Here is a 288,358-nt window from a genome sequence, read left to right on the forward strand (position 1 = left end):
ACCTTGGTCATAGCTGAGTAATTTTTGTCAGTTGTGCAACATTCTTTTTTCCAAATTTGAAATTGGTTGCATTTGCAATAGTAACAGGGCCAAAAGCTTGCCATTCTCTTAACTCATCATCAGGAAATCTATTATTCAAGTGATTCAACACACTTTGAATGAATTGAATAACAGGTGCTGTATCGATGTCAGAACTTGTACAGTATATGCAACTAGATCTTTCACTTTTTTAACTCCAATAAATGTTATCACCAAAATACTGTGATTGTAATTTGTTAATTTTTGCTTTTGAAATTATATTAATATATAAAAGAAAATTCCCAAAGGCTATATGTGGGAGCATTTCACTTATTGCGCAGCCATGCACCAGTACAGCTTAGAGGGAACAGTGGTTAGTAACTTTAAATTCCTTGGCTTGGTAATATCAGAGGATATTACCTGGGATCAGCATATAAATACCATCACAAAAAAGGCACAACAGTGCCTTTACTTTTTTTTAGAAGTTTGGATGGATACAGCATGTCATCTAAAACTTTGACAAACTTCTGTAGATGCGCAATGGAGAGTATCTTGCCTGATTGCTTTGTGGCCAGTTATGGAAACAGCAATGCCTAGGAATGAAAAAGTCTACAAGAAGTGGTGGATACAGCCCAGTCCATCAGACAGAACCCTTTCATCAGCATGAGAAGCGCTGCCACAAGAAAACAGCAGCCATTATCAAGGACACCATCATCCGGGCCATGCTCTCTTGTTACCATCAGCAGGAGGTACAGAAGCCTTAGGTTCCCCACAACCACATTAAAGAACAGTTGTTAACCCTCAGCCAACAGGCTCCTGAACCAGTGTGGATAACTCCTCTCACCACCTCAATGCTGAACTGACTCCACAAGCCATAGATGAACTTTCAAGGACTCTACAACTTATTTTCTCAATATTTACTTTATTATTTGCATGATTTGTCATATTTTGCACAGTAATTGCTCATCTTTGTTATTTATAGTCTTTCATAAATTTGATTATATTTCTTCTCCTTGAATGTCTGCAAGAACATGAATCAGAATCAGGTTTATTATCGCCAGCATATGTCATGAAATTTGTTAACTTTGCTGCAGCAGGGCAATGCAATATATGATAATATAGAAAGAAAATAAGTAAATCAATTATAGTAAGTACATATGTGTCTGTTGAAAAGATTTAAAATAGTGCAAAAACTGAAATTATATATATATATAAAAAGTGAGCTAGCAATGTCCATTTACGAATCATATGACAGAGGAAGAAGCTGTTCCTGAATTGTTGAAGCCCTTCAGGCTTCTGTACCTCCTTCCTGACAGTAACAATGATAAGAGGGCATGCCCTGAATAATGTTGGTCTTTAGTAATGGATGTCGCCTTTCTGAGGCACTGCTCCTTGAAGATGTCTTGGATACTATAGAGGCTAGTACCCAAGATGGATTAATTTTACAACTTTCTGTAGCCTCTTTTGGTTCTGTGCAGTTATCTTCCCCCCCCCCCCCCCCCCGTACCAGACAGTGATGCAGACTGTTAGAATGCTCTCCATAGTACATCTATAGAAATTTTCGAATGTTTTAGTTGACAAGCTACATCTCTTCAAACTCCTAATGAAATATAGCTATTGTCTTGCCTTCTTTACAGATGCATCAATATATCTTGACACCTAGGAATCTGAAATTGCTCACTCTCTCCACTTCTGATCCCTCTCTGAGGATTGGTTCCTGTTCCCTCATCTTACCCTTTCTGAAGTCCACAATGTTCTTTCGTCTTGCTGACATTGACTGCAAGGTTATTGGCGCAACACCACTCTTCTAGCTGGTATATCGCTCCTGTGCCCCTTCATCTGAGATTTTATCAACAAATTGTTGCATCATCAGCAAACTTATAGATGGTATTTGAACTATACCTAGCCATACAATCATGGGTATAGTGAGGGTAGAGCAGTGGGCTAAGCACACACCTCTGAGATTTGCCAGTGTTGATTGTCAGTGAGAAGATATTATCACAATCAAGGTAATATATGGTGACAGATATGTACTTTGACAATAATACATTTACTTTGAACCTTGAAGTTACTTTAACATCAATCTTAATGTTGGAGTACTTTAAAATGTTATGATAGGACATCTAGAAAACAAAATCAGGCATGGTTTTTTGAAATGGAAATCATGGTAATCAAAATTTATTGGCATTTTTAGGAGAAGCAACATGTACTGTGGATACCAGGGCACCAGCTGAAGCCTTTTTCATAGATTTCCAATAAGGCATTAGGAAGGGTTTTGCTTGAAAGATTGAGGAAGATGAAAGTTGATGGTGTACAAGGTATTGCATTATTGTAGACATGAGATTGTCTGACAGAAAACAGGGAGTAGGCCTAAATGGAGCTTTTTTCCTCCCCCATTTGGAAAGTTGTAATGAATGTTATGTCACAGGTATGAATGCTAGGGGCCTCAACATTGTAACTTGCTGATTCCTTTCTGCCAAAATAGATAGGAAAGTACATTGTGAAAAATGACATCAGGTGGCATATAGGAGATATACAGTAAATAGGCTAAGGCAAAGATTTGGCAAGTGGACTGGGAAAATGTAAAATTGTTCTTTTTGATATTTAAAATGCATATTATCTAAAAATGGCAAAGTTGAGATGCAGAGTGATCTGGGTATCAATGCATGGTTCTCTAAAGGCTTATTTGCAGGGATGTAAGTAATTAGGATGATTACATTTTAATACTGAAGGCATTAGGGAGTAAGATTGCTGGAATCATATCTGGAATACTTTTTATGGTATTGCTCTCCATACTTAAGGGTGGTAGAGCTTTGGGGTCACCTCGGACAAAAAGAGTTGTGAAGTAAGGTTGGTGGGCTAGGCTTGTATTGTTTGAGTTTAGAGGGGTGAAAGAGGTCTTAATTGAAATACTTAAGATCCTTATAGGATGTGACAGATGGATGTGGAAAGATTGTTCCATTTTGTGAGAGAATCTAGAACATGGGATCACTGTTTTAAAAATAAAGGATTATCCATTAAAGTAATCCATATAGTAAGTTTCAATTTATCAGTGTAAGTCTTTGTACTTCCTGAAAGGACAGTGGAAACCAAAAAGTTTGAATATTTTAAGTCAGAGGGAAAGGGAAGTGAAAGTTATTGCAGATAGATGGAAATAAGGGGTTGAGGCTGTCAGATAAGCCATGATCGAATTAAAGTGGAAGCAGGTTGAGTTGTATAATCCTGCTTCTAATTCATATATTAGATGACAGGATCTGATATTCAAATATTTGTAAATATTGTGTTCAGTTTTTATTTTAGTTCAAAAAGGAACATAAGCATTTTGAGAGGATCCAAAAGAAATTCACAAGATATACTACAAAAAAGGCACTCTTCTGTGGAGAAAAGTAAAGCTTGCAGAATGACTTGTTAGAGGTCTTAAGAATGCAGAAGAGTTGATAATGTTTGGTATGATGTCATCTCAGCTTGTGGGAGAGTGAAGAAGTAGAAGCTATATTTGCAAGATACCTATGAATAGATCAGGACAAAGGTCTTTACCTGAAAGGTGATTAGAATTGAAAGTATGAATTTAAAGGGAAATTAAATAACCTATAATTGAGAATTCAGAATCACTGAAAGGTTCAAGGAAGCGTGGAGACCATTTAGCCAGAATAATCTAGCCACTCCTGTCTTTTCCATATAGACCTGCAAATCTTCTGTCATCTACTTTTCTAGTACCCTTTAGCATGCCACATCTGAATCTGACCCCACTAACAACTTATGCAGAGAGGATTGGCTTAAAGAAGGTCCCTTGATTTCTCTTTCCACAGAAGCTGCTTGACTGTACAGTGTGTGTAGAAGTAAGAAACTGCAAGTGTAAAAGGACTCTGATGGGAGTTATCTATAGACTTCTGAACAGTAGCCAGGATGTGGGCTACAGATTACAATGGGTGTGGAAAAGGCTTGTCAGAAGGGCAAGATAGTCATGGGGGATTTCAATGTGCAGGTAAATCAGGTTGGTGCTGGATTCCAAGAGAGATTTTGTAGAATGTCTATAAGATGGATTTTTAGAGCAGCTTGTGTTTGAGTCCACCAGGGGATTAGCTAATCTGGATTGGGTGTTGTGTAATGAATCAGATTTGATTAGGGAGCTAAAGGCAAAGGAACCTTTAGGAGGCAGTGATTTCCTTTAGGAGGAGATAGGATAGAACTCATCCTGCAGTCTGAGAGGGAGAAGCTAAAGTCAGCATTACAGTGGACCAAAGGGAATTACAAAGGCATGAGAGAGGAGCTGCTAAAGTTGATTGGAAGGGGACACTAGCAGTTGAGTAGCAATGACTGGAGTTTCTGGGAGCAATTTGGAAGGTGCAGGATAGATACATCCCAAAGAAGTAGTCAAGATGATACAACTGTGGCTGACAGGTCAAGGTCAACATGAAAGCAAGAGAGGGTATATAATAGAGCAAAGATTAGTAGGAAGTTAGATGATTAGGAAACTTAAAAAAAAAACATAAGGCAACTAAAAATCATGGGTGGGGGCAGGGAAGATGTAATATGAAGTTAAGCTAGCCAACATTATCAAACAGGATACCAAAACTTTTTTTCCAGATATGTAAAGAATAAAAGAGAAATGAGAGTAGATATTAGACTGCTGGAAGATGATGCTGGAGAGGTAGTAATGGGGAACAAGTAAATGGTGAATGAACGGAATAAATATTTGCGAGAGTCTTTACTGTGGAAAACACCAACAATATGGTGGAAATTCAGAGTTAGAGAGCAGAAGTGAATGCAGTTGTGATTATTAGGGAGAAGGTGCTTGGGAAACTGAAAGGTCTGGTGGTAGATAAGTCACCTGGACCAGATCTATGCACAAGGGTTCTGAAAGAGGTGCCTGAAAAGATTGCAGAGGTATTAGCAACGATGTTTAAAGAATCATTAGATGCTGGAATATTGGAAAATTGCAAATGTCAGTCCACTCTTCAAGAAGGAGGAAAAGAAATTACAGATCAGTTAGTCTGACCTCAGTGACTGGGAAGACGTTGGAGTCAATTGTTAAGGGTGTGGTTTTAGGGTACTTGTAGGCAAATGATAAAATGGGCCAAAGTCACCATGATTTCAAGGGAAAATCTTACCTGACAAATCTGTTGGAATTCTTTGAGGAAATAGCAAGCAGAATAATCAAATAAGCATTGGTGGGTGTTGTGTGCTTGGATTTTCAGAAGGCCTTTGAAAAGGTGCCACACATGAGGCTGCTTAACAAGAGCCCATGGCATTACAGGAAAAATACTAGCATGGAGAGAGCATTGGTTGATTGGCAGGAGGCAAAGAGTGTGAATAAAGGGAGCCTTGTCTGTTTGGCTAATGGTGATAGTGCTGTTCTGCAGGGGTTGGTGTTGAGACTGCTCCTTTTTGCATTGTATATCAATGATTTGAATGATGGAATAGATAGCTTTGTGGCAAGGTTTGTGGACAATACGATGATAGGTAGAGGGAGAGGTAGTGATGAGGAAGCAGGGAAGCTGCCAGAAAGATTTGGACAGATTAGGAGAATGGGCAAATAAGTGGCAGATGGAATAGAGTGTAGTGAAGAGTATAGTCATGCAATTCTGTAGAAAGAATAAAAGCATAGACTATTTTCTAATTGGGGAGAAAATTAAAAAATGAGGCGTAAAGGAACTTGGGCATCTTTGTGCAGGATTCACTAAAGGTTAATTTGCAGGTTGAGTTAGTGCTGAGGAAGGTGATGCAATGTTCGCATTCATTTCAAGAGGACTAGAATGTAAAAGCAACGATGTAATGCTGATGCTTTATAAGGCACTGGTGAAGCCTCACTTGGGAATATTGTGAGCAGTTTTGGGCACCTTACTTAAGAATGTGCTGACATTGGAGCGAGTTCAGAGGATGTTCATGAGAATGATGGCTCTGGGCTTTTAATTGCTGGAATTTAGAAGAATGAGGGGGATCTCATTGAAAGACCTAGACAGAGTGGATTGCAGAGGATGTTTCCTATGGTGGGTGAGTGTAGGACAGAGGGCACAGCCTCAGAATAGAGGATCATCCATTCAGAACAGAGATGAGGAGGAATTTCTTTAGCCAGAGGATGGTGAATCTGTGGAATTCATTGCCACAGGTGGCTGTGGAGGCCAGGTCATTAGGTGTATTTAAGATGGATTGATAGGTTCTTGATTAGTCAGGCTGTGAAAGGTTATGGGGAGAAGGCAGAAGAATGGGATTGTTAGGGAAATGGATCAGCCATGATGAAATGGCAGAGCAGACTGGATGGCCCGAATAACCTAATTCTGCTCCCATATCTTATGGGCTGGATAAGTTCTTCCAACATTTGTTTTTCCTCCAGGTTCCAGCATCTCAGCTTTTCTTTCAGCCCCCCTTCCTCCCACCTGGGCAATACATTCTCAATTCTAACCAGTTACTGAATAAAACAAGATTTTATTCACTATTTCTTTTATTTAATTCTTCCAATCAACTTCCTTCCATGGCTTCTACCATCTCGACCTTTCATTGCTTTTTATATAGATTTTCCCTAAAAATCCCCATTTGAAAAATAAAACGGCTTCACAGTCTTCACATAAGGTTAAGCACATGCATACAATTAAAGCCTTTCACTAATAAGTCATACTGACATCTGTGCTGCAGTCTTCCCTAAAGTTCTGTCTCCTGGAATAGGGGGAGATGTCCATAGTTTGAGGGTGGGGAAGGGGCTACTGAGCGTCAAACCTGCAAATAGACTAGTGGACCAAATATCCTGTTGTAATGGATTATCCATGTCAATAATTTATTTTCAAAATAATGTAAGAGTAATTTTCTTGAGCAGTAAGGCAGGATTTGGGATGTATGTGTCTCAACTTAGAGTTGAGATTGGTCACTGGGTTTCAGATGACGTTTCTGTCTTTGCAACAGAATTATTAGCAATCCTCTGGGCCTTATGGTGGATAGAAGACTCTCGACCATGCTGGGTTATCATCTGTTCGGATTCTGCGGCTGCCTTGGAGGTTATAAAAGGGAATAAATCAAAAGCTCATCCTGACATAGTTATTGAGATTTTCTTAGTTTTGTTTAGAGAAGATGGGTTGTGAAGTCAGATTTACATGGATACCTGGGCATGCTGGGGTGGGGTGCAGGGAAATGAAATTGTGGATGGCATTGCAATGTCTTCCTTACAGAGTGGGCAAGTAGGAATTAGAGTACCCCTAGGCAGAGCAGAATTGAGAAGTAGGATAAAAAAGGGATAGAGAAGAAGTGGCAGGAGGATTGGGAAAATGAATTAAAGGGAAAGCATTTCTTTTTTAGTCACCCACTAGTTAAAAAGGTCTCAGACTGTTACTCTTTAAATTATACAGATATGGTGGAATTAACAAGACTTAGGTTGGGGCATTGTGGGCTAAACTATTAAAGATAATAGGAAAACGTCCTACTGGGTTATGTGACTGATAGTTCGGAGACAGTTCATCATGTTTTGATGAGTTATAATCGATGTCAAATTTAAAGAAGAATATTGTTCAAGAGGCTGTCTTAAATGCATTGTTTTTCTATTAAATCTTTGTTTGGCCACCAAGAGAACCACCATCTGATTGAAGCGTTTATTATTCGGTTCCTTGTTTTACGGCGGTTGACATCCAGCCGGTCCGATGGTAGTGGGTTATTGTTGATAGTTGCTTATTATTCGGTTTCTACGTGCGACTAGTTGTATTCGAGAATTTGAGTTTCTTGGAATTCTATAAGTAACTACAGTTCCTGCGGAGGACGGTAATACGCCTAGAAACGTCTAAACTGCCGGAAACCGAAGAATAAGACGAAATAATTTTCTCGGGGCCGTGCGGCCTGGTTTCTTCATCGGACCTCCCCTTCCGGTGCGACGACGCAGCCTTCCTCCGCAGCTTTGCGAGCGAGAGGCCGAGGTGCGACGGTGCTCCGTTGGGTTTTCTGCGTTCGGGGAGTGGGGGCGGTTCACGGGCCGGGAGGGCTTGGGTTAGGTCCGAGGACAGCGGGGCTTCAGGCCGGGGTTAGTGTCAGATGCGTGGGCCAGGTAGTCGAGTGCGGCCTTTGCCCATCGGCAGTTGAACGGTGAGAGGCCGATATCGGTGAGTGTAGCCGCGCCGCAGCGTCCGCCCAACTTGCCCAAATCCCCCGGACTGCACACTCCCTCCCGGCGCCAAGCGTCTGCGTGACCATCGCCGGTTTGGGGATGTTGCAGTCCCGCGATGTGACTGGACAACGAGGTGTTGTTTTGCTTGCTTTGGAGGCAGATATTTTGTTTGCCGTTCGAGATCCCACTGTGTGAAGGCGAGCGTTTCACGCCGCTGCTTTATGTTTTCAGCAGCAACCTAAACATCTACTCAGTCAGGGGAAAAACAAACTTGATTTGTAGTGGCATTCCCTTGGAAATACGGAGACTGCTGTTGACTTCATGATAAACGGTGAGTTTCATCGAGGGGGGCAGGGAATGCATAATAATTACCGTGACGTTCAGTTCTGCAGCATAAAAACTTCCTGGAAGTGCTGTACATGTACGTCGATACTTTTATTTCTAAATTTTAGATATACCACGAATGAAAATGACTGGTGCCTAGGACCACTGAACTGAAAATTCACTTGCTGCAACACCGGGTTACAAATCTCCTGTGGACCTGTTTACGGTGAGTCAGAGGATATTGTTGATACCTACCTCTCCCTTGGACAGGGTAGCATGCGTGAGACGCTACAGGAATGTGAGCGACTGAAGGTACATGGAATAAATTGCTATATGTTATTGATTGAGATGAACTGGCATTCCTTTAAAGCAAGTTTAAACGAAGGGCCATTGCTTGTAGATTTATTGTCGTGCATTTTTGCCATTGCAACTGTTGATATTAACTACCAGGACGTGCAAGCTCATTCATATTGCTGGGTTGGGATATAAGAGTGAAATCGGTGAGATGCTTGTGGATGCTTCCTTGAGAATAGACCATGCAATAATGTACTCAGCGATCATGGTTGGGGAGAGTGTGTGGATTTGGCATACCTTACCCTTTCTACAATTAGTTTAATATGGTCAAATACACGTCTCTTTTAACACGGTTGATTCTTGAGCTTCAGTACAGTAAAATAACACTGCTCAGATATTTGAGGTCAGAGTTGTGGTGCTTCTGAAATAGATGTTCCAAACAGTCAGTATGTCATGAGTCAAGTGCGCAGAAAAGGCCAACACACATGATGGGCTGCACTGGTTGACAGTCAGAAGGATGGGCAAAAGTGCACAGCATTCTTTTTTGTGGAAGAAGGTGACAAAATTATAGTAACAATCAAAGGCTTGCTTTAGAGGCATTTGGAATCTATGTGGCTAAAGGATACTGAATAACTTACCAAATAACTGAAAGATATTTTTTACATTTGCCCACAGATGTCAGCAATAGAAAACAATCTTGTTGAAATAAATTGGATTGGAGGTGCTCTGCGTTCTTTCTTTAAAATCTAATTTGCTTCTTCGCGATGCCCCTATGGCTTATAGGTAGTGTAGTGCTTGGCACAATGCTTCATAATACCAGTGACCTGGGTTTATTTCCCACCACTGCCTGGAAGAAGTTTGTATGTTCTCCTCATGACTGTGTGGGTTTCCTCTGGGTGCTCTGGTTCCCCCCCCCCCCGAACTGTCCAAAGACCTACTGATTGTTAGCTTAATTGATTATTGTAAATTGTCCTCTACTTAGTCTAGGATTAATTCGTGCGATTGCCAGCAGTGTCTCAAAGAGCGGGAAGGGCCTATACATGCTGCGTCACAATAAATTATTAAAAAGTGTTTACAACCGCCCTGAACACCATGGTTTTAAGTGGTTACAAATTTAGAACCTACAAGACCAGTGAACAGTGACCTATATCGATCAACTGTTGGGTTGTGCATGTCTTTCAAAGTTGTTTACTGCATTCCATGGAGGTACCAGGGGACTTGTTGTAGTGGAGCACCTCATCACAGTGTTTGTTTCTTCCAGAAGTCCAGTACTATATGTCTGAAAATAGTGTAAATGCAGTCCAGGTGATAAAAAACCAACTTCCAGTATAAAGATCTCACTAGTAATTACAGTCAGAAGATAGTTACCGTGGAGAATCCAAGAAAAGGAGAGGCTATATCAGTGTGGGTTTGAGATAAAGGTTAACGTTGGTAGAAAGCTCTGAATATCCAGTCTGCTGCAGCATTCATTTGGAAGGAATTTTAAGATATATTTCAGGCACACTCTTATGCAGAACATAGCACAGAAGCAGGCCCTTTGGCCCACAATATTGTGCTGTTAATTAAATTAGTAATCAGATGTTCACTAAACTAATCCCTTCTGCCTACTTAATACGAAAATCCTTCCATTTAATTCATGTTCATGTGTCTTTTTAAGAGCTTGAATGCTCCTATCATGTGTGCCTTCAGCATCTCCCCGTATTTCAGGCATCTAGCACACTACAGAAAAAAGTAACTTGTCCCATACATCTCCTTTGATCTTGCCCCCCTCACCTTAAGTACATACCCTCTGGTATTAGACATTTCAACCCCAGGAAAAAGATACTTGCTGTCCATCTATGTGTCTCGTACTCTTTTAAACCTCTATCAGATCTCCCTTCAGCCTCTGCCATTCCGGAGAAAACAACTTAAGTTTGTCCAACCTCTCCTGTCCTCTAATCCAGGCAGCATTTTGCTAAACCTCATCTGCACCCTCCCCAAAGTCTCGACATCGTTCCTGTAATGGGGGACAAGAACTGAATGCATTGGCGCCTAACTGAGCTTTCATAAAGCTATAACTTCCCATCTCTTGAACTGAGTTCTCTAATTAATAAAGGCAAGCATGCTATATGCCTCCCTTTATCACTCAATCTACCTTTTATAGCCACTTTCAGGGAGCTATGAAGTTGCCATTAATGGTGTACTCTTTTTACATTTGATCTCCAAAAGTGTAGCACATTTGGTCGGGGTACTTGCCATCTGTCATTTCTCTGCCTGTATCTGGAGCTTATTTGTGTCCTACTGTATCCCATACTAGTCTTTTATGCTATCCAGAACACCACCGATCTTTGTATCATCTAAAAACTTACTAACCACCAGCTATCTATGTTTTCATCCAGGTCATTTATATGTATCACAAATAGCAAAGGTCCCAGTACAGATGCTGTGGAAAGCCATGAGTCATGGGCCTTCAGCCAGACTCGGTCCCATCGTTCACTAGTCCCTGCTTTTTACGGGCAAGCTAACTTTGAATCTAATCAGCCAATTCACTGCTGATCCCATGCACTTTTTTGGATAAACCTACTCAAATATCTTACTAAAATCCATGTAGACAACAGCCAGAGCTCAACATTCATCAATGACCTTTGTCACCTCCTTGGAAAATTGAAATCAAGTAACTAAGACTTGCCCTGCACAAAGCCATGCTGACTGTTTCTGATTAGGCCATGATTTTCCAATTACTCAAATCCTATCCCTATGAATCCTCTAGTAACTTGGCAATGATTGACATGAGACTTGCTGGTCTATAGTTTCAAGGATTATCCCTGTTTCCATTCTTAAATAATGGAGTAACATTAGCCGCTTGCTAATCCTCCAGGATCTCTCCTGTGGCTAGAGAAGACGCAAAGATATTGGTCAAGGAGGCAGCAATCTCATCTCTTCCCTATATAAATAACCAGGGGAATTATCCACCTTTTTTAAAAAAAAAGAGATAAGCCATGATTGAATGGCGGAGCAGACTTGATGGGCCAGATGGCCTAATTCTGCTGCTATGTCTTATGGTCTTATGATCTTAATGTTCTTCAGGAGACCCAATGTTACTACTTCCTTCATTTCAAAGTGCCCTAGCAAATTAGCATGCTCCATACTGATCTCTCTGTCCTCTATCTGTTTAGTAAATTATAGTGCACAGTACTCATTGAGGACCTCACCTACATCCACCACCTCCAAACACGTTCCTTCCATTATCCTTGAGTAGTCCTAACTGCTCCATAGTATTCTGCAGGAGGCACAGTGCAAAGCTGGAAATGCACTCTGAGGAGCAAACACGAGGAAATCTGCAGATGCTGGAAATTCAAACAACACACACAAAATGCTGGTGGAACACAGCAGGCCAGGTAGCCCGAAACGTTGACAGTGCTTCTCCTTATAGATGCTGCCTAGCCTGCTGTGTTCCACCAGCATTTTGAATGCACTCTGAGGCACTGTTCTCTTAAATAAAATCTAATGTATCAAAGAATATTGGGTGCAATAACTATTAGTTATTGTGAACTGTAATTTAGTTTGTTGTCAAGGTCCTGAAGTTTATTTCTTTCCTTGCAAAGACTGCAGCCCAGAACCAGAGGGGCTAATTGTCAAAAGCTCTGGAAAACTAAAGCCACAAGAAAATGAAGTGATGCTTCAAAAGGCACAAGGCACTTTAATATTTGTGGGAAATCTAAATGCAGGGAAGAGATTCACAGAACTTAGATACATTCAAAAAATGTGCTCAATTTATTCGTTATGACCATCAAATTAGTCATCACTCATGTATTTTCATGCTGAATTAAGAGCAACTAAAAAGACCAAAATATAGTGGAGATGAGGCCTGTCTGTGTGCGTGTGTGAGGGGGTGGGAAGAGGGCCCTTGTGGTGTTCATCATGGGCATTTTATATCAGTGTGGTGACATTTGTGGGCTGCCCCCAGACATCCTTGGGTATGTTGGTTGTTGACTTCAATATGTTTTGATGGACCTGTGATTAAATCTGAATTTGCTGGAATGTATAATCCAAAGCAATTCATTTTTCTAAAGAAAGTTAGATTGCTGCTGGTTCTGCTGGTTATTTTCAAAACTTTGTTTTTACCTAATGATTCCCATCTTGCCACACCACTCTGGAATGGAAGACTTAGCTGTTATGTACTAGTAAACATGAAGTATCAGCACAACACCAAAAGTGCAGAAAGGTGAGAAGCTTTGTGCAGGCTGAGGTTACAGTGGTTTTCAGACCATTAAAGAAAGCATCTAACTAGCATCATGAATTTTGGAGACTTGTTAAGACCAGTGGGATATAAAGCTACATTGTCTGCTTCCAGGATGGATAGTGAAATGTACATAGGCACCAGATAATCTGGAAGTGGTGGTGTAATTCATGAGTTGCATTATACTAGATCCTGAAGTAGCCCTAGAAGCTGACGTAAGGTGAAGTGAAACTAAAGTAGTCAAGGTGACTTTCTTGAATCTGAGCTAAAGGAGATTCTTGAAGTTCCTTCAATGCAAGTCCTACTAAGATATCTGAAAATCTTTTAGAGTGGACTTCTAAGAGCAAAGATATTGAGGTTCAAAAACGCGCTTTGTTTTTATACTTTAAGCACTTTGTATGTGTATCTAGCTTGGAGTATTATTTTGGAAGAGTATTGTATATGCAGTCATACTCTCACATGTACTGATAGTGTGGTCATGTATATATAACTTCGATATTTAAGCAGATGCTGTGTAGTGATATGAACAAATGGAGTTACAACAAGTAGTTACTATCTAATTTTAACAAGTCATTGTGATTTGTGGTATGGTTTGTCAAAATCTTGAGTTTGATTCCAATTTGTGAAGGTTATAGAAAATTTTCATTAATCCAGCATGTTCAGGAGTTTAGTTCTGGACTAGATGTTCCAGACTATTATACTGATAGAGCAATATATTTTAATTCACCTTTTTATCGTAATAAATTTTTGAGTAAACCAGGTGAGCAGTGAGTGCAGGACATGGCGCCTGGTAAGAAGGGAGGGAGTACAGCAAAGATCATCTGGTGGACCAGATGCTCACTCATTAGAATTTCTATAAGGTCTGCACATCAGCTGAGTTGTACTGTTTTGCAAACTATCTCTGCAAACTTTTTTTTGAATGTTAGGAGTATTATTAAAATACTTGAAGAATTATTTGTAAATTTTGTGGAACCAATTGTATGTAAAATTTGATATTTACATCAATATTTGTTTATGCTAAATTTTGTTTTGAAATGAGGATAGGTGGGAATAAAGACATTTTTTGACACTTTGGTGCTCTTTATTGCATCTCATGTTGCATGATTTGCATTATGATTTGAATATGAAATCTCCCATTCATGGCTTATACATTGCTGAATTGAGCACAATGTTGCTTTTGGAAATTGCCCGATGTGTTTTATAGCATAATGCAATTGTGAACAGTTGTTGAAAAATGCATAACATCTTAGTTTACCATTCATGCTAAGGAGAGAAGCCAATTCTTGCAGAAGAAATATTGGCATTCTCTGTTGTATTACCTGTTACGAATGTGCCACAACTCTGAGGGGCCGAAGGGTACAAAGTAGCCCCCTCCTTTGTGAGAATCGCACGATCGCTATTAATTTGGGTCTGGGACCCAGGAAATGAGAGAGAGACACGCAGGATCCACAAGGGTTTGGAATGTGGGTCCTGGCCTCAGCGATACAAAGCCACGGATAACGGCTGTTGTCTCTTGGAGACGGTATTGTGGATTGAGTACTGTACTATTCATTGAAGCCCTCAGGGAACGACCAGAGTGGGCTGGTTGAGGGATTGCATCATCCCAACCTGATTGACATCTGAGACCCCGTGAGTAAGGATAAAAGAGGGTCTGGGGAACAATCCCTTCAGACGCAGCAGGAGAAAACGTATGAGACCGGTGGGGACTTGTGTGTGTCCATCCTTGCCCGGATGACAAGTCTTCCACGGAATGGCCTCACTAAAGGAGGGATACGGATCAAGATCGGATGAAAGGAAAAGCCGGCAAGTTTCAAAAATCTGTCTCTCTGTCCAACCAAAAAGCTGCAGTCTGAATGAACTGAGTGACTTTTATATTTCCATCGGACAATACGTTATCCCCTAGACAATGATAGAGCTTATTTCTTAGTGATTATTATTATACCAGCACTTTTAGATTTAGTATTGATGATGTATATTACCTGTATGTTTGCATTGATACTATTTTTGTGTATTTTTACAAATAAATACTGTTAAAAATAGTACCATCAGACTTCAACGGACCTCTCTATCTTTGCTGGTAAGTGACCCAGTTACGGGGTTCGTAACATACCACAGTACTGTACATATTATGACATTAAAAAATGTCGCTTTGGAATATACAGTTTAAATTTTCATATTTGACTTGGTTTCCAGGATAAAACATTTTCATAATGGCTCATTCTAGCTTGGGAAGAGTTAGAGATTTAAGGAATGTATTGGCTCACTTCTTTAAATTCAGAATTTTAAAACTGCTAAAGAAAGTGACTTTAATTTTCTTCCTCCCCGCTCCCTTCAGGTTGAGTCCCTTTAACACTGCATGTGGGGAGGATCTCGCAGGTAGCTTATACCCAAAGTAATCTCACATCGAAATAATAGTGATTGCAGAAGCGATCAGAGGATGACCTTTTCAGTTTTCCTGTTCCCTTTGCTTTACGTTGAGGAATGCTAGCATGGTAACTTGCCTCTGGAGGGATTTGAAGTATCTATGGGAATCATGTACTGTATATGAAATAGCTTTCCTTTCCTGTTGAATTGTATCAACCATGAAAGTATGGTTTACCTAGGTTTATGTCAAAACATGTTTCTTGCATTGAAACATGTTTTTCCCATGCCTACACACCAGTCATGGCCCAGTATCTTTCGTCAGTGTGTATGCCCCTACCTTGAACTCCACCTCTGAGGCACAATACATGTTCTATGACAAATTAGAAGCTGTTGTCAGGAATATTCCGAGTGATGAGAACCACGTTCTCCTTGGTGAGTTCAATGCCAGAGTAGGAACCGATAACGATTCCAAGCCGTCTTGTCTTGGCCACTTTGGAATTGGCAAAATAGATGACAATGGACAACGTCTCCTGGAGTTCTGCGCCTATCACGGCCTGGGTGTAACTAACTCCTACTTTCAGATGAAGTCGCAGTACAAGGTCTCATGGTGACATCCGCGGTCTAAACACTGGCATCAACTGGACATTATCATCACCAGGCACTCTTTCATCAACTCTGTACTAATCACCCGGTCACACCACAGTGCGGACTGCGATACGGATCATGCTTTAGTATGCTGCAAGTTCAAACTACGAAGAAAATCCACACCGCTCCAAACATACTGGAAAACCTCGCATCAACACAACAGAGATGACATAGTCAGAAAAGGTTGACCAGTTTGCCAAGTCAGTACAGGGTGCTATGACTACCTCCTCACAAGGAGATACTGCAGCAGAACAATGGTCATACCTTCACGACACCATCCACGAATCAGCATTCTCTATCTTTGGAAGAAAGACCACAAAGAGCAATGACTGCTTTGAGGCAAAGTCCAACATCATGACTCCCGTCATCGAAGCCAAGCCTGCAGCTCTCAGAGTACAAGCACTCACCATCTGACCAAACACTCCAGGCACTTCGAGCTGCTAGAAGCAAAGTGCAACAGACTGCAAGGCAGAGTACTGGCTCCAGCTCAGTGAGGGCAATCAGACAGTAGCTCTGACCGGCAACATCAGAACGATGTATGATGGTATCAAGAAGGCCCTTGGCCCATCGCAAAGCAAGACAGCCCCCCTGAAGTCATCCAGTGGTGAAATAATCACCAATAAAAGCAAGCAGATGGAATGCTGGGTAAAACACTACTGTGAGCACTCAAGGGAAAATGTTGTTAGCTCAGCCATTGATGTGATTGATTTTCTACCAATCGTGGATGAACTTGACTCCGAACCAACCATTGAGGACCTCTGCAAGGCAATTGGCAGTCTGGCCCCAGGGAAAGCTCCTGGCAATGATGGAATTCTTCCAGACCTGATCACACACTGCAAGAGCTCACTCCTCCAACCTTTACACGAGGTCCTCATCAGTGCTGGAAGGAAGGATCCGTACCACAGGATACGTGCGACTCCAAAATCGTCACTTTGTACAAGAACAAGGTTGATAGGAGCAACTGCAACAACTACAGGGGTATCTCCCTCTTGAGTCTTTGCTTGTGTAACTCTGGCATGTCTACAAACTGGCAGAATGGATCTACCCTGATTCCCAATGTGGTTTTTGTGCAAGGAGGTCAGCTGTTGACATGATTTTTCTCACTCCGTCAACTCCGGGAGAATTTTAGGGAATAACAGAAACCCCTCTGTTGCTTTCATCAACTTGACCAAGGCTTTTGACTTGTCAGCAGGGATGGGCTCTTTCAGAATTTCCTCAAGATGGACTCTTCCCCTGAAACTCCAAAACTAATTGTGTACAATGCATGCTTTATCAGCACTCTCCTGTATGGTAGCGAGACTTGGACCATCTACTCCAAACAGGAGAGTAAACTCAATAGTTTTCACCTGCGCAGCCTTCGCCGCATCCTTGATGTCACCTGGAGAGACAAAGTCCCAAACTCTGAGGTTCTCCCACACCGGACTTCCCACAATGTTCACACTTTTAAGACAAGGCAGACTGCGCTGGTTGGGCCACGTCCGTCGTATGAAGGATGGTAGTCTGCCAAAGGACATCCTCTATGGAGAACTAGCAACAGGCAAGAGAAATGTTGGTAGACCCCAGCTTCGCTTCAAGGACCTCTGCAAGCGCCACATAAAAGCCTTAAAAATCAACACAGAGTGCTGGGAAGATAAAGCAGATGACCGCAACAAATGGTGAGGTACTCTTCAGCAACACCTAGAGCAAGGCGAAAGAGTGATCTTGAGGTTGAGCAGAAAGTTACACGGAGAGCACAGCGGACAGCAGACAACAATTCCATGACGCCCTGTGGCAGTAACTGTGGCAGAGCCTACTGTTCCAGGATCGGCCTCAATAGCCACAGTCAACGCTGCTTGACAAACCAGTGATTACCAGAGGCGCAGTACTCATGGTCGACTATGTCGGGGGGACACAAACACCCCCCCCCCCCAATTAAATTTCATATTTTTTTCTTGTACTGGAAGACGCTCTGTTGCACATTTCTTTTGGACAATTGTATTAATAGTTCCATGCGATAATCTTGCTTTTCTTCGATGAAATTTTCTTATGGTATCTTCTGAGCTTTAACTCCCTATGGTGTTTTTATTTAGAAAACCTTTTGATTTTTAATCTATATGTTAAATGGGCAATGTTTTTGGAATTTTCAGTTTTGACAGTGACCTTTGTTGTATGGTTAATGGGTTTAGAAGCAAATTTACATGTTTCCTAGATTTCCTGTACATACAAGTTCCCATAATATTATATTACCTATGCATGTTCATTCCTATGAATGGCAGAACTAGTTTCAAGTTTAATTGTCATGAATACCCATGATTACAAGCAAACAAAACAGTGTTACTCTGGGAATAAGGTACAAAACACAGTACAAACAGTCGCACAGTACAAGATACATAGCACATACAAGATATTAGTAAAATACAGTCGCACAAAAACATAGTCCAAGACCCTGAGTCCATGAATGTTACAGCAGTCCACAGTGGACACAACATGGCCTATCCTCTGAGTGAGCAGAGGGCCGCAGCGCGCATGCACGCTCTTCTCTGTCCCTGTTTCTGTCCCTCTTGTGTCATTCATTACAACACTATGGAAGATGCGGTCAACATAAAGAGTTATTAAAAAGATCTTCCACTCAGGGTGTATCTGAAAATGGAACTTGTCTCTTACCTGGGGATGGAATGCAGTTTCATCTTGAGTACTGTTGCATTCAAATTTGTTGTTTAGTACATGGTCGGTGAGTGTTGACTCCATGACAATCGAGAATTATTCATTGAGTTATAGTCATGGAATACTGTGGCACAGAAGCAGGCCCTTGGGCTCAGCCAGTCTTTGCCAAACTGATATTCTGCGTAGTCTCACTGACTTGCACCTGAACCATAGCCCTTCATATCCCTCCCACCCATGTATTTATCCAAACTTCTCTTAAATGTTACGATCAAACCTGCATCCACCACTTCTGCAGGCAGCTCATTACATATTTCCACCCCATCTCTGAGTGAAGAGTTTCCCCTTTTGGGTTTTCTTTAAATATTTAGTTCTGGTCACGTCCAACTTCAGTGGAAAAAGCCTTCTTATACCCCATTATTTTACCAAATTTCCCCTCATTCTCTTGTGTTCCAGGAAATAACTTATTCAACCTTATGAGATGTTCTCAAGTCACGCTGCATCCTTGTAAATTTTCTGTTTTTTCTGTCTTATTTATATTTTTCCTGTAGGTAGGTGACCATAATTGGACACAGTACTCCAAGTTAGACTTCACTAATATCTTGTACAACTTCAATATTCCAACTCCTACACTTAATACTGTTTTATGAAGATCAGTGTGTCAAAAGCTCCCTTTATAACCCTTTCTATCTGTGATGGTACTTTCTAGATGTATAGGTTTGTAATCCCAGAACCGTCTGTTCTACCACACCCCTCAGTGCTCTACCACTTGATGTGCAAGTCTTACCTTGATTAGTTCTCCCAAGTGCAACACTCATACTTGTCTGCATTAAATTCCACTGATCCCCGCAACACAACGGTAGTCACAAGCCCCCAGAGAGGCAACAGTCTACTATAATATCGCTATACCCGTGAAGCTGATTGCTATATAATTGTCTTGAAATAAGTCTCTCCTCCATAATAAACTTGAAACTAATGATGTTGATGGGCAACACACTCAAAATGCTGGAGCATCACAGCCGGCTAGGCAGCATCAATGGAAAAGAGTACAGTTGATGTTTCGGGCTGAAACCCTTCGGTAAGACTGGAGAAAGAGATGAGTAGATTTAAAAGGTGGGGTGAGGGGGAGAGAAATACATGGTGACGGGTGAAACAGGGACGGGAGGGATGAAGTAAAGAGCTGGGCAGTTGATTGGTGAAAGATAAAAGAGATACTTGGCTGGAGAAGGGGGAGTCTGATAGAGGACAGAAGGCCATGGAAGAAAGAAAAGGGGGGTGGAGCACCAGAGGGAGTGAATGGGCAGGCGAGGAGATAGGTGAGAGAGGGAAAAGGGGATGGGGAATGCAGAAGGGGGAGGAGGTGGCTGTAACCAGAAGTTTGAGAAATTGATGTTTATGCCATCAGGTTGGAGACTATTCAGGCAGAATATAAAGTATTGTGAGTGTGCCCTCATTGTGACAGTAGAGGAGGCCATGGATTAAACTATTGGTATAGGAAGTGGAATTAAAATGGGTGGCCAATGGGAGATCCCACTTCTGGTGGGTGGAGCGTAGGCGAAATGGTCTCCCAATCTATGTCCGGTCTCACCGACGTACAGGAGGCCACACTGGGAGCACTGGGCACAGTATATGATCTCAACAGACTCACTGAAATGTCGCCTCACGTGGAAGGACTGTTTGGGACCCTGAATGGTAGTGAAGAGGTGTAGGAGCAGGTGTAGCACTTGTTCCACTTGCAAGGATAAGTGCTAGGGGAGAGAGAGATCAGTGGGGAGGGACAAATGGACAAGGGAATTACGTGGGGAGCAATCCCTGCAGAAAGTCAGGTCATATAAGATGTGCTTGGTGGTGGGATCCTGCTGAAGGTAGTGGAAGTTGCAGAGAATTATGTGCTGAACGCGGAGGCTGTGGTCATAGGTGAAGATGGAAGAGGAACCCTATCCCTGGTAGGATGGCAGGAGGTTGGGGTGAGAGCAGACCCCACCTTTTAAATCTACTTTTTTGTTCTCCAGTCCTGCCAAAGGGTCTCGACTGTACTTTTTTCCATAGATGCTGCCTGGCCTGCTCGATTTCCTCCAGCATTTTGTGTGTGTTGCTTTGATTTGCAGCATCTGCAGATTTCCTCTTGTTCACATTGATGTGCCCTGGATAACACAGATTAAGGAACTCAAGATCGAGTGTCTCCTTTCTCTCTGGTTCATCTAGGATGTTGATTTGTGGAGTATCATACTTCTAGAGATGGGGAGTCGTGAAGTCTCGGGTGGTACTGTACCTATGCTAACTTTTTTTTATCATGTACTTATACCCCCCAGTCTGTTTGTACTGCAATCATTTTGCTCTCTCATTCTTCCTTCCAATGTGGATCACCTCACATTTTCCCACATTATCCTCCATCTAACAACTTTCCACTTCACTTGTCCTGCCTATTATCCCTTTGTAGGCACTTGTGAACCCACAAATCTTTGTATCATTAGCAAATGTGACTCTTTCCATCCAACCAATAATATACAAGACCCAGCAATTATTCCTTTGGCATCATACTTCTTTCTGATTGCCAGTCTAAAAATGACCTATTTATCTCATCTTTATTTTTGTGTTGGTGGGGTAGTTTTTAATAAACAAATGAATAGGTTATTCACATATTTTCTACTTTGGATTCTTTTTAGCAATTCTTAATTAGTTTAAAAAAAATCAAGCTCTTGTAAGACAATTAATTAAGTTTTGAAAAGGCAATTCTCTATTTGCTGCTCTATTCTATTTCTATTTGCTCTATTTTCTCTTTGGAGTTATGAGCCTTAATTGTGTAGCGTGGTTCTCATTGACAGGACCCTTGGTAATGCCTTCAATGAATTTGATTAACCTGATTTGATTAGTTCATTCTTTTTTTAAAATGCTGTTTGATATAGATACAATAATAAATTACTTCTATTAAGCACTATACACTCTTGTTACAGAGGGCATTTTGCACAAAGATTATTTTCAGAGTAGTTGTATTATAAAATTGAAGTTTGAAACTTGCATTTTTATAATAGAATTAAACTGAATGGAAGCAGCATTATTAAATATCCAGCATTAAACAAGAGATTTTTTTTGTCTACAGGTTGATTTTCCACTGGGAGTTTCTTTCATGATGCCTAAGATTTAATTCTAGCAAAATAATTGGGGACTATTTATTCTCATTGTGATGTTTTCATTAACAATTACTGACAGTTTTTTCACTTGCTTTTGTTTAACATTCACACATTTATGAGAATTCTCTTTGTAGCAACAGGGATCCTGCATCTACCGTAATGGATAGGCAGAGGATCTCGACTCAATCCACTGGTCAGGACTGTCCGGGGACATTACAGGTACTCATTACAGCTTTATTTATTATTAGTTCTGTAATTTGGTGTGTTCAGTTATTTATTCTTGTACTGTCTATATTGTATTTGTTGGTGAGGGTCGTAAATGTCATATGTTTGTGATTAACTATAATTCCAGGACATTTGTTACTAACTGGATTCAATTGTTTCCTCAACACTTTTTGTTTTGACAATATCCAATTGGGACAAGTTGGTCTGGAATTTCTGCTAGATTGTACTTGGGTGGTTTTCAATGCAGTTTTTCCAATATCAACCTACCCAAAATATCGATGCAACTAGAGTAAGTTGTAAATCTACCAAATTATACAGCAGTAATTAGCTTCACCCATTGAACAAATTGCCTTTTATGGACTGTTGAAGAGATTGAAAATTAAGCTTACTTTGGGCACAATGACTATGATATCTTAATTTGTCATTGAAATTTACAAAGAAGTCATTTAAGTTGGGTTACTCTTGGTGGGTATGATACAGATTGAATGTGTTCTACTTGTGATAAATGTATTGCCAACTGCCTGATAAAATTGCTTTACTTTTACATGCAATAATTGTAATTCTTTCAAATTAGTGTTGCTAAAAGATCTTGTTTTGAGAATCTTGTTTTGCTTAATGCTTTTTATTGTAAATTAGATTCAAAAACTGCCTTGGCTATCAGCTGTAAAATAGGAATAATATTACTTTCTCCTCAGCTGCGTTCCATAGACAAGTACTGAGTGAGTGCTGACATTTACTGAGAAATAGGAAAAGTTAGTGAGGTACAATGGAAGTCTGAGATCAGGGAATAAAAGACTTCCCAAGAACAGAACAATATCAGTTAAGTGAAGAACAGTAGGGGGGAAGATTCTGATTTCAAACCTCGGCTGCCTTGCAGCCATACCCACTCATGAGAAAGGCTTTGGGAGTAAACCCTGAGGACAGATCTGGAGCTGGAGTCCCTAAGGCAGTCCGATGATGCCTTCAACCTTAATCTGGCAACTCCTGTGTCGACACTGGTGCCAAGCTTCATCTGCCCTTTCCCTTTCCTTGGCCAATATCAGTGGCGTGGAGAGGGGAGACACGCTGCTTGGGTAACTGCCGGTCTTCCATACAATCCTGCCCAGACCTGCACCCTGGAGAGGGAACAGATCCATGGGTTTGCAAGACTAATGGATGCCACACAAGTAGTGGGGGATATCTATGTTTTTTTGAGTTGGATAAGTATTAAGAATGTATGGCATCATGATTATCTCGTGGGTCAGAAGAGTCTTGCGTTAAAAGATGAGATGGATGTAATTTATGCATTGTGTTAATGAGGCAGTGTATGCCGGAGATGCTCTGTAAATGCAATTTTTGCTTACACTTCAGTAAGCTGGTATTTATACAAAAGCAGTGTGTATCTGATCAGTTGATGTTTGAGAAATAAACATCTTGAATTAATGTTACATTTTTTATTAATGTCCAAAGACGTGAATAGAAATAAACCATGTTGTATTAACATAAAGAACACAAGAACTAACAGGAGAAGGTCACCGGCCCTTTGAGTCTGTGCTGGCTGATCTTGCACTTTTGTACAATTTCCCCACCTATTGCCATATCCCTTGCTTTGCTTAATATTGAGAAATCTACCACCATTCTTCTTTGAATGGAATTCATAGCCCTCTAGGTTAGAGAATCCAAAGATCACTATGTTCTCAGGAAAGATTCTCACCTCATTTGTAAAAAGTTTACCATGCACTCTATATGTGATATCTATATTTTTCAGTCAAGGGAAATTTCCTCCCTGCATCCAGCCTGTCAAGACCTGCAAGGATTTTGTAATATTTTAAGGGCATGTACCATTCAAATTATGAATTTGTCCTCGATGGGTTGAATTCTATTTTTATGTATGATAGACTCCAGAGACAATTATTACCTGTGGTGTGTGTCTAAATTGAATCCTTAAGGTACTAATGTCATAATCCTTTTAACAGTGTTCCAATCGGGTGCAAGTAGTTAAAGAAAACTGTAAAAAGTTTCATGGATTTGTCTTCTAAAATATCTTCCAAAGAATCCCAATAAAATATCTTCATATTATTCTATTTTAGTTATGGCACATTATTTTAATGGCAAGAAATGAATAGAATATGTCCAATTCATTTGCAATTGAAATTTAAAATTTTCCAAATATTATTGCTTTATTGAAGTGTAGGCATGATGCTTGCTTGCAAATGATTCAATTAAAGAAATCTTTCTTAGTGAATGCCGCCTTGATTAAGAGGGCAGTATCATAATGTTATGGTACGTGACTAGAGCGTTTAGTAATCTTTTTGAGAAATCTCAGTGACATTTGGGGAACTGTTAATTAAATAATATGCCATTTTAAAAATGTCAAGCACCAGAAATAGTTGAAGTTTCAAAGTTGCTGCAAATCCCATCATGTTCTCTAATAAAGATTTGAGAAAAGCTTTTGCCAATGCCTGATATATAGGATGTGATACCAAACCAAAATCAGTTAATCTTTCTAATTGTCATATCCTTTTATCAAACGATAATATTGAAAAATTAAAGTCAAAAAAGGCTAGCCACCCTTCAGCTGGGACATTGGATTTGGACAGAACAAAGACTCAACTAGTCTACTTCACAAATATGACACCCTGTGAGTTCAGAATTGATTTTGGACCCTATGAAGTCCTGTGCATCAGATCGAGGAGTAAATGATCGTCAGATGATTACTACCAACCATTTACCATAGCCATTTAATAAACTGTGCCATGTTGAACATTACCTGGAAGACCATTCAGCACTATTTGGTATAGTGTGCTCTGGAAGGGGGACCTCAGTAATCAATTGCCAGCTGTAGCTCAATTGGACCATCACCAACTTGATATCCCTTTTTAACAGTATGTGTCAGAAAGGGTTTGTGGAAAATGATGACAACCAACTCACTGTAAACTTTCTTGATCGTTCTGTTATACAGATTCACCTAGTCACCTAATAGAAGTGACACAGCATCTGTTTTGCTTTGTATTGAGAGCATATAAACCTAATTAGAAGTTGATATTGAAACTGCAGATGGTGGAATTTGAAATAAAAGCACAGATGTTCAATAGACATCTATTATAGTGAAATAAATGTGTATGTGTCAGTTAAAAAAAAAAGAAATAAGGCCCACAACTGTGTGAGTATGAAGAATGGCACCAGAGTAAAAATTTAAATGGGAGTAGACCAAAATACAGTATTGTAGATTTAGAATCTGTGCAGTGATTTAAGGTTGGTAAGCTTTAGGTACAAATACTTATAGATGAGTGCAGTGGATGGTAATGATTGAAATTCACCACAAACAGTACAATACCAGGCACATAAAGCGACGTACACAAACTGTTGGAAGAGCTCAGCAGGTTGGGCAGCATCTAGGGAGTGAAATGAGCGGTTGATGTTTGAGACAGATTTTTCATCAGGGCTCTTCGGTTCCTGCAGCATTTTGTGTGTGTTGTTCTAGATTTCCAGCAGATGGTGGTGTTCCCATTTGCTTATGGCCGTTTCTTGGGCAGTGCTATCAGAGTAGCTTAACTGGGTAAATGCAGTGCATTTTCTTGATGGTATATACTGCAGTCACTTGCACCACTGGTCACAGGCTTTTGATCACATAAATGTCATGAATTCTAATATTCTGGACCAGTTTCCCACGTGAGATTTTGTCAGCCACTGCTTTCATCAATGTGTCTTGTTACCTCTGAAAAATTCAATCGTTGGTCAGCGATGATTTCCCAGTCAACAAAGTCATAGCTGAAATGTTGTTGATTAATCTCTGCCTTTCCAAGTAAGAATTAATTTCTATCCTCAATTTTTTTCCCAATGACTTTCATACCTCTGATTTTACACTAAAGATTATTATCTTAAAACTTGTAAAGGTGTGGTACAAAGTGAAAAGAATGGTATAAAAGGACCTAGGCTAGCAGAATGTAAAATTAGTGCTTATCCACTAGGTACTACTTAAATATGATGAAGGTTTCTGCCTTCTGCACTCTTTCGAGTAGAGAAATATCAGACCATCTGTACTCTTGGTTTTTTTCGCTTTAATGTTCTTCTACTACTTCTCCCCATGTTGCGCCGTTGCCAAGTAGTTAAGGCGTTCGTCTAGTTATTCGAAGGCCGCTAGTTCGAGCCTTGGCTGAGGCTGCCTTTCTAACCTTAATTTTTATTTTTCCTTAGTTAGCTTTGAACTTGTCTTTCCACTCCCCAGCTCCAGCAAATTTCTTTTGAAATTTCTCTGCGCACTCTTCATTTCTTCCCTATAGTGCAGTGCCTGGGACTGTGCCTTAACTAGTGTTTTAAACTGTCTAATGTTAACATAAAAATGTCCATTCCGACCATGAGGCCCATCTGAGGTAATCACACTTGCCCACATTAGGCCTATACCCCTCTACTTTCCTATCCCTGTCCAAATGCCCTTTAAACAATGTAATAGTATCTGCCTCCGTTTACTCCTCTGGCAGCTGGTTTTAGATATTCACCACCTTCTGTATGGAAAACCTTGCACCTCAGGTTTCCTTTAAAGTTCTCCCCCCTCACTGTATATCCATGCCCCTCAACTTTCAACTCCCCTGCCCTGGAGAAAAAAAAGATCCTGACAATCTCAAGAATATATCCCCCTCATAGTTTTGTAAACCTCTATAATGTCACCCCTTAGTGTCCTATGTTTCAGTGAGGATAAGCTGAACGCATCCAATATTTCCTTATAATTATAGTCCTCCATTCCAAGCAAAATCCTGGTGAATTTCTTTTGTACTCTGTTGTTGCCTTCCTGTTCTGGAGCAAGCAGAACTTTTATACAATAACAGTCTAACCCAGGGGTCGGCAACGTTTACCACTGAAAGAGCCAATATGGACCCATTTCCCACAGAAAAGAAAACACTGGGAGCCACAAAATGAAATAACACTGCATACAACGGTTTTTTTTTGCCTTTATGCTATGTATAAACAAACTATAATGTGTTGCATTTATGAAATTGATGAACTCCTGCAGAGAAAACGAAATTACATTTCTGCATGCAACAAAAACATTTTGAACTCCGAAAAAAAGACGTTGGGTTGAAGGTAACTCCATAGTTAGCCTACCTTGGATCGAAGAATTAAAAGAATGCGCGCACTGGCGGGTGTCAGGCATTGGCAGTTGTGATGTATATTAATAGCGATAAAAAAAACACGTTGTAGCGGTGTAGCGCTACACGCAGCGCTAAAATAAAGACTGCAGTCAAAGGTAACTTTATTCGAACTAAACAGCCTTGCTTTAAAACCTCCCTCAACCCGTCCCCATGGGCGCGGATGCTCCAAAAGACACGTACTCACAAACCCCCGTAGGCTATCTCCCTTAGCCGGAACGGTGGCTAATTGTGAGCCGGTTCGGATGTGCCAGGAAACGGTGTCTCCACAAAGTTTTCAGATTGTACAAGATCACCATAATCTTCAAATTTCGAATTACATTTCAAAAGCTAACAAACCACGGGGAGCCGCATCAGAGATCAAAGAGCCGCATGTGGCTCCGGAGCCGCAGGTTGCCGACCTCTGGTCTAACCAATTCTTTACAGCATGACATTCTAGCTCTTGCACTCAGTGCTTTGACCAATGAACACAAACATCCTAAATGTTTTTTTTTCCCCCTACTCTATCCACCTATGTCACCACTTTCAGGGAACAATGGACTTGTACCCAAGTCTCTGTCCATTAACACTTCTAAGCACCTCACCATTTACTAAATACAATATGTTCTAACATAATCTGCCCTCAGTGATTTATTTCACACTTGTCTGGATTAAATTTCATTTTCCACAGTTAACTTCCCAGTTCTACATGCAGTGGCCACTTTAAGTACACCTCCATCTTGTTAATACATGCATCTAATCTGCCAATCATATTGTAGTAGCTCAATGCATAAAAGAATGCAGACATAGTCAAGAGATTCATTTGTTGTAGACCAAGCATCAGAACTGGGGTAAAAAAAAAATGATCTAAGTAACTTTGACTGTGGAATGATTGTTGGTGCCAGATGGGGTGGTTTGAGTATCTCAGAAACTGCTGAACTCTTAGGATTTTCATGCACAACCGTCTCTAAGAGTTGGTACAAAGAAACCTCCACTGAGAAGCAGTTCTGTGGGTGAAAATGCCTTATTAATGAGAGAGGTCCGAAGAGAATGGCCAGGCAGGTACAAGCTGACAGGAAAGTGACACGTTACAACAAAGGTGTGCAGAAGAGCATCTCTGAACACAAAACATGTTGAATCTTGAAGTGCAACCTAGGGAACTTTCATCAGAAGGATCTCAGGAATTCATGAATGTGGCATGCCACTATCTTCTCTTGGGCAATAAATGCCAACCTTTCTATTGTGGTACCTATCTCATGAAATGAATACCTGATGTAAATAAGCTATTAAACAAATTAAATAAACGATCATACTTTTTAATTAATTCTCTCTCGCAGCAATGTTATTTTGTTTATTTTGCACACGTAATTTATCTATAATGTAAGTTTGTGTAAACTATGTCCTTTTCATTTAATGTACTGAGCTGCTGCTGCAAAAGACTAATTTTCATTGCATTTATGTCCTGTCTATCCTATGACAACAATAAACAAACTTGATGAACTTGAATTCAGAGAAGAACATCAGCGATATTGGAGTATTGTGACCTTGTGAGATTGAGAATATAAAAGAAATTGGAAAAGTAGTAGCTTTCAAAAGCTGTGGTTGCAAAAATAGTGAATGCAGTTGTATTATTTTCCACAAGTCCGTAAATTTTTGAAAAGCCCCTTGAGAACCTAACAGTGTGAAGAGGGGAAACTTACCACAGATCTCTGATGTCAACAATACTGAAAATGTTGAATCATTTATAATGGTTGTCTCTCGGGATCCGAGGAGGACTACATAGTGCAGGGTGGCAGTGTTTTTTTTACGAGGCTGAGTTGCGAGCTCGACATCAACTTGGCATGGGCGGAGAGCGTGCTCAGGGTTGCACAATGTAACCAGTGCGTGAAAGATATTAAAGTGGAAAAGCCTTGCACAGAGATTATCCCACTCTCTTGGCCTCATAAGTTAGGATCCAGTGGCACGAAGAATCGTTATGTCTGGCAACTTCCTTGGCTGGCCGCGCCTTAAGTGCTCTGCCATGCCCTATGCACTCCACAATGCGCTGCTGCAGCACCTTCTCAGCCGTTGAACCCCCGGGGTTTCCTCCACCTGATCTACCGAAGCAGTCTTTGCATGCTGGGATGAGCAAATACCCATCTCACTGAGGGCTTCAGACCTGTTGGCTACCCTCACCTGCTTTAACCTGCCTGTCAAAGCTGCTGCCCGGGGTATGGCCACTGCCGCATGCAAACAGCTACGAAGAGCCACAGGTGAGAGCTGGGCATTGCTGAGGACTAACAGATGTTAGCCACAAGCCCCCCATCAAGAGGTGCTACCCCTCTCATGCACCCCGTTGAATCATTAAGAATTTGATAAAAGGAGTCTTGAGTCATACGATTGAGTAGAGTCTGCATGGATTTGAGTGAAAAGTTAGTTTTATAACTGAAAACACAGGGTTTTAGCTTGTTACTAACAGGATACATAACACTGAACGGATCAATGTTTATTAACATTTTCAAAAAGTAGTCTATGTTCCATGTGATATTATTACATAAGGTAACCTTAAATAGCTACCAAATAGCAAAAACAGGGATAAAGAGGTGGTTTTCCAAGTATATTTTTTGCTGATAATACAAAACTGAGAAAGTAAGCTAAAAGACAGATACAAAGAGATAGTGACAGATTGTGTGAGTGACCGAAAATGTGACCAATGGAATTTAATGTGGAAGAATGTTAAGTTTTCCACTTGAAGGGGGAGCAAAAAGAAAAGTGGAATATTTTTTAAAATTGAGAATCTAGGAAATGCTGGTATTTAGAAAGACCTGATGGTCTTTGCACATAAACCACAAAATGATAATCTACAGAAATTTTTCCTTAATGACGATTTCCATCTGTCATTCTGGTCTGTTATCTTTCCGGGAGTACAATGAGGAAACCAAATTGTATATTTTTGAAAACTAGGAGGAAACTATACACCTATTTTTGATATTTAATAATGTGCATCATTATATTGTAAGGTATATGATGTCTGATGGCTCTTCAGAGAACCTATTTTTGGGACTGTGTACTTAAAGCTTTGAAGTGTATTTGATGTAAAGTGTATTTTTTGAGGCAGTTGTGGACCTTGCGCACCAGTTTTAAAGTGAGTGGGGCTGGCAGGAATTGTCCGCTGAGCCGGAGTTTGCTTGGGTAAATAGTAACTTAGCAGGGTGAAATAAAAAGGAGTGAGGTTTAAGTGGAGCAGCCATTGTTGGAGTGGTTAAGATTTGACTCAACAGGCATGAGTGAGAGCAGGCACAGGCCAGATCTTAAGTTTGAGAAGTGAGAGGTATAAACAAAGCAGGATGGTAGTTCAAGCATAGAATGATCCTCTTGTGAGATGTGTACCAAACTACATCTGAAGAAAGTGCATCCAACTTAAGCTCCTGACAGACAAAATCAAGAAGCTGGAGCTGGATAAACTCGGGGCCATACAGGAGGCTTCATAGATGAGACTTCTACAGAGGTGGTCATACCCAGAGTGCAGGCTTCAGATTGTAGATGGGGACCACCAAGAGAAGTAAGCAGTCAGTGGCCATTCCGCACAGCAACATGTATACCCCTTTGAATACTGCTGGGGCGTGGGTGGCTTATCAGGGCACAGCAGCAGCAGCCATGCCTGTGGCACTGTGGCCAACTCTGAGGCTCAGCAGGGAAGTGTAAAGTCAGGCAGAGTGATAGTGATAGGAGACTTGATCATCAAGGGGACATGCAGCCGATTCTGTAGCCATGAAAGAAAAGATGGAGTGGTGTGTTGCCTCCCATATGCCAGGGTCCAAAATGTCTCAGTGGTTGCAGAAGATTCTCAAGAAGGAAGGTGAGCAGCCAGAGGTCACGTTGCACACTGGCACCAATGACATGAGTAGAAAGGGGGAAAGAGGTCCTGCGCAATGCATATAGGGCGTTAGGGAAGAGGCTGAGGAGCAGGACCTCCAGGATAGTCATCTCTGGATTGCTCTTAGTGTCATGTGCTATTTGGGGTAGGAATAGGATGATGGACCAGATGCAGGAAAAGGGTTTCAGATTTCTGAATCATTGAGATCTCTTCTCGGGGAGATATGACCTCTACAAAAAATTCAGGTTATACCTGAACCCGAAGGGGATCAATATCCTTGTGGGCAGGTTTGCTAGAACTATTGGGGAGGGTTTAAACTAAATTGGCAGGGGGATGGGAACTGGACTGATAGGTTTGAGGTTAGGGTAGTTGGTATACAAGTATATGCGATGTGTAGTGAGACTGTGAGGAAGGACAGGCAGATGATGGGGCAAATTTGCAGTCAGTGGGATGAGTTGAAGTGTAATGTAGGAGAAATTCAAAGTTGGTGAATACACAACTGAGGGTGATATATCTGAATGCACACAGTATAAATGAATAAGATAGATGCTGTTGTAGTGAAGTAAGAGATTGGCAGTTATGAAGTAGTGGGTATCACTGAGTTGTGGCTAAAAGAATGTTATAATTAGGAACTAAACATCCAAAAATACACCTTGTATCAAAAGGACGTACAGGTAGGCAGAGGGGTTGGGGTGGCTCTCTTGGAAGAAAATGAAAAAATTCAGTATATTTAAAGTGAACGTTGATGGGTTCTTGGTTAGTCAGGACATCAAAGGTTATGGGAAGAAGGCAGGAGAATGGGGTTGAGAGGAATAGTAAATCAACCATGATGGAATGGCAAAGCAAGCTCGATTGGCCGAGTGGCCTAGTTCTGCTCCTATCTGCTATCTATTTTGGATGTAGTAATCTTCATTGTTCTTAAATTTTTAAAAATAAACAATTCATCTATGATTTACCTGGGAAGTTAAGCCAATATCCTCAGAAATTTGTCTTGAGCAATCCTTGTTTTTAGAAAGGTTGTATGTTATTTTGTTGATTCAAGAATGAGAAAGTGCCATGATCTTTTTATTGTGCCTCAAGAGAACCAAGCAATTTGAAGAAGTGAAGGTAAGGGATTATTTGGTACCCTTGGTACTTGTGTGGAATTTGTGCAGTCAGGGAAGGAGTTGGATTCCCTCATGACTGGAGATTGAGTAAGATATTTGTTTCATTATTCGGTATTCTGAAAACACAGTCCGCATCAGTTGCTTACTGTGATATATGTGACATTCTGCTGGTTTTCAACTCCAGATGTAATATAGTTAATGTAGTGAACTCTCTCCATTTGGGAATTTGAGTTTGAATTCCTCCCTTTTTACTCTAAAGAATTGCCTTTGTAGGTGAGCGTCAGCCATCTTGGCTTTTTGGAGAATGCAGGTTACACTTGAGACAGCAAGATATTTAAAAAAAAATCTATCTTTAGTTTTCCAGTAGAACTCATAGTGGGAATTGCTATTTGAATCATTGAGTTATTTCCAGCAATATTCATTTGCTGATTCTTGGGTCTATACACTGGGATGGATCATAATCAATATATTATTGTTTTAGAATTGAATAGGTTTTATTTCCTGAATTTGGTTTCATCTTGTAACTACTTAAACTTCTCTGTGAGATTAGAGGATTCAGTTTGTTCTGCTCCTTTGCCACTTGGCTGTGCTTATTTCAGCTACCCGGATTCTAATGTTTGGTGTCTCTGCCTCTCTACTTCCCTTTTCTAGTTTAAAATGCTATCTATGAATAGGTTTCTCATCTGTGTCAAATTTAAGTTGATAATTCTCTTGTGAGGTTTTCATACATTTAAAGAATTGTGTAAATGCAAGTTGTTTCATTTATTTTTGTTATGGTAGAATGGGATTCAATGTGAAGTCTTCTGACATTCATGACAATAGCTTTATGTTAAAAATAAATAGCATGAGTATTTAAGATGCCTGGCAATTTTCAGTTCTGTGCAATTGTTTTGTAGGCCTTCCCTGCAGATTCTTTTTAAGTACAGTGTGGCAGGGCTAATGTTTCTTTTGATGTTACATTTACTCTACTTTTGTTCATTATTTTTCTTCATTCTTCATGCTTACTATTTAGAGTCATTAAGTAGGACATTTTCCTTATCTAAATATCTGCAGCATTTCTCTTTCATGTTGTTCTTTAAAACCTACCTCTTTGAAATTGGCCATCAAAGTTGAAAGCAGCATTGTATCTGATTGAGTTTATTCCTTCACCAGTTGATCAATCTTCAGCCTTTGAGAGAGTTGACCACTACCTACATTAATGGCTGAGTCTATACTTGACTGAATCAATTTTTCTTTATTTATTGTTGCCAAAAAATCTTGTGCCTTGGGTTCTCTCAGTTTATTTCTGGAATTACCTAAAAGTGGCCCACAGCTGTCTCTTGCCTTTCATCTAAATGCTGCCCCATCATTGTCATCCAAAAATAGTGTTTTTCACAAGTTTGTTCAGATGTTTTCCACTTTAGCATCTCTGTTGACCATTGAGCTGTCTAGATTTTTATACTACAGACAACCTTCACTAATCTGACTACCTGTAATCCAGTTCCTTCGATAATCCGGCACTGATTTAAAATTTTCCGTGCAACAGTAATTTCAAATTTCCTGGGCCACAGTATCAATCTGCTGCGCATTGTTTTGGTTGTGCTAGATCTGTTCACGTGTTGGCGCTCTTGTAAGCACACAGGTGATTCCTGCTTGTTTTCCTGGATTTAGTAATATCATTTGCATAAGGCGTGGCCACCTGGCACCCGCCAGCGGTGGGGGAGCTGGCACACACTGAGTCGGTCCGCCTTCTCACCCATCTGCTGGCAGTCGCACACTGCCCTCCGGCGTCGTCTTGCCAGCGCTCCGTTCTCTTCCGCCTACGACCTCAGATCAGATGTGACGACCTGCTGAATTTAAGCATATTACTAAACTGAGGAAAAGAAACTAACGAGGATTCCCTCAGTAACCACGAGTGAAGAGGGAAGAGCCCAGCGCCAAAGCCCTGGCGTGAAATGTGGCGTATTGAATACATGATATTTTAAGGGTATGATGAGGTGGTTAGCTATTGCTTAATGCGATCCTTCTGTAATTTGGCATTTTCACTAATTCGGCACTCCTCAGTTCCTAATGGTGCCGGATTAGTGAAAGTCAACCTCTACTTGCTGACATCCAGGACTGAATGAGCAAAAATTTGCATCAGCTAATCATTGGATTTAAAAGCTATTGTCTTGCTACAAGTAATCTATATTCCTGAAAACTACTAAGACTATTGCCGTTCTTGTCATTCTTGACCTCGCAATCTGCCTCAACTCAGATGCCAGTGAATCCATTGTCATGAGCCATGAGCCTTTTATTATGTCCAGTATACATTCAGAGAGCTTCTTTGTATAGTGCACATCTTAAAATTGACATCACCCAAGTAGTTGTCTATGACTTAGCATATGCTTCCTGTAGGTATGCAAATCCCTTAAGCACAGGAATGACCTTTCTACATTTTTCTACCACTTTACCCCATAGAAGAAGAATAGCTCTTAACTCGGCAGTGGAGTTATCGGGGCACCGTCATGACGGTGCTTCCATAGCAAACTATTCTTGTTTTTACGAGGCCGAGTTGCTCAACCCGACTTGGATTTGAACTCGGGAACATTCGCTCCAGAGTCCGGCACTGATATTATTGTGCCACCAAGTGGGACTTACCCTATTTAAGGGACTCTAAAACTACTTCAACCAAGCTTTAGGTCATCTGCCCAAATACTATTTGGCTGTGTGCAAATCTTATTTTGAGAGATTTCTATGAAATGCCTTAGGAAGCTTTGCTACATTAGAGGGCAATGTGTTGTAACTTTTTACTAATTTAAAATTTAATATTTCAGGTTTTAAGTGAGGAGGTGTTTTTTCTTCAGTATTGTATTATAATTTTCTTCTTATTTCTAGTCTGGGGCAAAATTTAAAATTCCAAAGAAGAAAAAGATGTCACAGATGGACAATATAGAGACATTTTCTCCTCTATCCAGACTTACTGATTCACGAATTGAAAATTTAAAAGCCTCGAATGTGAGTTGAAGAGAAATCTCATTAGCAGTTAATGTTCTTTGTTTTTCTTCTAACTCTCTCCATGTATCTCCTGAAATGTTTTGGCATTGGTATTAATTGTGTGACCTAATTCTTATCGTTCTTTGTCAGATTCTGGAGGTTGCTGTCAGCATTATAATATCAACATTAATTATCCCTCTTTAATTTGTCTTGGTGATGTAGATAATGTCAGAAAAACATATCTTGAACTTTCAGTAATTGCCCCTCCCCCTTCCCATTGCCAGTTTCCTCCCTCACCTTACCTATTTAGCTGCCCATGACCTCCCTCTGGTGGTCCATCCCCTTTTCTTTCTTCCATGGCCTTCTGTCCTCTCCTATCAGTTTCCCCCTTCTTGGGCACTTTATCTCTTTCACCAATCGATTTCCCAGCTCTTCACCCCTTCCCCCCTCCCTCTGGTTTCACTTATTGCATACTACCTTGTACTACTTCCTCTCCTCCCCTCATCTTTTTTTGACTTCTCGTCTCTTTTTTCCAGTCCTGATGAAGGGTATCAGCCCAAAATATTGACAGTTTACTCTTTTCCATGAATGCTGCCTGCGCTGCCGAGTTCCTCCAGCGTTTTGTGTGTATTACCGAGATTTAGTCATATTGCTTCTGGAATCACTGGTTGTTATGGATCATGGAGTTTTTCTTTAAAGGACGCTAAGAGTAAATTAGGCTTTTGAGTTTTTGGTTAATAAGAACACCAACTTTTAACCACAGGGCCTTAATCTGTTGCTTAATACTCAGGACCTTTCCTGGTCTCAACTTAACTCGGTCTCGTATTTCTCATACTTGGTTAAATTTAAAGATTTCCTGACTTGGTCTTCTTCACTATCAACTTTTCCAGAGCCCCACAGAGCAAAGCAATTTTACACATGGGATAGGCCGAGTTGGGCCAAAAGGCCTGATTCCACGATGTATGACTCCCTGGCATAATTCATCCCTTCCCATTTTAAATGAGGTGTCTACACGTGGATTTTCTGCATTATGCATAGAAGCATAGAACATTACAGCACAGAAACGGGCCTTTTGGCCCTTCTTGGATGTGCCGAACCATTAATCTGCCTAGTCCCACTGACCTGCACCTGGGCCATATCTCTCCAAACCCCTCTCATCCATACATCTGTCCAAGATTTTCTTAAATGTCAAAAGTGAGCCCGCATTCACCACTTCATCTGGTAGCTCATTCCACACTCCCACCATTCTCTGCATGAAGAACCCTCCCCAATGTTCCCTTTAAACATTTCCCACTTCATCCTTAACCCATGACCTGTTTTTTTTTTCTCCCATTCTCAGTGGAAAAAGCCTGCTTGCATTCACTCTATCTATACCCATCATAATCAAATCACCCCTCATTCTTCTACGCTCCAGGGAATAAAGTCCTAACCTATTCAACTTTTCTCTGTAACTCAGTTTCTCAAGTCCTAGTAACATCCTTGTAAACCACCTCTGCACTCTTTCAACCTTATTAATGTCCTTCCTGTAATTAGGTGACCAAAACTGCACACAATACTCCAAATTTGGCCTCACAAATGTCTTATACAACCTCACCATTACATTCCAACTCTTTTACTCAATACTTTGATTTATAAAGGCCAATGTACCAAAAGCTCTCTTTACAACCCTATCCACCTGTGATGCCACTTTTAGGGAATTATGTATCTGTACTCCCAGATCCCTTTGTTCTACTGCACTCCTCAGTGTCCTACCATTTACCTTGTATGTTCTACCTTGGTTTGACCTTCCGGTGCAATTCCTCACACTTGTCTGTATTAAACTCCATCTGCCATTTTACAGCCCATTCCACCAACTGATCCAAATCCCTCTGCAAGCTTTGAAAACCTTCCTCACTGTCCACTACACCTCCAATCTTTGTATCATCAGCAAATTTACTGATCCAATTTGCCACATTATCATCCAGATCTTTGATATAGATAACAAATAACCATGGACCCAGCACTGATCCTTGTGGCACACCACTAGTCACAGGCCTCCACTCAGAGTAGCAATCCTCTACTACCACTCTCTGGCTTCTTCCATTGAGCCAATGTCTAATCCAATTTACTACCTCTCCATGTACACCTAGCGACTGAATCTTCCTAACTAACCTCCCATGTGGGACCTTGTCAAAGGCCTTACTAAAGTCCACGTATACAACATCCACTTTCCTGGTAACTTCCTTGAAAAACTAATAGATTGGTTTAACATGACCTACCACTCACAAAGCCACGCTGACATTTTCTAATAAGTCCCTGTCTATCCAAATACTTGTAGATCCTATCTCTTAGTATTCCTTCCAATAATTTACCTACTACCGATGTCAAACTTACCAGCCTATAATTTCCTGGCTTACTTTTTGAGCCTTTTTAAACAACGGAACTACATGAGCTATCCTCCAGTCCTCTGGCACCTAGGGCCCCTGCAATTTCAACACTAGTCTCCTTCAAGGTCCGAGGGAATACCCTGTCAGGTCCTGGGGATTTATCTACTCTGATTTGCCTCAAGACTGCAAGCACCTCCTCCTCTTTAATCTGTACAAGTTCCATGACCTCCCTACTTGTTTGCCTTGTTTCCATAGACTCCATTCCAGTTTCCTTAGTAAATACAGATGCAAAAAACCCATTTAATATCTCTCCCATTTCTTTAGGTTTCATACATAGCCGACCACTCTGATCTTCAAGAGGACCAATTTTATCCCTTGCTATCCTTTTGCTCTTAACATACCTGTAGAAGCTCTTAGGATTATCCTTCACCCTAACTGCCAAAGCAACCTCATGTTGCTGAATGACCTGACTTATGGAAATCCGGTTTCATGCAAATTCTTCCATATATTTTTAAAGCACCTTTCAAGATAATAATGTTCTGTGATATTCATTAATGACTGGTTACAGTATAGATTTCATTAGTTTATTTGTGGATATTGTTAGGGTGGATATTTGATGAAATGAATTGTAGAAGGCATATGTAGAGCAATAGAATATGGTTAATTATAGAAGCAGATATTTTCATCTAAAGGAAGAATCAATTTATCAACAATTCTCAGTGATTGACTCTCTCATACAAATGCAGAATGCGATTATTCAATCTAAAACCAGTGTAATATACATAAACAATGGAGACCTCAACAGGGTGAGGGAGAAGATGGTAGGTAATTATGAGTCAGTTAGTTTAACATCTGTATTTGGAAAAATGCTTGAAGCTATCATTAAGGAAGAAATAGTGAGACATCTGGACAGAAGTGATTCCATCAGGCAGATGTAGCATGGATTCAGAATGGGCAGGTCCAGTTTGATAAACTGAGGAAATTGCTGGGAACAATTTGATGGAATCTTAATAAAATGTCTAAGGAAACTTTATGGCATGTGAGTGGCTAGAACTTACACAGATACCTTCTACTTGCAGCCAGTTGTTACCAAGGCAACAGCTACTTGGAGAGAATGCCTATTTCACAATCATCGTTCCTATCCTGTCAAAAGGCTTTGACATTGTTGCTTCAATAAGTTGGAAATAGCCTGGTTAATACAACTTTCCTTTTACTGAGAGGGAAATAATCAAAATTGGTGTTCTGTTCCTATGGGTAATCAGTAGTAAAGTTTCAGAAAACAGCGTTGGAAATCTCTAACATCAAATCCTGAAAGTGCTTTGTAGTGATGGCAGTTGGAATTTGATGCAGTGAAGTGTGAGGTGTTGCAATTTTAAGAACAAATCAGAGCAAGAATGTTAGGGTTCTGAAGTATGCTGCAGAACAAAGGGACCTGGGAATACAGATCTGTAATTCCTTTGAAAGTAGCATCACTGGTGGATGGGGTTGTAAAAAGAGCTTCTGGCACATTGTGTTTCATAAATCAGGGCATGAAGTATAGGAGTTTGGTATTCTGTTGAAGTTGTACAAGTCACTGGTGAGGCTGAATTTGGTGTGTTATGTGTAGATCTGATCAACTACTTATAGGGAAGATACCAATAAGCTTGAAAGAATGCAGAGGAAAATTTACAAGAATTTACAAGGATTTGAGAGTCCAAGCTATAGGGAAAGGTATTTAATCCCGATGCAATTTTAAAATCCACATCCCCACCCCTGACTCTGCCACCCCGTGGAGACCTCTTCTGCAAGTAACATTGAAAAGTTTCATCCACAAAAGTTCAACTTTAAATTTGCAATAACATTTTTGAATTATTTCTCATTTTTAGCAGATGTAAAATATTGACATCATTATCTTGTGAAAGGTTTTATTGTAGTGACCCTTGAGTTGGCACCATAGAAAATCCACTTTTATTTCCCTTGATAAACTAGAAATGTACTTCACTAATTTTTTCCATATTTTATTTTGCTATATTTATTTGAAAGTTCAACTCCAGCAAAACACTGACATTCTCTGCTCACTATATTCTGGGCTCATTGGAAGGGAATTCAATGATGATGCAGTATAGAGTCTATATTATATCTTCAGCACTAGTCGCAAAATGTTGCTGGAGCCAGCGGGAAGTCATTAATTCTAGTGTAGATGACTCCAGTAACATTTCAGTTGAATATATTTCCATAGAAAATGTTTTCAAGTCTTAAATTTTGATCTACTTACAGAAAGGTTGGCCATCATCGTATAATACTTTCAATGAAACAAGAAATCATCAGTCGATTACTTATAATCAAAGGAGGAACTACCCATCAAGACAGAACTTTCCTGGCTTTGGACAACTAATGTAAGAGTATCATCAATAGTCGTTACGTAAATCTGTTTTTTTTTGTAGGTGCTTTGTGCAGTTGTTTGTGAAAAGTAGAAATTAAATGAAATTGAAATTCAGTTAATCTGTTTAAGTAACTACAGCCAATAATTTTAATCCAAAGTTGATTGACAGTGTTACTTATTTATCTGGGGAAGCTAATCAATGCCAAATATGTGTTAAATTGCAATGTCTATCGAAATACAAATGAATTTGACTCATGCTTGGACTTGGTGAATGCTGAAGAGCAGAGAATACTACAGCACAGCATAGGCCCTTTGGTCCACGAGGTTGTGCTGACCTTTTAACCTACTTCAAGATAAATCTAACCCTCCCCTCCTACATTGCTCTCCATTTTTCTATTATCCCTGTGTCTATCCAAGAGTTTCTTAAACGCTGCTAAAGTAGGACGGCATGGTCGCTTAGTGATTAGCACAGTTTACACTTTACAGCCAATGTGGGTTCATTTCCCACAGCTGCCTGTAAGTACTTTGTACAATTCCCCGCACCACCCCCCCCCCCCGTGACCGCAAGGGTTTCCTCCCACAATCTAAAGACATGCCGGCTGGTAGGTTAATAGATCATTGTAAATTGTCCTATGAATACACTAGGATTAAATTGGGGGATTGCTGGGCAGCATGACTAGAGGGGCTGAGTCTCAATTAAAAAAAATCTGCCTCTACCAGCATCCCTGGCAGGGTGTTCCAAGCACTCCCCAATCTCTGTTTAAAAAAAAATAATTAACTCTCACACCCCTCTTCCTGTTCCTGTACTTGCTTCTAGTCAACTTAAAATGATGTCTCCTGGTATTAGCCATTTCTGCCCTGTTGAAAATAGTTTGGCTATCCACTCAATCTATGCCTCTTATTATCTGACGTATTATCATGTTACTATTGGCCTTGTTTGTTTGGAAAACAATGACAGTTGACTAGTAAATTTAACTTGGGTTTATAGTGTTAAGATAACCTTGTTTAAATTTACTGTTAAATTTTGTCATTTTGGTTGCTGTAGCCTAATGTCCTTTTAATTCTTCATTTGTTTATGTAAACCTTGCAGTCTTTCCACAGACATTGCAATAGTTGATACTCACCTTGGCTCAGAAATTTTTCTGACAGTAAGCATAGCATCCAAACGAAAAAAAGGTGGCATAATGAGAAAGCACCTGTATTATGTCAAACACAGTAATCCTCATTAAAACATATTATCGCTGGGTTACTATGGTGACATTTATATTACCTTCATCCTTTGGTCTTGGTGATGCTGAATTACCAGCTAACCTATGTAAGCGAGTAAGGCCGATCAGCTATTGCTATCAGTTGTGGTTCTACCTCAATATTGTCAATGTTTTATTTAAGCCACCCTTAGTGTAATGAAAAAATTGACAATGAATATTGTATTTGTAAAAGATTTTTAAAAATGTTTTGGATGATTCTGGCATCAAAAGATGTGAGTAAAGTTGAAGTATTTGGGAGTAGGAGTAGGATGGGGGAGACCATCACCGGCTGGATCAGACTTAAAACATTGGTTCTTGGAGGTCTGTATTCTCAAGTCCAGGGCGTTATAGTTCAGATCTTTAAAAAAAACACTTTGGCTTCAGCTGCTTTATCATTATAACGTTGCATGTGGGGATAACTACACCTATGGGAATGTAATTTCCCACATTTGCTATCTAATTAAGTTATCCTTGCCAGTATACAGAAAAACATGGACAAGATTTAGGCATGGCCTGGATGTGTGTTGAGAGGTATTTATGCCACACAAATGACAGCCAATGGCCATTTCTGCCCAGTACATCTGATCACCTTCCCATGATGTTCAATGCATTACTAACCAAAGTTCGAAATAAATGTATTATCAAAGTACATATATTTACCAAATACAACCAAGATTCATTTTCTTAAGGGCATACTCAAATAAATCTGTAGAATAATAATCATAACAATTAATGAAAGCCCACCCAACTTGGGCATTCAACCAGAGTGCAGAAGATGGCAAACCATGCAAATACAAAAAGATAAATAATAATAAATAAATAAGCAATAAATATTGAGAACATGAGATGAAAAGTCCTTGAAAATGAGTCCATTGATTGTGGTAACATTTCAATGATTGGACAGGTGAAGCTGAGTGAATTTATCTTCATTGGTTCAAGAGCTTGATGGTCGAGGGATAGTAACTGTTCCTGAACCAGGTGGTGTGAATCCTGAGGCTCCTGTACCACCTTCCTGATGTAGCAGCAAGAAGAGAGCATGTCTTGGGCAGTGAAGGTCTCTGATGATGGAGGCTGCTCTCCTACGACAGTGTTTCCTGTAGATGTGCTCAATGATTGGAGGACTTTACCTGTGACAGACTGGCCGTATCGTGTTTCCATACCAGGCTGTGATGCAGCCAGTCCATACCATCTCCACTACACAGCTATAGAAATTCGTCAAAGTTTTAGATGTCATTCTCAATCTCTTCAAATTCCTGAAGAAGTTGAGGTGCTGCTGTGCTTTCTTCATAATTACACTTTTGTGATGGGCAGTTCTCCAAAATAATAACACTGAGGAATTTAAAATTGCTGACCCTCTCCACCTTTGATCCTCTGATGTGAACTGGCTCATGAACCACTGGTTTTCTTCTCCTAATGTCAATAATCAACTCCCTGGTCTTGCTGATATTGAGTAAGAGGTTGTTGTTATCCACTCTTAGCATCTTTGGAGTCGTTGTTAACTGTATATTTAATTTGACCAGCCGCTTCATTAATCTGGCTAAAGGAGCAGATTAGAGAATTGATGCTCTTTGTCATTGGATTCAGCAATGCCTTTCCACCATCTTACAAGGCTGGATCAGTGTGTCAGAAGTGCATTGAAAGTTTTCTCCATGCTTGAATGAATGCAACAGCAGCAACTGTTAAAAAGCTTCACCCATCCAGGACCTACATTTATCTTCCTCCTTCAGTGGCTACTTCATCCAACTCTACAGCTCCAGTAGCAAATCTTCTCCACTCAGTGTTCCATAATACATAGAAAGCATTAAGCATTCCAAAAAACTGACAGAGAATTGAGCTGAACTGTACAGAAACTAGTATTTGCTATATGAAACCTCATTGTTTCATTGTATTCTGCCCTTTAATTTCCCTGTCCAACTTCATTTGACTTTGGCAGTACTTCCATTAGTATATTTTCTAAAATAAAATGTTTGTTGCACTTTGCTTACAACAGGGAACCCAGAGTTGTACTCAGAGATGTGCTGATGACAGATTCAGGAAGAAAACATTTGCTGCACCTACATAAAGGAGACTGCAGCAATGTTGAAAATGCTGATACTTCTCATACAAGGCATCACACATCAGCAACCAGTGAGCTAACAATTAATTGTCAGGAGGAAATCAAAACATCTCGTCCCGATAGTCAGTCCAACATTTTATCCAGCAGGTGGGTTCACGAGCTACGCTTCTAACTGCTGCAGAATGCACAAATGCTATGGAATCAGTTTTTTTTCTTTGTAAAATCTGCAAAGACTTTATTTAGAGATACAGCGTGGAACAGGCCCTTCTGGCCTAACGAGCCACAATGCCCAGCAACTCACCTATTTAACCCAGGCCTAGTCACAGGATAATTTACAATGACCAATTAACCTACTAATCGGTATTTTTTGGAATGTGGAAGGAAACTGGAGCATCGTAGAAAACCCACACCCTCGGAGGGAATGTAGAAACTCCTTACCGATGGCGCTGGAATTGAACTCCGGAACAACCTGAGTTCTGATAGCATTGTATTAACTTCTACATTACCATGGCGCTTGACAGTGCATCATTGTCACCTATTGTTTGCACAACATATAAATTGTATTCCTAACTTTAAATGTGCTGTAGGGTATGTCCATTGATCTAACATTGCACTCAACATTTACACCTTCTGAAGTAATTTTGTTTTTGTCATTATTATACCTACTTGGAATCCATGCTTTTGGTTAGCTTTCCCCTCCCTATTGATCTTCCTGGCCAAAATGGATCTTTTCTACTGTTCTCCAAGATGGAACCATTCTATTGTATTCCCTGTTTTGGAATCTGATTTGCCTTGTCTTAATCTGCTAAGCTTTTGCTAACCAATGCATCCATCTCCGGTTGAAGCCTGATAATTTTAACGTACTTTTTAATATATACTTTTTTATTACAGGTAGCATGTTAGAAATGAACATTTTCTATTCATATTTTTGTTGTTTACAATGTCATCATTTAAACTGGGGGGGTGGTGAAAAAATTATATTTTATACAGCAGATGAACGTTTTGTTGTAGTTGCAGGCCACGACCACTAGATGGCGAGGCTGCACTCTATTTTATCTCCTTCAATACTTCAAAAATTTCTGCTGTTTATACTGGCATTCCAGATGAAAGTAAATCCTCCATCACACAATGATACCTTGGGATTGACGGATTTAAAATGAATTATGTCTGTCATATACTTTTGTCTTGAAATCACAAAGAAAAAGCCTGCCAAGGAAACTTCATAATTTTGGGATATAGTACATCTAATAGAAAATCCTACTGTGCCATGCTTGCCTCACATTGTCTTCCGCTGGCAAAGTTCTCCATGGCTTCTTGGCAAGTTGCCTCCTGACAGATGAACTTGGTGGTTGCTGCCTTGACACTAGTTGATGTTTATTATTACTACAGCTGTGAAACAGTTTTAGAGGTTGCAGTGAGACCTCAAATTGAGAACTTGACCAAAAACATCCATTTTTGATTTTGAGCTTGCTGCTAGTTTGATACTTTTGATTTCAGACAATTATTTCAATAAATCTGCATTGTTTTTTAAAATTGTATTGTGAGCTTTCCTTGTATTTTATGCAAGTCATTTTTTTTTTCATAGATATCTGATTTTTTTCTTTCATTCTACAAACTTTACATAAATTTCCAGTGTGCTTAGCCGCAAACATTTCTGAAACTATATCACATATTAGTCTGGCTGTAAAAGAAATCAGGAAGACTCCTTTAAAAATATACAGAAGTGTGGTATTTGGTAGGAGGTTGGAAGTTGTTATATCCTTGACCTACTTTGTAGCAGCCACATGTAGCATTCACTTTGGAAAAGCATGATTGTCTAGACATTACCAAAGCTATTTTATACTTTACTGGTGCTCTCCTTAAGACATTTATGATTTAAATTTATTTCAGTTTTTGTGACATTCATGCACACTCACTTAATCTTTTATAGAGCACAGGTTATCTTTAATGTAGAATATTTCCACTATATGTGCAATATTTGGACTTGTACATATTTCATCCCTCTAAAAATAATACCTAAGGTTGTCAGAAGTATACAGAAATCAGGGATACGTGATTGCACTTCCTTCCTAAGCACACTTTAACAGTTTCCTTCAACATTTGGTTTGTACATCACATGTGAAGTTTAAAAAGATCAATTGCAGTTTGGTATTGAAACCCCAAAAGTCACTCATTTATTTCATTTAGTCACGGGGATTGTGCACTTTGTTGTAGTCTGCTGCTCTGCCTGTTTCCTTTCTTTCTCCTCCTCTTAACCAAATTTCCTTTTCAAACTACTAGGAAGCAACTTGTTAGCATTCAATAGATTTTAACGCCAATGATATTAGTGGCCCAAAAAGATAGATATTTTTTCTCAGTTAATGTGATATGATACTTAAGTTAACCAAAGCATCATTATTTAATTACCATTGATAGAATTAGCTGGCCGGTAGTGTCGTGGCATCAGCACCGGATTTCAAGGCAAATGTTCCCAGGTTTGAATCTGGTCGGCTCCTTGCACGCTTTCCATCTATGCTGGTTGAGTGTTGAGCTAGCAACGTGGCCTTGTAAAAACCAGATGAATGCTAAGGAAATGGCAGAAACGCTGCCTGATGAGCTGCAAGGCGTGCAAAGGAACAATAACATTGGTAGTATGCTTGTACATACTACTTAACCATCCTTCAGTAAGAATGGCTACAAAATGATATATTTAAGTTGGATTTTCAGGAAATCAACATTGGAATGTGAATATAATCTGAACACTGCTTATATTAAATTTTAATCTTTGGACTATTAATCTTGGAATGCCTCTTGCATAGTTCATCTTCCATTTGCTCCAATTTATATTCAATAAATTCTTCTTGTTTGGACTAAATTGGTTGTGACCTTTACCTTACAACAATTTGTACATCCAGAGAATCTACTATGGAATAATCTGTGGGTAATGCTTGGATTGAATTGAACTTCAGCCAGATACTAACATGTTTTCAAAAATATAATTTACAATACATACAAAATGCTAGGTTGGCTTCCTCCCTTCTATTGTCCACTCTCCTCTCTTATCAGATTCTTTATTTTCCAGCCTTTGATCCTTCTTACCCACTTGGCTTCACCTATCACTTTCCAACCAGCTTCTTTACCTCCCCCCCCCCCCCCCCCACCTTTTAATTCAGACTTCCTCCCTCTTCCTTCCTGAAGAAGTGCCTTGGCCCAAAACATCGGCTGTTTACTCTTTTCCCTAGATGCTGCCAAACTTGCTGAGTTCCTCCAGTATTTGGTGGGTGTTGCTTTGGATTTCCAGCATCTGCAGAATTCCTCATTGTTATAATTTACAATGCAATTTTTCATTGGTGGTCTGGTTTATATTATAAATTCTTCACTGAAGTTGGTGAGTTAGCCTTTGTTAATGGTGTATCTCCTTGGTTCCTAATGCTGTTCAGTCCATGTCTAAGATGATGAGTTTTCTAATTCTGAGAGCAAGTCTTATTAACAAATTTATTTACACAAAAGAAGAAAATTGTTTGTTGCAGTTTTCTTGGATAAAAATGCAGATATTGTAACTGTATTCCTGATCGATGTAAAATTGAGGAATGGGAATTATTTTAACAATCTATCTAAAAATATTCACTAGTGCATTAAGATGCCTGATATACTTGCATGTTTTTACCTGGATCAGATAAAATTTCATTTTTATTTTGTAAATTTTTCCTAAAACGTTTCTGCACTTAACATATTCCATACTGGTTTAATTTGTATGAATATTTGAATTCTACCATTGCTCTACAATTCTCCAAGAACACTGCATTCTCCCAAATTTTGCCACCTACACCATAATATTTCTGGATTCCAGGTTTGTCAACTGTTCCATGTTACGAAGGTGGAAAATGAAAATGAAAAATAGGGTACCCTGTACACCAGATTTTTCTTTATCTTATGTGATTAATCCCATTGAAAGTTTCATATTGGAATGGGACGTGGAATTAAAATGTGTGGCTATTGGGAGATCCTGCTGTCTCTGGCAGACAGAGCGTAGGTGTTCAGCACCTTATATTCAGTCTGGGTAGCTTCCAATCTGATGGCATGAGCATTGATCTCTCTAACGTCTGTTAATGCCCCTCCTCCCCTTCTTACCCCATCCCTTATTATTTTTCTCTGTCGCTCTCTCGCGCTCACTCTCCATCTTCCTCTGGTGCTCCCCTTCCCCTTTTTCTCCCTAGGCCTCCCGTCCCATGATCCTTTCCCTTCTCCAGCTCTGTATCCTTTTCTCCAATCAACTTTCCAGATCTTAGCTTCATCCCTCCCACTCCTGTCTTCTCCTATCATTTCACATTTTCCCCTCCCCCTCCTACTTTCAAATCTCTTACTATCTCTTCTTTCAGTTAGTCCTGACGAAGGTTCTTGGCCTGAAACGTTGACTGTACTTCTTCCTATTAAATCAGTGGATTTAATTTTGCTTTTTTGACAGTGATCAACAGAAAAAGATTTGTCAAAGTAAAACCTGATCTCTTTAGAGTGATCTATATTAGTTACAAATATAAAACGAAGTGTTCACTCCCTTCAAGTCAGTATTTAGCAGATGCACCTTCGGCATCAAATACACCTTGAGTCTGTGTGGATAGGTCTCTATCAGCTTTGCACATCTGGACACAATGGAATTTTCCCCATTTTTCTTTACAGAACTGTTCAAGCTCTGTCAGATTGCATGGGGATTGTGAGTGAACAGCCCTTTTCAAGTCCAGCACAAATTCTTAATTGGATTGAGGTCTGGACTCTGACTTGGCCACTCCAGGGCATTAACTTCGATGTTTTTAAGCCATTCCTGTGTAGCTTTGGCTCTATGCTTGGGGGTCATTGTTTTGATGAAAAACAAATCTCCCAAGACACAGTTCTCTTGCCGACTGCATCAGGTTTTCTTCCAGGAATTCCCTGTATCTCCCTGCATTCATTTTACCCTCTACCTTCCCAAGCCTTCCAGGGTCTGCTGCAGTGGATCATCTCTGCAGTTTGATGTTGCCACCACCATGCTTCAGGGGAGGGATGGTTTGTGCAGTGTTGAGTCTGATGACCAAAAAGCTAAATTATGGTTTCTCCATTCCATAGAACTTCCTTCCAGCTGACTTCAGATTCTCCCACGTATCTTCTGGCAGACTTTAGCTGAGATTTCATGTGAGTTCTTTTAACAGTGGCTTTCTCTTTGCCACTCTCCCATAAAGCTGCGACTTGTGAAGTACCTGGACAACAGTTGTATGCGCAGTCTCTCTCATCTCAGCCACTAAAGTTTGTAACTCCTCCAGAATTTTCATGGGTCTCTTGGTGGCCTCCCTCACTTGTCCCCTCCTTACAGTCACTCAGTTTTTGAGGACTGTCTGCTCTAGGTAGATTTACAGTTTTGCTATATTCTTTCCATTTCTTGATTGTCTTAAATGAACTCTGGCATATTCAGTGACTTGGAAATTTTCTTGTATCCATGTTCCGCCTTGTGCTTTTCAATAACCTTTTTGTGGAGTTGCTTGGAGTGTTCTTTTTCCTCCATGGTGTAGTTTTTGCCAGGATACTGGCTCACCAGCAGTTGGACTTCCAGATATGGATGTATTTTTGAAAAAATCAGTTGCAATATCTTGTCTCCAAAAACAGATCTCCATTTAACTAATTATGACTTCTGAAACCATTTGGCTGCACCAGTGTTGATTTGGAGCGTCAAATTAAAGGGTGGTGGATACTTAAGCAATCAGTTATTTTGGTTTTTTTGAATTTGCAATTAATTTAGATAACTTTGTGGAGATCTGTTTTTACTTTGACACAAAAGTCTTTTTCTGTTGATCAGTGTCAAAAAGCCAAATTAAATCTATTGTGATTCAATGTTGTAACACAATAAAATATGAAAACTTCCAGGGGGGGTGTGAATACCTTTTATAGGCACTGTATATAATTCATACAAAGAGGTAACGCTTTGTATGGTTGGGTTGTGCTGTTCTCTGAACTTGATAATCCAGTGGCAAATGTTTCCTCTCCATATGAGGAGACGTCATCAGTGCGCTGTTCAGTGGTGTCCTCTGTGGTGATTGATAAGTGTCCTTTCAGAGGACACACCACAAATGAACAGTATACATACTGATGATATCTCTTCGTTTAGTGATGAAAAGTTTGAAAATGGATTGCCAAGGTCGGAGAGTAATTCAAACTAAGCTACACATTTCAGAGTTATTTTCAACCCTTTTGTGATTACTTTCATATCTTAGTCATTTCAGTCATGTGTGTGAACACCAAGTATGCCATATTTTTTCACACATTGCATGCAAAGGCAATTAGATGGATATGGAAAGACCTGCTTTGTTTTGATTGCATTGTACACACCTAGCCTTCGATGTTTGGTTGCCAATAATGTTCAGTTAAGCATAGTTTTTGCTTGTAGTCCAACAGACTTTTACAAAAAGTAAAGGGCAACATTCACAGTTGATAGTATTTCAGCAGCAATTGATACCCACCTTAGCATACACTCCACTGAACTACACAGCAGCATAGTTTTGTGTTATTGAGCTGAAGGGGTGAAATAGAGAAAGATACCAGATCATTTGTCCGCACCTTTTCAGCAGTGCATTCCAGCAGTCCTGTTGTGCATTTGTTAATCAGAATGCAATGTCTCAAAAGTATTTTTATGATTTTTAAAATAAAAATCCTTTCCCTTAAGTGAATTGAATATTCCAAGCCCAATTTAGTATTTTTTGCCCCCACTTTCTTGGTGTACCCCAAGAAAAAGTACTCTACTGAATTCAGTCATTGCATATGTAATATATAAATACCTCATACCTGTATAGAATAATTAATACAGTATGAATTGTAACTTGTTAAGTTGTATAGTTTTGATGAGAGTTTTCAAAATAGTTGCAGTTAATACAAAAATGAAGTACTATTGTGATATTTATTTCTGCTTGTTCCTCAGAATAATAGCAAGAAACTAGACTGGAATTGCATTGCTGACTTGACTAACATGCTTTCCTATTTTACATTTTGCAGCCTATGTTGGTAACATGATAAAAGTAGACAGACGAAGCTTTTGCTTTAATGTAAAATACTTCACATTAACTTTAATACTTTACAGACAGTTTTCTGTTATGAAAAAGAAAGTTTGTAACATTAATCCATGGTTGAAAGGCAGTAACGTAGTATTGCGCTCTCAGAATCATAAATGCAATTGAAAAGTAATTGATAGTATAATGAGAAGTTTAGTTTTAAAGCTTGTTATACCATTTTCATGATGTGAATTAGTCATGTCAATAGAGTCAGGATACTTTTCTGCAGGATAGATTAGGGATTTTTATTCCCACATTACACAAGTAAACAGATCCCACTTGTGTGGTTCTCTGCTTGCTTACTGAAAATATTAAGTGAAAATAAATGAAGCTGTATGATACTGTGGATTATCTTATGTGTTTTGATACATTTTAATTAACTTTTAAAAAATTTACCTCAATTTAAAGGTTTTAAAATGTACTGGAACATCAAAGATGTTTACAGATCTTTGAAGCGATGCTGGGATTATCAGCTTTGCCTCTTTTGGGAGTGTGTCTGCACCTTCTAGGGTCAGGCCTACTAAGACCCATCTGGTGCTAAATTCCCTGAATCTTATTACCCTCCTGATTCCCAACTGCAGAAGGTCAGTGGGTTCAGCTGTCCATATCCAAGGCAGGCAAATCCAGACAGAGAGGATCCCAAATGGCAGATCTGATTCAACACAATTTATTAAATATTGAAGGCCTAACTACCTGTTTTCTAAAACAACTATATTCCTTTTACTAAAATCTACTCTTATTTTAAACTTGTGCTCTAATTTTTATTAGTTTTCTTATCTTAGCTGAGGCTAATTTAAAGGTCCCCATCAGTTAATTATTTTTGCTGGTGTATTGCATTAGTTGAATAACACTTCTTATTGCGATCCAGATTTTCCTAAAGGTTTCCTTTTGCATTTTCCTCACAATCTCACGATTATGTTTAGTCTTTTTCACCATTCTGTAACTTTACAAAAGTAAATCTGTCTTGGTGTATATCCTATATTATATATTACTTCTCTTCTCAGGTACCTTGTCTTGCTAAAGTATTATACAGGTGACCCAAACATTAAAGCCATTCCAGTAATGGGAATTTGCCCTTACTGAATTCACAAATCAACACCTAAAACTTTTGAGAAATGGAATAAATTCAATATCATGGAATTTATGTGAAGAAAAAGTAAATGAATAAACACTAAATATGTTTCTTCAGCCAGCATTTCTTGACACACATGCAGATGATGAAACTTTGTGTTACAGAATATCACAATATGATTCATGCATTTCTCCTGTAAAGCAGAAGTTGCCTGTATGGATCTTCTCTGGTTAATAAAGGAGTTAGGTTTGTAAAGAACCATTTATTAAATGAAAATTCATAGGAGTTCCAGATACAGTAAAATCTTAAGTGGTGATCAGAAGAAGCTGATGGGTCTCCTCCTAGTGTGGATGCAGTAAATCAAAAGCAAACCATGCTAGTTATGACAAGCCAAAACATCCAAGTTGAAACTTGCAAGTTCCAAAGTTGCCAAATAGTAAAGGGCAGGTGTTTTGAGTTTTTTTGCCATTTTAAGTAGCATTTTATTTCACAAGCTCTATCCCATTAACCCCATGAAAAGGACTGTGATTGAAAGATCTGTCTCCTATTGTGCTATGATTTGTTTTATTAGGCGAAACTTTCATTAAATGACAAATTCAATAAAATCAAAGAACAGTTAAGTGAATGTTTATGAATCAGGAGAGACCTGTAATGTTATGTGTGTTTAACCAGTCTTTTCTCATTTGTAACCAAGTTTCTGATTATACTATTAAATGTAAATTTTTAAAGCTTTCGTTTTAATTCCCACAGTCTGTATACTAAATGGAGTGTATTCTTCAGCATTGATTTTTTCCTTATAATTAATGCATCTCCTTTTTCTTAATCATTTTATTCCCCGGCCAAGCACTTAGTAATATTTAAGCTGCCTTACATTAACTTTTATGCAAATTTAAGCAATGTTAGAAAAATGTGTGTAGTAAAATGAGAAACCAACTGTATTGTAAACATATTTCAGTCCAGTTAACAACTCACTGTAATTTGCAATTTAATTCTCTAAGCTGCCAGTGAAAATAGTCCCAACAGTACTAGAATCTATTTTCTGCTGTTAGGTGTTTATTGAAACAGTTGTCACTATTGCAGGGTTTCTCTTATGTAACAATGTTGATGTTTTTCCTCAATATTACTGTTGAGTTTGGTCATTTACAGTGAGGTGAAGGCCGAGAGGAAATTGGAATGTCGTAGTTGGAAGCAGAACGAAAATTCAGTCAGACCAAAAGAAGATGTTAATTCACCATTAAGAAACACAGAAAAAGTCAGAGGTGTGTAGAATTCAGTATTGTGTGTGAATGTGCTAATTTCAAAATGTATTTTATATTTGTTAACTATTGTGGAAGTTATGATACAAGTAGCATAAACTACAATTTTGCCCTTAATGCTAAAAATCTGAACATTAACTTAAGATCTGAAATAAAGACAAATCAATGCTTAATCAGTCATTGATCTCATTATATATTCTATAGTTTACTAGTGTCAGTTCATGAGTGATTAGGTCAAAGCTATTGCAAATATAGTTATCAATCTGGATGGAAAAATTTAAATCTTAATTTACAGATTTGCATTCTGTGCCATCTCACTTGTAAATAAATTTTTGCCTATTTGGTTAGAAAAACACGAGATTGAATGACTTGCAAAACATTTTACATTGCTTTTTTCTGTTGTTTGTTTCCATGGATTTCCTTTGTCCTAATCAGTTATTAATCTTGTATGAGTTAGCTCTGATATCTGCAGGCTATTCCATAAAAGTGGACCTGAACCATAGTCCCATCATTGTGTAATTCAGTATTCTGTGTAATCCTATCATTACCCATCTATTTGCTTCTAAGTATTTTGTAGACTGCACTTGTATCCCATAATAGTCACCTTTTTTGCCTCATCTGTCTTGTTGAATTTTGTTTGAATAATCTACTATAAGTTGGAAAGAGTAAATGTTAAAAAGCAGAAACGAAATTTGAATGATTCTTGTTCTTTATGATACGTGCCATAACAGCTCATTGTGGGATACCCTAACTGGAATTATCTTAGAATGTGACACATGTCACTCTCTTCCTTTTTAAAGTTCCAGTTAATTCTGTCATCTGACCCAACACCCTCAATATTTTGCTGCTGCTATTCCCCCAAACCACTGTTCCCATCAGCTGATTAGCCCTTCTTTATTTAGTGTCATTCTTTACCTTCCTTTCTTATCAGACTCCATAATCTGCAGCCCTTTATCGCCACTTGTCACATTTCCACCCTTCCCCTCCTCCCCAACACACTCGATTTGCTAATCAAATCCTCCTCAGCTGGATCCACCACTTGCTCATCACCACCACTACTCCCCATCACCTTTATCTCCACTGTACCCCTTCAGTCCAGATAAAGGATCTCGACCAAAAACGTCATATGTCTATTTATCTCTACAGACGCTAACCCTCATGTTAAATTGCCCCAAGCAACTTGGTTTTTCACTCTGGAATTGTTCATACTCCTGTGTACAAGTTTGGAGAATAGCACATTTAGGCTGTTTTTCTCCGTCTTTGCCCATAATACAAAAAATACTTCCGGCACCAGTAGATTTAGAATTGGGAGTTTGCTTAAATAACTCATTTCTGAATGTAGTACATGTACAAGGCTTGATCAGCAAGTTTGTGAATGACACAAAGGTAGTCAGTGTACTTGATGGTGAAGAAGGATATCGTAGATTATAAAGGAATCTTTTTAAGTTAAGGGACCTGGGCCAAGGAGTCACAAATCGTGTGGATAGTCAGAGATTTTTCCAAGGGCTGAAATGGTTGCCACAAGAGGGCACAGGTTTAAGGTGCCGGGGAGTAGGTACAGAGGAGATGTCGGGGGTAAGTTTTATTGTGCAGAGAGTGCATAGTACATGGAATGGGCTACCAGCAATGGTGGTGGGGGCAGATACGAGAGGGTCTTTTAAGAGACTCTTGAATAGGTACACAGAGCTTAGAAAAATAGAGGGCTATGAGTAACTCTAGGTAATTTCTAAAGTAAGTACATGTTCGGCACAGCATTGTGGGCTAAAAGGCCTATATTGTGCTGTAGATTTTCTACGTTTTCCATGTTTCTAAATAGATTTCATTATAGATAAGTGTGAGGTGATGCAATTTGGAAATTCAAATCAACATAGGACTTGTCCTATGAATGGTAGGACACAAGGAGTTTGGTTGAACACAGGCATTTGCGATTACAAGAGCATTGTTTGTTGAAAGCGATGCTTCACTTGGATAGTGTACTGAAAAGAGCATTTGGAACATTGGCCATCAATAGATAGGATACGAAGTTAGAACCTTGTTGTACAAGTCATTGGTGAGGCTGCATTAGGAGTACTGTAGACAGTTTTGGTCACCAGTAATTTGCAAAACCTTTATGCCATTCAACACTTTGTTTTAAATCTCCACTTACAGTAAGTTGGTTGCTATCAGTGTCAATATGATATGACTTTAAAGTTTATAGTCATTAAATCTTGTAGTCATGATTCCAGTCTGGCTCCAGCTGCAGAATGGAGTGGCACTGTAGCTTCATGGATAGCACAGCACTTCACAGTACCAGCAACCTGGGTTCAATTCCCGTTGCTGCCTGCAAGGAGTTTAAACCTTCTCCCCATGACTGTAAAGGTTTCCTTCAGGTGCCCCGGTTTCCTCCCACATTCCAAAGATGTACTGGTTGGTAGGTTAATTGGTTATTGTAAATTGTCCTGTGATTAAGCTAGGATTAAATTGGGGGACTGCTGTGCAGTGGCTCAAAGGGCAAGGTGGGTGAACTCTACAATGTACATCAATAAATAGTAATAAAAGTAAATAATGATCTGCCACAATAAGGAATGGATACTTTTTTTAAATGTTGCATTTCACAATCTCAGAAATCACATGGCTGGAGGTGTATTTTTGAAATCTGGTGTAGTAAACCTAGCGGCAAATTTGCCACAGGATCCCACAAGCAGTAGTGATGTAATGACCAGAGTATGTACTTTGCTTGCATTTTTAAATCAGATAAAATACATAATGCCAACAGGATTAATGCAGCTCACTTTCTTCAGCATTTGAATTGAGTGACTGAAGTACAGTGAAGTTATAAGTAAACAGCGTCCTAAAGAAATGGTGTCTTTGTTTCTTTGCAGATGTTTGTAAGATAAAACAGACAGAAAAAAGAGACCAACTATGTGAACATATAAAAATAAATGAAGGAAAAATAGGCCTTCATAAAGACACTTTGACAGATTCACCTGTTCCAAGCCCCAAGAAGAAAAGATTGTGTGCTGAAGTGCAGGGTAATCCTATCAGAAGAGATGTTAATAGAGCTTCATATTCACAGGTTGGCCACAAATATTGTTTGCTGTCATTTATGACTATTTTATTTTAAATAACTTGCTCAAGTAACTTGCATAGCAGGTAAGTTGCTTTGTTGTTTTTTGTTCAGAACAGTAACTTGAATGTATATGTCATCTTTAATGAGCAAAGCATCCAAAGCAACATCATATTTGAGAGCCTAAAGGAATTGGGGCAAATAGACAAAGTTATAGTCACTCTGATAGGATGCATTTCGTTTTTACCAGTTTTGACCAGTATAAACTGGTTTTTACCAGTTAAGTTTTAACTGGTTTTTACCAGTATAAACTAGTTTTAACCAGCAGAAGCTGGTTTAAACAGTCTTAAGTTTTAACTGGTTTTTAACCAGTATAAAGAGCAAACATGAGGAAATCTGCAGATGCTGGAAATTCAAGCAACAACACACAAAATGCTGGTAGAACACAGAAGGCTAGGCAACATCTATAGGGAGATGCGCTGTCGACGTTTCGGGCTGAGACCCTTCATCAGGACTCTATACATTAACCAGTATAAAGCGGGTTTAAGCAGTATAAACTAGTTTTAACCAGTTTTGTTTTAACCAGTTTTACCAGTATAAACCGGTTTTAGCCAATTTTTAACAGTATAAGCCAGTTTTTACCAATATAAACCAGTTTTAACTGTTTTTTTACCGGTATAAACTGGTATAAGCCGGTTTTAACCAGTATAAACTGGTTTCAACCGGTATAAAGTAGGTTTAAGCAGTATAAACCAGTTTTAACCTATTTTAAATTTTAACCAGTTTTTACCAGTATAAACCGGTTTTAACCAGTTTTGTTTTTACCAGTATAAACTGGTTTAAAGCAGCTTAAAGCAGTTTTAACTAGTATAAACCGGTTTAAAATGGTTTTTACCAGTATAAACTGGTTTTAACTGGTATAAACAGGTTTTTACCAGTTTTGTTTTTAATAGTATAAACCAGTTTTAACCGGTATAAACTAGTTTATTGATTTATAAATGGATAAATGGTGAAGCTTTATCTAAATTTTAGTATCAAAGTAACTATGTCACTATATACGACCCTGAGATTAATTTTCTCGTGGGCATTCACGCAAAGAAACACAGTAGAATCAATGAAAATCTGCACACAGACGGATAAACTACCAGTGTGATAAAGGCAACATCTTGTGCAAACACAAGGAAAGAGAAACACAAGTTGCAGAGTCCTTGAAAGCGCATCTATAGGCTGTGGAACACTTTAATCTAGCTTGCTAGAGTAGTGGAGCTGAGCTTGGGTTTGTTTTTTGCTCTTGTACCTCAATGCAGTGTCGACCCAAAGCAGTGGCTGCCCTGGCTGTACCTGTATTTTCATGAGTTAAGTTCACCAAATCCTTCAGGAGATCGTGCAGTCGCTGGTCCATTTAGATGGTTTAAAAGAACATTTAATAAAGGAAAATTACAGGCTATGGATTGTAGCTATTATAGCACAGAAGTATATCATGTAGTTTTGTGAGCTGCTGAAAAATCATCACCAGTGATCCCAGGTCTGGGAGTTGTTTGATAAAGTATTCTCATAATTTAATAAATGAATTGAATTAAATATGTAATATATAAAAAATATAATATTTGCTCAAGCAAAAGGTTAATGGATCATTCCAGTTTAAGCTAAAAATATTCTTTTTTTCAGAAAAGTGATGAGGATTTGTTGAAGAAACTGCTCATCTGTCTAACATGCAAAGAGCAGACTGAAAATTGTCAGTGCTTTAATAATAACCCAGAAGGAAAAGATACACTCACAGAGATTACAAAAATGAAATCTGATCTTCAGCAAGAATCATTTTCTCCATTGAATGTAAATCAGCAAAGCTCCAATCACAGAGACCAAGAATCACTTCATAACCATTCAACCCCCGATGCTGATATTAATCGGAGGGAATCCTCATGTGCTCTAGTACCAGATGGACAGAAAACTGAAGCATTGTTTCCACGTTTGTCTACGTTGAGTCCCCAGATTAAGTCATTAAAGCCAGCAGTATTTTCAAATGAACCAAGTGAGTATTATTTTGTGGTAGTTGATGCCTCAAAAGTTTCTTGTAACTAAAATACCTATGATAAATTCTCAGTGAGTTGTTTTAAGTCTGACTATGTTGATAACCAGACTTTAAGGAAAAGTCAAGTCTTCGGTCTATTGAAAGGTTTTTCTAATGCAGCTGCATAAAAATGGACACACAAAATGCTGGTGGAACACAGCAGGCCAGGCAGCATCTATAGGAAGAAATACTGTTGCCGTTTCGGGCCGGGACCCTTTGTCAGGACTAACTGAAAGAAAAAATAGTAAGAGATTTGAAAGTAGGAGGGGGAAATGCTAAATGATAGAAGACAGGATAGGAGAACCCCCTCCTGTCAATGTCAATTACAATGTTGGAAAGTGTACGGTCATGCACTTTGGTAGAAGAAATAAAAGGGCAGACTGTTATTTAAATGGGGAGAGAATGCAAAGTTCTGAGATGCAATGGGACTTGGGAGTCATCGTGCAGGATACCCTTAAGGTTAACTTCCAGGTTGAGTCGGTGGTGAAGAAGGCGAATGTAATGTTGGGATTTGTTTCTAGAAGAATAGAGTATAGGAGCAGGGATGTGATGTGGAGGCTCTATAAGGCACTGCTAAGACCTCACTTGGAATACTGTGTGCAGTTTTGGGCTCCTTATTTAGGAAAGGGTGTGCTGACATTGGAGAGGGTTCAGAGAAGATTCACTAGAATGATTCCGGGAATGAGAGGGTTAACATATGAGGAACGTTTGACTGCTCTTGGACTGTACTCCTTGGAGTTTAGGAGAATGAGGGGGTCCTCATAGAAACATTTTGAATGTTAAGAGGCATGGACAGAGTGGGTGTGGTAAAGTTGTTTTCCATGGTGGGGGAGTCTAGTACGAGAGGACATGACTTGAGGATTGTAGGGTGCCCATTCAGAACAGAGATGCAAAAAAAATTTTTTTAGCCAGAGGGTGGTGAATCTATGGAATTTGTTGCCACGGGTGGCAGTGGAGGCCAAGTCATTGGGTGTATTTAAGGCAGAGATTGATAGGTATCTGAGTAGTCAGGGAATCAAAGGTTATGGTGAGAAGGCGGGGGAATGGGACTAAAGGGGAGATTGGATCAGCTCATGATGAAATGGCGGAGCAGACTCAATGGGCCGAATGGCCGACTTCTGCTCCTTTGTCTTATGGTCTGCCTGGCCTGCTGCGTTCCACCAGCATTTTGTGTGTGTTGCTTGAATTTCCAGCATCTGCAGATTTCCTCGTGTTTGCAAATGGCTGGATTTTGATTTGTAACTGCCTGTGGTTCTGAACAGAGCTGCCACTATTTACGTGTTTAAATCCCTGTAAGTCTTGGCCTTACTATCTGTTGGTAGTGCAGAAGTGGATCTTAAGCTTGTAGAGATTTCCCAAATGGGGAAGCTGAGTTTGGATCCTGTACCAATGAGATCTTGCACAGGATCCACAGCCCTTTTGATTTCAATGGGAACGGTAAGGCTGTAGAAAAGACAGCCAGAAGTCAGGTAAGCTTTTTAAGAATTATAGTTTTGTGTAATGTGTTTAATTTAAAAATCTCTTAAATAGAAGAGTTTAAAACTCTTCTCCATGAGTGAGATGGTTGTACATCAGTAGTCCAGTAGAAGTCTGACCAATATGTCCATCCTCATCCTGTTGCAAATGACCTGTTCCCTTTATTTTCCACTTCACCAATATGTAACAGCCATGTTCTGGTTCTGACCTAATTGGGTACAGAGAAGCACCAGATTGATCGCACAATGGTTTGCAGCTGATAGTTCACACAAGGTCTTCATTCCCTATGTGAGTTTCTTTCTTGACTAGGCCTGTTTAACAGGAGTAAAAAAAAAGTGTATATATGAATATTAAAATTAAACCCAATAGAGAGTAATTGTTATTTGATACTGAAGTATGTTAACATATTTAATTACTGGTAGCTAGTATATAAGAATTAGATTTGTGCTTTGTACAGTATTTTAGGAATTCTACAATAGAGATTTGGGGCCAAATATTGCTTGTGATTACCCCTCAAAAATAAAAGACCAAATGAAGAATTATCAATGCTAGTTAACCTTGTGTGGATTTTAAGTCAGCTTAAATGAAATCTTGTTTTCTCCAACCAACCCTCTCACCCAAGAAATAGGAAACTACCAACAATGAAAGATCTTTGTATTTAATAACTCACTGCCAAGTCACATTGAACTGCAGTTGGAAAAAATGTTAGTCTGCCTCCAAGGTATTAGCTTAAATTAATCTGATTGTTTTCTTCCTCCCCACATTGTATCTCAGTTGTGCTTTCCAGTGATGATGAAGATACAGATAAAGTGCAATCTGGTCTTCGGTTCACCACATTAACTCCGGAGATTAAACGTTTACGGCTGGGAAGTAAGTCTCCGTCAGCTGATAACTGCAAACGAGAAGCTGAGACTCATTCAGAAAAGAGGGAGCCAGAGAGTGTAAAACCAAATATAATGAGACAGGTAACTATTTCAGACTTTGTTCAGAAATCCTTTTGATAACGTTTAAGAGGCATTTTGATTATCAAGTCGTCACCTTTTGTTATTTCGACCATAAACTGCTGGTACAGTACATAGTAAAAACAAAACAATGTTCCTCAGGACCATGGTGCTACATGAAACAACACAAAACTACACTAGACTGTGTGAGACAACTCAAGGCTGCACTAGACTATGTAAAAAAACAACACAAAATGATATTAAGGTAGGTGGTGTTGTGGATAATGAAGTAGGTTTTCAAAGCTTGCAGAGAGATTTAGGCCAGTTAGAAGAGTGGGCTGAACGATGGCAGATGGAGTTTAATGCTGATAAGTGTGAGGTGCTACATTTTGGTAGGAATAATCCAAATAGGACATACATGGTAAATGGTAGGGCATCGAAGAATGCGGTATAACAGAGTGATCTAGGAATAATGGTGCATAGTTCCCTGAAGGTGGAATCTCAGGGTGATGAAGAAAGCTTTTGGTATGCTGGCCTTTTAAAATCAGAGCATTGAGTATAGGAGTTAGGATGTAATGTTAAAATTGTACAAGGCATTGGTAAGGCCAAATTTGGAGTGTTGTGTACAGTTCTGGTCACTGAATTATAGGAAAAATATCAACAAAATAGAGAGAGTCAGAGAAGATTTACTAGAATGCAACCTGGGTTTCAGCACCTAAGTTACAGGGAAAGGTTGAACAAGTTACATCTTTATTCTTTGGAGTGTAGAAGGTTGAGGGGGGACTTGATAGAGGTATTTAAAATAATGAGGGGGATAGATTGAGGTGACATGGATAGATTTTTTCCATTGAGAGTAAGGGGTTTTCAAACAAGAGGACATGATTTGAGAGTTAGGGGGCAAAAGTTTAAGGGTAACACGAGGGGGAATTTCTTTACTCAGAGTGGTAGCTGTGTGGAATGAGCTTCCAGTAGAAGTGGTAGAGGCGGGTTCAGTATTGTCATTTAAAGTAAAATTGGATAGGTATATGGACAGGAAAGGAATGGAGGGTTATGGGCTGAGTGCGGGCCAGTGGGACTTGGCAAGTGTAAGTGTCGTCACAGACTAGAAGTGCAGAGATGGCCAGTTTCCGTGCTGTAATTGTTATATGGTTAAAAACTACACTAGACTACAAACCTACACAGGACTGCATAAAGTGCATGAAACAGTGTACAATAATTAATTAATAAATGAGACAATAGGCAGAGTAGAGGACAAATTTCAGTATAATAATAAATGATGTAGATGTCAGTTTAGACTCTGGGTATTGAGGAGTCGGAATGCTTGGGAAAAGAAACTGTTGCACAGTCTGGTCATGAGAGCCGGAATACCTCGGTATCTTTTGCCAGATGGCAGGAGGGAGAAGAGTTTATACGAGGGGTGCGTGGGGTCCTTCACAATATTGCTGCAAAAAATTCCTTTATTATTAACTTACTATAATTCGCAAACGATCAGGAATAATATATTCACGCTTACACTAGGCATTAATGATTGTGTTCTGTTAAGGATCTTGTTTTGATTTTTATTTAAATGAAAGCTGCAAAATCTGTGAGTTTTGACTGTCATTCACAGTTCATCACTTTTCTGTAATTCATAATTAAAAAACATCAGCCTAAGCAAGTAGATATATCTTTCAAAAGATACTTTCAAAATTGGCATCATTCATCTCTGAGGTCAACACCCCATTTGGAAATTAATACCATTCTGTTAATCCCTGGTAAAGTCAACAAAAATCAACAATCTGAGTAGGGTAAAAAGCAAATGACATTGTTTATTTTCCATAAAAATCAAACTGAAGTACATGTCTTCACTAAAGTTGTTAATTTATGTTCAGGATGCAAGTGAAATGAATGAGCAGAATAAGTTATCTGAGGCAGTACAAAGTATCGATGGTTCTTTGGAAACCAGCACGATGGCAAAACCAACATTGGATCTCACTTTTGCGGCTCTGCACATGGGAGAAATTGAAGGAAATGAACAAGGTTCCATTGTGGTATGAGATTTTATTTAAATGTTTTATTTGTCTTGTATGACATTGGGGAGAGAGAAATATGTTTCTCAAAGGCTTTGCAATTCATTTGGCAATGCATGTGTTGCGGTGCCACTTGAAGGTATTCATGTTGTGCTTTGGATTACCAGTGGAGATCCACAGTGAAAAGACTTCACTGGGTGTGCAGCAGTGATGGCTAGAATTTGGACAGTGCCTACAAAGATTCATGAAACATATGCTGCATTGCATATTGAATTTGTTCCTGCATCCACTGCTTAGAAATTCAGTGAGTGTAGAGTATGCACAGAAAATTAGACTAAACCGAGGTGAGATATTGCAGGGGATAGAAAAGAAGAGCAAAAAGGAGCAGTTTGGAGATTGTCGGATGGCTACTGAGTTTGGAACAGGAGTTACCCGAGAGGTGATGGTGTGTGATCTTTTTGGGAAAGTGGGATCATTAGTTCAAGTTATATATTTGTAGAATGGAGTTTGTTTATTCATTGGTGGTGAGGGAGGATTGTTAATTGGGGTTGTTAGTGCAGGTGTTGGTCTGTGCTTCAAATCATTAGTTATTGGGTATGATCAGGGTATGATGAGGAAGAGTTACAGGACCTGAGTTATGTTTTAGTATGAGAACAGTTTATGGGGGGTACCAACTAAGTTGCTTAGAAGTGGGCTTCAAGAACACAGCTTTTGCATGAGTTATCTGTTGGCCATTTGAGTATAATTAAAGATTGTGGAAATGATATCCAAATCCAAGTTGAAAGTCTTTTGATACTACAGGTCCTTTATAGAAATGTGCCTGTACTGTGACCTTCTGAACTGAACAGTTTGGAAGTTAGAAATGTTGTTGTGACTGGTGATTGCAGGCAGTAGAAAATGCCACAGCCTTTGCGTAGCTGGCCCGTTCATATGTATAGGCTGTACATAAGTCACAGGTTCATAAGTAGGGGAGGAATCTGTATTGTGCACATCTTGGTCTCTCTGTGCATTATTGCATCAAACGTATGGGACCTAGAAGGACAATCACAGAGCTTGCAATCCATCTGTTTAGTCCAATTTTGTTTCCCCTTTGTGTTTTTTAGACGTATTTTTATTTTAAAAATTTGACCATGTTTCACGAATAACTTGATCCCAGCACCATCCAGGTTTTTCAAATACAGTGGATTCCAGTTAATTGGGCCATTGATATATCAAGGCAGCTAAAGAACAAGAACTAGTCAAGAAAATAGCCAGGATTTATTTGGGATGTTATGCTGCTTAATTAGGACAGGAGACTCTTGCCAAACAGTTTCTAACTATTGTCAAACATGTACACTTGTGTGGTCTTGAGAGACAACACCAAGGTTAACATGAGCAGTTTTTAACTAGTTTCAGTTGCATGAGCTTGCCTTCAAAAAGCAGTGAGTTTTGTTACTGTAAGTTGGTGAGAAATAAAGCATTAAGACAATTCAGAACAGTTTTGCTCACTGCAGTTTTAAGCATTCAGCTTGGAGATGCTGGAAGGAGTGAAAATGAAATAATTTCACTACTTCAAGTTAGGAACCACAGAGAATTTGAAGGCATCAACAGTCATCTGAGTGGTACAATGAAAATGATGATTCGAAAGTGCATTCATCGAAAGCATTGTATGAAGGCAGTTCATTATCTACACTGTGTACTGATTTTGTTCATTTACAGCCAATCAAAAGGACACGGTAATGTGCGTTAAATTAGTTCCTCCAATAACTATTGGGTACTAATACAGTTTTATAGTACTGTAGTAGTATTAATAGTGTTTTAATTTCAGTATTTCATTTAAGTGCATAATTTGTTACTCAGTTTAACAGTAAATTGTCTTTTTTAATATATCTTTAACTATTTCCATGAGACTTCAGCTGATTGGAGCAGCTGCTTAATTGGGCCAAAATGTACTGGTCCTGATGTGTCCATATTCACTGGAATCCACTGTATTTACAATATATCTTGTTTTTATAAGACAGGATAAAACAAGTTTTACTGTTGTAATTTACTGATTTTTGAGCCCCTGGATACTATTCAAAATCAATTTATCTTATTGCCAATTATCGCACAAAGTCATAAAGCTCAGAAAAAGACCCTCTGACTAAATAACCCCTACTGATCAAGTTACCTGTCTGAGCTATTCCCATTTGGCCACATCCCTCTGAAGCTTTCCTATCAATATACTTGTCTTATTTCCTTGAATGTTTGCATTTTGTTTTGCATACCCACATGAACATGGACCCAGCACTGATCCTTTCAACACAACATTGTTTGAAGGCCTCCAGTCTAAAGAACAAGCCTTCCACACATAGTACATCATATGTATTGGTGTGGAAAAATATTCTTTAAAATTTTCCCCTCTGACCTCAAATCTATGCAGTCAAGTTCTAGACTATCCTACCTTTGAAAAACAACTGTGGTCATTCACTCTCTGTGTCCCTCACTATTATATATACCTCTTTAAGGTCACACCTTCAGCTTCCTAAGCTTCGGGAGAAAAGACCCAACCTATCAGTCTCTGCTCATAACTCAAGCTGTCCAGTCTTTGTAACATATGTATTTCTTTTCTGCATGCTTTCCAGCATAATGGCATCCTTTGTATAGTTTTGTGTGCCGAACCATGCAAAATACTCTTTAAATATTTTCTCGCTATGTCCTGTACAATTGTAACATGACATCCTTATTCTTGTACTTAGCTCCCTAACCAATAAAGACAAACATGCTAAGCACCTTCAGCACTGTTTACTTCTGTTGCCACTTTCAGATAACTTGCATACCTGTTTCCCTTAGTCTTTCTGTTTAGCAACACTCTCCAGAGTCCTGCCTTTGACTGTGTATGTTTTGCCCCAGTTCAACTTAGTGAGTTAAGTTCTATCTGCCTTGTTGATTGAGGTCCTACTGTAATCATAAATGATCTTCACTGCATTAAACCAGTTGTAGTGTTAACCAGAAACTTAGCAACCATACCAACTGCATTCTCGTCCACATCATTAATGTAGATGATGAGCATCCATGGACCCCACAATGATCCTTTCAGTACAATGTTGTTTGCAGGCTTCCAGTCTGAAGAACAGCCTTCCACACATAGTACACCATATGTATTGGTGTGGAAATCTCAGTACTTGACTTGATGGAGAGATAACCACTAAATAGCAAGCATGGATTGAACTAACACACAAAACTTCCTGGAGTAGGCTTGTCAGTGTTTTTCAAGCTATTCATCAGCTTTAAAATTTTATGGCATATTTGAATATCTGTAGTTCAGTGGATTTACTCCAGGTAAAAGCAATTTATGGCACTTAGGAATCCGTTTCAAATGTAATTTTTTTATATTTTAAGAAATTTTAAAATGTTTTTGTTTTTCCTCTTGCAGTTTGGACCTGACAATATTGCAATAACCTTCACAGGTAAAATGATTTGAATAAAATATGGTTAATATTTTTATTACAAATAAAGTACTCATTGTAATCAGCATAGTGATTTAAAATCCACTGTATAAAATTCACAGTGAAGTTGATACAGTGATATATGTAAAATTTCCATATGACCTACCAGGAGCAAGGAAGTAATACTGGAACTTTATGCAAGTCCAATTAGTCTACATCTATAGTACATTACACAGTTCTAATTATTGTTGTACTTGAAGGATATGACAGATGCAGAGGAAATTTACTCTTTTGTGTGGATCTAGGTGTAAACCAGTTCCTTTAACCAGAGTTTCTGGCAGTAGAATTCATAGAATCCATGGCTCAGGAGGTCATTCACCACATTGTCCATGTTGGCAAAAATCTAATTGGACAACTCCCATTTCTCAGCCCTTGTCCTTGTGGCTTTTAAGTTGTTTCTACAATTGTTCATCACTAAATGTACTGAGATTTTTGGACTGCACTACACCCTCTGTCCTTAATTGTGGAAAGTCAATTTTCCCACTAGTTCAATATTTGGTTAGCAGTTTTTCCAATTGATCCTTCCTTTACACCAATCTACATTTCTGTTAATTTAATATATCTCAAACAAATCTCTTCGTCTTTTTTTTCCTAAAAAAAAAATACCAACTTTATCAGTTTCTCATTTATAATTGTAATTTTCCAACTGCAGCAATTTCCTCTGCAACCTGTCTATTAATATTGCATCCTTCTTGAATTGTGATATCTAGAACTGTACATAGTGCTCTAGCTGTAGTCTTTTTTTAATAAGATTCTAGCCTAACCTCCAAGCTCTAAACCTCAGTGATAAAGTCAGATGTCCTTTTGGCTTCCTTAGCAATGTATGCACTTACGTAGAACTGTAAAACACAGACATTGGACCTTTGGCCACAATGTTCTGCCAACCCAATTAAGCTAATGATGCATAATTACACTAATACCTCTGCCTAAACATTGTTCATATCACTTTATTCTCTTCATTTTCATGTGCCTACCTAAGAGCCTCTTAAATATCTTCAATGCATCTGCCTCCACCTCCATCCTTGGCAGCACATTCCAAGCACCTGCTTTTCTGTGTAATAAAAAACAAAAGACTTGCCGTGCACATCACCTTTGAACTTGCCCCTCTCGCCTTAAATGCATGTTCTCTAGTACAGGCAGTCCCCGAGTTATGAATGTTCAACTTAAAAACAACTTGTACTTACGAACCAAGGAAGGAGAACGCCATCTGCCATTTTAAGTCAGATCACAACGCTGTCCACATTTTAAGTCGTTGCCGTTGGCACTGTTGAGTGTGTAGCTTTGTATTTGGCTTAAATTTTTCTTAGCAAGATTCACCCTGACCACCCCCCCTGCCTTTTCCAGTCAGTACTACCACTCCCACTTGTCCCATTTAACCTGTCTCAGTGTGGTGGACTTTAGGACTCGGTGGTGCTCGGGACCTGCCACCTGCAGGGTTTCTGTTCTGTAGATGGCAAATGATCACGATTGAAAATAAAGTGGAAATAATAAAGTGATCAGAAAGAGGTGAAACACCATAGGTAATTGGAAAAGCGTTAGGCTACAGTCGGTCAACGATTGGAACAGTTTTAAAGGATAAAGTGAGAATAATGGAGCATGTGAAAGGCCTTGCCCTGATGAAAGCTACAATTACTAAGCAACACAGTGGTTTAATTATTGAAATACATATGTTTCTTAAGTGTTTTATATGCATAGAAAGGTAAAATATATACTATATGCTAAGACAAACGTTTGACTAACTGACACTAAATAATACCAGATGTACTTGTGTGCAAATCTGACTTTAAGACGGACTCAGGAATGGAACTCGTTCGTAACCGGGGGACTGACTGTATTAGGCATTTCAACCTCAGGAAAAAGTACTGGCTTTCTTCTCCATCTGTGGTTCTCATTTTATTGTACTAACAGTTGTCCTATTATTTGTCCCTTTATTTTTTTAACAATCTGAGAACTTGCAATCCAAGATCCCTCTTTAGTATTCCTCTAAATACTGTATTTCCTTTCCTTGCCTTGTTTGACTTTCCCATATATGTAATCTCTTACTTCTCTAAATTAAGTCCCATTTGTTGCCACTGTGCTCCCCTCACTAGTCCATTCATGTCTTCCTATGACTTGAAACTTCCTTCCTTATAGTCAGCCACTGCTAATTTTAGCTGTGATCTCCAGACTGAAATTTCAATTCTTTATTGCATAATATATTACAAAATGGGGCCTAGAAATTAACTTTGTTGGAATCTTCTACTTTTCCAATTACCTTTGCCTCCACTGAGCCAGCTTTTAATCCAAATTGCTGCTTTACTTTGGATCCCTTAATTTGACTAAAACTGCACTCTACAAAAATAAAATAATCTGTAGTTTGTCTGATATTTTATTCCCTTAGCAAATCTGTGCTAGTAGTTTTTCATTAACTAGTGCCTCTGTGGGCACTGATTTCCGAAGACGGTAGGAATTCTTCTCCATGATTTCTTCATCACTGATGCTGTACAGATAGGCCTGAGATTATTTGCAGTCTTTCATTTCATCAGCACCACATCTGTTGCCAAGGAGACCAGAAAATGATAGGCAGAACCTGCTCAGTGTCCAGCTTTTTTTTAATAGTTTTGAGAGCTTAGGAACATATTTCATCTGAATCTTAGCTATCTTTGCCTGAATGCTTTGCATTACTCTGGGATTGATTTTTCTCAGTTACTGAACTGTTTCTAGTCCATTCTTGTTAAATTATATCTTGTATCTCAATTGCATATACTTTTCCACTACCACCTTAAATGTATTTGAATAATTCTGCCCTTTGAATATCTTTAACTATTGTCTCTGCTCTGTTTATGGTATAATTGAGTTATTTTTTTTTACTTTCTTGTCACTTTTGCATCTCAGACATTTTTTCCTTCTGTATCTCATCTTGTGTGTGTGTGGGGGGGGGGGGTGGTTTGTGATGGCTGGTCTATTGTGAACCTCCACTGTAAATGCACCTTTATTGTTATTTATCTAAACTGTATATCCTGCCAATTCACTCAGTCACTTCCTTTCCTAAACCTTGTAATTTTTCTAGTACAGCATTCTTGTTGACAGATTTACTTCAGTGATCAATATTGCCCCTACTTTCTATCTTCTCATTTTATTTGAAAGCCCTATATGTTGAGTTAGCATTTCTTTAAGCTATGTCTCAGTGATGGCCTTGGTGCCTTATTTCAATGTGTTTACCTGCTCTCAGTTCAATGCCATTACGCTCCAAACTTTCTTATAAATAGTTACTATCGTCAACTTTAGTTTCCTTTATTTATGCTCACACTTCCTCTTGTTGTTTGTGCATCACATAAACGCGCTTCTGTATTTTGTCTTCCATCTTTGCCCCTTTCTCTTAGGGGTTCTGTAGCGAACTTACTTTTATTTGTTTGTTTATCTCCCTCTCCTCTTTATTTATTTATTTATTCCTTCCCAGAAAGGGTCATAGACCTGAAACCATAAGACACAGGAGCAGAATTAGGCCATTTGGCCCATTGAGACTGCTCCGCCATTCAATCATGCATTAACTCTTTTTCTACTGATGTTTCCTGACCTGCCAGTTTGCAGCATTTTCTGTTTTTCATATCAGGTTTTTGCCATTTACATTGTTATTAAATTTGTATTTCCTTTGCCTCTCAAACTCACTCGTCTGTCTTCCAGATTTGTGTAACAAACTCTTTTGCATCCATTCTTGTCTGTCTCCCTTCTCAACCTGATGTCAAGCTCCAGATTCATACCATGATGGTTTAAACCCAAACCCTGTTGCACCAGCACAATTCATTGCACAGATATTGGTCGTGGCCAGGTTTGAGATGCAACCAATCTGGTTTGTCGCTGAGTGTGCCAGAATCTAAAAATACTCCCTCATATGCCAATTCCTTGGCCATGCATCATTTATACTGTTTTCAGCTACATGTACAACTTACATTTTGCTTATAAACTCTGTATTCAGTCCCTTAAGTATTTTCACTTTGTGTGTTCGTCTATTTTGGACATTGCTGATTACAGAATGAAGCTTAAATTTGATTTGAAATTTACATTGTATTTGATCAATTATTTAAAAAAAGATATCCTTGCTTCTCTTTATCCGAAGCTTTACCACTTTACTCCCATCCTCGTGCCCACTTCAGGTGCATTGCTGAGCCACATAATTCAGGCCATTGCAAGGGTCTTTGAGCCTGAATAAAAGTGCTTATATAAACCTTGCTTTTCCCATTATTGCTCCTGAAGTCAAGTTGATGCATATAATCAAAGGCTGCTTCTCTCAGAATGCTGCCCAACAAGCTGAGTTTGTGGATATTTGAAAACCAGGCTCTGCTGTGGTGGTTTGCATACCAAATTCTGTGACTACTGTGCTTACCAGCTGAATCTTGGCCCTCACTGCACTGCATTCCTAGTTGTCAAAGCTGTTTACATTTTATAACCTATTGACAATGTACAGATGGCGACCAAGCAGCATAGTTCAATCAAGAAGTCAGTTTTGGGAGCATATTAGCAGGTGGCAATTTAAAATTCATTTTCTTTATGTAATAGGATGAAGAAGCCTCTGTTTAGAAAACTCTTTAACTCAGTCTTTTGTCGGTGGAGATGTATTAAATGATGTTTTGTTTTCAAACAGATTGCCATGCATTACTACTGGATACCTCTTGCTTGAAGAAGTACAGTGTGTGGGAGAGATTGTCTGACTCTATCTTTGAGAATCACTCGATTATTTTCCTTTGGTTTGCTGCAGATTATATAGATGAGATCAACAAACAGTTAAAATTCACTTATCTAAACCAGGACTGTAAGTCTATATTTACCATAATTTTGTGTTTTGATTTCTTTGTTCTACTTTAAAGTATTCCTGATTCAAATCAGAGACCATCTAACGTTCAGAAATTATAAAGTCCACTGGTCTCCATTCTGTCACCAAATCAGGTTAGAAGCTTATCCAGCAAGCCGGTATGCTCCAACCTGTTTCCTGAGGCAGTCAGTGTATTTTCAACTTGTTTCGCCACTCATCTGACCAAGCCGATCAGAACTTAATATCAATCCACTACCCCCCAAAGTTTGATGCTGGTAAAACTGAGGAAAAATCTTACTGCTCATTTATTTACACACGTTCTCGTATATCATTTGAAGATGCACCTGATGCTCATTTGGAAGAAGTCAGCTAACAGGGAATGTGATTTTAATGCAGTTTATTTTCTGCACATCACAGCAGTTGTTTTCTTTGCAGATAAATGCAGTGAATATGTCTTCATTCAGCTTTTCAAACCTTTACAAGCAACAGAAACAACAGTGTTGAAGAAAATTATGACTCTTACTGGCACAAGGCATAAAATTGCAGACTTGTGTGAAGTTATGTCATTGGAAGAGACTTACCAGTTACTTGCTAAGCTTGATTCAGAGCAGAGCTCCTTCGTATCGTCCTGCTACAAAAACTTGCAGCATCAAGTGGATAAGGCTGCATTATCACAGGTGACTATGTACAGTGCCTTGAAAAAGTATTCAACCCCACAACTATCTTCACCTTTTATTGACTCATTTTCTAAAATTAAAATTTGAGCTGGTCTACAAAACAGTGCATCATGTCAAATCAAAAGAATAATTTCAAAACCTGTCAATTTACTAAAAATTAAAAACCAAAATTGTGAGGCTGAAAAATATTCATTCCCTTTCTAATTACTACATTAACTTTCCAACTTGCCCAATTTGTTGATATAGAAAACTGGAGGATCACCTGTTTTCAGTGAATTAATAAGAATAAATACCCCCCCTCTCTCTGTAAGGTCCAACAATATGGTAGACTTTCAACCAAAATGAAGACAAAAGAGTACTCAAGACAAGTCAGGGAAATGATAACAGAGAAGCACAAATCCGGGGAAGGGTAGAAGACCACCTCAAAGGCACTGAACATACCTCGTAGCTCAGTGCAGTCCTTTGTGGAAAAACTGAAAAAAAAAAGGAATTTATAGCTGCACTGCATGGATCAGACTGCCCCTGTAAACTTAGTCAACGGAGAAGAATGACACTTGTGAGAGAAGCTACTGTGACGCCAGCAGTCACTCTGAGGGAGCTGCAGAAATCAGTCTGTAACTGGAGATGAAGTTCATGGCTCCATAATCGTTAAGGCCCTGCACAAAAAGGGTATTATGGAAGAGTGGCAAGGAAGAAGCCCTAGATTTTTTTTAAAAAAAGCTTATCTTTCTCTGTAAAGACTTAGCAAAGTGACTCTTAGGAAGAAATAAAGGCGTGGTCGAATGAGGTTAGGTGGAACTTTTCAGCCTCAACACTAAGTGGTATGTTGTGTAATTCTAATACTGCATCAGTACTGATCAAGTCCCTACTGTAAAGTATGGTGGAGGTAGCATCATGCTACAGAGATGCTTTTCAGCAGCAGGGACTGGAAATTTAGTCAGGATTGATGTGAGGATGAATACTGCTAAACACAGAGAGATACTGTTTAAAAACCTACTAGCCTTTGCCAGAAAGTTTAAACTGGTGAGGAAGTTTGTTTTTCAGCAGGACAACGATCCAAAGCACACTGCCAGAGCAATCCCGGAATGGCTTCATCTGAACAAAATTGATGTCCTTGGGTGGCCTATTCAGAATCCCCTGACCTTAACCCAATCAAATGTCTCTGGCAGGACCTTAAGATTGCAGTACGCTGTCATCCCAGCTAACCTGGCACAGCTTAAGCAATTTTGTAAGGAGTAATGGGCAAATCTTGCTCCATCTTGTTGTGCAAAACTAATAGTGTAGAGACTTATTCAAAAAGGTAACTAGCTGTAAAGCTGTGAGAGGTAGTTCAACTAAATATTGAGTAAAGGGGGATGAATACGTTTGAACTACTTGCATTTCAGTTTTTGAAATTTTAGTTTTTCATGCTTTACAGTTTTCCTTGTTTTCTGGGCTACACTATGGGGGGGGGGGAATCATCTGATTCACAAATAAAAAGTCTCAATTAAATTGTCCAAAATCCCTGGTTGTAATACTCATTTATGTAAACAAAGGGTTGGGGGCTGAATACTTTTTCAATACATTGTAGATGAAGGTGCATTCATAGCAAGTATTGCATGTGCATAGAACAAAAAATTCCTCTGAAATCACGGAGGCTTTAAAAGGCCATTATATCCAAATACAATTCCTCATAATTCATTTTGATTTTAATTTAAAGCTTTTAAGATTTTATAACTTGTTTTGAAAATTTATGCAAATTGAAAAACGTGTCTGGTAATGTAACTTTGTTATATATTAGGGAATATTTTTCCACTGAAATAACAAATGTGTTCTAATTGAATCAGGCTGGCAATCTCATTGTTTTCAAAGTTTGTTCTTTTGGCTGTACATTGTGCATCAAAATGCCAACATTGGTTGTGCAGAACTCTGAAATTCATGCACCAACACAAGTTCCAAACCTCTGTTCAACTGATCACTGGTGATTTCCTGATTGTCCTGTGTCATTGGACATCTCATGAAATCTAGCAACGTGATACAAATTTTTTGAGATTCCTTTGCGTTTACTATGGGAACTGTGATCCCACTCATTTTCAAAAGGGAGGAAATGGTGCAAGGGATTTTTGCACAATGGGGAAATGGTTAAGAGCTGCATGCAACATAGGAATGCATTTGAAAGGATACAAAACTGTAAAAGCGTGGGTTTCATTCATCTACAATATCAAAAACTGCACATAAAACAGTTGCTGGTGGAATTAATTAGCAACACTAGAAGGCTAAAAGATAGTTAATTTGGGAAGTGGAATGGTAGCCATGAGACATAGGAGCAGAATTTGGCCATTCAGCTCTTCAAGTCCTCTCCACCATTTCAACCCCATACATCTGCCCTCTTACCATATCTCTTGATCCCCCAACCAATCAGGAATCTTATCAACCTCCATGTTAAATATACCCACAGACTTGGCCTCATCTGGAGTCTGTGGGACAGCATTCTACAGATTCACACTTTTGGGCTAAAAAAAATTCTTCCTTACTATTCTAAAAGGTTGCCCCTCAGTTTTGAGGCTGTGCCATCTAGTTCTGGATACCCCCACTATTGGAAGCATCCTCTCCACATCCACCCTATCTAGTCCTTTGAACATTCGCTAGTTTTCAATGAGATCCCCCCCACATTCTTCTAAATTCCAGTGAGTACAGGCCCAAAGCTGCCAAACACTCCTCATGTGTTACCCACTTTTTTTCTGGAATCATCCTTGTGAATGTCTCTCCAATGACAATACATTCTTTCTGAGATGAGGCGCCCAACACTGTTGACAATACTCCAAGTCTGGCCTGACTAGTGTCTTATAAAGCTTCAGCATTATTGCCTTGTTTTTATATTCTATTCCTCCTGAAATAAATGCTAACATTGCATTTCTCTCCTTTACCACAGACTCAGTCAGCGAATTAACCTTCTGGGAGTCTTGCACGAGGACACTCAAGTCCCTCTGCGCCTCTGATGTTTGAATTTTCTCCCCATTTAGATAATAGTCCTCACTACTGTTCCTTTTACCAAATGTATTATCATACATTTCTCAACACTGTATTCTGTCTGCCACCTTTTTGCCCAGTCTTTCAATTTGTGTAAGTCCTGCTGCAATCGCATTGCTTCCTCAGCGCTACCTACCCCTCCACCTATCTTCATGTCATCCGCAAACTTTGCCACAAAACTATCAATTTCACTATCTAAATCATTGACAAGCAGCAGTCCCAATACCGACCCCTCAGGAACACCAGTAGTCACTGGCAGCCAACCAGAGAAAGCTCCCTTTATTGCCACTCACTGCATCTTGCCTGTCAGCCATACCAGTATTTCCTGAAACACCAGAGGATTTTATCTTGTTGAGCATCTTCATGTGAGGCACCTTATCAAATGCCTTCTGAAAATCCAGGTAAATGATACCCACTGCCTCTCCTTTGTCCACCCTGCTTATTACTTCCTTGAAGAATTCCAACAGATTTGTTAGGCAAGATTTCCCTTTACAGAAACCATGCTGACTTTGATTTATTTTATCATTGGTCTTCAAGTACCCTAAAACCTCGTCCTTAATAATGGACTCCCAACACTGAAATTAGGCTAACAAGCTTATAATTTCCTCTCTTTTGTCTTCCTCCCTTTTTAAAGAGTGGCCCTTGTAAAGTAGAGTCAAATTTATATTTTTCTCATGATCAGTGAGTTGCAGAGATGGAATTTCACTCCACTTTAACTTGCCTTGTACTTGTTATTAACACTGGTGTTGAGTAGTAGCATTATTCCCATGAGGGTTTCAAAAGGTACTGATTATTTATGAATGGGCTTGAAGGTGAACCAGAAATCAACTTATTACTGACTTTAAAAGAAACTAGATCGCACTTTTAAGTATAATCCATGTTTGAAAATATATACTTAGCTCCTGGTGTTGCAATAAAATTGGAATTGTTGCTTCAATTGCACTTTTCTACTCAGCAAAGAAAGTTAAATTCAATCTTGTTAAGGCATCATGATGAATCAGTGGTATCAAAGGTGTATGCAATGCAGAATCAGTCTTGGATATTATAGAGAATTGAGTTGTTTTTCACATTTCCACTTCTGTCTTTACTCTCCATAGGAAGAAAGTGCAAATTCAACAAGGGCAAATAATTACACTTTGTGTCATATACGGAGAAAGGATCATTATGTAGTTTCATTTGCTTCAAAGCAAGAGAAGCAGAGGCATATATTTAGAGGAAACGGACAAGTTCAGAAGTAAGTTTGTATTCTGTCACCATAAACTATACTCAGAGGTTAAGATGGATCATGTGCATGCTTGTGTGTGTGTGTGCATGTGTGTATATGTGTGCACATTCAAGACAGTAAGACTCAAACAATTGTAAGTCTATGGTAATAATATCCTTTTTCAATGATTGTTTGAAACTTGGATTCTCCATGAGATCCATTTGAATCATCAATGGAAATCCTCAAAGAGCACAAGGGCATTAGTAAATCTCTCCACCACAGCCTGTAAGATGTTTGTACATTCTCCCCGTAACTGTATGGGTTCCCTCTGGGTGCTCCAGTCTCCTCCCACAGTCCAAAGACATACCAGTTGGTAGGTGAATTGGTCATTGTAAATTGTCCCATAATTAGGCTAGTGTTAAATGGTGGGATTACTGGGCGACATGGCTGAAAGAGCCAGAAGGGCCTAGTCTGTGCTGTACCTCCTTAAATAAATTTAAGGACACTCTTAAACCAGAGTTTGGCATATATATTAGAAATTGTGGGATATCAGAATTGTGGAATGCTAGAATTGTCGGAGAGAGGGCATGCTGCATTCTGAAGACTACATTTCCAGAAAAGATTAAAAAAAAGATGAGACATGAATCCATTTCCAGAGAAGCTTTAAGAGTCAAGTTTAATATCACGGGCGCATGTTGTGAAATCTGTTGTTTTGCGGCAGCAGTATGTTGCAATACATTATAATAAAAAGCTATAAATTACAGTAGGAAAAATGTATAATTAAATTATGAAATTAGTGTAAAAAGTGATAAAAGTGTTCACGGGTCCATTGCTCATTCATAAATCTTTTGGCGAAGGAGAAGCTGTTCCGGAGACATTGAGTGTGTCTTTAGGCTCCTGTACCTCCTTGAAGGTAGAAATGAGAAGTGGGTATGTCCTGAGTGATAGGGGTCCTTAACAATGGATGTCACTTTCTTGAGGCATCACCTTTTGAAGGTGTACTCAATGCTGGCAGGCTAATGCCCATGATGGAGCTGGCTGACTTTCTACAGCTTTTACCAATCTTGTGCTGAGGCCCCACCATACCAGTCAGTGATGCAACCAGTTAGAATGCTCTCCACAGTACTTCTGTAGCGTCTTTGACATACCAATTCTCCTGAAACTCCTAATGAAATATAGCTGTGCATTGTTTATAATTGCATTGATGTCTTGGACCTAGGATAGATATTTAGAGATGTTGTCGATCCAGGAACTTGAAACTGCTCACCCTTTCAACTGCTGGTCCCTTGATGTGTTGTGTGTTCCCTTGACTTCCCCCTTCCTGAAGTCCATAATCAATTCCTTGTCTTTACTGATGTTAAGTGCAAGGCTGTTGTTGTGACACCACTCAACCAGCCGATCTCCCTCCATCCTATACACCTCATTACAATCTGAAATTCTGCCAGCATAGGCAGATTTATAGATGGCATTTGAGCTGTGCTAGCCATGCGGTTGTGGGTGTAGAAAGAGTAGAGCAATGAGCCATGCACACATTGCTTGAATTTCCAGCATCTGCAGATTTCCTCGTGTTCACACATTCTTGAGGTGCTCCGGTGTTGATCGTAAGTGAGGAGGGAATGTTATTTCTGATCCACACTGACTGGTGTCCTGGAGAGGAAGTCGAGGATCCAGTTGCAGAGGAAGTTCAAAGGCCCAGGTTTTGGAGCTTGTTGATTAGAACTGAGGGTGTGATTGTGTAATCAATAAACAGCAGCCTGATGCAGGTATTTCTATTTTCCAGGTCATCCAAGGCCAAGTGGAGAGCCAGTAAGGTTGTAGTTGCTCTAGACCTATTGTGAGGAGCAAATTGCAGCATAGGCAAGAATTGATTCTGGCCACGGTCAACTTTTCAAAGGTCTTATGTCAAGTATTAGACTTCAATTGGCTAGACATTCCACTTGATAATGATAGGTCACTGGTGATCACGTTATGCAAAGCTGACTTTGAAATGCCAGGAGTTATAAATGTGGATGCTTTACACTGTAATTTTTAAACTCTGCTCCAGTGTTGTTCTCCAGCTTTGGAAACCTCAAGGAGTTCAGCAGTGAAATGTGAACTTGTGTGGTTCTCCAGCTCAGGTTCTAGTAGTTCTGCTAATTGACCCAGTGTCAAGGTAGCCCTACCAGGGGAGCAGTGAATTCCATTCACTTAAACAGAGGAACATGGTGAAGATTCGATGGGCTGAATGGCCTCATTATGCTCCTATATCTTATGATCTTATGGTTTAACAGTGACAGCATAAATATTAGATGATTTATGTTTTAAATTATTTGAACTGGTTAAATATTTTAAGATGCTTAAGCATGTTCTTCTAATTTGATTTTAAAAGAAACCAGTGTTTTAAATGTATATTTTAAGACTTTATTTGGAAGTCTTTGTTTCCAAATGTTTGAGACGTACAAGATTTCTGTTGGGTTTGATAGCCAGCTAAACCACGAGCTCCGGTTTGGCCAATATCATTGTTTACAGATGCTTTGTGGTGGGGTTCATTCACTCCTCCCACCATCACTCGCATCCCACCATATGGTGACGCAACACTATTAATGGTTGGCTTGGCTTGAGAGCATGAACTGTTCAGGAGAGATCAGCAAAAGGAAAGTTTAGGTCAATATCAAGTGCAAAATGTGTGTGTGCTGATTTTAAAGGAGCTAATTCTAAATGTTAGGTTCATTATGATGTACTTCTCGTTGCCATTGTCACAGATTAAATTAATTTTTTCTTGCAGCAGCTTTCCAAATTAAGTGGTGACTTCATGTTTTTAGTTTCCCCTTCACCTGTCGAAGGGAATCTGATGGCCGTCATTTGTACAGGGAGATATCTGGAGTCGTGTGGATTAGAAATGTCTATTTGTGAAGTACATTGTTGCATTTAATTTACAAGTTTCCAGTACTTAGTAAATGAATTAATTAACCCTGCTACTTAACATTTCTAACAGTACAGAGGCTCCTTAAGTTGCAAACAACCTGACATGGAAATCTGGCTTTATGTAAAATCTCTCATATTTTCAAAGTATTTTTCAAGCTAATAATACATTTCATGGGTAATCATTAATAACTGGATACAAGTATAATATATTCCACTAGTTTAACTCTGGGTGGTGTTTGGGTGATCATTTAGTGAAATGAAAGAATTATGCCATGTATGCAGAGTGATATAGTATGGATTATGTTAGAAAATAGACATCTCTAACAGAGAAGCCAGCTTCTTAGGAACCGAACCCTTAAGTAATCCAAGGACTACCAGTATATCACAAGTGTTGGTTTGTGTTGCAGAGGTGAAAATTATTTTATTCAGATAATTGAATTGAATGTCAAAGAAAGAATTTTAAAACATGTTCTTTGTTTTCTCTAGAATAATAGTCTACCCTCCTCCACCAACTAAAGGAGGACTTGCAGTTACAACTGAAGATCTTGAATGTTTGGAAGAGGGAGAGTTTCTCAATGATGTCATCATTGACTTCTATTTAAAGTAAGCCTTGTCTGTATATTTTACACTTTATATTGATTTGTAAGAGCACTTGCTCTTTTAAAGGTAAAAGAACTGGTGGTAAATCATAATTATTCTTGGTTAATGTTCTTAAACAGGATTAATGTTGTTATCAGAATTTGCAGGGACCATATGTTTTCTTTCTTCTACTCAAGGATTCTTTTTGTCTTATTTGGGAAGATATTTAGGTACTTAAGACAGATTTCAGCCCTGCCAAATCTTAAAGCAGGTCATTTGTAAGTCATCGAAGTTAGTCTGATTTGATTACATTAATCTCTTGGGATCAACTTAGAGGTAAGAAGCAAATTACTGGTTACTAGAAAGAAAATGCTGGCAGTAGTCAATTGAGTAGATGTATATCAGACCACCCTCTTCTCAGGTATGTTTTTTTTTGTTAAGGGCTACCCTGCCCAGTAGTTGGAGCACTGCATATTGTAGAAGTCGGTCATGTTTCGCAGCCCACAGCAATCATTTGAAACTTTATTCACTGAATTATTTGAGCCTAGTGTAGGAATTATACTAAGAAAGTAGGACACTAAATGTAATTGAACCTAGGGGTACCATGCCTAGTTTGTTGAAAGCAGTTTCATAGATAGGGTGGTGAATAGAGCATTTAGCCTGCTTGCCTTCATCAGTCAATGCTTTGAGTATTGGAGTTGGTTCATTATATTACAGTTGGTGAGGCTGCACCCTGTATCATGTGCAGCTTTGGTCACCCCATACAGGGGAAACTTGGTGAAAATTGAAAGAGTGCAGAGAAAACTTCCGAGGATGCTGCCTGGATGTAGAGGGCCAGAGTTATAGAAAGAGTTGGTTGGCTCGGTTTTTATTACTTGGTCTAGGAGAATGAAGGGTTACATATGACAGTATTTAAAGTTATGAGAGGCATAGATAAGGTAGATGTTAACAGTCTTCCCAGGAGTTGGGAATCCGAACTAGGGATGTGAGTTTAGGGTGAGAGTGAAAAGATTTAAAATGGACTTGGGGCAACTTTTTCATGTAGAAGCTGGTGTCAGAGGAAGTGGTTGAGGCAGGCGCAATAGTATAATTTAAGAAGCTCTTGGCTAGGTACATGGGGACATGGGGCAAAAGCAGGAAATTGGGACCAGATGGTCATCATGGTCTGATTGGACCAAAGGGCCTAGATCAGTGCTGCATTGTTCTATGCACTATTCATAGAAGCCTCTTGATTAGTTCCAGGATGACTTAAAAATCACAATTCATTCAGTGATTATTATACCCTTAATATAATATGCGACATGTGCCATTCATTTCTAAGGTTCACATCTTAGATGAGCATTTTCTTGTCGGTCCTCAAATACTTTGAGCACATAAGAGACCACACCTCCTAATCAGCATGCAATTATAATAAATCCCTTTGATCCAGCCAACAAAGGTGACATACTGTAAAAGATCTCTTGTACTCAATAGACTTCTTATTAATAGCCGCATTTCTTCTTGTGACCAGAGCTGTTTCTGAAGTTGTCATGTCTCCCTGCATTTCTTTATATGTTAACTGCTTTGGGAATCGGCCTGAGCTACCTTTGCCTGGGAAAACAGCCCACTTGCACCTAGCTGTGTCAACGTCCCAGGTTCCCAAATACCTCTGTACTGAGTTGAAATATAGCCATTTAGGAAAGATTTGTCAAGGGGCACAATGTCACTGTCTGCAAGCCAGACAAACAAAAAACTAAAGCTCTAGAAGCTCTAGAACAACCAGAATATCAATGATAGGGTGACTGACAGCAGGTACTTCTCTACCGGTATGGTTACTACCAGCTGAACTAGATTAGTCACTGCATTTTTTAACACAGAAATTGAAGCACATCAAGATAACAATGTTAGAAACCTTGTATGCAGATTACTCATTGTTGTGAAATGTGCTGCATTACCAGGATATGGTTGCCTGTAAACTCTGTTCTTGAATTCATTCAGTGTACACTGGCGTGTTCTTTTGATTGACGGTAAATGAAAAAATCTGCACAGATGCCTAATGCAGATAGTGGAGTGCTTTTAAAACAATGCTATTTACAATTGCATCCTCAAAATCTTCGTTGTAACATTCAAGATGATTATCGATATCTTCAAATTCTTTCTAGTTCCTAACTTGTTGAAGTAGTGAAATGCTTGCATTTTCACTCCTGGTCATTTCTAGCATCTCCAAGCCTGGATGCTTGAAACCTCAGTGAGCAAAGCAGTTCTGAATTTTTTTTCACTGCTGGTTTCTCGGCAACTATCAGTGACAAAAATCACTGCCTTTTGAACATAAGTGCGTGCAACTGATGCTATTTAAAAACTGTTTCTCTCAGTATGGTGTAGTGTCTGATGGCCACATGGTGTGCACATGACTGATACTGGTTAGAAAATGTTCAGTATCAGTCTCCTTCCCCAGTTAAGTCTCAAGTAAACAAAGGGAATCCTGCTGGTTTTCTTGATCTGTTTTTGTTCTTTAAGAGTTGTCCCTAATAAGTGGCTGCCCCAATTAACCAGAGGCTCAGTTTATCAAAATCTACTTTCCATTTAAAACTGAGTTAATCAGATAAGTAGATCTATGTACAGTAATAAAATCAGAATCAGGCTTAATATTACTGGCATATGTTGTGTAATTTGTAACTTCGCAGCTGCAGTACATGGTAATAAAGCTATGAATTAGAACAAGAAGTGTATATAAAAATAAATAAGTAGTTGCAAAAGGAGAGAGTAACAATTACTGAGGTAGTGTTCATGGGTCTATTGTCCATTCAGAAATCTGATGGCAGAGGGAGAAAAACTGTTCCTGAAACACTGAGTGTCTCTTCAGGCTCCTGTACCATCTCTTTGATAGTTGCAATGAGAGGTGAGCATGTCCTGGATGATAGGGGTCCTTAATGGAGGATGCCACCTTTTTGAAGTATGGCCTTTTGAAGGTGTCCTGGATGCTGGGAAGGCAAATGCTGGCTGAATTTACAGCTTTCTCCAACTTTTTCCAATCCTGTGCAGTGGCCTCTACATACCAAACGGTGATGTAACTAGTTAGAGTGGTGCACCTGTAGAAATTTTCCAGTGTCTTTGGTGACATACCTATTTTCCTCAAACTGCAAAGGAAATACAGTTGCTTCTTTTGTAATTGCATCAACGTATTGGGCCCAGGATAGATCCTCAGAGATTTTGACACCCAGGAACTTGAACTTGCTGACTCTTTCCACTTCTGATCCCTTGATGAAGACTGGTGTGTGTTCCCTCAACTCGACTTTCCCTTCCTGAAGTCCACATTCAATTCCTTGGTCTCACTGAAGTTGTTGCTGTGACATCACTCAACCAGCTGATCTGTCTTGCTCCCGTAGGCCTCCTTGTCACCATCCAATTGTCCATCACATCCCATTGTTTTCATTGAGAGCACTGCATGTGCATTAGATTAAATCTGCTTAGAATATCCTGACTGAGAGCTAGAAAATGTGCTAGCTTGTTAGGCTCCATGAGGAATCTGTTGATACTGTACAGGAGCTGTGGGTAGCACCGTGGGAAGATTAAACCAACATTGAAATTTGGGTCTTGCGTGGGGAAAAAAAATGATTAACTCCAACTAAAGTATTGGCATGGGCTGAAAAATTTGTCCCTCTTCTGCATGCTTGTAAAGGATTCTTCATACATCAAATTTGATCAATGAATTAATTTTTCAAGAACTGCAAATAATGTGGACCATAAGTAGGCACTGCAGTAATAGAGTGCCCTTTTCTCTTATGTAATATGGTCATGAATTAGAGATTGCAAGTTAACTGTTCATTCTATCAAAGCTTGTTGCATTAAATTTTCATTGTAAAAAGCTTTATGAAAGATGTAACCACATTTTCATAAATCATTTCAATATTCTATAAGGTACCTGTTGCTTGAGAAAGCACCTAAAGAACTTGCTGAGCGTACTCACATTTTTAGTAGCTTTTTCTATCGACGTCTGACCCGAAAGGATAATGCTGAATCAGAGGAGGTGAATAATCTCTCGTAAGTAAATTTTCCACCGTTCACATACTCAATTTTGTGGTGTTCATTTGTAGTTTTTTTTTTGGAGATATAAGCATCATCTGTAAGGGCCAGCTTTCATTGCAGTTGGGAAGGTGATGGTGTGATGCCATCCTGAACCACAGCAGGCACTCCGATAAAGGTACTCGCAAAGTGCTTTTGAGCTATTTCAGGATTTAGACCTCATTATCAATATCTTTCCAAATCAGGATGATATATGACATAGAAGGAAGGGATCCTGCACGTGGTGTTCCCAGGTGTCTACTGCCCTTTTCTTGGGTGGTAGATGTCATAGGTTTGGGAGGTGCTGCTGGAGTAGTCAATGTGACATTTTGTGCATGGTATTCACCGCTGCCACTATACCCTGGATGCACAGGGAGTGAATGTTCTGGCTTTGGTTGGGATACCAGTCAAGTGAATTGCTTTGACCAGGATGATGTCAAGATTTTGACTTCTGTTGAAGCTGCACTCCAAAAATCCAGAAAGTTAAAATAAAATATTCAGCCATGGTCTTAACTTGCATCTTGTAGATAATGACAATTTTTTTGGGTTATCAGGAGGTGAGTCATATATTGCAGAGCTCCTAGCCTCTGACCAGCTCTTGCAGCCATGGTATTTACATGGCTGGTCGATTTGATTTTATGATCAAAGTGATTCCAAGAATTATTATCAAACCATTTGCACTTTTACAGCTTTTTTTTCCCCTCTGTGTATTGTCAGCTGTAGGTGTAGGTTAAGTTGAGTTGCTAGATTTAGATACTGGAAAACTACTTTTTTGACTCTGCTTTCACTAACTTTGTTTTTCTAAAAACAAAAAAGATGTTGAATCATTTTGGATTCATTCAAGTTAAAGAAAAACTGAAGATTTGACTTGGTCTTAGTGAATATTGTTTAAAATTTAGCTTGAACATTTCTGATATTGTTTGGAAGTTCATGCAGATCTTTCCATTTTGTCATCAATTTAATATGTAAGGTTGCCTCTCCTCTTAATTGGAAGACCAAAGGGCAAAATAATACCTTGGACCAAATGGTATCTGGTATTGTCAACTGAACACTTGCAATTTAAAAGGACTGTTGAAATGAACTATTAATGTATGTAAATGTTCTTTCTCATTATTTGGCAGTTCTGACTCTAAACGTTATATTTGGTCACATGCACAGTTTGAAGTGCATCTTTTTTCCTTCTCGATATTTGTGCTGGACCTGACAGTCATTTTGAAATGCAGATTTAGACTTCTTCAGATCTTTAGTGTCTCTGGTGCTGTTTGCTGAGAATGAGGCTGCTAAAGCAAAAACCTGAAACTATTCAACAAACTAATCTATCTGTAATTTCTGTAATCTGTAACTATCTGTAATTTACTATCTGGGAATATTGTACTGACTTTCTAGAATACAACAGAAGAGGCATCAACGTGTGAAAACGTGGACTCGTCATGTGGATATTTTTACGAAGGATTTCATATTTGTGCCGGTCAATGAAGAGTGAGTACACTTTATTCAGGTGTTTCGAAAGTAAAGACACTGAGCTATTTTTGTCAGAACGCTGAACCTGGCTAATGTGCTGTGACTGAACTACAGTATTATTGTTAACTGACAGAATCTGCTAATATTTTAAATTTCTTGCAAGAGCTATCTAATAGTAAAAGATCAATACTAGAAACAGTTAAGATAAGCCACATTTTGAGTTATCTGTTTGTATGGTTTGCACATGGATGATCTGGTATTGAGAAGAAATGCTGAATATTTGCAGCGCTTTAGTTTTACTAGTGACTGATTTATCCATTTGAACAAATATCAGACTGAAGAGATGTGAAATATTATTAGTAACTGAACTAGGGACAAATTAATAAAATGCAAACTTGTTAGTTTATTGCTGTCATGTTTTCTTCCAGGTCTCATTGGTACCTTGCTGTGATTTGTTTTCCTGGGTTAGATAAAATAGTTTATGAATCTGATTTGACCAATGAACCAAAGGCAAGCAGATTACTTTCAAACCCATCTTCTATACACTCTAATAGTGAAATCATAAATAGGGATCATATGTCATCACTAGATGACCTGGAGGGTAATACCTCTCTGAGTGTGCCATCAGAGGATTCAGAAGGTAAGAAACTCAAGCCTCTTGGATGTTTATTGTTTCATTTATTTATTGATATCTCTTCAGTGATGGTTAGTATCAATTTTTTGTGAGACAACTGTAGTTTTTAATAGATCCCTCAGAATTAAATATATCAGTGGTCTTAATGGATTAGAAGAAGCAAGGAAAAAAAATCTATTTGCTGAAACAAAAAAAGAAAGTGAACATTTTTTCTCAAGCCACAGGATTAATCACTTTATTGGAGAACTCAAACTTGAAAAATTATTCAAATAAAATGTTACAAAAGTTGATCCTGCTAATATTTGCTTAAGCATTTAAAATGTTAAAATTCATAGTTATGTACGAACTTTTTATACTTGTTTCTTAAACAAGAAACCCTATTCAGGGGCAACTGCATAGGCAATAAATGTCAGCTTTCTCAGTGTTGCTGTTGCCCAAAGAATGACCTTTTAAGAAAATGTGCATTTCTTTTGAGCCTTCCATTTGTTGGCATTTAATTCAGTGTCGTCACTATCGTCATCATTATGTGCCGTGTCACACAATGTGGGCAATCATTGTCTTTTGATCTTGGAAAATGTTTCTACAGAAGTGGTTTGCCATTGCCTTCTGGGCAGTGTCTTTACAAGACTGGTGACCCCAGCTATTATCCAATACTCTTCAGAGATGATCTGCCTGGCGTTAGTGGTCACATAACCAGAACTTGTGATATGCAGACCAGCTGCTTATACAACCATCCTCTACCCGCTCATGTGGCTTCACATGGACCCAGATCAGGGGGCTCAGCAGGTGCTTCACCTTGCCCAAGGGTGACCTGCAGGCTAGTGGAAAGAAGGAGAACCTTGCACCTCCTTTGGTAGAGACGTATCTCCACCCCACCACCCGAATTTAGTGTCATAGTTTAAAATTATTCACAGTCCTATGGGATAGTTGCATGTGCTCATTGTAGATTAATTTAAGCTCATGGATATTGGCATGTGATTAATGTGGCTATCCAGGACAATGTTGATTGATTTAACAAGGCATTCATTTTAATATTCCAACTAGATTTTGCTTTATTGCAGATAAAGATTCCAGCACTGCTGCTTATATGAAGCCTTCTGCTTCACCTACGCCCAACATGCAGGTAAATGGTCATGGCAATGTAGTATAATTTCTAAATAGTAATACTCTTGGTGGAAAAAGACATTTTTTTGCTTGAAGACTAATTGAAAAGTAAGTCCATAAAAAAATCAGCACCACTGGGAAAAGATCGAAGTTTATTGATAGATCCTGCTTTGCATTTTAGTTTCAGCAAATAAATTCATTACCAAGTCAGTAAAGCTTAAGCTTGTGGAAATCATGAAAGCTTATATAGTTCTCTGGTTCTCTTAATTACTAAGTACGATTTCAGTCACATAGCATGAGAGAAATGTCCAATTCTTTGCTAGCTGATAGGAGCATCATCAGCAGTGATGATTTCTATTACTATAAGGGCTGCTTGATAGGATCACCTTTTCAGTCTGAAAATATGTTGTTGTAAGAACATCAAAGTAACAAAAGTAGCATTGAAAAGGTTAAATGCAGAACCTGGTTTTGGACAATGAGTAGAAGAGCTATCTAAAAATGAGTGACAAACAGGTTTAAGACCTAATAACAGCGTTCTCCCCAGAATTAGAGACTTGTATTAATGGGGAGGTATAGTCTTTGAAAACAGGCCCTTCTGCCCATGTAGTCTGTTCTGAACCATTTAAACTGCCTGCTTACATATTAAAAACCATATATTAAATCAGTGTTAAATACTGAAACTTGATGTAAAATCATACAGCATAAAAATTAAGCATTTGGCCCATCCTGTGATGTCTGTGCCAATCAAAAGAATATTAGTGGCTATAAAGATTCTTTAAGTCCCTTTTTCTATGCCCCCATCCCCAAGTCTATCAGGAAATGAAAATTTGCCAAGTTCATTCCAAGCTCGTTTGCCTGCTGTACCCCAGTTGACAATGTTGTTGAATGTTCTTGAACTATTTCACTAAAAGGACAAAAGCAGCTGATCTTTAAGCATCCACACCAATGCATTTTCAAACAGGAGCTTTACTGGAAATGTAGGAACACTGGAAACACTAGCCTGTGTACTTCATTTTTTTTCAACTCCCAAAGCATTTGACACAGTTTTAGTGAATTCATTACCTCATGGTTTAGATTATTTGGCACAGATTGGAAATTTCTATGCTTCATATTGCAGGTTGCATTTACCAGTTGTTGGAATAGGACCACTTTTTAAAATATATTATTTTGATTTCTTACAGGAATGTATAAAAGTACCCAAGATTCTACACCAACAAAGAGAAAAGATACTCAAGCAGTAAGTAGGAGTGAAATTATTAATTTTGAAGTTATTTTGATTCCAAGCAATATATTATTGTTGTTAAGATTAAGTTTCTTTTCTTTTTAAAGATGAGTTGACATGTCCATGTATGGCTCAAAATGCCACAATATAATGGACAATTCCCTTTGGCACACAGTTACTTTGAACTAAGCATTAAGATACAGGCATTGGCACCTTTTATATTTACAAACAGTTCTCTCATACACCCGAAATTTACGAGTTGTTCAATGCATGACAGTGAATTCTTTTTGACATCCAGGTTTGGAATGTTTTAGTTAATGAACTGATTCCTTCAGAATATTTGTGAGGATAACTTTAATAGAGGGTTAGGCAGATCAGAGTACAGTGAACTATTAATAGGATTTAACATTCAATATACATAAACATTTACTGGAATTTTCTTTGCCAGTCGGTAGATACTCTACTTTTAAAATGAATGATACAGGTCCAGTCTTTGGGAATGTCACTAGGCAAAGTGGAAGCATTTGGGAGAAGTTTTGGAAGGACCTATTGTAACTCCTTTAGCTTCAAGGTTTTATGAAGAAGGGTAAGGAAAGACCAGAAGCATTGGTCCTGTATTGGGAGGAACCTGAGTTCAACATGTTAAGATAAGTTCTGTTAAATGTGGATTGAGAACTTTTACTTGCACTCCAGTCAATCAAAATGTGACCAAAATGAAGTAGTTGGAGTTCAAGGCCAGTGATGATAAAGGGTAAGGTGAAAAAAATTTAAAGCAACCCAGATGTCATAGGACATTAAACATCTTTATAAAAAGACAGCTTATGGAAAATTTAAAGAATAAAATAGAAGCCTACAGGAGTATAATGTGAGGAGTACATAAAAGAAAAAGTAAATAGAAATGAGAAGTGTCACAAAACTGTACTGATGAACAAAATTAAGAGAAATCACAGCATTTTTCAAGTTTAGTAAGGATAAGAGGGTAACCAGGGAAAACATTAAGCCAGTTTAGGTCCATAGTGGCATTCTGTGCATCTATATTCAGAGTGGAGAAAGATATTGGAGAATTCAAGGAGGGGGATCATAGATTTACCCATGCAATATTCTATGTCTATCCTCTAAAATTAAGGAGCTGTTTTAAAAACTGAGAGGAAAACAATCCTGCCTCAACAACTTTGATATATCACTGGATTTCTGCATGCATCATTTTAAAGTAGCCCTCCTTGTTGATAAATAGTAGTAGAGTTTACCAACAGGTGTCCACTTATTTAATGCTTTCATACTGTGTAATTCTTTTTTCAAGCTGTGTTGGGGAACTCTCAGATTTGCAATAAAGATAAAATTTCTCCAACTTCCAAGCCTTTGAATCTAAACTTTTAACGTCCAGCAAAAATTATCTGAAAAGTTCACGTTTTAATATAATCTTTGGTGACAATATTTTGGTCTGTAATTATTTTTCCTTTTCACTGCCAAGAGGCACAGGTGATTCATTCAAACAAAGTGGCTTTAATCTCTATTTTCTTTAAAAATAAGGTGATCTTTGGCAACTGAATTGATCTGATTTTTCCTCAGGCCATGTATTCTAATAATGGACTCTTTAAGAGCGGCTTCACAATTGCACACAGTGAAGATTTTACGAGAGTGAGTATCAGTAAAGTGCTGTATGTTGGAATACAGACATAGAACAATTGTGCTAACTGCTTTGCTACTGTGTTGCCCCTTCTGCTTTAGAGTAGAAATTCAGGAGATGGCACCAATCATTAGTATTCATGTACCCTAGCTATAGGTACACACGAAACCCCGCTGGTGGCTGGTATGAATGCCCATTTGCTGATCCTAACCTTATCACCAACCCCTGACCTCCAAGATGACTACAATTCTGTTTCTAATGTGAAAAAGTCTTGAAAGAAAACTGTACTATCTTAAATGGTGACAACTGAAGAATGTCGCTGGGTGACTGCCAGGACAGGAAAAGGAAACAGGCAGTGTGGCCGTTCCCCTCAGTAATAAGTATACAACTTTAGATACAGTGTGAGGGATGACATACCAGGCAAATGTGCAGCCGCCAAGTCTTTGCCACTGAGTCTGGCTCTCTGGCTTAGAAGGGAAATGGGGGGAGAATGGAGGTGATTGGAGATTCATTAGTTAGGGGAAAGGCAAGCAATTCTGTGGATGTGAAAGAGACTTCTGAATAGTATGTTGCCTCCCAGGTGCCAGTGTTCACATAATTTTTAAGGGCGAGGTGGAACAGCCAGAAGTTGTAGTACATATTGGTTTAATGACATGGGTAGGAAAAGGGATGGGGTCTTGAAGAAAGAATATAGGGAGTTAGGTAGAAAGTTGACAAGCAGGACCTTAGGGTAGTGATCACTGGTTTGCTGGCTGTGCCATGTGCTACTCAGGGTATGAATAGTGTGTGGCAGGGTTTCAGATTTGTGGATCATTGGGACTGGGACGGACGTAAAAGAGGTGGGGGAGTGGTATTGCTACTCGGACAGTATCCCAACCCTGGAAAGATGGGGGGATCGTCTTTTGAGTTAGTATGGGTGGAAGTCAGAAACAGGAAAGGAGCAATCACACTGATGAGAGTATTCCATAGGCCCCCACAATGGAAACAGGAACACCAAGGAGCAGATCGGTAGGCTCATTTTGGAAAGGTGCAAAAATAGCAGGGTTGTTGTCAAGGAGGACTTCAACTTTCCTAATATTGATTAGCACCTCCTTAGTGGAAAGGGTGTGGATGGGGCAGAATTTGTCAGGTGTGTCCAGGAAGGATTCCTGACAAAATGTGGACAAGCTGGATAGAGGAGAGGCAATACTGGATCTGATAGTAGGCAATGAACCTGGTCAGGTGACTGATCTCTCAGTGGACAAGCATGTCAGAGACAGTGACCACAACTCCCTGACCTTTACCATAGCCTTGGACAGGGATAGCAGCAGACAGTATGGGAAGGGATTTAATTGGGTGAGTGTGAATTATGATGCTGTTTGGCAGGAACTTGGGAGTATAAATTGGGAACATCTGTACTCGGAAATGCACAACAGAAATTTTAGAGGTTGTTTAGGGAGCACTTGCATGGTGTTCTGGATTGGTTTGAACTATTGAGGCAGGGAAAGGATGGTAGGATGAAGGAACCATGGCTGACAAAAGATGTAAGACATCTATTCAAGAGGAAGAAAGAACCATACTTGAGTTTTAGGAAGCAACGATCAGAGATGGCTCCAGAGAATTACAAGATAGGCGGAAAGGAGCTTAAGAATGGGTTTAGGAAGCTAGTAGGAGGCATGAGATGGCCTTTGCAAGTAGGGTTAAGGAAAACCCCAAGGCATTCTACGCATATGTGAAGAGCAAGAGGATGACCAAAGTGAGGACAGAACTGTTCATGACTAAAAGAAAATTGCCAGGAGCAGACCTCTACATGCACACATATACTTTCTTGTAAGTTCTATTTACTACTTAGTCTTTGCTACCTATTCCTTTGCATCGGTATTTGCCATACATCCTGTGATGTTTTGCTTTGATGAGGGTGTTTTGCAAGTAGTTGGTAGTGATAGAAGTTACAGTAATGAACCTAATGTTCACCTTGTCCTCTCCCTGGTCTAGGTATCTACAGATAGAGTGGGAAGTGAAAAAAGGAGGACAGCGCAGTTTCACAGCTGATAATATGAAAGGGTCAGTTCCCAGAGTTCCGAAACAAGATAACAGCAGTGACTGTGGCATTTATTTGCTGCAGTATGTGGAGAGCTTTTTTCAGGTAACTTATTTTTAGCTAATCATTATGATTTTGTGGACATTAAGTTTCAATACCAGTGAGCTGTTTGTTATTTCTCAATCAGGGTTGCCTGTAAGATCCCCTGGTTGTGGATCAAATATTGTTGAATAGGAAGAACCAGCAAATCTCATTCTTGGTCTTGCGTGTCTTTCACCTCTCTCCCAATAGCTCACATTAACACTCTCCTTACCTCTCTGATTCCAGCATTAGTAGTATTTGTGTTCATTTTCATTACGCTCCTAGCTCTGACCATCTTCACCCTACCACACCACTCCCCCAAGCTAGCCCCTATCTGCCTTCTTATTTTGCCTTTATCTATAAACCACCTGCCTCTGTTTCCTAATTGCACTCCTCCCACACCCCTATCTGACTCCATCTGTCATCCTTCAACCCTCCCAGTCCACCAGTAATTTCTGAAGGGTCTTGGCCCGAAACTTCTGTATATTTCCCTCCATAGGTGCTGCCTGACTTACTGATTCCCTCCAGCATTTTGTGTTTGTTACCCCTGGTATCTGTATCCTCTGTATACTTCTATCTTCCCCCTCCACTCAGACCTGATGCAGGGTTTCAGCCCGAAACTGTTCCTTTCTCCCCACTGATGCTGCTTGATCCGCTGATTTCTTCCAGCAGATCGTTTGTTGTTCCTAATTTGTATGCTAATCTATTGAACTATTCTGGTTTAATGATCTGCCTGCTTGAGATATCAAGTCTGCTGCAATTGCTTTATTACTTTCTAACTTCAGTTATGAGCACTTTATCCATCCTCCTTGAAGGGGATAAACACTGCTCAGTTGTACCACCAAGTTTTGATTTTCCTTAGTTTTGCTTAATTCAATTATGTTATGAATTTTAGTTCATGTAAAACCAGGAGGTACAGCATTGTGAACTAATGTGCAAAGAAAAGCCTTGCAATTCCTGAGTTTCCAGTAGCGAAGGTAGAGTCCATTGTCATTAGGCTAATCCACAAATAATGATTTTGCTGCCCTCTGGCAACACACAAGGAAGAGATTTAAATAACGTGTTAGTTGATAGGCAGGGTGAAAAGTGGAGCCATCAAAAAGGAGTCCTTTGGAGAGAATTGGAATTTTAAGAGAGGAACCAAATGACTGGTAGCTTGCATCAGTCTTCCTGTAAAAGATAGAAGTTACATTACAAAAATAGCTCTTGGAATATTTCAGAATTGGAAGGAATGAAGGAAAATTCATCATTTTTGGAGCTGCACACTTGACAAGTCTTTGGAAGCTGACGGATTTCATCCATGGGAGGCCAAGTGGCCTAATCCTGCTACTAATTTGTATCTACGTACTTCACTATAACAGACATTAGTGAAAAGTATTGCATAAAATTTTGTGTTATCTTAAGCATTTTTAAAGTTAAGGAGCACAAAATTTACCAGTGTCATTCAGAATCCATATAAAGTGGGAATATTCCATGTTCCAACCACATTCAATGATCCTCATGAATAATTATGAGAAACATCAAGCTTAGAGATTCAGTTTAAAATATAACTCAAAAGAAAAATACTGCAAATGCTGGAAATCTAAAATTAGAACAAAAATCAAGCAGCATCTGTGTGCACGCCATCATAGCTAATGTTTCAGGACATTTGAGTGTGTGTGTGTGTGTACCCTTAACTCCTGGCGGAGTCGCCGGGGCACTATCATGACAAGCTTTTTGCACTGATCTTTTTGATGATTGCTCGTTATACGTCATGTCTTGGACATCTGAAACCTGGCTGAGTCCATCCCTCTCCAGGTTTTTGGAGCCGGCTGGATTCAGGAATCTTCACTCCGAAGTCCAGCGCTGATGCCACTACGCCATCAGCCAGCCTATTAATTCAAATAGAACTCCATAAATACCGAGGAAGACATTTTACCACAGAATTTGTTTTTGCATTGGATATTGGCTTCATCCCCCCCCTTACAAAATGACATTCTCTTTCCACAGAATCCCATCACAAATTTTGACTTGCCATTGCAGTTGGATAAATGGTTCCTGCGTCAAGAAGTAAAGAAAAAGCGGGAAGAAATACAAGATTTAATTCTACATTTACACAACCAGCAGAGAACTGATCATGAATGCATGTACAGTACATGGCATACATAGTATACGAGGTCATTTCAAGCCTCTGATCATCTTGAAGATATAAAGATTTTAAATTCAACTGTAAATGTTTGGATAACTAATGTAGCATATTCCATTTAAACCAGTTTTGTTTATAGCAATGTACAGTTTAATAAATTATACTGATTTGTGACTCCTTGAAACTTGCTGTTAATTTCTTACATTTGTTTCAGCCCTGACGATACCTAATGTTATTGGCCATTTAGAGCACTTTACACCCCAGACAGCAGGTACCCTATTAATCTTTATCACAGTCTGAGCATGGTGTGATTCAGCTGTTGCAAAAATACTTGTTCATCAGTTGGAATATTAACGGGTGGATTAATAATCTGAACTATTTATTTTCTGTTTTCAAGTAATTACAGAATTGGAGATGTGAGTAGTATGAAATTTTATCTAGGTTAGTACAATTGTCAAATATGTACATAATACTATAGTGTGCCTGCAAATTTTCATTCATTAACTCCCACTGAGTGGTTCTTTGACTGTTATAATGAGGTTGACAGGAGTGAAAACAGATCATAGTGCATTAATGAAAAAATTGTGCATAGGTGCCAACTATTGTTTTTAATAGAGGGGTTTTGTCAAATGTCATATTTTGCATAATTCAGTGACTGCTTGTATATTTTAATCTTGGCATTGTAGGAACAGAGTGAATCTTACCAGGAAAATGAAGCTCAAAATAGAGAAAATGGAAAACTAAATGCATCATGTTAAAGGACTATCTCCCTTTTGGAAAAACTGCTCTTTAATTTTTTGTAGTTTTATCCATCCATATTGAACAGATACAAACAATGTCTTAATGTCTGAAAATAAACAACATGTGAATGTAGAAATGGTAGAACTCATTTTGGAATACCGGAGAGATGCAAGTAACTTGCATTGCAATAACTTGGGTTTATTTCTTCATGCAATTTATTTGAAGTTGGAGCAGATAAGGTCAATAGCACAAATGCAGAATGTACAACTGTTTGAATGTTAATATGAGTGTATATTTTAATTAAAAGAAGAAATGTGAAGGATGGTGAGTGAATCAACACCAACATTTAGTCTTCAAAGTATTAACTACTTCTGACATCCAAAAACCTTTATAAGAACAGAAGTAATCAAAGTGGAGGCAGACTATGTGTTCTGTGGTTCATAGTTGATCATGTACCTTCCAGTACCTTCCTACACCTTCCTCCAGTTCTGTCTTAAATATATTTAGTACTGGGGACTCAACTGTTTATAATCTATAATATAATTGAAGGGGCTGAGTACGCAAATTTACCAATAATGCAAAGATAGACATGTTAACAAGTTGTGGATATTGAGGTGTCAAGTAAGTGGGAAAGAATTTATCAGCCAAAATGGAATGGGCAAATATGAAGTTATCCAGTTTGGAAGGAAAAATTAAAAAGAGAATTATACTTTAAACCGAGTGAGACTAGAAAAGTATGAAAGCCTTTCGGGAACCTAGTGCATGAAAGGCAAAAAGAAAACATGGAAGTACAGCAAGTACTTAGGAAAGCTAACAAAATGATGGCACTTGTTGCAAGAGGTCTCAAAAACAGGAATTTAATTCAAATTACAAGATGCAGGTAAGACTACACCTTGAGTTCTGCCTACATTATTGTCTCTGTATATGAGGAGAAATATATTTACACTGGAGCTGTTGCAGAGAAGATCTCTAGAATGACAGAACTGACAAAGGAAGATTGGCCTCTACCTTTTTGGAGTGTAGAAGAATGAGAGATGATCAAATTGAAACGTAGTAGATTCTTAGTTGATAATGAAAGGATGTTTTCCCTGGTGGGAATATCTAGAATTGGGGAACATAACAGATCACCAATTTCAAATGAGGGACGAAGATTTCTTTCTCTAAGTTAGTGGATAAGTAAGTAAGTGTTGTGAATGTTTAGGGTGATCATCTCTACACCACAGACAACTGTGGTGGCAATCAGTGAAAATATTTAAGGCAGAAATTGACATTTAATTGACTTGTAGTTTGAGGGAAATGTGGATAGACCCAGAAAGTGTTGTTGAATCCAAGGTTAGATCAATCATCATTTTATCGAATGGTGGGTGAGGCTTGACAGGCCAATTGGTGTATGTATTGACAGTGCCCTTCTTACATATGACTTCCTTTCCTGAGAACTATCTTCAAGTTTATTGTTCTGGAAGTCAGAAACATCTGTTTTCTATCACTACCCGTATTAAATCGCTATACATACCATTGCTACAATTCTTTTGTTGAATAATCACCCTGTTGTATATATTGCATATGTACTATATTTAGTCATTAATGCATACCATAAAGCATTTTATCAGAATTAGGTTTATTATCACTGACATGCTGTGAAATTTGTTGTTTTGCAGCAGCAGTACTGTGCAATCTATAAAAAAATTACTGTAGATTACAGTTAGAAATAAACAGATCATGCAAAAAGCAAGATAGTGTTCATGGACTATTCATGGATTTACTATCAGCTTTTAAAAAGTGAAAATGTGTGTGAAGTTGGATTTCATTGTCAACTCAGAGAACCCATGTACTTGATTTCAGCAAGTGACCCACCACAGCCATTTTGGGTGAACAACTCTAGAGATTCTTTCAGTACACCCTGGAGCACTTCCCACTTTAGCCCTGAAGGGCTTATCTCTTTGTCATTATAACCTTCATTCCTGCATCTTAACCCTTTATGCCCAAAATGGATTTTTAATATTTCAGTGGCATTATCTCACATTCTATCAGACCTGAGGGTACTGACCCATACATTGCTTTGTAAGGAGAACTCTAACCCCTGCCTCCCATCAGTCTGGTGAACCATTGTTGTCCTTTCGAATGCAAGTATATCTTTCTTTAAGTGTGCACACCATCCCTGGTTCAGTTTTTCTAGAGTCCAATATAATTTCATGTCATATTTACCCTTGTATTTTTTTCCTCTTGGCTATAATGGCCAACATGCCAATTGCCTTCTGAATTACTTGCTGCACCTGCATGTTAGTATTCACAGGAACAGTCAGGTCCCTCTGAACAGCAACACTATTTAATCTGTCACTATTTTAAATAATATTTCCCTTATTTTTTACATAAGTGAATGATTTCACCTTTTCCTCTATTATAATGGGGCCTCACTTATTTAGTTGGGTTGTCTTATGTAAGCTTTGAAGCCATTGCATTATCCTTGCAATCCACAATGCCAACCAGCTTGGTGTCATCTGTAAATCTGGATACATAGTCCCCTCATACAATAGTTCAGGTCTCAGCATCAGACACAACCTTCTCATCTGAAAGCAACTCACCTATTCCTTATGTTTCCTGTCCATTAACCCTCCTCAGTCTATGCCAATTTGCTCTGCTTAATAACCTATTATATAGCACCTTATCCAAATGTTCAGAACCAGACCTATTAGTTTTCCCTCTAACAATCTGCTAGCTCCACTCAGAGGGAGAAAACAACCGTTTTCAGATATGATATTCTTTTGTGAATTCATGCTATTCTTGAGTAGCTTGCTTTTGAAGTGCTCTATTATCACTTTATTAATAGACGCTGGCAGTTTCTTATTAGTTTTAGATGAACTTGTTATTACTTACCTGGTTGTCTCCTTTCTCAGAATGTGGTTTATGTTACCTTCCCAACTGGGATTCATTCTAGAATCTGCAACAATATAATTAACAATAGGTAACAGAATACATTCAAACTACCTGATTGCTTCCCAAGATTTATAAGTCGGTATTGTATGTTTATCGAAAGGTGAAGCAATATGATGTCAATGTAGTGGTTAAAAAGAAAATAAAGTCAGAAATCATGAAGGTACCATGGATTCTGTTGCTACCTTCTACTTGCTCCAGGGCCTTTGCTCTTCTGCTTGTGCGTTGTTCTGTATATGTGGCTGTAAAATTACTCAAATTAATCATGGCATTTTTAATGTTAGTGCATATTCTGTGGCATTTTTAATGAGAGTAGACTGGTGGTTCCCAACTACCGGAGTAGACCACAAGTTGCAGCGAGTAAAATTTAATAAATTCTGTTTGTTATGCCTGAAAGATAATGTGGATCTAGCTGGTGAGGCAGAAAGACACATTCTCTTTATCTGTTTCAGAGCTTCATTTATAAGGACAGAACCGGGCAAGCATTAAAATACCTGTCTGGGTATGTGTGGGTCCCTCACTGCAGCACACCTGCACTGCTTGATCTGCGGCACTGTTCATAATCCAGCCTGGCAGTGAGGCCCTGGTAGACTTCCGAGGCCCCCAGTTGCTCTACTGATAGAAAATTCTGCAGTAAGTAGACCAGTACGTTAGCGCCGGCTCAAACCACCAAACCAATCATCGCTTGTCACCACTCTCACAAGTCCCAACCCCTGTGTTCTCACAGTTGTTGTAGTCCCACTGTCATTTTGCATTCCAAGGGTTGTAGTCATTCTGTTGCTGCTAGGCACGTAGCCCAAGACCATGGAGGTGAAGACATTCAACATGCTCAAAGATTAATCCTTTATATACACTGTTAGACATTCTACCTTCCATTAAAAACCAGGTAATGAGAATGCTAACATTCTCTACGTGATGATAATACACAAAGGAAGGCTGTTACTCCATTCAGTCACTTTTAATGAGCTGGGTGGAAGGAAAACTCAAAGTAGCAGATATAAAAGTCTATCAATGTTATGAAGGGTAGATTCCAAGCCAAAGCTAGTTAGTAATGAGCTAGTTTCAGTAATAAACACTTCAAAATATTAAAAATCCTATAATATTTATGTGTACACTCAGCAATTCAGGAACACCTTCCCCTTGCCATCCAATTTCTAAATGGGCATTGAACCCATGAACCCTCACTACTCTTTTAAAAACTTGCCCTTGCACAATCTGCTGACTATAGCTATTTAGTATACATATTTACTTACTATAATTCATTTTTTTCTATATTTATCATGTTTTGCATTGTACTCCAGCTGCAAAGTGATACCTGATTCTCTGCCTGATTCTGAGAGTGATGTAAAAAGGAAAATTGGCTGTTCCGTCTTAAACTGTTAACCAGGTGTTTTCTTGAGTATGTGTGGGCCAATCAGAGACAGCACTCTTCATTTAACCTTTAATTGGTTTCAGTGTTTTGTATAGCTTCACTTTTCCTCTCAAAAGATCATTTGTGTAACTGCCTGACCCATCAAAATTAAATATTACTCTTTACAGCTGTGACTACTCTGGACTTTAGGCTACACGTGGAAAAATGCCATGGCAGATCCACCACTTTGAACAAAATATCTGAATACAGGGTTGTAATTTCTAAGATTAGAATGAATGTATATGGTGGAAGATCATTGGGAAAATAGGAAGTATTTTGAGATTATGGAGTACAATTTTATTCGGCTAACTTAACTTGGAGTGTATTATCCTACTTGCCTATTTAAACCTGGGGTTTAAATCTACTTCAGGGTAAGATACTGTATGTGTATTAACAAGAATCAGAATGAGGTTTGTTATTGCCAGTGTATGTCATGAAATTTGTTAACTTAGCAACAACAGTACAATGCAATACATAATACTGAAAGAAAAATCGATTACACTAAGCATGTATATACATGTGTATGTATGTACTTAAGTGTATATAGATAAATATTGTTACATGTTCACAGTTTGAACGGGACATTGGGATGATGTAATTGTCTTATGACCGTGGGGTGATGTTACATCACGTGATGGCATGTTCCAAACGGTATTTAAACCAACCCAGAATTTGTGATGGAGTTCTCATTTTTTTTATTTTTGTGCAATGTTGTTGTCGGTCGGAGGTGTGGAGGCTCTACCAGTTTTGTTTGCTGCCTGTTTATTTTTCCCTTGCAGTCCAGTATAGGAGAATGAAGGCATTACCGCAGTTATCCGAGTTCAAAGGATTGGATAAAGTTAATGTCATTCAGCGGTCTGGGGAACGATAGACCTTTGACTTGGTTCAGGAATTGTAGCATGCATATTTGAGTTGAACCCCTGTGAGGTGGAGAAGGTTTGTGCAGTGACCACCCTCCAGTCAGAAGGTCAGTTTCTTTTATTTCCTCGTGATTTCTGCAAACAAAGTATCTCTCAGCTGTGGGATCGGCAGATTCGTTGTGACTTCAAGGGAATCGTTTCAGGGAAATCTCTCCTTAATGTCTGTATAAATCACATGGACTTTTGAATTTATCACTAAGTCTGTGCTTGGATTGTACGTTTGTTTGTTAGATATTGCCGCCTAACTGTTAACTTCCAGTTAAGTTAGTCGTTTGTTTACTTTTCTAAGTTTTGAGCAGAGGTTAATAAATCTTGGGATTTGTTTATAAACCCTGTCTCAGTTTCATATTGATTGCTGCTGCATTTGTAACAATATGTATATTAAATACCGGTAGTTAAATTAAAATAGTGCAAAAACAGAGATAATAAAAAAGTGAGATAGTGTATACGGGTTCAGTGTCCATTTAGGAATCAGATGGCAGACCAGAAGAAGCTGTTCCTGAATCACTGAGTGTGTCCCTTCAGGCTTCTGCACCTCCTTCCTGATGGTAATAATTAGAAGAGGGTATGTCCTGGGTGATGCTTTATGCTTTTATAGATAAACAAATCCTGACAAGATAAATAAATCCTGTAAAACTATATTGGAGAACAAGCAGACTACTTGTGTAATGCATACTTTATATATAAACAGGATCAACTAATGGAAGTAGAATAACAAGATCGATGCAAATCCACCTTATAAAGACTTCCACAAGTACTAACTTGTTAACAAAGTTGTAGAATGAGTAAACAATGAATTTCAGTGAAATTGTAAATTAAAAAATCTATCAATGTTGGAAATCTGAAACAACAGCAAATGCAAGAAACATTAACAATGTGGAAAGGGAAATGGAATTGATCTTTTGATTTGGAGACTTTTCATGGATGCTGTCTGTGACCTGCTGAAGAATCTTCAGAAGCTTCTGGGAGCAAAAAGAAGTTGCTTACTCCTTGGAAAGTGAAAGGTGTAAAAGAATGGGGATATAAATTTGCAAAGCATTAAAAGTAAGAGTGCAGGTTATTTTGAAAAATAAATCTTCAAACAGCATGTGGATTCATAATGAAATAGAAATTTAATAAGAGAGTATCATGTTGAGCTTGTTTTGAATCATCTTTGCAGTGCATTGCATCATCTTAGATTCCATCATTACAGAAAGACCATGGAAACTTTACTCAAGTTATTCCAAATCACAGATCATGTCAATCAGAAAACACTAAAAAACCTGACATTCTTTAGAAAATAACTAAATGGTAACTTGATAGCTGTCTTTATGATTATAAAAATAGCTTTGAGGTAGATCAATATGCTTCTGTGTTGTAATTATTAGGTAATGTGTAAAATTGCTAAATTTGGGAAACTTTCTTAGAAATAAACACCAGTCCTTAGGGCTAATTGGGTTTTATGTTGCTTCGGTATGTGGAATTTTAACCTTCATTTTGAAGCTTGCTAATTCTTAACCAAAATATTGAGGGTTTTTTTCTTGCACAGTACTTAGGAGTTACTGCATGTAATTTATGTACTTTCTTTAGAGCAACATTCCATTTGTATCACATCGGAAGATGTGAAACCTGTCTTGTTTTTCATAATATGTTCCACATCCCAAATGGATTTTGGATCCAACCAGAGCAGAATTAAATAATGTTATATCAAACATGTTTTTATTGCTTGAGCAAAAATGGATATTTGAAGATCAAGACCTCAGACTTGGCACAAAATGCACAGTTTGCCAGGAAGCAGTGAACCCTGCCCACCTGCATGCTTCTAAGAACTGGACTTTCCACAGCTGTCAATCTCTAGGCTCTGGAAAAATACCTGTAAAATTGTGTTCAAAACTATCTTCAGATTCATAGTAAGGATGTGAACCAACATCAACACACTTTCCTAGGTCTATATCCTCAACATGGCGATGTCAGTTCGTTGGCCATGATGGCATGTCACTTGCCTGCCCAACACTAGACTCTTGAAACACATGCTTCACCAATCTCAGTGGGAGGTCTGACAAAGGAAAACATTGAAGAATATGCCCAAAACCTACTCCACAAAGTACAACAATCTTGCCGAATCCAGGAAGCCTCTGGTGGGCCACAGGAACATTCAGAATGATATTGGAAAGACATGCATCGGGAGCATGCGGAGGCCCTGTGTAAGCAGCAGAAGGAATGCACCATATTATAAATAACCTCTTGACTACACCATCAGCCAGCTCCTGGCCTATCTTTAACAAAGTTAATGGTTCGCTCAATGGAAATTGCAAATCCCACCAAATCATCCTTAACCCCGAAGTTAAGGAGAAAAAGATTTTGTTCTAGTAGTCCATAACTCTTGCCGAATCCAAAAGAAAGATATAGGTGGAGTCAGGAAGTGACTTCCTCATAATGAGTTACCCAGACTTTATGGTCTTATTTGTCTCCACCTTATAAACTAATTATCAATTTAAAGAATCCTTAATTGTCTGGACATTGCAAACTATCCTAGTACAATATAACTGATAGTGAAAGTTCAAAGTTAATTTATTATTTATATAAGTACATGTATGTCACCATATACAAACATGAGATACATTTTTTGTGGGCATAGTCAGTAAATCATAATAGAACAATAACCGTAATAGAAGAAATGAAAGACCACACCAACTGGATTTTCAACCAATGTGCAAAAGGCAATAAACTGCAAGTACAATAATAATAATAAATAAGCAATACACATCAATACCATGAGATGAAGAGTCCTTGAAAATGAGGCCATAGGTTGTGGGAACATTTCCATGATGGGGCAAGTGAAGTTGGTCCAAGAGTCTGATGGTTGAGGAGTAATAACTATTCCTGAACCTGAGGGTGAGTCTTGAGACTCCTGTACCGTGTTCCTGATGGTAGAAGCAAGAAGAGAGCACCTGGATGGTGGGGTGCTGTGATGATGATGGATGCTGCTTTCCTGCAGCAATGCTCCATGCTGATGTGCTCAATGGTGGGCAGTGCTTTACGTGTGATGGACTGGGCCCTATCTACTACTTTTGTAGGATTTTCTGTTCAGGGGCCTACTAGGTTGTGATGTAGTCAGTCAACATATACTCTCCACCACACATCTATAGAAGGTTGTCATAGATGTCTTGCCAAATCTTTGCGAACTATTAAGGAAGTAGAAGTGCCAGATCCAACATCTGATCATTCAGAAATCCTCTGGTTGGGCATCTAACTCAATCACCAGTTGAGGATGTAAGCTGGGGCTTTGTGCTAGAGCCAAAAGTCATGAGTGCAGGCTGGGGTGAAGTCTAGGCTGGATGTGTGGTTGCAACCAGGGCTGGGGTCTGGAATACTGGGGGTCAGGAACATGGGCAGGTGTGCTCCCAGACCTGGGTCCAGAGTGCTTGTATATTTCCCACCCTTTTTCACCCACCAAATTCACTGGGCAGTTTACTATACAGCTACATAGAATGTGAAATTAAAGCTTGCTTGGATATCTTAGAGGGATGATGTCCAATAATCCCAAAAATTGGTTAGTCCACCACTGCTGAAGTTCTGAGAGTGCTGAATTATCAGACTTTACCCTATGAAGTCACTATCCTTTCAGAAATGAGGTGCCAGGATAGTTTAATCACTGGCAAAATCCATTGGGTCAGCATATAGTGGGGGAAAGTACATTGGCAAGACTAGAACATATTAATTAGGAAATTTGACAAGAGAATAATACAGAAATAATTTGATTTGCTGAAGGAAAGTGTCACAGTGGTCAATTTGGAGAATAATCTGAAATGCACAGACGAAATGCAGCATCTTATCCAACAAGGGGTTAAAACGATGGCGGTAGTTTAGTGGAGTTGAAATACCAAGTAATAATAAAAAGCTATGGCAGGGAAATGAGGTTCTCCTTTGCTGATAAGAATAGCAAATCCTTTCTCTGTGGTGATTTTATATAAGTGAAGTTATTAGTTTTCTTTCAGACCAGACAAATTGTTACATAAACTATAGCTTTTGCATTCACCATGGACTATTGTCACTGGTTAACTTTAGATCATCTTCAGAGGTTTTAGAACTTTACATATGGTATGACATCTTCTGATTAGGAGCTTTTTGAAAACATTTTTCTAATAGAATGGCACCAAATGTTTTCTGGAATCTGGCCCTGAAAGATGAGATGTTGTAGTTAAGTCCTGTGGAATCACTTCAGTGTATCTCTTTTTACCTTGGTTCATTTTAATTGGAAAGATTGATGTCATTACAAATATGTCACACTTAATGCACACCGCTCTAATTTGTAGGATATAGTAATGGAATTAACAAGAATACTACTGATAGTCTATTTAGTATATTTTAAATAGAGCTACTTTTTCCCATTCTGTTTTCCTTAGTTTTCTTAACTCCTCCTTTATTTCCTCAAAGCCAGCCTTTCTGAAAATAGATGTTTCTGTTAATCACTTGGGGGTGGGGGTGGGAAAGCGTTTTATAATCCATTTTAATGTGGTCGCCGTTAGTTATGCATTCTCTGACCAACCTCTCTGCCACTTTTCGTTTGTTAATATCCTCAACACAATCCTTTATTCTGTCAGTCATGCACCTGACCACTTGGGCCCAGAACAAACGCTCATGTTGTCCATCAACACGTCTTTATTTGAGCAAGGAACTCTTGATCCTTAACAGGCTATTGCTTATGCCACTGGCCTCAAATCCTATGGGCGAGTTTCCACCTCGACATCTAAGGTAGCGTTCATCCTGCCTTTACATGAGAGACCGAAACATCTTCCAATTCTGATGAAGTACCAGCCTGGCCTGCTGGTACGAGCATTTATTATTTTTATTCCGGATTTCCAGCATCTGGGGTTTTTTCCCCATCTCCGAGTTGTCGATTGAACTAATTCATTATGGGCCCAGGTTTGTTATTGTTCGACTCTCCATTCGACTCGTTCTTTTTCATCCATCCGGGTTGCAAAACTGGGACCCTTGGCATAAAGGTCAATTACACGTTTTCTTTCCGAGAATTTAGAGCAGGCATCCACGGAGCCTGAAATCCTCGCATACACACCCCTGGAGAAATGCTCGCTGCGTGTGTGCTGAAGAATTTAAGCCAGAAACCTTTTTGGTTGCGTGCTCCGAGAAGCTTCTTAGTATTAGCGTGGTAATGAGTGGTTGAAAACTCGCAGCTTAGTGAAATCCAACCTGCTTGCCTGCAAGAACAGTGTTCAAAGTCAAGCCAGTGCACAAGTACCTGAGAGTTTTGGGCCGTTGGTTCAGAAGGAAAACAACACTGTGCATAACTGCGAATGGCTCCCCACGTCAGTATTTCGTGTAAAAGAAAAGGGGGTTGAAATCGGTATCAAATTTCTTGTGTACAAAATGTGAAAAATTGTAGCATTCCAGCCAACTAACTGTAAACAGCAGTTCATGTTATGTAAATCAAGCTCATGCAAGTCATTTTTAAAAGAAGAACGAAATTAATAAAATAACCGCGATGTTTTTGATGCGGTTGGGCTTATGATCGGATTTTTTAAAACGTTGAGAAATATATTGTGCCGAACTTCCAAGATTAGTACCATTAACTATACTCTAAACACAAATATTCACTGAGCTCTGTATAAGACTGATAACAGATTCCATACACGCTTATTTTGAGTTACGATGAGTAGCACTGAATTAACGGAGGGTCTTGGCCGGAAACGCCCGAATCGTTTCCATAGGTGCTGCCTGACCTGCTGAGTCCTTCCAGCAGAGTAGTGTGTTGCTTTTGACGTGACAGTGTTGAAAGATTGACAATTAGTTTTTTTAAAAAACAGAACAGATTAGACATGTGTTCCGACATCCAGTTAACAATTGCTCGTGACGCGGTCCCTATAATTGGAAAGCCGATTAAAGGGATACGGGTGTCGTTGAAGTCTTCTGTGGCAGAAGGGACTTTTCTCTTAGAACCGTCCCCTTGGCGCCTGCTTACACATTCATTAAGTTCATAAGCGCACTTAGAAAAGGTAAGTTACATGTTTTAATTAAAATACCTACAAAGGCTCTCTCACCATTACCAAATATCCTCACTGCAAGTTATTGAGGTTTAGTATTTATCATCAAGTACCTATACCCATTCCTCCCAGATTGTCCCCAACCATAGACATGTCTCTATTGATTCTCTCTTTATTTTGTAGATTGTATCAAGGAAAGAATGTTAGGTTATTGGCGGAAAACCTCTTCAGTGTTTCCATGTGTCCTTCTACTCAACTGCGTTCTAGTGGCAAATTCAGGTATTTTTTTCAAATGAGTTAGCATTTTCAAATAATAGGCAATGCGCCATAATTAAAACAAGTCTTGCATTTGAAATCGGCACTGCAAATGTAAATAATTGTAATCGTTGTACTGTTCTTTCAAATACACATACTGAGGTGATGCAGAATGTAAATAGTGTTGAGACAAATGCACGTCTTTTTGTTTAAACTTTTTGCTTTTTTGTATCTGTTTGCTCCCTTGCGTCTGGCACGGGTGGTTGTGATTCATGTCTGAGCACTGACAGTGAATGGTAACGGGCCATTCCGCCATGGTAATATCACCACCAAGTCCCGACCCGCTGTCCACATACCTGGGTGTTTGGCAGGGCGTTCTGGACAGTGATCAGGAGTGGAAATCCTGGCTCCACTCTTTTCCTGGAATAAAATTGAGACAAACTGTGGCATTGTTGCCATCCTGTCTGAGTCCAGGGAGCTCAGTACAAACAAGGGACTAATAAACTTGGAACTTCTGTATCCTCCTAATAAATATTTAAACATCCTGAAGAATTTAATGCCAATCAGACAAAACAAGAAATGAAAAAAAGATTTACATTAGGGAGGCATTTTGAGAAGTAACTGAAGTAAAAGAGATTGCTATTTAGGTAGCCATTTGCTGACTGGAATTTTGAACGCTGTATGGTTTAGAATAATTCAGACAGCTTCACAGTATTACAATTACAATTCATGAAGCCTACTTGTCTTAGTTCTTTTCAAGTAATTGTAGTGCTGATACTAATGTATATCAGCTGTGGTACATTTGTTAGGATTGCTGCCTCCGAGTCAAAGTGCTGAAGATACTCAGGAAAGGAAGGTTGCACTTATGGAGAGTGAAGCAAGGGAAAAGTTTCAGCTCAAAGTGCTTTCAATGGAACCCTGATGCCTCAGGGCATGAACTGAGCCGGTTCTGCACAGTCGAAGCAAAACTTTTTTGAGTGTGACACTGAGCTGCTATCTCAGCCAGAGTGTAAAAGATCCGATCAATTATTTTGAAGCAGAACAAGGTGACCTGCTGACTTGTCGAAATGTCCTGACTTATCACCATATTTTCTATAATAAAGAAGTGACTCAATTGCTTATGGGATTCCTTGAGGTTTGTGATATAGTATTAATAACTTCAAATTTATTTCCCTTAATCTGCTTCATGAAAAGCAAAATAGAAATACAAGTGACTTCAGGTACAGGCATCAGGACTCATTCAGGGTCTCGACCTGAAACACTGGCGATCCCTTAGCCTCTCCAGATACTCTCTGACCAGCTGAGTCCTCCAAAAGTTTATTTTTCACTCATAAAAAATCATTGAAAATTCAAGCCTAAAAATAAAAATGTAGGAACCATGCTAAATTTTTGCTGGATTCATCTTGAAGCAAATCATAAATGTAAGAACTAAGAACTGCATTGATTTTCAACACTAAATAAAACATTACATCTGCAATTGATATTTTGTTGTAGATAACAGTATCCTGACAACATTAATTGGAGCTTTCACATGAAAATGAGGTCATTGAACATTGGTGGTAGATGTGATAAAATGCTTCAATTCTTCAGACATAGTATCAACTGTGAGAAATGACATTCTGCTTTAGCCCATGAGCTTCTGTAGATTTTTCTAGATATTGTAATGCTCATATATTTTGATTTTATCCATTTTATAATTAAGATCATTAATTTATTCTGAATAAAAGACAAAAGCTAGTTTTATTTTATTCAGTTATGAATTTAAAAATCATTTTTAGGTCTCATATTCTGTTACTTTAACTACTTTAGATCTATCTTTAATCACTGTTAGAACAATAGTCTCATTTTAATGAGGTGACATGTTATAAGATATACAGATGAAAGTAAAATGCTGTCAATGTCAGGTCATCGGTAATGCACGTATGGATTTATCTGTTTCAGATGTACTGAAGGGGACTTCAGGTGAGAGAAGACAGCATCAATATTCTGGAAGTCTGCTTCATGGCAGCACTAAATCTCTTGAAACTGGAAACGATGTGCAGATAACTGATCTGATTTACAGACATAAGCGATCCTTTTCATTTCCAAGTGATATTAAACTATGCCCAGAGGAAACTGTGTCACAGGCCATTGGCAGCTACTTCAAGTATTACAAGTTGAGAGGTAAGACAAGTCCTTTTACTGTTTAACACCTTTTAACTTTTTCTATGCTCTCCAGTGAAACTTCTGAAGAAGTTTTTTCTGGAACAACTATACATTCCTTCTGTGTATCCTTTGCATCCAAAGTTTTAGAAATATATACTTCACAAAAAGGAATTAGGAATGATTTATTACGAGATCTTGTATTTTAAAACAAAATAAATCTGCAAGGGTTTTTAAAAATATCTGCAGCTTCTGATGATGATATTAAACACAGATGAGCCAAAGCTGCAGCTCCCAGACTATTTCAGATGGATTCAATTAAGGCCAAAAGTCATCTCAGATCCACAAAGCTGGGATAGCACTTATTCCTGATAATAGCTAAAGATGTTTTAAAAACACAAAGTATAGGAGCAGGACTAGGCAATGCTCCAGCTGTGACTAAGCCAATGTTTTATGACCTCCCTACTCCTATATTCTATACCTGGCCAATGAAGGCAAGGATTCCATTTTCTTTTTTTCAAGCCTGATCTTCCACATCAACTCTGCTTTCGCTTCCTCTCCCTATAATCTTTAATATCTTTTATGCCCCAAAATCTTCAACCTCAGTCTGACTATAAGCATCTGCAGTCTCAAGGGAAGTTGATTCTAATTTTGAGTGAAGAAATTTCAGCTCATCCTGTTATGCTTTTTGGTCCACCATGCCAACCATCAAGTACCCCTCTATACCAGTATGAAGTTTTGGCATGTGGTCCCTTCGACTTCTATGCCTTGGTAGTTCAAGACTTGGCTTCAGTGATGATGATGGCATCTGTCTGTCTCAAAAGACAATGGAAATAATGGCTCTGGAGTGACCTCTCCAAGGCACAAGCCTAGGCGGAAGGCATGGAGATCGAGGGATGTCCAGTCATCAAGATCCCCCCCTCTGCCTCACCAGTGTAGTCCAAAGGAAAGCGAACCAATACGTTTGGCATCAGCTTGGCTGCAGGAGCTGCCAGAAGGATGTTCAATGGCGTCCAGCTGCCTTAGGAGCTCCACTCCAGATTTTCTGTCTGGGTTTATCCAGTAGCCTTTATCTCTCCCGAGGCTGCCCACAAGGCAGTGGGGCTATTTACCCATAGCTGGGGATCTAGTTCATGAGCACCAGGGCACATCCACGCACCAGTGGGCCTGCGTGCTGCGTGTGCAGGGGTCAGACCTCCTCCCTGTCCTCTGTAGTTCAGCCCATGTCCGAAGGGTGTTCAGTTTTTGTATGTTGCCAGCGAGGAGGCACTACTTGAGGCTTGCTGTTGGAGAGGCTGTGTACTGGCAGGGAAAGACTTACACATTCAGCTCCCTTTTCGCACGACTGCTGGCCAGTGGTGGAAGCTGAAAGCGAGAGCGACAGGCACTCCCCACTACAACCATTTGACACACACTTCACTCACCCCTAACACTGAACTAGTTCCACAACCCATGGAGCCAATTTCAAGATCTCTACAACTCATGTCCTCAGGAGCCCATGGAATCAATATTTCAGATTCAGTTTATTGTCATTTAGAAACCACAAATGCAATGCAGTTAAAAAATGAGACAACGTTCCCCCAGAATGATATCACAAAAGCACATGACAAAACAGAGTACACCAGAAAATTCACATAACATTTGGCAATCCCCAATCCAGAGTCCGGAGAGGCTTCTGCATATTAATATCACACTACCATCTTAGCGCATTCCCCTGAAAGGAGCCCCAATTCCACCAGACAAAACAAGACCAAAAACTAAAGCTACAAGACCTGCACAAAACCACATAGTTACAACAGTGCAAACAATAGCATAATTGATAAAAAAAAACAGACCACGGGCACAGTAAAAATAGTCCAAAGACGTTAAAAGACTATAAGTTCAAAAGAAACCATCAAACAGTTACCACAAGTCCTCAGGGTCCCCAATAGACTTGTCATCCCACGCAGGCAGCAGAAGGGAGTACCCCCCCCCCCCCCCATGGACTTCCATGGTGCCGCCCAACTCAGCCTCGTAGATGTAGCACACAATAAAACCACCATCGAACCCAGTCTCGCAGACACAGCACACAGTGAAAGTGCTCTGACCACAGCGGACTCCGAGTCCGTCGAACCTCCGAGCCTCTGACCATCGTCTCCGGCAGAATTTGTCTGAGCACCATCCTCTGCCGAGCGTATTAAGATACCCCCACCAACGGCCATCGGCAACACGACCCCGAGGACTGGGGGCCTGTTCTTCCCAGCAGAGACCCAGACCTCACAGCAGCAGCAGTAACGAAGAAGTTCTTCCTGAAGATCTCCAGATGTTCCTACGTGCTCCCACGTCCATTTTTCATCCAATTATGATTGCGCGTGGCACCCCACTTCACAAATAATGGATGATCAGCTCTGGAGTGGCTGCTGCAGGCTGCATTGCACCGCCATCTTGGATTCAATATTTTGTGAGAATCGCTGACTCCATAACCCGCCAGCTCACACACCATAGGCAGTATATCCCAGAACCCGTCCATCCAAATTGTTAATGAGTTCAACAAATAGTTTGGTTTCCAGTACCTTCCCTTGTGATTCCACGCTGGCTATTGATGGTCAATCATAAACCAATGCAACCATCATTAATCCACTCGCACAGGGCTCCATGGGCTCATGACACGATGAGTTGTAGAGTTCTTGAAGTTGGGTCCATGGGTTGTGGAATTAGTTCAGTGTTGGGGGTGACTTAGGTTATCCATACTAGTTCAGGAGCCTGATGTTTGAAGAGTAATATTGAACCAGACTTCAATTTGGGACCTTGTCAAGGGTTTATTGAAGTACATCTAGACTATTCAATGGCTCTTAGATACCTCGGCAAAATAATTGAATCAAAATTGGTCATACAGGGATCTAACAATGGCATGCATTCTTTGATTAATCCCTACCTGTCCAAGTATATGTTAATTTTGTTCTTCATACTTTTTTCCAAGAACTTCCGTCCCACTGATGTTAGACTCACAAACTTGTAGCTGCCTAGCTTAACCCTTACAGCCCCTCCTGAATAAAGATACCTTGTTTGTTTTCTTCTTGGTCATGTAGCACCTCACCCATCAGGTATCAATAAATATTGATATATCTCTATCGGAGTCCTGGAAATCTTTGCCTGCCTGAGGAAGCATCCTTGAATAGCTATTGCCAAGCCTTAGAGATTTATTCACCTTTAAGCCTGCTTATAGAGTACAACTCATTCATTTAAATGCAAATACTTATTTGGAAACGGATTCCTAAATTTTAGATGTTTCAACCAGCAAAAGCAGTCTTTTGGATTTACTTTATCAAAGTTCAAAGTAAATTTATTTTCCAAGTACATGTATGTCACAATATACAACCCTGAGATTAATTTTCTTGTGGGCATTGACGGTAGAACAGAGAAATACAATAGAATCATTAAATTCCTCCATATATCTGTCTAGTAGTCTCTTAAATTTCACTAGTGTATCTGCCTCCACCACTGACTCAGGCAGTGCATTCCACACACCAACCACTCTCTGAGTAAAAGACCTTCCTCTAATATCCACCTTGAACTTTCCACCCCTTACCTTAAAGCCATGTCCTCTTGTATTGAGCAGTGGTGCCCTGGGGAAGAGGCACTGGCTGTCCACTCTGTCTATTCCTCTTAATATCTTGTATACCTCTATCATGTCTCCTCTCATCCTCCTTCTCTCCAAAGAGTAAAGCCCTAGCTCCCTTAATCTCTGATCATAATCCATATTCTCTAAACCAGGCAACATCTTGGTAAATCTCCTCTTTAACCTTTCCAATGCTTCTACATCTTTCAATAGTGAGGTGACCAGAACTGGACACAGTACTCCAAGTGTGGCCTAACCAGAGTTTTATAGAGCTGCATCGTTACCTCGCGACTCTTAAACTATGTTATTGTCCATCCCTAACTGACCACCAAAGCGAGTGCTTTGTTGGGACATTTTGAAGGATGGTCAATGAAAGCAGATGCTGGAAATCCAAAACAACACACACACACAAAATGTTGGAGGAACTCAGCAGGTCAGGCAGCATTTATAGAGAGGAATAAAGATTCAATGTTTCAGGCTGAGATCCTTCTTCAGGCCTGGAAAAGAAGGGGGAAGAAGCCAGATTAAGAAGGTGAGGGAGGGGAAGGAATACAAGCTGGGAGGTGATAGGAGTTGCAAGGTGGGATGATAGGCAGGTTGGTGGGGAGGGGTATAAAGTGAGAAGCTGGGAGGTGATAAGTGGAAAAGATAAAGGTCTGAAGAAGAACAAATCTGATAGGAGAGGAATGAGGGCCATGGGAGAAAGGGAAGGTGTAGGGGCACCAGAGGGTGGTGATAGGCGGGTGAGGAGAAAGATGAGGGTAAGAGGAGAGCCAAAAGGGGAAAATGGAAAAAGAGAGAAGGAGGATGGGTGAGAAATTACGTGAAGTTCGAGAAATCAATGTTCATACCATCAGGTTGGAAGCAACCCAGACAGAATATGAGGTGTTACTCCTCCAGTCTTAGAGCGGCCTCATTATGGCCCTGGCCCTGTCACCAATACCCATATTTCCTGAATGATATTTTTTAAAAAATAGATTATTTCAGAACCTACCAAATAGTAATTATTTCTTATTACAGACTTCTTTTAAAATCCCTATGTGTTGGTTGTGTAACTACAATTCAGATACTTTGAAGTTCATGTGTTCACTTTTGTTTTTGCTTTAAACAGCAGTCAGCTTCATTGCAGATTAGGGAATGGAGTAAGCAGATTGGTAATCTTCATTCCCCTGGACAGCTGTGATTAGTGCCAATTCAATGCTGACAGATTGCTGCCAATACCTGTAAAGTAACAGTGGGATTTCACAACCTCTTCAGTCTTCCGTCCAGCTACTTGTAGAATATTCACTTGCTGTATTTGCCAAAGAACATAATGAAAGCTGATGTAACTGCCCGGGCTGCCTCACATGGGTTGCCTCAGAGTGAAAACCTTGAATCTTGCTGAGCTTAGCTAGAAGTTTAACCTGTTTATGACTATCGGAGCGCTTTGCTAATTAGTTATTTGCTAGGTAACCTTTTGAAAATAGTTAATGTTAACAATGATAATCCAAACAATAAAGGATTCATTTAACATCCCAATAATTTTTCATTGCTTTCTTCTTGCTTCACTTGTGAGTTTTACTGTGTCCAGCTGCAGCCAGTAGGATTCTTACCTTAATCATACTGAACATGTAATTTCTATGGTAGGGACTAGGCTTACCCATAGCCCTCTATTTTACTAAGTTCCAGGTACCTATCCAAAAGTCTCTTAAAAGACCATATTATATCCGCCTCCACCACCATTGCCGGCAGCCCATTCCACACACTCACCACTCTCTGAGTAAAAAACTTACCCCTGACATCTCCTCTGTACCTTCTCCCTAGCACCATAATCTTGTGTCCTCTTGTGGCAATCACTTCAGCCCTGGGAAAAAGCCTCTGACTATCCACACAATCAATGCCTCTCATCATCTTATATACCTCTCTCAGGTCACCTGTCATCCTTCGTATCTCCAAGGAGAAAAGGCCGAGTTCACTCAACCTATTCTCATAAGGCATGCTCCCCAATCCAGGCAACATCCTTGTAAATCTCCTCTGCACCCTTTCTATGGCATCCACATTCTTCCTGTAGTGACGCGGCCAGAACTGAGCACAGTACTCTAAGTGGGGTCTGACCAGGGTCCTATATAGCTGCCACATTACATCTCAGCTCCTAAACTCAGTCCCACAGTTGATGAAGGCCAATACATCGTACACTTTGTTATCCGCAGAGTCAACTTGCGAAGCTGCTTTGAGCGTCCTGTGGACTCAGCCCCCAAGATCCCTTTGATCCTCCACACTGCCAAGAGTCTTACCATTAATACTATATTCTGCCATTATATATGACCTACCAAAATGAACCACTTCACACTTATCTGGGTTGAACTCCATCTGCCACTTAGCCCAGTTTTGCATCCTATCTGTGTCCCGCTGTAACCTCTGACAGCCCTCCACACTATCCAAAATACCTCCAACCTTTGTGTCATCAGCAAACTTACTAACCCATCTGTCCACTTCCTTATCCAGGTCATTTATAAAAATTAGGAAGAGTAAGGGTCACAGAATAGATCCCTGAGACACACCACTGGTCACCGACCTCCATGCAGAATATGACCCATCTACATCCACTCTTTGCCTTCTGTGGGCAAGCCAGTTCTGGATCCACAAAGCAATGTCCCCTTGGATCCCATGCCTCCTTACTTTCTCAATAAGCCTTGCATGGGGTACCTTATCAGATGCCTTGCTGAAATCCATGTACACTACATCTATGGCTCTTCATTCATCAATGTACTTAGTCACATCCTCAAAATACTCAATCAGGCTCGTAAGGCACGGCCTGACTTTGACAAAGCCATGCTGACTATTCCTAATCGTATTATATCTCTCCAAATGTTCATAAATCCTGCCTCTCAGGATCTTCTCCATCATCTTACCAACCACTGAAGTAAGACTCACTGGTCTATAATTTTCTGGGCTGCCTTTACTCCCTTTCTTGAATGAAGGAACAACATCAGCAACCCTCCAATCCTCCAGAACCTCTCCCATCACCAATGATGATGTGAAGGAGATAGAATTATGATCACTATCTCCAAAGTGCTCTTCCACTGAGAGATCTGACAGCTGACCAGTTTTGTTTCCCAATACCAAATCAAGTACAGTCTCTCCTCTTGTAGGCTTATCTACATATTGTGTCAAGAAACCTTCCTGAACACACCTAACAAACCCTACCCCATTTAAACCCCTTGCTCTGGGAGAGACCAATTGATATTTGGGAAATTTAAAATCTCCCATCATGACAACTCTGTTATTATTACACCTTTCCAGAATCTATTTCCCTATCTGCTCCTTGATGTCCCTGTTACTATTGGGCGGCTTATCAAAAAACACCCAGTAGAGTCATTGACCCCTTCCTGTTGCTGACCTCCACCCACAGAGACTCCGTAGACAATCCCTCCATGACGTCCACCTTTTCTTCAGCCGTGGCACTATCTCTTATTCACAGTGCCACGCCCCCACTTCTTTTGCCTCACTCTCTGTCCTTTCTGAAACATCTAAGTCCCGGCACTTGAAGTAACCGTTCCTATCTCTGAGACATCCAAGTTTCTGTAATGGCTGCCACATCATAGCTCCAAGTACTGATCCACACTCTAAGTTCATCCACTTTGTTCACAATACTCCTTGCGTTAAAATAGACGCATCTCAAACTATCAGTCTGAGCGTGTCCCTTCTCTATCACCTGCCTATCCTCCCTCAAACACTGTCTCCAAGCTTTCTCGATTTGTGAACCACCCGCCTCTTCCCCAGTCTCTTCAGTTCGGTTCCCACCCCCCAACAATTCTAGTTTAAACTCTCCCCAGTCGCCTTAGCAAACCTCCTTGCCAGGATATTGGTCCCCCTGGGATTCCAGTACAACCTGTCCTTTTTGTACAGGTCACACCTGCCCCAAAAGAGGTCCCAGTGATCTAGAAATCTGAATCCCTGCCCACTGCTCCAATTGCTCAGCCACACATTTGTTATTTATTGCTAGATATTTATATCTACATTTGCACAATTTATTCTCCATTGATCCTGTTTACAGTTACTGTTTTATCGATTTGCTAAGTATGCCCACAGAAAAAGAATCTCAGGATTGTATGTGGTGACATGTATGTACTCTGATAATAAATTTTACTTTGAATTTTGTTTGCATAACTAGTAGGATATAGTTGTGAGCTACAAAGATCCAAGATCATTTTTTTTTATTTCCAAAGTACATTTAAGATTTAAATAAAAAGAGAAGTTCTAGCAATACTCTGCAGGACAGGCAGCATCTGCGGAGGCAGAAAGAGTTAACTTTTCCAGCTGGTAACCATTTCACTAAACCGTTAATATTCAATGTAACCAGTTTGTAAGTTGCAAATGAAGTAAGCAAGGGAGGAAATCCTGAAAGGGAAAATATGTGATTCTCTGTCGAACTCAAAGTTGAGTTCATTGTCATCTACACATCCATGAATGCTATAAAAAACTTACTTACAGCATTGTCACAGGCAGATAAGCAAAGTTCACAAAAATACATAAACTTGAAGTAGACACAATTTTTACAAGAGAGTGCACAAATCGGACGCAAGAAAAGAAAGTCTATTTTAGTGCAGAGAGATCAAAAATGGTCATGGTATTTCAAAACTGTAAATGTAAGGTTGGTTCAAGAACCCAAATGCTTGAACCTGTGAGTGATGATGACATCACAGATTCAACGACAAAAAAAATGAGAAGGTAAGTTAAAAGAAACAGAAGATTGATCTAGAAGAGTAATTGATATGAGAAGCTAATCAATTTTACCATAGGAAAGTAACATGAGTGGTGGAAAACTGAAATAAAAACACTGTTGTACTGAATAAGCAGTGCGATGGCAAATGGACCTCAGTCAAGGCAAGTACAAAGCGGTGCATTGTGGGAGAGCTGTTAAGGCTATGAGGAATAATGAGGAACAGAAGGATCTCGTTGTATAATTCCAAATATCCCTAAAGGTGACAGCACAGGCAGGTAAATTGCTTAAAGAGTACAAGAATATTGTCTTCATTAACTAGGGCATAAAATGTAAGAGCAAGGAGTTCATGATACAACTTTATAAAACATTGGTTAGGCCACATTTGAAGTACAATGTGCAGTTCTAGTCAACACACATTGTGAAAGGATGTGATTGCAGTAGAAAGTATGCAGGAGAGGTTCACCAGAATGTAGCCTCAAGCTTGGATAGTCTGTGCCTGTTTTTCTTGAAGTGGAGGCGACTAAGGTGGGATATGTTTTGGGCAGAGAATATTCAACCCACCATATCCATGCTTATAACTGAGTACCTGTCTATAATCTTGTTACAGGAATTGGTCCATAGTCTTACAAACCTTTGCATGGTGATGCTTCTTATATATTGTGACAGTACGTGTGTTTCAGATTCCACCTACCGTACTCTCATTGTGAAAAAATTATACCTTTTTAAGTCCATTGCCATTTATTTAAATCTATGTTGTCTACTCTTAAAGCTCTCAGCCATGGTAAAAGTTTCCTAATGTCTATCCTATCTCTGCCCCAAACATATCCCACCCTAGTTGCCTCCACTTCAAGAAAAACAGGCACAGACTATCCAAGCTTGAGGCTACATTCTGGTGAACCTCTTCTGCAAATTCTCTAGTGCAATCGCATTCAACACCAGAGCTGACTACTCTTCACTTGTCATCCCTAAGTTCAAAGTACGTTTATTATCGAAGTGTGTATACATTATACAACCTTGGGGCTTGTCTCCTTACAGGCAGCCACTAAACAGAGAAACCCAAAGGAGCCCATAAAAAAGTGACCATCAGAACCCAAGGTGCAGAGAGGGGTAAACTCAGATCATGCAAGCAATAAGAGTCAGCAAATTGCATTCAGAACGTTAAGTCCAGAGCAACCAGAACAGGCCACAGCCTCGGTTCAACAGAGACTGAGTAAATGTCACAGAAGAAGAAATAGCTTCTGGTAAGATGGTGATTCACTTGGACGTAGCAGCTTATACAGGGTCAACCAAAGGGTCTCGGCCAGAAATGTCGACTGTTAGAGATTGTTAGCTATAAAGTGCATCCATCCATTTGCTAAAGACCATGAGATGAAGATTAATCAGTGACACGAAAAGAAATGGCTCAGCAGTTTACTACATCAGATTGATTGGCATCCTCAAATTGTCCTGTACAGTGCTGACATTCTGATCATGTCGATTGGGAAGTAGAGGCCTGGCTATGGAGGGTGTTGTATGATGGCAAGTTCAAGACTTATTTAGCACAGTGCCAACATGTGAATTTCCAGAAGCCAAACACCTTCTCTTAAAACTCTACACCATTCCTGAATTAAACATGCATGTCCAACCTATGGCCAGGAGGGTGGTGGTAGCACATTGGTTTTTGTAGCTTATCACATGTAAAGTAGACCTATCTACTCATGATTCAGACTTCCATTTGAGAGTCAACCACTGGTCATTTTTGAAGGCTGGCAGAATTTCTTTCGATCATGCTGACCTCATGGTCACACAGGTGTAAATGGATGATTTTGAAAGAAGTAATCATTATGGCAGAAGTTACAATTATAAAGAGTTGTTTATGGGGTGATGTGAGCTCTGGGGTATGGATATGTTGGTTGTCTATGCAGAGTTAGTTGGTGCACACTACAGGTTTTGATGTTGCCTGACTATTTTGTATTCTGTGTTAATATAACATTGTAATGAGTAAATATAAAGTAGCTGGTTTTGCCGTTATTTAATTTTCAAATTCCTTAGCATAATAAGAGCATTTTGCATATGTCCGCCTAGCTAGTTGTTAAAGATAACTATTGCAATCACAGAGATGCTTTACTCTTGAAAATGAACTTATTCTTCAGATGGTTACCTGAGATACACAGATGAGTTAAGGCAGTTTTATGGAAGAGTTGGTGTAAGTCAGAAAATCTCTCAATGTGACTTTTTTTTAGTGTGTCAAGAAGCAATATGGGAAGCATTCAAAACCTTCTGGGACAGGTTACCTGAGCGACATGAACATCAGTCTTGGATAGACGCTTGCAATCAAGGAATCATCAATATTCTTGACATCGGCATGAACTTCAGCCAATCAGAAGAACACCAAAACTTGATTAAGGAGGTAAATCATGCATTGTTGTTGAAATGTAGTCTTATATTTGCCTTTTTAAAATCATATTCAAGTGGGGTACTTATCTGTAATCAAACTTTGTAGCTCTCCTTTATAATTCCTCCTTCAATTTTCTCTTTATCTTTTCAACATGTGATGACCTATTCCTTTCTGTTGGTAAAGGTCAACTGTTTATGCTAAACTGTTGTACCACTGGCAGCAGTCAACAACTCTTCTAATCCTTCATGTATGAGCAAGGCCAGGGTCATATTAGTTGACTCTACTCTTACTTGACATTCACATTTGTATCCTTCCAGCAGGGGACACTGGAAGACAATCAGCATTAAACAGCTTGGTTCGCTTTTTGTTTCCCTTGCTGACACAAGATGTAAAATTTAAAATGCCCTTGGCCAGTGCCCCATCCAGTATTGAAGAACTCAAAGCAGACAAGAATTCAGTTATGTACTTGCCTGATCTCTAATCTCTGTGCTGTGATTATCTGACAAACAATTTAAATTATACAGTATAACTTAAATGTAAAATATGTTGGAGACAGTAAACTGTTCTATTTATACAAGGATGTTACTTAAACTTCTCAAAGTCTGAAATTCAAATTGAACAGTTGTCTCATCTGTTGATAGGGTCTAGATGGCAAAATGGCTGCTTTTGGTCTTTGGTTTAGAATGTTTGAATGTCTTCTGCTTTGAGTTATATAATCTACATGTAAAAATGATGAAGAAAATGGAAGAGTAGTCTGATGTGACTGATTTAAAGAGAACTATTATTGATTCCATCATGCCTGAAAAGGACTTGATATAACTTGAGTTTGTTTTTGTTCCTTTCTTTCTCTGCACCTGCTTGGAATTGAGATTGAAAACCAGAGCTTTCCTGGAATATATTTAGAGCGTTTACTAGTTTTATTCCTCTAGATTTACAGAGCAAAGCAAATGAAGGTGATGAAGAAGCTTCTTGCGCACTGCATTTAATCTCTCATTAAACATTAACAAAAGAAGCTATTTCACTGCTTAAGTAGGTTTTGTATGACAGATGTTTTTATAATACTTCTGAAAAGTTGTTACACCATCATTGTGGTATGCTTTATGGACTTTGGATGTAAAGCGCATTCTATTTCTAAAGGGGCATGCAGTAAATTTGGCAACATAGTGAAGCACTTGCCTTGTATGGAGTCATTGGGCTGCTCATTCATAGGAACCTTGTGACTCATAAAAGTAACATTTTTTGGCCCTAACTAACCCCGTGAATTCAATGCTCTTCCACAGCAATCTTCCTTTAAAACAAGGACGACAGTTCAGAGAGAAGAATTCAGTTTCACACATGCTAATGGACCATTTACAATGTTTTCTGACCTTATTCAATTCAAAGGCTGTTCTGCTTCCATTTCAACACTAATCAGCTGCCATCTTCAAAAGGCAATGTTCAAAGTAAATTTATTATCAAAGTGCATATGCCACCATATACTAACCCGAGATTCATTTTCTTGCGGGAATTCACAGTGAATACAAATAAACAGGATAGAATAGATGAAAAACTGCACACAACAAAGATGAACAACCAGTGAGCATATTTTAAAAAAAGGAAAAAAGTTAAGAATAAATTAGTGAGTGATAGATATTGAGAACTTGAGTTGTAAAATCCTTGAGAGTAAGTCCATATGTGTGGATAAATTCATTGTTGGGATGAGTGAAGTTACCCCTCTGGTTCAAGAGCCTGATGGTTGAGGGGTAATAACTGCACCTGAACCTGGTGGTGTGGGACTTGAGGCTCCTGTACTTCCTTCCTTATGGCAACAGCAAAAAGAGGACATGGCCTGGATGGTGGGGATCCTTGATGATGGATTCTGACTTTCTGCAACAGTGCTCCTTGTAGACGTGGTGGGGAAGACTTTACCTGTGATGGACTGGGCCGTATCCACCACATTTTGTAGGCTATACCACTTAAGGGCATTGGTGTTTCCATACTAGGCTGTGATGCAACCAGTCAGTATAATCTCAAACAATAGATGACGTGCCGAATCTTTGCAAACTTCTAAGAAAGTAGAGCATTGCTGTGCCTTCTTTGTAGTGGCAGTTTCATGCTGATACAGGACATGCCTTCTGAAATGATAATGCTGAGGAAATCAAAGTTGCAAACCATCTCACCTTTGATCTCCTGATGAGGACTGGCTCAAGGACCTCCAGCTTCCTCCTCCTGTAGTCAATAATCAGCTCTTTGGTTTTGCTGACATTGAGTGAGATGTAAGAGCTATGGCACCATTCAGCTGACTTTTCAATTGCCCCCTTATGTGTCAACTCATCACCTCAGTCCCTCAGGATCAGGGATAGCTTATTCCTGCTCTGGTTCTAAGTTGACTAATGAGGCCAGTGTGGGAACAATAGACTCTTGCACAGGTTTGAGGGAGGGATAGGTTGGGTGTGTAGCTTGATGATAGCAGGTCCTTCTAGCATTGATGCTGGCTTTCTGTGTGCTCCCGATTCATGGCCACCTTGAGTCCTCCTTCTCTACTTTGAGCTGTCATGGTCCAATAATTCCCAGGAGTTAGTGGAATGTTGTAATTTTTTGAGGGAGATTTTGAGAATATAATTGAATTGTTTTCTTTTTGCTCTCAATAACCTCTCTCTGTCATGGAGCTTAGAACAGTGCACATGACTTGGTCCGAATCAACAGAGCAAATCTGAATTTTGACTAATGCCAAGGAAGGATTGTAATTGCCTGGGCTCTGTCAGCTGTAGACAGCTACAATAACTGAATATAATCTTCCATGTCAAAGACAAGTGAAAAATAGCTTTTTCTTCAGTGAATATCCTGAGAGCTCAGAGAGATACTTCAATGGCCCCTTGACTCCTAGAAAGAGCTTAAGCAATATAATTTTGTAACACGTCCACTTTCCTTTGGTTGTTCTGATACCTGCATGCAATGTCAACATCTCCATCCTTATTTGAAGACTATTTTCTTCAAGCTTCAACAGAAATAATTCTGCTGATTTAGTCTTTTACATTAATCTCACCCTCATGAGCTTCACCTTACCATATGTCCTTTTACATAAATTTGCAGGTATAATTCCCTTTACAATAGGGTAGAATTAGAGGAATTCTGTTTCCAAACATTTTTGGTAAATTTTGTATTTATTAACACTCCATGAACTTGGGTTCAGCTGTTCTAACATGGTTATTTCCCTCTCTTGAAACATGGAGGTGTATGACATCATCAGCAAAACTTGAAATATCCATTATAGTACTGTAATCATTTTTGCTTAAGTATTCCCCTAATGAATCTCTGAAACTGCTTTAGGATTATTTACAAAAATTATTTCAAGTCCATGATTACTGTTAGTTTTCTCATTAAAAGTGTATTTGTAGTAAAAGTTAGCAGCCAGCACAGTGAATATCAAATGAGAATGATTAAGCTAAAATTTGTTCACTATTTGAATATTTAACACATATCCTTAGGTATGATTTTACGAGCAACATGTATAAAATGCTGGAAGAGCTTAGCAGGACAGGCAGCATCTACGGAAATAAATAAAAGGTTAATGTTTCAGTTTGAGACCCTTCACCATGACTCAAAGGTCTCATTCCAAAATATCCATTGTTTATTCATTTCCATAGATGCTGCCTGACCTGTTGAATTCCTCCAGCATTTTGTGTGTGTTACTCTAGATTTCCTGTTTATGATAATACAGGTTAATATCAACTTGGGTTATCTTAATCAGAACGTTCAAGAAATTTACAAAGTTTTGTTATGTTCTGTAACTCCAAAACATAAAACTAAATGAAAGAAATACACAAAGCCGGGAATAACATGCCTATTTTAAGCGACATGGTGTCATGATATTTGAAAACTTGACTTTTTGAAGCGTCATTTGGCAAGTAAATCGCATTTGGATGGTGTACAAAAGCTCAGGCAACAGAACCTGTCATTACCCGTTACAGGATTGCTAAGCATGTTGTGGTTGAGTGCAGAGTTTTATAAATAGTCTTTGTGTTCATTTAGAAGAAAGGTTTCCTGAAGATGAGGTGCAAGAATTGTCAGCTTATGATTTCTCCGCAATTGCAGATTGTGACTTCACATTTGGCGATGAACAAGTTAATGCCTTATGTCTAAAATATCATGATTTTCTAGCTGAAAATACAGTAATAGTTAAATGATTTCAAAATTTCCGAGCAGAAAAAAATTAAATCCAAACTGATTTCAAACTTTGCTCAAATGGCAACATTTGTACGTCAAAATGAACAGTGTTGTGACCTTGCAAAGTTGATGGACTTTGGGGGAACCTTTCTTGGGTCTAGTGCAGACTGTGAGCGAGGTTTTAGCCTAATGAATCAACTCAAAAACAAGCTGAGAAACCGTTTAGGTGAATGTCATTTGGATCTGTTAATGAGAATCAACAGCTATCAATTGGATGGAAGTTCTATTAGTCTAGATAGAGTTTACAAAGCATGGGTAAAAGCCAAAGACAGGAGAGAGAAAAAATAACTGGGTGACTTAAATATGTATGTTATTTTGTTGTTATTCTGTGCAGTTTTACGTCAAATATTTTGTAAACCTATATAAGCTGTGCCTTGTGTGCATTCAGTATGGACATACTTTTGTCACAGGAAAAAATATGCACAACATAAGATTTTTGCACACACTGACTAGTAAAAATTAGAGGGAACATTGGTTATGATGACTTATGCCATACACGTTCTTATATATATATATAAAAGCCATAATGAATTATTTAAGCAAAAATGCTTAATCAAATAATATATTTACAATATTATTCAAATATTACTGAAATATTAAAAACACAACATTTCTCCCTGCTTGTCGCTAACTCAGTTTAAATATGTAACAGATTGCTCTCTAGTTATTTATATACATATAATATCATACAATATCCATCAAGAGCGAGTTCATCTGGCACTGGCAAAATCAGGGAACTGGAATTTCTGCTGCACGTTCCAGCCATTTTGGGTTGCCATGTAGACCTGAGACTGTGTGGGGTCTTTTCTGGCTTCCCTTTGGATCATCTGTATTAAGGAGATTGCATCAAGAGGAGTGTCCACTTTTGTAAATTTTTCAGGTATTTCCTTTGCCAAAGGTTAATGGGACAACCCATTAGCATTTCCATGATTAGCTGTCCTCTTGATTTTGAACTCATAATTATGTCCAACGAGAAACAAAGCCTATCTCGACATTCACACTGCATCTGTTAGTGGAGCAACGTTCTGTGGATTGAAAATGGACGCTAGTGGTTGATGATCAGTAATGAGGATAAACGCTCTCTCGTACAAGTACTGGTTAAAATGTTTTACACCCCAAATTAGACTTAAGTTCTCTCTGTCAATCTGTGCTTATTTTATCCCTGCAGCAGTAAGGGAACTTGACGTAAAGGCCTTGAGCCGTTCATGTCCATCACTCACGTGACATGACAGCACCTATATTATAAAGTGAGGCATCTCAGGCAAGCTTCACTGGGTGATATAGATCATAATGTGTGATTACAGTGTCTGATGTCACCATTTCCTTTGTTTTTTGGAAAGCCACCTCACACTGCTTTGTCCATTGCCATTTCTTCCCAATCTGTAATAATGAGTTCAAGGGGTGGAGAACACTAGGCAGGTTTGACAGGGACCTGTTATAGTTATTAACAACTCCTAAAAAGGACTGCAACTGTGACGCATTCTTTGGCCTTGGGACATCCAACACTGCTTGACTTTTCTCAGCACACTTGTATTAATCTTCTGTGTCAATGGTGTGACCACAGTAAGTGATGCTTAGTTTAAAGAACTCACACTTGTGTTGTGCTCTGGGCCTGTAATCTTCTAATCTTTTTACCACTGTCTTGAGATCTTGGAGATGTTCCTTGTCATCCTCACTGATAACAATGATGTCATCCAGGTGAGACTGAGTGCCTGGGCAGCCGTGCAGCACCTGGTCTAAAGCTTTCTGCCAGAGTGCAGGTGCAGATGCTACCTCAAAAATAAACCTATTATTTAATAGTGTCCTTTGTGAGTGTTTGTGATTGATACACATTGGACCCTTTTTCCACCTCCTCAGATGTCTACTTTACTGAAGTGTTTCCCTCTAGAAGGTTTGCAAAGAGATCCTCTATCCTGGGCAGAAGGTATTGATCTCCCTTCAGTAATGGGTTGAAGGTGACCTTAAACTCACCGCAGATCCTGACATTCTTATTTGCTACTGTGACCACTGGCATTGTCCTTGGGCTCCACTTAACTTTGGAAAGAATTCCTTCAGCCTTCATGTGATCTAGCTCACTGGCTCATTTGTCAAGGGTGGTATAGGGAACCAGATGGGCTTTGTAAAACTTGGGTGTTTTTATTTTACCCTTGATATGTCTGAGTGTTCAGCTGTCATCCTCAAACACTGCTGTGGCACCATCCAGTATCTTTCTTAATTTGCTTTCAATTGACTCAATCACGGGATGTGGCGTGCAAATGGGGGATGGATCTTCAATCAAGATGACTCAGCCAATCATGCCCCCACAATGCTGGCCCTCCTGTTTTTACCACCTACAAGCCCAAAGTGGTTGTACTTCACTGTTATGAATGTCATTCTCACAGGAATGATCTTTTCTCTGGTATAGGTTCTTAGTTGGATATTTACAGGCTTCAGTTCAGTATCTTTGAAATGCTGTTTGAGCTCATTTTGTGGAATGACTGAATCAGCTGAGTGTACAATTTCATTTTAATTAATTTGCTGCTCACTTCTGGTGTAAGCGTTATTGCTAGTTTATTGTTAGTTTTCATATCCTAAATCTCAAGGTTACTCAGTCCTGCGTTACTCTCATCAGTTTTCATCAGCAGCATGCAGATTAGTGCTCCTTTTGAAACTACAACTTGACTATTTATTTTTGTCTGCCAGACATGCTCTTTGCATGTATCCTACATGGTTGCATTTTCTGCAAGTTTCATCTTTAAACCTGCACTGGCCTGATGTGTATGAGCCCCTGCCACAACAGTATCACAAACATTGATACTAGCCAGGCTAGTTTCTGTTGAAATATTACTATTTTGGCCATGCTCACTTTTATTCCTGACTACAACTCAATCGCTTCTCAGTCTGCTGTTTCTATTGATGCAGCGATTTCTATTGCTTTTCCAAATGTGAGTGAGTTGTGCTTCAGTTAGGAGCCATTTTCGAATGCTTTCTTGTAAGATTCCACACACTTGATGATCTCCCAATACATCACTAAGCCCATCTAAAGAACTGACCATGTGCAGACAATCTCTTCAATTCCACCACGTAAGCTGAAATGGACTTACCTTCCTTTTGATTCTGCTTATGAAGCCTAAAGCATTGTGCAATCAACAATTTCAATTCTAAATGTTACCACGTTACTTACACAATAAGCTCTGAAACCCATTACACTCCTCAAAACTGGCACTCGTTTCTCATCAGCTATTCCCTTCACTTGAAAATACTGCTCAATGTGCTCACATCAGCCATTTATCTTTTTTTTTTGCATTGAAGCACATGTATATTTCTGATTTTGCCAGCCATTTCTGCTTCTTGAAAAATTCATGGTACTCACTGTTTCTGAACCATGAATTTGTCAATTTTCTGCCTTTTAAAAAAAGCTCACTGTCTCTGTCCCTTCCTGCTTTGCTCCTTTTTTTAACTTGACTGTTTTGCTGCACTTTCTTTTAAACTCAAACTTCCCACTGCACTTCAACAGGTTAGTTAGGAGTCTCATCTTCCTCCTCTCCACTGTTATGTTTTGTAACTCCAAAACATAAACCTAATCAAAAGAAATACGTGGAGCCGGGAATAACATGTCTTAGTTTTGTTTTACTTTTAGCGAGGAGCGCACTTATAACGTGTGGCGGCATGATGTTGTTTACCATTCACGTACTTTTACATATAACCCGTAATAAGTTATTTAAGTAAACAATATATTTACGATATTGCTCAAATATTGCTGAGAAATCAAATATACAACAGATTTCACCACTGCTAATCACTGTTAAGTAACTTCCATTAGGAAGTGTGCATGGGTGAGTCGACATGGTGATGTATCCCACGGTGCCAACCTTTAACTAAACTTGTGTGTAGAATGACTACCTTAGTGAGAGAAAGGAACAATATCACAGCACTTATAAAGTTCAGTGAATTACTTTAAGTAATGTTATATTAATGGAATTGTATAATGTCAAGCTAACAGCTTAAAGCTGATCTTCAAACCCTGTATGTACCAAGTCTATCTCTGCAACCACTTCACTATTATTTTCTGTTTAATTACTGTACATTTCTGAGGAACATAAAATAAAGCTTGTGCATTGTGCCCATGTGCTGCAGGCTACAATTTAATTTGAATCATAGAGTTATGCAGGATGGAAACAGAGTCCTTTGACCCAACGCATTGATGCTGACCAAAACACATTACTAAGCTAGTCCCATTTGCCTGTGTTTGGTTTATATCCAAAATAGACTTATACCCATTTTGTTCTCCCCGTATTCTCATTAACTTTGTCCAGACTTTACCAGTACACTAAGGGTAATTTACAGTGCTCACTGAACCCACAACCTGCATGTCTTTAGGGATGTGGAGCACCCAGAGGAAATCCATGTGGTCAGTAGGGGAGCATGCAGTCTACTCCCTCGCTCTCACACTCCAAGGTCGGGATCGAACCCAAGTCACTGGAGCTGTGAGACAGCCCTGTGCCCTGTGTCACTGGTTTGATTTGAATTTTCCATTTGCAAAATTAGCCTTAAATTTAAATTCTTTTTCATTTGTTGAAACACAATACCATTTATTGAATGGTTCAGTGATTTATGATTTGTATTGTTTTTCCTCTCATTCCACTGAGAATCTTATTTCCTCCCTAGAAAGTATCTCTACAGATGGAAAATGTGAGTAGGTAAGTAGATTTCTATAAAATACATTTTCCATTGTTGGCAGTATACTAAATTCTATCATTCAAGTTATGGATCAGTCTTCATGGAAAAATTAACCACATCTTCTCTTCTTTTTGTAAGTTCTGTCCATGAAGACGTTTGCCTGTAAGTCCACATTTCATTCTGTGATTTCGAAATGTGCTTTGGAGAAATAGTGTGTTTTTCTTTCTAAAAGATATGCAGTAGAAAAATTGTTTTTCGCTATTTCTAACATTAGCCACTTATGTTACTACTGGCCCCAATTACAGCAATGAATCAACTTTCAAGAAAGGAACTCAGTGGGTCCCTAGAAATCAAAGACAACTATTTGCTCGTAATTTAGAGTACATGCTCCACTACAGATTTGTAATTGTACTTGGTGACATCAGGCAAAGGGACCAGCTCATAAATGATGAAATGGATATTGTCTTATCGAAATACATTGCACACTTGATTGCCCCTGTACATATGTGCAAATTGTTAAAATAGTTATTTTCTTTTCCAGTCTAACCACAAATGCAATACCAACAGAAGTAAACCCCACTCTAGATGGTATGTACATTCTTTAGTCATCTTTTTGTTTTAAATTGCTTTAACAGTGAGACCTATAACAGTTAAAATTATTTTCACCGAAGTGATGATAGCTGGGCCATCTCTCTTGAGGAAGAGTTGCTCTTTGGATATAGTTCTTTTTCTCTAGTATGATGCATTTCTTCTGGACCTCTGGCTTCTGTAAATTCCATTATGGTTCCTTCGTCCCTCTAGATTTCTCTAAAGGGATGAAGATGCAGCAACAACCATATTGATAAATCCTGTCCCTGACTTTTGGAGATATAGCTGGTGCAATAGCAAGGGTAAAGAAAATATTTACCAAACTGCTATCGGGGAAAAGGAACAGAGGGGCTGGGATTATTCTCCAAATGGAGAAGGTTAATTAGCGATCTGACAGAGTTGTACAAAATCATAATGAGTTTTGATTAAATAAATGAAAACCTGATGAAAGTGGATAGACTAAAAATGATTGGCAAAGGAACCAAAGCAAGCACAAGGATTTTTGTTTTCAAGTAGCAAATATTTGTATTCTGCAATGTGCTGTCTGAAAAGCTGGTGGAAGCACATTTAGTGCTGATTTTCAGCAAAGAACTGGCTAAGCTTTTGAGGGGAAACAGGGATGTTGAATAAATACTGTATATGAATACGTGGAAGGAGCAGAAGACTGGGTATTATAAGATAGTGCCAACACAATAGACCAAATGGCCTCCCATGGTGGTATTCCATTCTATGAATCTACTATCAATTGATGTATAAAAGGCCTCTATAGCATTACATCTCAGAGAAAAATGTTCATCATTTGCTTTTGATATGCATTTCTTTTCTGAACTAACTGATATTATGCAGTTGTACTCATGTGAACTAATGACTTTAAAGGGGCCAAAAATTTAAAGCTGTTTCTTTCCAGGTGCTGATAGAATTTCCGTCGATGGTATTAATGTCTCAGCAGAAGAAAATGAGAACACTGTAAGTCTTGTTTTGGCAGGTTTGGTATGTAGCTTTGGATTAGTATCAGAATTTGTGTCATGTCAACATGATCAAAGCTCTTGATGGAAGAGAGTAATCGACCCATGTTGGAAACATATTGTTTTCTGTTTATCCTTAAAATAGAACTTCTTGGAGCACAACATGGTCTTAAAAGACTGGCAAATTTTAAAAGCTACATCAAAGTTAGTGTCACACAATTCTTCAAATTGCTTTATGACATTACTCTTTATGATGGATTCTACAAAGAATGATACAGTTCTGCTCAATAACTAACCTATAATAAGAGCGAATTTTGTGTTTTCTCAAAACGATGTCTTCAGCCAATGCTTGGTAAGGAGCCTTGGCTGGACATTGACTAGACTCCACCATGCAGCACAGAAAAGCTGGGCTGAATAGCCCATTTGTCTGACGTGTATTCTGTGTTCTGAGGCTTTCAATAGCACAAAGCCAGTGATCTCTTGTTTAGCTCAGAGTTAAATGCTAAAATAACCAATCTTTCAGAACATTTACTACAGACAAATTCTTGTGCTGTTATGTTAAGCATTACAGTAAAACAGAATGAAAGCTATACGGATAGTTATTTCCTGATTCTGAAAGGTTTTTTTATTAACTCACTGCTTTAAATAGGCAATGAAGAAATCACAGACTTTCCTGTTATCAGTATGAATGAGGGGAAATGTAATTAGGGTCTTCTGAGCTACAACTGTGCAGTTTATCCCTTTTGTTTTTAGATGAACAATTTACATCATGGTAGTTCTTTTAAAAAGAAAAATAGGCAAAATGCCAATTGCCAGAATGCCATATATGTTGTCTTTGTTTTTATTTTACATTCCTTCATGTTAGCAACACCATGAAGCCTACAATCCCACATCCACTCCTTGCTTTCTCTATTACCTGTAACGAGTCCTGGGTTGCACAGGGAACCTTGAATAGTGTATTTCATCAGGATATGGCAAGTACTCTTTTATCATCCAAAGCCTTAGAATAAACATTGCCTCACACCATGGTTTAGGATATCAAGTGGTTTTATTATTAAGTAAATGCCCACTGCAGAATTATAAAAGACACTCTCTGATACATGGGACAGGACTACAAAAGCCCGATTGTATTTTATTTGGCTACTACAGTGCCTTTAAATGTATTCAACACTGCCCTCCACACTAGGAATTTTTCATGTTTTATTGTTTTACAACATTGAATCACAGTGGATTTAATTTGGCTTTTTTTTTGGCACTTACCAACAGAAAAAGATTCTTTCGTGTTAAAATGAAAACAGATCTCTGCAATGCGATCCAATTTAATTACAAATATAAAACACAAAGTAATTGATTGCATAAGTATTCACCCCCTTCAAGTCAGTATTTAGTAGATTCACCTTTGGCAGCAATTACAGCCTTGAGTCTGTGAGGATAGGTCTCTATCAGCTTTGCACATCTGGACTCTGCAGTTTTTCCAATTCTTCTTTACAAAACTGCTCAAGCTCTGTCAGATTGAATGGGGATCGTGAGTATACAGCCCTTTACAAGTCCAGGCACAAATTCCCTGTTGAATTGAGGTCTGAACTCTTACTTGGCCACTCCAGGGCATTAACTTTGTTGTTTTTAAGCCACCCCTGTGTAGCTTTGGCTTTATGCTTACAGTAATTGTTTTGCTTGAAAAAAATCTAAGTCACAATTCCCTTGCAGACTCCATCAGGGTTTCCGCCAGGATTTCTCTGTATTTTGCTGCATTCATTTTACCCTGTACCTTCACAATTCTTCCAAGGCCTGCTGCAGTGAAGCATCCCCACAGCATGATGCAGCCACTACCTTGCTTCTTGGTAGGAATGGTGTGTTTTTGATGATGTGTGATGTTTGGCTGTGTTTTTTCCAACAGTGGTTTTCTCTTTGCCTCTCTCCCATAAAGCTGTGATTAGTGGAGCACTTGGACAACAGTTGTTGTATACGCAGTCTTTCCTATCTCGTCACTGAAGCTCGTAACTCCTCCAGAGTTGTCATAGTCACTTGGTGGCCTCCCTCTCTAGTCCCCTTCTCGCACGATCACTCAGTTTTTCAGGACAGCCTGCTCTAGCGAGATTTACAGCTGTGCCATATTCTTTCCATTTCTTGATTGTTGACTTAATTATATACTCCAAGGGATGTACAGTGACCTGGAAATTTTCTTGTATCCATCTCCTGACTTGTGCTTTTTAATAACCTATTTGCAGAGTTGCTTGGAGTGTTCTTGTCTTCATGGCATAGTTTTTGCTAGGATACTGACTCACCAGCAGTTGGACCTTCCAGATATATGTGTATTTTTACTACAATCAATTGAAACAATGTGACTGCACTTAGGTCTCCAAAAACTAATAACGTGACTTCTAAAACCAGTTGTTTGCACCAGCAATGATTAGGTGTGTCATATTAAAGGGGGATGAATACAGTACTTAGACAATCAAATATTTTGCGTTTTATGCTTGTAATGAATTTAGATCACTCTGTAGAGATCTGTTTTCACTTTGACACAAAAGAGTCTTTCTCTGTTGATCAGTGTCACAAAAGCCAAATTAAATCCTCAGTGTTTCAATGTTGCAAAACAATAAAATATGGAAACTCCCAGGGAGGGTGAGTACTTTTTATAGGGGCTGTAGATTGGCAAATTGGTTTATAATTGTCACATGTACCGAGGTAGAGTGAAAAACTTGTCTTACACTCCATCCATATAGACATTTAATTATGACAGTGTATTGAGGTAATGCAAGGAAGAGCAGTAACAGAATGCAGAAGAAAGTGTTACTGTTAGAGAGAAGCTGTAATGCAGTTAGACAATAAGGTGCAAGGCCTTAACGAGGAGATTGTAAGGTCAAGAAACCATCCTTTCATGTCAGGGGACTATCCAGTAGTCTTATTACAGGCCAGAAGCCGCTCTTGAGCTTGGTGATACATACTTACTGGCTTTTATATCTTTGCCCAGTGGGTGTGAGGAGAAGAGAGAATGTTCATGGTAACTGTGGTGTTTGATTATGCTGCCAGCTTCACCAAAGCAGTGTGAAATGTAGATCGGGTCCATGGAATGGAGGCTGGCTTTTCCTTGTTGTGCCGGGCTGTCTCCACAAACTTCTGCAGTGTCTTGCAGTCCCAGGCAGAGCAGTTGCCATATCAGGCAATGGTACATCTGGATGGGATGCTTTCTATGGTGCATTGATAAAAATTGGTGTGGTCAAAGGGCACATGCCAAAATTCTTTAGACTTCTGGGGAAGTAGAGGTGCTGGTAAGCTTTTTTGTCCTTGACATCTATGTGATTAGACTAGGACAGGCTACTGATGATAAGTGATAGGAAAATGATATGGTGATTGTAGGTACTTGAATCTGTCAAGTGCTGTTGTGGTTGAGAGCATGACCATGTAGGCTCAATCTTTTCAAAGTCAATGAGCGGCTCTTTTGTTTTGCTGATATTGAGGGAAAGGCTATTGTCATGACACCCTATCACTAGGCTCTCCAATTCCTTTCCTGTGCCCTGCGATACAGCTCATTACTGAAGTCAATAGAATTGTGTGGCCATGCAACAGGGAACCGATGTGAGGTGATCTGGTTTCGGTCTTTGCCCATGTCCAATCACACCGTCATTACGTTTTCAAAACAGTAAAAGTTTCACAGTATTTCAGCAGAAGACAAATAGAATAAATAAATTGTAAACTAAAAGTTAAGAGTCCCTTAATATCATTCTGAAATGGTGTTTTATTGTCACTGTGTTCCTTATAACACTTCCAGACATATTGATTTAATAGCACATCTAATTGAGCAGCAGATTCCATTGGCAACCTTTGCATAGCCACCCTGCACTATTCAGCACGCCCTTATTTTCACATTACTGAGTCTAAGCGCAATTCAGGAACGTTGTGAACTGAGGGGCAATGCCAAATGTACCATTACCCCCGACCTCTCACTTCATCACTAGACTCACCATCAAGTTCAAAGATGGTTTCAGATCATACTGAGTTGAGGCACTGGATACATTTCATAACTTCCCCCATCAAGTTTATGTCCTTTGTTGCTTGTGCATCTGTTTTCCAGAGTTACATCACAATCTTGGATGAGCTTTCTGTTTCAGCATCTCAGATGTTGACTTGTTTTGCTCTGCTTTTGTTTTCCCCTTGGGAGATGGGGTCATGTCCTCCCCTCCACAATCTTGTAGGTCACCCTTGGGCAGATGAGGCACCAGCTTAGCAACCCCCCCTCCACCCTGATCTGGGTCACATGAAGCCGTGGGAGCAGGTGGTGGATGGTTGTCTGAGCAGCCGGTGCATATCACAAGTCCTGATTGTGTGACCACTGATGCCAAGCAGACAATCTCTGGAAAGTATTGAGAATGGCTGGGGTCACCTGTCCTGCAAAGACACTGAACAGAAGAAGACTTCTGTAGAAATATTTGCCAAGAACAATCATGGTTATAGACCATCATTACCTATATTAAATGACATGGCACATAATGATGATAATGTTCCCCATTCGTTCATTGTCTAACATCTTGCATTTTGTCCATATTTCCCAATGACATTGACTCATCGAGTTAATGCTGGCTCTCAGAACAATCCTATTACTCCACAAACTTTCCTGGCAAATTATTCTCCTCACATTCCTGTCAACTACCATTCTCCTACGGGTGGCAATGTACAGTTGCTAGCTACCCTACAGACTCACACATCGTGATTTGGGAGAAACCTGGAGCACCCACAGGAAACTGGCACGTAAAGTGTGAACGTTCCACATGGACAGCACCACGGCTCTGGATTGAAACTAGGTTGCTGTAGCTGGAGGAAGACGCTCCACCAGCAGGTCCAGTGTGCTGTTACGAGGGTCCTAGTAACAGCAGTTTTTTTCTGGAAGATGATAAACAGTGCGTTCAATGTCATTGCTCTAGTATATATGTTAGCTTTAAGTATCTCCCTCACTTACCCTTAGACCAGTGGTTCCCAGCATGTTTTATGCCATGGACCCCTCCCATTAACCGAGGGGTCTGTAGACCCCAGGTTGGGAACTCCTGCCTTAAACTTGCTACTATTATTGGAATGCTCCAGACTCGTGTGCTTTAGATGCAAATGCTTTAAACCTGCCATCTGGCATTAGAGGCTCCCAAACTCCCCAAAATGGATTTCCTTTTTCTGCGGGCAGACTCAACTTTCCTCTTTCACTTTGTTTAGACTTGTTTCATGATATTGTGACCACAGGTATTTGGCCCCTTCTTTTGTTAACTCCCCCAGGATTGTCATGTGTTCTGGCATGAAGGATGAAAGAAAGCGTGTACTTAGTCCTTTGGATCTTGTTAATGTTCTCTGGTTTGGCTGAGTTCCATCTGGTATGCATATCATTGAGAAGGGCTGGCATTGTTTCTCCCTTGATGCATTTATCAGTATTTAGCTTGAGCTCAAACCTTTTGCTTTCTTCAATGTACTTTAGAGATGACAGTTGTGAACCACATTATTCTTTCCATGGGTATAAACTGTCCCACCTTCTATTCTCTGGTGTCCCCTGAAAGTCAGATCTACTTTATGCTAAACACACCCTGGTGGACTGGAAGACAACAGAGCTGCAACCTGCTCCATCTGAATAGTGTGCTAAACATTGTCCACAGTGAAGATTCCACTTCAGGCTTCACATTCCATCTTGTTTCTGGCAAATGGCTTGCTGAAAACTTTCCCTCTGGCACAGTTGGTATGTTTGTCCCTGACTTAGGTTTGGCATTGTTCTCCTTTGTTCGCCTGCATCAAGTCACAGAGTGACTTACTTGTACAGCATGGAAACAAGCCCTCTGATCCAAAACACCAACAATGCTGACCCTGTTTTCCCCAGTTTTATTTCTCCATTTCTTTCCTATCCATGCACCTGTCCATATGTTTATATTTAATTCTGTGATTCTCCTCTGCAGTTTGTTCTGTATACCCATCAGATTCTCTTGAAGTGTTACTCATCTCATCTTAAACATATGTTTCTTGACCTCCTTACCCTTGGAAAAAGGAGGTAACAATCTATAGAACATAGAATAGTACAGCACATTACAGGCCCTTTGGCCCACAATGTTGTGCTGACCCTCAAACCCTGCCTCCCATATAACCCCCCCCCCCACCTTAAATTCCTCCATATACCTGTCTGGTAGTCTCTTAAGCTTCACTAGGTTATCTGCCTCCACCACTGACTCAGGCAGTGCATTCCACGCACCAACCACTCTCTGAGTAAAAAACCTTCCTCTAATATCCCTCTTGAACTTCCACCCCTTACCTTAAAGCCATGTCCTCTTGTACTGAGCAGTGGTGCCCTGGGGAATAGGCGCTGGCTGTCCACTCTATCTATTCCTCTTAATATCTTGTATACCTCTATCATGTCTCCTCTCATCCTCCTTCTCTGCAAAGAGTAAAGCCCTAGCTTCCTTAATCTCTGATCATAATCCATACTCTCTAAACCAGGCAGCATCCTGTTAAATCTCCTCTGTACCCTTTCCAATGCTTCCACATCCTTCCTATGATGAGGCGACCAGAACTGGACACAGCTACCCACAGCTTATCCAATCTGTCCTCATAGCCAAAGTCCTTCAAACCAGACAATATGATGAATCTCTTCTGTACACTTTTTAGCTCTACTATATTCCAAGGAAGAATTGTGGTAAGAGTGGTGACTTGATCTGCACACAAATGTGTCTTAACCAATATTTTGGACAGTGCATTATAATAATATCCCAGCCTATGTAGGCAAGGCAAGTCTTAGCTACCTTAGCTCCCTGAAAATGACAACATGGGTGGGTATGAACTTGCATGCCAAAGTCCCTCTATGATTCCTGCCATATACTTTACATTATAGAAATTTATTTTGAACTTTGAACATACATGTACTGTATATGTCTGGCCAGTATGACATGAGCCAAAATGCATTACCTCAGCTTTGTCCAAATTAAATCCCACTCCATCCAATTCTCCAGCTGATTGATGTTCCTTTGTACCCTCAGGCAACCATCCCAGCTTTACACAACTCTGCCAATCTTTGTGCTATCAGCAACCCTACTTGAGACCACAGACTTTCCGAGACAAATTGTCATCTGCATAAATGACAAACAGTGAAGGTCCCAGCACCGCTCCCTGCAATACAACGCTGGTTACAGATTTCCAGTCAGGAAAGCACCCATCCTCCACTACCTTCTGCCTCCTATCACTAAGTCCATTTTGGTTCAGGAGGTCAAGTTCCCTGACTTTTTGGATCAGTTTACCATGTGGGATCATATCAAAAGTGTTGCTAAAATCACTGTACACCATTCTTACACTTCTGTCTTCAACAAGTTTCTTAATAATGTCCTCAAATAATTGATTAGTGAGGTAGGACTTCCAATATACAAACCCTCCTGACGAAGGGTCTTGGCCCGAAATGTCGACAGCGCTTCTCCCTATCGATGCTGCCTGGTCTGCTGTGTTCCACCAGCATTTTGTGTGTTGTTATACAAACCATGTTGGCTTTTCCTAATCTGTCCCTGTCTTTCCAAATGATCATAAGTTCTATCTAAATTTTTTTTCCAATTTTTTTTTACTGTTGGCTGTTGGCCTGTTGGCTTTCATCAGTCACGGCACTGGGTATAGAATCTGAGATGTTATATTGAAGTCATTGTTGAGGCCACCCTTGGAGTACTGTGACAGTTTGTTTAACCTGTTGTAGGAAATATGTGGTTAAACTAACCCACCTATCTACATTTTCATCCAGGTCATTTATATACATCACTAATCACAGACCTCCAGCTAGAATAAGTCCCTTCTACCACCACCCTTTGTCTTCTAAGATTATTAAGCCAGTTATGAGTCATTGATGCTTGATAATCTTCTTGATGAGCCTCCCATGAGGGACCTTGTCAAATGTCTTACTAAAATCCATGTTGTCAACATCCATAGCTCTACCTTCATCAATCACCTGTGTCACCTCGTCAAAAAATTGTATCATGTTAGTAAGACACGACCTGTCCTGCTCAAAGCCATGCTGGCTCTACCTAATTAGGCCATGGTTTTCCAAATGCTCGTAAGTCCTATCTTTAAGAATTCTTTCGAGTAACTTCCCTACCACTGAAGACTCACCGGTCTATAGTTTCCAGGATTAATGGAACAACATTATTCAAGAATTATTCTTGAATAATGGAACAACATTAGCTACTCTGGGACCTCATCTGGGGTTAGGGAGGACACAAAGATTTTGATCAAAGTCCCAGCAATCTCTTCACTTGCCTCTCTTATTAACTTGATGTATATCCTATCAGGCCCTGGGGACTTATCCACCTTAATGCTTTTTAAAAGAACCAATACTACCTCCTCCTTTACCTTGAAATACCTAGCATATTAATACTCTCAAAACTGATCTCCTATCCTCCACATCCTTCTCCTTGATAAATACTGATGTAAAGTACACTTCAAGGACTTCATCCATATCCTTTGCACCTCAGCAAAAGTTACCCCTTTATTCTTGAATGGTCCTACCCTCTCCCTAGTTTTTGCAGATCAACAACGGTAGTTTCTTCTCAAACCCAGGACAGAAGATTGTTTTTTTCTCCTTGATGTTGGACTTCTTTTACTATGCGCATCAATCTGATTTAAGTTAGCCCAAGTTGTGGAATTTTACATTCTTCCTATGATATGTTAATGGCAAGTTCATATCGAATGCTTCTCTGGAGTTTTGGAGACAGAGGAAAAACCTGATAGAAGTTTATAAAGTTATGCAAGACGTAGATAATATAAGTAGTCAGAGACTTCCATGCAGTGTAGAAATGTCAAGTACTAGTTGGCCACACACTAAGTACAGAAGGAACTTGTCCGGTCAGACAGCATCTATGGACAGTACTAATTAGTTTTGGGCTGAGATGTCAATGACTTGGATGATGGAATTGATGGTTTTGTTGCGATATTTGCAGACAATACGAAGATAGATGGAGGGGCGGGTAGTTTTGAGAAAGTAGAGAGGATACAAAAGGACTTAGACGGATTAGGAGAATGAGTAAAGAAGTGGCAGAAGGACTACAGTGTCGGGAAAACAGTTGCTAAATGGAGAGAAAATTCAAAAGGGACTTGGGAGTCCTTGTGCAGGATTCCCTAAAGGTTAATTTGCAGGTTGAGTCATTGATGAGGAAGGCAAATGCAATGTTAGCATTCATTTTAAGAGGACTAGAATGTAAAAGCAAGGATGTAATATTGAGACTTTATAAAGCACTGATGAGGCCTCACTTGGAGTATTGTGAGCAGTTTTGGGCCCTTTATCTTGACTAGGATGTGCTGAAACTGGAAAGGGTTCAAAGGAGATTCACAAAAAAGATTCCAGGATTGAACGGCTTGTCATATAAAGAGTGTTTGATGGCTGTGCGTCTGTATTCACTGGAATTCAGAGGAATGAGGGGTGACCTCATTGAAACCTATTAAATGGTGAAAGGCCTTGGTGGAGGTCGCTCTCATGTAGCACAGCTCCCTCTTGAACAGATTTCCTCCAGGTGAATCCAAGAAGTGCAAAGTTTTCCCATTTTTTAGATGTAATGTTGAATTTCTTCAGATAGATTTTGATGTCACCAGGGGCTTGCTGACCTTCCTTCAGCTGGGAGCAGAGCTTTGAGCAGCATCCACTTGGAGAGATCGGAAGCTTGAGAAGACCTAGCTCACTCAGGTTCGTCGAATGAGTAGAAAAGGCAGCAACTTGCAGTGGCTTAGAGCTTTGAGCAGCATCCAATCGGAGAGATCGGAAGCTTGAGAAGACCTAGCTCACTCAGGTTTGTCGATTGAGTAGAAAAGGCAGTGACTCACAGTACTTTGGAGCTTTGAACAGCAGCCAATCAGATTTCAGGATTGATTGGCAAGAGAAATTAAAGTAAGGCAGGGGCAGGTGGAGTGGCCATTGTTGGAGTGGACAGTTTAGAGTGGGGATTGTGAGGCTTCAGCAAGGATGTGGCTTCAGTCAGAGAAATTGATAAGCTGTAGGTAGAAATCCACTCCCCCCCATACAGTTTATCCTTCTTCCTTGTTTATGTTTGCTAAGTAGAGATCCCAGACAGGATAGTGCGAAGCTCCTCTTGTTGGATGTGGGAAGGCAGGGATACCTCCAGTGTCCATGACCACTACAACTATGAGAAGTACTTCCTGCTGCAGCTTCTAACAAACCATGTTAAGAGTTGGAGCTGGAACTGGATGAACTGCGGATCATTCGGGAGGCTGAAGAGGGGGTAGATAGGGCACATAGAGGACAGTTACACCCTAGGTGCAGGACAGAGGAAACTGGGTGCCAGTGCAGAATACCCCTGTCACCATCCCCCTCAACGACAGGTATACCACTTTTGATAGTTGGGGAGGGAATGATCTCGCAGAGGAAAGTCACAGCGGTCAGGTCTCTCGTACTGAGTCTGACTGTATGACTCAGAAGGGGAGAAGAGTCGAGCTGTGGTGATAAAGAATTCCATAGTTAGGGGAACAGAAAGGAGTTTCTGTGGACGAGGTCAAGATTCCCGGATGGTATGCTGCCTCCTGGGTGCCAGGGTCTGGGATATCTTGGATCGAGTCCTCAGCATTCTTAAGCGGGAGGGTGAACAGCCAGAGATCATGATCTATGTAGGTACCATTGACGTGGGTAGGAAGAGTGATGAGGTTCTACAAAGGGAGTTCAGGGAGTTATGTGTTAAAGGGCAGGACCTCCAGGGTTGTGATCTCAGGATTGCTACCCGTGCCTCGTGCTAGTGAGGCTGGAGCTAGGAAGATTATACAGTTTAGCACGAGGCTAAGGAGTTGGTGTAAGAGGGAGGGCACAAGAGTTTTGAGTCATTGTGTTTTCTTCCAGGGAAGGTAGGGCCCGTACAGAAAAGATGGCTTGCACTGGAACTGGAGGGAGACTAATACCCTAGCAGGACTATTCGCTTGTTCTGCAGGGTGGGGTTTAAGCTACAGTTGCAGGGGAATGGGGACAGAGTGCCAGAACAGTTAGTGCAGAGGTTGTGGGGCAGATCTTGTGAAGGCCTCAGACAAAGTTAGGAACCAAAAGGTTGAGTGTGGTGTGACAAATGTCCCCGGCTCACATCTTTAATGCAAGAAGTAGGCAAGGCATATGAGCTCAGAGTATGGATCAATGCATGGAATTACGATATTGTGGCAATTAATGAGATTTGATTGCAGGAGGGGTAGGACTGGCAGCTCAATATTCTGGACTTCTGTTGTTTTAGACGTGACAGAGCGGGGGCATTAAAAGAAGAGGGGTGGCGTGGCTAGTCAGGAAAAATATCATGGTGGTGTTCCATCAGAACAGACTGGAGAACTCAACTAGTGAAGCGTTATGAATGGAACTGAGAAATAGGAAAGTTATGACCACATTAATGGGTCTATATTACAGACCACTCAACAGTGTGAGGATTCAGAGAAGCAAATTTGCAGAAAGATTGCACTGTTGCAAGAAACTTAAGGTTGGTATAGTAGGTGACTTTACTTTCCACATATTGACTGGAACTCCCATACTGTAAAAGGACTAGATGGGATAGTCTGTCAAATGATTTCAGGAAAGTTTACTTATTCAGTGTGTAGAAGTCCCAATTAGAGTGTGTGATACTTGATCTGCTTTTCGGGAATGAGACAGGGCAGGCAACAGAAGCTTCTGCAGTGATCACAATGCCGCTCATTTCAAAGTGAATATGCAATAAGCTAGATCTGGTCCGCAGGTTGAGATTCTAAAGTTTGCCTCTTTTATGGGAACTTATGTCTGTCTTTTCGAGGAAGATGGTGATAACAGAATTCGGATTTATTCTTCAACAAGCAAGTTTTTCTTGGTATTATCAGGATTTTTCATCATGACCCGAAACAATATATTCATATGTGAGAAAGTACATATCACAGGACGTTTCACAGGACTTCAGTGGCATCCAGGAATAGTGAAATTAGTAATGGGGGAGACTGAGAAACTCTCACTCAGCAAGTCAGGAAGTGAAAGACACAGCTAATAACTAAGTTTCTAATTATTTTACAGAAATGTGATTTTCAAAGTAACTAATTTAAAAATCTATAGGTCATCACAAAATAGAGAGAGTATGATTTATGGTAGTTATTTTTCCAATACTGGCGAGTATGACCATTAATAATCGTACAATAGGACTATATTAAAAATTCAGTTATCAATCATTCATCATGACTTAACGTTTTCATCTTTTTCAATGCATAAAATATTGACATTAATGTCAAATTACTGATGTGATTGCATCCAAAAAGACTCTTGCAATATACGATTGTGTTTCAGCATGTAACTAACCACATACTGATGACAGCTAGGTCTGATGTCTTTGGCTGCATTACAGTTACAAATTCCAGACCATTGTTCATTAAAGCTGCAAAACCATCATGATATCAAATTGAATAAAACTAAATGACAAGCACAATTTTGCAAACGGAGTGTATGTGATTATAAACATAAAGTGCTGGAAATAGACAGCTTAAGTAATGAGAGAAATTGCGTAAAGTTTTTAAATTAATGATCTTTCATGAGGATCTATGTAATTAATAAGACTATTTAAAGAACAAAGCTTGTTGATAGTTGTAATTTAAACATGAATGTGGAATTGTATTTTATAAAATTTTCCATTAAAAATAAATTGCAAGAATAATATTTATGATGTTATTAAATCGGGAGTCCATATGCTTCTCCTTTTATTTCCATAAATTTTAAATATTTTTTCTTGTCTAATAGTTTCCTTATGATTATGGAGTTTGGGTCCCTTGCTAGTATTCCTTTACAAGAATGTGATCAAAATGAGATCACTCTCCTTATTTTGGGTTTTGTCATTCCTGCGAATCTGTAGCAAGTGTTAAAAGTCAAATAAGACCTGGATGAAGTTTCCAAAAGCAAACTAGATCAAATGTCAGAAGTCTGAATTAAACCAGAAATTGCTAGAGGTATTCAGCATGTCAGGTAGCACATATAAAGAGAGAATAAGGATTTTGGTTCATGACTTTTTATGGACTTTATCTGATTGGAGATTGTCTTTGACAGGAAATTTGTGTTAGGAAGTTTTAACCCAGACCTACTAATTATCTTTCAGGTTAACTCTTTTAAGGGAAGTAATACTTCTTTGTAGCTGACAGTACGAGGGGTGGTTGATATGTCTGTGGTCCAAGGTAGAAGGAGTCAATTTTAGAAAACCTAGCACATTTATTTTTCAACATAGTCCCCTCCTACATTTACACACTTAGCCCAGCGGTTGTGGAGCATACGGATCTTGGACCTCCAGAAAGTGTCCACAGAAGGGTGGTTGATAAGCTTGTGGCCTAAGGTAGAAGAAGATGAGTTATTAACTTTAAACTTTTTGCATAATTACTCAGTGTTGACCTGCATTTGCATGCAACGAGAGCTGTATAACTCATCTCCTACCTTAGGCCAGGAACTTATCAATCACCGCTCGTATTTTAAACCAATTCTCTGATATCCTCATTAACGTTTACTACTTTAGAAAAAAACGTCGTTACATTCTGACAGTAATCATTGAGATGGAGCCTGCAGCACAGTGTGGTTCATCATCTGAAGAGCCTGGCCAGGAAGCCAAGCTTTCCTGTTACAAACATCTGTTGCCACGGAGATATAGGCTCAGATTCCCAATATTTAAATACTTTGCCATGCGGTTGAAGATCACAAGTCACTATTTAAGTATTTTTCCTTCACGATGTTATAAAGGGATTGAATTAACAGTAGTAATTAGGTGTGAGAGGATAGGAGGGTTTAAGATAGTTGCAATGAGTATAAAAAATGCTAAGATAACTCAGCAGATCAGACAGCATTTGTGGAAAAAGAAACCAAAGCATTTGTCTTTCAGCTCTTTGTCTATGAAGAAATAATACAGAAGCATGTTCTTCATTACACATCACCAATGACCATGGTTGTCAGAATCAGATTCAGGTCTATTTTCAATAGCATGTGTCGTGTAATTTGTTAACTTAGTAGCAGCATTTCAATGCAATACATGATAATTTAGAAAGAATAAAAACAAGTAAATCAATTACAGTAAGTATATAATTGTACATTGACTAGATTAAAAATAGTGCAAAAACAGAAACAATATATATTTAAAAACAGTGAAGCAGAGTTCATGGGTTCAATATCCATTTAAGAATTGTATGGCAGAGGGGAAGAAGCTGTTCTGAATCGCTGAGTGTGTGCCTTCCGGTTTCTGTATTTCCTTCCTGACAGTAAGAATGAGAAGAGGGCATGCCCTGGGTGATGGGAGTCCTTAATAATGAACATCACCTTTCTGAGGCAGCTCTGTTTGAAAATGTCTTGGGTACTATGGAGGCTAGTACCCAAGATGAAGCTGACTTATTTTATAACTTTCTGCAGCTTCTTTCAGTCCTGTGCAGTAGGCTTGCACCCGCCCCCCCACCCCGAACCCCCACCATACCAGGTAGTGTTGCAGAGTGCTCTCAATGGCACATCTGTAGAAGTTTCTGAGTGTTTTAGTTGATAAAACCAAATTCTTTCAAACTGCTAATGAACATAGCCACAGTCTTGCTTTCTTTATAGCTGCATTGATATTTTGGACCAGGTTAGATGGTTAGATCCTCAGTTTGTCTGTAATAACCAGCTGGTTTGAAAGGCCTAAATAGAGTGCATGTGGAGTTGATGTTTCCCAAAATGGGAGAACTAGGACCAGAGGGCCTTTGACAAGATTCTTGATTAGAAAGAGAGACAAGGGTTACAGGGAGAATGGAGTTGGAGGGAAAATAATTCAGCCATGATTGAATAGTGGAGCAGATTTGATGGGTTGAATGGCCCAACTTTACTCTTATCTCTTAAGGTTTTATGGCTTTTTAATTCCTAGGCAGGCAATCTGAGGAACTAGTCCTAGTAAAGTTCATTGGGTCATTAGATAATCACTAGCTTATCTGTTTTATGCACCCATTTAGGATTTAATTTGTTTTGTTGCTGGTGTGGTTTAGATTGATTCATAATTTCCACGTACTATATGGAATGAAAGATCCGCTTTTGTTTGACGTATTGAAAGGAAACAGAAACGAATATCAGTAAACTGACAGCACTGAAGGTATTCAATATTCTGCTGCATGATAGGAATGGGACTTGGAATTGACATTACTGGGATTTTTTTTTACCTTTAGCTAGATCATGTGGATGCAGCAGGTTAATTTTAATTGTAATGCTAATTTGCAGGAATTATGGCTTTTTTATCCAAAAGAAATCTGCAAGGAGAAAGAAGGAGTTGCAAAACAAACAGTCTTCTTAACTGAAGAAGGACACCAGAGAAAAAAATATTAAATAAATAATCAAGTTGCATTACAATTGGCCCTTTGCATTGGCAATATTCTTGCATATTGGCAGGAGCAAAAATTTGCTTTCCACTAACCTTGACACTGTGTACCAGATCAAAAAGCAGATTTGGGCTGGCGATCCTACCCCTATTAAAAATTCCTTAGATTTGTCCAAACCTTCTTTTTCAGGTTGGTACACCGAGACGTTGGAAAAAGGATTTTCATAGTTTGATCTTGCCTTGGACTAAATCCAGGTTCTGCAGAATAAAGCACAGTGTATTAATAGCCCTTGTTATCCAGTCCCCCCTCCCCAAAACCCCACCCCGAAAAATCCTCCTGTATGTCTTCAGACTGACCATACTACTCAAACATCCATATTCCATTTTTCTTCATTATAATATCCCCTCTGTATTAATATTGGACATCAGTGGACTAGATTGATCTATGTTGGGCCAGATGATAATGGATTGTTTCTGCATTTTAGTCATTTATTCTTACACCCTCACAGACCCCTGGAGAAACTGAACAAATTACAGATCTGCCATCAAGTCAAGTTGTGGAATTCTTTGTCCAGCTTCTAGGGGAGTATTACACCATGGAACTCTCTGATCCAGCTACCAGAGAATATCAGAGGTTGGCTGATTATGTCCAAGCCAAGGTAAACTAAAGGGTTCACTGCAGATTTGAAAAACATATAGAACTGTGGCCATGTTGAGAGATTGTGAACATCTGGTAGTCTATGTAAGTAAATATAAGCAACTAAATCCATGAGCTTTCATTCAATATAATCGATAACAGAAAATAATGACAATTTTCCGTTGACAACTTTAATGCATTGTAAAGAATAAGTTTGTAGTATTACACACAAAATGCTGGAAGATCTCAGCAGATCAGGCAGCATCTATGTAAATGAATAACTAGTTGACATTTCAGGTCTAGATCCTTCATGAGAACTGGAAAGGAAGACTGAAGAAACCAGAATAAGAATGTGGGGGAAGGGGAAGTAGTACAAACTAGAAGGTGATAGGTGGGGCCACGTGGGTGGGGAAGGGAGGGATGAAGTATGACGCTGTGAGCTGCTGAGTAGATAGGCAAAGGGCTGATGAAGAGGGAATCTGATAGGAGATGAGAGAAGATCACTGGAGCAAGGGGAGGAGGAGAGTATCCTGGGGAAGGTGATAGGCAGGTGAGGAGAAGTGAAGAGGGGAGCCTGAGAAGTGAGAGTGGGGGATTGAAGAAGAGTGAAGGAGTTGGGGGAAAAGTTAGAGATGTTTATGCCCCCAGGTTGGATGTAACCCAGACAGAATATGAGGTGTTGCTCCTTCACCTGAGGGTGGACTCATCATGGCAGTAGAGGAGGACATGGACATGTCAGAATTGGAATGTAATTTGGTATTGAAATGGAAATCTTGCTAATTGCAAATGGAACAAAGCAGATTTCCAGTCTCATCTGGGTCTCATCAATGTAGAGGAGGCTGCATCAGGAGCACCGGACGTCATGGACAACCACCACAGATTTGCAGGTGAAGTGTTGCCTCACCTGTAAGGACTGTTTGGGCCCCTGAATGGAGGTGCGTAGGCAGGTGTCACTTTCAGGGAAAAGTGCTAGGAGGGAGATTAGTAGAGAGGGACAAAAGGACAAGGGAATCCCAGAGGGAGTGATCCCTGCAGAAAGCGGAGCATCAGGAGTGTGCGCGGGACGCTGGGTAAAGATGTGTTTGGTAGTAGGAACCCATTGGAAAGATAAAAGCACAGAAAACCAACAGCACAATACAGGCCATTCAGCCCACAAAGTTGTGCCGAACATGTCCCTACCTTAGAAATTACTAGGCTTACCCATAGCTCTCTATTTTTCTAAGCTCCATATACCTATCTAAAAGTCCCATAAAAGACCCTATTATATCTGCCTCCACCACCATTGCTGGCAGCCCATTCCACGCACTCACCACTCTCTGTGTAAAAAATACTTACCCCTGACATCTCCTCGGCACCTACTCCCCAGTACCTTAAAACTGTGTCCTCTTGTGGCAACCATTTCAGTCTTGAGAAAAAGTCTCTGACTATTCACATGATCAATGCCTCTCATCATCTTATACACCTCTATCAGGTCACCTCTCATCCTCTGTCGCTCCAAGGAGAAAAGGCCGAGTTCACTCAACCTGTTTTCATAAGGCATGCTCCCCAATTCAGGCAACATCCTTGTAAATCTCCTCTGAACCCTTTCTATGGCTTCCACATCCTTCCTGTAGTGACGTGGCCAGAACTGAGCACAGTACTTCAAGTGGGGTCTGACCGGAGTCCTATACAGCTACAACATTACCTCTCGGCTCCTAAATTCAATTCCATGATTGATGAAGGCCAATATACTGTATGCTCTCTTAACCACAGAGTCAACCTGCGCAGCTGCTTTGAGCTTCCTATGGACTCGGCCCACAAGATCCCTTTGATCCTCCTCACTGCCAAGAATCTTACCATTAATACTATATTCTGCCATCATATTTGACCTACCAAAATGAACCATCACACACTTACCTGGGTTGAACTTCATCTGCCACTTCTCAGCCCAGTTGTCCCGCTGTAACCTCTGACAGCCCTCCACACTATCCACAACACCTCCAACCTTTGTGTCATCAGCAAACTTACTAACCCATCCATCCACTTCCTCATCCAGGTCATTTATAAAAATCACAAAGAGTGTGGGTCCCAGAACAGATCCCTGAGGCACTCCACTGGTGACCAACCTCCATGCAGAATATGACCCGTCTACAACCACTCTTTGCCTTCTGTGGGCAAGCCAGTTCTGGATCCACAAATCAATGTCCCCTTGGATCCATGCCTGTTAAAATGTTTCCTGACCTGATGAATTCCTCCACCATTTCACGTGTTTTGCTCTAGATTTCCAGTATCTGTTAAATCTCTTGTGTTTAGTTCTTAGAATTAGCCTTTGTTCAAGATGGGAAATAAGGATAATCCAGGTAATTATAGGCACTGAGCCACATTAGTATTGGGGATGGTATCGAGGAGGAAGCTGAGGGATAGGTTTTATGTCCATTTGGAAATGCATAGCCTGCTTAAGGACAGTCAGCATTGTTTTGTACAGGACAGGTCAGGCCTTACAAACTTGGTTAAGATTTGTGAGGAGGTGTCAAATGTGCATAATGAGGGCAATTCTGTGGACATTATTAATGTGGATTTTAGTAAACATTTTAATAAGGCCAATGTCAACATGGTTTCCTTCAGGGGAACTCTTACCTGACAAATCTGTTAGAATTCTTTGACGAAATAATAGACAGGATAAACAAAGGGAAGTCAGTAGGTCTTGTTCACTTGGAATTTCAGAAGGCCTTTGACACGGTGCCGCTTACAAGGCTGCTTAACAAGATAAGAGCTCATGGTATTAGAGGAAAGATACTAGCATGGACAGAAGATCGGCCGACCATCAGAAAGTAAAGAATGGGAATAAACGAGGCCTTTTCTGGTTGGCTGCCAGTGACCAGTGGTATTCCGGACTGGTCGGTATTGGGACTGCTTTTTTTCACGTTGTATGTCACTGGTTTGGATAACAGGATTGATGGTTTTGTGGCCAAGTTTGTAAACAATACAAAGACAGGTGAAGGGGCAGTATTGAGGAAGCAGGGTGTCTGCAGAAGGACTTAAAAAGATTGGGAGAATGGGCAAAGAAATTGCAGATGGAATATAGTGTAAGGAAGAGTATGGTCATACACTTTAATAAAAGGAATAGAGGAGTGTTTTCTAAATGGGGACAATATTCAAAAATAAGAGATTCCAAGGGGTTTAGGAGTCCTTGTGCAGGATTCCCTAAAGGCTAACTTGCAGGTTGAGTCGGTGGTAAGGAAGGCAAATGCAATGTTAACATTCGTTTCTAGAGGACTAGAATATAAGAGCAAGGACATGCTGCTGAGGCTTTATAAGGCATTGGTCAGACTACACTTGGAGTATTGTGAGCGGTTTTGGGCCCCTTAAGAAGAGATGTGCTGGCATTTGAGAGGGTCCAGAGGAGGATCATGAGAATGATTCCAGGAATGAAAGGGTTAATGTATGAGGAAAGTTGGATGACTCTGGTTCTGTACTCACTGGAGTTTGAAAGAATGAGAGATGCTCATTGATCCCATCTCGTACAGAGAGGATGTTTTTATAGATGATGAGTCTAAAACCAGAGGGTACATCCTCAGAATAGAGGGACGTCAATTTAGAACGGAGATGAGGAGGAAATCCTTTAGTCAGAGGATGGTGAATCTGTGGAATTCACTGTCACAGATGACTATGGAGCCAAGTTATTGAGTATATTTAAAGTGGAGATTGATCATTTTCGATTAGTCAGGGCATCCAAAGGTTGAGGGGGGGAAAGGCACAAGATTGAGGTTGAGGGGGATAATAAATCAGCCATGATGGAATGGCAGAGCAGACTTGATGGGCTGAATGGCCTAATTCTCATATGTCTTATGATCTTTACAGAATATCATGAGAATTTGATAAGGTCCCTCATGGTAGATTGATTCAATAGATAAAGGTGCATGGGATCCAGGGTGAATTGCAAGTATGAGCTTGCCACAGGAGGCAGAGAGTAAGTTGGGGGTTGGGTGGAGGCTGTTATCCTGACCAGAGGACTGTGACATGGGGTTCTGCAAGGATTGGTTTTGGAATCTCTGCTTATGGCCTGTTGGTCAGGAAGCTGAGGTTCCATTTGCGGAGGGAGGTGTTCACTCCCAGTTCTCAGAGAGGTGTTGCGCTTTGGGAGATCAAATGAAAGTGTGCATTTAATGGAAGACCCTTCAACGGCAGTGAATTACAGCAGGATCTTGGGGTCCAAGACCATAGTTCACTGGAATTGGTTACAATATGGCATAAAAGGTATAGGACATGATTGCCATCATCGTTAGGGGTGTGGAGTGTATGGGTAAGGAATTTATGCTGCAACTGTGTGAAACTTTAATCAGACTCCACTTCAAGTATTGTGCACCCTTCCTGTTGCCCCATTATAGGAAGGATGTGGAAGGAGTGCAGAAGTGGATCACTAGGATGCTGCCTGGATTAGAGGGTGTGAACTATAAGGAAAGGCTGGACAAACTTGGGTTGTCCTCCCTTGAACACCAGAGACTGAGGGGAGACCTGCTGGAGGTTTTCAAAATGAGGAGCGGCATAGATGGAGTAGAATCTCTTCCCCAGGGTAGAAATGTCAAAGGGAACATGCTCTTAAGGTTAGAGGGAGATGTTTCAGGGTGACAAGGGAAAAAAGTCTTTTATACAGAGGGTGATACAGAGACAATGGTTTACCAGGGTAGTGGTGTAAGTAGGCAGTTTAGTGGAGTTTAAGAGGCAGTTAGAGAGATACAATGTATGGAGAGATATGGATGACAGACAGGAAGGGGACAGTAGTAAAAATTAGCATCAAGTTCAGTAAAGCATCATGGGCTGAATGGCCTGTTCAGTGTTGTACCCTTCTATGCATTTGCCTCCACTCAGACCCAAGATCAACCCAACTGCAATTGTCAAGCTGCAATAGGCAGTTGACAGATGTACTGTATATGTGCTGGGTTTAGATGACATCCTCCTGGTCATCATCAACACTTTCACTGAAATACACAGAAAGTGAGATTCACTGTCAATATCTGCAAGGCAATGGTCTTGCAACCTCTCCCCCCACCATACAGTACCACCTACTAGCAATAAAGGCCTATAATGAGACCCCAACAATGCTGACCTCTGCCATGTCTCAGTGAAGTCAGTTATCAATGATCAAATTCACACCTGTACACCATTTGAGTAATTCAGGTAAAATAAATGTTTGAAGATCAAGGTACTGATTGTCAAAACACTGAGTGAAAATCATTTTGCCCCATGTCCCCATTGATTCTTTTGTCAACCACCTTAAACTTGTGACCTCTAATTTCCAACCCTTTCACCAAGAGAAATAGGTTCTTCTCACTTTGTCCAGAGCTGTTTTGATTCTAAACACTTATGTCAAAATTTCCCAAATGGTGATCATTGTAGAGGGTGGTGAATTTCAAGAATTCTTTATTCCAGGGGATTGAAGAGTCTAGATTACTAGGGGGATTTAAAGAATTTGAAAATACTTTTTTGAATGATTAGGGAGTTGAAGGCCAAGAGTAACTGGCACAAAAGAGAAGATAGCACCTGGGGCATATTAACCATGACCACATTGAAAAGTAAGCTAGACTTGAGTGGCCACGTGGCCTATCCTGCTTCTATTTTATCCTTATGATCTCCCAATAACCTCCTCTGCTTCATGTTGAACAATCCTAGCTTTTCCAATTAGTTCAAATAATTGAGCCCCTCATCCTCTGAGATAATGCAGTAAATTTCTATTGGCTTCTGTCCAAGGTATTCACATTTTTTTAAAAGTGTAATGACCACAATTGGATTCAATACTCCAGCTGCAGCCAAATCAAAATTTTTGACAACTTGTTGTTTTCCACTGCTGATTTTATGAAGTGCAGACTATATATGTATTATTCTCTGACAAATCTAGGCAAATGCCTCTCAGATGGAGGGTCTGGTTAGACAAGTGCTGCATAACTTACTCTTATTCCTCAAAAATTAATTAAAACAAAGATATTATTGGAACACCTCTGCAGTTAGCTTCAATGTCACTGAAAATAAACCCCCCCCCAGAACTTTTGATACAAAATATAATCTGATAGCATTGTCAAAAATTAAATTCCCAATCCAAAATTTTATATACACATTTTAAAGCAAAAATATCATAACAATTTTAAATCTTCATTTAGTTCAGGAAATAGCCTGGAGCTGAACATCAGTTTGATAACAGAGTAATGAGTTTCGGTGGGAAATATTGGAATTGAGTATCCCCTTAAGAAAATTAATCTCAGGGTTGTAGCTCATGACATATGTGCATTTTGATAATACATTTACTTTGGACTATGAACTTTGAATTTCTGCTCAATTTGAAATCATTCAATTTTGTTTGTTACATTTACAGAAAACCCTTGATTTTTGTATAATGGAAATGCTATGACCATCCTCGACATGCTACAGAAGACAAATTTCCTGCAAGATGTCTTCTGTTGTAATCAAATTATTTTGACAAACATTGCAATTAAATTGAAAAATGCTACAGAGTATTTAATCCTAGACAAAATATCAAACAAAAGGCCATAGAGTCATAGGGAAATACAGCACCGAAACAGGCCCTTCAGCCTATCTAATCCATGCCAAACCCATTTAAACTATCTACTCCCATCAATCTCCATGGGGACCATAGCCCTTCATATCCCTACCATCCATATATGTACCAATCCCAAACTTCTCTTAAGCGTTGGAATTGAGCTTGCATGGACCACTTGCGCTGGCAGCTCGCTCCACACTCTCACAATCCTCTGAGTGAAGAAGCTTCCACTCATGTTCCCCTTAAACTTTTCAACTTTTACCCTTAACCTATGACCTCTGGTTGTAGTCCCACTCAACCTCAGTGGAAAAAGCCTGCTTGCATTAATCCTATCTGCACCCCTCACCAATTAGTATATTTCTGTCAAATCTCCTTTCAGTCTTCTATGTCTTAAGGAGCAAAGTCCTAACCTATTCAATCTTACCTTGTAACCCAGCAATAGTCTTATAATTTTTTTCTGTACTCTTTCAACCTTATTTACATCTTTCCTGGAGGTTGGTGACCAAAACTGCACGCAATACTCCAAAGTATATGCCTCGCCAATGTTTTAAACAGCTTCAATGTAACACCCCATCTCCTGTACTCAATACATTGATTCATGAAGGCCAATGTGCCAAAAGTTTTCTTTACGAGCCTATTAAGTACCTGTATTCCCAAATTCCTTTGTACTACCACATTCCTCAGTTTCCTACTGTTCACTGTGTAAGACCTACCCTGGTTGGTCCTACCAAAGTGCAAAACCTTGCACTTGTCTGCATTGAATTCCATCTGCCATTTTTCAGCCCATGTTCCCAGCTGACGTGGCTCTGCAAGCCATGATAACCTTCTTCACCGTCCACTACACCCCCATTCTTGGTGTCATCTCCAAATGTGCTGATCCAGTTAACCACATTATCATCCAGATCAGTGATATAGATGACAAACATCCACAGACCCAGCACCAATCCCTGCGGCACAACGCTAGTCACAAGCGTCCAGTCAGAGAGGTAATCAGTCTGTTAATTAGGATGCTTTATAAATAGAATTTGTAATGATTGCTGGATATGTGAATATACAGCAACACTTCCAGCGTGTCCTCAGCTCCCTACTTTACTGCTTATACACTGAGTGACAGGATGTCCTAACAACAATCTTTCCCTCACTGTTAGCAAAACAAAGGAGTTTGACTTCAGAAAGAAGGGTGGTACACGTGGTCCTGTTTACACCAATGGTGCTGAGGGCTACAGGGTTGAAGGCTTCAGATTCCTAGGTGTGAACATCATCAATTGCTTGTCCTGGTGCAATCATGGGCAATAAAGATTACTATTGTCTCTACTTTCTGAGGAGAATAAAGGAACTTAGCAATTTCCTTTGACCCTCAACAATTTATATTAATGCACCACAGAAAGCTTCCTATCTGGATGCATCACGTCTGGGTCTGCCAACTGTTCTGCATGTGACCACAGGAAACTGCAGAGAGTTTTAGAGATGCTGAAACTAGCCTCCCCTCCATCGACTTCATCTACTCTTTTCTCTGCCTTTGTAAAGCAGCCAACATAATTAAAAACTCCATCCACTCTGGGCTTTCCATCTTCTCCTGCCTCTCAATGGGCGGAAGATACAAAAGCCTGAAAGCACGTAGCACCAGGCTCAAAGAAAACTTCTATCTCTCTGTAATAAAACTATTGAACAGTTCCCTAGCATGATAAGATGGTCTTCTGACCTCACAATCTACCTTATTATGTTCTTGCACCATGTTATCTACTTGAACTGCACTTTCTCTGTACTTGTGCCACTGTCGGTACACAAGAGAAACACTATCGATATTTCATCCAATGCAATATCATCAACGGTATCATTGATTCTGCTTTTCTCTTCACAATGGTGTCCAACCACCCAAGAATTTCCAGTGTCTCCTGTTTTTTATTTTGCTGAACCTACAATTTGTTGATTAGTGGGCAAAAGCACTGGAGTCAAACTAGTAATTTATAATAAGTGGATCACTGATTAGGCCCATTGGACAGTCTTTGCTATCACACAACTTCAAATTAATCACAAACGAGAAAATCTTCAGATGCTGGAAATCCAAGCAACACACACACAAAACGCTGAAGGAACTCAGCAGACCAGGCAGCATCTATGGTAAAGAACACAGTCAACATTTCGAGCCAAGACCTTTCAGCAGAAATTATTTCAAATTAATTCCTGTTTCTAGATTTCAAATAATTTCTTTCATGCTCTAAAACCTTTATTGTATACATTTTTAAATTTCAGATTGAAAATGTCTTTGAAAAACTCCCAGGATATCAAGCGATTAATTTCTTGGAGTTCAGGTTTGGGAACTTCAATGTTAAAATGTTCTATACTGTGAATTAGTATCCTTCAATATGTGGTTTATAAATATAATATGAAATGGATGATTAATTTTTATTATGTTATAGAGCCAGATGACTGAATGTATTTTAACAGAATGTATAATATTTTAAGCATAAAGTACACTGCAGAAACTGTGATCAAATCAACACGTACAAATAAGCTGGATGAACTCAGCAGGTCGGGCAGCATTCATTGAAATGAGCAGTCAACGGATGCTGCCTGACCTGCTGAGTTCATCCAGCTTGTTTGTACGTGTAGAATAGTTTAGTGTCTTATAATAGGCTGATGGTGGTTTAGGATTTTATATGTGCTTATAATTGTTAAATATTTAGAAGTATTTTTCTTGTGCCATCCACAGTAAATAAAAATCAATTTTCAACTTTAAAATAATATGGTTAAATTATATCAACAATCATTTTTATTTTGTGTGTGTGATTCATATTCATTTTTATGCATTTGAAATCTAATGTTAATTTTCTTAATTTCTGTTTTAGGAAAAGCCAGAATCCAGACAGGTAAAGTGATCCAATTTGCCCATTTTAATCACATGTACACACATTATCAACTGCAAAACTTGGAGTGAGTTCAGTTAATAGATTTATGTAATTTTTAAATGATTTTGCTGTGTTTATAAAGCAGTTCATCACCAAGAATTGGGTTTGAAATTGTTCACATTTTTAATATCACGACAACTAAAATGTACTTGTTTGAGAAAACTTTAACTCTAGGGGTTTGCTGTCTAGTATACCTGTCTTTGTCATATTTAAGCAGCAGTCAGGCTAAGACATGTTCTACCGTTCAACTAAACCTAACACAGAATTCTTTCCAAAAAGAGATGCTTGAAAATATGGTATTAAGTTTAAAGAATAAAAACTTATTAAACAACTTTTAATCTGAAATTTTGTTTTATTTATTACTTTTTAGTTAACTTACAAATCTATATTTTGTTCAGGTTTTTTGGCAATAGAATCAATATGACATTGCAACTGAATCAAACGTTTTTATTTAGCTTAGACACAAGTTTAGAAACAATGGTCTCCTTCATATCTGTGGTGGCTACGTCCTATTGTGCCTATGAGACAGATGCATTGTGCCCAAATCATGCCTTCCCCCGCTTTGTAAAATTGCTAAGTATGATCCTTTGCTTTGAAAGTCAGCAACCAAAAGATTGTTGTGATCTCTTACCACCAACTGTCTAGCTCTTGGCAATTTCCAAACTATTTTCAAGAACTCAAAATAATTGCAGTTTTGTGGTCTGAGTTCATTGACGGCTTCTTCTCCAAGTAATAGAAAATGTTTGCTTCAGCAATATCCTGATTGTTAGTCCATATCTGCAGAACTTTGTGCTCTGTTAACCTTTATTTGTTTCTTTAGTAACAGTAGTAACGTGACAGTTCACTGCATGGTTGCATTTGATGTGGACACTGGAGTTTTACAGAGAGAAACACTTAACTTCGTTGACCTAAATTCCAAAAACATGGAAGTTGACCTTCCCCTGGAAACTGAGAATCAACTTACAGCTGCATACACAATTACTGACTTTCAGAATTACATAGTTGGGGCCTTGCATAAGGAAAATCTAATTGGAAATGGATCGCTGACTTTTAATCCAGAGTCTCTTCAGCTTATGAATGGTAAAATGAGTTAATGTGATTATTAAACTTCAGAATTAGAAAATATAATGAAGTTTAAATTCTGCAGAAACAAAACTTTAAACCTCTTTCCACTGTCTTTATACTTTATAGAGCATTCAATCAGCCATGCATTAAGCAATATTAAAGTTTACCTGGAAGACCAATCAAGAGGTACCTATTTTTTGTGTGCATTATCCCTGGTTAGACATCATGGAGAATGTAGTTAGCTCCACATTATAGTTAGGCCAGATTGTGCTTAATCCAGCTGTCCTTTACGTTCACACCTCAAAGGCCGTCTGCAGCTATGTGGTTGCCCATGATCTGCCGGCCTCCCTGCTTCACCCTACGTCAGAATCATGAGCAGCAACTAGGTCACAGGTGATGGAAACAAGTGTTCCCTGACTCTCAGCAACTCTGATGATAGGGAAACCCTTCATATGAATACCATTGTGCTAGCTACACCTGGCACGGTGCTGTAAAGCTGAGAGACCAGATACAGTCTGTCTCCCCTCTCTGTGTCTATGTCACAAATGCCCCAGGACTTTGGGCAGTACTAAAATGTCATCCTTCATTCACTGTGAATATAGGGACAGGATGAATAAGTTGAACAGGTTGGGACCTTATTACTTGAAGCATAGGAGAATGAGGGGAGGTGTACAAAATTATGAAAGGTATTATCATCGTGGGCAGTCATGGTCTACACATGACCATGATTGTTCTTGGCAAATTTTTTTTCTACAGAAGTGGTTTGCCGTTGCTGCCTTCTGGGCAGTTTCTTTACAAGACTGGTGACCTCAGCCTTTATCGATACTCTTCAGAGGCTGTCTGCCTGGCATCAGTGGTCGCATAACCAGGACTTGTGTTATGCACCAGCTCCTCGTATGACCATCCACCACCTGCTCCCATAGCTTCACATGACCCTGACTGGGGGCTGAGCGGGTGCTGCGCCTTGCAGGCTAGCAGAGGGATGGAGAACCTTATACCTCCTTTGGTAGAGACGTATCTCAGCCCCACCACCCATCAAGATGGGGTAAATGCAAGCAGGCTTTCTCCACTGAAGGGTGAAACAACTAACAAGAACCCGAACTTCTTTACACAGAGCGTGGTGCAAGGTGTGGAATGAGTTGTCAGAGGAAGTGTTGCATATACCTGTCTGGACACGCCCCCTGCTGACTGCTCCTATGGCTCCTCACACAGACCCCGGTATAAAGGCGATTGAGGTCTGAGCCTGGCCTCTAGGGTCCTCCTTTATGAGGCATTTAGATGGAGGGCTGTGGCCTGGGTGCAGGCTGATGGTTCTAGGCAAATAACAGTTTAGCATGGATTAGGTGAGCTGATGAGCCTGTTTCTGTGCTGTACCGGTCTATGACTCTACGAAAGCTCAAACAGGAATAAAGGCCACATAGCCAAACTGCCTAATTAGGGCCAAGATGTCTCACGCCCGGGATCACAATGTCAAAATAAGGGTCAGCCATTTAGGTTAGTGATGAAAAGACATTTCTTCATGACCCATTCCATTTGCGAGTTTCTCCAAGAAACTGCCTGAATTGATGTATTACAACTGCTGCTCCCACCAATTTAACCAATTGGATCCTATAGCCTGCTGTCTTCTTGAAACTTGATAAGCTTCCCTGCTATTTTGTTGTGATCAGCAGACTTAAGCATGAAGTAACAAACATGCATTGGACTATCATGTATGATCCACAACCTATCACTGGTATACAGAATAGTGAGACATTAGTAGAACTGCCCAAACTATAGATGTAGACACTTTAACTCCCATGAGCTTATAAGTAAAACAAAATGTGCTTTTGTCTTTAGATCTTTCAAAAGGAGAGGATGAAGAAAGAAATTTCCTTGAGGAAGATAAAGCTTCAATGCAATCACATTCAACATCTATTGATCTTCCATCTGAAGAAAGACAGTTCACTGCAGGAACTACCCCTGTTACTTTAACAGAGCAAGCCACACCTTTGGAGAAGCATGATGTTCCTGAAGACGTAGTCCCACTACCAACCAGCAGAATGTTCACAATATCGACAGCATCTGAAATCGATGAGAGGACAATGATTAACGTTGGTGAAAAGATAAAAGAGACCTCTGATTCCTATACATCACAGGTCATTGCATCAAACAGATCCGATGGTATAGTGACTCAGCCCATTTTTGGTGAAGACAATGATTTTGACTCTGAATCAGGGTCTGGGATTGAACAAGATTATTTGTGGTCCTGGTCTACAGCAGTTTCTCAACCAGTTTCTTACAAGCCACACAGTGGGCCACAGGACAGTAATTCTAGTCAATTCACAAATGTGGAGAATCATGAGGGATTGCCTGTTGATGATTATACTGATCAATCAAGCGTTAATATCAAGGAAATGGTTAGTGATCCAACTGCAGCAGACACAGCCGCAGTCCTCTCAAATGAAGTAGATGCAGACTTGTCAATGGAAGCAGCTTCAGGTTTTGGCACTGAAATTGTATCTCATAGGGCTGAAGGGATAATTAAAGGATCCTCTGTTGAATGGACACTGGATTATTTCCTAGAATCAACAATGCAAACATCGCAACCAACAGAAGCCTTTAATTACTATTCTGTTGACTCAGCCACAAGAACCCAACCCATCACAGAGCATTCAACAGCATCTGAGTCAACTGAAAGTGGCTTTGCTTCAGTGCTGCCAGAAACTGAATTGTCCGCCCAAGGTCAATTTATAATGGGAACATTCATCACACAGCATCTAGCAACACAGACGTCTACCAGTGGAAAACGAGCTTCTGATCCTTTCATTATGGAACAGTTTACTATTGGATCACTTGCCAAGGACCACTTACTTACTGAACTGGCCACCACACAGCGAGAAATATTTGAGTCAGCCAACACAGGACATGCAGTGGTAAAAGCTTTGCCTGCAGAAGATGAGGCACTCGAGTTGTCTGCCACAGGACCCATTAAGGAACTGTTCACACCATCTTCTGAAGTGGAGCAGCCGATCACTGAGTCATCCCGAAGCGGTGATTTCTCTGCTTTAACGTGGGAACCCCTGGAACTGGTCACTGACCCTTCCTCCACAGCACGACCAGCTTCAGATTCTTCAAATGAAATCCAACCACTCACCGAATTATCTAATGATGTGCAACCTTCCACAAGAATACTAGCTCCAGTAGACATGGTGGAATCCAATATTATTGATACTGAATTGAGCAACCCCATCCAATGGAATATTGTTAACTCCATACTTACTGAGTCTAGTACTCAATCAACTACTGTAGTGCCCATTTCTGAGTACGTTACCAATGCTTCTCAACTGTTCAGCGAACATAACTTTGTTAATTCTGCTAATGAACACATTGTGGCTTCAAATCTCAGAACACCATCTGCAGCTGTACACCCCTCCACTAAACTATCCGCCAGGCAGGATATGATGGGAGAGTATGATACCTATGGGGCCCATGATCCTGCCGTTATAGAGCACAATGAGTTGAAATCCTCTCAAAGTGCATCTCAGGACAATGAAGAGTGGTCTGAGGTTCAAGACATCTCAGTTGAACTGGATCAGTCAGACATAGTCTATCCTCATGAAGAATCCATTAATGAAGAAATTATAAGTGGCTATAGAGACTACAGTGCCACTGTGCCAACAAATCAACCTGTATCAAGTGATAGTCATACATCGTCACAGTCACTGATAGTCTTCTTCAGCCTACGTGTTACAAATATGATTTTTTCAGAAGACCTCTTCAACAAAAGTTCACATGAGTACAAAGCTTTAGAACAGCGATTCCTGGAACTTGTAAGTTTACTATTTCAAATCTGTTAATTATGGTCCTAAGTTTGAAGATGGGGGGTGGTAAAATGATGATTATTTTCAGTGACCCCAGATTGTTTTCAGAAAGAAATAGTGATCTCTGTGACAAGACCTGCTCCTCCATGATATCCACTATTGTTCAGTAGGAAGAATGGCATCTGTAATGTCATTGAGCTAGTTCAGGATTCACACTGAGAGAAGAGCAGGGAGAAATATTCATAATTTTAAGACTAGAGCTTGGGCATGTGAGAAAATTAGATTACAACATAGGACTTTGAGCAGAGTGAAGTAGAAACATGTGAGTTTATTTGAATTGCAAAATACAAGAGGTGATTGATATGCTCATGCCCTAAGGTAGAAGGAGTAAATTTTAGAAAACCTAGTACATTTATTTTTCAACATAGTCCCCTCCTACACTTACACACTTAGTCCAGCGGTCGTGGAGCATACGGATCCTTCTTTGTAGAAGTCGGCGTCTTGGACCTCCAGAAGTGGGCCACAGCATGGGGTGATTGATAGGTTCGTGGCCTAAGGTAGAAGGAGATGAGTTATTAACTTCAAACTTTCTGCATAATCACTCAAACAGTTGAACTGCTTGTGCATGTAATGAGAACAGTATAACTCTTGGCCTTCTATCTTAGGCCACAAACTTATCTATCATCCATGCTGTGGACACTTTCTGGAGGTCCGTATGCTCCACAACCGCTGGACTAAGTGTGTAAATGTAGGAGGAGACTATGTTGAAAGATAAATGTGCTAGGTTTTCTAAAATTAACTCCTCCTACCTTAGGCCACGAACATATCAATCATCCCTCATATGCTCAGAACAATTACTTAAGAGCTGTTACGGTTCCTTGATTCTCCACAGCACCAGCTATGTATATTGATCAGAATATAATTTGTTTTAATGCTCTTCCTACACTTGATATCATATAATTACATCTGAAAATTACTGCCCAATTATTGATTTTACCAATATCCCATTGCAGTTATCATTGGTCTTCTAAAGAATAACATTCTGTTGACTTAGATACAATTTAAAAATGGTGACAAACCAGGGCTATTTCAATTATTTGGGATACCACTACTTTTCTCTATTCATGGTGAAATTATGCTTATAATTCCAAAATTCTGCTCCTCCTCCTCTAACCAATTATTAATCCAGTTTGTTCTCCTAAATTTCCATGTCCTTATGGTTCTTTGATAAAGGTTTTCCTGAAGTCCACATGCTTTACATCCACTTTATCCATTAGCATCGCACAGAATTCCATTCGGAAAAAATGTTGGTGTTTGGAATTTCAGAGGGAGTAATATCTAAGCACCACACACACACAAAATGCAGGTAGAATTCAGCAGGCCAGGCATCATGAAGTGGCAGATGGAGTTCAACCCAGATAAGTGTGAAGTGGTTCATTTTGGTAGGTCAAATATGATAGCAGAATATAGTATTCATGGTAAGACTCTTGGCAGTGTGGAGAATCAGAGGGATCTTGGGGTCCAAGTCCATTGGACGCTCAAAGCAGCTGTGCAGGTTGACTCTGTGGTTAAGAAGGCATATGGTGTATTGGCCTTCATCAATTGTGGAATTGAATTTAGAAGCCGAGAGGTAATGTTGCAGCTATATAGGACCCTGGACAGTCCCCACCTGGAGTACTGTGCTCAGTTCTGGTCGCCTCACTACAGGAAGGATGTGGATGCCATAGAAAGGGTGCAGAGGAGATTTACAAGGATGTTGCCTGGATTGGGGAGATGCCTTATGAGAATAGGTTGAGTGAACTCTGCCTTTTCTCCTTTGAGTGACAGAAGATGAGGGGTGACCTGATGGAAGTGTATAAGATGATGAGAGGCATTGATTGTGTGCATAGTCAGAGACTTTTTCCCAGTGCTGAAGTGGTTGCTACAAGAGCACACAAGTTTAAGGTGCTGGGGAGTAGGTACAGAGGAAATGTCAGGGGTAAGTTTTTTACTCAGAGAGTGGTGAGTGCGTGGAATGGGCTGCCGGCAACGGTGGTGGAGGCAGATATGATAAGGTCTTTTAAGAGACTTTTAGATAGGTACATGGAGCTTAGTAAAATAGAAGGCTATAGGTAAGCCTAGTAATTTCTAAGGTAGGGACATGTTTGACACAACTTTGTGGGCCGAAGGGCCTGTATTGTGCTGTAGGTTTTCTATGTTTCTATCTATGGAAAAGAGTACAGTCAATGTTTTGGGCTGAGATTCTTCTTCAGGACTGGAGAAAAAAGATGAGGTCATAAAGTGGCAGTTGATAGATGAGAGGGGAGAGGTGAAGTAAAGAGCTGGGAAGTTGATTGGTGGAAGTGATAAAGGGCTAGAGAAGAGAGTGTCTGATAGAAGACATAAGACCATGGAAGAAAGCGAAGGGGAGGAGCACCAGAAGGAGGTGCTGGGCAAGTAAAGAGGTAAGGTGAGAGAGGGAAATGGGAATGGGAATGGTGGAGGGAGTGGGGCAATTACTGGGAGTTCAAGAAATCGATGCTCATGTCATCATGTTGGAGGCTACCCAGATGGAATATAAGGTGTTGCTTCTCCAACCTGAGTGTGGCTTCATCGTGGAAGTAGAGGAGGTGATGGACTGACATGTCGGAATGAGAATGGGAAGTAGAATTGAAGTGGGTGGCGATTGGGAGATCCTGATTTTTCTGGTGGATGGAGTGTAGGTGCTCAGCGAAGTGGTTTCCTAATCTACGCCAGGTCTCACCGATATTCAGGAGGTCACACTGGGAGCACCAGGTACAATAGATGACACCAACAGACTCACAGGTTAACTGTAGCCTTACCTGGACCGACTGTTTAGGGTCCTGAATTGTAGTGAGGGAGGAGGTGTAGGGACATGTGTCGCACTTGCTCCATTTGCAAGGATAAGTACCTGGAAGGAGATCAGTGGGGCGGGACGAATGGACAAGGGAGCAATTCCCTTCGGAAAGCAGAAGGGGGGGAGGGAAAGATGTGCTTGGTGGTGGGATCCCGTTGGAGATGGCAGAAGTTACGGAGAATTATGTGCTGGATGCGGAGGCTAGTGGGGTTGTAGGTGGGGCCAAGAGGAACACTATCCCTAATGGGGTGGAGGAAGGATGGGGTGAGGGCAGTGTTGATGGTGAGGAAGGGAAGCCCCTTCCTTTGAAGAAGGAGTGTTTGTGAGAGTAACACATAGATGTCTAGAACTTGATGCAGTTTACATTTCACCTGCATTTTAATTGCTCTGTTCCAGCTTGTTCCTTACTTGCAGTCTAACTTGACTGACTTCAAGCACCTTGAAATCCTGAACTTCAGAAATGGAAGCATCATTGTGAACAGCCGCCTGAAGTTTGCAAAGCCTGTACCACAAGATGTCACCAATGCAGTTTATCTAATCCTGGATGATTTCTGCAACACAGCATACCAAACTATGAACCTTGCCATAGACAGATTTTCTCTGGATGTTGAATCAGGTGGACCATTTCTCCTGTTTTGTGTTCCATCTGCTAATGTTTATTTTTGAGGTTCTGTTCATTTACATGATAGGAGATTAGCTTGATTTGTCACATGTACCTCGAAACATACAGTGAAATGTGCCAACGACCAGCACAGTCTGAGGACAGTCCCCAAGTGTCACTATGCTTCCAGAATTAACGTAGCTTGCCCACCGGAGCAGCCGGAGGAAGCCCACAATGTACAAATTCCTCACAGGCAGTGGAGGGAATTGAACCTGTATTGCTGGCACTGTAGGGCGTTTCTCTAGCCGCTACATTACCATGCTACGAGATTCGGGCAGGCACCTATTTCCTTGTGACCACAACTAAATCTAGTTGTATTTTCTTACGTTATTTAAGTTGGGTGGCACCGTAGACCTACCGCTTCACAGTGCAGAGAACCAGCTACAATCCTGATTGCGGGTGCTGTCTGTGTAGAATTTGTATGGTCTCCCTGTAACTGCATGGAGGGTGCTCCTGTTTCTAGAGACACGCAGGTCAGTTGGTTAACTGCACCTAGTGTGAAAGTGAGCCATTGAAGGTGAGGGAGTTACAGAGTTATACAGATGGGAACAGGCTCTTCAGCTCGACTGAGCCAGGCCAGTCAAGTTGCCATCAAGCTAAAGCCATTTGCCATTGTTTGGCCTGTAACCTCCTAAACCTTTCTAATCCACGTACCTGTCCAACTGCCTTTTAAAAGTTGTTATTTTATTTTCCTCAACCTCTTCCTCTGGCAGCTCATTCTACATACAGTATGTTCACACACTCTGAAAAATAGGAACTTTCCCTTCAATTCCCTATCCTGGGGAAAAACTGAGTACATTCATCCTATCTAAATGTGTCAAATTTGTGATGTAAAGGCAACCATTTTATTAAATAACTAATCTTCAGAATGACAAGCAGAAGAGAATTCAACTTGTATCCAAGGTAGATGACAGGCCAAGTGTGCTTCAAGTTCTGAATAAAGCAGTTTGCCATTTAATGAGCAGTATATCTGGCAACTTCGTACATTGCAAACACAGGTAATAGATGAATAAACTCTTTTTGGGCTTCTGGCTGGGTACAGATATCGATGTTTCGATGACAAACTGCCATCTTCTTTAGGGATGATGCCCTAGACCCTTTTTCACAGGTAATAGACCTACTGATGGATTTCGGTGGATCGGTGACCACATTGATTTCTATATACACTAGATGAGGGGGAGAAGGTAAATTAGGTTTTTAATTATTTATAAGCACTTTCAGATATTTTAGTTAATTATATTTTAACTTAAATAAATGAATTATTCACTAATATTTGCTTCAGTTTCAAATGTCTCTGAGTATGAAAGACATTTAAGGACCTTGGTAATTGACCTTAGTAAGATCAGAGAAGAACTCAATCACCCGAGCTACACAAATTCTGAGTTATTTGCATTAAAGTCAGTAAGAATATTTACAGCCTTGTTTGGAGAGAGGTGGTGTTTTAAGGGTAAAAATAGTGTGGTTCATCCTGAGACATTGTGATCCCTGGACCAGTGAGACTGGCTCTTTACATCCAGACTAGGAGGGACAGGCAGCAATGGAAAGCGAGTCCAAATAGGGGAACTAAGTCAGCAAGATCTTGCCCAGTACTTCTCAGATACAAAATGGTTAGAAAAGACTAGACGCAATGATCAAAAAAGCAAAAAAATAAAATAAAATAGGCCCTGAAAATGAGAGAATCCTACCGATTGTGCTAAATTCATGATCACATGAGGTATTTTCAAAGCTTGCTGGTCTGAAAAAACCATTATGATATTTGTCAGAAATGGAGAATCTCAGTGCACCTTCTTGGCAAAGGGATTGCAAAATTCCTCCAGATTGTAACAATTTATGCATAGCCAGATCCCACAAGCAACATTAAAAGAACAGATAATAAGAGATGTTTTCAGACTGTGCCAAATGTGCTTAAAGATGATAATGTGTGCTTGGTACGTGTTCAAAGTAACAGTTGGGAGTGTTGGCCTTCTGCTGTTTTCCCAGTCCGACGAGTATTCCTGTGCAGCTAGATGTATGGTGATAAGGTTTATTGTTCTGCCTCTACACCATGCCTGTCTTCAGAGTGTTTAGTAGCCGAAGAAAATGTCTGTGAATGGGGGATTGTGTGGGGTTTGGGAGCTTTTGCTCTCCCTGGTCATAAATGTGTCTTGGCATATTTTGAGAATGGCCTGTTATTGTTGATTTGGTCTCTCGGTGTCTGGGGTAAAAAGGTTTGGCAGCCTTGACGCCAGAGTCAGGTTTCCACAACAGGTTTAAAAACCCGGCAAGCAACTGCCTCCTTTGGTCAGGAGTCAAGGCTGTCAATTTAACCCCTCAAAGTCAAAGTAAATTTATTATTATTTACTTACGTATATGTCACCTTGAGATTCATTTTCATGCAGGCATTTATAGGAAAATAAGGAAATACAATAGAATTTGTGAACAAATATATACATGAACAGAAACTGACAAACAACCAATATGCAAAAGCAGACAAATTGACCAAATAAAAAAAAAATTACGTGTATGTATACACACACCCTTTGAGTGGGTTTGGGTATAGGTTCAAGAGTGGTATGAACATCACCACCACCATAGCTGACATCAAACTGAATGCCAGAAATGAAAGACATTGGCTCACTAATCCACCTGACAAGTGTGTACAGCAGTGACATCAGGATGCCATTTGGACTGGAAAAGTGCAGCTGGATGGTAGTGAAAAGAGGCAAACTCATCAAGACTGAAGGAGTCAAGTTACCTGAAGGCCACATACCAGATGCACAGGACAGGTACAAATTCCTGGGGATCCCGCAGCTGCATGGAAGCCACGATGACAACACAAGGAAGGCTGCAACATGCAAGTACCTCCAAAGAGTGAGACAATTCCTAAAAGGCCAGCTGAATGGGAAGAACAAGATCAGAGCCATCAACACATTTGTCCCATCATTCATCAGATACACAGCTGTAGTAGTGTGCTGGCTAAGGAAGGAAATGGAAGCTGCTGACATCAAGTCCTAGAAACTACTAACAATACACGGAGGATTCCATCCAAAGTGCAATGCCAAGTGAATGTACACCTGCCAGAATAAAGGGAGACGGGAACTTGGAAGTGTCAAGGCAACAGTCCTGGAAGAAGTGCAAAACATCCATGAGTCATGTCAGGAAGATGGTCCCTAAGGACGACCTGCTAGGACAATGCCTCAGACAGCAGGCAGAGTTTCCTTTTCAGTGTTGGGGGAGTCTAGGACAAGAGGGCACAGCCTCAGGTTAGAGGGACATCCATTTAAAATGAGATGTGGAGAAATTTCTTTAGCCAGAGGGTGGTGAATTTGTGGAATTTGTTACCACAGGCAGCTGTGGAGGCCAGGTTGTTGGGCGTATTTAAGGCAGAGATTCATAGGTTTTTGATTGGACATGTCATCAAAGGTTACGAGGAGAAGGCCAGGGAGTGGGGCTGAGGAAGGGAAAAAGGTTCAGTCATGAATGGGGCAGAGCAGACTCAATGGGGCAAATAGCCTAATTCTGCTCCTATGTCTAATGGTCTAAGTGGGTGAAGCAGAGCCTGAGGTTGTGGCAGGATGAGGGCTGTACCATCGCCAGATATCAGAGGTGGCTGACATAAGGAAGTCCTACCAATGGCTGGAAGAGTCAGGGCCGAGGGTCAGCGCAGGGCACTGCTCATGGTTGCACAAGAATGGGTGCTGAGCCCAGAGCGACAGAAACAAGTGTCTATCACATCAGGCAGACACAAGACGCAGACTGCGCAAGCAATCTGCTGAAATCATCCAGCACGTAGTAGCATGGTGCAGGATACAGGCAGGGATGGCATCCACTGACCAGCACAACCAAGTTGCAGGAATTGTGTCCAGGAACATCTGTGCTCAGAATGGATTGGGAAACACCCAAGAAGGTGGTGGAGAATGACAGAGCTAAGATCCTGTGGGACTTCCAAATGCAGACTGAGAAGCAGGTACTAGCCGACCAACCAGGCGTAGTCTTACTGGACAAGGAACAGAAGAAAGCAATCGTAATAGATGTGGCAATCCTGAATGACAGTAACATTAGGAAGAAAGAACATGAGAAGCAGGGGAAATGCCAGGGCTTGAAAGAGTAGATAGAAAGGAAGTGGAAGCTTAAAGCCAGAGTAATCCCGGTGGTGACAGAACATTTGGAGCTGTGACACCTGGACTGGGAGAGTGGCTCCAACAAATCCCGGGAACTGCTTTTCAGTCAAGAAGAGCGCGCTACTAGGAACAGTGTGCTGAGCCCTCAAGCTCCCAGATCTCTTGTAGATCTCCTGAGACTGAGGGAAAATTACACATACATACCATCCATAAGGGGTGAGAAAAAATATATGTACATATATAATATTCTATGATACTCAGAACAAGAGCTGCAGAGTCCTTGAAAATGATCCTGTAGGTTGTGGGGTCAGTTCTGGGTTGAGGTGAGTGAAGTTATCCACACTGCTTCAGGAGCCTAATGGTTGAATGGTAATAACTGTTCCTGGTGTGGGACCCAAGGCTCCTGTACCTTCTGCCCAATGGTAGTAGTGAGAAGAGGGCATGGCTTGAAATAAGGGATAGTGGCAGTGCTCCTTATAAATGCACTCAGGGTGGGGAGGGCTTTGCCCATCATGGACTGGGCAGTGTCTACCACTTTCTGTCGACTTTTCTGTTCTTGAACATTGGTGTTTCCATACCAGGCTGTGATGCAACCAGTGTCCACTGTCCATCTATAAAAAGTTGGTCAAAGTTTTAGATGACATGCCGAATCTATGCAAACTTCTAAGAAGGTAGAGGCACTGCCATGCCTTCCTTGTGATGATAGTAAAGTCCTGATCTAAGGGCACATCCTCTGATTATAATATCATGAAAGAACTTAAAGCATCCGGCTCTTTCAACATCCAATCCCCTAATGTGGACCAGCTCATGTCTCCTTCAGCTTCTTCCTGCTATAGCCGATAGTTAGCTCTTTTGTTTTGCTGATGTTGATCACCTGCCAGCTCCTTGCCTGAGAGCAATTCTGGTGGGTAAATGGGTGTCCAAAATCCTTGCCTTATTTCAGCTGCTCTTTTCCACATAGCACTTAGCTTATATTACAGTGCTCTAGAGGTTTTGTCATGATATTGTAAATCAGTTCTGTGGACTTCTGAGTCAGTATAAATAAGGGCAGCTCAAAACTCTGATGTAAGCAGAATGCACAGCACCAAACAATAAGAATTACTATTTTTCTCAGAAACTTGTACACTTTTTCCTATTGAGTTCCTTGTGGAATGATTGTATGTTATTGTGCCCGCTGCTCCCCGATGTGCATTCAGTTGGTTGCTGTGATCCAATGCCATGTGATTTCAGGTGATGGTGCGGACCCGTGCAAGTTTCAAGCCTGCAATGAATATTCTGAATGCCTGGTGAACCAGCAAACAGGCGAAGCTGAATGCGTTTGCAATACTGGGTATCTGAGTGTGGACGGCCTGCCCTGTCAAAGCATTTGTGATATAGACACAGACTTCTGTCTCAATGATGGCAAGTGTGATACCATTCCAGGCCAAGGAGCAATCTGCAGGTATATTTTGTCAGGACACTAAACTGCCAATTATTTTGTTAATTATAGTAGCTGATCTTCTCTTATTCACTATTTCCCGACTTACTCTGATAGCTTTTCTCTGTTTTTCAAATCTGCTTCCAGTTCTCAGTAGATCAAATGTTTTATTGTTAATAATCAGTTAGCAACATCAACTAAAAATTTTCCCATAAAACTTTAGACAGCCAAGATTGTAATTAGAATTTCCATCCTTTCACTTTCTAATTTTGATCGGAGATAAGTGAACTCCAGAAAAAAACAACCATTGTCCTGCCAAAGTTTGAGAATGTACTAGATTTGAAGGAAACATGCTAATGTCCAGATGCAACAAAGTGCTACTAAAGTTGTACCTCATTGTGCAATTTACAAGAAATGATCTTCTTGCCAATAATGTGAAAATAATGAACAGTAAATTATATGTGCTATTAATAGGATGGTTTGACACGTTTAAAGTAGTTAACATGTCACTGAGTTAGTGTAAATGCTCATACAGTGGCACTTTAAAATCTGTAAACCCTGTCGAATGTTCTCTATTTCTGCATAAATATGACCTAAGGTGTGATCAGATTTTCACATATGTCCTAAAACTAGTTAGAGAGAACCCAATTAAATAAATAACACAAAAACGTTATACCTGTTCATTTACTTATTGAGGAAAATGATCCAATATTACATATTTGTTGGGAAAGGTATGTGAACCTTTGCTTTCAGCAACTGGTGTGACCCCCTTGTACATCAATAACTTGAAGCAAACCTTTCTGGTAACTGTTGATCAGTCCTGCCCATTGGCGTGGAGAAGTTTTAGGTCATTCCTCCCTACAAAACTGCTTCAACTCTGGGATGTTGCTGGATGTTCCAAAACGTGAATTTTTTTTTGAACCATCCTGTTGTTGATTTACTCTTGTTTTCAGATCATTGTCTTGTTGCATTATCCAACTTCTATTAAGCTTCAGGTACCCTGCTACCCTGACATTCTCCTGTAAAATGTCTTGATACATTTTGAATTCATTGTTCCTTCAATGATCCCAGGCCCTGAGGCAGCAAAGCAGCCCCAAACCATGATGCTCCTCCCACCATGCTTCACAGTTGGGATGAGGTTTTGGTGTTGATATGCAGTGTCCTTTTCCCTCCAAATATAGCAATTCTGCCTAAAAGTTCAGCTTTTGTCACATCTGTCCCCAGAACATTGTCCCAGAAGTGTTGTGGAACATCCAGATGGTCTTTTGCAAACTTGAGATGTGCAGCAATTGTTTTTTTTGGAGAGCAGTGGTTTCCACCATGGTGTCCTTCCATGAACACAATTCTTGTTCGGTGCTTTTCTTATAGTGGACATGGACAGAGACTTTAGCAAGTTCTAGAGATTTCTGCAGGTCTTTTGCTATTAATCTTGTATTCTTTTTCACCTCCTTCAGCACTGCATGTTCTGCTCTTGGTGTAGTCTTTGCAAGATGCCCACTCCCAGGGAGAGTAGCAACAGCACGGAGTTTCCTCCATTTGTAGACAATTTCTCTTACTGTGGACTGATGAACACTCAGGTCTTTAGCAATGCTTTTGTATCCTTTTCCAGCTTCATGCATCTCTAAAATTCTTCTTCTAAGCTCTTCTGAAAGTTGTTTTGATCGAAGGTTGGTGTACATAAACAGATCTTGCCTGAGAAGAGCAGGCTCTGTCAGTAAACTGACTTTGTGTCTTTTTCACAGGCAGGGCATCTCGAAAACCCACACCTCTAATCTCATCTCACTGATTCAAACACCTGACCCCAAATAGCTTTTGTGGAAGGCATTACCCCAGATACTTTTCCCAACAAATACCTGTAATACTGGATCATTTTTCTCAATAAATAAATGGACAAGTATAATGCTTTTGTGTATTTGTTTAATTGGATTCTCTTTAGCTAGTTTTAGGGCTTGCATGAAGATCTGATCACATTTTAGGTCATGTTTATGTAGAAATAGGGAAAGTTATACAGGGTTCACAAACTTTCCAGTACAACTGTGTAATTCTGCTAGGAATCATGCAGAGTTTCAAAGAAATATCCACACATCAAGAAGAAAATACTAGGTTAACAAGATCTTAGATTACTAATAACCTCAAAAATGAATGAATAGTTTTGTCGGGACTGGTATCAAAGTCATTATAGATTCATTCATTAACAGATAGAAGCATTATATTTGGTACTTGGTGCTGATGAGGACGAGATAGTTTTCCTGAACTGTGTAAGAATCCAGAGCTGACTGCAGTGCCACTCTAATACTGAGAGGTGGTTTAGGCGATGTGAAGTGAGTTTTAACAGCTGTATGTGCATCTGGTTTCTATATAACTTGTGTCACAGATCACCAAATGAGTCTTTACCCGAAGAGGCCCCAGGAATAATAGCATAATCTTGCCTGAATCCTTCCACTGTTACTTTAACTGGCTTTAAGGAATAATAATGGAGGGATTCTAAACTCCCAAAGAAGCCTAGCACTCAGCATTCCAGCAGATCAGTGGCTTCTGCAGCAGCTCTCAGCTGGCAACCAGCCACAGTACACTACAAGTGACAGAGGACACTCCTTTTGAATATGCTGTATAGCCACCAATTACAGCCACAAACACCCATCATGGTTTGTGCAGATAGTGGTCTTTTACATCCATGAAAATTGCTGTTTGGGAGCGTAGAGACCCAGCTAGATTCTTCATTAATTTGGGCATTTTACCCTGGCCCTACTTTAAATTTCTAGTAGTTTCAAAGACAGTATTGCCAAACATTAACAAATACTCACACAGACCTTTAGCTTCGCATGAAAATGGGAGAGATTTATATTGAGCTGTATATTTACACATATACCTGTAGTATAACAAATTTAAACTGTTTTATTCCTTCCATAGTTTACATGGCTTCTTCTAGGTCATTCGTCTTGCAGAAAGTAATTAAAAATCAAGGAGATTTAGTTTCATGACATTCTGTATATCATTGAGTGTTCACAAATTTAAAGATCGGAGGAATGTGAAAATGGTTTGTTGGCTATTTTTGGACGTGTTATCCCGTGTGATGTCAGTCAGATGTTGAGTCCTTTCCACTGTAGTAATGAATTTAAGCTGGGCAATGGTCAGTAAGTTGAAGTATAAACATGATTAAAATGTTAAGATTTCTGGTTCCACAGCAATCTGAGAAATGCTATCTTAATCAAGACATAAACATTAACAAGAGATTATTTTTTACTATTTTGTCCCATTTTTGATTAAGAGTGTTGAATTGTGCAACATTTTAAAAAATCTACTTTTAATCTAACATTCTGCCTTGCTTTGGTTGTATCTAAAGATCTTATGCCTCTAGATCCTGAATATGGGATCAGTGAGTTCCCAATCCTGAATGTGCTGGAGAAGCATCAAAGTTCATGGTCTGGTTTTGTCAGATTTTTCACTGTTAGGTTAGGACCGTATTGTGTAAAACCCATGTAAAACATAATTCAGTTTTCATCTCCAAGTCAAATAAATTTATTATCAAAGTACATATATGTCGCTATATACTATCTTAAGATTCATTTTACAGGAAAATAAAGAAATGCAATAGAATATTAGAAAAACTATATATAAATAGAGACAGACAAGGGGCAATGTGCAAGAGAAGATAAATTGCGCAAATTTTAAATAACTAATTAAGTAAATAACACCGAGAACTTGAGTTTATGAATCCATGGAAGTATGTAGGGGAATCAGTTCAGGGTTGAGGTGAGTGAAATTACCTACACTGGTTCAGGAGCCTGATGGTTGTGGATAATAACTGTTCCAGAGCACAAAAGTCCCACACTGCCGATGTGTGGTACTTCCATTATCAACACAATAATTTCATTGAATTACTAACTTATGTTTACAATGGTACCATAATTTATTGTGATAATGATTAATGTGATACTTTGGATTATACTATTCGAGAAGAATTCTAGCACCTGTTGATTGCAATCATAGGCGCAGTTAAGTAATTAAATATTGACAGGATTGGGCTAAGAGATTTCTGTATGGCCACATTGATATTTTTTCCCATTCAGCTCCTTCATGACAGAGTTATTAACAATTTCAGTAATGAGAAAAGCTGTACTGTAAATATTTCTGATAACTCCTAAAAGTGACAACAAACCTCTTAAATTTTTCACACCGTAACTACTTCTAAAGTAGCTCAGTTGTTCATGAACTGTCAATGCCGTACACCAGATGAGATCATTGAATGACAACCTAAAGTTCAAGTACAGAGTGATGAAATGTAACTTACTGGTTACAAATATTAAAAAAAAACACATTTAATCAACGCCCAGCAGACATTGTCAATTTGGTGGTAAGAACATAGGAACATAAGAAATAGGAGCAGGACTAGGCTATCTGGCCCATCAAGCCTGCTCAATAAGATCATGGCTGATCTGACCATAGACTCATCTCCACCTACCTGCCTTTCCCCCATAACCCTTAATTCTCCTACTATGCAAAAATCTATCCAACCTTGTCTTAACTATATTTACTGAGGTAGCCTCCACTGCTTCATTGGGCAGCGAATTCCACAGATTCACCACTCTCTGGGAAAAGCTGTTCCTCCTCATCTCCATGCTAAATCTACTCCTCTGAATCTTGAGTCTACGCTCCTCGTTCTAGTCTCACCTACTGGTGGAAGCAACTGTCCTGCCTCTATCTTATCTATTCCTTTTATAATTTTATATGTTTCTATAAGATCTCCTCTCAAAGATACATAAAGTTTAATAAAGAAGGGAACTGTCAAAACCTGCATTTTCTGTCCCTTCATGGTTGCCCTGAAAAGATGGGGTTATGCTGGTTTCTTGGTAGTTTGATACTGCTAAACAGTTTGCTAAGAAAATTGACAGGGTAGGTAAGAGTCATCTAAACACATGATATACACGTGGCCTTTTTATAGGCACAGCTAGACACCTGTTCGTTTATGCAGATATCTAATCAGCCAAGTGTGTGGCAGCAACTCAATGCATAAAGACATGCCGACGTGGTCAAGATGCTGTTCAGAATGGGGGAGAAATGTGATCTAAGGGACTTTGTCCATGGAGCCACGAGGTGGTTTGATTATCTCAAAAATAGCTGATCTCCTGGAATTTTCATGCACAACTCTAGAGATTACAGAGAATGGTTTGAAAAACAAAGAACATCCAGTAAGTGGCAGTTCTGTGGGTGATAACACCTTGTTATTGAGAGAGGTCAGAGGAGAATGTCCAGACTGGTTCAAGCTGACTTGAAGATAACTCAAATAACCATGTGTTACAACAGTGGTTGCAGAAGGACATCTCTGAACACACAATGTGTTTAACCTTGAAGATGGGTGGGCTTCAACAGCAAATAACCATGGTCTGGGTGCTTGAAGCCCATCCAAAGTCTGGGGCCAAGTCCCTAATGGCCTTCTGCTTTCAAGTCATTCTAAAAGGTCTCAGATTCAGGAACCATCCAGTGCCCTCCCTGAACAACCATTACTTGGACCCTGGGAATAGACCAGGCAATTCTCTTGTAGTAATTTCAAAGACTACTTTTAACCTGAAGGTTTTCCAGGTAACATAGATGCTGCAAATGTCACTTGGGTTTGAGTGGTGGAGAAGAATCAGATGTGACCAGCCTCCTGACTTAAGGCAGAGGGAAATGTTTATTTTCTGTTTTTCATGTGAGCAGCTCTTTTTTTTTTGAAAAATAAACTCCACTTTTATGTATTGTTGAAAAGCCTGGAGCAATGCCTTTAGAGTTTAATAATCGAATCTGAGGAACAGCTGGATCCTGTATGATACTTTCTCTTTCCCCTTACTTACTTAGTGTCATTTCATGCAATGTCAACAGTTATGAAGACAGCTTGGCCTATTGAGACTGTACTGCTCCTGGGATCTTCTAATGCACAGCAGTTACTTGTTGGAATAGAATTTTGGCAACCTTATCCATGACCCCATTACCCTTTTTTGTATCTTTAATAGAGAATGATCTATATGCAAATATTTTCCATAGCTTCCAATGCATATTCTTCTTACTACCTAAATCACTGCAGTGTTGACAACTGGACTCATTACTTCATCTCCCACTTAACTCATTCATTCACAGCTGATTAACATACTGCATAACTGAACCCCTTCATTTCCTCTAGTGAATCACAACTTTTTAAACGGTTTTGATTGAGAGAACCATTCTGATCCTCCTTCCACACAATTAATTAGAAACAATTTTTAAAAAAACTAACCCAAAATTTTGTTTCGGTTTTAAAGAGCCTTGATTCAATTTTCGGCCATATCTAATTCAATATCCTAAGCTGAACTTGCTCTGCCACCAAGAAACACAGGAGGTTGCAGATGATAGAATCTGGAGCTAAAAAGCAAACAGCTGGAGACAAAAGGATGCATTCACAAATGTCTGGCCTGTTGAATTCCTCTAGCAGTTTGTTTTTTCTCTCAGGAGAAATGAGGGATGAGTAGCAAATGCTGGCCTAGGTAGCAGCTCTCCACATCCAGCAAATGATCAATAGCCATGTAAAAGTGTCCAATTAAAGTTTCATTGTTTTGGAAAACTCTATTGCCGTTTATCCAAACCAATCACCATAAGGATTTTCGACGGTCTTACTTAATTTCTAAGCTGTGTGCAATACTGGAAAAATAACTCACTTAATTTCTTTTATAAATCCCAATTTGTTTAATTAATGCTTGTTTGTTTTCTGATCTTTACTGTCACATGCAAGACTGCAACCTAATTCACAGACCAAAGCAGGATGCAATATGCCAGATCTCTGTATCTATTAATAAAATCACACTGCTGATATTTTTGGCAAGCTAATTTGAAGGCTATTGTTCAATTACTGCAGTGTCATGTCAACTTATTTATGAATCACACAGGAAAACCTTCAAAATTACACCTCAGCACACATTATATGGTAACTTTCTCTTAATAAACTGCAGATTGCTCCCTCAGTTGGGTACACGGAACCATTGGTTCAGAGTCCCAGATGGTTCCTAGGGCCCCAGTAATCCTGTAGCCTGCAACAGCCACTGTTTGCTTCCTCCAAAACTGAATGTCCCACTCCGCCCCTTCAACAATCTATCCCTTGGCCCACTCTCAGTGAATGTAAAGCCACGTGCTATCACAACTGCTTGCTGCAGAACACTAATATAGTGAACTAACATGTTTAAATCATTTGCCAAAGTAAAACAAAATGTATCAGTGTGCATTTCACTGAGCCCTGGTCATGTGTGCCATCCTAACAGGAGAGAGGCGGCAGTCCTAATCACAGCACGTGATGTCCAGGTTTGTGCTGCTCGCTTCCATGGAAGAGGGCTGAGAGCTCCGACTCTCTGAGCTGCCTCTCTCTCATGCGCAGAATTCTTCAGTGAGACCTGGGACTCCCCAGTGCAGGTGAAGGATCCTTTGCTGCCTGGAATGAGTTATGGTGAAGTGTGCTGAGTATTGTAGTTTCACAGGAAAGGGATGAAAGCCACAAGCCCTATATCTCACACACCAAGAATTTGTCAAAAGGAGTTATATCTTTCAGTCTTGTTGAAAAATCAAGGCTGTGGAACAAGAGCAGATATCAAATCACAACCCTCAGAGACTAGGGATCAGACTATGCAATGAAACTCCTGGTATGTATAGCTGCCTTTATGGAGAAATGTTTTTTCATTCATTTGCCGGCTGTGGGGAGTTGCTGGCTAAGCCAGCATGTGTTACCCATCCCTCATTGTTCCTGACATTCCAGAGGGCGGCTAAGTGTCGATCATCTTGCTGTGAATCTGGGGTCACACGTAGGCCAGACTCAATAAGGGTAGCAGATTTATACCCCAATCCAGTAGTCTCCCAGCTAGCTTTATAGTTCAGTAAATAATTTTTCCCTAGAATTATGTATTTTTTAATATTTTAATTGTAATTTTCTTCTGTGAGAATAAATAGCACTTTACCTATGGAATGAAAGAGTTTTGCATTAAGTTAATTACTCATTTGAGAACCTTCTGGATTAATTTTATTGGTGGTTATTTTCAGTAATAGCTTTTGCCCTGACTTAAACATACGGCTTGGAATAAAGTGTATATATCTTACTATTTTTATTTGGTGTCAGAAGAAGCCGAGATGCGCAATGTGAAAAAGCTGGGCTTTATCTGTCTCAGTTTTACACTGAAGTACGGGTTTGAGATATGATTTTGACTCTGATGCTATCTCTATGGAGTTGGCATGTTCTCTCTGTGATTTTGTGGGCTTTGTCCCAGTGCTCCAGTTTCCTCTCACATGCCTGCTCTAAATTATCATTTCATATCAGTTACTGGCAAAAAGCATCTGGGAGTAACTGATGGCTATGGCTGAGAAGAAGATGAGAAACAAGGATATGAGTTGGGCTGAATGTGATGGTTCTCCTGCATGGACCCAATGAAACAAATGGTTTTCTTTTGAGTCCATTATAAATATTGGATAGTTTCCTTCTGGTTACAGGTCTCCCTTTTAGCAATTTATTTGAATTAGGGAGGCCTTTCCTTCTGCCCAGTGACCTGCCGAATATTTTGTTGGTGAACCACTACATGTGTTCCAAGGTGGGAGAAGCATCATCTTGGCATTTCTCAGATAGGTGGGATGGCTTTCTTCCTCTGCTTCAGGACCTAATGAAGGGTCCTGGCCCAAAACGCTGACTGTTTATTTCCTTCCATAGATGCTGCCTATTCTACTAAGTTCCTCAGAGAATTTGTGAGTGTTGCTCAGAGCTGTATCAATATTTATGATGCGATGAAGCACTAGAATCATCATTACCATTTCATGGTTATTATAAGAATCGCACTCAGGCTTGTTGTCTTTTTCTTCATTGGTCACACTATACACAACACCAGCAGATGAGATTGAAACAAACAGACGTAACAACAGAACAGCAGCTATGAATCCAATAAACTGCATCATCCTTCTGCTCTCTTTTCATCATTCTATGATTGGATCCTTGCCATCATCAAAAGTCACCCGAATGATTTATGATTTTAATTATTCAGACCATTCCTGGGTAATGAACAGCTTCCCTTTTTACAGATGTCCATAGGTTGACTTTTTCCGTAAGTCAGGTAATGCACAAAAACCGTCAGATACAGTCACCATATCTCCACAGCATTGTAGTGAGTGGCAAGCTCTCAGATTTCTGGACAGACCATGAACACTACCTCACTGCTTGTGCTCTTCTTGCTCTAATTTACTTCTTTTATATTTCTTATTGTAACTTATAGTAATTCATTTTAATGTATTGCTCTGCACCACTGCTGCAAAATAGCAAATTCCATGACATGTCAGTGATAATGAACCTGATTTTCATCAAAACTCAATAAGAAAGAACAATTACTGTAAGCGGAAATGGAGAGGCAATTGATTCCAAGTAGGAATGAACATATGCGTGTAAACAAAATGCTGAATTTAATAATACGACGGGGATTGTTCTTCTGTAGGGTGTGCATATGTCTGGTTTTCTTAACCATGGGATAGTCTGTATTAACTTCTAATTTCTTCCAAGAATTTTGCTTCCCTTATCATTGCCCTGAGAAAATGTTTGCTTTACACTTGTTAGTGATCATGTTCTTCTGAAAGCTACTTTAACTAATTGTCTGTGATTCCCTTCACAGCCAACATATTGAGACTTTTGAATCAGGCAGACAATTATCCCTGCAACTGAGCTTTTTAAAATGTGGCCAGCAATAAAGCAGCTAAATTCTCCTGACCAAAAATATCTGCCATACTTATTACTTCCATTCCTTTCTTAACATCAGGCCATTAGATTTGGACTAAAGATCCAGACGACCTTAATAACTGTGGACTGCGCCAGAGCAGTAAGCTGTCAGATTTAAAACCTGATGATAAAAATATATTCTTTTACCTGGCAGGTGCCGTGTGGGCGAGAACTGGTGGTACAGAGGAGAGCACTGTGAAGAGTATGTCTCTGAGACTCTTGTTGTGGGCATTGCCATCACTTCAGCGGCTGGCTTCCTTTTGGTAGCTTTTGCTGTGATTTTCTTTGTAGCCAGAATTCTTCGGGCTCAATACGCCAAAAGTGGAACTGGGGACTCCAGAGAGTAAGTGTCAGGATAAACTGATATATTAAAAGTAAGTAGCAAAATGCTCACTCCAGTGTTAAGGCAGTATGATAGAGACAGTGGGCTCATGCTTTTGATGCCTTGGGTGAGCACCCACCCCCAATCTGCCAACACACTTTGGTTAAACCCTAAACTATTCCCATAATAGGTGAGCTGTCTTCAGAGCATCCATGATCCCAATCTGGAAACACTGGAAATCCACTCCAATTGGTTCCTTGAGTGCTTTCCATCTTTTATCCAGGATGATCCAAGAGCCTGGCTCATTCCAGTCAACTGAAATTACACGGAACTTTCAACATAAAAAAAAGTTCAATTACTCTGTGCTCCACAAGCCTCTTCCAGCTTTTATACCTTCGAATCTAATTGGTATTTCTTTTCTTCCCTCTTCCTTTGTATGTTCATCTGACTTTACCTAATGAACATCAATTCACTTCAACAGTTGGTTGTGGTAACATGTTCTATGCTCTGAGCATTCTTTGGTGAAATATTTTGCCTGAATTTTCTGCAGGATTCTGTTATTTTTAGACTCCTACTATTGGTCTGACCTGAGCAGGCCAGAACTCCAAGGTGGAACTGCTCAAACCTCTTCATTTTCAATCTAACATGCTAAAATTATCACCAGAGCACTGTGTTAAATTCTCCCCAATAATAGTTGAGGTTTATGGTTTCCTGACAAATCCCAGTGTATGTGACAAATCATTTTTAAATAACATGCTCAACTTCTGTCCTTGACTGTGAATACAACTCCTATATTGTTACTGCACAAAGAATCCAGAAAAATAAGATGTGTGTAGTTTGCCTTCACAGTTTAACATGTTAAAGTTTTACCATCTCTTCCCTAGAGTTAACGATAGCATGGCATCAATGGAAAATGGGACAAAGTATAATCCTATGTATGAGAGTGATGCCACAACTGGTTATAGTCATTACAAGAAACGCTACCCACATTCATCCAGGTACACGTCAAGCAGTGGAGAGGTATCCGCCAACTTCAGCAGTGATGAGGTCAGACACGTTTACGAGTGCACCGAACTTAGCAAAGAGGTAGGCATCAGAAGTTTTATAGTTTTGGGGCTTAACTGTACTTGAGCTGCATTAGATTAAACAGTGAAGTTAAGGTTCAATACTGCCTTAATAACTATTGCACCTGGTGAAAATCTGGTGTAAAAATATCCTTACTGATGCATGTTAATAATGCTTCAGCAGAATCAAATTTCCAGTGAGCTGCAGGCACTTTACAGATATGCCTCTTAGGATCGAAATATGTTTGACTCTGAAGTATTATGAGGTTAATGGAAGCTTTGTTCTTTGTAACCACATATCACTTAGATGTAACCTTAATTTATGGTGCAAAATAAAGTTATAGCTGCATACAAGTTGTAATTCTACAGCTGTTAGCTTGCAAGGTTTGTGAGAGCGATGCTTTTCACTGGACATAACGAAAGGCTACCTGACAAATCTGATAAATTCTTATTTTCTGGAATGGAGTTGGAATTTTGATGGCTGCCCATTTGATATTTTTTGTCAACAATCAATTGCAGCCATTTGGCTATCAGGTAAGCATATCTTTCCCCTGAAATCATGTATCAAGTGATTATTTTAACCACTGTTTGTGTCAGCTGACTCAGTTGGCAGCATTCTAATCTCTGAATCAGAAGGTTTTAGGTTCAAGTCCTACTCCAGAGACTCCAGCACAAAAATTTAGACTGCCATCCCCCTGTTGCACATACAATGTTGCTGCCTTCCAGATGAGGCAGTAAGCCAAGATACATTATGAACACTCAAGTGAATGTGAAAGGTCATCTTTTAAAAAGATATGTGAACTATCCTTGGAGACATGGCAAAAGTTTAATATCAATCAGTGTCACTGAACAGATTAGAACCATAGAACATTACAGCACAGAAACAGGCCTTTTGGCCCTTCTTGGCTGTGCCGAACCATTTTTCTGCCTCGTCCCACTGACATCCACCTGGACCATATCCCTCCATACACCTCTCATCCATGTACCTGTCCAAATTTTTCTTAAGTGTTAAAAGTGAGCCCACATTTAGCACTTCAACTGGCAGCTCATTCCACACTCCTACCACTCTCTGCGTGAAGAAGCCCCCCCAATGTTCCCTTTAAACTTTTGCCCCTTTGCCCTTAACCCATGTCCTCTGTTTTTTTTTCTCCTCTAGCCTCAGTGGGAAAAGCCTGCTTGCATTCACTCTATCGATACCCATCATAATTTTATATACCTCTATCAAATCACCCCTCATTTTTCTACGCTCCAGGGAATAAAGTCCTAACCTATTCAACCTTTCTCTGTAATTCAGTTTCTCAAGTCCTGGCAACATCCTTGTAAACTTTCTCTGCACTCTTTCAACCTTATTAATATCCTTCCTGTAATTTGGTGACCAAAACTGCACACAATGCTCCAAATTCGGCCTCACCAGTGCCTTATACAACCTCACCATAACCTTCCAACTCGTATACTCAATACTTTATTCAGTCTTTTCTGTGTTTTTGTCAACAGGAGCTAGTTGTTTCTTACACTACATCAGTGACCCTGCTTTTCAAAACGACCTAACCTGTGGTAGATCACAATGAGACAGTTGAAGCAATGGAAGGCATGATATAAATTCAAGCTTTCTTTACTAGTCACAGTTCAGCTGAAGCAAACAGGCATAAGGCTAACTCAATTTATGGAAAAACCCTCATTTGTCTCAGTGTGCTGGAGAGTAAGATGAATTTAATAATCGAGCCACTGTCTGTGTGCTTACTGTTGACATTTCAGGAAATTCAAGACAGACTTCGGATCATAGATCTGTACACTAAGGATAAGCAGTTCGCAGAGTTTGTGCGACAACATCAGGCGTAAGTTTTATGTGTTGTGTTCACAATAACTTCGTCATTATAGCAGGCCCTATCACTTTGAAAGCTGATATTGTTGTAAAATGGAGCTATCCTGAAAGGTTTTACAGTCATTGTATTCATTACATGGTGTGCCATTTTTAACATCACCATATTCCTCATGCTGGCAGAATCAAGTGTAAACCTGTAATATTAAAATTCAAGCTAAGCCATTGAGTGAGAGTAGTTTTTTGCAATATCTAAAATATTTTCCCCAACACATTGTGGAATCTGACACAAATGAACAGAACGATATTAATAGACATTGGAAGTAATCACAGGATTAGAGCATTTGAACATTTGTACCTGCATCACCATTCATTAATGTCACATTTGATCCTCCACCTCAATGCCATGGTCCTGCAATAACCTTCTATCCATTAATTCCTTAATATTCAACTGTGTTTCAAACACTGTCTTGAATATTCTCAGCAACGAAGCTTCTACAAACTACTCGAGAGAATTCCAGAAAATCTCAGCTCCCTGGCTGAAGAAATTCCTTCTCAAATCAGCTTTTAATGACTGTCTGATTATTGTGAGCCGGCAGCTTTTGGTTCTAGACAAACATGCCAGGGAAACATCACTGTACCTATGTTATCAATCCTGTAAGAGTTTGTTTCGATGCAGTCAGCTCTCAAGTCTAACCTCAGTTAGGCCCATTCTGTTTCATGTCTCCTCAAAGAACAACAATACCTCCATTCCAGGAATGAATTGATGAATCGTTATCACACACCCTCACAATCAAAAGTATATCCTTCCTTAAGAAGCCAGGCCAGACTTGTAAATGATATTTCACATGAAGACTCACAGGGCCTTATATATATTCTGACAGAAATCTTTACTCTTACAATTAAGTCCAACATACCGCTTACCTTTCTAATTACTTGCTAAATCTGCAGGTCAACCTTCACTGACTCATGTTCATGTATGCCTATGTCCCACTGTACAGCAGCACCCTTCAAATCTAACCATTCAAAAAACTTCCATCAGTGTTGACTTCACACTTTCCCACATTATACTTTCCAGCTGCCACATCCCCACCAGTTCTCCTGACTTGCCCATATGCCAGTGAAGCCTGCATGCACCCTTCTCACAGTTCACATCAATACCCGAGTTTGGAACATCAGCAAACTTACACATGTTGCACTGTGGAGAGAATTCTGACTGACTGCATCACCATCTGGTATGGTGGGGGTGGGGGCTGGGGGCAACTGCACGATATTAAAGTAAGTTGCAGAAAGTTGTAAAGTTACTCAGTTCCATTATGGATAACAGCCTCCACAGTATCCAAGACATCTTAAAGGAGCGGTGCTTCAGGAAGATCACATCCGTCATTAAGGATCCCCACCACCCAGGCAGTGCCATCTTCTCATTGTTACTGTCAAGAAGGAGGTACAGAAGCCTGAAGGCACAGTGAATCACTCAGTGATTCAGGAACAGCTTCTTCCCCTCTGCCATCCGATTTCTAAATGGACACTGAACCCATGAACACTACCTCACTATTTTCTATTTCTGTTTTTTTGCGCTACTTATTTAATTCAACTATTTAATAGATCTGTATACTTACTGTAATTCAGTTTTTTCCTACATTTATCATGGATTGTATTGTGCTGCTGCTGCAAAGTTAACAAATTTCACAATGTATGCCAATGATATTAAACCGTTTCTGATTGCACTAATGCTAATGGTGCTGAACCTTAACTCTAACTCTGACCCTGACCCTAACCCTAACTTTTAACACTCAATTAAATCATTGATATTGACTGAGAACAGCCGGGCACAGATGACTGTAGTGTCATGCTAGTCACAACCTCCCAACCAGTTTTTTCATCCTGTTCTCTGTTCTCTGTCCATTAATCAATTGATAAGATGCTTCAAGTCTGTAAAATCTCATACAGGACAGACATATTTAGGAGTGTATTTGTCATAATGGTAACTACGGTTGCTAATCCCCAAATGCCACCAACTAGAACCAAGTTTGTTGCACATCACTTTTGACCAGAACCGATGCGACTTATTGAATAAACCTCAAATAAAATACACATGAATCTTATTTTAAAATTAATGCAGCATCGCTTAATACAATCTACTGGAATTAAACTATGGACCTTGAGGACTACATCTGAAATCAGATTTTCTGTGTATCACGGGGTTTATTATCACTTATTTTGTATCCAGGTAATTGACAAAGTGGTTCTTCATGGACTTTTAAAGATAATTGAATTGTTCAAATGAAAAATCTTATGAGTGGTTACAATTGAATGGGCCCAGATACCTCTAACTTGGAACAAATTTAGATTTAGTTGGATCTCTTTTCATGAACAACCAGCACAGCTGAGCAGTGACATAGCTATCTTGGTGTTGCTTTTAAATGACATTTATCCCTATTTTTGTTTTCTCCTATAGAGCCATGGATAATAAGCAAAGAAATCCTATGAGCTAGTCATTCAGAAGGTGAAAAAAATAGGTAATGTTTCTGGATTTAATACTTTATTCAAATATATGGTTAATATAATCTTGCTGATATTCTCCATAAGAATTGAAGGATCAATTTTGTTCGTAAACATCAAACTATCTCTATAGGACACAATGCCCACAATATTGTCCTGATAGTGATCTCAATGGAATTGAATATCAGGGTATGATTACAACAAGTAGACAATATTGGCATTTGTAATTCCCACATTTACATACTTGCCCACAGCAGAAGAACTGGGCAGCAGTTCATCAACAAAAATAGAAAATATTGCCTCAGATGAATAAAATCAACAAATTCCCCCAAAAAAGGTGTTTTCTAACAAGATAGAGAACTAGAAATATTGTATCAGCAGATCAAATCCAGGCTTGTTCAACTTGGAATGCCGTAAGCATTTAGTAAAAAGAGTAAAGAAATACTGGAACAAAAGAAAGTGTTTACTAGAATGAAACAAAATAATTTGCCTGAACTTATTTGGTCAAACTGAAAGGAAAAATGCAAGGTTGACCCACTGGGGGTGTACAGATTATGAAAGGATTTGATTGAGCAGAAGATATTTTCACTTGTAATTGAGACCACGTGTGGGTCATAAACCCAGTAAAAAGTTCAGGAAATAAAAATTTAGAAAGTGATCGTAATGTGCACCTTTTCAGTAGAAGAAAATACATTGGGAACTGCTTGTGAATAATAAAGGGAAAGGAATTGATGGAAAAGCTGATGAGATAAGCAAGTTCGATTTCTTCCAACTATTTACATTTTGAGTTGTCCAGAAGAAGTTCATGGGAATTTTGAGTTTAGAGATTCAAAGGTGAAGTAAAAAACCATTTTGAACATGAGAGTATGGGAAAGTCTTGGGAATTGTTTCTAGGTTAACTGCTAATTTTGTAGGGTCTACAATTTTGCTTCCCTCTCAGAGGAACCTCAGAAATGTTTTTCTAAATTTAAACAAAATATAAGTGCAATTTTTGACTCTGCTGTTTTTTTTTAAAATTGTCTTCTGGGATTTTTAAGACATGTCAAGTTAAATCAACTCAGTCAGTTAATTCAAGTGCATATACCCTGGATTACTGAATAGTTGAGGTGAGGGATGGAAGATAATAGTCATAATAAATGAAAGCAAAAGCCACTGAGTAGTGTTTTACCACTTTTAAGGTTACAGGCACAAGAAAGGATAAGCCTACAGAAGGACTTAAAAAGGGATGATAATGTTTTGAATTTGAGGCATTTGTAGAATTCATTTATAGTTTTTATCTGATCAATTCTAAAAAGTGCTGTTATAATACTTAGGTTAGAACATTGTCCAAGTACAGAGTGTGGAACTTCTGTTAGCTCAGCTTAGAAGTGATTAAACTGCATCGCATTGCTGGTAAATGAATCCTTTGTCTCTGCACAGATTTTTCAATCTTCTATCGATTGCTCCTCCTATCAGTAATGGAAAAGCCAAGGAAGGAGTAATGTTCAGTTGCTCACATAATTATTGTTACAGCAGTAACAGAAACCACCTTTGTAAATTTAAATATTATTATGTTGGTGCATCATTTTATTAGTTTCTAAATTTAGCATTCATTTACAGTATTTCTCTATTGTAATTCTAGCAACTTTGAGATAAATGGAAGCTTAAAAAGAAAGGAAATAATCTTATTGATATTTAAATACAACCATGTTCTATGAATAGATGTGTAAAATTTATTGCAGTTTTGAATAATCCTAATTGTTAATAAATGAGTAAACTAAAGAAGAATTCTGAACGGTTAAGCAGTGATGTAAAATGAGAGCTGTGAATTTACTCAGGTGGAAAGGGAGCAGAAATGAAAACCGAGCCAATTTTCCCCTCCAGAGTCTAATCGGCCGAGACCAATTTTAGCTACATTTAGCTGAATTACCCAAGTTAAAACATGTAACTTGACTTAGACTGAGATGAATCTTAAGGTGAAGTCAGACCCTTCCTGGCTTTAAAACTATTCAAAGATGCATTTCATTGGTGCCATTGAAAGCAAGATTCTTCCATTAACAGTGGCTAAGATAGTCTGGATACAATTTTACAGTTTGTATTCCAAATCAAATAATTAAATGTCACAAAATTCTGTATATAATGTTTTTATTCCACTCCTAGAGTTTAAAGCTGCTCTGATTTTTATTAAGCTGCATCCATGGCACTTGATTTATGCATCTGAATAATAAATATCATTATTATGTGCTTAATATTTGCACTGTATCATATTCATAATTCATTTAACACAGCCAAATGAACTATGCTATTTTTAATTAGAAATTATCTTTAATAGGAACAAGTTATGCATGAAATGTTTAAACAATCCATTTGATTTAATAGCAAGTTTAAAGCAAGAAACTGCAAGAGGCGGAGCTTTAAAATGACAACAGAAAATGTTGGAGATGCTCAGCAGGTCAGGCAGGATCCATGGAGGGAAAAACAGAATTAAATTTTCAGATCTATGGCCTTGCATTGGCAAGGGAAGAGAACTGGATCGCTGAGTCTGTCCAGCATTTTCTGTCTTTATACCTGTGCACTTTATAGCATACTTGAAATAAATTTAAGTAGTAGGAGGAGAGGTTGGGTGATGGAGTGGTGAATCTATTCAGCTAGTCTGTATATACATATAACTCCTCTCCTCCATAAATATAAGTCACAGAAAAGCACAGCAGAATACAGGCCCTTCAACCCATAATGTTGTGCTGATCTTTTAACTTACTCCAAGATCAACCTAATGCTCCCTTCCATTTTTTATTCATCCACGTGCCTGTCTGTCTCTTAGATCTCCCTAATGTATCTACCTCTACCACCTCACCCACTTTCACTCTCCTCCCCCAACCCAGCAGGGCATTCTATGCATTTGCCACTCTGTGCAAAATACCTACCCCTGACATCCCCTCTATTCTGCACACATTCCAGGACTTTAAAAAGAATCCTTTTGTGAGAATTGTAGCTTTCATGTCAATTCTTTTGCTACCTTGCTCATGGAAACCAAAGCTTTGGGGTCTTTACATTGTATTTGAGTGGTATCCTGTAGGAAGAAATGAGTTTAAGGTAAAACTTTTCAGAATATGAACATTCCACATTCTATTCATGAATCCTTAACTGAAACATTCTGATATTTAAAAAAAAGATGGATCACAAATGTTATAAGTTTGAGCTAAATAATGTAGAATGAGTAATTTTCTTTATTTAAGTAAGGTCCATTTCTATTTAAATAGATTGTGTATAATTCAATACTTTTGTACATTATATGCGCACTACCTATTTTTATTAAAATAAAGCCTCCTTGAAACCTACTTGATGTTTTGTCACTGTAACACATTGACACTTCGTATACAATTGAATGTATATGATTCTAATCTTCCATCAAATATTATTAACATCAGAGCAGCCACACAAGGGTCAAGAGTTCTTTGCAGGTTGTGAGCCCTAAAAGAGAAGAATGAATCATACCATCATTCAAGTGAAATCGCAAGGCTGGAGGAAACCTTATCCTGCACTTCAATTGCAAGCCTTCTGCTTGCAACAAGGCTAAAGCTCATTTGGGACAATAATTCACAGAGCACAGCAGAGTTTGGCTGTGATATGTCTAAATATGCACTATAGGAAGGTGAGAATATGAACCTCTTTAAAACAAATGCATTGATGAAAGTCTCCTCTGCCTCCCAGTATTACTGGTGCCAGTACCTTACAGCCACTACACTGGAGTAAAAGACAGATTATTAGCTGATGTGTGTACATACTTATAAAACATAAGAAATGGGAATTGCTCTTAAGCATTCAATAAGATTAGGACAGATCACTTTTTAGCACCATTTCCATAGTTCTGCCTCTTCCCTTATGCCTCATCTATAAAATCCCTCATGGTCTTCAACATATTCAATGCCTCAGCCTCCACAGCTCTCCAGGCTAAAGAATTTCAAAGATCCTTGACTTTTCTTCCTTATCTCCATCTTAAAGTGGGCAGCCATCTTATTTTGAAGCTCTGTTCATTTCTTCTAGATTCCCCCAAGAGCATAACGATCCTCTCAGCCTCTATCATGTGAGGCCCCTCAGAATTTTATATATTTCAATAGGACCATCTCTCCTTTTATAAAGTGCAATGGGTATAGACCCAACCTGGGTCAAAAATTCCTTATGAAAAAAATTATTTTGTTTAGTAAATCTTTTCCAGAAATGTTTCCAATAGATTTATATAATTATTTGATGTTGAAAGACACAAAGCACCCAATGACTCCAGGGTACATCAGTAATGATATGTCCCAGTGCATCCTAGGATGTATCTCACATTCAAAATAAGACATTCTTTACTCCTGAACTCCATCCCTCTCGAACTAAAGTTCAACATTCTGATTGCCTTGTCATTGATGTCATCATGTTAACTTTGTGTTTCAGGTATGAGGACACCCAGATTCTCTGAAACAGCTCTGTAGTTTTTTTTTTGCATTGAAACAATATACTGCTTTTCTGTTCTTCCCTACAATATTGATAATTTCACAAATCCCTACACATACTCTATCTGCTGTGTCTTTTCCATTCATTCACTCCTATATCCATTGTAGATCCCTTGTGTCCTCACACCTTGCTTTCCGTCTATATTCATGCAAACAGCAAATTTAGCTATACTACACTGGAGCCCTAATCCAAGTCATTTGCATGGTCTGCAAGTTGTTGAAGGTCCATAACAATCAATGTGATATGTTCAATTTGCCTACCTCCAATTCCTCACTTGCAGATCACAGTTTGGATTGGCAGCAACATCTCCTCCACAATCTCCATCAGCACAGCAACAACATCTCCTCCACAATCTCCATCACCACAGCAGCAACATCTCCTCCATAATCACCATCAGCACAGCAACAACATCTCCTCCACAATCACCATCACCACAGCAGCAACATTTCACTTAACATCAGCAAAACCAAAAAGCTCAAGAAGAGGAAACTGGAGGTCCATGAGCTAGTGCTCCTCAAGGGCCCTGAGGTGGGAAGGGTCACTAACTTCAAATTCCTTAGCATTATCATTTCAGAGGATCTGTCCTGGGACCAGCACATAAATGCCATGACAAGCACCTCTACTTAGAAGTTTGTGCAGATTTGGCATGATGTCTAAAACTTTGACAAACTCCTATATATGCAGAGTGGAGAGTATGCTGTCTAGTATGGAGACACCAATGCTCATGAATGGAAATGTCCACAGAAAGTAGTGAATACAGCCCATTCCATCACAGAAAAGCCCTCCTTACCACTGAGCAGATCTACAAGGAGAGCTGCCACAAGTAAGCAACAATCATCATCAAGGACCCCCCACCATCCAGGTCATCCTTTCTTCTCACTGCTGCCATTGGGAAGGAGCTACAGGACCCTTAGGTCCCACACTACCAGCTACAGGAACAGTTATTACTTCTATACCATCAGGCTCCTGAACCAGCGTGGATAACTTCACTGACCTCAACACTGAACTGATTCCACAACCTATAGACTCAGTTTTAAGGGCTCTACAACTCTTGTTCTTGACATAATTTATTACCTATTTATTTATTATCATCATTACTTGTTTTTTCATATTGCGTAGTTTGTCTTTTGTTTATTCATCTTTGTAGTTTTTCATTGATTCCATTGTATTTTTGTATCTACTGAGAACGCCCACAAGAAAATGAATCTTAGGGTTGTATATGATGACATACATAAATTTGATAATAAATTTACTTTTAACTTTGAATCTGACAAATGGCCTACTTCCCAACTCTCTGTTATTTATTAGTTAGCCAGTCGTCTTTCCTCACTAATACACCCCTGAGTTCAATCAGCAGTGGGATGCCTTAGCATTCTACAGGGCACACTCTGCTCAAAACCTCATCGAACTCCCTTGGAGACAGCAAAAGCACCAGATCGTTCAATCAGACCAAAAACACACCATCAAAATGTACACCACAGGTTCCAATTGCACGCAGCTTGGTAGCAGAATCATATTTGAAAGGAGAAGTTAAGGTTGTAAAAGAAGTAGTTTTGTGAGCTGCCTGAAGGATATTGCCTTTTGTTTACTGGCACCATCTTCTCCAGTGGGTGGGCCACGTTATCCACATATCCAACACCAGAATCCCAAATCGAACACTCTTCTGAAAACCTCCGGAGAAAAGCTGAACATCACCACCTCCCAAACTGCACACCTGTCAAGAACCTCCAGTCCCAGTTGTGGCAGTGTCTGGGGGTCCCACAGTTACCTCATCAGTCACCTCAGCATCCACCGAATTGGACCAGAAGTCAGTCGTCCTTTCTCTTGAGAGATTATCTAAGAACACTGCAAGTGAAATTGTAAGGTAAGGTTAAAGTTCTTTAAAATTTAAACAAATTTCAACTCATATTAAATTTCAAAATGAGTTTACTTGCTTTATTACAATTCTCACACTTTGATAAATTCCATTCTCTACACTCACTCACCTACGCCTGCCAATGTCATCGTGAATCTATTATGTGTTGTCAGTTTGTTCCACCGGGAAAATGAAGCAATAAAAGCAGCAATAACCTAACGGCAAATGAGCTACCACCAAGTTTTTCAACCTACAGTACTGTGCAAAAGTCTTATATGTGTGTGTATACACACACACACAGATAATTAGGGTGCATGAGATTTTTCCACAGTACTGTAGTAATTTTATGTATTGCACTGTACTGCTGCAATAAAAAAAGACATTTCATGACATCCAGTATGTGAGTGATGATAAATCTGTTTTATTATGGGTCTCTATTGTGGACTGGGAGTGGGAAGGGGGAAGGGAGAGGGGAATCATGCTTGGAAAAAGGGCAGGGAGAGGAAAGCACCAGAGAGACATTTTGTAGTGATCAATAAGCCAAATGTTTGGAATCAAATGACCTTGCCTGGTGTCTCGGGGTGGGTGTGTCTACACCTGCACCACCTTTTCTGTCACCTGTCCCACACCCCTCCTGCGGGCGCTCCACCCTCACCAATTCCAGTCCCCTTTGCTCCTGCCAGATTTACAAACTTGCTCTCCACTCCACGTTAACAAATACAGTATTGTCCAAAAGTCTTAGACGCCCTAGCTAGATAAATGTGCGTGAGACCTTTGCACAGTACTGTAATGCTACAAACAAATAAATTTGGTAGGAAAAGGTCTACTTGTGTTCCATGAATAATCAATCATGTCTTTCTTCTGACATTACTTATACAATTTGACTTGAACCAGATTCAAGGTATTTGTTGCTTCAAACTCAATGGACAAACTATTCCAAACTCATTTCTTTTTCTGCTTATTTTGCTTACTCACTGTTTTGAACTATTGGAACTGTTTGTCGTATCATCCAAAAAATTTCCTCTGTGCACCTTTACATATATAACCATATAACAATCACAGCACAGAAACAGGCCATCTCGGCCCTCCTAGTCCGTGCCGAACTCTTAATCTCACCTAGTCCCACCCACCCACACTCAGCCCATAACCCTCCACTCCTTTCCTGTCCATATACCTATCCAATTTTACCTTAAATGACACAACTGAACTGGCTTCTACTACTTCTACAGGAAGCTCATTCCACACAGCTATCACTCTCTGAGTAAAGAAATACCCCCTCGTGTTTCCCTTAAACTTCTGCCCCCTAACTCTCAAATCATGTCCTCTTGTTTGAATCTCCCCTACTCTCAATGGAAACAGCCTATTCACGTCAACTCTATCTATCCCTCTCAAAAATTTTAAATACCTCGATCAAATCCCCCCTCAACCTTCTACGCTCCAATGAATAGAGACCTAACTTGTTCAACCTTTCTCTGTAACTTAAGTGCTGAAACCCAGGTAACATGCTAGTAAATCGTCTCTGCACTGTCTCTAATTTATTGATATCTTTCCTATAATTCGGTGACCAGAACTGCACACAATATTCTAAATTTGGCCTTACCAATGCCTTGTACAATTTTAACATTACATTCCAACTTCTGTACTCAATGCTTTGATTTATAAAGGCCAGCATTCCAAAAGCCGCCTTCACCACCCTATGTACATGAGACTCCACCTTCAGGGAACTATGCACTGTTATTCCTAGATCTCTCTGTTCCACTGCATTCCTCAATGCCCTACCATTTACCCTGTATGTTCTATTTGGATTATTCCTGCCAAAATGTAGAACCTCACACTTCTCAGCATTAAACTCCATCTGCCAACGTTCAGCCTATTCTTCTAACCGGCATAAATCTCCCTGCAAGCTTTGAAAACCCACCTCATTATCCACAACACGTCCTACCTTAGTGTCATCGGCATACTTACTAATCCAATTTACCACCTCATCATCCAGATCATTTATGTATATTACAAACAACATTGGGCCCAAAACAGATCCCTGAGGCACCCCGCTAATCACCGGCCTCCATCCTGATAAACAATTATCCACCACTACTCTCTGGCATCTCCCATCTAGCCACTGTTGAATCCATTTTATTACTCCAGCATTAATTCCTAACGACAGGACTTTCTTAACTAAATATATAAAATATTAAATATTTATTCTCTGATACAACAACCACAGCTCAATGCTACCAAGTACATCAATAACTTGCCTTCGGCAGCCATCCCTTACTTGACTCCTCCACTGCAATGACCTTGTCACCAATAGCCCCAAAATTAAATATACTGTAAGGAAATGAGTGAGAAGGTTAAAATAAAATTTATAACCTGAAACTGTCTGCCAATTTTTTTTTGTTTTTGTATTTTTACTGTACAGGAACTACTTAAATTAGGATAAGCAGGAAGTTAAAAAGATGGACTTTAAGAATAAAGTAAATATATTTCAAGGACATTCTGACCTTAAGACATGTTGCAGCTAGTTTTTACATAATGCTTGTAAGTAGGGAAACATGGTAACTAGTTAGTCCCTATATTATCCCCAGTGCTACAATAAACTGATGATAGCTGGCTTCATAACCCAACTAAACTCTGAAGTTATTGTTATCAGTCATACCATTAATTTCTTAAAGCAGTCCTGGATGTGCCTGGTGTGATTCAGAGTCAGTCATATGGTCTCCCATTAGCATCACTAAGTTTCACAGTAACTTTTGCTTGCTTCCTATTACAGACCGTTATGAAACAAAGAGGGTTAATTTGGCAGAATTCAGTCCCTGTGCTTGAGGAGAAACACTACAGGGCAAAGTGAGACCAGAAGAGAAGATTCTACAAGAAGATAGAAAGAAAAAAAATATGCAAAATGTGTGGACAAGGGTAGTATTACTGATTAACTGTAAGTTTTGAACTACCTGAAATGAAATGGTTAGTTTTATTTCATATTCCTAACATCTCCAGTCTTTTCCTTTGGTCATTGTAAATATGTTTCTGTTTCTTCCACTAACGCTACACCAGATAAATTCTTTTACTTGTTACATAACCACCTCTTTCAATTCACTTGTCATTTGTTTCTGGGGATGACATGGCAGATGCTTGTATTTTCAGCCTTATCTCTTTCCAGAATGGAATGTGATGACAGCCATTTTTGGGTGGTTTTGCATCATGCCACAAATCTGGCCAGATATTGCCTAGTATCCCTGGTGGAGTTTCCACATCAGAATGATGGAACAAAGCTGCTTTATAAGGAATAAAGTCAATTCAATTCACATTGCAGGGAAACTTGGACTACATTGTTCTAGCAGATAGAACCACCACAGCTCAATGCTACCAAGTACATCAATAACTTGCTTCGGCAGCCATCCCACACTTGACTCCTCCACTGCAATGACCTTGTCACCAATAGCCCCAAAATGCAATTCTCATCACTCCCATCACCGCCCCAAAATTCAGCAGATATTTTCTGTTCTCCTCTCCACCATCCAGACGTCACTGATAACATTCCACTTTCCCATATATGTGTGTGGGGTTCTGACCATCTGACCATAGCACAGACTACAGGCGCAACTGAAGTCTTCTGCTGTGGTGTCAGATGTGAGCGGGGAGGTTAAGTACCTTCAACATGATGGCATGAATATTGATTTCTTCTTCCGGTATGAAAAATTTCCTCCCCTTTCCCTCCTCTTCTATTCCCTACTTTGTCCTCTTACCTCTTCTCGCTTGCCTATCCCCTCTTCTTAGGTCCCGAACTCCTTCCCTTTCTCCTATGCTCCACTCTCCTCTCCTATCAGATTCCTTCCTCTCCAGCACTTTACCTTTCCTATCCACCTGGCTACACCTATCACCTTCGAGCTATCCTCCTTCCCCTCCACCCACCTTTTTATTCTGGCATTGTCCCCCTTCCTTTCCAGTCCTGAAGAAGGGTCTTGGTCCAAAACATTGACTGTTTATTCATTTCCGAGAGGCTTCCTGACCTGCTGAGCTGCTCCAGCATTTTGTTTGTGTTGCTTTGGATTTCCATCATCTACAGAATTTCTAGTGTTTAAAATTAAATCTGTTGTTGCTCCTATGCAATATCCATGTGATAGTCCCTTTCACTGCCCCAGAGTTTCCAGGTAACAATCTCTTGATCATTCTACCCTATCACAGACCATGTTGTTTGTTCCCTCCTCTGACAACCACCTAATAAGTAAAACCTATTACTCTCCATCTTTTTAGTTTTTTTATATATGTTAACCAATCTGAAAAGTCTCTTTCCATGAGCATTATCACGCCAGCATTTTGATATCAACTACCCTTCCCCTACGACCCGCCTGCACGAGGGTTAACTTACAGTGGACAATTAACCTTCATTCTGGGAGGAAATCAGATTACCTGCAGAAAGCCTGCAAGGTCACAGGAAGCACATGCAAACTCCGCACAGGCAGTACTGTGGTCAGGATCGAACCCCAGTCATTGGAGCTGAATAGCAGCCACATTAGGTGCTGTGCCACTGTGCTGCTCTAACCGTTTTTTTCTTAGTTTCTAAATCCAAATTGGTATTTATTTCATGGACAGTGAGTTCTTAAGTAAGAACATACCATATGCTATTTATCAGCAGGGTGAATTTTGTTTTTATTGCACCACCTCGTAAATTGAAGGTAGGGTTTAGCAGACTGAGTCACAACCACAATAGACTATAAAACATCCTCCTGGGCTAAAGTTCCATGGGATTCCAAACTCAAGACCTCAAGCTATTGGCCAGGACACTTGAGTGTAGCAGAGATATCACTCCAGCACTGTGGAGCATGGTCTCGAAACAACACAATCTTTTATTAATACTTTATCTTTAATTTAGTCCTAAGATGATTACCAAGAGCATTGAAGAAGTTACATGTGTAAAATCAATCCCTGTTACTTAGAACAGATTTGTCCCTAGCTGTGCCTAACAAGGGAACTACTTGACCAGCTCCATTCTGGCCATGGCCACAATAAAGCTGCCTCTTCATTAGATCTCACGGCTTTATTGAATCACTTGTCCCATTATTATTAATGCACCATAGTCAAAAACAGAAAAAAATGCATTATAATGCTTTCCTGCAACCCCCGTAGAGTTGCTGGCTTTTATTTTGTGCAGGGGTGAATAGCGATGGTGGCATAATGATTTTATATCATCATAAACAATTAGGGAAATGACATAGCGAAGGAGCATTGGTATTAACTCTTAGTTATTAGATAGGTTTGTTTCTAAAACTATTAAATCTACAGCACATTTTTAAAGAGAAGGATGGATCAAAGTAACACACAAAATGCTGGAGGAACTCAGGAGGTCAGGCAACATCTATGGAAACAAATAAACAGTTGACATTTTGGGCTGAGACCCTTCATTAGGACTGGAAAGGAAGGGTGCAGAAGCAAGAATAAGAACGTGGAGGGGATGGGAAGAAGTACAGGCTGGCAGGTGATAGGTGAAACCAGGTGAGGGGGAAGGTAGTGGGGGGAGGAGGAATGGCTTAAGAAACTGGCCGGTGATAGGTGGAAAAGGTAAAGGGCTGAAGAAGAAGGAATCTGATAGGAGTGGAGAGTGGACCATGGGAGAAAGGGAAGGAGGAGGGGCACCAGAGGGAGGTGATGGGCAGGTGAGTAAAAGAGAAGGGGTAAGAGGGGAGCCTGGATAGGGAATGGGAAAAGAAAGAAGAGGAGGTGGGAGAAATTACTGGAAGTTAGAGAAATCAATGTTCATGCTGACAGTATGGAGGCTGCCCAAAAAGATTATGAGGTGTTGCTCCTCCAACCTGAGAGTGGCCTCATTAGAAAAGGAAGCCATGGACAGACATGTCGAAATGGGTACGGAAAGACAAATTGAAATGAGTAGATCAATGCTTCAGATTGGGTTCTAAATTCATCAATTTCAAACACTGTTGATTTGCTTACATCTGTAAAACTCGTCCAGCACATCTCAGCGGAGTTTCGGTTGGAAGTAACTCACTTTTTAAAGATGTCACAATTTGATGAGAATTTGCCCTGTGCTTCCATTCTGGAGAGCTGGTTAATTGTATTCTAACCTGCTTAATGGGAAGCCCATGGGATTCCATTAGAAACCCTTCCCACATTTCACTGAATTTTTCTTTCCGTTGACCTCAGTGGAAAGTAAAACCAAACGGGATGTATAAAGGAGACAGCTGACCTGATACCGCCAGTCTCCTGCCAGGCAGGTTAGGTGCAAGTAACCTACTTTGGTTTTATTCAAGATCATTAAAAATGCTCAAAGTTTCCTTTTCCTGTTGCTGTGGGTCTGTGGTATAAGATCAATTATGTGGGTTCCATATGCTAGACCAAGGAAAGTAGGAACTGATTTCAATCGAATAGCTGCTGAGGGAAGTTTGAAAACTTTGTTACTTCAATAAGAACTTTCTTAAGATTGGCATGAAAACAAATTGACCTGCTCTAAATTATGGATGTGAATTAATGGAGTCTCTTATGTGATAGATCTAGTAGACTGGCTGTGATCAAATCAAGGTCTTTGTATGACCCGCTGCACACACAGTTCAGTTTATTTGTAACATACAAAGCTGGGATGTTCTGACTGGTATAATTTTAATACTGGCTCTAATCCTAGATTTACAGTAAGACTGATTGGAAAGTCTAGACTGAAGTGTCTACTGGAAGTCAGGAACTTAAATGCAGTCATCTCATTTTCCTCTCAGTATGGAACAGATTACTTTAAAACGGTGGGTGTGTTGCACTGGTAATTATGTTTTACAAAGGCCAGATGCAATGAGAGGTTCTGCTTTGCACCCTTACTCGGAAGAGGAGACTGAAGTTTAGAACTCTCTTTCTCAGGTGCTCTATAAATGGGTCGTTGTGTATGCCAGTTAGGTAACCATCTGGAAATTGGGGAATAAAAACCCTTTTAGGGTAATTTTGACCCATAATCATGAGTTAAGACTTTACCATTGTTGATCTTGATGCCATCTGTATGAAGGAACTGCAAAAGCTGTGTCATCATCACAGTGACTGTCCTCCACGGCAGCTGCAGGACAACTACAGGTTGCCATTGGTGGTGAGGTGAATGAGGGGGAAGTGGGAGAGGGAGGCTGAATCCAACAATCTCCAGTGTACATGGTGCTCCCACCTCCATGTGAACATCTGTCTGATCCAGTCCCATGCTATAAGCAGCATCACATCACTGCAACACACAGGCTGCTGAATTTGGCGGAGACCACAGAATTTTGCATTGAGATGCACAATATATATACTGTGATCGCAGACCTTATATGCAGAATGCAGATTAATAGGTCGAATATTTTAAAATAATTTTACAATAGTTTTCTATGTTCAAATATTTCTGTATTTTCAATGTTTAAAATACAGATATTGAATATTGTTAAAATAACATTATTTTATTTTAACTACTTTATCAATTACTTTGATTTTTAACAGTTTTTTAATGTGGCTCAGAATTATACACTATTGAAATCAATGATAACTTTTGACAGTTGACGAAAGTCATCTCCCAGCCTTGCCTCTTGTTGAGATCTGGGATTGGGCCCCTCCCACGCTGCACCAGCTGCTGTTTAATTGTCTTGCTATTGGACCAGAGGCTGTGGAAGATCAATGAGATAAACCCCCAGCACCTGAACTGGGTAAACGTAGAAAATGGCAAGGTGAAGATTGACATTTGCAGGCACTGGGCCTCATGCAATAAGACCAACCCATTGAATAGAACATGAGAGATGGTCTGATTGAAATACCTAATGTTCTTAAAAGAGATCACAAGTAGTTTTGCAGGAGGCTGGAGAGTCTAGAGATTGGAGCTGTAGTCTCTGGACAAAGAATGAAGCACTTTGCATTGGGAAGAGAAGTTCCGTCGCACAGGAGACTGTGAATCCATGGTATTCTCTAGCTCGGAGCCTGTGGAAGATTGGTTGGTGGGTGACTGGGACTGGTAATTTGGTAGGCACCAGGTTTGTCAAACAGTAAAAAATAAGGTGGGAAAGTGGAGCTAATGTAAAGGTTCAGCCATGATCTTACTGAACACAGGCAGGTTTAATTCAGCTCCATGTTATGTACACCAAATTACCTGACATATGTGAGAGACTGGGTGGCAGGGTGGAGATGCTCATGTGTGTCATGAAGTTTGCTTTTTCTTGCGGCAGCAGTACAGTGCAATACTTAAAATTACTCCAGTATTGTGCAAAGCTCTTAGACACCTCAGATAGATAAGCGCCTAAGTCTTTTGCAAAGTACTGTATAGTTATAGGAACAATGGTGTAATCATGATTCAGATCCTCATCTGAGATACATATGGTCTACCTCTTCAAAACATCTTACTGTTTAATGATTCTGTCTAAGCCGAGCTACTCCCAGCAATGCCATCAATGATCACTACCTGGATGGAGCTTTGATTCTGGGCACAACAGCATGCTGAGAGGTTCTGGACTGGGTGCATTCTGTTCATCTAGACCTACTGAAGTGGATGAACCATTGTCAATCTCGACTGCAAGAAACATCATTAAGGTGTGAAGAGACTGCAGTAATTGGAATCTGGAACAAAAAAAAGGAATGCTGGAAAACTTGATGGATGAAGCAGCATTCGTGGAGGCAGAAAGTGTACATCTTTCGGAAGTATACTGGAAGTAGGAGAGCATGGTTGGGCTGTGTTGAAAATAGTGGCTGGTGAAGATAGGGGGATCTAGAGAGAGAAGGGATGATGGGCAGATGGAACCAGCTTGCAAAAGAGGGATGGGTGAGGTGAACAAAGGGGGTAATAACTAGAAAGTGGGTAACTTACAACCAAAAGATACAAACATTAAGTTTCCCAGTTTTAGGAAACCCACACCCCTGTGTTCGCTTCACATACACACCGACCTGTCCACCTTTCTCATCACCTCCCATCTTGTTCAATCATCCTCTCCCCACCTGGTTCCACCTATCACCTGGCAGCCTCTAGTCCCATCCTCTTTCCCTCTACTCCCTCACCCAGCTGTGACTTCTCTCAGTGTTCTGTGTTTGGATCTTTAAAGATTTACTGAATTGCAATTTATTACATATCACATCTTTTTCATTGAGTGTGAGTGAACACAAGGACTGAACAGCAGGAGATCATTGGGAAGTTCCATTTTTCTCTTTGGTACCTTTGTACTCAACCTTTCTAGCAATTAAGCCAAGGACGAAAACCACATGGTCATAGGGAGGACGTAAAAGCTTCTTATAGACAACGGTGAAATTGAACCCGTGTTCTTGGTGCTGTAAAACTTATGATAACTGCTACACTCTCCGCGAGCTCTGAGGGAAAATCCAACCCCTTCTGGAATACAGGAAATGATTTGGCTTCAACTTCTTTCTGGTAGTAATTCTACAAATGATCCACTCCCTGGGAAAATGAATTTTCCCTCCTTTCAGGCTTGAATAACACCATAAGATATAGAAGCAAAATCAGGGCCTTTAGGCCACCATAGAGCCCGCACCACTGTTCAGTCATGGCTGACTTACTATTCTCTTTCAACCCCAATCTCCTGCCTTCTCCCCATAACCTTTGGCACTATTACCGCTGGTACTCTTACACTTGATTCAATGTTGCCGATACGGAGCCCCTGAGGAGAGCTGCAGATGATGCGACTGGCAGCTTGGTCATCTCTGAGGCCGAAGTACGCAGGTGTTTCCAACGAGTGGACAGTCACAAGGCTTCGGGACCAGACGGCATCCCAGGGCAAGGCAGTCAGGTTGTGCGCGGCACAGCTGGCAGATGTGTTTACAGACATTTTTAATCTCTCCGTCTCCCAGTGTAAAGTGCTCTCCTGTTTCAAAACTTCCACCATTGTCCCTGTACCTAAAAAGACCAAGGTAACGTTTCTGAGCGACTGGCATCCTGTCACACTCATCTCAATAATAAGCAAATGCTTTGAGAGGCTGGTCAAGGACTACATCTGCAGCAGGCTACCACCCACACTGGACCCCTACAATTCAACACAATCGATCGACAGATGATGCAAAAGCCACAGCTCTACATACCATCCTTACACATCTGGAGGAGAGGGATGTTTATGTGAGAATGCTGTTCTTGGACTACATTTCAGCATTCAACACCATAATTCCCTCCAGGCTTGTCAGGAAGCTCAGAGACCTCAGTCTTCACCCTGCCTTGGGTAGCTGGATCCTGCACTTCCTGTCAGATCGCTGGGAGGTAGTAAGAGCAGATTCCCTCACCTCTGTCCCTCTGACCCTCAAGGCTGTGTTCTAAGTTCTTTCTGTATTCCCATGACTGTGTCACTACCCACAGCTCCAATCTGCTAATTAAATTTGCTGATGACACTACTCTGTTTGCCTCTCACAAATGCCGGCCGGCTGTTTACAACACTTTTGATTTTTACTCCTTTAGCCTTTCTAATTACCCGCTTTCTGACCTTCAGTGTTGAATCTCTCTTCAGCAATTTTCCACATCACCGTCCATTTAAATTGGGCTCTGATTTTCAGTTCTTCCCATGAAGATGAATATCCTCACATTTCCCCACTTTATACTCCCTCTGCTGAAAATGTACCCACTCTCATAACCCCACCTTATATGTTTTGATGAAAATACATCCACTCACCTAAACCTACTTCATACGTTTTGCTGAAAATATATTCAATCACTTAGCCCCACTTCACGTACCACCGAAAATGTTTGCACTCACTGAAGACCACTTCATACATTTTGCTGAAAACAATTGCACTCACTTAAGCACACTTCATAAGTTTTGCCGAAAATATCTCCACTCACGTAACCCCACCTCTCACATTTTTGCCGAAAATGTATTCACTCACTTAACCCTGCTTCACACTTTTTGCCAAATACATATCAACTTGCTTAACTCCACCTAACACTTTTTGCTGAAAACATATCCACTCTTTGTCTCTTCCTTGCTTCCTCAACTACCTTTGATGAGCATTCAAGTCTGGCAACCCAGGTCTGTACCAGAAAACCAGGTATGACTTCTGGAGGGCTAGTTCAAGGGCGAAGAGACAATTTCAAATGAGGTTGGAGGCGACATCGGATGTTGACAACTCTGGCAGGGTTTGCAAGACTTTACTTACTACAAAAGCATGAATGGCAGCAATGCTTTACTACCAGATGAACTCAATGCCTTCTATGCACATTTTGAAAGGGAGAATATAACTACAGCTGTGAAGATCCCTGCCGCACCTGGTGACTCTGTGATTTCTATCTTGGAGGCTGATGTTAGGCTCTCTGTAAAGAGGGTGAACCCTTGCAAGGTGGAAGGTCTCGATGGAGTACCTGGTAAGGTTCTGAAAACTTGTCCCAACCAACAGCTAGGAGTATTCAAGGACATTTGCAACCTCTCACTACTACAGGCAGAAGTTCCCGCTTGCTTCAAAAAGGCAACAATTATACCTGTGCCGAAGAAAAATAATGTGAGCTGCCTTAGTGACTATCGCCCGGTAGCACTCACATCGACAGTGTTGAAATGCTTTGAGAGGTTGGTCATGACTGGACTGAACTCCTGCCTCAGGAAGGACTTGGACCCATTGCAATTTGCCTTTTGCCACAATAGGTCAACGGCAGATGCAATCTCAGTGACTCTCCACACGATTTAGACCACCTGGACAATACAAACACCCATGTCAGGATGCTGTTCATTGACTATAGCTCAGCTTTTAATACCATTTTTCCACAATCCTGATTGATAAGTTACAGAACCTGGGCCTCTGTACCTCCCTCTGCAACTGGATCCTCAACTTCCTAATTGGAAGACCACAATCTGTGCAGATTGGTGATAACATATCCTCCTCACTGACGATTAACACTGGTGCACCTCAGGGGTGTGCGCTTAGCCCACTGCTCTACTGTCTCTATACCTGTGACTATGTGGCTAGACATAGCTCAAATACCATCTACAAATTTGTTGATGATACAACCATTGTTGGTAGAATCTCAGATGGAGACGAGAGGGTGTACAGGAGTGAGATATGCCAACTAGTGGAGTGGTGTCACAATAACAACCTGGCACTCAACATCAGTAAGGTGAAAGAGCTGATTGTGGTCTTCAGGAAGGGTAAGACGGAGGACCACATACCAGTCCTCATAGAGGGATCAGAAGTGGAAAGAGTGAGCAGCTTCAAGTTCCTGGGTGTCAAAATCTCTGAGGACCTAATCTGGTCCCAACCTAGTTGATGCAGCTATAAAGAAGGCAAGACAGTGGCTATAATTTATTAGGAATTTGAAGAGATTTGGTATGTCAACAAATACACTCAAAAACTTCTATAGATGTACCATGGAGAGCATTCTGACGGGCTGCGTCACTCTCTGATGTGGGGGGCGGGGGGGGGGGGGGGGGAGGCTACTGCACAGAACTGAAAGAAGCTGCAAAGGGTTGTGAATTTAGTCGGCTTCATCTTAGGTACTAGCCTACAAAGTACCCAGGACATCTTCAAGGAGCAGTGCCTCAGAAAAACTGTCCATTATTTTCTCACTGTTACCGTCAGGAAGGAGGTACAGAAGCCTGAAGGCACACACTCAGTGATTCAGGAACAGCTTCTTCCCCTCTGCCATCTGATTCCCAAGTCGACATTGAACCTGTGAACACTATCTCACTTTTTAAATATATATTATTTCTGTTTTTGCATGATTTTTAATCTGTTCAATATACGTATACTGTAATTGATTGATTATTTATTTAGTATTTTTCTTCTATATTATGTATGGCATTGAACTGCTGCTGCTAACAAATTTTACGACACATGCCGATGATATGAAACCTAAATCTGATTCTGATTCTGAGCATATTTAGCTGTAATGCTCCAAGTTTCTTATTCTAAGCAATTAATACAAGTTGTCAACAGTTGAGACTCCAGCACTCCACTGAGAAGAATTTTAGAACGGAGAGGGAGCCATTTGCCTGCTTGGGTCTACCCTTTGGTGAAGCAGCCTAACCTGAGACACTGAAGTCTTGTTTTTGTTATTTGAGTATATTTTGACTAGGATTGGCACTGTATGAGCTATTACTGCATGTTTATGTTAGGTTTCACTTCAATTCAGTTAATGTGCTCTGTGATATTAATCTATTGGCCTTTGACGCACGCACTTTTCTTTATTTGCTGCTGGACATGACATGAGATTTATATTAAGCTATTTATACTGTCTGTTGTAAGTCTCAGTTAATTTAAATCCTGTAGTTAAAGACAGAGATGGAGACGATAGGTAGGTATACACTGAGTTAAGTTCAGCTTGTCTGATGATCCTAATTGTCCTCTCCACTGAAGATTTTTTCTAATTAGGAAGACAGCAAAAGGGAGGTCAAGTAAGCTGGAGGCATGTGCAGTAATGGGAATGATTTGCTTTGGCCACTGTGTGAGAGAAGCAAGAGGATGATTCAACTCAGAGAGTACTGACTAATTTGGTCAATACAACATCTGGTTAAAATTACACTGTATCTTGCGTGAGATTGCTGTGCAAAAATTGAGTGCAACATTTCCTACTTCTCAAAGTTAAAAAGAACATGAATAGGAGAAGACTAATTGGTCCCTTTCCTGTGCTCCGGCATTCAATTAGATCATTGATGATCTAATCTAGCCCCCAGCATCATCTTCTCATGTTCTCCACATACCTATTTACCCCTTATATTTCAAATACCTGTCAATCTTTGCTTCGACTATATCCCCCGTTCTCTGAGCTAAAGAATTCCACTGAGTCTCAATTCTCTGAGAGATGGAATTCCTCTTTGTCTCTGGCTTAAGTGGCCAATTATTTTATTTTTTTAAATGATGCCCCCTAGTTCTGGATAAATCAACAAAGGAAAACATCCTGCCAACATCCATTCTGTTAATCTCTTTCAGGATCTTATTTGTCTAAATTAGGTAATCGCTTAGTCTTCTAATTTCGAATGAGTGTAAACCCAGCTGCTCAACCTTTCCACATATGTCAATTCCTTTATTCCAAGAATCAACCTAATGTTGTTGGCATGTTATTCCTTAAATACGATGCAAAACTCTACACAGCATGTTTATCCTCTGTCATTAAAACGTCTCGACTTTTATGCTCCATTTACCTTGTCACAAGGGCAAGCGTTCCATTAACCTTCTCAACAACCTGCTGAACCTGCACCCTTGATTTATCCACAAAGGAATATGAAAAATATAAGCATAACACTCTGTTGTCTTGTTTTCACAAAATATGATAGTTTTTACTTGAAGAAACAACTGAAGTATTGCTTATGAAGACTGAGCAGCATCACAATACTAGGCACATGAAAACCACAGCGCAGTGATTAGGTAAAGCAGATTAGCAGCAGGATTTCATTTTGCCCTTCAAGAGAGATTTGCATTAATTATGTTTAGGTTAATGAGATTATAATACATGCATAGACTATAATCTCATGTTTAATAAATTGCAGTTTAGAATTTCCTGTTTAAGAAATAAGGCAATACTGAATGGGCACTCTGATATCAGATTTATTACTGTTACTGTTGGTCAGATGATTAAAAAGCTTACAAGTCTTAAATACAAATGTGGCATTATGAATATATTGAGCTTTAAATCCTGTAATACCTGCGCTTGTCTTCTCCATGCTATATTAGCAGAGGCATTAGCAGTTTATATTAAACTCTTGTGCAAAAATAGTAGATGTTTGTTTCTTACAGAGCAACCCAAGTTAAAATGCGTCCTACACCTGCACATTTTCGAGATTCAAAAGTTCGAAGTATATATGCAGTATACAACCCTGAGATTCACTTTCTCACAGACAGCAGCAAAGCAAAGAGAACCATGGGACCCGTTCAAAAAAATCATCAACCCCACACCCTCATGTGCAAACGGCAAAAAAGGAAGTGAAAAACAGAGAATATAAAACATTAACCTACAAAGTTATTGAATGAGTCCAGGCATGTTCAGAAGTGACCAGAAACCAGAAAGACATCGCAACGTGAACTACAGACTCCAATCCACAAACCGCACCAATTCAAACTTGCCTCAGACCCAGGATTCCGCCGCTATCCTCCAGCAGCATCGAGTGAGAGACCATTCAAATGCTGGGATCTTCCTCTGGCAGCAGTGAGCAAGAGGCTGGTAGACGGTGCTTAGCACCCGCTTGCCATCTGCTCTCGCCTTGATGATTTCAATCTTCCTTGAAACTTTAATCAGTGAGATTGGCAATAAATGGAGTCGATCGTGAGCTTGTGCCCTGTCTCCAGGCTTCTTGGCCTCAAGACCACACGCTTCACTTGGAGCCTTCCCAAACTCCCTTGGAGACAGCAAAGCGCCAGATCGTTCAACCAGCTTGAAAGTACACACCAAAAGTGTAGTTCACATGCAGCAACAGTAGCAGAACCACATTTGAAAGAAAAAGAAGATGTAAAAGAAGTAGGTTTGTGAACTGTCTGGTTCAACAAACTTTTCAGTTTCCACATTTCCTAATGACGTTAAAGGCTATTCGGTTCAACAAGTCTGTGCCAGCTCATGGAGCAATCTGTTATCCATAATTTTAATCTCATGTTGGATTTAAGCTTGAAAAAAATTATACATACATTCTTTCTTTTACTACCATATCTTTGCTTCTTTCAGTAGTCTCCCTGTACGGTAATGGTCCACCAGATTGATTCCATCATAGATTGAGTTGCCTGGGACTCTACTTGCTGGAATTCAGAAGAATGAGAGGAAATCTTCTGGAAGCATATAAAATTATGGAAGGGACAGGTAAGATAGAGGCAGGAAAGTTGTTTCCACTGGTAGATGAGACTAGAACTAGGCATAAGTCTCAAGGTTCGGGGGAGTAGATTTAGGACCGAGTTGAGGAGGAACTGCTTTTCCCAGAGAGTGGTGAATCTGTGGAATTCTCTGCCCAATGAAGCAGTGGAGGGCTACCTCAGTAAATATATTTAAGACAAGGTTGGATAGATTTTTGCATAGTAGAGGAATTAAGGGTTATGGGGAAAAGGCAGGTAGGTGGAGGTGAATCCATGGTCAGATCAGCCATGATCTTATTGAATGGCGGAGCAGGCTCAACGGGCCAGATGACCGACTCCTGCTCCAATTTCTTATGTTCTTATGGTCCTCAAGAATCTTAGCTTCTAATGAAGAAATCTCATTTATGTGCTCTAAGAAAATCAGATCTTAGTTCAGTTGAAGGGAACACTGGCATCTACCTTGATAAGACAATAACATCCATACACTCACAAAGGAGATTTATTTCATTAGTGACAAACAATCTCACAGGAATAACAGAAAAAACACTCTTTTCCAAACAGAAGCTCTTTTAAAAAAAAGAAGAAGGGAAGTTGATAACACTAATGTTGAATTTTGATAAGGTTTCTTTCTTCAGGCCCAAACCAGTTTAAACAACGGCAAATGTACAAGTGATTAAAATGTTATCCAAATGATGTCACACAAGCAGGACAGGAGAGAGTGTATAAAAATAGCTCAGTGTACGATAGCTGCTTGTTCCATAAGTTTGACAATCTTTGATAATATTCCAACCAGTAAGAGGATGTGCCAGAGCAAATACATTTAATCAGTTGATAACAGCTATTGTTTTGTTGTTCCTATGAGCTGTAGGTTCTCCCCTTTGTGTTTTCTCCATTTTACACGTTACTCACTCCAATCATCTGTTATGAAGGGGAGTGGGTGGGGGGTGACAGCCCTGTCCTTTCCTGCTGCTCTTGAGTTAACCATCGAAAGACTGACCAATTGTCAATTGACCAAGGAACATTTACAGTTCAGCCATTCAAATGGCAGCAAAAAAAATCATTATATTAGCTAATAGAAAATAATTATTCTAGTTTGGATATCTCTTAACCATTTCTAATGTTCTTTCTAGTAATTAAGTAATAAATGCATTATCAAATCACCGATGTCAGCCATGTCCTCAACACTTTACAATGATGTTCCTTTACCCATTATATGATGTAGCACACCTCCTACATGAAAGGGTAATGAGAGGGATACCATCAAACATTACACATTTATGAATGTTGTCAAAAGCAATATCCAAGCTATATATCTTTAAGTAAGTGCTCCAGTAGAATGTGTGGAGTAACCTCAATTAATTCAGACATTCTGTGATGAAAGATTGTGCCACTTCAGAGACAGGAAGTTGTTTTCTTTTATTTCCTTCTCCATATCAAAGTGGTAGTACCTTGATTCTATGCCAATCTCCATTAATTGAGTTGGTAAAGAACTGATATGAGGTTCATTGAGCTAAAGCAGATAAAGTGTTAAGCAGCCTCGAGACCCAGTCCAGAAATGTTCTTTATTCTGCTACTTAAAAAGCCAAGTCATATAAAGATGACACCATTTGAACTTTGAGATTGCCAAAAGTTTCAACATTTCCAAACAAAGAAACAATCTTATTATTTATTTTAAATTTAGATACACTACGAATTCATTCAAAACAAAATGGACCTTAACAACCTTTATATTTAACATGTAACCAATTTGTTTAAATTTAATTAGCATGAAATTTCATAATACTGTGAAAATCTGAATCCTGTTATTCTCTTCCTGGATTAGATTCTATGGCTGGGATTTTCCTCTCCTGCTGAGATATCATATAAGGTCAATGGCTCAGATCCTGTGACTCTATATTACTCCCACTGACAATCCCAGAGCACTTTCAAAACCAAAAGCAGTAATTTCTTTCTACATCAGTTCCCTTTAATCTCTTCAATCAGATCACCACTTAACCATCAAATTCCAAGAACAAAAGCAATTTTTCCTTCTGAACTCCAAGTTCATCCCGATAAATCTATACTGCTCACCTTCTAAGGTCATTACATCTTTATTTCAGGTGTGATGTGATACACATAGATGCTCAAAGTGTTACATGAGTGGTTTAACTCGAACATTGCAAAAGGACAATATGATTTCTGCATTTGGTATTTAGTATTAGGGCATATTTTAGAGTTACGGTATATAGCAAATACTAATTTCAGCAACAACCACCCTTCAGATCTGAATATGGATTGTAGATTGAATTTCAAACACTGCTCAAACAATGGTCACCCTGAAGCTACATTTTAGAGTAAATTGCAGATCAGGAAACATCCAGTTGATGGATATATGTCTGCATATGCATGAATGCAATCAAAGCTTCATTGCATGAATATGACTCAGAGGCTACAGTAATTCATGCTCATTTTGGAAGTGTTGTAGGAAGACATCAAAATGTGGAAAATTACATGTCACTCAAAAGAAGCATTATGAGGGCATTGTAACTATAGAAATGGTCCTGTTTCCTTTGTTCTTTAACATATAAAATTGTGCTGTAATGTTGGGTCAGGGATTTTAAGGACTTTTATATCTACCGGCTACATCTCTCTGGTGACTTTGTGCACAATCATAACAAGTCGTCTTGTTATGAAAGCCTCAGCCATTTTGATTATATTCTCTGTGGGTGGAAGTTAGGAATAGGAAAAGGTCAATAATTCTACTGGGTGTTTTTTATAGACCACTCAATAGTAACAGGGACATTGAGGAGCAGATAGGGAGACAGATTCTGGAAAGGAGTAATAATAACAGGATTGTTGTAGTGGGAGATTTCCCAAATATTGATTGGCATTTCCCTAGAGTGAGGGGTTTAGATGAGGTAGAGTTTGTTAGGTGTGTTTAGGAAGGTTTCTTGATACAATATGTACATAAGCCTACAAGAGGAGAGGCTGTACTTGATCTGGTATTGGGAAATGAACCTAGTCAGGTGTCAGGTCTCTCAGTGGGAGAGCATTTTGGAGATAGTGATCACAATTCTGTCTCCTTTACCAGAGCATTGGAGAGGGATAGGAACAGACAAGTTAGGGAAACGTTTAATTGGAGTAAGGAGAAATATGAGGCGATCAGGCAGGAACTTGGAAGCATAAATGGGGAACAGATGTTCTCAGGGAAACGTACGAAAGAAATGTGGCAAATGATCAGGGGATATTTGCGTGGGGTTCTGCATTGATACATTCCAGTGAGACAGGGAAAGGAAGGTAGGGATGACTTGCAGTGGACTGAAAAGCTTGAGCATGTAGATATTAACGAAGAGGATGAGCTGGAGCTTTTGGAAAGCATCAAGTTGGATAAGTCGCCGGGACCATTCGAGATGTATCCCAGGCTACTGTGGAAAGCGAGGATAGAGATTGCTGAGCCTCTGGCGATGATCTTTGCATCATCAATGGGGACGGAAGAGGTTCTGGAGGATTAGGGAGTTGCGGATGTTGTTCCCTTATTCAAGAAAGGGAGTGGGGATAGCCCAGGAAATTATAGATCAGTGAGTCTTACTTCAGTGGTGGTAAGTTGATGGAGAAGATCCTGAGAGGCAGGATTATGAACATTTGGAGAGGTATAATATGATTAGGAATAGTCAGCATGGCTTTGTCAAAGGCAGGTCGTGCCTTACGAGCCTGATTAAATTTTTTGAGCATGTGACTAAACATATTGATGAAGGTAGAGCAGTAGATATAGTTATATGGATTTCAGCAAGGCATTTGATAAGGTACTCCATGCAAGGCTTATTGAGAAAGTAAGGATGCGTGGGATCCAAGGGGATATTGTTTTGTGAATCCAGAACTGGCTTGCCCACAGAAGGCAAAGACTGGTTGTAGATGGGTCATATTCTGCATGGAGGTTGGTGACCAGTGGTCTGCCTCAGGGACCTGTTCTGGGACACCTTTTCTTCGTGATTCTTCTAAATGACCTGGATGAGGAAGTGGAGGGATGGGTTAGTAAATTTGCTGATGACACAAAGGTTGGAGGTGTTGTGGATAGTGTGGAGGACTGTCAGAGGTTACAGCAGGACATTGATAGGATGCAAAACTAGGCTGAGAAGTGGCAGATGGAGTTTAACCCAGATAAGTGTGCGTGGTTTATTTTGGTAGGTCAAGTATGATGGCAGGATATAGCATTAATGGCAAAACTCTTGGCAGGGTGGAGGACCAGAGGGATCTTGGGGTCTGAGTCCATAGGACACTCAAAGCTGCTACACAGGTTGGCTCTGTGGTTAAGAAGGCATACGGTGCATTGGCCTTCATCAATTGTGGGATTGAGTTTGAGGCAAGAGGTAATATTGCAGCTATATAGGACCCTGGTCAGACCCCACTTGGAGTACTGTGCTCAATTCTGGTCACCTCACTACAGGAAGGACATGGAAACCATAGAAAGGGTGCAGAGGAGATTTACAAGGATGTTGCCTGGATTAGGGAGCATGCCTTATGAGAATAGGTTGAGTGAACTTGGCCTTTTTTCCTTGGAGCAACGGAGGATGAAAGGTGACCTGATAGAGGTGTACAAGGTGATGAGAGGCATTGACCATGTGGATAGTTAGACACTTTTTCCCAAGGCTGAAATGGCTAGCATGAGAAGGCATAGTTTTAAGGTGCTTGGAAGTAGGTACACAGGAGATGTCAGGGGTAAGTTTTTTACGCAGAGGGTGGTGAGTGTGTGGAATGGTCTGCCAGTGGCAGTGGTGGAGGCAGAAATGATAGGATCTTTTAAGAGATTCCTGGATGGATACATGGAGCTTAGAAAAATAGAGGGCTATGGGTAAGCCTAGGAAGTTCTAAGGTAAGGAAGTGTTCAGCACAGCTTTGTGGGCCAAAGGGCCTGTATTGTGCTGTAGGTTTTTGATGTTTCTGTGTTTCTATATTCTGTATCTCAGCATTTTAATTATCTATGTGTATGGATGTTGGACCACCACATTTCATTTTTCCTGATGTCTCATTCAATACTTTAAAAAATCCAAAGTAGATTTACGTATACATACAGCATATAGATATCCATTTACCACAGTTTTATCAAATTCCCTTTATCAAACATTTCTCTAATTTTGTACATCCGCCTAATCACTTAGCATGCCTTTCTGGATCTAACTGAAATGCTTGTAGCAAGAAATCCCGTATGTGGTGGACTACTGGGAGATAAGGGAGCAGCTTCCCACTCCATCCTTGGTCCCTACTGCTTGCATTTTAGTGGAAACCTGGCATTGCTTCATCAGAGCATCTCCCCAGACAACTGCCACTCCTCCCTTCACTTTTTCTCACAGTAAAAACAACCATTAATAACACTGTGGCTGAGTGATTTAAATACAATTTACACACCGAGTTTACTGGCTGCTTTACAATAATATGCAAATTAAGAACCGATATAATTTTGATGATTGAATTCAAATATTAAATGTCCTGAAATATCTCATTGGTGCTTGTCCAGAGCCCACAGACTGTGAAAGGCATGCTAGCTATATGTAGGGATTTTATTTTCTTATTTATTTTAATGTGTCTACAGTAGACTGACAGCCTTAAACAGCAGACTCTGTAAATTAGGGCATGGCTTAGTGTCGTTTATATCTGAACATATGGTAAAAACATATTATCTGGATTAAAGAGTTTGGGATATTTTCTGTTAACTCTTTGAGCACATAAGGAACAGAAAGTTTTTTTAAAATAAATTGCAGGTTTAAGTTGTGTGAGCAGGGGCTGTGTTGAGTTTAAAAATGGACACGGAGCAGCATTCACAAATACGTTTGTGCAATTTTATGCAAGGTTTTCATCTCGTATTGATTTAGTCAGAAATCAAAGTCCACTCAACTTACAAAGGGTAACGGCAAGAAGCCAGTGCTCTTCATTTCTTTCTCCACCCTCTGCTTCCCTATCAGTAGGAGAGCTATCAGCTTTCCTACTTGCACAGATTGTTTAGCCTTCTATAACTACTCCACTTGACCACAGTGGGCTGAAGTCGCGAGGTATTTGGAAACATGTTTTGAGTAGCAGCCATTTCCATCAAGGCAGGCAATGAAAGTGGGAATACCATGGAACCAGATGTTTAAGTGACTGCTCACAGTTACTACGATCCTTTACGGGTTTGCAGTTCAGTCTTGGGCAGCACTAATGTAGCCATATACTTTGAGTAATAAATCCTGGCTAGCTTGACCTCTCAGCTTATTGTGAAAGCGCTGAACACACACTCAGTAGCCACTTTATTATGTATCTCCTCCTGTCCCCATTGACTGTATGTTTGGGGTCTTCTGCTGCGGTAGACCATCCACTCTTCAAGGTTCGATGTGTTGTGTGCACATAAATTCTCTTCTCCACACCGTTTTTGTAACATGTGGTTATTTGAGTTACCTAACCTTCCTGTCAGCTTGAACCTGTCCGGCCATTCTCCTCTGACCTCCTTAATTGTTTTTGCTCACAGAACTCTGCTCTCTGGATGTTTTCTGATCGTTTTTCGCACAATTCTCTATAAATTCTAGAGACTGTTCTGTGTGCATATCCCAAGAGACCAGCAAACCACTCAGTCTGGCACCAACAATTATTCCATGGTCAAAATCACTTGGATCAAACTTCTTCCTTATCCTGATGTCGGCCTGAACAACAAATGAACCTCTTGACCATGCCTGTGTGCTTTTATGCATTGAGTTGCTGCCACATTGATGTCTGATTAGATATTTGCATTTATAAGCAGGAGTACAGATGTACCTAATAAAGTGGCCACTTTATTAGTTATGGTACAATGAAAGGAGGAACAGAAATGATCAGGGGAGATATTTTGCAAAGCATTGCAAGCTTTCCAGTGGAATACTGGCATTGGGCTCTGAGAATAGAGTGGAAGCTACTCTCTCAAATCCCTGTGACCAAACACATGCAGAGTTTCATGTTGTGCTTCTTGCTTAGACCAGGATAGGCAGCACTGTAAGCAATGTGGATGGATTCATAAAATTATATAGTGATTTAATGGGGCAAATAGGCAAGACCGTGGCAAATGGATTTCAATATTGCCAATAATTAAATTATCCACATTGGGCGTGAAACCATTAGATTACAGAATATTGTCATCTATTCCCAAGGCTCTCCAAATTGCCACACGTAATGTATATTTAAAGTAGACTTCCCTTAGCCCCAAGTACCATTGCCTGTTCTCTTTGCCCCAGCTCTTGCACAGGAAAGCCAGATTATTTCACTGAAGAAATGATCTGTGTTCTTTGGATCCTTATGGCTTCAGAATAGTTAAAAATCAGGATTGTGTGAAGTTGGATGTCTCATTTATTCTGATTCCCACTCAAAAATTTAATTTTTAGATACACTGAACACTTGCTTCTATTATTTTTCTTAGCTGCCTCCAATGGAGTTACTGACCACCCTCGCTGTAGAAAGTACCAAGAGAGCTTTTCAAACTTAACACTCCTTCATCTGGAGTCATTGTGTGGATGAGAACTAAAGGGAGGCTTGAAACACACTGTACTGCTGCTGCAAAAAAGAAATCATTACATGCATGAGTGATGATAAACTGAATTCTGATATGGGTCTCTATTGTGGACTGAGAGTGGGAAGGGGGCGAGGGGAGGGGAATCATGGTTGGGAAAAGTGGAAGGGAGAGAAGCATTCTGTAATGATTGATAAATCAGTTGTTTGGAATCAAATGACCTTGCCTGGTGTCTCGGGGGGGAGGGGGGTGTCACCCCCTGCCCCGCCCACCCTCCTTCTCTGCCACCTGCCTATACCCATCATGTGGCACTCCACCCTCACCATTCTCAACATCCTTTGCTCCCATCAGATTTATAGACTCCACATGACTAATACAGTACTGTGCAAAAGTCTTGGGCACCCTAGGAATATATACGTGCCGAAGAATTTGCACAGTACTGTATTGAAACATTTAAAATATGATTATTCTAATCATTATCTTGATATTTGTAAAAAATGCCTTCCTGTCTACAGTTTTCCTATTGTTTGTGGTTTGATTTCACTCTGAGCTATACTTTCAGTGAATTTTGACAATACATTAGTGATCGCTAGACCTGTCTCCTCTTGCTGAAGCTGTGTTATTGTGAATTGACTTTATTACTTACATCCTTCACATACATGAGTAAAAATCTTTATGTTACATCTCTGTCTAAATGTGCAATGTGCAATTTATAGTAATAAATCATATGTACAACAGGACAGTCAATATAACATAGGAATACAATTGTACCAGTATGATTTAATCTGTCTGATGGCCTGGTGGAAGAAGCTGTCCCAGAGCCTGTTTGTCCTGGCTTTTATGCTGTGGTACCGTTTCCCATTTGTAGCAGCTGGAACAGTTTGTGTTGGGGTGACTCAGGTTCCCAGTGATCCTTCAGGCCCTTTTATTACACCTGTCTTTGTAAATGTTCTGAATAGTGGGAAGTTCACATCTACAGATGCGCTGGGCTGTCCGCACCACTCTCTGCAGAGTCCTGTGATTGAGGGAAGTACAGTTCCAATACCAGGCAGTGATGCAGCCAGTCAGAATGCTCTCAGTTGTGTCACTGCAGAAAATTCTTAGGACTTGGGGGCCCATAACAAACTTCTTCAACTGTCTGAGGTGAAGGAGGCGCTGTTGTGCCTTTTTCACCACACAGCCAGTTTGTACAGACCACGTGAGATCCTCAGTGATGTTTATGCCAGGGAATTTAAAGCTGTTTACCCTCTCAATCCCAGATATATTCATTTCAATAGGAGTTAGCCTGCAAACACGAGGAAATCTGCAGATGCTGGAAATTCAAACAACACACACAAAATGCTGGTGGGACACAGCAGGCCAGGCAGCATCTATAGGGAGAAGTACTGTTGACGTTTCGATGAAGGATGTTGGCCGGAAACGTCGACAGTGCTTCTCCTTATAGATGCTGACTGGCCTGCTGTGTTCCACCAGCATTTTGTGTGTGTTGTAGGAGTTAGCCTGTCTCCATTCCTCCTGTAGTCCACAACCAGCCCCTTTGTTTTTGCGACAGTGAGGGAGAGGTTGTTTTCTTGACACCACTGTGTCAGGGTGATGACTTCTTCTCTGTAGGCTGCCTCGTTATTATTGGAGATTAGGCCAATCGGTGTAGTATTGTCAGTGAATTTAATTCATAGATTGGAGCTGTGGGCAGTGACACAGTCATAGGTATACAGAGAGTAAAGGAGGGGACTTAGGACACAGACCTGAGGGGCACCTGTGTTGAGGGTCAGAGACGCAGAGATGAGGGAGTCCACTCTCACCACCTACAGGTGATCTGACAGGAGGGCACTCTACACTGGGAGATGAGAGATTAAAAATGTCTGTAAACACACCTGCCAGTTGTGCCGCTCGCATCCTGAGTACTCGCCCTGGGATGCCGCCCGGTACCACAGCCTTGCGACTGTCCACTCATTGAAAACACCTATGTTCTTCACCCACAGAGATGGCCAAGGTGCAAGTCGCTTCGGTGGCTGTCCTTGAGGGCTCAGTATTAGCGACATTGAACCAAGCGTAAAAAGATTTAGCTCATCTGAGAGAGAGGCAGCGATGTGGAAACACCACTACGTTTAACTCTGAAGTCTGTGATGGTGTGCAGACCTTGCCATAATCTGCGTGTGTTGTTGGTGGAGAGCTGTGTCTGGATCTTGTCTTGGTCTGTGGCGCTCTCTTGTAATCTGACCACTGTTTTGTATGAAAAGGATTTCTGAGCTGTGATGGCACTTCACTGGTGGTAGTTGTCCCAAAACTGTGCCCCAGATGAATCAACAGTACTCTGAGGGATGGTAGAAACATTCTCAGGTAATCTAAGGGAACAAGAACAAATAAACACCAGCTACTGAATGAGAGAATTTACATTAGGTCCTTTAAGGCTATTGGATATTGTTTGAATAATTAGGGGATATTAATTTTGCTTATCTGATTGCACATTGTTGGTGAACTGTTTATTCACGAGTCAACTTCTATCCTAATAATTTCTGTGCCGTCTTCTCATATTGGTCTTGCTGACACCTTCTCTGTATCGGTCACAATCCTTGTCAGCGAATCTCAGAATAGTGCATTATGGAAGTGGGCCTCTCAGCCAAGTAGGATGCAAAGGATTTCCCTGTGAGAGAGCCAATTTTTTCCCCACTGCATTCTCTTTCCTTAAAACCACTGCAATTTCTCTTATGTTGCTATTCCATTTGAAGAGGAATTGAATCTTTTTTCACTATCATTTAAACAGCCCATTCCTAACTCCAACCATTCCCTGTAGATCTGAAAAGCTCCTCCTTAGTCTTTCCAATCAATTTAAAAATCTGGTGTTTACCCTCAGCCACTCCAGACAGTTTCTATTTAATCAAGGCAAACTGTTTATAGTGTGAGGCCACTACTTCAGATAGATTATAGAGCTGTACAGTAGAGAATATATCTTAGAGAATATATTAGTACAGAACATATATGCATGTCAACCACAATGCCAAATTAAACTAAATGTTTGTGCCTGAACACGATTCACATCCCTCTAGTTCCTGTTCATGTGCCTGCCTCAATGCCATTAGCGAGCCTGCTTCCACCACCAGCCTGGCAGAGCATTCCAGACACCCAACAATCTCTGTGGAAATACAGCACATCTCAGAACTGGAATCAGGTTTAATATGACTGGCACATGTCATGAAATCTGTTGTTTTGTGGTAGCAGTACAGTGCAATACACAAAAATAAAATCTATAAATTACAATAAGAAATATATATAAAAAGAAAATTCAATTAATTAAGTAGGGCAAAAAAAGAGGTGAAAAATACTTTCAAATCTCTTACTATCTCTTCTTTCAGTTAGTCTTGACGAAGGGTTTCGGCCTGAAATGTCGACAGTGCTTCTTCCTATAGATGCTGCCTGGCCTGCTGTGTTCCACTAGCATTTTGTGTGTGTTACTTGAAAAATACTGAGGTAGAGTTCATGGGTTCATTGCTTATTCAGAAACCTGATGGCAGAGGGGAAGAAGCTGTTCATGAAACATATGTACCTTCAGGCTCCCGTATCTCTGCCTTGTTGATAGCATTGAGAGGAACGCATGTCCTGGGTGATGTGGGTCCTTAATGACGGATGCTGCTTTTTTGAGACATCCCCATTTGAAGGTGTCCTGGATGCTGAGGAGGCTAGTGTCCATGATGAAGCTGGCTAAGTTTGCAACTTTCTAAAGCTTTTTCTGATCCTGTACAGTGGCCTGTCCATACTTGACAGTGATGCAATCAGTTAAATCTGTAGAAATTTGCAAGTGTCTTTGGTGACATACCAATTCTCCTGAAATTCCTCATCATATATAGCTCTTGTTGTGCCTTCTTTTGTAAGTGAATCAATATATTGGTCCCATGATAGATCTTCAGAGATGTTGACACTCAGGAACTAGAAATTGCTCACTACTGATCCCTTGATGAGGACTGGTGTGTTCTCCCTCAACTTCCCCTTCCTGAAGTCCACAATCAATGTCTTGGTCATATTGATGTTGAGTACAAGATTGTTGCCTTGACACTACTCAACCAGCTGATATATCTTGCTCCAGTACACATCCTCATCACCATCAGAAATTCTGCCAACTATAGTTGTGTTATCAACAAAGTTATAGATGACTTTGCCTAGCCACACAATTGTGGGTGTAGAGAGAGTAGAGCAGTGGGTTAAGCATGCATCCTTGAATTTCACCCGTATTGATGGTCAGTGAGGAGGAGATGTTATTTCAGATCCGTACTGACTGTGGTGTCCCGGTGAGGATGTCAAGTTGCAGAAGAAGGTACAGAGGCCCAGGTTTTGGATCTTGTTGGTTAGAACTGAGGGTTTGATTGTGCTGAACACTGATTTTAGTCAATAAGCAGCAACCTGATGTAGGTAAGACTATTGTCCAGGTGGGTCCAAGGCTGATTGGTGAGTCAGTGAGATTGCCTCTGCTGTAGACCCGTGGTGGTGGTAGACAGATTGTAGCAGGTCTAGGTCCTTGCTTAGGCAGAAGTTAATTCAAGCTATGATCAACCTCTCAAAGCATTTCATCAGAGTAGACATGGGTGCCACTGGGCTCTAGTCATTGAGGAAGCTCATCCCGCTCTTCTTGGGCACTGGTATGATTGTTGCCCTTTTGAAGCCATGCCTGCAGCGATGAGAGACCGAAGATGTCCTTGGACACCCCCACCAGTTGTTTTGCACAGGTTTCCAGAGCCCTACCAGGTGCCTTGCGATGGTCCACTCTTTTGAAAAATACTCTGGCGTCTGAGATTGAGATCACAGGGACACCAGATGCTGCAGGGATTCGCACAGGTGTAGTTTTATTCTCCCTTTCAAAGTGTGCATAAAAGGTGTTGAGCTCATCTGGGAGTGATGCATCACAGCCAGTCATGATGTTAGGAACCACTCTGGAGGAAGTCATGGCCTGCAAACCCTGCCAGAGCTGGTGTGCATTTGGTTCCATCTCTAGTCTCAATTGGAGCTGTTTTCTTTCCCTTCGGATAGTCTTCCGTAGTTTGTACCTGGACTTCTTGTATAGTTCTAGATCACTGGTCTTAAATGGCACAGGTCCAGCCTTCAGCAAACTACAAGTCTCCTGGTTCATCTATGGCTTTTGGTTTGGGTATGTCCGGTATGTTCTCGAAGGCATACACTCATCCACACAGGTTTTGATGAAGTTGATGATAATTGTGGTGTATTCATTCAGGCTTGAAGATGAGTCGCTGAATATTGTCCAAAGCATTCCTACAAATACTCCTCGCCTCCCTTTACTATTCCTTCGTGGTTCCCACCACTGATGCTCTGGTCTTTAGTCTCTGCCTATATGCTAGGAGTAGAAGTACAGCCAGGTGATTGGACTTCCCTTAGTCTGGGCATGAGATGACACGGGAAATGCTCCAGATGGTGGTTTAACAGTGGTCAATTGTGTTGGACCTGCTGGTTCCACAGGTGATATGTTGGAGGTAGTTGTTCAGAGACTTCTTCAAGCGGGGCTGGTTAATATCCCCTGCAATGATGGGGAAGGCATCCGGGTGTGCTGCTTTGTGTCTGCAGATTATGTTGCTCAGCTCTCTCTGACACTGGCCCGACGTAGAATATACACCACGACCAGGATGATGGCAGAAAGCTCTCTCGGCAGATAAAATGTACGACATTTGACCTCTAGATATTCTAGGTCAAATGAACAGGACTAAGACAGAACTGCCACATTTATGCACTACAATGAGTTAACCATAAAGCATACTTCACCTCCCCTTCCTTTTAAAGACTCAGCTGTTCTGTCTTTGCAGGGAATGGTGAAGCCACTGAGCTGCAGCGCTGCATCCAATATGGTGGGGGATAGCCATGTTTCCATAAAGGGAAGCACACAGCAGTGTTACATTCACCAGTAGGATCATTGGGAGTGTAAGTTCAAGACCTCTGCATTTCAATCGTACCTGTAGACCGGTGTGCTGCCCCTGCTTTCATTTTCTTAAGGGGAACTGCACTTGTGACCCAAGTCTGCCGTTTGAGGTTTGCTGATTTAGAGTATCTATAGATTTTTCAAATGCCTTAAAATAATGCTGCTTACTGAATTTCAGCTTTAGTAGTTCTAAACTGGAATATTTAATGATTCCCATCAGAGTTGCATGCAAACAGCCACCACTTAATGGCACCAAATACTACCAATCCCACCCCCCCACCTGAAAGCTATGTCCTCTATGGTATTTGATATTTATACTCTGGGGAAAAAAAACGGTAAAAAAAGCACGGTATGTACCCTATTTATGCCTGTGTTAATTTTATAAACCTCTGTCAGGTCTCCATTCAGTCTCCGACACCTGAGAATTCAGGCAGCCTCCTGCTGAAACACTTCTATTAGCCTCCTTTGTTCGAAAAAGAACAACCAAACATCTGGAGTCTGTGTATATTTTCGTAACTCTTCATCACTGCTTTCTCTGTAACTGTTCCTTTTCAAAGTGTGCCCAGAACTGTTGGGGTAGAATGAATGTTTCACATAGAATCTCTTGGGTTTGTGCGTTCAACTTCAAGAAGCTTGTTTTATTAACCAGCCCAGGCATTGCACATAAATGCTTTAGGTTGCTCAGGTACATCCTTTACGTTTTTCGCATTCTTCCTACCAAAATGTATTACCTTGTATTTCCCAGTGTTGAATTTAATTTGGCACAGATCTTTCATAGCCTGATTCTAATTTCTTGAAGTTCATTACTATCGTCATCACTGATTACCACATTTTAAGTATTATGCCATTTGCAACATTTGGTCTTTTACCCTGCTGCAAGTCCAAGTAACTTAAGTCAAAACCAGCAGTGGTCCAAATAATGAACTTAGGGAGTTGCAACATATTCCTGCTCTGTATAATTCACTTCTGTGTGAAGAATCACCACCAATCTCACCTCTAATTTCCAAAGCAATTTTTATGCCTTTACTTTGTCATCAAATTTTGTTAACAGGTCTAATATTAAATACAGTATGTTACTTCATAATGGGAACATTGCAAGAGAATTAAAACTAGCTTTGCTCAGAAACAATCTCGTCCATCACCCCATAGTGTACTGTTCATCCTTCCGACTGATCTTACAAAAGAGCATGGTTTAAGATGGTGCTAGTGAAGCACAGCAAAGACTTATTGGCAGCAAACACAACGATTAGCTTCTTTATTACTCACACTTTTTCTTGAAAATGATCACTGCAATCAATGTAACTTCCATTTGGAGTCGAGCTTTTGAACCACCTGTACGATCTGGCATTTTTGCGGTGAGAACTGAAGTCTCAAGGTTGTGGCATGGCATGTACTGGCCGACCCAAGGCAGTGGGGCCCGAGCCGAAGGCAGATCTCAAGGCTGTATATTGTATGCATATTTTGATAATAAATTTTGGACTTTGATGGAAACCTTAAGGCACATTGTTACGTATCCCGTAACTGGATAACTCACCAGCAAAGATAGAGAGGTCCGTTGGAGTCTGATGGCACTATTTTCAAATGTTTTATTCAAAAGGGGAGCACAAAAAGCAAGGTTAACACAAACATTCAGATCGTATATGTCAGTAAAAACTCAATCTAAAATGCAGGTATAGCAATAAACATCATTATGAAATAATCTTGACTATTGTCTAGGGGATAATATATTGTCCATTGGAAATATAAAAGTCACTCAGAAGTCTGCAGGCTTTTGCCCTCCGGCTGGGTTTCACGTGTTTTAGAGGGATCGGTGAAAACGAAAAGAAAACTTGCCCGGGTCTTTATGCAGCCACTCTGTTAAATCAGGGGAGCGTTGTTTTCCCCTTTGTTAGTGCGAGGTCTTTCTTGGTATCATCAGCCACCCACTCCCTAGGCCAAAGGAGCTAGGAGCGCACGTGGCGTTGCGCGGCTTCCAGCTCTCTCGGGAGCGTTGAGCAATCGAGTTCTTCGGGAGCGTCTCTCTCTGGGGGTACCGCCTCCCCTTTTATCTTTGCTTGCAGAGTTGTGGCTGTCCATCAATCTCCACCACAGTGGTGATGCAATCTCCACCCCCACATTGCTCGAGGGTATTCATGTCCATGGTAGTTGTCACGTAGCCGGGACATGCACGTGACACAGGTGCCCCTACGAACAATGGTCAAAACCGTTGCATTGTCTCTCACTTCCGAGTCCCGAATTAATAGCGATCTTGCGATTCTCCGGAAGGAGGGGGCTGCTCCCGCTCCTTCGGCCCCTCAGAGCTGTGGTACCTTCATAACAAAATAAAGATCGATTAATCACCGGGGCCTGATTAAGTATATCCTAGAATATAGTGAAAAACAAGTAAAGAAATTGCTTGGGTGCCGGCGGAGATTTTTGCATCTTTATTAGCCAAGACTGCAGTATCAGAAGCTTGGAGGGTGGCTAATGTTGTGGCTTTACTTAAAAAGCTGCAAGGACAAGCAAGGGAGCTGTAGGCTAATGAGTCTAACACCAGTGGTGGCAAAGGTACCAGAAGAGATCCTGATCACAAGATCTGTTGGTTTGGAAAAGCAGTGACAAATCAGGGATACCTGACATGACTTTGCGTAGAGGAAGTCATGTCTCATAAATTTGATTGAGTTTTTTTGAGGAGATGACTGAGAGGCATTGATAAGGGCAGGGTAGTAGATGCATTCTGCATGGACTTTAACAAAGCCTTTGACAAGGTCATGCATGGAAATCTGGTTAAGAAAGTTATATCACATGGGATCCAGAGTGAGCTAGCAAATTAGATGCAAAATTGGCTTTGTGAACAACTGGGTGGTGGTTGTGGGTTATTCAGATTGGAGCCCTGGGACCAATGATATGCCACTGAGATCGGTGATAGGTCCCCTGTGGTTCGTCATATATAGTAACAAACTGGATGAGAATGTAAGTGGCATGATGAGTCATTTTGTGGATGACACAAAAATTGGAGAAAGTTGTCTAAAGTTATGAAAGACTCTAGATGAAGTGGGTATATGGACAGATGGAATTTAACTCTGACGAGTGTGTACTGACGCATTTTGGAAATTCAAACCAGGAGAAGTCACATATCATGCATGGCAGGGACCGAAGAGGTGATCAAGTTCAAGTTTATCGTCATTCAACCATACACATGTAAACAGCTGAACAAACATCATTCCTTTGGGGCCAAAGAGCAAAACACAGTACATATCGTCACACACAGCACGTAATGTTATGATCCAGCACATAGAATATTAGCACAGGTCCCTGAGAAAGCCTGATGATTGACAGGCAGAAGTGCATGATTATGTAATGTTGCCAGCAGTACTACAATAAAAACATACAGTCGTATAGTAGCATAATGTAAATGTTGATACCCAGAGTGACGCAGAACAACCCAAGTTTGACCAACTTCTTGCCCTCCAATCCAGGCAACATCCTCTCTAAAGCCACAACATCCTAACTATAATGGGGTGACCAGAATTGTATGCTATACTCCAGATGTGGTCTAACCCACATTGTCTGCCTCCAAGTACTTAGTTCCTTGGCGGTGCAGTTGGATGAGGTGGTGAAAAAGTCATTTGGCATGCTTGCTTTCATCAGTCAGGGCACTGAGTGTCGGACATTACGTATATCAGCAATTACACTGTGGAAGTACTGGAGTTTTAACATTAACATTTAACATTTTTTGGGAAAGGGTTCTGATTATAAAAGGTTACAGGGAGCAGTATTTCTGGATCATGCAGGTACCAAGAGAATAGGAAATCTGGTTTAATAATGTGTGGGGAAGATCATGCTGGATAAGGGACTCTCCAGAAATATGCAAAGATGCTGAAATGGGACTTTCGGAATTTATCTGCCAATGTTGGCAGTATTTTAACAGCACAGCAAACTAACTGTCACTAATTGAACTAATAGTGAAATGTTTTCCAAGAGTAAGTAACACTTTTTCAATAATGTCACATCTGAAGTGTCAGATAGCACAATAAGGTCAAATATACCTTTGGATGTGTTTTAGTAAATGCTCGTTAAACCAACTGGTAACACAGACAATGCCTGTTTATGTCTAGGGCTTTATCTGATGTAAAATCACACATAAAGCAATAATGCCTGGCTATTCCCTGAAATGTTTCCACTGACTTATTCCATCCAGATTTATCCAAAAATCTCTGATGGTTGACTCAAGCTGTTATAAAATCAGAATAAAGCTCGTGCTGTGTAGGTTGTAAAACAATTGACAATGAATTATTCATAGCTATATCTGTACAATACAGCTGTGGAGATTAAAGTTAACAACATTTATAGTTCACAGAAATAAGACAGAGAAGGTAATATTTAAAGAATTTCTTGTTCATAATTACTGAAAAACTCAATCTAAGTTATTATCAGACTGTTTTCAGTACCTTACGACAGTCTGTCTCTCATACTTTAAATCCTTATGATTAACACGCAAATTGAGCATACTGTTGTCTCACTTTGATTTTCAGTTTACTGACAAACGTGCAAGAGAAATATGTGCTTAAAAGATTAAAATAGTTTAGTCCAATGTGCTTAAAATTTTCACAATATATTGGCAGAGGCAACTGATTCAAATTTGTTTGCAAATTTGACTCAGAGAATATAAATATTCACTGTCATTAATTCTAATATTAGCCTTGAGACAACTATAAGGCAATGCAATTTTGATATGCCATATAGTTTACACATTACAATGATAAAAGACTCCTAACTAAACAGAACCACGCATGATCATTTCCAAGATAAGCACTGAGAGTGTGGTTACATTATACTCTTGAGCCACAGTGCAAGGTAAACATTGTGACTAGAAACAGGGGAACTTTGAAAAGCACATTTCCACAAAGCCTTGCAAAGTATAGTTGCAAGACATTTTTATGGGGAGTCTTCACTTTCAAGGACCCTGATTCACCGGAAGTGACAGAGGCCTTTCAGTCGGAAAGCCTGCGTCAGAAGGCTGAAGCCTGCAAGGACTAGTGAAAGGCAGAATCATTAGAGATGGACAGAGTGGGGATGGACAGGCTCAACATCGTGGAAGGATAAGAATTGTTGTGGGAGTGTGTTCTAGAACACAGCAGAAGGAGGAAGGAACAGTCCAAATTCAGTCTAATGAAAGACAAGGAGATAGACCACAGGATGTTGTCCAGAATATGTTGGCCCATCTTGTAGACAGTACGTCCCAACTCATTCAGGCTGATTTTGGCTATGTACGGTAGTGAATGGAAGTTACCAAAGAAGAAGGGGATCCTGCAGTATGATGGTGATTGTGGAGGAAATGCTGACAGAAGGGTAGAGATGGTGTTGGGGAGGGGTTTAGGAATTGTGGGGTTGGGGAGCCCGATGATGTTTGGAGCAGTGGCAGATGGACAGTTGAACCAGGAAGAAACTCTCCTTACAGCTTGTGCAACAGGCTACCACATGGATTCAGCCTTCGTTCGTAGCTTTCCCAAGACACCCGACTAACTGTAGTTAAAAGGGTGATAAACTAAAAGCAGACATTTGAGCTGCATGTTCCTCTGGTTGTTTCCCTTATAACACTTGGGTGGATAGTCTTGGAATGGGTTCAGCTCTTGCTCCATGTTTTTGTACTTAAGTTAATAATGTGATCTCAACCCGGTTGTTATTGAGAGTTTATACTTGGCCCACAGAATTTGATCAAATTCCTTTATTATCATCAGATCCAGATTCATATTTACTTGTCAAAGTTCATGGTGAATTTTTTATCAAAGTTACCATATACTTGAGATTCATATTCTTCTGAGCATGCTCAATAAATCTATAGAAAATAACCATAACAGAACCAGTGAAAGACTGCACAACTAGGACGTTCAACTAGAGTCCAGAAGACAACAAACCGTGCAAATAGAAAAAGAAGAAATAATAACAAATAAATAAATAAACAATAAGTATCATGAATTTGAGATGAAGAGTCCTTGAAAGTGAATCCACTGGTTGCGGGAGCATTTGGGCAAATGAAGTTATCCCCTCTCGTTCAAGAGCCTGATGGTTGAGGGGTAGTAACTATTCCCGAACCTGGTAGTGTGAGTCCTGAGACTCCTGTACCACCTTCCTGATGGCAGCGGGGTCCTTGATGATGGATGCTGCTTTCCTGTCACGGTGCTTCATGTAGATACGCTCAATGGTTGGGAGGCTTTACCCATGACGGACTGGGCTGTGTCCACTACTTTTTGTAAGATTTTTTGTTCAAGAGCTTTGGTGTTTCCATACCAGGCTGTGACGCAGCCAGTAAATATTCTCTCCACTACACACCTATAGAAGTTTGGCAAAGTCTTAAATTTGGTGCTGAATCTCCACAAGCTCCTGAGGAAGCAGAGGTGCTGCCAATCTTTGCAATTGCACAGGTCCTCCGAAATAACACTGAGGAATTTAAAGTTACTAAACCTCTCCAATGAGGACTGCCCATGGACCTCTGGTTTCTTTCTGCAGAAGTCAATAATCATCTCCTTGCTATGCTGACATTGAGTAAACGTTTGTTGTTAGGTCACCTCTCAGCCAGATTTTCAATTTCCCTCCCATATGCTGATTCATTGCCACCTTTGATTTGGCCTATGGTGTCATCAGCAAACTTGAATATGGCACTGGAGCTGTGTGTAGCCACACATTCATAAGTGTGAAGCGAGTAGAGCAGGGGGCTAAGCACACAGCCTTGTTGTGCAGCTGTGCTGATGGAGTTTGTGTGGGAGATGTTGCTGCCAAACTGAACTGGCTGGGGTCTGCAAGTGAGGAAATCCAGGGTCCAATTGCACAAGGAGATAATGAGGCCAAAGTCTTGAAACTTATTGATTAATTTTGAGAGGATGATGGTATCGAATGCTGAGCTGTAGTCAATAATGAGTGTCCCTTATGTATGCATCTTTGCTGTCTAGATGTTCCAGGATTGAGTGAAGAGCCAAAGAGATTGCATCTGCTGTGGACCAGTTTCTCCGGAATGTAAGGTGAAGCAGGTCCAAGTTGCTTCTTAGGCAGGAGTTGATAAGTTTCATCACCAACCTCTCAAAACACTTCATCACTGTGGATACAAGTGCTACTAGATGATTGTAATTGAGGCAGATCTCCAGGCTCTTCTTGAATACTTGTAATTCCAGGTATAATTAAAGTCTGCTTAGAGCAGGAGGGTACATCACTCTGCTGCTTTTCATGGGTTCACTCCCACTCGTCATCCTCAGAGACTGAAATCACAGGATCTTTGGAGTGGTGTGTGTGGGAGTTCGTGATGGTCAAAGCAAGCATAGAAGGCATTGAGCTCATCTGGGAGCAAAGCTCTGCCATTGCCCATGTGGCTTGGTTTAACTTTATAAGAGGTTAGAGTACTCACGCCCTGACTCAACTGTTGAACATCCTTTGTTGATTCAAGTTTAGTTCAGAATTGCCACTTTGCCCATGAGAAGGCTTTCTGAGATCGTACCTGGACTTCTTGTAACTGTCTTGGTCACCAGACTTGAATGCCACTGACCTGACCTGGCCCTCAGCAGACTGTGGATCTCCTGGTTCATCCATGGCTTCTGACTGGGGAAGACTTTGAATGATTTTGTGGACTACAGCTGTTTTAATAGCCTGTTACAACCATGGTGTATTCATTCAAATCCACAGATGAGTCATGAACACAGCCCAGTCCACTGATTTCATCAATCCTGCAGCTGCAGGTCTGCCTCCCATGACCATCTCTTGGTTGTCTTAATCTTTAGCCTCTGCACATAAATGCACATAAACTGTGGTCAGGATAATCACACGCACATCGGAACATACAGTGTGTAACGTGTATTTGTGTTAACAAACAAAACACTTAAGGTTGTGCTGGGGGCAGTGCACATGTATCACCACATATGTTCCCTCTAAGCTGTGCGCGTGTGCGTGTGTGTGTGCACACACTTTTTCCAACCAGCACACAAAGGAATTTAATGTGCGCACAAAAGGTTAGTTTCCTAAAATAACGTAGTAATTAATAATTATACATTGAAATGCCAAAGACAGGAGAGAGAAAAATAACTGAGAGACTTAAATATGTATGTTATTTTGTTGTTATTCTGCACAGCTCTGTGTCAAATATTTTGTAAACCTACATAAACTGTGCCATGTGTGCATTCAGTGTGTACATACTTTTGTCGCAGGAAAAAAATTTGCACAGCATGAGATTTTTGCGCACACTGACTACTAAAAATTAGAGGGATCATTGATCACCACACGTGCTGATGCCAACATAGCATGCCCACAATGCTCAGCAGGCCAATTCGGAACACAACAAAACAGAGCCTACCAAGTAACAAGGCAACAGCAACAGAACAAGCCCTGTTCCAAACTCTCAGCCACCCAACTGTGCACATGCACAATTCTCTATTCCCAGCACAGGCTGTCTTCAGTCTTCCCCCTCACAAACATCGGGCCTTCGACTTTGCAGCGGACTTGCAGATAATCAGAGACTCAGGGCTCTGGCCATTGGACTTCAGACAAGCCATAGGTGATTTTTCATATTTCTGATCAGTGTCATTATCAGATATAATTGATTATTTAGAACCAAAGTTTTCATGCCAGGGTCTCTTTATTGATTAAAACCTACTTTGCAGTGAAAGAAAACTATTTCTCTTACTTCTGATCAATGTCCCCTCTAATTTGTAATGACCAGTGCCTGCAAAAATCTTGTGCTTTGCAATCTTTTGCTCAGAGACAATAACGTGTGTTTACTCAATAATTTCTTCAATAAAAACAGTATAAGTAAGTCAGTTCTAAAATCTGCAGTCAAATCATTGCAAACTCCACTCTGTCATCACTGCCCACATCAGAAACAGGAAAAGGAAATGTGATCGTGTACAATCGTGAAATATGCTTAACATGCCAGCGAGGTAGAGGATGACAATCTTTTGTGTTCAGTTTAAGTTCCCTTATGCACTAGTGTTGTTGTTCGTCCTTCAGAGTTGAAGACGACCACGACTTCTGTCAGGTGGAGGGTTTGTGACTGTGGGTCCGGAGGTGGCTGGTGAGGCCAATCCGGGCCCTGAAAGATCGCCCACATGTGGGACACATGAGGGTAGGTGCTGCAGTGGAAGTGGAGGTAGCTCGAGCCTTGTGCGCGGCGCATTTCCTCTGAGCCTCTGCGGTGCGTCTGATTTCTGCTGCATACACTCCTTTAGTGGTCCTGCTCCACCAGGTTGGGCGGTCCAGAGCAAGCGATTCCCAGCCACTGGGATTGATGTTGAGGTCTTCGAGGGACACTTTGAGGCAGTCTTTGAAACATTTCTTCTGCCCTCCAACGGAGCGCTTGCCCTGGCTCAGCTCTTCATGCAGCTGCTGTTTTGGTAGTCGACTGTCAGACATCCTGATGACATGGCCAGCCCATCTGGCTTGGGCTTTCTGTAGGAGGGTGTAGACGCTGTGGGTGCTAGCCCGCTCCAGGACCTCCGTGTCTGGGACTTTGTCCTGCCATCGTACGTGGAGGAGTCTGTGGAGGCAGCTCAAGTGGAAGTGGTTGAGCTGTTTAGCGTGTCTGCTGTAGACAGTCCGGGTCTCGCTGGCATAGAGGAGGGTGGTGAGAACCTCTGCTTGGTAGACCTTCAGCTTGGTGGTAAGGCTGAGTCCTTTCTGCTCCCATACATTCTCACGGAGTCTCCCAAAGGCAGCACTGGCTTTGGCAATTCTGTTGCTGATCTCTGCATCTATGTTCACCGCTCGTGATAGGGAACTGCCCAGATAAGTAAAGCTGTCAACTGCCAGTAGCTTCTGCCCCTTTACTGTGATGTGCGTTTCCTGGTAGGGCTTTCTGGGTGCGGGCTGGTACATAACTTCGGTCTTTTTGGTGCTGATTGTAAGTCTGAAGTTGTCACAGGCTTGTGAGAAGCAGTCCATTTCTCGTTGCATCTTCTGCTCTGTGCTGGCGTTGAGGGCGCAATCATCAGCGAATAAGAGTCTCTGTTGACGGTCTCCTTTACCTTTGTAACAGCCTGTAGATGCCAGAGGTTGAATAGCCCACCACCAGTCCTGTATCTGACGCGTATACCACCCTGACAATTGCAGAAGGCATCATTCAGCATAGCAGAGCAGACCATGCTAGAGTGTAGTGGTGAGAACGCATCCTTGCTTCACACCGTTCATCATTGGGAAGGCTTCTGACTCGTCACCATCATCCAAGACTTTCACCATCATGCCATCGTGGAATTGCCGATCAATCGTGATGAACCTGCTAGGGCAGCCAAACTTCTCCATTACCTTCCACAAGCCATCTCTGCTGACCGTATCAAATGCCTTGGTCAGATCGACGAAGTTCATAAAGAGGTCCAATGTGGAACGAAGGAAAGGTCCTGCAACAGTTGAAAGGTGCCAGCATGTCCACATCTACAAGAGGAAAGGCAACCGCCGGTCTTGTGACAATCACCGAGACATCTCCCTCCTGTCCATAGCTGGGAAGATCTTGGCTCGCGTCTTGCTTAATCGCCTTCTCCAACACCTTGAGCAAGGTCTCCTCCCAGAAAGCCAGTGTGGCTTCCGCGCAGAGCGTGGAACTGTCGACATGATATTTGCTGCACGCCAACTCCAGAAAAAATATCAAGAGCAGCATGCACTAGTAACAAAAGATGCGTGTGCACACACACCTTAGAGGAAACGTTGCTTCTGATCAGAGGATAAAAGGAACTATCTTCGTTTTAATAGAATCAATAACTGCTTTGATGTTTTAAGTTCAACATTCCACGTTGCTCTAAAATTACTTCTGATAGTCTTGGCAGAGGTTATTTGTTAACACAAAACCTATTTTCAGGAATCTATTCTGTTGTGTTAGGTCACAGAGTTCAACCATTGTCAGTTCTAATCAGTTTAGTCACAGGAGGTATGAGTCTTAAATAGCAGCACTGTAGGGTACTCCACCTGGAGGCTCAGATCTGATAAGAGACTCACCTACATAGAAGGAAATGGTTTTAAGACATTGACAGCTATCCTTCTGACTTATTATCTTTAAAGACTTTAAATAACAAAAGTTCCTATTACCAATTAAATACCAACAACAAAGAAACTGTTACGTTCTTTCTAAAAACTGATTAGAGCCAATTTCTTCTCTTTTACCTTCATTCCTGTTTATGTTTGTTGGATTTTTGCTTCTACCGTTCTAAAGTATACAGTTTCTGAGGTGCAGAATTTTTGCTTCCTTGCATTAAATGTCAGAGTCAATTTGTTCTGTGTGTTTTAGTGCAGATTAATGATTAATGACCAAGACTTCTCTAAAACGCCTTAAAAGTGTGCCATGATCCTTGTTTCAGAAAAGACCTTCATTGTTCCCTGAGTGTGACATCCCTCCAATGGTTTCATTCAGTTGGCGGGCTAATAGTGCATATTATGTTAAATTATAGATGATCTTGTTATGTACTTGAAGTGGCTGTGAATTAGGCCTGTCGGAACTCATTTCATTTCATTGATAGCCTTTAGGGAAAGGACTGAATCCTAAACTCATGTAGGAATGGTCTAAAGAACATAACAAGCAGAAGGATGCGAAAAGGCGATTTCACATGACAAACCCAATCTAACCTACTGCTCATCCTTTGATGTGCTCCGATGTCCACTGTTCACTGGACTCAAAATGACTTTCTACAATCTCCTAGCACTCAGAACCCTTGTCTGGCTATAACAATTTCCTGCATTTTTTCTTTCTACAATCTTCATGCCTAATCTGGGGAGGGATTTTGTTGGGACTATCTGAATGGGACACATTTTTACACAGATAATGCACTGATTAAAAAAAAGGTAACAGCTTCTAATTGTGTTCCAAATGTTTAAAGTGAGCAGGAACTGGACATGTAATAATTGCACCAGTGTTCTAAAATTGAGTTAAATATGACACATTATTATAACCCAACTTTAAATATGACAGCAACACACACAAAATGCTGGTGGAACGCAGCAGGCCAGGCAGCATCTATAGGAAGAAGTACAGTTGATGTTTCGGGCCGAGACCCTTCATCAGGACATTATCATCTCTTGTATTTTCTTTTAATCCCTGAATTCTGTCCTTGAGTAGCTAATAGTTGTTAAGTGGCAGTATTTATATTTGATCATATTGTAAGCATATAGATCTGTAACTCTTAGGCTGTTAAGCATTGTTTAGTGAGAGATTACTTTTAAAATTTGCAACAAAACAAGTTAAAATTTAAAATGATCTGTTCTCAATTATAAAAAAAGGACTAATGGGTCAGTTCAAATAGATGTCAGGTGGCTGCATATGTACAATATCTGAATATGCTTAATATTTAAACGGTATAATTTTTCTCTCATTATTGTTCCACTCATTGGTTCAGCCTGCTGCATCATTTTCTTAAAAGCAAGAAATGGAAATTAGGACATTTATTGGGTTTAGGATCTAGCTGATGTATATCAAGCAACATTGTTGTTTTCCTCTCTTAAAACTGCTTCCTACTCAAAATGCTGAGAATGTACAGCATCATATTTTCCCTCACTGCAAATCATCTCTTTAAACGTTCCTACCCTGTAATCAATGACTTCCTTTATGCCCAGCTTATGAACTTCTTTTCCCTTCTGCACTTCAAACTGCACTCAAAACTCCTCTCTGGCTCCTTTCCATCCTGAACACAAAATTACATTTTTCTCCAGTTTCTGTCCTCTCACTCTCATGCCCTCTGTCTTCCATAAGACCCAGTTTATGGCAGATCGAGCAACCACAACTAAACTGCTGACTATGCATATTCTCTTCTCCAGTAGGCCATCTGATCACCGTAGGAATCTTTAACTTTTCAATCTGTCATTATTGTTTCTTTCATCAAATAAGTTCTTATCCCCATCCTTCCTGAAACTCCATGTCTCAGTAACCTAAATCCCATTTCCAGCATCATGCTTTCTCAACGTTCCACCTGAAATTCTATGTGATCTGTCTTGACCATTTTTAAAATGTTCAGTACATCACTCTTGCCCTCAGATCTGCTTTGAAAACTGTAAACCTCCACCCGCCCAGTTCTGAGGAAGGTCTCATTGACCCAAAGCATGACCAGGTTTCTCTTATGAGGTATTTTGCTTGACTGGCTGATTTCTTCCAGCTTTTCTGTTCTTGACTTTGATTCTAGATTATTAATTGAAGTTAAATTCTCAAACTGCTATGGTTGGATTCAGATTCACTTTTCCGGACCAAATATCCAGGTGTCACGAGGCTAATCCGGCAAATTAGCCTCTGTGCTGCCTTTGCTTGGCTGTGGTAGCTTGATGTAAAACAACTCATTGTCTTGGTCAATGTCCCTGACTCCTCTTCACCACTGACAGACAGAAATATACTGATGCTGGAACCCTGCAATAAAATCTGACTGGATTAATTTGTACAGTACCCTACAATATTTAATTTATGCACCTTATTTTGTTTACCTAATTCGTAATTCATTTGTAGATTTAATTCTTACTTCCCTGAGTTACTGAATGTTATATGTGTGTTATATGAACTAGTATGCTGTGCACCCTGGTCCAGAGAAACATTGTCTCATTTGGCGGTATACATGTATATAGTTAAATGACAATAAACTTGACTTAACAATCAACCTGAAACATTCAATCTCTTTCTCTCTGATCTGCCAAATATTTTCTGTGTTTTCTTTTTTCTCCATTAACATTCCTTGATACATCACATCACTGCAACAAGACTGGGCACCAGGTATCCCAGCAAAGCAATAATCAGTCAGGAGGAAAAGACTGGCTGTCCTGAGCATTAATTGTACAAATTGTCATGGTATCAAAGAAAATGAGAAGAATGAAATGTCCTGTTTATAGTAAAACTCTGATGATCTGACATCACTGGAGTATTAGTTGCCTGCACAAGTATATCCTCTTTTGAGTCTTTTTATTTATGTCTGATTATGCTCCTGTTAAGCATCTATTAATTGTACAAAGTATATAAATGCAAGTAGCTATGTGTCCACTTGGTTTTGATGTACTCTATGTATGATAAGACTCCAATAATTTTCATCGGATTTTTCAGGCATCCTGATCCAGCAACTGGCCCAACATTAATCCCACACAAAATGCTGCAGGAACTCTGCTGGTCAGGCAGCATCTATGGAGGAAATAAACACTCAACATTTTAGACCGAGACCCTTCACGAGGACTCAGACTGGACTCAGACTCAATCTTCATGATGGGTCTGGTCTGAAATGTTGACTTTTTATTTCCCTCCATAGATGCTGCCTGACCTGTTGAGTTCATCCAGCATTTTGCATAGGTGTTCAAGGTTAGACTGGTACGTGAATTGGGGTCCAGAGTGCATGCAAAGTGCACGTCCATAGCCAGGGTTCAGAGTGTGGCTGAGACCGGTGTCCAGATTGTGGGCTGGGTGTGTGACTGGAGCCAAGGCTGAGGTCCAGAACATCAAGGGTCATGAATGTGGGTAGGTTTGTGGGTGAAGCCATGATCGGAATGCTTGTATAGTTCCTTCTCCCTGTAATCTCACCAGGTTCACTGGAAAATTGATTATGCTACTGGACAACAGGTAAAAGATGAAAATAAAGTCTGTTTAGGTATTAATAAGAGGAACGTTAAAAAATTTGGAAAACTGTCAAAGGCCCAAAGGTGCAGGATTATCGGAAGTTTACCATATTTGGATTTCTTTGAATGTTAAAACTCTGTTCAGTGAAACAGTGGCACAGGGTCATTTAAGAATTAAATGAACTGAATTTATGCAGCTTAATGGTAAACATGCATATTTTGCTGGCTTTTATTAATACTTCTGATCACTTCTCTGGAAACTGAAGTGGTCGTCTTCAAAAACTGTTATTGCCTTTGTTTGGTGGAGTGACTGGATTCTGTAGCTAAGCAGGAGATTAGTATTTCTCCAGCCTTTCCAAATACTTTGTCATTTCTTCACTTGCCTAACAAATTACTGCGAAATTCACCCTCCAAAGCTCTGAAACCTTGCCATGCCGGATTGGCTGATACTTGGTTAGTATCAAGGGAGAAGCATTTCGTGCAGTAAGCAGTAATTTCCGAAACGTGGTACCAAAAGCAGTTCTCTGACAGTGAACAATTGCCACGTCAGTGTAGTGTGGGTCACATCTGGTAGAATTTACATCTGCATCTTGGCCTTGGGACAGGCTTTCCTCAGTTACTGGAACGAGCATCAAAAGCCTCATGAAATGATTGAGAAGGCCTGATCTGGCCTGTATATTTGTGTATGCTTACTATCAGACTCAGCACTTTGATTTGCAATTGCCTTGTTTAACTTTCTCAAATAACAGTATCATAGACCTGGCAAATGGATAGGTTCGGTTTCATTTACAGTATGAAGAGACGCAAAGTCCAAACAGACTGAAAGTTTTGTTTCAATGCTGCAAGTTTAATATAATTAGACTCATTTTTTTTAGAGCTCAATGGTGAGAAAATCCTTTATGACATCCTTTATGACATCCTTTATGAATGTCACTCTGACTAGCGGCCTTGATGACACTCTCCTGTTGATCCCCCAACTGGATTTTTTTGATCGTACAGTCTAAGTAAGAATAAATAAAGAAAGTACATACAAAACATTGTGAAATGATTCACCTTTCACCCCGCCAAATAAAAATGTGAAAAATTGATTTGTACAAATATTTTTCAGGTGGCCTCAAGGATGTAAACTGTTTTGATAGGAAGATTTATATAAATACTGACTAGGGCATTTACAATCTACTGTGGTTTATTTCAGGAATATTGTAATGCAGAAGTTTTGGAAACCACATGCTATTTAGCAAAAACTACTGATGTTTCATGTAACAGAGTAAAATTGCATCTATGATGGTTTGTTTGAATTTGCATTTATTTTGCTGGCTTGAACGGCCTTCTTCTGTCCTGCAAATTTCTACAATTCTATGGAGGCTGAATCCACATCACTTTTAAATTTGTGATTATTGGGCCTGAGGCTTTTCCATTTTCATTTAGACTTCAACTTTCTCCAGTTAGTGTATTATATTTATTACGGACAGTGAATATGAGTTAAAACCTTATGAACATGTTGCTCTGTCCACTTAGACTGCTTGTTGCATCTTTATTCACTTCATTTTGTGCCCATGTTTTTCTAGTTTTCTGAATCTGAAGAAGGATGTAAGTTTGTGCACGGTGGCTGGGAAATAATCAAGGGTTGTTGATGAAGTGCCACCAACTCACTCACAACAGAACCAGAACTGAATGAGCATTTCCTGATATTGCCTTAGACCATGAGACCATAAAGCCATTCAGCCCATCGAGTCTGCTCCGCCATTCCATCATAGCTGACTTGTTATCCCTCTGAACTCCATTCTCTTGCCTTCACCCTGTAACCTTCAAGGCCTTGACTAATCAAGAACCTGTCAACCTCTGCTTTAAATATCAAATGGTTCGATTTAAAATTGGAGAATGTACACAGTATACAACTTGAAAATTTTACTCTTCACAGACATCCACGAAAGAAGAAACCCCCATAGAAAGATCCTCCTCCTCCTGCCATCGCACAAGTAGCAGCGTAAGTATCAACCTTTCCCCCACTTGCACCACCAGAAACACTGACCCTCCACCCCTCCACCCCCACAATGCAAGTAATAGCAAAAGCCCCCAAAGAGGCCTTGATCTAGAGTCCATCAAAAGCTAGCGTCCACAACCTAGGACTCCGGTATCTCAGACTCATCCAGGGAGAGAAATTCACTCCTGCAACATTGAGAATGGAGATGAACAGCTTGGCTTCCACAACCAGCTGTGGCAATGAATTCCAAAGATTCACCACCATCTGGCTAAAGACATTTCTCCTCATCACTGTGCCCTCAGATCGTAGACTCCCTCACTATAGGAAACATCCTCACCACATCCACTCTGTCTAGGACTTACAATATTCAATAGGTTTCAATGAGAACCCCCTCATCCTTCCAAACTCTAGAGAGTACAGGTCCACAGCCATCAAATGTTCCATGTACGTTAACTCTTTCATTCTTGGAATTATTTTTGTGAACCTCCTCTGGACCCTCTGTAATGCCAGCACACTTTTTCTTAGATAAGGGACCCAGATCTTCACAATCTGGTCAAGTGCAGTCTGACCAATGCCTTATCGAGCCTGAGCATTACATCCTTGCTTTTATATTCTTGTCCTCTTGAAATGAATACTAACATTGCATTTACCTTCTTCACCACAGACTTAACCTGGAAGCTAATCTTTAGGGGATCATACACAAGGACATCCAAGTCCTTTTGCTCCTCTGATTTCTGAACTTTCTCCTGTTTAGAAAACAGTCTACGCCTTTATTCCTATTATCAAAATACAGGACCAGACACTTCCCTACACTGTATTCCATCTGCCACTTCTTTGCCCATTCTTCTAATCTGTCTAAATCCTTTTGCAGACTCCCTGTTTCCTAACCTTACCTGTCCCTCCACCTGTCTTCATATCATACCCAAACTTGGCCACAAAGTCATCAATTCATTATCCAGATCACTGACGTATAACGTGAAAAGAAGCGGTTCCAACACTGGCCCTTGCAGAACACCACTAGTCACCGGAAGCCAATCAGAAAATATTCCTGTTATTCCTATTCTTTGCCTCCTGCCAATCAGCCAAGCTTCCATCCATGCTAGTATCTTTTCTGTAACACCATGAGATTGTATCTTGTTTAGCAGCCTCATGTGCAGCAGCTCGTCAAAGACCTTCTGAAGTTCCAAGTGATGATTATTTTCAGACCAGGTAACTTATCATCGTTCCTCAACCCTTATTAATGAACGGTGACTATGATCTGAATGCAGTATATGACGGTGGTCAATTTTGGGAAAATATGAAAGTTTGCTTGTATCCAGATCTTAAAGGACCATTTTGAAAAAACCTAGGAGGCTGTGCACTAATTCACTTTGTGGGTAGTTGTTTTGATTTCATTTGCGTGTAAGACTATATGTTTCTTGAAAATTTCAACCTTCCATCTGTGGTTATAGGTGAAGGTTAAATGTAATTGAGCATATCCTCACTTGAGGAATGCAACTCAGTGAAAATAACGTTTCAGTTGCAGAAATTGCCCACCAACAGCACTTGAAAGATCATTTGTCTGATTTCAAGTAATTGGCTTTGCTTTCTCTTTAGTGAAATAAATCAACGCTTTATTTGCTAGCCAGACATCAGACCGGATAATGGACTTCTAGATGGGCAAAGATCTAAAAGCTTTGAGTTTTCCTGGCTGACTTTTTCAGATTCAGAATCAAAAACAGGCTTATTATCACTGACATTTGACATGAAATTATTATTTTGTGGCAGCAGTACAGTGCAATACATTAAAAATACTATTAAAAATTAAAATTTCAAAGATCTTTAAAAATATTTAAGATTAGGCATACATTCTAGTAATTGATGCATAATGGTAGCCATATTGTGGATGAAATCCTAGTATTCAAGAAAAATGTTGACAAAGTTTCAGATTAAAATTTCATTAAAATCTTCAAATTACTTTTTATTTCAGTGCTGTGCTTCTGCTCTGTTCTTCACATGGATCATCAGAACCAGATTTCAGAATCTCATTAAGAGTACAATCCAGATAGATTTGTTTATCTCAAACAATGAGATAAAATCATGCAAGGATATCTGGCTTCTGCGATCCAGCAATGATGGCAGCTTTGCAGTACCGGTATACCATTAGTACCATTCTTTGTACAAGAGACCAACCTGGGCAATTGACAGCCATTTTCATGAGCTGGTTGAGGGCCGGTAATTGGAATGAGAAAAGAGAATCTGAAACACAAGTATCCACACTAGTAAGCCATTCTGACCGTGGGGCAAAGTGCTTTGTTTGACATACACAGCTTCATTCCATGACTGGCTCTGACTTGAAAGCCCTTGTAATGGATACAGAAGCAGCCAGTTCAGCCCTTCTCTCTTAGAAGAAAAGTATCACGCTGAAAGTTATAATAGAAGATAGATCATAGCATATTACAGGCCCTTCAGCCCACGATGTTGTACTGACCATGTAACCTACTCTGGAGACTGCCTAGAATACGCCTGATGAATTACCTATTCATATCCCATTGTGAATACTGGGCTCCATCCAACTGGGAATTTAACATGCTTGCAATCAAGTGAGGAAGTTGGATTTGGCACCAGAAGTGAATCCAAGGTTCACTTTTCCTTAACTTTCTTTCAGACAGGAGGCCTCTTGGGTAAAACTGTATAAGGTAATCTTCATTGTGGTGGGAAGGGTACTATAAAATATTTTAATATGTTTCATTTCTTAGTTCATCTACTTTAGTAATTTTGTTACCCACATATTTATTTTTAAAATTCAACTGTCTGATTTACAAGTGGTAAATTAATGCATAAAATTGATCACCGCTCATGACTACAATTATGATATTAAATGTATTAATGCAGATAACACTCCATTTTCAGTGCAAAGTTTCTGCATGCCTTGCCTGACTCATATAGTACATGTTCTCCGTACTGCTGGGAAGTGCAGGTAGTTTGGTACTGTTCATTCAGAAGCACTCAAACCTTTTTGTCCCGTGTGGTTTTAAGATTGAAGAATATGCAAGACAAACATTTCACTGTATCTTGGTATATAAGGCCATAAGATATAGGAGCAGAGTGAGGCAGTATGCAGATTGACAGCAACTTCTAAACCAATGGAAATGCTGTATTTGTGAATGAAATGGCACACTATGTATATTCAGGTTGTGTATTGGTAGATTTTTGGATATTGGAATCAAGGGCCAAGGCATTAGTGCAGAAGAGTGGTACTGAGATAAGCAATCCAGTCAGGATCTTAGAACCAGAGGACATAGGAAGAGAATTAGGCTATTTGGCCCATTGAGCCTATTCCACCATTCCATCATGGTTGATTTATTATTCCTTGCAACCCGATTCTCCTGTCTTCTCCCCGAAACCTTTGACATCCTTACTAACCTACCAACATGTGTTTTAAATCTTTCCAATGACTTGGCCTCCACAGTCATTTGAATTCCACACATTTACCATCCTCTAGCTAAAGAAATTCCTCTTTATCTCTGGTCCTAGATTCCTCCACTATAGGAAACATCCTCTCCACATCCATTCTATCTAGGCCTTCCAAAATTCGATTGGTTTCTTGTCTCATTCTTCTAAGCTCCAGCAGGTACAGGCCAAGTGCCTTCAAACAGTCTTACTGAATGGTGATAATTCTAATGGTTAATTCTAGCTTCTTTTTTTGTGTTCTTGTGTAATGAAAATTATGCTTTAACCAGCCATCATGAAATATAAAGCATGAATACAATATTAAAAGTGTTGTATTTCTGTATATGAGATTCATTCTCTTCTTAAGCTAAATGGCTAATTTACCAGATCAGTATTTGGAATAAAGTGGTGACCATCAAACCATTGGATTTTTGCAGAAATAGACCTGGTTCAGCTTAAGGAAGGAAATCTGCCAGCCATGCTAAGACTGGTCTAAACGTGTATGACTCTAGAGTATCTGAAATGGGCCAGTAGGCCATTCAATTTAGGGTCAGAGATAGGCAAGTTCCAGCATTGACAGTGCCATCCACATTTCATAGATAAATAACGCAGAAATAAATCCCTTTACCTATTGGACTAGGCAGAGTGAGCACTATTGAAAATAAAGAAGGCAAGCACCTCCTTTGATTCTCATGATAGCTCATTCAGAGTTCAGAATAATCAAAAAATAGAGACAGGGAACAGACATATTTGAAAGACACATTTAGAGTGCACCTTTAACAACTTCACGATGTCTCAGAACACTAAGCTAATAAAAATCTTTTGACATATTGACATTTTTGGAAGTAAGACAGCTATTTTCACACAAACTCCCACAAACAGCTGTATAATAATGAGCAGAATGACTATTTTTGTGATTGAACTGAGAATTAAGCACTGGAGAGGAAACTTGTCCTGAATCTCATGTAAGGTTTTCTGTCACACATTTCAAGTATTTATTGGAATCTCAAAACCATGTTGCAAAAAGGATTAAGTACCAGTGAAGTTCCCAATACAGATGAAGGTTCATCAACTTGAAGCATTAAATAAACATTAAGGATGATTGAAACTGTCAGCTGGTCAGGAAGCATCTGTGAAAGAAGCAATAGATAATGTTTCTGGTCAAAGACTCTTCATCAGAACTGGGAGTCTGAGAAAGCAAGTTTGTTTTATTTTGCAGGGTGGGAGGCATAGGGATGGATAGGGTATTGGAAATATCTCTGAGAGGGTGTGGTCAGGTCTGCTGTTTGTGAAGTTGTCTGATTGACAGATTAATGAGAGAAGTTGGAGAAAGAGGGAAAACAAAACAATGTAAAAGCCAGGAAATGCAGGTCAGAACTGTTCCAGAGCTGTTCTATCTCATGTTGGAGTTGCCCACTACATCAAGCAGTGACCATGGAGAGAGAACATCAGAAGTAATAACCTTGCAGAAAATTGATGAGTTCTGATTAAAACTGAGAAATAAAATCACCTTAAATTGTTGAATTCAATACTACTTCTAAAAGACGTCAACATCCCTAAAGAGAACCTAAGTTGTTTCTAGACCTTAGTGGAACAGTGCAGGATGCCACAGGCAGAGAGATCAGCATGGCAGAGGGATGGAGAAATAAAGAGATAGATGACAAGATGCTCAGGACTGTCTTTGTGGACTGAATGAGGTACTCTGCAAAGCACTCACCATCTCAGAAATATTCCCATTGCCCCAGCTATGTACGTGGGATGACGTATAGTGTGCTGTTTCAATGTACATGCGTTCAATAAATCTGAATCTATCCCTCCTTTGTCCCCTCTGCAAATTAAAGCAAACATGTTTTCTCATTCCTTGAGTTCTGATAGACATCTCTAACCTGAAAATGCTAACTTTGTTTCTCTTTGCACATATATTGACTGGCCTGTTGAGTCTTCGCAGCAGTTCTTACTTTAATTTCAGATATACAACACCTGGAGACTTTTGATTTTCACCCCAAATTCACTGAGGACAGTGAAGTTTGTTTCTCTGTCCTCGGTGTCTGCCTGACCAATATTTTCATTCAGATTTCCAGCATCTGCTTTGTCTATCTTTATTTTTTTGAAATCTAAAAAAAGCACACTTTTTTTTTGGAAAAATAGTGCCATGAGATATTTTATATCCACCTGATTCAGTAGACAAGACTTAATTTCAACAGGTATTGCCTGCAGCAGTCGAGCACTCCTTCAGAATTGTGTTAGTTTCTTGAATCCATACCCTGCTACTGCATAGGCTACCACCAAATGACAAATCAAATGGCCTGGATTTTGTAGCCAGTGACAAACAACTGGCTGTTATACTCAAAGAGGGGCACAGGCTTTTCTTGAGATTATCGTATGTTGACCAAAGGCCTCTGATGCTGCACAGTGCCACCTAGAGGGCATCAATGTGCTCCCCAGATAGACAACTCTTTCAGAATCAGAACCAGGTTTATTATCACCGGCATGTGTCATGAAATTTGTTAACTTAGCAGCAGCAGTTCAATGCAATACATAATATAGAAGAAGAGAAAAATAATAATAAAAATAATAAATAAGTAAATCAATTACAGTATATGTATATTGAATAGATTAAAATCATGCAAAAAGCAGAAATAATATATATTAAAAAAGAGAGATAGTGTTCATGGGTTCAATGTCCATTTAGGTTGGCAGGCTGGAAGAAGCTGTTTCTGAATTGTTGATGTATGCCTTAAGGCTTTGGTGCCTCCTACCTGATGGTAACAGTGAGAACAGGGCATGCCCTGGGTGCTGGAGGTCCTTAAGAATGGACGCTGCCTTTCTGAGACACCGCTCCTTGAAGCTGTCCTGGGCACTTTGTAGGCTGGTACCCAAGATGGAGCTGACTAGATTTACAACCCTCTGCAGCTTCTTTCAGTCCTGTGCAGTAGCCACCTCCCCCCCCCCCCCATACCAGACAGTGATGCAGCCTGTCAGAATACTCTCTACAGTACATCTATAGAAGTCTTTGAGTCTTTTTGTTGACATACCAAGTCTCTTCAAGCTCCTAATGAAGTATAGTTACTATGTTGTCTTCTTTATAACTGCATCGATATGTTGGGACCAGGTTAGGTCCTCAGGGATCTTCACACCCAGGAACTTGAAACTGCTCACTCTCTCCGCTTCTGATCCCTCTACAAGGATTGGTATGTATTCCTTTGTCTTACCCTTCCTGAAATCCAAAATCAGCTCTTTTGTCTTACTGACGTTGAGAGCCAGGTTGTTGCTATGAAACCACTCCACTAGCTGGCATACCTCATTCCTGTACACCCTCTCATCTCTGTCTGAGATTCTACCAACAATGGTTGTATCAACAGCAAATTTATAGATGATATTTGAGCTATGCCTAGCCACACAGTCATAGGTATAGGGAGAGGAGAGCAATGGGCTAAACACACACCCCTGAGGTGCACCAGTGTTGATTATCAGCGAAGAGGATATATTATCACCAATCTGCACAGGTTGTGGTCTTCCGGTTAAGATGTCAAGGATCCAATTGCATAGGGAGGTACAGAGGCCCAGGATCTGTAACTTATCAATCAGGATTGTGGGAATGGCAAAAAGAGTGATCAAAGGATCAGGTTCCAAATGACAATTTAATATAGAAGATAAAGTTAAAAAAACATCTTTCCAAAATTTTTCCAGAGTAGGACAGGCCCAATACAAATGGAAAAGGGAGGCCTCACCTCCTTTGCATTTGTCACACCAGGGACTAATATCAGGATAGAACTTCGCCAATTTGGTTTTGGACATATGAGCCCTGTGGATGACTTTAAACTGCAGGAGACAATGACGAGCACACAAAGAGATTGAGTTGACGGATTTAAGAATTGAATCCCAAACCTTGTCGGACAAAGAAAAACCTAAGTCATGCTCCCAAGCAGTTTTAATTTTATCACAAGGGGCTCGTCTGAGAATCATAAATTTAACACGAATAGTAGAAATTACGCCTTTGCCCAAGGGGTTCATTTGAAGAAACAAGTCTACAACATTTTTATCAGGTTGTTCAGGAAAATGTGGTAGTAAAGGGCTAATAAAATGTCTAATTTGGAGGTACCTAAAAAAATAAGCATTTGGTAAATTAAACTTTATAGACAACTGTTCAAAAGACGCAAAGCGATTGTCTATAAAAAGATCTTCAAAACGCCTGATACCTCTCCTACACCAGTCTTGGAATGTGGAATCCTGCATAGACAGTTGAAATAAATGATTGTATAGAATAGGACTAGAGAGGGAAAACTATAAAGACCATGGTATTTTCTAAGTTGAGCCCATATTCTCAGAGTATGCCTGATTACAGGATTAATAATAGATTTTGGCAATTGGCAAGGAAGAACAAATCCAAGTAAAGCTGGAATAGATAATTTCTTATAAGCGTTTAATTCTATTGCCACCCATGTTGGACAAACAGACTGATTATAAAAGTAGGACCAAAAGATAATATTACGAATATTGGCTGCCCAATAATATGAATGAAAATTAGGCAACGCCAAGCCACCTTCTCTTTTAGGCTTTTGGAGATGAGCTTTATTGAGTCTGGGCTGTTTACCCTTCCACAGGTATGACGAGATAATAGAACCTAAAGAATCAAAAAAAACTTTAGGAATAAATACAGGTAAAGATTGAAATAAGTATAAAAATTTAGGGAAAATATACATTATAATTAGATTAATTTGCCCAATTAAAGACATGGACAGAGGTGACCACTGTGCTAATCTCTGTTTTGTAAAATTTAAAAGATTATTGAAATTCTCATCAAACAGTCGATTGTAGTTCCTTGTTACGATAATTCCAAGATAAGTAAATTCTTTGAGACCCTGACAAGCATTTGACCCTGGCTAAACAACGAACATTGTCTTTTGCCTCTCTTCTAGCCAGACAAGCAGTACTTCTTAAATGGAGAGATGCCTACCCATGCTCAATGGCATAGGAATATTATGTCTTGTTTAGATCTTGAAAAGATTCACTACTCACTTTCTAATTCGGACATAAAGTTCCATAGGGTGTGGGGATCTTTTCTCGAATATTTTCATAACTCTCACCTAGATTGACAGGTGTTTGTTCTTTTTTCCCATGATAATTGGACCCTACATTTCCAGCTTTTTTTTGACTTTTGTTTTTTTTTTGATCAGGTAGCAGGCTGCCCACCTCCTTTTTTTTATTACAATAAAAAAAATTACATTATGTAGTTCTGGGATAATAAAAGTCTACCTCAGATAATGGTTAGCTTGCAGTTGGATAGATGATGGATTGGGTGCTTTTCTTTCTTTTTCTCTTTTTTTTTCCTTTTTTACTATGGGTGACTTGCTCATTTGTTAAGACATGTATCATTGTTATTTTTGTTTATATGGCAATGATCCTTCTATATATATTATTGATTTTCTTTTCTTCATTGTAGTTTGTAGAAAATTATAAATAAAATATTTTAAAAAAGGATTGTGGGAATGATGGTATTAAATGCTGAGCTATAGTTGATGAACAGCATTCTGACATAGGTGTTTGTGTTGTCCAGGTGGTCTAAAGCCATGTAGAGAGCCATTGAGATTGCATCTGCCATTGACCTATTGTGGCAATAGGCAAATTGCAGTGGGTCCATGATGCACCATCAATAACTCACTCTGAGACGTAAAGGCGAGATATCGGCTTTTATTAACTGGAAGAAGGAACAAGCAGTGAGTGACCACCATACTACATCCTGGAGACTGAGAGCCCGGGCTCAGGCCTCAATTGCCTTTATACAGGGGTCTGTGGGAGGAGCCACAGGAGCAGTCAGCAGGGGGCGTGTCCAGACAGGTATATGTAGTTCACCACCGTCCAGGTTCTTGCTGAGGTAGGAGTTCAGTCTAGTCATGACTCAAAGCGTTTCATCACTGTCGATGTGAGTGCTAGTAGTCATTAAGGCAGCTCCATTATCCTTCTTCGACACTGGTATAATTGTTGCCCCTTTGAAGCAAGTGGAAACTTCCACCCGTAACTGTGAGAGTTTGAAAATGTCCTTGAATACTCCCACCAGCTGGTTGGCACAGGTTTTCAGAGCCTTACCAGGTACTTCATCGGGACCTTCCGCCATGAGAGGGTTCACCCTCTTTAAGGATAGCCTAACATTGGTGTCTGAGACAGAGATCACAGGGTCATCAGGTACAGCAGGAATCTTCACAGCTGTAGCTCCCTTTCAAAGTGTGCATAGAAGGTGTTGAGTTCATCTGGTAGTGAAGCATCGCTACTATTCATGCTATTGAGTTTCGCTTTGTAGGAAGTAATGTCTTGCCAGAGTTTTCATACATCCGATGTTGCCTCCAACCTCATTCACAATTGTCTTTTCACCCTTGAAATAGCCCTCTGCAAATCATATCTGGTCTTGTGCTACAGACTTGGGTCACCAGACCTGAATGCCACAGATCTAGCCTTCAGCAGACGACGTATGTCCTGGTTCATCCACGGCTTTTGGTTTGGGAATGGACTGTAAGTCTTTGTCGGCAGACACTCATCCACACAGGGTTCACAGGTGAACCCTCGCAACTACAGCATAGTCATCCAGTTTCAAAGATGAATCCCTGAATGCTGTTCAGAAATCCAATTCAACCAATTCTTACTACAGCACTCATGATCGTAATTAATTCAATGTAAAATTATTTACAGGAAACAAGATAAAGAACAGAAAATTCATGTGGATTAAAAAGTCATCAAAAAAGGTAAACAGTACAAATTAATTATAAACCTCCAAAATTAATTCAAATCTGAAGTAATAAGCCTTCAAATTCATAAAAGTATGTTTTCAAGAACAATGACTTTAAGTATTAATAATTAAGTCATACCACTTACATTGGAATTGACAAGCACTGTTTTTTTTCTGATGTGTTTTGCATATTCAGTTGGTAGGAATTGTAACTTCATGCGTCTGAATTCTGATTCTTGTGGCACTGACCGGTGTGCCAAAAGCTTCTTGTTGGCCAGAGTACAAGGAACAGCATTTCCTTCAAATCTGTACTTAAATACACATGCTATTTCTAACAACCAGCTCTGAAAGCTTTGCTGTCATTCAACAGAAGAATCAGATCATTTATATTTTATGACTTTCTTAAAGGGCCTTTCTCAAATATATCATAAATCAGAATCAGGTTTATTATCACCAGCATGTATTGGGAGGAATCATGTTCCTCCTCAGCCGTTGCTTGCAAGATGATCCAGCAACTAACAGCAAAGTGTGTTGGACTTCTGCATTGGTGTACTGCAATGCAGAATTACAGAATGCATCAGAGGTCAGATGTCAATGCTTCTGATTTTCCATTGGATTCAGCATCGAGGCCAGGGACAAATTAATTTCTGCTGTGCTGAGGGTCCGTCACTTTTACACACTGTCCACCTCAATGGACATAGTCAGTGGAGATAGCTGGTTTATCTTTTTTCATTTTAGTCCAAATGTTTTTAATTAATTTATACCTTCAAATTTAAATAAATACATTAAAATATAGTTTTTTAAAAAGTAAGTTCCAGCTATATATATATATACCGTACATGGCTAGAGGGCTTAAGACTTTTGCACAGTATTTATCAAATGGAGTGAGTTTGTGAATCTGGTGGGAGCAAAGGATGTTGGGAATTGCAAGGGTGGAGCACCATGGGACGGGTGTGGGATAGGTGGCAGAAAAGGAGTGTCAGGGGTGGGGTTGCCATGGGTGCAGACACACCCAGCTTGAGACAGATTGCCTCTCTGGAGCTTCTCATTCCCTCCCTTCTCCCTTCCCTTTTCCCAACCACCATTCCCCTCTCCCTGCCCCCTTCCCTCTCTCAGTCCACAATGGAGAACAATATCAGAATTAGGTTTATCATCACTTACGTACACCATGAAATTTGTTTTTCTTTTGCAGTAGAAATGCAGTGCAATACATAAAATTACTACAGTACTGTACAGAAAGTCATAGGCATCCTAGATGTATATATACACCTAAGATTTTTGCACAGTACTCTTAAGCATCTTCGAAATAGTTGATTAGGCCTAGTTGGGCCTCAAGGTCTGTCAGCTGAGTGCAAGTGGCAGCTTGTGGACTGTTCAGCTTTGCCAGATGGTTCCAGCAGTAAGGCCACTATTCCTTTTGAATTTGGAGGCCGCCTCCAGAGACTGTGAAAGCAATGTTGTGGGAGGGTGGTGGTGGCAGTTTTGAGTGGGTGAGCACGAAATACAGCCAGGTTTGCACATTATTCGGCCCAATGTACTGTGGGCAAAAATAGTGATCGACTGGATTAATTTCTTGTTAAATATGGGCCCACTAAAGGGTTATTTATTCAGCTGGTTGTGAATGAATCTCAACAGATGTCAAGATCCTTTCCAGCTTGAAATAAAAGCAGAACAATTAGATTGCTATTTTTACCCATGCCTCTTGTTTGTAAACAACATAACAGATCCACTTTGTTGTTCAGAAACATAGGCTTCACCTTCTCATCACTATTTTGTTCAAGGTGTAGAGTAAATCACATTGAAGGGCAGGTACTGTGAGGATAAATATTATAATTAGAATAGATAAAAAACCAGGAGGTGGCAGAAGTTGTTGTATTTACAGGCATTTTCTTATATTTATTCATTATTCACTAAATTTTCAACTCTAACATCCCCTCAAAACGAATCACTGTGTTCGAAGACCTCCTTGTGCAACTGGATCCTGAATTTCCTCACCTGCAGACCCCGGTCAGTTTGGATTGGCAACAACAGCTCCTCCACAATCTCCGTCATCACAAGGCTGTGTGCTCAGACCGCTGGTCTGCTCGCTTTATATCTATGACTGTGGCTGAGCACTGCTCCAATGCCCTATTCAGGTTTGTTTGGCAGTGACTGGAGCGAAGCTCTGGAGGGCCAGCAGAGAGTTGGCTGGAGGGGCAGAAAAGGGCAGCTTTTGGCTGTGGCTGAGGAGGAAGGACAGATGCCGGGGACCGACTAACCCCACCGGAAGCTGCAGTGGGTGGCAAGCAGACGTTCCTACCACTGCTCCACCACCAGCTGATGTACCAGGGCCACATCAATGAGTGGTGGTCTCCGGCTGATGACCCTGCAGCTGACCTAAGGGCACTGTTGGAGGTGCAGCCACCAGCAATGGCAAGCTGGGAACAGCATCCTTCTGTAAATCTCGCTGCTGATACCGCTGTTGTTGGTGAAATAAAAGGTGGTGATGAATCGGCACATGGAAGTGAGACTGAAAATCTGGCTGAAAGGTGCCACAACAACAACCTTTCACTTAACGTCAGCAAAACCAAAGAACTGCTTATTGACTACAGGAAGAAGAATCCAGAGGTCCTCATCGAGAGATTAGACGCAGAGAATGTCAGTAACTTCAAGTCTCTTGCTATTATCATATTAGAGGATCTGTGCTATGGTAAACCACACAAGCGTTATCACAAAGAAGGCATGACAACACCTCTACTTTTTTCAAAGTTTGCACAAATTCAGCACATCATCTAAAACTTCTATAAATGCACAGTGGACCTGTTGCATTATGGCCTGGCATGGAAGCACCAATGCCAAAGAACGGTGGATACAGCCCAGCCCATCAACGACAAAGCCCTTCCCCACCAATAAGCCCATCAACAAGGAGCATCTCCATCATCAAAGACCCCCACCATCCAGCCCATGCTCCCTTCTCACTGCTGCCATTGGGAATGAGGTACAGGTGACTGAGGTCCCACACTATGAGGTTCAGAAACAGCTATTATTCTTCAACTATCAGGTTCCTGATACTGAACTGATCCTACAATGTATGCATTCACTTTCAAGGACTTTACAACTCACTTTCTCAGTGTTATTTATTTATTTTGCATTTGCACAGTTTGTATTCTTTTGCACATTGGCTGTTTGTCAGTCTTTGATTGTGTGTAGTTTCTCATTGATTCTATTGTATTCCTCTGTTCTACTGTGAATGCCTGCACGAAAATTAATTGGCAGGTAGTATTGGTCACATATAAATACTTCGACAATGAATTTGCTTTGAAATTTTGGGCACTTAGTTCAAAATTGAGAAGTGCCAATCAATAGCATTGAAAGTAGCCAATCCAGTGACTGATAATCTGTACATTTAAACAACATATCCTTACCGTAATTTGTATTTTAATTGTGTCCTTGATTTCTGGTAAGGATGAAAAATGTGAATGAGGAAGAAGGTTAATGCAAGATAAGTGCATGAAAGATAAGAACAGTTTCACTTGTTGATGCACCATCAATAACTCTCGGAGACGTGAGGCGAGATATAGGCTTTTATTGGCTGGAAGAAAGAACAAGCAGCAAATGACCACCACTCTACATCCTGGAGACTGAGGCCGGGGCTGTGTCTCTAATCGCCTTTATACCGGGGTCCATGGGAGGAGCCATAGGAGCAGTCAGCGGGGTGGGGAGTGGGGTGTCCAGACAGGTTCACCACACTTGTATAGATCTAAATTTTTAAATAGAACCACTTCATACAGTCTTAATGGGAATTTATTCTTAAATGCAAGCACAGGCCAAAGAGGAACTGATGATATACAAGTTTGGGAAAAGCAGATGGAAATAGACATGGGATAAGGTGGAGAAGTGGAGATGAGAGAAATCTGGTGGCGATGAAGGGGCTAGGACAGAAACAGAGTATAAATAACAGGTGGATGGGAGAGGAAAGTTAGGAACTGGCATAAGAAGGATGCAGCTCCAGAGAAGCGTATCCAAGGAAGAAGTGTGCGACACATACAGGTGATAATAAACTTGATTTTGATTCTGAGCAGAAAGCGGGGTAAAGGAGATGAACAGGATGGACACATTGAATCAACTGCTGGGAGGTCACTCTTTGATTTTGTTTCAAACCTGCCTTTAGAAAGTAAAAATGACATACTTTACAACTCTCTTCCCCATAACAGCATCAATCCCCTACCATCCGGAGAAGAACAGAGACACAGTAGAAATAAGAGAGTGAAACAGAGCAATCGGCTACAGAGAAAAGGATGAAAACTCAGAGACAGGGGGGTGGGGGGATGCTATTTAAGGCAGGCATTGGATTCCCTTACTCCAAGCTGTTACTTTGTCAGTTCAGATCAGGGCAGCTTGTAGATAATGAACACTGAGATGAACTGAATATGCCTGGACTTTCGGTTTTGTGTTTTATATTCTATGTTCTTTTTTGCTAATTTTTTTTGTTACCATTTGAGCAATTTTTTTTCTGCATGGGAGGGGGAGGTTGAAGTTTTTCTTTGAACAGGTTCCATGGTTTTCTTTGTTTTGTGGCTTTTTGTGCGGAAGACAAGTCTCAGGCTTGTATACTGCACACATACTTCGAGTGCAGACGACAAGGAGAGTCTGCAGAGAGATAGAGATAGGTTAAGTGAGTGGGCAAGGGTCTGGCAGAAGGAGTACAATGTTGGTCATCCACTTTGGAAGGAAAATGAAAGAGAGGATTATTATTTAAATGGTAAAAACTTGCAGCCTGATGCTGTGCAGAGGGCCTTGAGAGTGCTTGTGCATGAATCACAAAAGGTTGGTTTGTAGGTGCTGCAGGCCATCAAGAAGGCAAATGGGACGTTGGCTTTCATTGCTAGAGGGATTGAATTCAAGACCAGGGAAGTTATGCTGCAACTGTATAGGGTAATGGTGAGGCCGCACCTGAAGTACTGTGTGCAGTCTGGTCTCTTTGATTGAGGAAGGTAATACTGGCTTTGGTGGTGCAGAGGAGGTTCACCAGGTTGATTCCAGAGATGAGGGGTTTAGACTATGAGGAGAGATTGAGTCGCCTGGGACTGTACTTGCTGGAACTCAGAAGAATGAGGTGTGGTTTCCACTGGTAGGTGAGACTAGAACTACGGGACATAGCCTCAAGATTCGGGGGAGTAGATCTAGGATGGAGATGAGGAGGAACTGCTTTTCCCAGAGAGTGGTGAATCTGTGGAATTCTCTCCCCAATGAAGTAGTGAAGGCTACCTCAGACAAGGTTGGATAGATTTTAGGGGAATTAAGGGTCATGAGGAAAAGACAGGAAGGTGGAGATGAGTCCATGGCCAGATCAGCCATGATCTTATTGAATGGCGGAGCAGGCTCGACCGGCCAGATTGCCTACTCCTGCTCCTATTTCTTATGTTCTAAATGTACTTGAATCTTTGAATTCTGTCCTGTTCACCTTCTAATCTCCTCTGGGTCTGTCTTGGAACCCATTCTTCCTTTTCAAGCTTTGGCCTCACTCACATCACTAAAACGGCCCAAGCTAAAGCCATGAGCAATAGGCTTTGTGTCACCATGGCACAGTCTTCACAAGCATCCTGCGCAGGATTAGAAACATAGAAAACCTACAGCGCAGTACAGGCCCTTCGGCCCACAATGCCGTGCCAAACATGTCCTTACTTTACAAATTATCTAGGGTTACCCATAGCCCTCTATTTTCCTAAGCTCCATGTACATATCCTGGAGTCTCTTAAAAGACCCTATTGTATCCACTTCCAGCACCGTTGCCGGCAGCCCACTCCACGCACTCACCCCTCTCTACGTAAAAAACTTCCCCCTGACATCCTGTCTGTACCTACTTTCAAGCACCTTAAAATGTGCTCTCTCATGTTAGCCATTTCAGCCCTGGGAAAAAGCCATCCACATGATCAATGCCTCTCATCATCTTATGCACCTCTATCAGGTCACCTCTCATCCTCCGACACTCCAAGCAGAAATGGCCAAATTCACTCAACCTATTCTCATAAGGCATGCTCCCCTATCCAGTCAATATCCTTGTAAATCTCCTCTGCACCCTGTCAACAGTTTCTACATCCTTCCTATAGTGAGGTGACCAGAACTGTGCACAGTACTCCAAGTGGGGGGTCTGACGAGGGTCCTATGTAGCTGTAACATTACTTCTCGGTTCGTGAACTCAATCCAACGATTGATAAAGGCCAATGTACCATATGCTTTCTTAACCACAGGGTCAATCTGCACAGCAGCTTAGAGTGTCCTATGGACACAGACCCCAAGATCCCTCTGATCCTCCACACTGCCAAGAGTTTTACCATTAATACTATATTCTGCTGTCATATTTTACCTCTCAAAGTGAACCACCTCACTTTTATCTGGGTTGAACTCCATCTGTCCAGTTTTGCATCCTATCGATGGCCCGCTGTAGCCTCTGACGCCACTAGCCTTTGTGTCATCAGCAAATTTACTAACCCATCCCTCCATTCCTCATCCAGGTCATTTATAAAAATCACGAAGCGAAGGGGTCCCAGAACAGATTCCTGAGGCACACCACTGGTCACCAACCTCCATGCAGAATATGACTCATCTACAACCACTCTGCCTTCTGTGGGCAAGCCAGTTCTGGATCCACAAAGCAATGTCCCCTTGGATCCCATGCCTCCTTACTTTCTCAATAAGCATTGCATGGGGTACCTTATCAAATGCATTGCTGAAATCCATTTACACTACATCTGCTGCTCTTCCTTCATCAATGTGTTTAATCACATCCTCAAAAAATTCAATCAGGCTTGTAAGGCCCGACCTGCCTTTGACAAAGCCATGCTGACTATTCCTAATACTATGCCTCTCCAAATGTTCATAAATCCTGCTTCTCAGGATCTTCTCCATCAACTTACCAACCACTGTGGGTAACTTCACTCACATCAACATACAGCCTATATACATATTTTCAAGGACTCTACAATTCATGTTTTCAGTATTATATATTCATTGAGTTTTTCCACGATTTATCCTCTTTTGCACATCGGATGTTTGCTAGTCATAAATTTGTCTGTATTTCTTTATTTTCCTGTAAATTCTTTGCAAGAAAATGAATCTCAGGTTCTATGTGGTGACTTTGAAAATAAATTTACTTTGAACTTTGAACACTGTCACTCTAATACTTTTCCTCCCTGTTAACCTTCATTTAACTTCCCAAGATGGTTCTATTTCTGGTTCCTGAAATGCACCATCTCCAGTAATAGCTTCACATTCCTTCCCTGCACTATTGGCACAAATTCCCACAAGGCCCTGTTATTGGCTATTCCATTTCTGACCTGTGTGATATCAGTTTTTACATGAGCACTTATAATAAAGTTCAAAGCAAATTTATTACCAAAGTACATACGTGTCACCATATACAACCCTGAGATTCATTTTTTGTGGGCATGCTCAATAAATCCAATAATCATAATAGAATCAACAGAAGACCACACCAATTGGGTGTACAACCAGTGTGCAAAAGACAACAAACTGTGCAAATACAAAAAGAAAGAAGAGACAATATTAGTAATAATAATAATAAATAAATAAATAAGCAATAAATCTCAAGAACTTGAGAAGAAGAGTCCTTGATGGACTTTACCGGTGAAGGACTGGCCCATATCCACTACTTTTTGTAGGATTTTCCAGGTCTGCTTCTCTGCCACTGCCATAAGTAAGGTGTAAATTGATGTCATCAAATAAATTTGAGCTCTTTACAATTAGTAATGGTACTGATGGCATTGGTTCCTAATATTTCTAACGTATGATTTCAGGCCGATCAGACTGCTTATTTGATGTCTGGAAGAATGCATCATACTTGGCACCACGTCTGATCATCTGCGTTGACCTGCTCTGCCACTCCTTCTTCCTATAAATCAATTCTTAAACTTCTCTACACCTTGTAATCTTTTCCAGCCCCCTGAAATGCCACATTCCTCTAAATCTAATGGTTTCTATACTTCTGTCTTCACTGTTAAAAATATTGTTCTAACGTACATATTCATGACAGCATCATTTTTATCCCACTTTTGTTGCACCAGTAAAACTGGTTTGTATTAGATGATTGATCCATCTGTCGATAAAAAGGTAATGCACCTATCAAAAGCAAAGCTATGAAAATCTGCCTGACACACTTTATTGAATTTTGTTATACAGTTGGTGATTCTTATACATCCTTCACGTATGTGAGGAGTAAAAATCTGTATGTTACGTCTCCGTCTAAATGTGCAATCATAGTAATTTATAATAAATAGAACAGTCAATGTAATATAGAGTACACTCAGGTTAGCGTGAGTTCATCAATCTGATGGTCTGGTAGAAGGAGCTGTCGTGGAGCCTGTTGTTCCTGGCTTTTATGCTGCGGTACCGCTTCCCAGATGGTAGCAGCTGGAATAGATTGTAGCTGGGATGACTTGGTTCCCCATTGATCCTATGGGCCCTCTTTACAAGGCCCTCTGTCCTTGTAAGTATCCTGAATAATGGGAAGTTCACAACTACAGATGTGCTGGGCTGTCCGCACCACTCTCTGCAGAGTCCTGCGATTGAGGGAGGTACAGTTGCTATACCAGGCAGTGATGCAGCCAGTCAGGATGCTCTCAATCATGCCCCTGTGGAAAGGGGCACAACTTGCTTGGACTTGGACGATTTGCTTTGGTTATGCTGCTTGGACTTTGTAGTATAGGATAAAATGCCTATTGAATACGGCCATTCAAGAATTAGAGAGAAATCAAAGTCAAAAGCAGCAAAAAGAATTTAAAATTATGAATAGGTAACAAGTAGAAAATTAAAAAAGGTGTTTTTTTTTAGTTTTAATGCTGGATTTAGTACTGGCAGGGACACACAATGATATCATAATAGTGCCACTATTTGACTACATTGGGTGCACTGCTCAAATAACTTTAACAGAGTCAACACAACAGGGCCAGGTTTCCATGTCATCACTACCACACATGCTGAATACATAAATAGTAGATCACCTTTGAGAGCTCTTGAGGTTTGGGGGGGGGGGGGTTGCTGGGGGGCTGGGGCAACACAGGCCCCTAAACCCACAATCAGAAACAAAATCAAATACACAGCAAAGTGACATTTTATAGTTTTCTCTTCCAAACAGAAGGAAGTTTCATTTACTGAAAGCAATTATTTTTTTTTTGCAGCTGGCCAGTTAAATTAACCAAAATACTATTTTCAAAGGTCATGGCATTTTGAATTTTTCAAAAACTTTAAACTCACCGTAATCTCTGAAAGAAACAAAATCTATCCCATAATATCATCCCAATACACAAGTTTTGCTGTAAATTGCTAATATTAATAGTACACTGACATGATGGCAAAACCTCAGTTATTACTAAAGGGTTCTTCGAAATGCTGAAGGGAAGGGAGGGGAAAGGCCTGTCTGCTGGTGGGATTTTGTTGATGGTAGTGGAAGTTGTGAAGAATGGTCTATTAAATGGGATGGAATGTATCCTTGCTCTTGTCCGGAGGGGACTGGGGAATGGATGGAACATGGCTGAGGATTCTGCAGACTGTGGTAGGGAGAAGCTGTGGTTAAAGAGAAAGGTAGACATCTCAGAAACTTGTAGGAAGCTTCATCACTAAAGCAGAGCCAGCAGAAGTGGAAGAACTGGAAGACCGTTATATATAGGAATCCTTTAAATGGCGGTGTTTATGTAAGGCATGAAGGGGAGAAGTATGGTCAAGATAGCTGTCAGATAAATGCTTATCATTAACTATCCTGGATCAGAGATCATCGCAATTAGTGTAATGTTTAGTGCTGCTAAAGGGTCTTGGCCCAAAACATCGGCTGTACTTTTGTCCAGAGATGTTGCCTGGTCTGCTGAGCGCCTCCAGCATTTTGTGTGTGCTGCTCGGATTTCCGGCATCTGCAGATTTTCTCTTGTTTATGCTATACAGAACTAGCCCTATGGCAATGCGGGTTCAATTCCTGCTGTTGTCAGTATGTTATCTCCGTGACCACGTGGGTTTCCTCCAGATGCTCCGACTTCCTCTGAAGATGTAGGAGTTGGGTTGGTAAATTGTGGGATTTTATGTTGTTGCCAGAAGTCTGGTGACATTTGCAGGCTGCCCCCAGCACATCCTCGGACTGGTTGGTCATGAACAGAAAATGATACATTTTGCTGTATGCTTTGACCTATAGGGGACAGGTGAAGCTAATCTTTAATCTTCAGAAAATGTTAGACATGGACCATGAGAAGGTAGAGGCAGGGTGGAAATTGGCAGCAGCAGCGATACAGTTTTTCAGATTAGGGAGCAGTCCTCAATGTTCTGGAGGCTGCCAGAATAGGACCGAAACAAGGCAGAAAGAAAATAGAGTTGCACTCATGTGGTTCCTAATTAAACTAAGCATTAAACTAATTGTTGGATACATTTGTTCAACAGCTGCAAAAACATCTTAAAATGATAAGAGCAAACATGAGGAAAATTGCAGATGCTGGAAATTCAAACAACAACACACACAAAATGCCGGTAGAACACAGCAGGCCAGGCAGCATCTATAGGGAGAAGCGCTGTCGACGTTTCTGACGAAGGGTCTCCGCCCGAAACGTCGACAGCGCTTCTCCCTATAGATGCTGCCTGGCCTGCTGTGTTCTACCAGCATTTTGTGTGTTAAAATGATAATGTGTGGCAAAGAAACATAGAACATAGAACATTACAACCCACAAAGTTGTGCTGGCCTTTTAATTGCGATTAAGATCAATCTAACTCTTTCTTCCTACATAAATCTTCATTTTTATATCATCCATGTTCCTATCTAAGAGTTCATGAAATGCCTCTAATGGATCTGCTTCTACCACCATGCCTGACAGGGGGGTCCATACACTCACCACTCTCTAACATTTCTCTTACACTTTCCACCAATCACGTTACAGTTATGCCCTCTCATACTTCTGCCCTGGGGAAAAAAGTCTTTGGCTGTCCATTCCATCATCTTTTATACCTCTCATCCTCCTTCGCTCCAAAGAGAAAAGTTGTAGATCGCTTAACCTATTGCATCCTAAGACAGGTTTTCCAATCTAGGCAGCATCCCGGTAAATCTCCTCTGCACCCTCTCTAAAGCCTCCACATTTTCCCTATAATGAGGTGACCAGAAATGAACACAATACTTCAAGTTTGGTCTAACCAGATTTTTATAGAACTGCAATGTTACTTTGTGGCACTTGAACCCAATTCCCCAACTAATGAAGGCCAATGCACCATACGCCTCCTTACAACCCTGTCAACTTGCGCGGTAACTTTGACCCCAAGTTCCCTCTGTTACCTCATGCTGATAAGAATTCTGCCATTAACCCTGTATTCTGCCTTCAACTTTGACCTTCCAGAGTGAACTACTTCGCACTTTTCTGGGTCGAATACCATCTACCACTTATCAGCTCATCTCTGCCATTGTAACCCAACAACAATCTTCTACACTATATTTACAGTACCGTGCAAAAGTCTTAGGCACATATATATATATAGTTTGGGAGCCTAAGATTGTTGCACAGCACTGTAGTAATTTTATGTATTGCTCTGTACTGCTCCTGCAAAAAAAAAACACATTTCACAACATGTGAGTGATGATAAACCTGATTTAGATATGGGTCTGTATATGGACTGAGTGTGACGTGGGGGTGGGGAGAGAGAAATTGTGATTTGGAAAAGGGGAAGGGAGAAGGGAGGGTCTGGGAAGCACTAGAGATACATTCTATAATGATCCATAAACCAATTGCTTGGAATCCAATGACTTTGCTTGGTGTCTCAGGGCTGGGTGTGTCTGTACCCATGCCATCCCCGCCCCAGCTCTCTTTCTCTGCCACCTCTCCCATACCCCTCCCATGGTGTTCCATTCTCACTATTCCCAGCATCCTTTGCTCCTGCCAGATTTACAAACTCGCCTTCTGCTTCACGTTGACAAATACAGTACTGTGCAAACGTCTTAGGAACCTTAGCTATATATATCTGGCTAAGGCTTTTGCATAGTACTGCAACTCCACCAGTCTTAGTGTCATCTGCAAAATTATGCCATAAGATGGCGGCATGCATGGTCGCAGCAGCCCTATAGCACCAGTCAATGGTCAAATTTCTCGTCCTGTTCATCTTTTCTACGGTTGAAAAAGATCATAAAGAATATTAAAATCAGCAAGTCTACCTCACTAGCGAGTGGGATAACAAAGGTTTGGTGCAGTTAGAGCCTAAGACATGGAGCAGGCCTCACTCTGCACTATGGCCTACTACAGCTGCTTGGGGAAGCAGCCATCAGAAGCAGAATCGCAGTAAGCATGCCTGTATTTGAGCAAGACTTAAAGTGGACCTCTGCAAAACCGTGCTCCTGAAGACTCACTAATGCCTGATCACTAGAGGGTAAGCTGGATACCTGCAATACTCAGACGAGGCAACAATCCACTGCGTTATCCATGTCCTCCGGAAGAGGAAGTCAAGGGAATACATGCCAGCCCTCATCTAGTGTGGAGGGGCCATTGGACTAGATCACGAAAAGCTGCAAAAACTAAACTCAGCCAGCTCCTTCATGGGCACTAGTCTCCCTAGCATCGAGTCATCTGCAAAAGGCCTCACAACGTTGGCATCTGTCATTCAGGTTGCACCAACCCCCATCAACTAGGATACCCATTTTTCATTGTTACCATCAATGAGGAGGTACAGAAGCCTGGAGACACACACTCAGCATTTTAGGAACAGCTTCTCCCCCTCTGCCACTAGATTTCTGAGAGGACAATGAACCCATTTGCGCTACCTCACTATTTGTTTTTTCTTTTCATTTTTTGCTCTCTTTTTGCACTACCTATTTAGTTTATTTTTCTTCATGTAATTTATGGTTTTTAGAATATTATTATGTATTGCAATGTACTGCTGCCACCAAGCAACAAATTTCATGAAATATGCCAGTGATATTAAACCTGATTCTGATTCTGACTAAAAGAAAGGCAAGATTGGAAATCAGATACTGCAGAGGTAATAATAGAGAACAAAGAAATGGCTGATGAAGTGAATAAGTCACCAGCAGCATGCCAGAAATTTGTGAGTGTCAGTGCGATGTTGGGGCAGATGTGAGTCTAGTAACTATTTCTAAGAATGTGCTTGGGAAGCTGAGAGGTCTGAAGGTGGATACATCACTTGGACCATATAGTCTACACCCTAGGGTTCTGTAAGCAGTAGCTGAAGAGATTAAGACGTAAGTGGTGATCTTTCAGTAATCACTAGGCTCAGGAATTGTTTCAAAGGTCAAGGGTCGGTGTTTGGCCCACTACTTTTCCCATCACGTGTTAATGATTTGGATGATGGAATTAATGACTTTGTGGCCAAGTTTGCAGAGCAGATAATGTTAAGGAAGCAGGAAGTCTGCAGGAGGACTTGGACAGATTTGGAGAATGGGCACAGAAGCAGCAATGGAATACAGCGTGGGAAAGTATATCCTCAAGCACTTTGGTATAAGGAATAAAGACATTGTCTATTTTTCAAAATGGGGAGAGAATTCAGAAATCAGAGGTGCAAACAAACATGGAAGTCCTAATGCAGGACTTAATGCAATGTTTAGCATTCATTTTGAGAGAATGAGAATATTAAGCTGATGCTTTAAAAGGCACTGGTCAGAACACACTTGGAGTATTGTGAACAGTTTTTGGGTTTCACATCTATAAAGGACGTGCTGATGTGGGGAGAGTCCAGAAGAGGCTTGTGAGAGTGATCCTGAGGATGAAAGTGAGGAGCATTTCTGATAACCCTGGGCTTGTACTCACTGGAATTTGGAAGGATGAAGGGGGACCTCATTGAATATTCCAAGGCCTGTATATAGTGGACATGGAGAGGATGTTTCCAGTAGTGGCAGAGTGTAGGACTAGACAGCACAACCTGAGAATAAAAAGCTGTCCGTTTAGAACAGAGATCAGGGGGAATTTCTTTAGCAAGAGGGTGGAGGATCTGTGGAATTCATTTCCATGGATGACTGTGGGGGCTGAGTCATTGGGTATATTTAGAGGAGATGTTGACAGGATTTTGATTAGTAAGGGTTTTAGTCAAAGGTTTTGGGGCAAAGGCTGGAGAATGGGGCTGAAAGGGATTTAAATCAACCATGATGGAATGGTGGAGCAAACTGGATGGGCTGTATGGCCTAATTCTGCTCCTATGTCCTATGGTTGGAGTTGGAGGAGGAATAAATTCTTCGGACAAATTGTTCACTTGGGTAGTGCTTTTCCCTTCCTGAAGTACAGGCACAATTGACAATGCACTGTTAATACGATTGCATTTCTCCGTTTGGGACTGCAGTCCTTCAAGGCTTGCAGAAATGGATACTGAATTTGCTAACATTTTCAAATGGCAATACACAAACTGATGAGTTCAAACTCCTTTACAGTAGAGGCAGTGTAAATTCTGTTCAATTCTAACAGTGATAACTAGCAAAGAATGCTAAATGAAAATTCAATCTAGTATCTACACTACAGTACAAAGTCTTAGGCACATAGATAGAGTGCCTAAGACTTTTGCAGTATCGTAGTAATTTTATGTATCGCACTGTATCACTGCTGCAAAATAAAAACATGACATATGTGAGTGATAATAAACCTGATTCTGATATGGGCCTCTATTGTGGACTGAGACTGGGTTACTAGGAAAGTTGACGAGGGTAAAGCAGTGGATGTAGTCTATATGGACTTCAGTAAGGCCTTTGACAATGTTCCACACGGAAGGTTAGTTAGGAAGGTTCGATCGTTAGGTATTAATATTGAAGTAGTAAAATGGATTCAACAGTGGCTAGATGGGAGATGCTAGAGAGTAGTGGTGGATAACTGTTTGTCAGGTTGGAGGCCGGTGATTAGTGGTGTGCCTCAGGGATCTGTATTGGGTCCAATGTTGTTTGTCATATACATTAATGATCCGGATGACGGGGTGGTAAATTGGATTAGTAAGTATGCAGATGATTCTAAGATAGGTGGTGTTGTGGATAATGAAGTAGGTTTTCAAAGCTTGCAGAGAGATTTAGGCCAGTTAGAAGAGTGGGCTGAACGATGGCAGATGGAGCTTAATGCTGATAAGTGTGAGGTGCTACACTTTGGTAGGACTAATCAAGATAGGACATACATGGTAAATGGTAGGGCATTGAAGAATGCAGTAGAACAGAGTGATCTAGGAATAATGGTGCATTGTTCCCTGAAGGTGGAATCTCATGTGGATAGGGTGGTGAAGAAAGCTTTTGGTATGCTGGCCTTTATAAATCAGAGCATTGACTACAGGAGTTGGGATGTAATGTTAAAATTGTACAAGGCATTGGTGAGGCCAAATTTGGAGCATTGTGTACAGTTCTAGTCACCAAATTGTGGGAAAGATGTCAACAACATAGAGAGAGTACAGAGAAGATTTACTAGAATGTTAGCTGGGTTTCAGCACTTAAGTTACAGAGAAAGGTTGAACAAGTTAGGTCTTTATTCTTAGGAGTGTAGAAGGTTGAGGGGGGTCTTGATTGAGGTATTTAAAATTATGAGGGGGATAGATATTGATGTGGATAGGCTTTTTCCATTGAGAGTAGGGGAGATTCAAACAAGAGGACATGAGTTGAGAGATTAAGGGGCAAAAGTTTAGGGGTAACATGAGGGGGAACTTCTTTACTCAGAGAGTGGTAGCTGTGTGGAATGAACTTCCAGTAGAAGTGGTAGAGGCAGGTTTGATATTGTCATTTAAAGTAAAATTGGATGGGTATATGGACGGGAAAGGAATGGAGGGTTATGGGCTGAGTGCGGGTCAGTGGGACTAGGTGAGAGTAAGCGTTCGGCACGGACTAGAAGGACCGAGATGGCCTGTTTCTGTGCTGTAATTGTTATATGGTTATAGGGGCAGGGAGTGGGGAATCATGGTTGGGAAAAGGGTGAAGGCAGAGAGGAAAGAAAGGGACACACCAGAAAGACATTCTGTTATGATCAGTAAATCAATTGTTTGGAATCAAGTGACCTTGCCAAGTGTCTCAGGGCTGGACGTGTCTGCACTCGCACCAGGCTCCCGCCTGTACTCTTTCTCTGCCACCTGTCCCACACCCTCCCACCCCGCTCCACACTTGGCATTCCCCACACCCTTTGCTCCCACCAGGTTTACAAAATCACTCTCCACTCCATGTTGACAAATATTGTACTGTGCAAAAGTCGTACGCACCCTAGCTATATATACATGTGCCTAAGACTTTTGCACAGTATTTATATTAATAAGCACTGAGTTTGACGTGTGAGTTGCAAATGAAAGAGGCAAACACTTGAGAGGCTGTAACAAAGCTGCAACTCTATCATGAGGTGCTAAATACACATTGTGCTAACCATTTGTGAGCATTATTTAATAGTGAAGTTGGATTTCTGTCTTCTGACTTCATTCAAAAATTTTGTTCTTTTTCTTAACGTGAATTCCAGTGTTTTCTCTTTAAACTCTGAAGATGAAATACTTACGTATAGTCATCTTCCTGGCTGTGCTTCTGTCTGTTTCTGGTTAACTGCAAATTGTATCAATGTGCGGAACATATTTGACTGACTGAAAAGAATTAAATATATGATAATGCATGGTAAATAATAGGTTTGGAAAGTCAGAAACTCATAAGCAGATACATAAACAAGACACCACATGTGCTTGTAATTTATCTGGCTAATAATTGTTACACATGATATAAAAGGGATACTTCCTTACTTATTTCTGCACAGCTTTTGTTTGCAATGCTCATAGATGTTATCACAGTGCAGGCAAGTTCAAGTTCAAGTTCAAGTTCAATTGTTATTGAACCATACACATGTATACAGATAAATGAAACAGTGTTTCTCTGGGGCCAAGGTACAAAATATACTACATACAGTCACACACAGCACACAGCACATGTAGTTACCATAGCAAATACAGTCATAAAAATAATAACATTTGAGAGCCATGTTTCTGCAAGAGCAAGTATGCAGCAGTTCCTCATCTCTCACTGTGTCAGCCACAGACAAAGACAAATTTGCTTCTCTCGCGCTGACTTAGCTGCGGATGAAAGCAATCCAACTTGTCTTCCAGGCAGAGAACACTGGACAGCAGTCCCAATGGGAGAGCCGGTGTACTGGGGCCAGCCCTCAACCCAGCACGAATTCCAGAGCGCCCGCTGTGCCTCTGTTCTTTCCAAAACTGCCTCTGGCATATCCTCCCCTGGGTGGCTGCAATATGCAACACCATGACATAAGGAGCCTTGTTGCAGCCCGTGCAACAACCAGGGCCACACAGCTCCCCCGCAGTATTTTATATTACCAATGTCCAACAGGGTCTTGTGATCACAAAAAAAATGTTTAAGATTTTTGCCCCATTTGTTGGACCTGGAGAGGTTTCTGTGCTGCCCTCTTAGAAGAAGGCAAATGGACATCAATAATCAAAGGTATGATTATGTCGCTCAGTAGGTATAACCCCCTGGAAGAGGTACAGGATTTACAGAAAAATAATCATCAAGCTGTGACAGGTGGACAGGCACCCAATGTTAAAAAACATTTTAGGGCTACACATAGAGCATGAAAAGTGATTTGAAGTATCAGTGCTATTACTTTTTCACAAACTTTTAAGGCTAGAATAAAATAGGAAAAATCATTTGGTCCAGTTTTTGAAGCTAAGGATTGTTATTCTTCGAAATTAAAGTTGGGTGGCAAATGCAGCTGTTGGAAACTTTCTTCTGTACCAATGTTCTCTCAAGTAGGATGGTTATGTAATTAAATATATTATTCAGATGATGTACAATGTAGTCTTTGTGGCTCACTACAAAATAAACCATAGGGTAGTGCTGGCCTTCAGATGCCAGTCAATTATGAGACCTGGCTCAGTGGTTTGTTTTGGCTGTTCATCAAATTTTATTCCTTATGGGTGGAAGTTGCACAGGAGGTTTATTTTTCTCTATGATTGTATAATACTTGTGACATTATAACAATGTAATATCTTAACTCTCAAGAAACCATGATGCTGAACTCTTCTTCTGCCAGCTCCATCTTCGAGCCTACTTCTTCAGCAAGGGTTCTCCCACCCCCACCAATGACCCCTTCACCCATCTTCAACCCTCCTCCTCTTCATGGACACCCTGCTCTGGTCTTCTGCCTGCTCTGGATCTCTTTATTGCTAATTGCCGATGAGACATCAACCATCTCAACTTCACCACACCGTGTTCCAATTCCAACCTCAGTCCTTCCGAACATTCTGCTCTCTGCTCCCTCTGCACCAATCCCAACCTCACTATAAAACCCGCTGATTAGCGGGGCGCTGTTGTAGTCTGGTGTACTGACCTCTACCTTGCCAAGGCACAGAGACAAATTGCTGTTACCTCTTGTCTACCCCTCGATCATGAGCCCACTAAGGAGCACCAGGCCACTGTCTCCCACACCATCACCAACCTTATCAGCTCTGGGGATCTCCCACCCACTGCTACCAAACTCATAGTTCTCACACCCTGCACTTCCCATTTCTACCTCCTACCCAAGATCCACAAACTTGCCTGTCCAGGTAGACCCATTGTCTCAGCTTGCTCCTGCCCCACCGAACGAATTTCTGCATACCTTGACACTGTTTTATCCCCCCTTGTTCAATCCCTTCCCACCTACATTTGTGACACTTCTCATGCTTTGAATTTTTTCAATGATTTTAAGTTCCCTGGCCCCCACTGCCTTATTTTCACCATGTATGTCCAGCCCCTATATACCTCTATCCCCCACCAGGAAGGTCTCAAAGCTCTCCACTTCTTTTTGGATTCCGGACCTAACCAATTCCCCTCTACCACCACTCTGCTCCATCTAACAGAATTAGTTCTTACTCTCAATAATTTCTCCTTTGGTTCCTCCCACTTCCTCCAAACCAAAGGTGTAGCCATGGGCACCCACATGGGTCCCAGTTATGCCTGCCTTTTTGCTGGCTTTCTGGAACAGTCCATGTTCCAAGCCTATACGGGTATCTGTCCCTCTCTTTTCCTTCACTACACTGATGATTGCATTGGCACTACCTCCTGCACGCATGCTGAGCTCATTGACTTCATTAACTTTGCCTCCAACTTTCACCCTGCCCTCAAATTTACCTGGTCTATTTCTGACACCTCTCCCCCCCCCCCTTTCTTGATCTTTCTGTTTCCATCTCTGGAGACGGCTTATCTACTGATATCTACTATAAGCCCACTGACACTCTCAGCTACCTGGACTATTCCTCTTCCCACCCTGTCTCTTGCAAAAGTGCCATCTGCTTCTCGCAATTCCTCCATCTCTGCCACATCTGCTCTCAGGATGAGGCTTTTTATTCCAAGACGAAGGAGATGTCTTCCTTTTTTAAACCAAGGGGCTTCCCTTCTTCTACCATAAACTCTGCTCTCAAACGCATCTCTCCCCTTTCCCACACGTATGCCCTCACCCCATCCTTCTGCCACCCCACTCGGGATAGGGTTCCCCTTGTCCTCACCTACCACCCCACCAGCCTCCGGGTCTAATGTATAATTCTCCGTAACTTCTGCCACCTCCAACAGGATCCCACTGCTAATCACATCTTTCCCTCCCATCCTCTTTCTGCTTTCTGCAGGGATCACTCCCTATGCGACTCCCTTGTCCATTCATTCCCCCATCCCTTCCCACTGATCTCCATCCTGGCACTTATCCTTGTAAGTGGAACAAGTGCTACACCTGCCCTTGCACTTCCTCCCTCACCACCATTCAGGGCCCCAGACAGTCCTTCCAGGTGAGACGACTCTGCACCTGTGAGTCGGCTGGTGTGGTATACTGCATCCAGTGCTCCCGGTGTGGCCTTTTATATATTGGTGAGACCTGACGCAGACTGGGAGATCGTTTTGCTGAACACCTACGCTCTGTCCGCCAGAGAAAGCAGGATCTCCCAGTGGCCACACATTTTAATTCCACATCCCATTTCCATTCTGATATGTCTGTCCGTGGCCTCCTCTACTGTCAAGATGAAGACACACTCAGGTTGGAGGAACAACACCTTATATACCGGCTGGGTAGCCTCCAACCCGATGGCATGAACATTGACTTCTCTAACTTCCGTTAATGCCCCTCCTCCCCTTCTTACCCCATCCCTGATTTATTTATTTTTCCCTCTCCCCTTTTTGTTCTCTCTCTGCCCATCACCCTTTGCCTGTCCTTCATCCCCCTCTGGTGCTCCCTTCCCCCTTTCTCCCTAGGCCTCCATCCCATGATCCTTTCCCTTCTCCAGCTCTGTGTCCCTTTTGCCAATCACCTTTCCAGCTCTTAGCTTCACCCCCTCCTGTCTCCCATCATTTCGCATTTCCCCCTCCCTCTGCTACTTTCAAATCTCTTACTATCTTTTCTTTCAGTTAGTCCTGACGAAGGGTCTCAGCCCGAAACGTCGACAGCGCTTCTCCCTATAGATGCTGCCTGGCCTGCTGTGTTCCTCTAGCATTTTGAGTGTGTTGCTTGAATTTCCAGCATCTGCAGATTTCCTTGTGAATAGCTTAACTCTTGCTGGTTTCATCTATTTTTCAAAATCATCCTAGTCTGTCCACCTAAAAGCCACGAATAAAACATAAAGAATAAGTTGCCTCAGTGTTCACTATTGTAAAATATTGTTTGACCTATCTATAACTTGTTCAGGTACTGATTATCTAGAAAAAAGAATCCCATCTTGTGTTTTCTTGGCTCCTGAGTAATCTATTTTGCAGACAGATATTTGTTCCCCAGCCAACTCCTGGTGAATTTGACTTAAGAGATTTGGATGTGAAAGGAGAGTGCCATTTTCCAGTCTCATCATTTCCTTATTTTATATACCTGTTATACTTTTGGGAATTTATTTCTTAGTGTTTAAACATATGTGCCTACAGGCAAAGCATGATTAGGAGCTTTACATCTTTGTGGTACACTTGTTCAAAGAAATTGAGACTAAAGTTGAAAAGCAAACAACCTTATATACTGGAAAGCCGATGTGAAAAATAAGTCTCCATAAGAATTTGGCCATTTGGCCCATCGAGTCTGCTCCACATTTTATTAAGGCTGATCCATTTTCCCTCTCAGCCTCAATCTACTCCCTTCTCCCCATATCCCTTCATGCCCTGAGAATCAAGAAACTATCTACATCTGCCTTAAGTATATCCAATGACTTGGTCTCCACAGCCATCTGTGGCAATGAATTCCACAGATACACCAGTCTCTGGCTGAAGAAATTCCTCCTCATCTCCATCCTAAAAGGACATCCTTCTATTTTGAGGCTGTCCTTTGGTCTTAGACTCCCCCACCAAAGGAAACATCATCTCCACATCCAGTCTATCGAGGCCTTTCAATGAAGTCACCCTGCATTCTTCCAAATTCCAGTGAGTCATCAAACGCTCTTCACATGAGAAGCCATTCAGACCTGGAATAATTCTCGTGAACCTCCTGTGAAACATCTTCAATGTCGGCACATCCTTTCCTAGATAAGGGGCCTAAACCTGCTCACAATACTCAACTTCTCAGTTCTTTACAAAGCCTCAACATTACAAGCCTGTTCAGTGAGTCAAGCAGTGTCTGTGGAGGAAGAAATGGAGGTAGCTGTTCAGGCCAATTACGTTTCTTAACAAGTAGGGAAAGTGAGATAACAAGTTGTAAAATAGGGAGAAGGCCTGAGTAAATGAGGGTAACTGGAGAATAAGGTGGAAACCAAGAGAAACTGAATAACATACATGGTGGGGTTGCCAGCTGAAAGAGGGTGGTGCAGCTTCTTTAAAATCAGTTGATCTGTCTCGAAGACTTATAGAGGAACGTTGTTGAGAGGAGAAGAATGTGAACAATAAAATGATGGACATGTGAAATGCAGAACACAGCAATTGCTGGAAATTGGAAATAAAATAGAGTCATAGAGTCATAGAGAAGTACAGCACAGAAACAGGCCCTTCGGTCCATCTAGTCCATGCTGAAACCATTAAACTGCCCACTCCCATCGATCTGCACCAGGACCGTAACCCTCCTTACCCCTACTATCCATGTACCTAACCAAACTTCTCTTAAATGTTGAAATCAAGTTTGCATACAAATGCTGAAATGCTGGAATGATTTGCCAGGCCAAGCAGTTACTGTGAAGACAGTAATTCTAAATTAATGTTACAGTTTGAGAAACTCACATCAAGAGCAGGCAAATCTAAAACAAAAGAGCAAAACACAAGCAGGCAGCCTGACCTGCTGAATAACCTCCAGTATGTGTTGGTTTGGATTTCCAGCATTTGCAGAATCCCTTGTGTTTATGACTCTAAAACAATTTGGAAAAACCGGTCACCTAAAATTGCTGAATTTAATTTTGTTTCGTAAGATTGAGGATGAACTGAGTTTAGCAAGCTTACATTGGGCTTTGTTGGAAGAGTGTTCTGGTCAGAGTGGGAAGCGATGGGGAATTCAAGTGATAAGTCATTTGTTCAGGATCAACTGTGTAAGCAAAATTCTACGTAACTCAACATCTGTTTGGTTAATCCAAAAAGAGGAATTATCAATAAATGGAATTATTCATTCAATTGATAGGGATACAAGTGAATTTCTGCTTCTTTCTGAAAGCAGTGTTGGTGTCCCTGAGATGAGACAAGGAGCAGGTTTGCACCTTCTTGCAATTGTACAGGAAGGTGATACGAGCCAAGGAATGGATAGTGGTGGAAATGGATAAAGAAATCATTAGTCACCAAGAGTATAGTCCATTTGGGATCATAAAAATGGAGGAGAAGGCAAGCTGTGTCTGGTAACAGCACCTCCTTGAAAAAATGCTTTCTCTGAATGGGTGGGGAAATACTAAGTGTGGAAGTGTGGGAAATGGACATGCAGTGGAGAACTTTGGTTAAAAAAAGACATCAGAATAGCACTTGTGGAAAATGTTATCATTAGAACAGGAAAAGCTGAGCCAGAGATATGGAAAATGGAATGGAATCCTTACAGGAAGCAGGGTGTGATGAGTGCCGTGAAGATAGCTGTGGGCATGTACTGGATAATTGTTAGTAACAATCCCTGAGATACAGAAAGAGGAATCAAGAAATGTGAGGGAAAAATTGGAGATGGACCGTATGAATATGGAGCATTGTGGAAAGTGGCAGAAGGGCAATGACATATTTAAGTTCTTCATGATAGTCGGAAACAACACCAATACAGTCATCAATGAGTCATGGAAACTTAAGGGGTACTAAAAGGCCAATGAAATTATTCCCTTTCATTAGTATGATTGTTGAATTCATGCAGAACTTCATGCTCCAGTGATTAATTTATTCCAGAGGAGCAACTATTAAACACAGACCAGATTGCAGGAACAGCTTTATGTACAATTCTCTGCCTCACTCAATGACAAGTATGTCAGTTTTGTGTTGGCTCACAGGCAGATTGTTTGCAGCTGTCTATCTTTTGTACAAATGCAGGATTTTTGTTCTGCTTTGTATCTGTTAGATACCTGTAAGCATGTTTAATTCACGTGGTTGAATCACACACGTACATATTTCTGTGTAGAGACATTTTTACATTCTTATGGATAAGCAATTACATTTATTTTAAGCTCTTACCTCTTTTTTCTCACTCGCATATGCAACAGCTAATCTCCCTCTTCTATAATTGACGGCTCAATCAATCCACCACCTCCAGCACTTCCCTCTGGCTGACTCAGCTTGTTCCGACTTTCAAAATATTTTCCTTAACTTGAATCATTTCCTCCCAATGGCAATTTGCACAGGCCCTAACCATTCCTTAGTAGCGATAGAGTACTAAAACATAATATCCCTTATTACTTAGCTATTTTTGATTTGAGAAAACTGGATGTATTCAGATGGCCATTTTAACCCCTCTTGTTCCTCGTTGTTTACACCTGTATCTGGACTGCCCAGTTCCACTAGGATTTTGCAAGTTTCAATGCGATCTCTCCAAACTCCAGTTTCATCATCCCCATCCATCTTCACACGTTCTCCTAGAAACCAGTTCAATGTATATCTTCCTTAGATAAGGAGAGCAAACATGCACATGTTATTAAAGGCATGATGTCACCATGGCTCTGTAGAATTGCATAAGACTTCCCTGCCCTGTTCTCAACCCATACTTAGTCAGATTAACTCCTGCACAAGAACAGCCAGGTCTTGCTGTACTGTATCACCTCTTACTGTTCACATAACAATCTGCCTTCCGGAATTTGCCGAATTTATTTATATCATATTTTTATTTAATTCCAATCAATCTTGATAACAAGGTTGTCTCTCTATCTCTCTCTTTGAAGGCCGTGTCCTCTGGTCTTAGACTCCCCCACCATAAGAAACATCCTCTCCACATCCAGCAGAGGCCTTGTATTTATTACACACGGGGAACCTACAAGTTAGTGTCAGGAGCCACACCCGTACCCTATCAGCTACGTTCGGGGCTTTGATCTTCAGATGATGCTTTCCTCAATCAATAATGTTAATTGAATCATAAGTACCTAGCTTTGTTAAAGAGACCTATGTTTTCCATAAACTTTACTACCAGAGTTCTCATTTTGCCTCCAGCAAAATGGAGACTGATTTACTGTCTCAATGCATATCTTTAGAATTGCAGGTGCAGATAGGGTATGAGTGTGGTTCCTGCTGCTAAAGAGCTGGTTTCCCCATGTGCAATAAATGCAAGGCCTTTGCTGGATCGGTTAGGAATAGCTTCACAAAGCTGACAATTTGTCTGAGAATTTACATCACCATTGTAAATTAGTCAGAATTGTTTTAGGTCTTTGGTGTGACGGGAGGAGGAGCCAAGTAGACAAAGAGGACAGGAGAAGTTGAAGAGGGCCTCTAGTCATGAACATATATCCAGCTAGAATGTTCAAGGAGCATACTGAGATGATGGTTGAGAGGTGGGTTAGGGGTGTATGTGTGAGAGGGGGGAGGGAGTACTCAAACCTGAAGTATGTAAATCAGAAAAACTGGAGTAAATCACAGCAAGTCAGCATCTGCACAGATACAAACAGAATTAATGTTTCACATCATCAGAACAGACTGCAGTGTGCCATAGGGAAAGTAGGATCTGAAGGTAGATAGAAGATGTTACGGCCTTCAATAGTCGCTATGGTCCCCGTTTATTCCTCATGAGCACCTTGCTGAGGCCACCACCAGTTATGCTCACCTTCTCTTGTTGGAGAAAGAGAAACCTGTGTTTGCATTTTCCATGCACTGGATGATGCCCACTGTGCCAGATTAAACAGCCATGTACACAGAAGCTGCAAGATATAAACGTAAAGTTTGGAGTAGTAGAAAAGATTTGTTGATATTGTTGATAGATATTAGATGCTCTAAGCTTGAAGACCATTACTAGGTGGGTAAGGGAATGTGGTGTAATTGTTGAGAAACAGGATTTGATGATAAGTTCAATCAATTCAAACTAAATTTCTAAGGTCATTAATTAGAATAGAAGCATAAATTGTACATTTGTCCAACTTGAAAGGTTAGTAATATGTTATGCAGTATTATTTATTTCACCCCCTTCTTCTTTCGGTTTGAAATTATATATCAGCCTAATAGATTCAGACTTCAACTATGGCATCCACTTTCATAAAGGCTCCTGGTATTTACTAGAGATATTGGTGTTGGAGAGACTGACATGCCTTGGGCCTGACTCCTCTAGTGGAACAATGTAACCTTACTGACGAACTTGCTGCTTTACTGTTACCAACCCATCTACCCTCCCCAATTCACCTCAACTGTCCATTTTCCTTGCCAATTAAATGGAAATTGTTCTTTGGAACATCAAAGGTACCTGCAAAGAGGTGGTGACAAAATGGAGGAATTAACCAATTAACCAATTACTAAGCATAAACTCATACATTTTGATAAAATTAATAACATTTATTTTCAGTGCAGCAGAAGAACAGGGGGATTTTAGGGGTAGAGGCATAGAGTCAATGTGTCATAGAGCATTCAAACAGCCTCTTCAACTCATCCATGCCAACAGTGTTGCCCAGCATCTGCCTGAGTTGGCGCAAATCCCTCTAAATCTCTCCTATTTGTATATTTATCAAGAGATTAATTTCTAGAGGTATATGTTTACTTCTATTACAAGCGCAGTATCTTGGTTTGATAAAGCTGTAAGAGAAATCTATTTGAATTTTAGGGTTTTTTTTTGCTGAGACACATTGGGAGTGGAGTAAACAGTATCTGGATTCAAAGCAGAGAGAGCTCATTGAGCTGCTGGAAAGGGTACAATATGCATTCCTTTAGATACTTCCCAGAATAATGTTGCCAAAATAATTTTTTGGGGGGGAAAATGGATCTTTTTATAGATAAGCGTCACTGATTATGGCCCGATAGAATGTTTTAAGTGAGATAAGAGAAAGCAATTGTCTCAAGCAGCTGAGAGACTTAGAAAAGAGAGCTTTAGAAACACAGCTGCCTAATTTCCTCAGATGGTTTGTATTAAAGCAAGGGGACTGCGGAGACTTGCAGGGAAAGATAATCTTATCTGTCGTGAAAAGGCTTGTGGGCACATAAACAAATCATCGTATGCGGTGGCCAAAGCAGGCCCAGGTTGTGAAAATAAAAGTTTTATAAATTTGATTGCCATTTGAGCCATGCCTTTCAGCTTAAACCAAAACTACCAAAAGCCGAATGCTCCAGAAACATTCAAAAAAGCATGAAAAAACACTTCTCTGCAATTTGAAAAACTGGAAGAAGATTAAAAAATAAAACAAGTAAAACACTCAAACATTTTAAACACACTAATATTTAAGAAAAATCTAAATTGTTATCCATTTAGCTAATTGATTATAGCTGACCCCTCCGTTAGAATCAAAGGGGAAGAACTCCCTGTGCCACCTCCTATCTGGCACAGGAATGGATTGCAATCAGCTGCATTTCACTGCAATTTTGCCTGCTCTGTGCTCGCCAGGTGGAGGTTACTGTCAGTTACTGGTGATATGAGAGTTTTCACAAAGTTGCCCCTCAAAATCTAGGCTGTGGACTGCACCCAAGATGTGATTGAACAGGTGGATGAAGAGGAAGGAGGATAACACAGAACTGTTTGCTTAAGTGCTGAGTAAACACTGGCATAGACTGGCCAGACCAAATTGACTATTTTCATGTTGGAAATTCAACAAATTTCTGTGTACGACTGTTGAAAAAAAAATCCTTTCCAACATAAACTTCAGTTTAATTAGATGCAGATGTCAAAGTTGTTTATATGTCCTTCCCTTATGACTCAGAAATGATTTACATTCTAATTACAGATGCAGTTAGCAGGAATAGTTCTAATTCTAATTTTCCACTTCCTTGAATCAAGGAGGCTTATCAAAAGCCAAGGTACAAATGATGCAAATACCAACAAGACTGGGAAGGAAACTATATACATATACTGCATTTATATAGGGCTTTCATGGTCTTGCTATTCATTTAATACCAAATCTGTTATGTTTTTGTGTAATGTGAAACAACAACAGCCACCAAATATTGTCCAGTGAAGGTGACACAAAATGCATTGGTGTGCATGAAGAGATGCAAGAGACCCAGGTTTTCCTGTAGTTGAGTATCCGTGCATGCTTATGTGTTTTGGGTGGGGGGCTGGAAGAGAAGACTGATAAATGAGCAGTGAGGGAACCAAAAGCATCGGGGCTCTGAGTGGACAGGACAAGTCACTACGTGTTGCCCAAGCCTATCAGTTTAAAGGCTTCTTGTGGTGTTAATGGCACAAGATCTCAAATGTTAATTAAGCGCAGACAAATTCCCTATTACATTCAGGTACAGAAGGAATACATGTAGTGGATGGTAAGGAAGACTAGATAGAGGGAAAACAAAGGCTAAAAATTAATGTTCGTACAGTATTATTTAAATTCAAGATTCAAGATTGTTTATTGGTTTTCATCAATACGCAAGTGTAAGGGAGAACGAAATGCTTGTCACTCTGGAACAAAACACACAATAAGCATATAGAACCTAATAAAAATGACATGATAAATGTAAATACCTATGATTAGCTTATAGATATATATAGACGGATCGTATGTACACAAAGTGACGCTAGGTACAGGAGTATCTGTACACAAGTTGACTCTGACAGAAAATAATGCAGAGGTGGTGGGGTAGGTTTCATGAGCTTTGGGGAAGTACTGAAACTGTTTTTGAGTCTGGCGACCCTGCCATGGATGTTGAGTAACCTCTAATATTAATATTAGTTAATTATCGGAAGGAATGGGTTTTCTCACTTGGGATAGATAATTCATTCTCAGTGCAAGAACTGCAGTGACCAGCATTTACCACATGTTGGAGGCACTTAAAAGGGGAATGGACTGAAGTCAACTTTCCCTATCCTGATTAATTCTCATTTACAGGACAAAGTCAATAGCCCTTTTATTTTTGAGTTGCTTCACAGATCTAAATCTCGCCCGTTTCAGATTTTATTAAATTGAGGTTTCACTAATAATCCAAGTTATTATTAAAACCTCATTGTAATGAGTTTCATTAAACATGTCCCCGAGGTCACTGGGGTCATGACTATTACTTTGACAGGAAGATCTGGGTCAGTGTATTTATTTTAGTGGTAAGACTTCTAACAGTGATATCACAAGTTACTATAAAATGAGAGAAACTGTCAGGGAGCAGAAGAAACAGGCTAAATTGTTCCAATATGCCAGTCCACCAATCCAATTACAGCTTTATCAATACGTTGCTGACCAATCCCCAGGTAAATCAATTTTAGCGTCTAATCTGTTGATCCCAGTCTTGGATACGAAAAGAATTGCAAAACTTCACTTTATTTGTAAGAGACACAATTTGGGCAGCCAAATGAGTTCTTACATCTCATACTTCCTCTGCTGGCTGTTGGAGAGGGGGGTAATGTACTGGGATCTCTGAGAAAAAGCTTTCAGTGTGCCATCTGTTACCTTTGATAGACACGCTGTAAGTAAGTATTACATTTAAATGATATTCCGAATTCATGGCTCCAATGACTCCATCGAAATCTCTAATTGGGTTCAATTGTCTGTCTTTGTGTGTAGTTTTTCATTGATTCTATTGAATTTCTTCATTCTACTGTGAATGCCTGCAAGAAATTGAATCTCAGAGTAGTATATGGTGACATGTATGTACTTAAATAATAAATTTATTTTAAATTTCTTTAAATTGAATCATATAGATGGCTAATAGACCTGCTCTCACCATGTGGGAATTTTTTAAAAAATAGCTCTGAACAAGTTCTTCCCACAGTCTTGTCCAGTGGCTTGAAAATTCAGCAAGTCTGGTGTATCAGGACATGTGAAAGAACAGCGGATTATAAACGGTGTCATTAAAGCAAATGTCTTTAGTGAGAGCAAGCAGTACTGGAGCAAAGGTAAAAACAAAATGCTGCCACTTTGGAGACCCTTACCAGAACCAGAAAAGGAAGGGTAAGGTGTCCCTTTATCTTATATATTTCGTAGCATAGGTTTCAAAGAGACTGGTGCTTTCAAGTGGTTAGTAGCTATTTTGATTCTGATTCCTATATTTGGTGAAAGGTTATGTCTGGAGATGGCACAGAACCAAAGGAATGTCTGATGAAGTCAATAATGGCGGGTTATAAATTTCCTTGAGGTATGAACTTTGATCTAAATCAAAATTCTATTAATATGATCCTGAAAGCCTTTTATATATGTTAACTGAGAAGCAGCCTGGCCATCTCCAGAGTAGAACCTTTAACAAGTTGGATGCAGTACGGTATCCTCCATAGATCCACTAAGTGCCAGCATGCGGGTGAAACAACAATTCTCACCTCCAAGGATTGAAAGGAATGTACAGCTATGCATAACTTAGACTGAGAACTCCCAATACTAGTCCACTTTGGCTTTCTGGACTATAAATCTCTAATGGAAATAGCATGGCTACACTTGTTAGTGAAATAACAGCACAGAAAGCACATATGCCAAAAAAATTGTCTTCATTTTTTTTTGCTGTGGATATGGTATCTATTAGCTCAGTTAGAAATGATTTGGCTTCTGGACATGTCTGATGATTTTGATTCTGTGCAATACATATATCCCAGGACACTTCAGCATGCAATGCAATGTTGGAGCCAAAATCCTTCATTTACAGCATTCTGCTTGGCAGAAAATTAAAATCTTTATTCAGTTCCAGATATTCAAATGGACATTAAAAACACTTCCCCAGAAGGTTGCTTGCTTACACCTGGAAACAGGCACAGAGGTCCAGGACAAGGACAATGACCTCAGTGTCACACATCTAGGCATCCATGCCTCAGATCATCAGCATCTGAACTCCTGGTTCCTGCTCGTGTCCCACCCAGACTCAGCTATTCTGAGGATATTGGTGTTCTCTCATGTCCCAATGTCCGTAAAAGTGCACTCACCCAAAACTCTGCAGCTTATGTTTTAACTCACTTCAGACCATGGGCAATCATTTTAAAAGATGGAACAAGCTATCATGGAAGGCTGCCTTCTTCTAGGCTGTCTCCACACATCTAACACCTAAAGGCACACCTATGCTTCTCTGGAGTTTTGCTGCAGCTTTTCCTGCTTTATCTCCTCCAGTAAGAAAACGTGAAATGTGTCAGTGAGTATCCTGCCATCTGCCCAAGTGATTCAAGCAACATTCATAATAGTTGGCAGTACGTGCAAGCTTCAAGTGGTGGGAATAGGGCTTTCAATAGCACTAAATCATGAAGTTAAATACTTGACTTAAATGTCTAATTGCTGGCTGATGGAGACTTCTGATAACGGATTGGTCAATGTGTAGTTAATTGAACAGTGGTGACACTGAGTGGGATTTGACATTTGAAAGCTGAACTTACTCACACTGGCAAATTGTAAAGTATTCTAAAGCCTCTCCCTTCATTGTATTGGAACTACATTCCTGGCATTGTCTTCTGATCACATGTCTGAAGGAGCTTCTGAACTTCCAATCGAATTAGAATCAGATTTATTGAACAGGTATTTTGGATCTGTCTTCACTAGGGAAGACACAAATTATCTTCCAGATGTAATAGTGGCCAAAGGAACTAGGGTAAAGGATGAACTGAAGGAAATTTATATTGGGCAAGAAACGGTGTTGGATAGACTGTTGAGTCTGAAGGCTGATAAGTCCCTGGAACCTGATGGTCTGCCTCCCAGGGTACTTAAAGAGGTGGCTCTAGAAATCGTGGACGCATTGGTAATCATTTTCCAATGTTCTATAGATTCAGGAACAGTTCCTGCTGATTGGAGGGTGGCTAATGTTGTCCCACTTTTCAAGAAAGGGGGGAAAGAGAAAACAGGGAATTATAGACCAGTTAGCCTGACGTCAGTGGTGGGAAAGATGCTGGAGTCAATTATAAAAGAGGAAATTACGACACATTTGGATAGCAGTAGAAGGATCAGTCTGAGTCAGCATGGATGTATGAAGGGAAAATCATGCTTGACTAATCTTCTGGAGTTTTTTGAGGACGTAACTATGAAAATGGACAAGGGAGAGCCAGTGGATGCAGTGCACCTGGACTTCCAGAAAGCCTTTGATAAAGCCCCACATAGGAGATTAGTGGGCAAAATTAGGGCACATGATATTGGGGGCAGAGTACTGACATGGATTGAAAATTGTCTGGCTGACAGGTAACAAAGAGTAGTGATTATCGGGTCCCTTTCGGAATGGCAGGCTGTGACCAGTGGGGTACCGCAAGGTTCGGTGCTGGGACTGCAGCTGTTTACAGTATACATTAATGATTTATATGAAGGATTAAAAGTAACATTAGCAAATTTGCTGATGACACAAAGCTGGGTGGCAGTGTGAAATGTCAGGAGGATGTTATGAGAATGCAGGGTGACATGGACAGGTTGGGTGAATGGGCAAATGTATGGCAGATGCAGTTTAATGTGGATAAATGTGAGGTTATCCACTTTTGTGGTAAGAACAGGAAGGCAGATTACTATCTAAATGGAGTCAAGTTAGGAAAAGGGAAAGTACAACGAGATCTAGGTGTTCTTGTACATCAGTCAATGAAAGCAAGCATGCAGGTACAGCATGCTAAAAGCATGCTGGCCTTTATAACAAGAGGAATTGAGTATAGGAGTAAAGAGGTCCTTCTGCAGCTGTACAGGGCCCTGGTGAGACCCCACCTGGAGTATTGTGTACAGTTTTGGTCTCCAAATTTGAGGAAGGACATTCTTGCTATTGAGGAAGTGCAGCGTAGGTTCACAAGATTAATTCCCGGAATGGCAGGACTGTCATATGTTGAAAGATTGGAGCGACTGGGCTTCTATACACTGGAATTTAGAAGGATGAGAGGGGATCTGATTGAAACATATAAGATTATTAAAGGATTGGACACACTGGAGGCAGGAAGCATGTTCCCGCTGATGGGTGAGTCCAGAACTAGAGGCCACAGTTTAAGAATAAGGGGTAGGCCATTTAGAATAGAGATGCCGAAAAACTTTTTCACCCAGAGAATGGTGGATTTGTGGAATGCTCTGCCCCAGAAGGCAGTGGAGACCAGGTCTCTGGATGCATTCAAGAGAGAGTTAGATAGAGCTCTTATAGATAGCGGGGTCAAGGGATATGGGGAGAGGGCAGGAACGGGGTACTGATTGTGTATGATCAGCCATGATCACAGTGAATGGTGGTGCTGGCTAGAAGGGCCAAATGGCCTACTTCTGCACCTACTGTCAATTGTCTATTGTCTATTATCACTGACCTCTGTCGTGAAGTTTGTTGTTTTTGCAGCAGCTGTATAGTGCAATGCATAAGAAAATACAATAAATTACAAAAAGCAGTATAAAAAATAAATAAGTAGTGTAAAAAGTGAATAAAAAGTGAGATAGTGTTCATTGGTTCATGGTCAATTCAGAAATCTGATATCAGAGGGGAAGAAGATGTTCCTAAAACATTAAGTGTGTGTTTTCAAGCTCCCTGTACCTCCTCTCTGATGGTAGCAATGATGACAGCACCATGCACTAGATCACCACCTCCCCAGACAAAGTGTCTTTCCTTCTCTCAGTACCTTACACCAATACAACAAGGGCATTGCTAGAAAAACTCAATGATCTCTTGCATATATAGCAAATTGCATAAGTTTCAAAAGTTGGAACCACTTCTCAAAGAATTTCCACCATTTCTTATAACCACAATATATCTCCTTCTTAAAAGAGGCACTTATCTTCTTAATACCGAGCCCTTTCTTGTTGTTTGTGGAAGATGAAATGGGAGGAGTGTAGCACTGCTAAAATTCTCTATCATTGTAATAGGGAATTTCCACTTGGACCTTAAGTCAGTTTTGACACCCCATAGATTTCACTGGAAAGCTTCATGTTGTGGTTAAGGAGCCAAAGTAAAGGCCAGTTCTTTGAAAAATTATTTTACTTGAATGTCCTTAATTCTGTTTAGTGTGGTATTAATTAACATTTTTATTTCATTTTTATCTTTTTCATATTTTTTAAGTTATTTGTTTCAAGTCAATATTAAATTCAGTGACAGATTGGAGAGGAGACAAAGTTCCATCTTCTGCTAAAGCCTCTTGGGTGTTCTGGCAGCAGGGCTTTCTCATTACACTGACTTTGTCCCAGTGGCTGTCTGGGCCTGACTGCCTGGAAAATGGGTGCACACAGAGTCAGCAAAATCCAACCTCCATGTCTGACTCAGGGTGCATATGTATGGGGAGCTTGGGTGGTGACTGCAGAAGGTAAATTTTCAGCACAGTCTGCCCACTACTATGTTTCCCACTGATCCATTAAACAGTTCAATTTTATCATTTATAAAAATAATCATACTTTTTTCATCTTCTGAATCCCTTTACAATTCCATGACAGTACCATGACGCCTTTTATACAGAAGGAAAATCAGAACCAACATGAATACCACAAAACAGGTGAACCTGAACGAGACTCCTCCTCGGAGCATTTTCAGTGCATGTGGTTGCTGAAGTTTGGAGAAGACACTCAAGGACAAAATCGAAACACTTAAGACAATCGGGTGAACTGAGGTCCCCATTAGGTCTTATAACTAAGGCCCGGAATTGCTGATGCTCAATTCTGAGATAATTATAATTGATTGATGCCAGAAGCCCATATAGTTGTTGGAAAGCATTTTATTCATGCAAACTGTGCTTTGAAATGGGCTACGTTGTACTTAAACAGAATTCATTATTAATTCAATAACTTTTAGAAATAAATCATATTCACAAAATAACAGCTTATTTTCTTCTTTTGAATGGCAGGATTGTCATGGAATGAGGTGACGTCTTACGTGCTGCTCAACTAAGTGTTTTACTCAAACATACAAGCAGAAACTTAAATGATGAAATACTGATCCAGCAGTCCACAGGAAAGAAGAATAATGGCTTTGTTAGCTTATCAAAGGATATTGCCATCATACTTTCACAACAAGCATATATTAATTGAAGTTTAAAACATCATCACCTATCACAGTCACATTTCTTTCCTGCACTACAAAGAAGCCATTCAGCTTTCCCAGTTGCTAAGCATAGTAGAGTAGACAAATCCAACCAGATGGTCAGTAGTGATAAAGAGAATTTGAGAAAGATACTGAGCTTACAGGATGATCAGAATCAGAATCAGGTTTATTATAACTGATGTGCAGTATGTCGTGAAATTTGTTTGGTGCAGCACTACAATGCAAGACATAAAACATTACTGTAAGCTACAATAAAGAATAAAATACTGTAAATAAATTGTGCTGCACAGGAGCAGTGAGGTATTTCATGAGTAGTGAGGTAGTTTTCATGAGTAGTGAGGTAGTGTCATGGGTAGTGAGGTAGTGTTCGGGATAGTGAGGTCGTGTTCATGAGTGGTGAGGTAGTGATTGTGGTGAACTATGTGCCTGTCTGGACACGCCCCCTGCTGACTGCTCCTGTGGCTCCTCCCACAGGCCCCTGTATAAAGGCCATCTGAGGCCTGACGCTCGGCCTCAGTCTCCAGGACATAGTATGATGGACACTCACTCCTGGTTCCTTCTTCCAGTCAATAAAAGCCGATATCTCGCCTTACGTCTCAGTGTGAGTTATTGATGGTGCATCAGTGATCATGAGTAGTGAGGTAGTGTTCATGGGTGTGAGGTAGTATCATGGGTAGTGGGGTAGTCTACATGAGTAGTGAGGTAGTGTTCCTAGGTAGTGAGGTAGTGTTCATGGGTGGTGAGGTAGTGTTCATGGGTAATGGGCTGTTCAGAAATCTGATGACAGAGGGGAAGAAGCTGTCCCTAAGATGTTGAGTGTGCGTCTTCAGGCTCCTGCACCTGCTCCCCAATGATTGGAGGGCATGTCCCAGATGGTGAGAGTCCTTACTGATGGATGCCGCTTGAGGCATCACATTTTGACGATGTTCTCGATGGTGCTGAAGCTTGTGTCCATGATGGAGTTGGCTGAGTCTGTGATGATCTTAGCATAATGCATGATCATGGTGGACAATGAAGTTCACCATCATTTCATCTGGTCAAGGGATACTTGGCCTGACATGATCTTGTGATGCCATTGTAGATATAATTGTGTTCTACTTAGTATAACATTAAACACATTTGTTAGGAAGCTGCTGCTGCTGGGCAGGTATGTTCCTCATTAGTGACATTCTTGCTCCTGTTGTTCTTCAGTGCCTTCCTCAAGACCCTAAGATTTTCGGTCTTCTCCTCTGCTGCTCTTTCTCCAACACTGGCTGTTTCCTTTGCTTTGCAGGGTTGTACTGTACCCAGTGCAGTGCAATAACCTGACGGATATGTAACATAGGGCCATCTCCCCACCAACCTGCACTCATAGATTGATGAAGGCAGTGAAGTCTAATAACATTCACACCTGTGTTTCTGGGACCTCACCAGCTCTCATTGCATCTCTGCTCAGCTGGTGTTATTGGAGTGTAAACTGGTATGAGAAAAGTCAATGGCCTCACAGTAAATCCTCCACAATGGGCATGAAATGATGTTGGAGGAAAGCAGCACCCATCATCATAGATCGTCACCACCCAGATCATGCTCTTCTCTTGCTACTGCCATCATGTAGAAGGGACAAGAGCCTCAGGACTTGCACCACCTGGTTCAAGAACAGTTACTACCCCTCAACCATCAGGCTCTTGAACAAAAGGGGGTAACTACACTCATTTAAGGACTCTCTTATCTTGTTATTTTCTTATTTATTGCTATTTATTTATTATTTGCATTGGCACAGTTTAGTTACAGTTTTTATATATATATATACACACACAAACAGACAGACATACTTTATTGATCCCGAGGGAAATTGGGTTTTGTTACAATCGCACCAACCAAGAATAGTGTGGAAATATAGCAATATAAAACCATAAATTATTAAATAATAATAAGTAAATTATGCCAAGTGGAAATTAATCCAGGACCAGCCTATTGGCTCAGGGTGTCTGACACTCCAAGGGAGGAGTTGTAAAGTTTGATGGCCACAGGAAGGAATGACTTCCTATGACGCTCAGTGTTGCATCTTGGTGGAATGAGTCTCTGGCTAAATGAACTCCTGTGCCTAACCAGTACATTATGGAGTGAATAGGAGACATATATATATATATATATATAGATAATAAAATTTACTTTGAACTTTGACTGATAAAAATATCTGGCACTGTGAACTTTCTCAAGATAAAGGAGTCATTGGAGTCATGGGAATTTAGGATGTGGAAATCCTTCAAGTTAATGAAAAGTTATAGATTATTAATCAACGCCTTTAGGAGCATGTAAGTCCCATCAATAGTTTGCACTCATGGTAAACAATCAGTACTGGATAATTTCAGAGACTGAGAAGCTATTTCCTCCTCACTGAACCAATAAGAGGTGGTGTTTTTTTCTTACAAGTTGGTAACCTGTCTAATGTTTTGGTGAGCCAGAAATCACTAAATATAATGTACTGATTAGGGATAGTATCACAGATGGATTTAGATAGGACATCCTAAATAGCTCATCTAATGAGATCATACAGGCAGAGCTCAGGAATAAGAAAAGTTCAATCACTATGATGAGACCTTCTAATGGCTAGCAGGAAATAGAAGAACAGATAAGCAGGAAGATCATGAGAAGAGAAAAAAACAACAGGGTTGCTGCAGTGGGGTATTTTAATTTCTCTAATATTGACTGGGATTCCCTTAGTGTCAGATGGAGTAGAATTTGTTAAGTGAATCCAAGAAGGCTTCTTGAAATTGGATGTAGATCATCTAATCAGAGAAGGGGCTTTAGTAGACCTTGTATCCAGAAATGAGCTGAGCCAGATGATTAGAGTTTTAATGCACAAGCATTTTTGAAAAATTTTCATAATGTAATAAGATAGTTGTGGATTAGGATAAGGCTGTATCTAAGGCGGGTGTTAAATTAGTAGAGGACTAATGAAACAGTATTAGACAGGAATCTGGGTGAATAGATCAGGGACACCTGTTATTGGGTAAGCCCATATCTGAAAGGATGGTAGAGACTGGGATCTTTGGATGACAAGAGATGTTGTAAGTTTAGTCAAAAAGAAATAAAAATTACATACTTAAGATTTAGGAAGATGAAGATGGATGAGGCACATGAGAAATAATGAAGGAAGCAGGAAACCATCTAAGAGGTTCAGCCTGAAGACACACACTCAATGTGCTTCTTCTCCTCCACCTTCAGATTTCTGAATGGACAATGAATCCATGAACACTATCTCACTATCTTTTTCCTCTGATTTTGCACCACTTATTTAATTTAATCTATTAACTTATAGCTTTTTATATCATGTATTGTAATGTCCTGCTGATGCAAAACAACAAATTTCACAACATGTGATATTAAAGCTGATTCAGATTCTGATTCTAAAAGATTTAAGCAAGAAAGCAGGAGGGCGAAAAGGAGAAATGAAATGTCCTTGGCAAGAGAATTAAAGAAAACCCAAGGCATTTTATTCATGTATTAAAAACGAGAGAGTACTGAAGGAAAGGATGGTTCCATCGAAGGACAAAAGAGGGAGCTTATGCTAGGAGCCAGAAGTGAGTGAAGCACTACAAGTACCTTGTATCGTAATCCGTAGGCCTATAAGAAGTCTGTAAGGAGTTTGTATATTCTCCCTGTGACCACGTGGCTTTCCTCCAGATGCTTGGAGTTCCTCCCAGGTTTCAAAGATGCACGGGTTAGGTTAACAAGTTGTGGGCAAGTTAGTGCTGGAGGCGTGTCAACACTTGTGGGCTGCCCCCAGCATAATCCTTCAACTGTGCTGGTGGTTGATGCAAAATGACACATTTCACTGCATGTTTCAATGTACATGTAACAAATAAAGCTAATGTTTTGCCAGGAAGAAAGACATGGATGATGATGAAACTAGGGAAGTATATGTTGATATTCTAAGACATATTTTTATTAAGAAGGAGGAAGAACATTAAGTTGGATAAGTCCCAGGACCTGATGGGATCTATCCCAGGATACTAGGAAGGCAAGGTAGGAGATTGCTGAGGTCTTGACAAAGATCCTTGTAGCCTCTAGCCGCAGGTGAGGTAGCAGGAGATGGGAGATTAGGCAGCATTGTTCCATTGTTTAAAATGAATAATCAGGAAGATCCAGGATATTATGAACCAGTGAAACTCAGATCGGTGTTAAGGAAATTACTGGTGAAGATTCTTAGTGACAGAATTTAGCCACATTTGAAAACACATGGATTTATTTGCAGGGCTTTGTGAGGGGGAGGTCAAGTTTGACAAACCTGACTGAGTTGTTTGAAGAAGAAGATTGATGACAGTAGGGCAGTCGTCCTTGGTAAAAAATTTGACAAGATTCCTCAGTAGGTTGATCGAGAAAATTAGGCCACATTGGTTCCACAGTGAGTTGGCAGGTTGGATTTAAAACTGGCCTGACCATTGAAGACTAAGGATAGCAGCGGAGTGGTATTATTCAGACTGGAAGTCTGTCACAAGTAATGTTCCACAGGGATCAGAGCTAGGAACTTTTTAATAATTAAGTGATTAGTACGAAGACAGGTAGGTGGTCTGATCACCTGTTGATGTTGATGGAGTTGCCGATAGTGAGGCAGGATGTGAAAGAACAGAGCAGGATATAGCTTAGTTGGAAATCTGTGCAGAGAGATGGCAGATAACATTAATCCAGACAAATGTGAGGTGCAAACACGAGGAAATCTGCAGATGCTGGAAATTCAAGCAACACACACAAAATGCCAGTGGAACGCAGCAGGCCAGGCAACATCAGAATTTAATGCATACTTTAGATCTGTCTTCACCAGGGAGGACACAAGCAATCTCCCAGATGTATGGATGGGCCAGGGTCATAAGATATCAGAGGAATTGAGACAGATTGACATTAGGAAAGAAACTGTGATGAGTAGACTGGTAGGACTGAAGGCTAATAAATCCCCGGGTCCAGATGGTCTGCATCCGAGGGTTCTAAAAGAGGTGGCTCAGGAAATTGCGGATGCATTGGTAATCATTTTCCAATGTTCCTTAGATTCAGGATCAGTTCCTGAAGATTGGAGAGTGGCTAATGTTGTCCCACTTTTCAAGAAGGGAGGGAAGGAGAAAACGGAGAACTATCGCCCTGTCAGCCTAACGTCAGTCGTGGGGAAGATGCTTGAGTCCATTATTAAGGACGAAATAGTGGCACATCTAGATGGCAGAAATAGGATTAGGCCGAGCCAGCATGGATTTACCAAGGGCAAATCATGCTTGACTAATCTGTTGGAGTTTTTTGAGGGTGTAACAAGGATGTTAGACGAGGGTAAGCCAGTGGATGTTGTGTATCTAGATTTTCAGAAGGCATTTGATAAGGTGCCACATAGGAGATTGGTGAGTAAAATCAGAGCTCATGGCATTGGGGGCAGGGTTTCAACATGGATAGAAAACTGGTTGGCAGATAGAAAGCAAAGGGTAGCAGTGAATGGGTGTTTCTCAGACTGGCTGGAGGTGACTAGTGGGGTACCACAGGGCTCTGTATTGGGACCACAGCTCTTTACGATTTATGTCAATGATTTAGATGAGGGCATTGAAAACTATATCAGCAAGTTTGCTGACGATACTAAACTGGGTGGCAGTGTGACATGCGAAGAGGACGTTGGGAGAATACAGGGAGACTTGGATAGGCTGAGTGAGTGGGCAGATACTTGGCAGATGTCATTCAATGTGAATAAATGTGAAGTTATCCACTTTGGAAGCAGGAACAAGAGGGCAGAGTATTGTCTGAACAGTGTCGAGTTAGGTAAGGGAGAAATGCAAAGAGACCTAGGAGTCCTAGTTCACCAGTCAATGAAGGTGAATGAGCAAGTGCAACAGGCAGCGAAGAGGGCAAATGGAATGTTGGCCTTTGTTACAAGGGGAATTGAATACAAGAGCAAGGATGTTCTTTTGCATTTGTACAGGGCCCTGGTGAGACCACACCTGGAATATTGTGTACAGTTTTGGTCTCCAGGTTTAAGGAAGGATATTCTGGCAATTGAGGAAGTGCAGCGTAGATTCACTAGGTTGATTCCTGGGATGGCAGGGCTGTCTTACGCAGAGAGATTGGAGAGATTGGGCTTGTACACGCTGGAATTGAGGAGATTGAGAGGGGATCTGATTGAAACGTTTAAGATAATTAAAGGATTTGATAGGATTGAGGCAGGTAATATGTTCCAGATGTTGGGAGAGTCCAGTACCAGAGGGCATAGATTGAGAATAAGAGGTCAGTTATTTAAAACAGAGTTGAGGAAGAGCTTCTTCTCCCAGAGAGTTGTGGAGGTGTGGAATGCACTGCCTCGGAAGACGGTGGAGGCCAATTCTCTGGATGCTTTCAAGAAGGAGCTGGATAGATATCTGATGGATAGGGGAATCAAGGGATATGGGGACAAGGCAGGGACTGGGTATTGATAGTGAATGATCAGCCATGATCTCAGAATGGCGGTGCAGACTCGAGGTGCCGAATGGTCTACTTCTGCACCTATTGTCTATTGTCTAGGAAGAAGCATTGTCGATGTTTCGGGCCGAGACCCTTTGTCATGGCAGGGTCTCGGCCCGAAACATCGACAATGCTTCTTCCTATAAATGTGAGGTACTGCATTTTTGGAGGTCAAATGTATACTGTAAATGGCAAAACCCTATACAGCTTCTGATGTGCAATGGGATCTTGGGGCGTAAGTCCATAGCTCCCTGTAAGTGACATCATACATTGATAGGGTGGGAAAGAGACATATGGCATGCTTGACTTCATTGGTCAGGGTAATGATATAAAAGTCATATTTTGGCTGTATAAAACATTGGTTAGGCCACATTTGGAGGACTGTGAGTAGTTCTGCTCACCCCATTACATTAAAGGATGTGGCTTTAGAGAAGGTGCAGAAGTGATCATTGCCCGGATTAGAGAATTTCTAGTTATAAGAGTTGACATGTAATCTTCAGTGATGACAAAACTAATTATAAACTAATTGGAATTGCACAGATTAGCTGCAAATAACATCAGAATGAAATAGTTAATGACTAGTTTTGTGTGGTTTGGAGTGGAGATTTGTTCATTCTGCTGTGCCTATTTCCAGCCATTCATTCTGTGTAAAACTTCATTAGTTTTAGGAAGAGCTATAGGAATGTGATGCACATGACAAGAATTAAAGTACAAGCAGAGACAAGACACATTAAAATCAGCTACCTTGTGCACACCTCCATAGTTCTATCTAAGTTGCCAATAATAATAATAAAAATGTATTGAGGTGAAATCATCCATCTTTTATTTGTAATAAATCTTGCTACAGAATAAATAACTAACTTACAAAACAGTGAACAGACTGGAAAAATAGGAATGCTGATTTGAAAGGTTATGTGGAACAAGATGTTACTTGGTAATCATAAATTACTGTATCACAACATATTGAAAGTAGTGAGGCAATTGCTGGGGCTTTGACCAAGATTTTGTGTCCTCTCCTGCCACAGGTGATGTCCCAAAGGACCAGAGAGTAGGAAATGTTGTGCATTTGTTCTTAGAAGAAATAAGGATAACTTCGTCACAGCTGACTAGATAACTTCTTCAGTTTTAACTTGCCTCACACTAAATAGTGGTGGACCCATTTGCAGAGTAAAATTAGAGTGAAAACACCAACAAGGCTTTATTGGATTCCTTAGCAGGCAAGGTGCACACAGAGGGTCCACAAAACTCACCAGGCAAATTCAAAATCCCCCCACAAAACATTAACAAGCACTTCAGAAACTAGAGATTCCTACATGTTGTGTATGTGGCCTGGCTATACAACAATACTATTAATAAAAATGCTGGAGACGAGAGCTAAGTTTCATGGTTCTTTACTGGCAGAATCTGAACTTTAACACACACGCTCAGATCAATACGCGCCTAATAGTGCATTCAACGATGTGTTACTAAAACATATAGTAGTCCCTTATTATACTGTAGCCTATACAGTACACTCCTCCCCTTTTATTTTAATAGTGTTTCAACTGTTTTTTTTACTGGGGCACTGTGCTAAACCCTTAACATACAAAGGCCTACCATTTATTTACTTAGTAACTTAATAATATCAAATTTTAACCAAGTAACATTATAATATCAAATTATAACATGCCTTTTTTTTACTTTTGGTCTAAGACCCATTTATAACTCAAGTCTCTGCGGGTGTCTCCTCTGCCTTTCCGGGTAACATCTGTCAATAACGTTTTTTTTAATACAGATTTCCTTATAAAAGTCATGAAAAGTTGAGCACTGAGCATCGGGAGTTAAAAAGATGTGCGCCTCCAACTTGCTAAGAGTTCTAGGCAGCAGATCGCCACCATATAATGAAGACTCCTCTGTGCAGCTCTCCTAGATATATACACATTTTGTGCTATCATTTATCTTCCTTGTCCATATCTCATTTATTCCAACTAAGCTAATTACATGGCCAATATTCATATTCTCCTTAGATTGCAAATAGATAGCCTGACCTTTATGATACCAGCTCTTGTGATATAACTTCCCATCTTCCATTCGTGCTTCATATCCTTGTGCTGGTGATTCAGCAGGAGTGCTGGGAAGATACATAGGAGAAGACAGAGATGCTGGTCTTTTCAGAGATTTAAGCTTATTGAGAGTACACAGATCTTCCATTATCTGTTTGTCTGTTAACAAGTAATTTAACTGTGCAGGTACAGGTTTTCATCTTTTGTCTGTAATTGGAACAGGGTCATTAGGTCTCCTCCTTAGTTTCCTAGTCATTATTGGCTTTACCTCCATAGAATTTCTTGTGAGTTCCATTGTTAGCCTCTCATTCGCAATCATCTTTTTCTTTCCTTCTAACTCAATCTTTTTATCTTTAAATTCCTTCTTTCTTCTCTTAAATATAATTCCTTTCCACTTGTTCTGTTTCCAGTTGC

The 288,358-nt window shown here is 40.2% G+C and overlaps 2 protein-coding genes, 1 long non-coding RNA gene and 1 pseudogene across 11 annotated transcripts; 2 read left to right on the plus strand and 2 right to left on the minus strand.

The window, feature by feature from the left end:
• The first annotated feature begins 2,128 nt into the window (after positions 1–2,128).
• Positions 2,129–93,034, plus strand: senp7 (SUMO specific peptidase 7). Of its 8 annotated transcripts, none has more exons than XM_059968570.1 (25): positions 2,130–8,096; positions 8,333–8,432; positions 8,554–8,651; positions 21,853–21,937; positions 34,867–34,986; positions 39,588–39,706; positions 42,931–43,143; positions 52,264–52,376; positions 55,235–55,428; positions 57,088–57,451; positions 59,741–59,931; positions 61,779–61,937; positions 65,311–65,344; positions 70,005–70,172; positions 70,608–70,849; positions 74,956–75,092; positions 78,453–78,569; positions 82,443–82,565; positions 83,973–84,065; positions 84,476–84,687; positions 85,743–85,804; positions 86,967–87,022; positions 88,577–88,645; positions 90,609–90,759; positions 92,725–93,034. In XM_059968570.1, the coding sequence occupies exons 4-25, from the start codon at positions 21,878–21,880 to the stop codon at positions 92,881–92,883; spliced, it is 3,156 nt and encodes a 1,051-aa protein (XP_059824553.1). In that variant the 5' UTR covers positions 2,130–8,096; positions 8,333–8,432; positions 8,554–8,651; positions 21,853–21,877; the 3' UTR covers positions 92,884–93,034. The 8 variants fall into 8 exon arrangements, with proteins under 8 accessions (XP_059824556.1, XP_059824555.1, XP_059824553.1 ...); XM_059968569.1 differs by having other exon boundaries at positions 8,336–8,432; XM_059968571.1 differs by having other exon boundaries at positions 2,130–7,913.
• LOC132393407 (uncharacterized) lies at positions 90,778–143,845 on the minus strand. The gene is made up of 3 exons (XR_009511864.1): positions 143,723–143,845; positions 96,476–96,539; positions 90,778–92,606 (listed from the first exon to the last, which is right to left on the minus strand). It is a non-coding gene; the product is annotated as an uncharacterized LOC132393407 (long non-coding RNA).
• impg2a (interphotoreceptor matrix proteoglycan 2a) lies at positions 105,028–188,714 on the plus strand. Of its 2 annotated transcripts, XM_059968565.1 has the most exons (20): positions 105,028–105,123; positions 107,041–107,262; positions 117,767–117,933; positions 126,775–126,806; positions 126,925–126,948; positions 127,328–127,374; positions 128,282–128,340; positions 144,136–144,285; positions 153,049–153,107; positions 153,645–153,665; positions 154,525–154,784; positions 154,896–154,955; positions 156,606–158,578; positions 161,823–162,042; positions 167,418–167,628; positions 177,501–177,689; positions 178,553–178,754; positions 180,488–180,567; positions 183,010–183,070; positions 184,473–188,714. In XM_059968565.1, the coding sequence occupies exons 1-19, from the start codon at positions 105,045–105,047 to the stop codon at positions 183,044–183,046; spliced, it is 4,092 nt and encodes a 1,363-aa protein (XP_059824548.1). In that variant the 5' UTR covers positions 105,028–105,044; the 3' UTR covers positions 183,047–183,070; positions 184,473–188,714. The 2 variants fall into 2 exon arrangements, with proteins under 2 accessions (XP_059824548.1, XP_059824549.1); XM_059968566.1 differs by lacking the exons at positions 105,028–105,123; positions 107,041–107,262 and adding an exon at positions 116,634–116,785.
• A 99,043-nt stretch (positions 188,715–287,757) lies between these two features.
• LOC132392183 (sin3 histone deacetylase corepressor complex component SDS3-like) overlaps positions 287,758–288,358 on the minus strand; it is a 617-nt pseudogene continuing 16 nt past the window's right edge.

The sequence above is a fragment of the Hypanus sabinus genome, chromosome 4 (genome assembly GCF_030144855.1).
Source record: "Hypanus sabinus isolate sHypSab1 chromosome 4, sHypSab1.hap1, whole genome shotgun sequence".
In the NCBI taxonomy this organism is placed as follows: Eukaryota; Metazoa; Chordata; class Chondrichthyes; order Myliobatiformes; family Dasyatidae; genus Hypanus; species Hypanus sabinus.

What these genes read in the sequence shown, in the direction of transcription:
- senp7 (XM_059968572.1), top strand. Translation starts at nt 21,878, where the DNA reads ATGGATAGGCAGAGGATCTCGACTCAATCCACTGGTCAGGACTGTCCG. An exon ending in GAGGAGGTGAATAATCTCTC is followed by an intron (nt 82,566 to 83,972) that starts GTAAGTAAATTT and finishes CTGACTTTCTAG; the next exon opens with AATACAACAGAAGAGGCATC. An exon ending in ACAGTGAAGATTTTACGAGA is followed by an intron (nt 88,646 to 90,608) that starts GTGAGTATCAGT and finishes TCCCTGGTCTAG; the next exon opens with GTATCTACAGATAGAGTGGG.
- impg2a (XM_059968565.1), top strand. Translation starts at nt 105,045, where the DNA reads ATGTTAGGTTATTGGCGGAAAACCTCTTCAGTGTTTCCATGTGTCCTT. An exon ending in ACCAAAACTTGATTAAGGAG is followed by an intron (nt 117,934 to 126,774) that starts GTAAATCATGCA and finishes TTTCCTCCCTAG; the next exon opens with AAAGTATCTCTACAGATGGA. An exon ending in GTCCATGAAGACGTTTGCCT is followed by an intron (nt 126,949 to 127,327) that starts GTAAGTCCACAT and finishes TTTCTTTTCCAG; the next exon opens with TCTAACCACAAATGCAATAC.